Consider the following 242,193-nt stretch of genomic DNA (forward strand, 5'->3'; position numbering starts at 1 on the left):
GGTAAGGCATCCATTAGGACAAGGCAGGAGCAGAGATATGTTGATGAAAGAGGGAACATACATCCAGCTTTGGGCATGGCTGTTTGGTATCTGGGGATGACAGGAAGGTTATTTTGAAACTTCAGAGCTGAATTTGGAGATCATGTGCTGTAATTTAGATTGTCTTTCAAAACCTTCTGTTTGTAAGCATGCTAATTGCTACAGCCTAGCACTCAGACACTCATGGATGTGTGACTCAAAGCCTTTTAATTATGCCATCTGCCATTAGTCCTGCTCTGAGTGCTCTTGGTCACATGCAGGTGATGGCAGTGGGATGGGGCTCAGAGCTGATGAGGGGATGTGATTTGAGCCTTTGCTTCATGCTTTTGTTGATCCAAAAAGGACCCAATTTGTTCTGAGCTGCTGGTGACAATGTGTGATATAGTGCCTTGCTTTCATCCTGTTATTAGTTGGAAGCAGTGAGCAAAATGTTAAATCAATAGCTTATTGCTTCCAGCAGGGTAAAGGTTTTTGTATGGCTTTTGTAAGTTGTTAAGATATGGAGCCTTGCATTGGGAGTGAAGCATGGAGCCTTTGTTTGGAAGATTAGGGATCAAGACAAAACCCATCAATCTGTAGGAATGAGGGGTTTCTAGGAAGAGAAGCAAAATTCTGGCTGAGACCTGGAGGAACAAGAGCAGGGTAAGGAGTGGGGAGCAAGTCCTCAAATGATGCGGAAGCACAAGGGCTCTGCATCTGCAGAGATGGTTCAGTGCTCCCTGGGAACAGCACCCAGCTCCTCACTACCCACTGTCCAGCCTCTTGGGAACTGACTCCCCTTTCAGAGGAAGCTGGGGGTCCTTTAGGGCAGAAAGCCACGACTCCTGCTCATCCCCAAGCTCCCTGAAGCTCTGTTGGTGCTTGGAGTGTTTGTTGTCACACTTGGGTACAGCACCCTGTCACCAGCAGGTGGGAGAGGAATGTGAGAATGGAGAAATACTCCTGGTTTTCACATCCCTCCAGGTAAGTCCAAAAGGCTCTTAGCAAGTCAGCACCTGAGCAGGGCCACATGTAATTATGTTCTTTCAAACAGAAGTTTTGCTAGCCTAAAAACCTCCTGAGGGGAGTTTCCACAGGTGGCTGATAGTACTTAAATATTCCTTGTGACAAGGAAGACAGAGTTTAGATGCTGGGTGAAGCTAAAGAAAAGTAGTAAAGCATCAGAATTTACTGCCCAGGGAAATTAAGAGCCTTCACTGGTGAAGGTCAAGTTAAACACCTCTGGAAAGGCAAAGGATTACTGGGGAAGGGAGCAGCCCTTGACCCTCTGAGCAGTGCCTTCCAGCCAGAATAGTTTGTGCTTTCTGCATCAAGCCAAGGCCATTTTAGCACCCCTTCTTCCCAGTTGTCTTCTCTCCCAGTGCAGCAGCCCACTGTTTTCATTCTTCCTAGTAAGGTAAATATTTTATGTTTCTGGCTGTTTCCTCTGAATTATTTTCTTGGTTCTGGTTCTTTCCTGAGCAGAGCAGAATGAAAGGATTTCTCTACGCACCTGGTTTCTCTGTACACCTTCACAATCTTGTCTGGGTTTTTTTGAGCAGTATTGTAACACCACTTTGTGATGATCTTGTACATGGTGATCTTGTGGTCTACACACACACTGTGTAAAATACAAATTGCAGAAATAGGAAGCAGTGTACAAAAAGAGTCTGCTCCAGCTTTTGTGTTTGTGGGGTTTTTACCTTTTTTTTTTTTTTTTAATGCAGCAGATGGTTTCCATGCAGGATTAAGTCTAGATAGCAAAGCAATTATACTGTATATGTCAAATTTCCTCCTGGGTGTATTTATAGAGGTATTTCTGAAGCAGAATGTCTCCAGTCAGATTATTTAAAACAAACGAAACATCTTCATTGAGAACTAGCAGTAGGATTTGTGGATTCATGTGTGCAAGAAAATACACGCAGGGTATTCTGAGAATGGTTCATGTCTCATTTAGCTGTATTAGCTTTCATGGAATATCCTCTTGTTTGGCAGTAGTCAAATAAACAAGAAATTAAATAAAACTGCAGTGTATGAAATATCCCAGTACTGATATTGAGGGTTTTATTAGATTCATAGTGCATTTAAAGATCAGTAGAAAACCTCAGGTACTTGCCAATCAAATGAACTTGTGAGAGTGATACAGCTCTGCTTTTCTCCTTGGAAAATGATGGGGACAAGCAGAGGCAGGTGAGACCTAAATTCTATTGTAATTCAGAGTTTGGTGCCTAGGGAGAGAAGGTATAAAATTACTTTCTTCAGTTCTTGGCTGGAGGAAGACAGATATAGAAGAGCAATGAAAGATGTGCTCCCAGACTTTCAGGAGACGTGGCATTTGAGAGTACTGTGAATACATTGATTGGTAGACTTTAATACCAGATTCAGTAATTTTACTATATGGTGCTGTTTTTTTCCCCCCCCCCTTTTCTTTCTCTACTGAGTTCCAGAAGCTGTCTGTGTCACTAGTTAGGCACATGCATATTTTCCGAGACACTTTTTCATGCTCTTCTACATGTCACTGCTTGGTATTCATTTTTCTGTAAGTTTTTCTTTGGATGTCTTGCTGTGCAGCAGTGTCTACCTCCCAAATGCTTTTTGGCTGCTTCCATGTTGTTTTTTTTTTTTTTTCCCTGTTCTATCTTTCTTTTAGAATTGTGAACTTCTGATACGTGCTCAGCATTCCAAAAGAAGTTCCACTAGCGTGATGTAGGAGCTGAATGTGCTCATGGGCTTCCTTTAGAAGTTGCCTTTTTTCCTTGAGAAAGGAACTTGAGGCAGCCCATGAATTTGGAGCTGTAAGTGCTCTGCCAGGCTCTTCCCTGGTGTCCAGATCCAGCCTCCAGCTGTCTGTCTTGGAGAGAGGCAATGTGCAGTGACAGCAGATCTGCCTGGTGGGCGGTGCTAATGATTTCAGTGCAGTCTCATATTTGCTCATGATTTGGAAAGAAAGTAAGATGGCAAAAAGAAAACTTCCAGCATTGGTGACAGAAGTTATTGCTGGAAATTCTCTGGTAGTTGAGGTGCCCTCAAGATTCTGCTATGGCTTTAGGAAAGGTGTGTGCCTCTTTCAAATATTAAAAAGGAAAAGAATAGTTTCAAAATACTACAAGCTGCTTGGTTGTTATTGCAAAAGAAAAGCACTTTTTCCCCAAAAGCCATTGTAATTTTCAATTAATTGCATGTGGTACTGTCTGAGTAATAAAGTTATTAAATATTGACTGATTCCCCACTCTCCCACTGCTCTCAGTATATCTATGAAGGGTTTCCCAGAGGAGCTTTTGACAGGCTTTAAACAATCAACCATGACAGCGTGGAGGAAAAAGTATTGTTTAGCTTGCTAATCTCCTAGCTCTTGTGTTTTCAAGGTGATTTTAGTGCTTTTATCAGTGTGTCCTAGTTCCTGTTTCCCTTTTATGATCATTGTGCAAGCTTTGGATGCTGACAGGCTGTGGTACCTCAAGGCTGGATGGTCTTACTTATAAGCCCTGAGACATCTTATTCCCCAGACACAACTCCTGCAGAGAGGTCCCTGCCAGTTTCCCAGGGCCATCCATATGTATGGATGTTTTTGGTTTTTTCCATTATTTTGGTTGGCTGATATTTTTCATGTTCTCATTCTCCTCCTACCAACAAGAATCTGCCCACATTTCCTTGGAGGTTTGTCTGCCTTCTGTGGGAGGATTTGAATATTAGTTCTTCATCTTTTCTGTGTCCCTCTATTTTTATTGCTCTCTCCTTTTGCTGATTTATGGCATATATGGAAGCCAAGATGCAGTAAAGGACATAAGTCATATAAAAAGAATGCACAAAGTTAATCAAGTTACTTTTACCTGTCCCCTAATATCTTGATATAAATGCAGGTATTGCATTGGGTGATTGAAAGTGGAAGTATCTGTGTCATCTTTGCAAAAGGTTGCCACATCTTAGCAGAAATAATTATCTTCTGCACAGCTGGGGTGATAATTATGGTGTTACAATGCGTGCAGTTTTCTTGAAGTTATTGTGCTTAGCAACAGACCTGTTTTCTCTGTTTTCCTAGATTCAGCTGATTCACATTGATCTATTTCTGGCACAGGGATTAACTTTGGGTGGGGAAAAAAATCCAACTTGAGATGTTCTACAAATCATGCAGTCAAACTTCCGTGTGTGTGGGAAAGCTGCAAGGTCAGAACAGCTAGAGTGTAAGGGTTTGTTCTCACCCTGGGAAAAACAACTTTCTGAGCATGATGTCTGCCCTGCCAGACTGCTGCTTGAGTCAAAAAAGCAGCCATGAAAAGATGTAATTCCAGCACTGCTTGTATGCAGTATGAATGCTTTATTTTCAGTGCCTTCAATTCTTTCTGTCTGGCTTTAACAGATAAAAGCCAAAGACAAACAAATGGCACTTTTCTGTTCTTTGTTAGTTATGGCAAAATACAAGAACTTTTTCTGTAGTAAACTTTTGAAGTAGGATGTATTTCACAGTTATTTGCTAGCAAAATGTGCTGTCATCTTTACAATAGCAAGCCTTAGAAGAAGGAGCAAGCCTAGGGAAAAAAGAACTTCTGAAATATGAACTCTGAGGGTATTAAATAAATCACTGTATGAATGACTGAACAGTCATGTGCTGTTCATGGTCAGCTGATGTCTGTTCCATCCATGCTTTTATGAAATGCCTTTTACTTTCTGCTTCATTTGACAGTAGATGTCTGTAGATGGGATTAGGTAATTGACTGGATGCTGTGTAAACCCAGCAGTTTAAAGCAAGTGCTGTAGAAGGTCTCCAAAGCCTATTCTACCATTTCCATTAGCCTCTGTAAAGTGTTCTGATAAGATCAAGATGCATAAGATATTATATGTTAAATTATGCAGCCAGCTGGCCGACTGTGCTGCTGGAGCCTGGGGAATGACAAAAGCTATTGTTAGGGCCAGCCAGAGGTGCTCCTTCCAAAAACCTCTTTTCTCTTGTTGCTTTTTGAACTTTGCATATTAAAAGTTTTCCTGTTCAGTCTCTCCCCAAAGGCTGGAATGTAATTTTTTTTTCCACAGGATGATTTCATTGATGGCACAAAACCAATTTGAAATAAAAGAAGCAAAGGACTGCATTTCCAGGGATTTTTTCTTTTCTTGGGATTTATGCTTTTGTGGCATCAAACAAGCTGAGTTTTGAAACTCAGTCAGAAGACAATAATTAACTGAGGCACTATATGATAGAATCTTGAAGGAAAAGAAAAACGTGCTTATTTGAAATCTGGATGTTTTAGTAATTTAAGAATAATTGAGAATCTGTAATGAAAACACCCCTTATCACAGCAGCTCCAAGTGGGTATTTAAAAAGAAACTGGCAGTGGAGGAAGAGTACATTAATATGAATGCAGCATGAAACAAGGAAATGAGGTGCACAGTGAGGGAACCCTAACACAAATTTGTTTCAAGCTATATTTTTTCCGCTGCAAACTGAATCCTGACTGCCCTAACATACAAAGTAGACTGACCAGCTACAGCTCTTGTTTGGTGCAAGGGTTCTTTGCAGCCATAGCCCAGGTCTATAGATTATTTTTGACAATGCCCCTGGAGAGGAAAGCTTCATTCACTGGAAGCCACAGTTCCCTTTCTACCTCGATACTATGTTCAGTATCCCACTTCAATGAACCAGTCTAGGACAAATAATATTCATTTAGTAAAGAATGAGTTTCTAAAGCAGACTGAGCAGAGCGAATATTCAAGAATGTGATGTGGAAAAGGAAGAGCTAAAATTCTTTGACTGAATCTTTGAATGAAATCTGGTCTCTGTGCTAGACCCAGCTCCCAGTGAAACTTTACTGGGTTTATGTTTTCTGCTCTGCTGCTGCTCTACAGGAAGCAATGAAGTCCATTGCTCTGGGTTCCTACAGCTTCAGCCTGGTGCTTCTTTTCCTTGAGGACTGGTGCTGTTGTTGGATGCAAATTCCTTTGTGTCCTGCCTGACTCTGTAACCTTGCAGCACAGGTTTTCCTTTGTTTCCTGGCACCTGGCAAGCAATTATCTGTGCCTAGAAGGGCCATGCTTCCCTGCCTCCCATGGCTGACTGCTTTTAAAAAGAGAGTGCTGTACCCATCAACAGGTGTTAGCAGCATCTGCTATCAACGTGGCATCACCCCAGCAGCTCCTGCCAAGGAGCTGGCACTCATTTCATGACACACCCTGTCACCATGATATTTTCTGAAAAATCATTTTGCAACGATTTTTCTCCTGGGAAGCTGAGAGGCCTCAGAAACGAAATGTAAACAATTATTATCTGCTGCTGTGGAATGCAACAGGTGCATCTGGGATTGGTCTCATGTGGTTGTTTTTAGTTAATGGCCAATCACAGTCAGCTGTCTCAAGACTCTCTGGTCAGTCACAAGATTTTATTATCATTCCATTCCTTTCTATTCCTTGCTAGCCTTCTGATGAAATCCTTTCTTCTATTATTTTAGTATAGTTTTAATATATCATTCTCTTTTAATATAATATATATCATAAAATAATAAATCAGCCTTTTGAAACATGGAGTCAATATTCTCATCTCCTCCCTCGTCCTGGGACCCCTGTGAACAGCACCACACACCCTCCCCATCTGCAGGCAGAGCTACTCCCCATCTCCTGCCCTGGTGGCACTGTCACCTGTCTTGGTGTGGGCCCAAAGCCACCCAGGCAGATGGGCTCAGGCTGCTCCACGTGTGTGCAGCAGGGATGTGCATTTGTAAAACAGGAGCAGGGTTCCCACAGAGGAGAGAGAGTGCAGCTCCCAGGCACGGACTCACCTTTTGAATCCCCGTGGGTGGAGTGTGCTCTGATCTGTGTTTCCCTGACTCTTTTTGCTGTTATTCAGTGCTGTGACTAAGGTCTATATCAGCTCTTTTTCTTATCTCTGCAGAAGGCCTAATCTTCAAAATGTTTTCTCTATGTTGTTAGTTTTCTTTGAAAATGAAAGTATTCAAAGTCTGATTGCTAGTGTATGTACAGAGGAGCCTGCTTCCTGTGGGTAATGCACTATACTGAGGATGTGTGATGGCTTTTGTTGTGTTTCTGCCATGTCTTTGTTGCTGTGCTGTCTCCCTGTGGCTGTGTAATTGTAAAAGGAATCTGCTTTAGGTCCTCTTTTTCACAAATCCAAGTAACTCGTGCCCATCATTCTCTCTTTGTCTGCAGCTTTCTCAGCAAATTCTGTGTTCCTAGAACCTTGGCATGGCCCCTAACCAGGAGTGTTTGCACTCAGAGCTGGCCAGGCTGGCAGTGTGGGTTTGCAGAGGCTCAGGGTGTTCTGGGAACGCCCTGTCTCCTGTAAAGGGCCATTCCAGCCCCATCTGAAGTGCCACAGCTGTGGGTGCGTTTGTCATTCTGTGCAGAAAAACTGTAATGATCCTCCTGATGGGAAAGCCCAAGGACTTGAACTACAAATCACTTGAATGAAAGGGTCCTGAGTCTATTGGAGGGGTGTGCAAACCTTAAACTTCATGTGACCCCCTTAAATGTTCCCAGCCTTTTCTGACTTCAGGGGGAAGCTAAAAAAGAATTTGCCCCAGACAGCACAGTCTGGCCTATGGGACCAGCCATTTGAATGGCAGTAAAGCTTCTCATTAAACTTGTGAACAGAACACTGGAAAGTATCCCCTGGATGATTTATTTTTTGGCTGCTGACATTGTTCAGAAAGGAAGTTGTCCCATTAGATGGGACGGTAATCCCTCCTGGATTTCTGTAGGGAAGTGCACGTCTTCCTTCAAGGATTGCCCCTTCTCCAAAACTTTTCTGTTTTTGTCTATTGTCAAAATATTGTTTGTTGATTGCTGATTTCTTCTGTTAAATTTAGTGGAGAGCCAATCACAAAAAAAATTAGGAGGGATGTAGTAATATCATTATGTTTGATCATCTTCCTTTGGAATTAATATTCCAGAAATCCTGTTTTAGTGGTTGGACTGCTTAGTGACTGAGCAGAAACTTTTAATGAGATAACACTGCTCCAGTTGGGACCAGCAGGGCTTGGAGGGTGTGAGTTGTCAGGCAGTATTTGCAAGGGCTGTTCTGAACACTTTTATTGTCCAGGCAATTTTGCATCAGTCATTTAGGTTTCTGCCTTGACCTACAACATTTTTCTTGTATTAAATACCCATCTGAGCTCTGGTAGCATGATAAATGTAGAGGACTCTAATGGACTTTTAAAATATATGTGATGCACAGCAAAGTGTTGCCTTCCCCCTCATTTATTTGTAAAATCTTTTGCATTCTTAGTAAATGTACCCTTGAGAGGTTAGCTGAAGCCCATATTTTTCCTGTGGGAGATGGTGAAAGGAATTAAATGGAAGCATTAGTCTGAATTGTAAAAAATAACCAGTTGATCAAACTGAACAAAAGTGACCATACTTAATCCTGAATAATTCCCCAGTGCTGGTACAAGCATTCCGTGTGCTAGGTGGAGCTAGCATGACATTTTTAAGGCAGCAATAGAGAAACCCAGTCCTGCTATAAAAGGACAATGTGTTTATATATTTTAGATCATTCACTACTAAAATTAATGATGGGTTTCACCCTTTGCCAAAGCTTCTTTGTAATTTTCTTTTTAGCCCCGGTTCAGATAAACCTTTGCAGTGCTCCTGGGTTAATGTGCTCAGGCTGAGCAATCACAACTCCCCAGCGAGTGTCCTGCCAAGGGGTTCTAATACAGGGAGCTCAAAGACCTTGGCACAGAGTCAAAACCACCTGTGCCTTCAATTTTAACCCGTGAAAACAATTACCAACTTTGTGTGAAGAAATACAAGCCCCAAAAGTTTAAATAAAACAATAGTGAATTTATCACAAAGTAAAAAAGTAAAATTTTAGAGTTTTTAAAATGAGTTCAAAAAACAAAATAGAAAAATCTAAACGTATCCTGTCTTTATCTTTCTTCTTGTCCTCCATCTTCTGCTGTAATAGTAGCACTTCTAGATTAAAGTAGAAACCAACTGTCTAACATAAGTGAGAAGTATTAAAAAATTATTGTAAATAAAATACATGTAGTTTTTAGTATAAAAAATGACACTGTCAGTGTGCCTCAACCCGACCTGCCCTCTGCAAGTCCAAAAAAAAGTATTAAATAAGAGAAAATAAACAACCTTAAAAACCAAAGCTAAAAAATCTCAACTTCTTCCTCAAGTGCGGGGCTAGAAAAAAACCTTTTTAATACCTCAAAAGCCATTTCAGCAACAATTAAAAACCCCAAAAAAGGGAGCACAAGGGCCTCACAAGGTGTCATGGGTGCAGAAGGGGATGGTGTCATCTCCCTGTGCTCCAGCAGGATCCTTGGGGGCACAGGAGCTCTTGGAATTGCTGGGGAAACTGAAGAGTGTGCAGAGCTGTCCCCAGCTGTCCAGGCTAGGACAAGGCTGAGGTGGAGCTTGCTGAGCCATTTCAGAACAAGTTTTTGACAGCTGCTCTATGAGAAACCCCCTGTTCAGCCCAGCATGAGCAGGTCTCCCTTCTCTGCCGTGGTGTCAGTTGTGATATCTCATTCCTCCCTCACTTTCTCAGCTGGGGATTTTGGACCTTGCAGGTTTAAATAACTGACTCTTTAGTGCTCTGACTCCATCAGGTGCTGCCCAAAGCATGGACAAGCTCATGCTGCTGCTAAGAGACAGAGGGACACCCCCAGCAGGCAGGTTCCCAATGCAGTGCTGTGTGAAGAGAGAGCTCACTGCTTCCACAGTCTGCTAACTGCTTTTTGGTGCTGAAATTGGTGCCCTTTTCATGAGGTTGTCAGAGCTAACATGTTACACCCTGCACATGGAGATGCCTTTGAACTGGTATTTGGTACAGCAAGGCAAAGGAACAGCAAGGCAAAGGAAAGGTGGGGATTTTCCTCTGGCTGCATATCAGAGATGTGGTCTCCAGAAGTGGAACAGGAAGTTGGAAGTGTGAATCTGCTGGTCCCAGCATGGGCTTGACAGGCTTGTTCTGTGTTGCTTCCTGTGGACTTTCGAACAGAAACAATATTTGTCAAATTCTGGCAAAGGTATGGGGTAACAGCCTTTTAGAATTCTTCCAAAACTCTATAAAAGTTTGTATAAATATCTGTATAAAAGACAGATATAAATAGAAAATTGAACTTGGCCATAAAATCGTGTGAAATGTTTGATGAAAGGAAAAATTTCTTTACAAAGAAATTCCCCAGAAGGAAGATGAGGTGGGGAGGGTGCCAGAAGGTGTCCAATGCCTTTGCTGTGTCCCCCTGTGCCACTGGGTGCTGGGATGCTCCCCTGGCTCTCTGGGGCCCAAGCCTGTGCAGCTCTGCTCTGAAGCTGATGGCACATGAGCTCCTCATTTGGCATTAACTAGTACAGTGCTTCTCCAAGACCTCTCCTCACAATATTTCCCTGGTATTTGTGTATCCCAGTTGAACACAGAGCTTGCTCATCACAGGTGCCTGGACAGATCTTCCTGGTTTTGGAGTCTTTGTTGGTGCAGGCAGGAGCTGATGGGGACTAAGCTGCACTGGCATTTTTCAAAGCACCTCCCCAATATGAATGGAATCTTGGGGTCATTTTAAAGAATGGGTTATGAAGTTGGTTAGTCCAAAGTAGCTCATCAGCCAGCACCGGAAGCAGAGGGAGAACCCATGTTTCCCATCTTCCCAGTTGCAGTAGCATTGGTTCCCTGTTTGCTCAGCAGAGAGACAAGGACCCTGGCACAGGAAAGTCAAGAGATCTAAAAGTAGTATGTTCTTCCTACGACTTATCAGCTGTTCACAGCACATACGGGCAGAAAGGAAGCTTAAATAATTCAGTCTCACTCCTTTTTATCCCAGCTCAATTTAACCTAGTTGTCCTACAGTAAAACTATTACCAGTGCTCACCTTCCTAAAATACTTCTAAGCTTCACTTTGCCTGCATCAAGAAACAGAGGATCTACTTCCTGTAGTTTGGGCTCTGTATCTGTGTTTAATCATTCTTGCTGCATTTGAATTTCAGGAGAGTTTGTCTTTCAATACCCAGGTGGTCACTTTGCCACAGCCTGTTTTCTCTTCGGTACCTTTTGGGGTTTTTATTCATAGCTGCTACCTTTCTTTCATTACTGAATCAGAAAGAAGCACCACCAGCTAGAGCCATGGCCCCCCATTTCTGAATGATGATTTGTCTTCTTTGAGAGCTTCATTCTGAACACATTGATTTGTACTTGTAGATACCAGAGCTGATTTTGGCTATAGGGTTTGGCCCTGGTGTCTCTGACTACAAAGGACATTCAGTAGATCTAAGATTACTGATGAACTATTCATGTGGTCCTATTTTAATGTTTAATTTCTCAAATACATTTGAAAATTTCAGAGAAATCAAGGCTGACTTCTCAAAAGTAGTTCAAGTAGGAAGCCTTGATAAAGGTAAACCAGCTAGCTTGTAAAAGGCAGCTGGGGGGACCTTATAATCCCCAGGCTGTCCAAACATGCTCTTTTGACTCTTTGCCAACACATTCATTGAATTCTGCAAACCTTACTCACAGTGCAAATACTTCCATTTCTAAATCACAGATACAAGGAGGGCTGTGGGATTCTAATATCTAAATACAACAGAATATTTTCAAGCACAACATAAATACTGATTTAAAACAAAACAAACCTTGCAAAAAACCACAATATGATGCTGATATCTTAAAGATTCTAATCAGTAATATCTGCTTCTAAATAGGCCAAGTCAAAAGAGTGGTTTTTTGTCTTGCAAATAGGATGTTTGAAAGGATATTTGGTCTCTGATGTCCTTAGCTGTTCCCTGCAGTGAACTCCCATTCCAGTCACCGTGCATCTCCTTGGTAAACCCTGCACACTGGTCCTGTGGTGTGTCCCAGTGAGGTGCTGCAGCCTGGCAGTGTGGCTTGCTTGGATGCTGATGCCTTTTTTGAACTTCTGAAGTTTTTCCAATATAAATAAACCTTGGGACTGATGGCTCACCAGGCTAATGTACAAAACTGTAAATGCTTTGCTTGCTCCTTTTTTTAGTTTGGCTGGGAGGTAGTTTCTGAGCAAGCTGAGTATTAAAGCTCAGTGCTGTTGCTTTCCAGACTCCATGCTCTGGTATCTGCTATTGCACCTCTCTTCTGGCTGGAACACCCTCACTCTCAACCCAGTGGTTCTGAGCTCCAGATATCCATGGGGTCATGGTAGGTGCTCAGTAGCTTGTTATTGGTAGGGGCTGATAAGAAAAACTGCAGAGTGATTGGTGATACAAAACATTGGGAGCTGCTCTGTTAGGCAGCCTGGAGAACAAGCTCAGGGAACCCTGATGTGGAAGGCTTGGTGCATGCCAGAGACTGCAACCAATTTATTTGTAGCCAAGAGTTTGTAGGGAGTACAGAATCAGGCATTACCTGCAGGCACACAGTTTGGGGTGATTGGGATGGGGCTGTGGCTGAACCTCATCCCCAATGGGCTACAGCTGTGAAAAGCAGGTGAGCAGCATTTGCACAATGAGCTATGGAGTGCTGACCAATCACCAAAGGGAGCGGAGGGCACACAGGTGCAATGCATCAACATGAGGGTATAAAAGGTTGGGCTAAAGAACAAGAGGGCCAGTTGCTTGCAGCCTTCTGAGTGGAGATTATGCTGCTCTATGTGGGTGGATGCCTGAAGCCTTCTGATGTGGTAAGGTGTTATTTTGTGTGGGGATGTTTAAAGCTTTCTGAAGTTGCATGTTGATACTCTGTATTGTGGTCATCTCAACTGTGGTATGTGCTGTGGCACTTACCCTTTACGGATTTTGGACATGTGCGTGAAATGTCCTTCTGAGAGAAGCTTTCACTATTTTCCAAATTTTTTACTTGGTCAAAATTTTCTGTTCATGGTCTGTAGAGGAGCTGTTCACTGTACTGAGTATAGTTCCTATTGTGTGTAAGAAAAGTGGCTGCAAGGCTCAGGAGGGACACTCTCCCTGCCTTTGTTTACCAGGTTGTCCTGGCTTCTTCCAGTGCTGTTCTTGCCATTGTTTCCTGTAGGAGTTCAGGTGCTTGCCTTGGGGTTGGCCAATGCAGAGCTTCAGTGCATGAAGTGCACAAGTGAGACTCCAGCCACCCCTATCACTCTCCAGAAGGCTGAAATGATTGTGTTGACATTGCTTTTCACACTGTACAGAGCCCTTTCCTCCCACTTGTAAGGGTTTTTACATGTGACCTGAAGGATGAGCTGACAATAGACATATGAATTGTTTACATGATGTATGAATTGTTTACTTACCTGCCACAAACCAACCGTGATCTTTTGCAACTTGGTAACAGCAGGGCACAAAACATTTCTTGCAAGATGAATTAGTCTTCATGTACTATATGAGTTCAGTAAAAGAATAATTATAAAGAGAGGTCAGATGTTGAATGTCAGGAGTAGAGCATGAGAATTTTGTAACATGAAGGCTGAGGTCAGTATTCTGGGATTTCTGAGCAGAGATAGCCACAATGTTTACAGGACCCCTGCAAGTGGGTACAGTTTCATCCTGCCAGGCCTCCATCTCTCTTGCTCCTGCTTGGTTTTATTTTCTTTTCCAAAGTAGCCATTTAAACTAGTGCTGTTATTTTTATAAGTCTCAGTAGGGTCAGTGTGCTGGATGGTCTTGACTGTGCCTGCTGTCTCTAAGGTAGTTGCTTGTTTTGTGTGCATGGACATGTCCACCGCCTGGGAGTTCTGAGTTTCAAAAGGTTTTAGAATTGTTATTCCTCAGGTATCACGTAGCAATACACTTGAAGATATGTTTCTGGTAGTTTGGAATAGTTATAGTCAGGTTTCTGACTTCCAAAGTTTATTTGTTTTTTCTTTTTGTAAACCCCCACTCTAATGATGTCTGTGTTTCTTACAGTATACATTAATTTGTTATGCATTTCAAGTCTTTGAGAAGGGTTGATTTGCAGTGCAGTCTAATTAGAATACATATATTTGGTGGAATATGCAATTTAGTACAATTGTGGTGTGAGTTCTGGATTTTGCAGTTGTTTGCAGACATCTTTAATGATTCAACTTTCTGTAGTGTGACTCTTCCCAATATGATGGCTTCCTTACATGCAAATACTTTTTAGAATGAAGTCTCATATTACAATAAATCCAAAAAAATCTACCCTTGCAAGCATGTGCATAATTTTTAGTGGCAGACCTGGTATCTGACAGAAAGATATGACCCTACTGACCTGAGCTTCTCCTGCCAAAACACTCTGTTGTACAAGATGGAATAACTCAAATGAGCATTTGCTCTTATGAATTTAATAGGCAGTCATTTCCCCTGAATTTTAAAGTTGGTTGGTCCATCAGGTCTTGTAGTTTAAAGAAGTAATAGTGCCTGTACACAGAATATTTCTATTGAGTGTGCTGCAGGGGACTGCTTTCTTTCAGGACAGATAGTTGTAGTGATGTGCTGGAAGTCACTGTGCTGTGTTTGCATACTAATCAATGAGCTCAGGAAGCATTAAACTCAAGAAATCCTCAGCTATCTTCTGGAGAACAAATTTGATCTTTGATACTCAGGGGAGAAACTTCAGGAGCATGAAGCCTTAAGTGTCTCTGCCTAGCATTTTGATTGCTACTTATACATATTTTGTAAGTCTGGTGTTAAAAAGCCTTTCTTTAAGATATGCAATGCTTAATAAAGAGAATTTTGAATTAACTCACTGTGGTATTTTTGCACGAAGCTGCATGGCCTGGAAGCAGTGAAACATGCATTGCACTTGTTTCATCAGGGGATCATGTTTTAATAGCCCCTCTGTACCAGCACTACAAGAAAGAAAGTATTTGCTTTGCTGTGATGCATTCCTGCATCAGTGGTGAGTATTTGCTGGTTTTGTGTTAAGGGTTCCCTTTCAGACTATTTTTCAGGAGCGAAGTTACAGGATCCTTAACTTACTTTTCACCATAGTAATTTGTTTTGGCTTTGTGTGTTCAGGCTGAAATATCCCCACTGCTAACAGTGATGGAGGCAGGTATTGATCAGGTTAATTTTGGTGTCTCCATGGCCTTGGAGAATCAAAGGTGCTAACGGGTTGCTGTGTGACGCAGAGGCTTAACAAGGTTCAGGGCTTCACACCAGTTTGTCCTGCTCAGAAAAGCATCTTATCTATGGCAACAACTGCTACTGAGAAAAAAGTGGAGATTTTTAATAGGGTAAATCACCTGTTTTGCAGATTTCTGAGTTTCAGATGTCAGCTGTTAAGGGGGGCATGGGAGGGAAAACTTGATGTGAGCTGGACTTACTGGCATTGTTATTGTTGTATATGTGCTGTGACATGGTGAAAGACAAACCAGAGTATCCCAAGGCACTCAGAAGAGGGGATGAGGAGAAGCAAAGAGACAGTATGTGGCATTCAGCTGGTGCACAGCCTGCTGGCCCCAGCCCTGGGGCTGTGGCCCCAGATGCTACAGGCAGTCTAAGACCTGCTGAACTCATCACAGCTTTAGGATGTGTGACACATTGGGTTTCAGTGCCTCAGCTTCTGGCTGTACAGCAGGAATATCCTTTGCACCAAGGTGCAAAACTGCAGCTGCTGCTGGGGCCAGTGGGAGCAGTGCCACTAAGCTGACTGTCCTGCCCAGAGAGGGACACCATGCTCCTGGAGGATACCAGACCCTCCTTGCCTGCTGGGGACAGTGGCTGGTGCCATGTGGGATGGGTGGGGCAGTGGCCAGTGTGCTCCATGTCTGGCTGGGATGCTGGTGGAGGTGCCAGTGGCAGGGTGAGCAGTCGGGCTGGATCCCGATGGGGGTGCGAGTGGCAGGGTGAGCAGTCGGGCTGGATCCCGATGGGGGTGCCAGTGGCAGGGTGAGCAGTCGGGCTGGGTGGCAGGGGCTTGCTTGGACTCCCAGCACAGCAGTGAAGGTGTGTCAGGCCTCACCCCCAGCCCCTGATGGAGGCACTCCTGCTAGCTGCCCCTTCAGTTCCTGACTCCTGGGGTGTTCTCCCTCCCCACCCCCGGACAGGGCTCCTGCCTGGGCTTCTTGGCTGCCCGCAGAAAGGTGAGAGCCGGGACTGAAGCTGCGGGCGCTCGCATCCTCAACAGGCACATGTGAGCAATGTGCCTTTAAGACTAGCAGGAGAGCAATAGTATCTCCCTCCCTCCTGTTAATTGTAGCATGTTTTCAGCCATGCTTTCCAGTCACATTCGCAGGCTGTGAGAGGGAGCAGCGCTGCCGCTCGCCAGCCGGGTGCCAGCGGGCAGCGCCGTGCCCTGTGCCGGGCGGCTGATGGGGCAGCGCCCGGGGCCGCAGAGCCCTGAGCCACGAGCAGCAGCCCGGCGTGCCTGACTCTGCTGGGCTCGCACATCACTCCTGCTCCTCCCGTGTCCCTCATCTGCCCGGCCGTGGCCTCCAGCCGCAGGGTCAGACCTCCGGCCACCCCACCCTGCCGGGGCTCCTGCGGGAGCTCCGAGCGGTGCTCGGCTGGAGCCTGGGGATCTGCAGTGGGTGATGCAGTGTGGTGCCTGCCTGGGGATGCTGGGGGCTGCTCTGGGAATGCCTGGCTCCCCGAGCACAAAGTGACTGCAACTAACACGAGCTTGGGACTACTTCTGGGAAGATGCCCTGCGTGTCTCCGGTCATTCCTCTCCGGCCTCAGCGCAGAATATTTGGAGTTGCTAGCTTTCTTCTGCCGAGGGGGGACAAAGGCAGAGGCCTCCAGAGGGTTAAGAGCATCTGCTTTTACGCCAAGTGTTTGAGCAGGAAATAATCTGCAGAGATACATGTGCAGCAATTCAACTGCTGCTGCTCTGCCAGGCTGCCGCCGCTGCAGTTGGGGCTGTGAGAGGAGCCGTGCTGCTCACAGAAGATGCTTTCTTGGTGTGTCCGAAGCTCCAGGCATGGCAGCAGAGCCCCGGCTGTCTGAGCTGGGGTAAATGTCTCCAGCCAAGAGGAATTATGTTGACTTGCTGGCTCTGTCGGCTCCCGGAGGTAGGTGCTGCTCCCGGTGCAATATGCCGTGATCTGTTCTGGGGATACAGTCCTCTCCTCGGTCTGGGGTATACAATTTTAAAAAATTTTCCATGGGAACAGGGATTAATTTGTAATCTATAATGCCAGACAGAAAATACGTGTGTGATTTCTTTGTGTGCAGCAGGGAGGAGAAGGGCAAAGGATACCTGAGTGGTACCTTTTCTGATTGGCAATAAAGTTGTTGCACTTAATTGGAACAAACTACCCTCTGTCTCAGTGAAATACACCTGGGAGCTTTTACTTCTTCCTGCTGTATGACCTTTCCATGAGGTTGGCTGCAGTATGCTGGGTTATGCTTTGGTTCAGAAACTGGGACACAGTGCACTCTACAGGTCCCTTCATTCTGCTCCTGTGGACGTGGGGAGGACAGAGGACACCCTCACAGAGAGGGAAAATGCTGCTGACAGGGTGCTGGTGGTTTTTTGAGGAGTGAAATTACACTAAAAGGAAGAAAAAAGGTGATGATCTTGACTGAGGAAGAGGGAATTTTGAGGTCCTTAAGGGCTGATCTTGATGTTCAGAAGTAGAGAAGGAAATTTGTTTTAGAAGCAGCGGTGTATGAGTCTGGGATTTGTTTGCTTTCCCAGCCCTGTGGAGAGGAGTTTTGTTCAACTCTAACTACTTTACCACCCAGAATCTTTGCTTGAGGATTTTTTGCACCAATACCTGGGAGAAAAAAAAAATCTGTCAGTGCCATCAAATTTACTTAGGCTTGTTTTGAAAGTTGCCTTCTTGAGAAATCCCTAACAAAATCAACAGCAGCTAATACTGTTACCTTCTCACTATCAGACCATGCTCTTTCTGGTTTGTCTTGAGACCTCCAGTGGGAGTTTTATTCTGTAAAGATTCAGCTGAAAGGAAAGTTTCCAGTTTTTTTGGAAAAGCAGAGTTTTGGGCATTGGATACCTCTGATTTTGTTGGCCTGGTTGACCCACGTATGTAGGTTTGCCTGTTGGCTCCTGAGTGCAGACCCTGCCAAGGAAGCCTGGCTGTGCAGAAGAGGAAGGTGCTGCCTGGATTACACACCTGCATCACATGGAGAGTGGTTTGTGTTTGCTCCTGGCCTTGCAGAGCTATTGATACAGCACAGCCAACAGTGCCAGTGCTGTGTAACAGTTTGAGAAGTGTTTCTGTGGCACCCTGGCAGAACAAATGTGTCATTCATGACTGCACTCTTCAGGAGAAAGAGCAGCACTGTCATCTGCACTGTAAATCTCTTTAGTCACTTTTGTTTTCTTTGCTCAGGTAGCAGCACACTCTTAACTGGAATGTGTGGCTACCTGAGCTTTTATGTCAGAGTGTTTGTAATTGCCTCCTCAATTTCCCCAGGGCTGTGCTGTGTTTGACTCAGCACTGACATCTCTCATAGGGGAGTTTGGAGTAGAATCCCTCTACCTTTTTTTTTTTTTTCTGTAATTTGGGCCAAAATGCAGTCAAGAGCATGTTTCCTTCTCTTTTTGCTAGAATAGGGCACTTTTCTGTGTCCCCTTCTGGGATCCTGTAGAGAAGATCTCTCTGCTCTGCAAGGCCTCTGTGTTGGAGGTGCAGAAGCAGAAGTGGGTCTGGTGGATTTGTTGTTGTGCGTGAATCAAGAAGCCACAATCCCTGCCAGGGATGGGGGCTGTGATGGTACCTGGGAAGCAGCTGCTCTCTCTATCCTGAGAAAGAGGATCCCTCCTTACCCACGCACTAGGTGATACCCAGTGCTCCATAGCAACTCTTATTTCTCCCACAGAGAGGAGAAAAATCTCCTGGCTTCACTTGGAGTGGTGAAAACACAAATGTACGAACATTCAGTGGAGTCTCACCAGTGTGGAACTGGTACAAGGTCATCTGAATGGCTTCTGTCTAAAACAGTGCTTATAAAAGGTGGTGGACATTAAGTAACACCATTGTCTGTGCAGGAAACATTAGAAAAGAATATGTATTAGTCATCCCATTTACTGCTGTTTGCACACAGACAGAATGGTGATTAGAACTGGCTGAATCAAAGCAAAACGGTTCTTAAACAAGATTTGAAAATTCAGAATTGGATTGGGCACTTGCTGGCCAGCAATTATTTTGGTCATCTTTGTGCCTCTATTCCAGCAAGTGTCTTTTGTAAAAGGTCCTTCTACAAGGACAGCAAAGTGTTGGGGTTTATTTCTATGTGTTTTGTTCTGAACAAGTGGATGGGAATATCTTCCTTACTACCTTACTTGTAATCTGCTTAGGAAATCAAACCAGTGGTGTTTGAACCACTGATTATTTCTGAGCAGCCTTTCTGGTCAGCACTAAAGTTCTGCATTAAACTCTAACTATATGGAAGTTGAGAGCTATTTGTTAGGGTTAATAATGGTAGTTTAAAAAATAATAATTTATTGAATTGGAGCTGGCCAGCCTTTTGTGTCCCACATGCTGAACTGGTCACTTCCTCTCCCTGGCAGTGACATTCTGCCCACCCTGGTGGGCAGGGACTTCCCCTGTGCCCCTCTGCAACAAGGGGCTGAATTTGATGTTCTTATGGGCCTGGTGCTGACCTGGCAGCAGAGATGCTGGGATCTCTGCAGGTTTGCCCTTGGGAGACAATGCCTGCCCTTATCCATTAGGTGCTGGGCCTGCGCAGCCATGCTGGAATAGCTGGTGAGTCATGAGCTGCTCATCAGTCACAGGTGGTCAGGAGATGGGTAACAGACAGGCCAAAGAAATAACTATGTGCCAGGGAGTGATTCCCCTGGTTTCTGCAGGGATTTAAACAAGGGCCTTCTTTAGGTACCTGCACTCTTTCAGCAACCATTGCATTTTTTATGGTTTGTATGCTGCTTGTAAACCAGCTACAGGTGAGTAAAGCCTGTTGTCCAGAAACTGTTGAGTTGGACATAAAACTGTTCCTTTCTGAGAGTGCCTGGAGTGTCTTTAAGAGACTGCATTTGAAATCTCTCTGGCTTTGTACCACTTATAAAATGCATTCACGGTAGGTGGTGGCATCAGTCTCCTCTTAGTGAATGCAGATATTTATATTATGCAAAAGGTTTTCTCACTTTGCTAGATTCAGATGATGACTGGAGATCATTCTTGTTAGATAAAAAACTGAGTCTGCCTTTAGAGGTGAATTCAAAGAGCAATTTCTATTTAATATATATAGCAACAAATAGGAACAAAGCTGCTTAAGGAGTACTTTAATGATGAATCATTATATTGCTCTCACCAGTCTGAAAGGCAATAAAAGTAAAAATGGAGTGCTAGGATGTAGTTGCTTAGAAAATGTACAGAAAGGGATCTGTATTGTTGAGTGGGTTTTACAACACATCAAAGAAATGTTTTGAGGTGCAAAATCAAGTGTCTTTCCACCCCAAAGATGAGGCAGCTGCTATCTATTGTTTATTGTTCCAGAAGGTCATTTTCTTTGGTTGTGACTAACCAAATTTAATAATTTATTGCTTTTTAAAAAAATCCTGACTGGTTCCCCCCACCTCCGGATCAGGACAGATGCTGTCATAATGCTCCTTCAATGCTGTAATTTTTATTACCAGTCCTAATTAAATGCTGTAACTTCTGAAAATCAGATTAATTTGAACCATCAGCCCAGTGTAAATGCTGCTATCATCAGAGATCATAAAATGTTCAAGGCACCATAACTCTACTACATAGCTGCAGTGGCAAGTGTCCAAGGATCTGGCTACCTTTGTTCAGCTGACATGGGCTGAAATGTGAGCACTTCTGAGCAGTGCAGCATGAATAGGAATGATACATTCCTCAGCTGGTGAATTGCACGTTCTAGCCATAAGTCAACAAACATTAGAGAAATGGCATCACCCCCCCATCACTGTGATGCTCCTCCTGTGCTATAAATATTGTATGAATTCTGCACAATCGATAAAGGGGAAAATAGAGGTGGGAGGTGGTTGCACGGCAAAGCTGCACTTTAGTGGTGAACCAGGACATGATACAGAGCAGCCCCACTGCCAGCCAAGGTTTTTCCATCCTTGGGCCATGGTCCATGAATTCAAGTTGCCCAGTAACTACTTCAGCTAATTTGCTCTACAGCCAGGACACATTCTGATCATCACTTTGGTCTTCTGGACAGCAGGACGTGTTCTGGTTCCTTTATGACCAATTGGTTCCTTTATTACCAATTTCTGTATTTTGATTTTTTTTTCCTCCACAGATATTAAATAACAAGTAACAAATTCTGATTTCCAACTCAAGCAGTGGCAAAGTTGTTCTCCCTACTCTGTCCCAGCTTTGTTAAGTGTGACAGTGTGGAAGATCTCACTGGTCATTACAGATATAATTACCTGGCTCTGACAGAGACAAGAGCATTAATCTGACACTGCAAGCATTGGTGTTGGAACTTCACGTTTAGATTTTCTTTGCAGCAGAGAAAAAAAGCCCTCTGAGGGAACCACTACCCTGTCTACAGCAAGATGAGATGAATTGCAGGCTGGAAATACCCAGTCCTCCCCAGCCCCATGGGTGGAGCCTGAGTGACCGGCTCAGGGCTGGGTGTGGGGGTGGTGCAGCAGTGCTGGGTGAGATGAGCCCCCCCACAACAGCACCTGGTCCCACGTCCAGCAAACCACCAGCCCCACCTGGGCTGCTCTGGGCTCCTTTGATGGAGGATCTGGCCCTGCAGGTTGAGCTCTGCCTTGCTGAATTGAGTGCCTTTGTCAGTCCCTGCCATGGAGTGGGGCTGTGGAGTGTGTGCTGCTGTTTGCTCCTGAGCATCCCAAGAGCAGATGCTGTTCTGTTTCTGCTCCCTGGGACCTGATATTGCTACTTGATTCCACAAACCACCTATTTGATTGGCACTGCTGGTCATGCTAACTGTTCAACAGCAGTTTTAGCTACCAGACTTGTATGTTCCAGGCTTTATGGTGAAACCAAAGTGGCAAAATCTGTGTCAGTTACAGACTGATAATACATGTTTGTGTCAGTGGGAGTTGTGGATCTTCTGCTCCTGCCCACTTCCCAACACCTTGACTGTATTCAGGCAGTTACTGCTGCAGAGAGAAGACCAGCAGAGTGGGATTTGTGCCATAAAGAATTTTATGTTAGAGATTTACCCAGCAGGCTTGTTTCAGCCAAAATGTGGAATTTTGAGTGTGCTTTCATGCCAAGAGTTGCAGCATTTGACCACAATTTTTCTTTTTCAGCATATGTGACATTCAGAAAGCTCTAGGCAGACATATGATTTTAGAACAGCTATTGCTTGCAAAGGGAAAAAATAATAAAATGCAGAAGCCTATTAATTATCTGGACTTTAATATATATACGGTGGTTTGCACACAGTTATTGTGGACATTGTTATCTGGAAGACTGTAATATTAATGTTCCTAATGGGGGCTATTGTGCATCTACTGAAACTCTTATAGTTATGGATTAAATTTAATATATGCTCCCTTTGAAAAAGCCTGATTTTTTAATATTTTATGGTACCCAGTTCTATGTACTCGGCTTACAACAATAAAATAGCTGAATGCTGGAATAAATGTACCAAACAGCTCTCTTGTCTTGATAACTTAACTGCTTTTAAATGTTAATCATCTTATTCTCTATTTTCTAAACCTGTGTGCAAATATAAAACCTCATGTAAGTAAGTAGGTCTGAGCACTGTAGTGTGAATATGGCAAATATTCTTTAGCAGTCCTCAGTTCTGCAATTGTTGCATGATCCTTGGGATCATCCTGGTGACATGGGCTACAGGAAATTTTACCCAGCAACTTCTCCCTGCTTGTCAGAAGAATATTCAGGCCTATTTAAAGAGTACAGATAACTGGTTCTCAAAGGTATCCTCAGGGTGGTTGTTTTGGTGAGTAATTATTTCTGGAGATTTATAAAATAATAAATCCAATCTGATTCTTTTCTTGTTCCATAAGTTGAATCATCTTTGTCCTTTGTTTGCTTAATTAAGGAGCCTGCTGGTAATGCAAATCATTTCCCATGATGTGGACAAATCATTCTTCAGCCTTCTTTTTGCTGAAGAGATCATATAATTAGAACCCTTTCCATGCAATCTGTTTTCAGGCACTTAAATTCTGTGCATTTCTGTGTTTTTCAGCATCTTTTTGAGCTGTGGGCATTAGAGGTGGCTTCTCTGGGATGGCAGAATCCCAGATTTTACTGGGATTCTCACTAGCACCATACACAGAGATGATGACTTTTCTAACCTTGCCTCTCTTCAAACATCTAAAAGTGTCATTAGATCTTGTAGCTCCAACATGGCCCTGGGACCTTGTGTTCCATTTTTCTGCTCTGACTCCCATATATATTTTCAATTCTCCGACTTTCAACGTAACAGTTCCCCCTTCTGTAAGTGGGGTAGATTCTTCCCCACTGCATTCTTTGATCCTAGACAAGTAGATTTGTGTTTTTCTCTGTTACAGTGTCTGATCTCTGATAGGGCTGGGCACAAGGAGAGGACTGAGTTGTTTGACTCTGCTTGTCTAAGCTTGGCAATATTTATCACTTAAGCCAGTTCTGAGTTGCATTGGGCTGTAAGAGTTGTCTCTGTAGGCCCAGTTAAAAGCACTTCCATTCACTGATGGTTCCTCATTAAAATTACATCTTGTCAATTATCAGTGATCTTTAAAATGTGCTGTAGTAATTTCAGGTAATGATATTCTTACAGTCAGTGTGTGATGTGTCATTGAGCTGTTTGCAAAAAACAAGTTTGCAGTGCTGGCACAGCTGCTAGTCCCTCCCCCCATCCCCCCCTTTATTAAATAGATTAAAAAATGTCAGGATTTGGCTGCTGGAGGTTCCCATCACATGCAGGCTCAGGAGGCCCTGCAGTCACAATGATTTCTGCTGCTTTCAGGTCCAGCTTCCTGGGTGATGGTTTCCAGGAGAGACTGAGCAGGTTGCTGTTGAGGTATTCATAAAATCCATGACAGAGATAAAGCAAATTACAAAATTGGTTTTTGAGCACTCTTGTTTTGCCATACTTTTCATTGGTTCTGAGGCTTCTGCTGGTATTTAAATGCATTTTGGTTTTGTTTGTTCCTTAGGAGTTCAGTCCTCTAGCAATTGCTCTGTGATGCTGCTTTGGGTCTCATGTCCAGGTGACCACTTACAATTGCTGGACTAATATTTGTGGCCCACCCAAAATGCTCCTGTCCAGCTCCTTGCCTCATCTGTGTCTTTTCCTTAGCTTGATCATCTTTTTCCCTTGTTCTGCCCTTGAGGTGCTTCCCTTCTAGCAGGAATACAGAGTAAAGTTTTTCCTCTTCCAATCACTGGGCTGTTGTTTTCTATTTCCTATCCCCTCAGTGCTCACCCTGGTATTTATTATTTATTTAGCACCCCTTGACTTCATCTCTGAGACTCTATGATTCCACTTTGATTACTTCTTCCTCTCTCTTTTTGCCACCTTCATTTTTTTCACAGTTTTTTCTTGAGCAGTCCATTTGTTTCCTTGACACTAACAATTACTGACAGCCTGGTATCCTGTCTCCAACAGTGGCAAATAGCAGATGCTTAGAGAAAAATGTAAAAAGCAGGGTGAGAATATAATAATCCTAATATATCCTGGCAGCAGTGATCAACGTCACGTCTGCCTGACTGTTGTGAATGTGTTTAAGCACAGCCCAGTGGGGGCTGTGCCTAACACCATGTGGGTGAGGAAAGGACAATTTTACAAGATGGCAAATTTTTTTGTGTAACTGCCTCTTTCTGAAAGTGCTGGCCTTTCCTTGTGCCACTGCTTTGCTTAGCTTAGCACAAACAGCCACACTCTTGTTTCTGAGCCAGTGCTGAGGTTTATTCACAGAACCCTTTGTACCTGATGGAGTAGGAGCTTGTGTTCTCTCCCTTCTGCCTCCTTGAGATGGTTGCAGTGTGGCAAGATGAAGGGAAAAGTCCTTGTGTTTGGTTATGAGCCCTTGTATGATTGTGCTGCTTGACAGATTCCTGTGGTGTTCAAGCTGACTGCAATAAAATCTGATAAGTGTGATGCTGAAAATGTGTGAAAATCATGGCCACACAGGGAAGGGAGGGACATAAAGGAGTAGGAGAACTTATGTGGAATGTTTGGGGGGCTTTTCTCTCTGTATCTTCATGGTTGCTTAGGGATTAATTATTTATTTACAGGTTGTATTCCTTCAAATCTGAAACAAGGTCTGAACTGTGTGAAGGAGGTAGAAAAATGCACTTCAATTTTACAAATGCTAGATTTGAAGTTGTATTTAAAAATACCTCTGTTAGTATGTAGAATATATTATCCAGGGTACTGAGCAGCTAAATAAGATGAGGGATGCTGCAGGACCTTTAGCTCCTAGTCCTTCATCTGATGCTTCCTTTGTTGCCATCACTGCCTCTGTTAACATCACATCCACAAGACCACTTAAACTTGTAAAAAAGAAGGACCAGCCTCTGCTTTAAAACTTTTCTTGCTTTATATGTATTACTATAATCTAAAACCTTAAACTCCAAGTTTTTTACCATGTGATATTATACACTTTTAATCAAATTACACACCCATAATCTTAGTTCTATCATTCAATTTTGGAAGCTTTCTCCACAGCTTCAGGTCAAATGCAGTGTTCTCTTGGGGGTCAGTGTCTGTCAGCACAGAAAGTCTAAAATTCTCAGCAACCAGGGTTCCAACACTGCAGCATCCAGCACCATAGTTTGATTTATCCTCACCTGATAGAATTATTTTCAGAGTCTTATTTTCTTCACATGTTTTCTGGTTATTATTTTGTACATTATCCACAACATTTCTGGAGTCCTTGGGACTTCTTTAGGATAACATGTGAAGGACCAAAGGGAAGCTGACATGACTGATTATCAGCACCCACCCCTTCACTGTTTGACCTCACCAGTAAGGAAAAGGGTTCTTCTGTCCATGGAGGTGAGGCCACAAGTCCCCACAGCTCTAAGTGCTCCAGTGCTTGGTGTGTGATTGTTGAATAAGACTGGGCACTGTTCTTCCTGTCTGAGTTATCCCCTCTCCTTGCAGAAGCAGAGGAGTGCCTCTAGTGTGCCAAGTGATGCCTGCAGTGGCTGCAGAGGATGTTCAGAACAGGGTGAGGCACACAGTGTGCCTTTCCCAGATGGAGCTTTACAACTTTGTGCAAAGTTGTGCGTGCCAGCGCTCAGGAGTGTGCATGTATGCAAATTATCTCCTTAGGAATTCAGGGCAGAAAGGCACAGAGCTCCTTTGCTGCCACAGGGAGCTGTATCCAGAGACTCAGGGTGGAAATGTGCCTCCTGATACATGTTTTAGTTCTGTGTAAATCATCTGTAAGTGTGGCTCACTCTCTTCATTTAGCTGGTGACACTGTTATTTAGGAGTGATACGAAACAGTCACAAAGTAATAAGGACTGCCTGAGAAGAAAATATGTGCTAAAGCTCTTAGGTGTAATGCTAATTTAAATAAAACATGGGCTGTGTTGGGACTGAAGAATATTTCTTCCAGAAATCCTAATAATATTTAAGCCATGGATGCTTAAAAGTTGGTTTGTAGTTTTATTTTTTTTCCCAAAATGAAGATGCCATGATTATTTAAGAATGTTTTAGACTCCTTTTTAGGTTGAGTGGATTCATTTTGTTCTTAAAAGAATATTTTATTGGTATCTTAGCAGTAGAGGCACCTGTGCTCATCTAATGTATGCAAATGCAGCCCAGCAGCCTATACCCCTAAACACGATGGAAAGCACAGAGAATCACTGCTCATCACACTGCCAAGTCAGACCATGCTTCAAGTTAGGCTGATATTACTTTAATGATTGTTAATGCAGATAGGGTGCAGAGAAAAACAATGTGAATCTTTGTAGAAGCTGAATTAAAAGAAATGTTGCCAGAATAAATCTCCAAATTCTACATTAAGCCAAATTATAAATATGCTAAAGGTAATAGACATTTTACCTAGGAGGTGTTTATTGCCCCCACTCTTTATTTCTCTGGAGATTATTCACTGTGGGGGCATGCTGTAAAATCCTGTGCTAAATTGATAACCTTGTGCTACTTGCAAACAAAATTTGGTTACATCAGAGTTATTGCTGCTATCTCACAGTGCAGATGCTTTCTAGCTGTGGTGTAAAAATTAGTACAAACAAGTCTTACAGTCTTGAAGTACTCATTTATAAATATTAAAAGATAGGTGTGCATTTTTTAATGTGAGATTCTTGGAATTTGGGTTGGAGCGTGGCTATGATAAGAGGATGTTCTGCTGACAGTAGAGGAACACTCCAGGTGCAGGAAGCTCCCAGTGCAGCTGCAGTGAGAGCTGCAGCTTGTGCCCTGGGTGGGGAGATGGCCAGAGCCCCAGACAAGGGGCTGGAACCAGCACTGACCCTTCACCTGACAAAGGACACCTCTGCTGCTGGCTGGGGGTGGCCAGACACTCTGAGACCCTGCAGGAGCTGGTGAGCAGCAGCAAGACCCCAGACTGAATGTCACCTTGGGATGGGTGCTCAGTGTGAGGGCAGAAAAACCCAGGGATTCCTTTGCTGGGGTCCCTCCCAGGAGGCACTAGTTCCAGCTGTTACCATATCCTGCACCACGATTAAATGATTTAAATGATCCCAGGTATTTGGGGCTCTTTTATGGGACACCTGGGGTCGAGCCAGTGAGGGAAACCTGTCTGTGTGTGTGGGGTGTGCAGGGAGAGAAGCAGGGACCTGGTGGGTGACTGGAGCTGCCACTGCTGAGGGACTTTGGTGCCAGCAGGGACAGACTGGGTTGGTGCCACTGTGACCCCAGCAGTGGCATCTGAAGGGTCAGACAGACCCTGATTTCATCAGGCTGTGGGAGTGCTTGGTGAAGTCCTCAGCCTAGGGAACAGTATTTTTTTTTTCAAAGTGAGATGAAATTCTTTAGTCTGTGGTGAGCCCTGAAAGTAATAGGTGCTATTAACTGGAGATTTAAACTTTGTCCCTGTCTGCTGCTGGCTGCAGATTTTATGATAGTTGTCTTTTTATTTCTTCAATTTGTGTTGTATGGTTTGTGTTGCTTTAGTCTGTCAAAGTAGGCTGGAGAGACTTGGACTTTAATTTTCTGAAGAGCTGCAATGGATAAGGTAGGGCTTCCCCCTGCCTCTTTCATTGGTGTCAGGGCAAATATTATGTCTGCCTGCAGCACTTGAGTGACATCTCCTGTGGGCTGGGAAACAGAAGGTGTGAATACTGTGTTAATGATGCTAATTTGGGAGGATTACCAGGAGGGCACTTGTGTCCCTCCTGCTGAAGCAGCAAGCACTGTGTGCTTACAGGGGTCTCTTCTGTTGTGGTTTGACCTGCCTGGGCTCACATGTCTCTATCTGTCCTCACAGCTCAGAAATCATGGTTTTAAAATTCACAGTTTTTAAAAATGCTTATCTTTGTAGGAGAAGATGACTTACAGTGATTGTTTTATTGTTCTGCCATGTAAACTCTTCAGTAAATGCATATGCCTATAGAACCACAGAATTCTCTAGGTCAGAGAAGACCTCGGAGATCATCAAGTCCAATCTTTGAATGATCACCACCTTGTCAACTAGATCATGGAACAAAGTGCCAAGTCCAGTCATTTCCTGAACACCTTCAGGGATGGTGACTCCACCTCCTCCCTGGGCAGCCCCTTCCAGCAACCCCTTCTGTGAAGAAATTCTTCCTGATGTTCAACCTGAACATCCCCTGATGCAGCTTGAGGCCGCTTCCTCTTGTCCTGTTGCTGATTGCCTGGGAGAAGAGGCCAACCTTCACTGGCTGCAACTTCCAGGGAGTGGTAGAGAGTGAGAAGGTCACCCTGAGTCTCCTTTTGTCCAGGCCAACCCAGCTCCCTCAGCTGCTCCTCCTCAGACCTGTGCTCCAGACCCTTCCCCAGCTCTGTTCCCTTCTCTGGACACGCTCCAGCCCCTCAGTGTCTGTCTTGTTGTGATGGGCCCAGTGCTGGACACAGGGTTTGAGGAGTGGCCTCAGCAGTGCCCAGGCAGGGGACAATCACTGTCCTGGTCCTGCTGGCCCCACCGTGGCTGGGACAGGCCAGGTGCCATTGGCCTCTGGCACACCTGGCTCCTGTTGAGCTGCTGCTGAGCAGCTCCCCCAGGGCCTTTCCCACCAGGCCCTTTCCAGCCCCTCTGCCCCAGCCTGGAGCTGCAGGGCGTTGTTGTGACCGAAGGGCAGGACCTGGCTGGCCCTCAGCCCATGGAGCCAGCCCGGCCAGATCCCTCTGCAGAGCCTTCCTGCCCTGCAGCACAGCACTGCCACCCAAACTGGTGTCACCTGGCTGAGGGTGCCCTCGATGGCCTCGTTCAGGTCCCCCATGGCGTTGTCCCCAGTGCTGGGCCCGGGGAAGGCCATGAGTGACCCAGCTGAAGGATGGGTGTGTGCAGCAGGGGGAGAGGCAATTTTTCTCTTGTCCCAGGCAATGAAAAGGTGCCAGGACACAGATAAGCAGACTGAGGGAATTCCTGTTTTTTTAATAAGTGGAATCATACATTTTGGATTTGTTTTCTAACCAGATATTTTTAAACCTATCTAAACTTTAGGGGTTGTTTCCACAGTGGGCTGCTTAACATTGCCACTCTTCCTGAGGGTACAAGGTGTTTAACTCCCTAGGTTTTAATAAATTTCCAAATACAAATCTCTACAGGTATTTTCTCTACATTTTAAAAATATCACTATTTTTACAAAATATTAGGGAAGCTCATATTTCACTAATCAATACAAATTTCAGCATTGACATCTAACTCGTGTAGTGGCTTGCAGAGCAATGTAAAATGACTGCATTAATCTCACAGGGTGTTTACTGCTTCCACAGTACTGACATTTTATAGGGAAAAAGAGACCTGTGTCTCATGCTATGCAGCCAAGCTCATTATTCTGGTGGCAGGTCTTGGGGAGTCTCTGCATTTCCTTCAGATCTGCTGCCTGTTGGATGGTACTTGGGCACATGTTTTTCTGAATGAATTTCTTGACCAGTGAAACCAGTGAGGTCCATCACAAGCATCCCTTGGCTGTAGCATGGGCACACATAAACTGGCATGATGAAAAACTGGACCTGTTTCATGTTTCTGGGTTTCACTTTCCTGAGCTCCCCCTGACAAGGATGAAACCAAAAGAAATGACATCACCTGCCTGTAAGATAAACAAATACTTAAATTTTTGTGGAATGCTTTCCAATGGATCTCTTTTTAAAACTTTACAAGCTTGTAGCTTTAATGCTCTGTCATCTGACTATCAGCTATGGTTGAAGGAAGAACTAACTCCAGATCCTAAATGCAAGACTCTCAATATATCTGTCATAAATGAGCAAAGAAACAACCCCCAATCTCTTCTTAATCTCTAAGAAGTGTTGCTCTACAGCTGCATCAGTATTTTATTGTGTATTCTATGTCCTGGGCTATTCCAGAAGATAATTTTGATCAGGAAATGACTACCAGCCACATCACTGCCCCAAGCAATGATGAATTCACAACCCTTTATAGAGTTTGTAAGTGAGTTTGCCATGTCGTCTGACATTGATGCAGAACACTGCATCTCCCAGAGATGAGGAAAAAGCTCACTGGAAACACTTTGTGAATAATAATTATAGAGCTATATTCACCTCTGATTTCTTTTTGAGATCTCTGTGAGAAAAGTGGATACTGAGATAGAATTTTCTCTTTTGCTCTGTGTCGCTCAGGGACTTTTTTTGCTTCTGGCTGACTGAGGAAAAATGAGAAAATGCTGAAATTGAGCACTAGACTTCCTAATAGTATGAAAAGCATCCTAAGGGGCTTGGATATATGTCATAATGGCAGTAGTTTCTTGGGTGATTGGTAGGTAAGAGGTCAAGCTTGAAAATCTTGATATAATTTTCTAAGATAGTTCAGTTTTGTCAGGATGACAGATTTTTGATCGGAGATGAAATATAAGAAATGAGGGCTTTATTTTGTAAAGATGATAGGAACAGGTAGCTCTTTTTGTACAACAGACCCTGTTATCCTTTTCTTGTTTTGCTCAAATGTGGATGCTGACTCTGGAAAAGATGAAAATCCAAGGACAAAATATTGCCTGGAGCAGTCGGTGTCATCTTTTATAATAGCTGTGCTGCACTGCTATATAAAAATGCTTTGCAATGGCAGTGTTGGGGCACGTGTAATTCTGGAAATGCATTCAGCTTTTAGTGTCTTCTAAGGCAAAATTGCCTGTTAACAATTGCTTCACTATCAGGAAAGCTTTTGAGAGTACCCTGTGTTTACAGATTCAGTAATCTGTTTTCTGGAGTTTGGGGCAGTTACTGCTCAGGGTAGAGTTCTGCAGAGATAAAGGGTTGAATTTGGGATGGTCTGGTTCATTTCTGTGTAATCTCTGAGGCCTGACATAGAATATAACAACTCTAGATTAAACATTTTCCCAAGTTAGTGACTTTTATGTGGAAGATGATTGCAAGCAAACAGGGAAGGATATTAAAAAGAGAAGTTTTATAAGCATATTGCGAATAAAAACGATGTAATATTTACATAGCTACATCCTGTTAAATGCCTTTGAATATCATGTAACAACATCTCTCCAAATACCAATTACTGTATCACTGTAACTGCGGTGGTTGAGGTGGACTCTGAGTCTCAAACTGCTGGAAAGTTCCTTAAATCAAGACACTGGGTCTTTCAGAATAAATATTTTACTGCTCAGGTTTACCCTGGGTGATTATCAACAGCACTGAATAAATGTGTGAAATCCCAGAGGCTGTGTGCAGTATCATACCCAGGAAAGGTCCCTGGCAGCTGTGAAAACTGCTGGCAATCAGCAAGGGGTTGCATCCTCAGGAGTCACAGTCTCCCATGCTTTATGTGAACAGGAGGAAGGAAAGAGAGATGCTGACCCTCAGTGCAGGAACTTCTCCAGCTTGCAGCTGAAAATCTGCCAGAACTGAATGGAGGAAAATCTCCTTTGTCTCAAATTTACTGAAAATGTCCCTCAAAACAGCTTTAGCCCACACTGCCCCTCATTCAAAAGAAAGATGATAACTTTGTTTTCTGTCTTCTTGTTGCACTCAGTGAAACACACAAATGCTGCCAGAATGCGAGTGGGTATTATGTTCTGAATGTGCAATAGTCTTTTTTTTCCTGAGAGGCTTTATTTTATGATTTAATTATTGTATGACAAGGGTTTGTTTGAAGAAGAAGAAGGCAATTTAATTGGATTTTCTATTTTACAGGCAGGATCTAAAGAATTACTGGAAGGTGTTTCTCATAATGTTTACAACTCTCCTTTAATAACGCGTATTTATGGCTAACACAGATGTACGTAGAGAAATAGTACATATTTATAGGCTAAGCCTATAGTTTAAGGCAAATAAGCAGGCCTTGCCTTTAGTAGAATATTTTCCTGCATTTCTGATTTTAAATAGTGTGGATAATGGTGTCTTTGCTATCCAAAGAGTGTATGGTTATGACTCATGGTGTCATAAATACTCTGGCTATTACAGTGAGCATCCAAGTGAAATTACACAAAATTATATATTTGCCAGGGTTCTTTTCTCTAACGGCCAAACTTCAAAATAGAAAGCTTTATTATTCATTTTGATGCGTCTGAACTACTGAATGTTCTTGCTGGCCCACTAGACAGTTTAATAGGCCTCCTGAACATCATCAATAATTCATGCATCTCTTAAACAGGGACGTGGTACTTGTTGTTCAACTATAATCTGAGTGTATTAAATTGTGAGCTGCTATAGGATGGTCAGGGGCCTGATCAGTGCTGGGCCTAGGCCTTACAGGTGTGCAAAGTTCTTTGGATCCTGTGGATTTAAACTCCCTTTGTGGTGCTCCCAAACAGGGAGCTCTCCTCTTTGCCATCCCCATAACTGTTGCTTTTCCTGAAAGGGAGGCAGCTGTTTGCCTAGGATGTGGTTAATGTCTTTCAGTGCAGTTTGGATGATGTAAATAATCCTCTGAATATGACTCTCAGTGCTGGCTGGACCAAAGAGAGGGAAATGTGGTCCAGGTGGAGGGGTGGGAGGAAGCCTAGGCTGGGGTCCCTGAAGGTTCAGGTGACATTAGCAAAAGTGAAAGTTAAACTGGAAAGGATTGTTCTGGTTCAAAACAGAACTGAAAATCCAGTGATTATTGTAGGATGTGTTAGTTGGTATTTATGAAGAAATCTAATGGGATATGTTTTTTTTTTTTAAGTATGTCTTTGACTTCATTGTTTTTTTCTTATATGTCACACACACTGTGACATCCCTTGTTGTGCTAAATACCATACCCAGAGAAAAGCTTTTACAATCAAAGAGAATGAGAAAGGCCAAGGGTGAGTACAAGCAAGGCTATCCCAGGGGCCTGTCATCTTGCCATGCCTCAGGGAGGTCTGCTGGTAACATTGGCTGTCTTTGATCTCCTTTTGCCACTGCAGAACTGAGGCATGCACAGCGCTGACACACACCACGTACCTGGGATGAGCACCTAGGCAGAGCTGAGAAATCACAGAGTTCTCTGCATAGCAATCCAGGTTTTTTCTGCAAGAACCTTCCTTCTTCAGACCTGTCACACTTGAGCCATGTTCATGTCTCAACAGGAGCTGAGTAAGAAGTTACAAAGGGCTCAGAAATTAAGGGTGTATTGTCTTGTGCAGATATTTCTTAGAAACTGTTGGCAGTGTTATTTTCGAATAAGAATTTGTTGCACAAGGAGGAGTAACTTGTCAGACAAGTACAAGAAAACAGTACATAGAACCATTCAAGTGAAAGTTTTACTGTAGGTGGAATGAGTCTAAAGCCAAGACCTTCTTCTTCTTCTTCCCTTTTTGAGCTTTTTGTCCTTTATCAGGCTTCTAAGAACAATCTCATGCTGACTTGTTGAGTTCTGTATTGCTATCTGGATAAGGGTCAAAGTGTGCCCTTCTTTGGTCAGATGTAGAAGACTGTGAAGAACTCCATGGCCATGCAGCTTTCAGGAGTGAAGCTACAAAATCCAGGCAAACATGAGCTGTGCTGGCTTGAAAATAGCTTTTTTGCAGCTGTCTTAGGGGCTGGTGATGCAGCACAGGGTTGTGCTCTGTCAGTGTGATGTCTGTGGGGAGCAGGAGGAGGCTGCTCAGCTCTGTCCCAGCCTGACACTGCTTAAGGCTGGGGGAAATGCAATTCCACTGCATGCTGGCTCAGTGTGCCTGATGCCTTATACATAGCGTTTCTAGCAAAAATGGGCTAGAGCTCCCATTTTTCTATCCAGACTGCAATGAGGTTAATCCTAACAACGTGCAGCTCCTCCTGGAAATAGTTTTTAGGTGGTGGAGGTGGTTGAAAAGAAAGATAATGCTTCTTCACTTGCTTTTGGCCATAATGGAAGCATTTAGATCTCAACATTTCTCTCTTAACTGCTGCCTTTCAGTGAACATTTTCCTCTGTCGGGTGAAGTGTTTGGGTCAAATGAAAATTCTGGCTCTGTGGTAAACTAGCAGATGATGGCAGTGATTATCAGTTCTCTTGCACCTATGCCTTGAAGTGATGGCTGGTGGTTCCACACAAGGGTTACTGTGCTCGTTCATCTGGGACACACAGCCTGAGCAAACCCATTTTCTCAACAGGCTTTCAGCAGGGCATCTGAGATCACAGCTCCTGAACCACACTGGAGAGGGGAAGTTGGAACTGTTTGAACATTTGAACATGTTTTAAGGTGTTTGATTCTGACCTGGGAGGGCTGAGTCTCGCTCAGGCTGAGCTCTGAGCACTGCTGCCTCCTTTGCCCATTGCCTGCCTGGAGCTGCTGCTTATGCATGGTACAGGTTGTCCTGCTTCTGCCCAAACTGCTCATCACCAATAAAACAGCTCTGAAACGTGACAGGATGAAATCATTTCATAAGGAATTCTTTTATTCCTATTTTCCTCTCTCATTGCTGTGACAAGTGCTGGAGTTCCTCCAGACTGTCAGTGGGCTACAGCCTGGGACCCTCTTTCCAAATCTGTTTTCTGCTTTATTTCTTAGTATCATGTTTTGTTTCCATGGAAACTCCCCAGCCTAACTCAAGTTATAATACTGTCAGGTGCATGAACAATGCTGTCATTAAAGAGCATTCTCAGCTCTGGATGTTTGCTCATCATGTGTCCTGCCAGACACTCAATATGGTGTCAGGAGAGGCCACATGGTCACCAAAACTTGATGGGAGCCTGAAGGCTTTGGAAGAGCTGCTGAAGCCAGCTGTTGCACCCCTGGAGAGGAGTTTCCTTTGGCCGGTGTTCCTTAAAGCTGTTGTGCCTACAGCAATTCTATTCATAGGAAAGGAGGGATATTTTGCAATTTTCAAAAGAACTAGATTTGGGCTGTGTGTAAAAGCCTGTCTGCAAAATTCATATTGAAAAGAATAGATTCACAACAGCAGCAAAAGAAGTTAAACAGAAAAGATGTTGTTTCCAGGAAAATCAGGTTAACTACAAACTATACATTGGAGTGAAGGGCTGACTTCTATCACTAAGCATGTGATAGAAGTGTGTGAGGCAATTTTTGTTTGCTGTGATGAAGAAGAGTGGCTGATTAGATCAATATTACTCCTTCTGTTTGCACCCTGGAATCTGCTCATGGCAATATCTTCTTTCTTTCAACCCCAATCCTACTGTTTTCTTTGAAGAACATCAGTATAAGGAAAAAAGCTTACTTTTGTGGAGGCAAAAGTACCTAAATAACAGTTTTCCCTTTCCCCTGGGAAATTTTACAGATGCTGTTATATTGGGAACCCCATTTTCCAAGTGCCACATTAGCAGGACAAAACACAGTGCACAAGAAAATTTGCAATCCTTTAAGGAAGAGCCATTAGACTGTGAGATAAAATGTGGCTCTGCATCTCTAAAAATAATATATTTGCATCTCTATAAGAACTTCAATTTTGGTAGCCAGGAATAGTCTAGGCATCTTCATTGTAATTATTAAGAATTACTAGCTTGCACAATTACTGCTTTGAGAGAGATGTGAATGTACATGGTATTTTAGAGGACAGGGAGAAGTGAAGAATTTATTGCTATTTAAAAAGCTGAAGTTTACTTGTTTGCTGGCAAACAGTACAGGAATTCAAGAACTGTCAAGGTGGAGAAGGCTGCGGGGTCATCTTGTTTGGTGTCTCTGATGGGTGCTAAGATGTTCAGAGGAAGGGGCAAACCTTGTTTTAGCAAAGGGGAGAGAATTTCTCCATCAGTGAAAATGAGGAGCTGGAAGAGGGAGGAGAGCAGAGATGCAGAGCATTTTTTTTTTTAAATGGCTGTTACTTTACATTTGAAAAACCCTAAAAGAAAATCATCAGTTTGGAAAGAGATCAGTGTCAGGAAGTTCTTTCACATAAATCTGCAGCTACTCTGCTTTAGGAACACAACATTTTGGTCTCAAACTCCTTTTTATGTTGTCAATCACACAGCCATAGCCTGAGGACAGCCACAGAGCCCCCTGAACTCATGGAAAGGGACTCATCATTCATTGTAACTTGTATCATGTTCAAATAGCAGAATTGGGCCTCCGAGGCCTACAGCCTGGAAGGTGGGAGCAGCAGGAGTTTCTGCAGTGTGGAGTGGGGTGATCAGACCGTGGACTTATGGATTTTCTGCTTATGTGATGCAAGAACAGTAACCTTTTCTGGAACTGTTGAAAATGCCCACAACTCTGTATCTTAGAATGGGTTTCACATCCCAATTAAAACTGGTTTCCATTTTCTATTCTGTAAAACTGTATCTGTGCACTGTCCTTCCACAGCAGGATGGAATCTCTCCATTCAGCTCTGCTGGCTTTTTGTTTCTCGTTATCTTATTGCAATGATTAAAATAGATGAGATAGGATGTACTTTGTGCATGAACACTGCCAGAAACTGGCAGCCCTCCACAGGGCTGTACTAACAGTGCAGATACTTCTTGTCAGCACAAAGGTGGCAGCTCACCGTTCCTGACTGCTTCTCTCGTGGCTGGGGTGTGAGTGCTCCTGCTGGCTCCTGGTGCACACCAGCATTTTGACCTCCATAAGCACCTCTTGCTGCAGGATGCTGCTGGAATAAGCTCTTAACGTGCCTGTCTTCTGCTCCTAGAAAAGGCCCATTTTTCACAGCACGTTTTCTTTTGAAGTCTGATTCAAAGCCCATTGTAATTGGTGTAGTATCCTATGCATTCTAATGCAGCCAAATCAATGGTCATGCATTTAGGAATGAAGAAAATTGCTTGCATCTGCAGGGTGGGAGGATTCAATCTTAGAGTGCCATGATGTTTGAAAGGGTCTGGGATGTCAGGCTGAAACCCAGCCACGTGTGAGCTCCAGCTTTGTGAGGCTGAATGTGGCCCTTGGCTGTACCTGTGGGGGAGGGATTGTGGCTCACGTGCTCCCTGCTGATGGCAACTGCTTAGACATTCAGCCCTCTCTGATGTCAACACGTTTTAGAAAAGGATTATAGAAATTCGTAGAGGGCTTAGGAAAGTTCTGCAAAAATGACTGGGTGTCTGTAAAACATTCATTTTTAACGAGAGGCTCAGTCTAGTTAAAATAAGGTTAAGAGGATACTTATTGGAACTGTATAAACACTGCAGCAGGAGATTTATGGCTGCAGGAGGCTTTTTAAACTAATAGGCAAAAGTGGAACTATATAAATCAGTGGTTGGAAACTAAAATTAAGCCAGTACATGTTGGAAGAAGTGTAACCCTGAAAAAAATCCTACATAAGGACAGAGTGGGTCTTTATCACTAGAAGTCCTTAGGAATATATCTGTTTTGAAGGTCAGCACATTACTGACTTCCAGGGTAGCTGCAGGAGACTCTGATTAAAGATTTCTGGGTTATACTATGTGTAAGACCTCATTAAATATTTAGACTCCCTACTCTTGGCCTTAAAATTGAAGCACTTGGCAGTCACTGATGTGAGGGAGCTTTGGAGAAAATCCTTCCAAAGTTTTAGATTGAATATTAGGAAAAAGATCTCTTCACAGAAAGAGCTGTCAAGCACTTGAAAAGGCTATCTGGGGAAGTGGTAGAGTGTCCCTAGAATTCTTAGATATGACTCCTGGGTGGGTGGTTCTGTGGTGGGCTTGGCAGGGCTGGATTTATGTTGGACTTGATGGTTGCAGAGGGCTCATCACACTGTTAGGTGATAATTTCCATAAGGATCCAGACTCTACCAGCCAGGATTGCTCCAGAATCCAATGATTTAAAAAAATAATTATTTTTCTTTGCTAATCTGATTTATTGTTTTTTGTTAATAGCTTTAAACTGATATTTCTTAGCATATATCTTTGCTGGAGAATTTTTAGATGTAATGTTTTTAACTATATATAAAATTATCTCACTGATGCTTATGAATGTTTTATCCCAAGTGCAAAATCTGTAGCTAAATATTCTGGGCAAGTAATGAAACTGTCTTTAAAGAAACCCTTTGAAATGTACATATTAAGTAAGTGAAGAAAGGAAGACTCAATGAATATTTTTTTTCATTCACAACTCTCAGCTGTCGGGATCTTAGATGTTGCTCACAGATTTAATAGGTATAAAATAACAAAGAGGGTTTCCTTTTCCCAGATTTTACTTTCCTTTAAACAACTGTCATCAGATTCACAGGTCATTGTGTGTGTTGCAAGCAGGACTTTATATTAGGATCACAGTTTTGAGATTAGAGATACTTTTTTTTTAAAATACACCATTTATTAAGGTAAAACTGAATAAATGTCCTGTGCATCAATGCCCTTTGAGAAGCACTCTCCATGTCTGAGTTCTGTCAATACCATGCTCAGCTGAAAGCATCAGCCCTGTAAGAGCTTCATCCCAGCTCCTCACAGACAGATTTCTACCCATGACCACGTGGCAACAGTTTGTGTCCTGCATCTTCCTTAATTGCTTGTAAATTATATGCTTTGGAAAGCAGAAAGTGATTTTGATTTTTGAAATACAATACTCACAAGGCAGACTTGCTTTGAGAAGAGGTAGGCTGAATTCTTGCCTTGGAGATTTTTAAATTCACAAAAAAACCTTAAGCTTCAGCAGAAGTGAAGGGTGTGGGTCAGTTCAGCAGTGTCACAAAATACAAACTGATAACATTTTAATGCCAAACAGAATTGTACTTCAGGAAAATAATAATAACAGTATTCTACCCTGCTTGATCTGCTTTAAAATGTTCCATTTGCTTTAACAAAGCCTTGGGATGACCTGGTGTGGCTGATGCTATTAATATTGAAGACCAGTGCTTTTAACAGTAATGGCTCTTGAGGTGCAGCACATGGGTATCATAGGAATAAAAATAATATAAATATAACTAAACTGGCTTAATGTGCCCCCTCCTGCTGGGGAAAAAGAACCTAACAAGCCAGAAATGAGAAGGAATGAAGAAGCAAAGCAGCTCATCAGATAACAAAAGCACAATGTGCAATCAGCCACACTGGTCCTTGCAGAGAAACCGCCCCAGAGATGCTTCCAGGGAATGAAGCAGATACAAGAAATAAAAGTAAGTGGGAATAAAGGAGTCTGAGTATTTAAAAGAATGTGACAAGCAGAATTGAATGTTAGCAGGTGATGGTGCTGATGAAGCTGCACCCCATCCAGTGTAAATCTGAAACGGAGCCGTGGGTTCTGTGCGATGTCCTGAGCAGCAGAGTGGTCCCTGAGAGCACCCAAACTGGGAATGAACCAGTGAGCAGAACTTTCTGCACTTCTGGTAAGGGTGTTTGGCTATTTCCCTTTCCAGATTCCATCCCTAAACTTTTTGCAGTGTTTGGATAAAACCTGGTCTTTCCTTGACCAAGATTTGTTTTTGTTTCATTGTGGTTATCGCTCATGCTGTTCTTTTCCAAGTATTTGTTGCAGGTGCACTTCAGGGGTTGTGTTGTTTGGGAATTCTTTTGATGCTGAAGAGCTCCTTCTAAAGCTTGCCTGCACTTTATGTGCTAAAATCTTGGGAGCTGTTTTTTTTCCTGAGATTTTGGGAGGTAATGGTAGCTTCTGCAAATATCAGCTGCCATTTATCAGATTGTGTTTGAAATCTGGCTTTTTTGAGATTTTAATAACCTAACATTTGAAGCATCTAAAATACAGAATTTTGGTGGCTTTTTCCTTCACAAAATTCTATCTTTTTCTACTTTGCAAAGCTGGCACAGCCTTCTGGGAATGTAATGGTTGTGTGCCTACAATTGATAATATGTGATTCCTAGCAAATTTCAGCTCCACTTCAAACAGAAGTCCCTTTGATTTGGGCTGCCTCTGTAGGGCTGTGTGGTGCTTAATCTCTGGGGTTATCTGTACTGCAGACACTAAGCAAACATTTATGTATTTTATTGCTAATGTGTATATTGTTCTTTTGCTGAAATTGTTGTGCACAAAGCATCTGTGTGAAGTATTTGCTGCAGGAGAGAGCAGTGTGAGGGTTTGTGCAATATCTCCTTCCACTGTATGTTCTGTTCTTACTGAGTCCACAGCTTTTATTTGTCCTTCATGTTTTGTTTTTACCAGAGCATGGGGCAGTTCTTAGCCTGCAGACTTTGTGCAGCTGCTGTTCTTTGCCTACTGTTTTTGTCCAAGGGACTAGAAGACAAAGTGAATTTCTACTGTTAAAAAATAAGGTCTTCCTGCCCTCAGTCACTGATTTAGTTTGCCTTGTTCCAGGAAGTAAAGACTACAGCAGTTGGAATTGTCACTTTGGGGTGAAATTTGCTGTCCTAGCGTGCTTTGACTTCAGGCAGTGTGTTTTACAAATGAGAAAGGAAAAGTTTCTTGATTATGAATGTTAATAATTAAAGATACAGAACACCACTATTCTGAAAGCCTTTTCCTTAGAAACAGAAGTTTTTTAGGTGAAAAATCTATTGTGTGTGGCATTATTATCATCACATTGGATGCACTACCGTTGACTTATGGGTTTCTAATTTTTTGGAAGGGTATGAGAGTCAATGTTCAAATGGCCATTTCCTATAAATACAAATAAAATACATCTGAAGAGAGCTGGCCTAGGCAGTACAGTCTGGGCCTTAACCTCAAGTCCTTGCAAAGTGAAGAAAAATGTGATTTCCCAAACCATTATTGTCTTGCTGGCACTCTGTTTTATTCTTATTGAGATGTTCTTTAACTGATAATCTCTCAAATGATTCCTTATATTGATTTGAGCAAATCACCTGCTGTTGTGGGACTTAATTGCTGGATAATCAATGTGTAATACTGCTGCTTGTTTTTTGTTTTTGTCTTTAAACAACATAAACCCCAAATCCTGGGGAGCAGCTGAATTTCTGGCTGTCCCTGCCAGCATGGCTGGGGCACAGGGGGTGTTGTGGCCCCCTGGACCTGGGCACTGGCCCCTGGTGCTGCTGCACTCACTGGGCCGAGGCTCTGGCAAAAACTTGCCAAGGATGTGGAATAACAGAAACAATTTCTGAGGTTTTGAGTCTATTTATAACTAGGAAAAAAAAAAAGTGCTTTTTAAGGCAAAAATTGCATGAAATGTGTCCTGTCAAACTCTCACTCATCAATGTCAAATTCTCATGACATTGACAAAATAGCTATTTCTGCATGGGAAATGTGACAAAACTGAGTTTTGAATTTGCTGCTGACTTTTGTGTTTGCTGCTTTCCTTGGAATTAGCTGGTTTCTTTGGGAAGGTGTTAATTTTAAGCTAGCAACTCTAAAAATGGGTGAATTTTCTGCTCAAAGTAGTCTTGATGTTGAGTTTTTATCAACATTGTAGTTTACTTTTTATGAAATACACATGTCTGGGGAGCTGGGAGAATGGTGCATGGCAAATTGTGAGGCAGACATTGAAGCACTGCATTTATGGCCTGGCCCGTGGCTCTGAGCTGGATTCCCTAAAGATGTTCTCACCCCACATTGCAGCAGGAGGGCAAAGCTGCTGCCAAGTGCTCTTCTGAGGGGTAAGGCTGTCAGTTTGTCACCATAATGTCGCCAAACATATGACATGCTTGCGCTTAATTGACTTTTTAATTATTAGACTTTTTGGACTTGCTATGTACTTAGAAGTCTTATGAAAGTTGTCATTTGTCTTGCTCAATGGTAGGTAAGAATAAGTGTGAAAGACAGTGAAAACCAGGTACATATGAATGTTCTGTGGATGTGGCCTCACTCTGAGCTTTTATTGACAAAAGAATAAAAGGGTAGCTGATAATCCTGACAGACAGTAGATTACAGGCAGGCATTTGTTTCTGAGCCCAACTGCTTTTGCATTTCTTTTTGTATCCTAAGGGAACATCTCTACAGCAGATAAAAAACGTTTAGGAGTTAATGGTCCCTCTGTAAGATCGTTTCCCTTTTAACCAGGCACTGAAAGCTGCCCCTTTAGAATGTGACTTCCTCAGCTTCTGTTTCAGAAGTTACTAAGTTGAAGCATCTGGGTCCAGTTTCTTGGAAAAAAGCAAAATCTCACAGCCCACACAATTTTCCTCTCCTCTTCCCTCCCAGGTTTCTGGCTAGCATTCCTCCCAGGAGAGGCAGGACCTGCCAGGAAGCTGTTTGGAGGCTTTCCCATGCTCTCCCTGAGGCTGACTTTTATCCTTCCTTTGCAGATGCCTGTCCTGCTTGCTTGTCTCTCAGGTCCTATTCACAAGCCTGATTTATTTGCCTTTATCTTTGGGTTTTTTCAATGCAGTCATTGCAGCCTGTATTAGTGGTAGTCTGGGTTTCTGTTTTCTATTCTCCATCTCTTGGCAGCAAGCCCCTCCTTTTGGTGGAAAGAGTGCTTCATCAATATTTGTCACGAGGATTGAGCAGGCTGGGAGGTGACAAAGGTGCCCAAACATCCCCTCTTCTCCCCAGGACCTGTGCTGGTGTGGGCTTCACACACTCAGTGGTGTGGGCTGAGGTACAGCTCAGCTGGGGCTGTAGATATGGCCCTGGATCACCAAAACCCACCAGGGATCACACTCTTAGTAGAAGTGTCATAATTTTAAAATCTGTGACCCTGAACATATTGTCAGGGTGTGGTGAAAGCCAAGGGAAGTTAAATTTTGGTGCCAGCATTGCTAAGGTGGCTTCTCTTGTCCTCCAGTCTGTGAGCAGAGTAGGATGAAGTGGGAAGGTGGTGGAGGATCACTGAAAAGACTGCTGCTAGCTTGTCATTAGCTGGTTCCAGAAGGAGATAGATGGAAATGAATTCCTGGAGAGTAGGCTTGATGAACATCTTGAATTCTCCTGGGCTTGACTGGGAGCGGGTGATATTGAAATACACAACTGAGAGGTTCAAATACAGGTTTGTCCCTTCCCCAGCCTTGCTGTTACTCAGAGATCTGTGGTTTTTGGCTGTCAGTGGGAAGAAGCAAAGCAAGCAGCTGATGCTGAATTATACAGGCATTATCATATTTTTCATTCATGGCGGAGGTGGATGAAATGTCTGTAGAGATATATTTGAAGTTCTCCTTAAATATTTTTAATAAAATCATGATTTGCTGGTTTCAAAGCAATTGGTTCCTCAATCTGTTTGGTTACTTGTGGAAACCAGGACATTTTCAATGTAAAAGACTGCGTACAAGTTTTGCATCTCCAAGGTTTGTTGTAAATGGCATAAAACCCCAAAAGAATCTTAGTATGGGAATTAAGATGCAATCCTTCTTTGTGTGTATTATCCACTACTTCTTAATTTCATTTAGATAAGGAAATGCAATCTGCTGCAGAACACTGAATCCCAGTAGTAATAATTCTGGTACACATCTGTACATCCAGCATCAGCTGCAGACCAACCTATAGATTTTTCTGTTCTGTAATAAAAGCAACTTAAAAAAAAAAAAGAAAAGCCAAATCCTGTAATCCTTTGTTCATCTTGAAGTGAAATTCTTCTGTGCTCTGTGTGTGTCAGAGAGACAGCTGCTCCTCAACACACTAAAGCTTTGTTTGCTTCAAAGGAAGAAGCACAGAGTAAATATTTGTAGCTGTCAGTGGGGTCCTGTTGTTGGTGTGCAAACATTTGATCCTGGACCTTCCCTGCTCATTTTGAAACTTTTTGGGCTGTATGGTTCTCATGTGCGTGGCTTAAATATTCCCTGAGAACAATATAAGCTAACCTCTCATTTTTGAGGTCCATGGTATTTATTATCAATGAAATACATTGTATTTGTAACTGTTTTAAATCTATTGTCATCTCCACGATAACTGTTCTTTTTGTGCTCTCACTTTTGGTAACTTTGTCATGTAAAGTTGTGCCCTAAATAGGGGTAATACAGCTGCCACAAAAAAGTTATACTGATTTTTTGCAATATGCTTCACCCCTCAGTCCCCAGACTAATTTGGTAACACCAGGGCTCCAAAATAATCTCTGTATGCTGGATGTAGACCTGTATAAGCCAGTCTTTTATAACTGCTGGAGCAATAAAAAACACAGCTAAACCCCATAATAGAAGTAATCTTCATGACAGAGTGGTAAAACTTGCTAGGACTTCTCCCACTGATGACTAAATTTATCTGGTGCGCCAGTGCTGGGCACTGTGTGCTGCCAGGGCTGGGTATGGAGGAGTTGAGCTCCAAGTATGAAGTTTTATCCACTCTGGTATTCACTTATCCATTAAAAATCAGATTATAATTAATCTACATTGGAACTGATTTTTAGTTGGAGTTATGTTTTTAAGAAGGGAAATAATGACATCCAATATGTATCAGGGCAGTTCATCTGTTGCTGTTTCCATTTAAGCCCTAATCTTTTCAGCACAAAAATGTTTATATGCCTAAGAATATGTCCATGCCTCCGGCACCACAATCCTTTATTTTCCCATGCTTACAGAAGATAAACATTTATAGATCCCCCTGCAAGATATTTCCATGTTGCAGAATGCTTTGATAATCTCTGTGAAAATGTGTGTTTGGATTCTTTGTGATGACCAGTTTAAAAATGAAATTACACATCTCTTTAGGAAGGATGCCTTGATAAATTATTTAAGCCTTTTAAAAATTAGTGTGTAATAAATACTGGCATATTCTTGTATGAAGTTCATTCTCTTATCTAAGGTTAAACTATAAAAGGATATAAGCCTTGAACCTGAGTAGAACTGATGCAATCATAATGTCCACTTCAAGTGATAGCTCAAATTTGTTCAAGTTATTGTGCAAAATATATTCATTTCCCATGAAAGTTGCTCTGAATTGGTAGCAGCAGCATTACAAAAGCTTGCAGACCCATAGGATTAATACTACCAGGGTAAAATGAACATTTAGCAACCAGCCTATAGGATAAAAAGGGTCCACTCTCTGTGTAATTTCTTAGAGTATTGGAGGTGTTCTGTCTTTGAGGGCTCTATTTGAAAATGTCAGCATTAGGAGAATTTGGAGCCTGTTTGGGAGTTGGTTTCAGTGACTGGTGATCAGCTTTGTGTGGGAGGGAATTGCACCAGGCTGGAGGTGATGTTTAAATTCACGTGCTTGTCAATGTTTGAGTGCTGAGCCAGGCTCAGACTGCCCAACAACGGTGAGATGAGATGGGTTTGGCCAAAAAATGGATATGATGGAATGAACACAGGCACATGGAAGAACTGAGCAGGGTTCTTCCTTCTACAGCATGTGTGGGACACCAGGTCTGTGTCAAATCTACATTTCAAATGTTGGATAGCCAACAAATGTGTGCAGAGCTGCTGGACCAGCTGGGCGTGAGAAAGATGAGCCTGGGAGCACTCAGGAGTCAGGGAAAGGAGCACAGCCCTGCCTCCAACCAGCAGTTTCAGACTGAACATCATCCAAACATGGTCAGTTCAGGACTGAGGAGTAAGAGACTGCTGATTCCAGTTCTTTCATGTAACTCAAAGGTTTCATTCCCAGCATATCATGTAAAATGTTTTCCTTCCTTAAATGTCAGTGGAATAACTGTGTGCCATTCTTTGTGTACTCTTCTACCAGGATTTGTTTTGTTCAGATAGTCCTTGCACTTTTGCTCCATAATTAAAATCTGTGTGTGGAAAATTGAAAAAAAACCAGATTCCAATATGCTGGATGTATAAGAGAAATTCTTTCCAATGGCTGTGGGACCTGAATTTTATTGGTATCCCCTTTCCACATTTCCCTTTTCTTTGTTCAGATCCTGTGTAAGTGGCCTGCCAGTCTTTGGGAAATACTTGTTCCCCACTCACAGTAAAAGGAGCTGCCAGTGTGGTTTAGAGTATGAGCAGTAGCTTCAGCTTTCCTGCAGCCACAGGCAGGGTCCTGCCTTCATCACACTGGGGACACATTTTGCTTTTTCTTTAGTGGCTGCACTGTGCCACACTGCTGACTCCTCCTGCTTCATGTGGCTGTTCTGGCAGTCATGGCTCACCTGTGATAGATCTGACTGAAATAATGAAAATCCCTGATAATCTGGGATTGCAGTGTTTTCAATGGTTTTTGCTCCATGACTGGTGGCACCCCAACCATCAGAAAGTGCAGTACAGAATCTGTATGTATTTCACTCTATTATTTCTCAGATCATTGCTTTCTTATTAAATTCCTTGGTGAGGAGTTTCCTCTTCTTGATATTAATATAAATTAGCACACCAGTAAAAGGAAAAAAAAAACCCAGCTTGGAATTTCTACTATCTATTTTAAATTGTATTTTATTCCTCCTTTCTTTCCCAAGGTTCTCTTTCTCTCCCAACATTGTAATACATCGAAAAATCCAATGAATATAGAAAACTGCATCCAGCACTGCACTGAATACATACTGATCACAGGAATGCTATTTTTAGGTGAAAAATAAAACAGTAAGCAACCTTCTGTGAGGTCATAAATTCTTGACATGCTTTATCTTTTCTCTGTTTAAAATGCGTCACTTTCTGTGGTATGCTGAGGAATCTCCATCTCATTCTGCAAAAAGAGCTTGGGGAATAAAGCTAACAGTTTATCAAATACTGATTTTGAGTTGCTTATGTCTTTCTTTCTAGTCTGCTACAAAAGTGCTCGGCTTTGCCTGTAAGAAATCTACATTTTGGGGAAATTCTGTCAAGTTAAAGTGATGCTGAGGTGTATGGCTATGCACAGCAAGAAATGTTAGCTGAGGAGCTGATGATATCTTTGAAGTGGTGCAATAACTCTTAAATAACTATTAAGTTTGAGGGGTTTTTTTGATTGCTAATGAGGGATATATTGACATGACCTATAACTTATTAGCATTTTGTTTCGTTGTTGTGCATCTTGTTTACTAGACAAATTATTTTCATTACACATTGCTCAGCAATAACTGTTTCATATTTAATTAAACTGATTTTTTCTTGTCTTTGCTTATTGTGTTCAACTGGAAAATAGAACAGCTGAAATGTGCTAATCAGATATTCTTTGAGAGCTGAAAAAGTCTTTATTTTGGCTGAAAACAAGTTTTATAAAATCACTTAGGACTTCCTCAGAGGAAGCTAGAAAGTGCTCACTTTCAGTTTGTCCTCTTTACTCCATTTTTGAGGGGTAATGTTAGCACAGAAGGAGTTTGTATTTTTTGTTTTTCCTTAAACTTTCTGGCATTTCCACTTCCATCTAGACCTCAAAGCTCTGAGGTTAGGGCTCATTGGATTTCCTCAATATCTCTCATTCCTTTATTTGCTGCTAAGTTTTCTTTTGATATTTCTGATGTGTTTAGGTGCTGACTGTGCAAAATTAAACTTCAGACCCCAGGTAAGAGCAGCCTGAGGTGCTGTCAGTGGATGTGGGATCTCCACTCTGCAAGGAGCAATGTGGGACACAGTAATTCTGGATTTCCTCACTACAATTTGAGATTATTTACTGCAATAGATGCTATGCATAGATGTGGTAGCATCAGTAGCTTCATCTTAACAGGTTGTAGCAACCCAGTCTGCCTGTAGCATCCCCATGTAAAATCCATTTACTCATCTTCACAGTCACAGTAGCTCTAGAGCAGCCTTACAGCTCTGTGGAGAAAGAAACAAGGTAATGTGTCAGTGTCTGGAGAAGTGGGAGTGTTCCTGTAGCTTATTTGAAGCTGGATCATTAGGAATCAGTTTATCCAGTGTAATAAATAGCCCCAGTGCTTCCTGGAGTATGCCGAAGGCTCCTCTCCACAGGTTATTAAAAATAAAATGAAAGGTGGGAAAATCTATTAATGCAGCATCTTGTTTGTGAAGGCAAAGAAATTCTTTAGAGGGACCTAAATCCTGTATTGATGTGGCAGCCTTGTGGAAGACCTGGTTAAATGCAAATAAAAGGGACAATTTCCAAAAGAATAAACAAGTATTGAGAGGCTGATGTTACGAGCTTGGCCATGTACTACTTTGTGTTGATATATATTACATTGACATATAGTTGATATATTTCCATAAAATCTGCTTTCCTCCTTTCTTACCAGCAAAGATCTGATACCATCATGGTTTTTGTATTGGGACCAGGGTGATTTGGCTCTGGCTGGGGTCCACCAAAGCTGCTCTGTCACTTCTCAGATGCACAGGGGAGAGGAAAGATAGCAAAAGGCTTGTGGGTAAGGACAGGGAAATCACTTAGCACTTGCTAAATGATTTTGATTTCCCCAAACACTCAACTTGGAGACATTAGTTTACTTTATGACCAATCAAATCAGAGCAGGGTAAGGAGAAATAAAACCAAATGTTACAACAAGTGATCCAAAAGCCCTCTTTCCTCATGGACCCGGCTTCATTCCCATTTTCTCTGCCTCCCCCTCTCTGGTGCTGCTGGTGGGCTCAGCCTTGGTCTCTTGGAGCAGGCTGGTGCTGGCTCTGTTGGACATGGGGGAAACTTCTGGCAGCTTTTCAGAGAAGCCAAATCTCTGCTCTCCTCCTGCTCCCACAACCTGACCACACAAACCCAATACATCCCACCCCCTAGTTTAGTGTTAGTTTATGTGAATAATGCGCATTTTTCTGACACAAGACCCTTTAAATTCTTATTTTTTAATTCTTATTTCTTTAAATAATATCCCCTACAGACACCTGGTCTAAGTTCTATGGTAGTTCTTGAATACAGTCATGCCTTGTATGTCTCCCAATGCTGGGAGAAGCATTCCCCTGGCATTGCTTGTCTTTGGTAGAATTGCTCACCTCTGAGGGCTTTTTCAACAGGCAATTGCCTTCCCTGAGTTTAGGACTGAGCTGTGCCTGATCCTGAGGTTTCTATTGGAACAAAGGAGTGGTGCAAATGTGTTCCTTTGCACTCTGTGCATGTACAAATGAGAATGCACAGCCAGCATTCCCAGGGGAGGCAAATAATCCAGCTCTGATTCATCATCTGCAACCAGGAGAATTCCCAGTTTGGTTTGTTCTAAGGAAGATACATGAAAATAGTCCAGATATCCCCCCCAGGTATGTTGTTACTGCCTCATCACAAGATCATTGTCTGTTTATGGAACTTCTGGAGAAAATATTAACACAAAATAGAAATTTCCAATATGAGCTTCTGTGTGGTTGCAAAAATATGTAACTTTAATATATTGTACCCCTTGTTTCTGTTTTCTAGGGGAAGTAACATGTAGAGTAGATCAGTTCCTGTGCAGTACAGATTTGCTTTCCTTTTCACTGAACCTGTTATTTATTAGCTATTTACCAGTTTTTCATAACAATGAACACATTCTATAGTATGGATAATTTTACTGTCATTGTATTAAGTTTTAATAATACTTTAAAATGAACAGCTTTTTATGACATATGTAATTTCAATGTCCCATAAAAAACAGTCAAGAGAATAGAACCAATTAATGGTGCTTACCAATAATGGATCTTGTCAAAATTAATTTTGAAATAACAATGATCATAGTAATTAGTTACAATGCCTTTCTTGAGTCAACCACTCTCTGTGCAATTTTCATTTGATAAGAATGATGATTGTTCATCAGAACCTGTCTTGTGATCCTGACTAAACTTCAGCTTTATTTACCCAGATAAACATGAATGCAAGTCCACAAAACCAATGGATAAACCTTGTAAAATGCAATAGCTGCAATGCTTGTATAACAATTAAACACACCTATTAACAAGAATATTTTAAAAAGTCAAGTGAACATCATCCTAGGAGCAAAAGGCTGAGATTTACACTTTATTGATCACTGAGCTCAGCTGAGATTTTTACATGGATTCTCAGACTTGCTTGGTTTGCCAAAAGCTTGAGTGATGGGAGCAGCGTGTGGAAGCCCAGAGGATCCCTGCTCCTGCTGGGATTGCTGCAGCCACCGTGGTGGGCTCTGCCAGCAGAGTGCAGGGACTGCATGGATGTGCAGGATGTGCATGGATGTGCAGGATGGCTGCTGCCCCTGGTAGCTCCTGGAATTCTGACTCTCAGGGCTCGGCACTGTCACGGACATATTTTATGAAAATCCTTTTGTTAGGACTTTTTCTTCTGAGAAGCTGAGAGGCCTCAGGAACGAAATGTAACCAATGGTTATCTGCTGCTGTGGAATGCAACAGGTGCATCTGGGATTGGGCTCATGTGGTTGTTTTTAATTAATGGCCAATCACAGTCAGCTGTCTCAGACTCTCTGGTCAGCCACAAGATTTTATTATCATTCTATTCCATTCTTTTCTATTACTTGCTAGCCTTCTGATGAAATCCTTTCTTCTATTCTTTTAGTATAGTTTTAATATATCATTTTCTTTTAATATAATATAGATAATAAAATAATAAATCAGCCTTCTAAACATAGAGTCAAGATTCTCATCTCTTCCCTCATCATGGGACCCCTGTGAACAGCACCACACAGCACCATCAGCTGCTCTGCAAGGAGCAGCTGATGTGTGTAAATCTTCAGTTGCTTTATGTTGCACAGATTTACCATGTACTTGCTGATTTATGCTCTGGGCACAGAAGAAATGCAGATTGTATTGACCCAGTCTGCCAGGCAAGCTCTAAATGTTGTGTCCTCCCCACTGCTGGTCTCTTGCTCATTGTGTGTTATTGGGCAGGATGTTTCCCAGTTTGACAACCAGGATTTGTAAATCAGATTTCTGGATGTCTTCTCAAAGTTCTGTGACATCTTTTTTATTTTAATTAGTTGGCTCTAATAAACGAATGTCAGAATCAAACCTTCCCTGAATCATACAATCCCCACATGTTTTCTGTTAAGGACACTTCACTTTTTAGGGGGGAAGAGTGGTGAATTTCCAACCCACCACAGGGGCAGCTGTGCCCTGTGGCACTGGAGGTCTGATTCTGTAATTTAAGGGGGCTTGTTACATTTCCTCCTCTGGGGTACAGCACTGGAAGCTCAAGGGAAATTCCTCCTTCCCAGGAAATTCCTTTTAGCCCAGTCAAGCAGTGCTCTGTTCTTCCTGCTTCACATAGAAGAAAAGGGAGTTTAAATCTGTACTTCATAGTAGCAAATAAACTCACAGCATTTTGCATGTGGCATGTGTTTTGCTGTAAATAGTAAGGAAAAGCCTCTTGAATTGGGAAATACAGAGTAGTTGTGAGGGGAAGGAGCTTGAGTGCTGCTCCACAGCATCTCACAGGACTGCTGGTCATGTCTCCAGAGCCTGAATAGGAAACTCAGAGGGTATCAAGCCTAAGTGTGTTATTGAATGTTGGGTGTTCATAACAGAGTTACCTGGGTTGTGATTTTGGTGGGCAATTTTGGAAATGTAATTTGGATGTGTGGAGCAGGTGCTGCTCCACCCAGCATGCAGTGACTGCCCAGGGCTCTGTGGGAGCCCCTCTGGGGGCTGCTGTGTAGGGAGAAGGACGTGGTGGGAGGTTGGAGGTGAGCACTGAGCAAGGCTTGCACCTGCTGAGGCTTTCATTGTTGCTAATTAGTTGCAATTATTTTTTGCTGTGAATTAAAAAGTACAATTTTGAGTAATAGAAAACTAAAGTCTTAGTGTGTTTGAGCCAGTGAGAATAAGCCAACTGTATCACCTTCCAGAAATGCAGATATTTGTCCACACGTCACACTTTAAGACATTTTAAACTGAATGCATTAAGTGTTATAACTTCTGGAGAACTAATCTAACCACATCATCTATTTCATAAGGCTGGTGTTTAAACTTTAAATCACTGTTTTCAGGAGTTGTTTGTTTGGCCTTATAAATTCAAATACATCTGAAACTTGTCATGCAAAATTCAAGTCAGAAAGCAATTCTCTGCATTGAAGTCTCAAGAAAAAAAGAGATAAGTAATTTTCCTGTAAGATGTTTACTATGAAGAGAACAGCTTGTTGCTATAGAATCAAAAATAAGTTTTTCACATTTGATTTTTGAATGTCTTTAGCTGTTGCACTTAAAACTGTGGAATGAATTATATTTGAGATGGGAATATGCTGCAGGAGCAATGAATCTAAACTACCTCTTTTAGAAATGAAGAGGTGCTGTATTAATACATATATTAGGTCCATCTCTTGTTGTCTGTCACAGTAATTGATGCCCATTACCTCTCCCTGAATGACACAGTTGTTTCAGTGTGCTGTGTGACACCCAGCAGGAAAATGAGTCTTGCAGAGACCTGGCACATCCTGCCTGCAGGCTTGGAGTGAAAATCAAAGCTTTGAGGAAGGCTGGGGGGGATGGAGCTTGGGGCTCAGCCTGCAGGAGCTGGGGCCTCCACTGGCCCCCAGATTTGGTGGCAGCAGCAGCAAAGCCCCCCTGGCACTGTGGTGTCACACTGGGGGCAGGGCTGGTTCCTCTGGAAGGCACCAAAACCTGAGAGCCCAGCGCTGGGGAGGTATCACAGCTTTTGTGATGTTCTCTGAGGTGTTAATCAAGCTATGATGTAAACCCTGATAGTAACGTGCTAATATGAGTACTCTTGCTAAATTCTAGCCTGCTTAGTTATATTCTTCTTAGCTACCTTCCCAATGATGTAGTTTTATTCTGAATTTCTTACCCTATTTTGTTGCATTGCATGAGATCTTGTAGCAGACTCTGAGTATTCAACCTCTCTTGAGAAATATCACTTGAATGGCATGTGAGATGAATAGGGATTCTTCTCCTGTAAGGAGATGCTGGACAGAAACATAAGGTTTTGCTGTAAGAAAATTCATGGAAATTTATGACAAAGCCACATTTTACCTCCTCTGATGCTCTGAAAATTCATTGCAGCAGATGGCCTCGTGCTCAGTGATTTCTACTGTTAGCTTTGATGCTGTTTACATCTATAATTACACCATGCTCAGTGACTTCTACTCCTAGCTTTGTTGCTGTTCACATATATAATCTTTAATACCTAAAGAAAACAAAAGTCCTCTGCTTTCTGTGCTAAGGTGCAGAAGAATGAGAGAAGTATACTTATAAATGAGTTATTGGTGTGCTGACCCTAAAAGCAGCATCACTTACATCCTCAAAATAAAAATTGCAGTAGGAAAAGAGATGAATACTTGAGGAAATACTAAAAAAGAGCTTAGTGATCAATGAATGCTGCCAGAGCTCTTCAGAAGGTTAATAATTTATCAAAAACATCATAAATAAAATTATTTTCTAAGGAAGACTCTTTTATATCTACTTCATAATAAATGAACAAGTGCTTCATGAAACAAATAAGTCTAAAATAGACTAGTTTGTCTAGACCTGTGTTTTTTGAAAAGGTGTGAATTGTATGACAGAGGGCTCAGACATAAGGAACTGTTTTAGCCCTGTTTTTAGAAATGCAGGTGCTATTCCCACTGGCTTTGCCAGGAGTGTGTGGGGTTTATAATATTTGTATGGTTCTGCAATGTTTTGTTTTTTCACCAGTTCTCCACACCAGCCTTTAGGTCCTCACAGCAGCAAGCCCCTGCTGCGGTTTTCTTCCTGTGAGAGGTGGGGCAGGTGCCAAGGGCTCTGCTTGGAGCCTTGGCCAGCCCTGATGGCCTTAGGTTGCCCCCCAGGCTGGCACTGATGGGAGGAATTCTGTGCCCAGAGATGATGGGAACAGTTTGGGTCACCACTCTGCTGGGAAAGCCTCAGAGAGGAAGGTCCCATGCTGGCTGCGCTGCAGTTTTCTTGCAGAAGTGTTTAATAGAGGAGAAATGAAATAAAATAGCATTCTCTAGCTAGGTGGATTTTGATATTAGGGATTCCTGTTAGTGTTTCCAACTGTAAGTGTTGCTTTCCTGTAAGTGTAATTATCTCATACTGGTAAAGCTGCAAACAAGGCAAATAACCCAGTGTAATTAAAGCTCTGATGAGACCTGAGTTTTTGGCTCTCTTTGCAGGATCATGTCCTTCTTAGATTGAAACTTTGAGACTGATTGTCTGAAATTCAGGAGGAGTTTAGCATTCCTGTGCAAGATGTCAGGGACACAGTGATCCTTCCAAGGGTAGAAGGAGCTTCCCAGCTGGGCAGCTGCAGCTCTGGCTGGAAGCAGCTGTGAGCAGATGTGCTGAGAGAGCGTCCAGAGCAGCCCAGAAAGCTGCTCAGGAGGGCTGGAGCCCCTCTCCTGTGAGGACAGGCTGAGGGAGGTGGGGCTGTTCAGCCTGGAGAAGGGAAGGATCCAGGGAGACCTCAGAGCCCCTTCCAATGCCTGGTGGGGTTCTGAGAGAACTGGAGAGGGGCTTTTGGAAGGGTATCCAGTGACAGGACAAGGGGGAATGGATTTAAACTGAAAGAGAGCAGGTTTAGATCAGATATTAGGAAAAAATTCCTCACTGTGAGGGTGGTGAGCACAGGAACAGCCTGACAAAAGAAAATGTGGATGCCCCACCTATGGAATTGTTCAAGGCTAGGTTGGATGGGCTTGGAGCAATCTGGTCTACTAGAAGGCATCCCTGCCCACAGCAGGGAGGTGGGAACAAAATTTTTAAGTTCCCTGCCAACCCAAACCATGCTGTGACTCTGTGGTTCTGAGGGTTTCTACTTTTAGGTATTTATTTATTTTAACAGTAGGCAGGAACTTGAATTATGAAGTAACGAGCTGGATTTTGAGAGGCATGGGAAGGCATTTGCACTTTGGGCCTTTGTGGGTTCTGGACCCACTGAATTTTTCATGTAGCACATCCCTCAGCTCAAAGGGTCCATGATGTCTCTGCAGGGAGCAGGATTTGTTGTTTAAAGGAGTGGATACGAGGCACTGTTAAGAAGCTGGTGTGTCCCATGCTCATTGCCTGGTGAGGTGAAATCTGTCTCACAGGCCGAGGCTGCACTGATCTGCTGCTGCCTCAGGAATTCACAGACTCCTAGAATCCTTAAGGCTGGAAAAGACCTCTAAGGTCACCAAGTCCCACTGTTGGTGTAGCACGTCCATGTCCACCACTAAACCATGTCCATGTATTATGGAACATTCCAGAGATGGTGATTGCACCCCTTGGGAGTAGTGCTGAGGAGATTGCCTTGAAAATGGAAGTCTTGTATTCACAGAGGATGTAGCACTCACAGGTACTTTCCTTCCTGTTTGGTTCCTTGTTTTGACCCTGACTCCTGTGTAGAGGTGAGCAGGTATTTAATTTCTTTCTCTGTCTGCCTCTGGCCTCCTTCTCTGGCTGGTGTGGGGAGGGTTGGAATGTGCCTTTTCCCTTGAGCTGGGAGCCTAAAGTGACCTCTGCTCTCTCTGGAAACAATGGAATAGGATGAGCCACCACTTCCACCTCTGGTTGGTGAAACCTGGAGTAAAATGCTGTCTGATCATCACTGCCTTGCAGGAAGACAATGAGATCAGGCAGTGCTGACACTCTGGGATGGGCTTTTTAAATGGAATGATGACTAGTAACTCTGGGCTATGCAGGTTTCTATTGAATTTATTAAATTTCTTAGGTATGAATCCTCTAGGCAAGATTATGCATTACCACAGCAAATTATCCAAATGTACAAGAGTTATTGAAGAGTTGAATGCATCTGAGTTTTGAAGTGCCAAATATCCTGAGAACAGACAATTCTGATTATGTCCTTTATTGTGTTAGAGCCATTTTATGGGTAATATGTCTGAATACATCTGAAAATGTCAAACTTATACATTAGCAAGAGATTTGTCTTGATGGTCCACACCACTGAACAGTGCACTGCACAAAAACTGAGTTTGGCAGTGTGAAGGGCTGGGAAGGAAAATGAGAGCTCATTTGAAGGGACAAAACTTCTCTGCATCCATTATGCTGCATATAATATTCTGCTGAAATATAATATCATAATTCTGCTGAAAACTGCTCCAAACCAAATCTGTGTGGCTGGGGGTGACTGTTGTGATCCCACTGTTTTCTGGGGGATATTCTAGAAATGTTCCTGTTAGTCTGGCTAAGTGGGTAATGTGGTCAGTTGAAATTCTCCTCTGCATTGCCTTTAAATTCCAGCTACACCTCTCATGTCTCCTGTCTTACTCTGGTGCATCAGAATGCCATAGAAAACATAGCAGATGCTTCTGTCTCAGTGCAGATACCTTGACAAGTGAATGTACCAGGTGGTTGCTCTTCTCATCTCTTATTTGAATAGAAGTGGTCACTCCAAATACTGGCACAAATTAAAAATAATTAAAAAAATCTAATTAAAACAAGTGATCATATTTAATTTTGGTGCGCATTCAGTATTTTGGAATTCTTTGGTGCTGTTTTTGTTTTTGGATTTTTGTCTTTTTGCTGGTCTTTTTTCCTTGCTTTAGTTTAATTTCAATACAACTATGCCTGAAGGAAAAATGAACCAGCTGGACTGCCAACAGCTCCCTGCACCAGCAATAAGATATCATGGGGAGGGGGAAGCTGCTCATTGCCTGTGGGTGAGATCTGGGGAGCTCAGATCTGTGGGAGTGCCCCACCAAAAAAATTACCCTTCTGAAAGGACTGCTGTATGTGTGCCTGTCTGTGAATCATGGCAGCAGAAATACTGAGCCAACACCTGTGGTAATAACACAACTACTGTGGCTGTGCTGTTAGGGAGCAGGCAGCCAAGAGAAAAGCTGAGTGGCCTTTCCCAGAGATGCAGGGTGGCTGAGGTGACTGGAGAGTGAGGCTGTAACCTGAGGTGAGGTCTGTCCCCTGTGCAGGGCAGCTCTGGGCACTCCTGGGGTGTTAAGAGACTTTGCAGCACAGAGCTTCTGTGATATTGTAAATTAATCTGACCTTAGTAATTATGTGAATAGCTTCTTATGAGCCAGAGCCTGCCCCCAAATCATAGAACAGCTTCCCACAGGTGTGGGTGTGCAGAAAGGATAATGGCAAGAAGGAGGCTCAGGAAAACATCTCAGCAGAGCTGAGACAAGGTGTGCTCTGGATTTGCTGTCTCCTCTGTTACAGTGGAGAACTTTTTGGAAGGAGGAGTTATGTCTTAGGCCATCATAAATGCCACTGCAAATCTTGCCCTACTATGCCATGCTGTAGCATCAAAGGCTTTTATTGAAGTCATTTGCCATATGGGGCCCATATTTTTCAGCATTCTAATTAGATAAACTAAGAAAAAAAGTGTAAATACTGAGTGAGACTAATACAGATAGCAACAGCTACTTTTGCTGTAAATGAATGGCAGATTAAATCATCAAATTCAGCTGAGCTTGATTTCTTCTGTCTACCAGCACATATTTCCTTTTACTCCTCATGTGCATAATGCAGCTAAATGCTAAAATGTGCACCATACAAAATCTAAATAAGAAACAGGCACCTGAGAAATTATTTAGAGAGTGGTCAGCCATGAATGGCTTTACAAACTTGCTTTTTAGGGCTTGAGTAATTTAGCATCTTCTGATAACATAACTCTGGTTCCTGGGTACAGAAAAATCCAAGAAGAAGCCAGAAATTCAATTGTGGGTTTCATCTGAGGTTCTGAGGCTTTACTGGTTCCAGTAACAGGAAAAAGATACAAATTGCAGAATATTTGTATTCCAAGTCCTGTTTTCAGTGCTGTTAAAATATTTAATTTCCTGCATGTAAAACTTGCCTCTAGATAATTTTTGTTTGTTTAAATACTTGTATTAAAAAGGGGGGGGGCTTCTTGAAATGTATCTCCCATAGAAATAAATGCAGAAATTATGACAAGCAGCTCTGTGAAGGAAGGCTGTGCTGGCAGTGCCCTCAAGCACAGTCACAACTGCAGAGCAATCATTTTGCAGTGCAAATGGTGAGCTACTTGCCCAGTGAATTTCCAAGTAACCTCCTGCACAGGTTGCAGAATTCCCTCTTACTCTAAGATGAGCTGGATGGTGAGGATGAGAATCTGAATAAGTGATGGCACCTTTCTCTGGGGTCAGAAATGCCTGGCTTGAGGAGCTGTGCCAGGGGGGTAAAGCTTGCAGGAGCTTGTGATTAGTGAATTATAAACTGGGAACAAGGAGAGTCACTGTGGTTTGTGTTTATGAAGTGCTCAGAGCTGCAGCCCTGGTGCGTGCTGGTGACTCGGGGGTGCTGTGGTAGTACAGAAACACACTGAGAAACATGATGAATGTGGGAGTTCATGATTATGACTAATTATGGCAATATAACAGCATTTCCTATGACACTTTAAATGTTCTTGGACGAGTGTTTGGTTATGTATTTTAGTTTCTCCTTGGTTAAAGGGAGTCCTTGAATAAGTAGCGATATTTAAAGCATAATTTACAAGAGGGAAAGAAACCATCATCACTCTAGGGACTTTTACCCATTTAGCCCATTTACTGATTCAACTGTGCAGCAAAATAAGTGCCCTAAGCTTAAAGATGCTGAAATGTGTGAGGAGGCTTTGCCACTCCACCTTGTGGAGTGACAATATGCAGGGCTGTGATCTCTCACCTGCAGGACACCTGGGCCATACACCATTCCAGTGGAGAGGGAGCAACTTTTCCCCTTCTGAGTGAAGCTGTTGCTGGTGTTGTAATCCTTGGTGTTTCTGTTTTTCAGACTAACACAATTCAGGTGTTTATTGTCTTTTGGGGGACAGAAAAATTATCTTCAATTAGAAGCCTATTCTATTCTGATTGAGCATCAGTCAGGACTGTTGCAGAATTCAGAAAATGGTGGAGTATATAGATGTTTTTTTCCTCTTGTTCCTTTCCTAAGCCTTTCTTTCCTGGTTGTCTCCTTTCATTTAAACAGGCTGATGGCATGGGGGCAACAGTCAGTCTTCTCTGAGTGACTGAGGGGCTCTGCTGAGCTCCTCTCATGGAACCTCCCATGGTTACAGCTGCTACTGTGTCCAAAGTTTCCAGAGAGATACTGCATTTTTTCTGAATACTGACAAAATTCTTTCATTTTTGCTTTTATCCCTTAATGGAAAAACATGAAATACCTCAGTGAGACTTCAGTGCTTTTCATTTTAAAAACATTTTTTCAGTATGTTTCCTGTATGGGAATAAACAACAGAAAAAAGAAGCCATGGAAGTACCTCAGCAATTGCTCATGATGTGCAAATGTATTTGCATGCTCTTTTTTTAACCTTGTTTTTAAGCCTATTCTTAAAACATCTAATTTCCAACAGGAATGAAAGAAAAGTTTAAAAATATTGAAAGAGGAGGTAGAAATGCAGTTGCTTTTCTTTTTTGCCAAGGCAAGATTTCATTTCTCTGAAGACAGAGAGTAGGCGATGGTGAGGACAGCTGTGAATCATTCATCGTGTAGACCTTCAGCTGCTGGAGGAGATGCACATCTCAGCTCATGCCTGATCTTGTGCCCCAAATCTCCACCCTCTGGAGCAGCCTGTACCTTGGGAATATGAACAAGGAGTAGGTTCTTGAGGGAGAAAAACAGCAAAAAAAAAAAATGCATCTACTTCAGGTTATCTCTGTCTGCCCTATGCCACCGAGCTCTCTGAGAGAAAGGTAGAATCAAGTAGATTTCTTGTCTTAAAAAAAGGAAAAATAAGAGCAAAAAATTATTTTCTGTTTTTTTATTTTTAAAAGAGTAATTATATGAGTTGGCAGAAACCTGGAGTGTCTGCCAGTTTGCACATAGCACAGAGAGTTTGGCATTTGCCGAGGGGGGTTTTTTTGGCAGTTTTCTGACAATGGATGATTTGTATATCTGAGTCTGATCTCCCTTAGTGTCTGAAATGGCAAAAGTGCATCTGACTAATCCATGGCATTGGGATGACCTTCTTGTGCTCCTAAGGATACCAAGGAACAACTTCTTCCTGGCCTTGAGATCTGCCTGTTCTCCCCGTGCTGGGAGCCTCATTGTTTCACCATATTGTGGAGTTATTTCAGTGCCCACAGGAAGCATCAGAACTGTAAATTCTTCAGCTTGAAAGGTATCTTAGCAAAGGCCACAAACCAAAAAACCAACCAACTCACAAGTGTAATGATGTGGTTTTTTCCATCAGAACAGAAGAAATAAAAACTGTTCTCAGACCCTGAATCAGACTCTCTGACCCATTTCTTTTGCTGTTTGTGTTCTCCCCTACCACTGTAATTATCTGAACAGCTGGGTTTATCCCAACAGTATGGGTTTATCGGATCCTATACTGCTTGTTTCATTTTATTGGGCAGGAGAGGTTAGTATTGGATTTGTGGGGTGCCCTGATGAAGGGAGGAATGATGAATCTGACTCCATGTTCTCAGAAGGCTAATTTATTATTTTAAGATACTATATTATATTAAAGAATACAGAAAGGACACTTTACAGAAGGCTAAAAAGGTAATAATGAAAACTTGTGACTCTCTCCAGAGCCCTGACACAGCTTGGCCCTGATTGGCCAAAGAGTGAAAACAACTCCCAGCAGAATCCAATGGAACAATCACCTGTGGGTGAACAATCTCCAAACACATTCCACATGTGAGCACAATACAGGAGAAGTAAATTAGATAAGAGTTATTTTCTTTTTTTCTGAGGTTTCTCAGCTTCCCAGGAGAAAAATCCTGTGTGAAGGGATTCTTCTAGAGAATGTGAATGCCACAGGTTGGTCCTGTGCATCTCCCCAGACAGAGGCATGGGAGCTGTGCATCATATGCTGCTCAGAAAAAGTTTCCTGGATATGCCCAGGAAATGGAGCATGTTGCATCCCAGGAAATGCCCATGTGCATCCTCCAGCTCATCCTGTGGCCAGTTCTGAGTGTCCACACCCTGCTCTGCCTCTCCCTGTGCTCTCCAAAGGGCCCCTCCATGTGCAGCTGCACAGGTTTTGTGCTGCCTCCTCACTCACTGGGCTGCCACAACGTTTTGGGTGGAGCTGTGCAGATCTGGGCATCCCCATGGATCACCCCAGGCATCGTGGAATGTGATTTCTGAAACGTGGTGGCAGCATCTCTGCCTGGATGGCCCCTGCTCCTGCAGCTGTGGGTGCTGCTGAGGCAGGGAGCCTGGGGCACTCATTAGAGCAAGCTCTCAGCACCACCAGAGCCCATAATCCCACTTTGAAGCCTGAACACCTTCAAGGGAAACCCCCAGCAAAGGCAGCAACCAGTCAGTGGAGTGGGGCTGACAGTGGTGGGTTTTAATCCAGCACAGAGCACCCATTGCTCACCCTTCACAGCCTGTCTGCAATGGCAGCAAGCTGTCAGCTCTGCTCCTGAGAAATTCCCAGGAAATATTTCCTCTTGGAGGCAAGAGGAGCCTTGCAGGCTCACACGATCTGCAGCATATTTTGGGCAGACAGATAAAAATTCCCAAGGGGCTGATTCATCCAATGTTAGCATTTTTCCTGAGGTTGGACTAACTGAAGTTATTGTGACCATAAAGCAGCAAAACATTGCAGTACCCTAGAAATGTGACCCTGAACATGTATGAGATTGCTGTGTGTTTGGTTTCTTTTACATCTGAAAAGTCCTTTCTGTGCCAAATATGGGTGCTGCAGTGCTGAAATGAAGCTCAAATCTGGCTTGGTGACAGCTGTAGTTAGATTTAAAGTTTAAACCATCTGTATTTTAAAAGAAAATTATTGCAGTTGTGTTTCTGTGTATGTGATCAGAGGCAGATTCTGCTCACATGGTGATGATGATGATGATGTGATTCCACTGGCAGGTACAGAGTTACTGTTGCTGTAAATTCAAATATTCCAATCAGAGCAGGGTTGGGCTCTGAGTGTTCAAGTGAGTGCATGAAAACAGACAAGTTGTGTGTCCCTGAAGTGGCAGGGAGTGATCTTTAATTAATTGAATGACTGTCTCTTGTAGGCTGTGTCACCTACTACTGTAATGGGAGATAAAGCACAGCTGCAAAGGCTTAAAAAACCATAAATCCAAATTTGTAGCTGTGTGGTTACAGGCCATGGCAGGTAAGTTATAATATCAAATATCTTTGAGTGGAGTATCTGCAAGTCTATGAAGGGATTGCAGTCTTCACCAGGCACCAGTGATATTATATGGAGGAGGATGTGCAGACAGGGAGATAAATATAATGTTAAAAGATACATAGCATGAACCAAACTCATAGCACTGCTTACAATTTGAATTTTTGTGCATAGTTACCAAATGGATTAAACAGTCTTTCAAATAAGTGTATGATAGATACTTGATAAATCATGAAAAGGAGTGCATGATATCATGTACAAACAGAACATTAAATGTTACTGAGAGAAAGGTTTCTTTGGGTCACAATCTCAGTGGGTTTGCCTTTTTCTTAATGGCAGCCCAGTTTGATATTGCCCTAGCAGGGAAAGCTGAAATCTGCAATGAAGGCAGCTATATATGGTAATTCTGGAATCAGGATTTTATAGAATTTAGATGAGCCACTTAGAATGAAATACCAGCAGCCACTTTGCTGCCCTTAAGGTGAAGCCACTGCACTCTGCTCCACATCACCTTTCCAGAGACCTGGGTGGGAGAGGGGAGGGCCAGCAGCCTGCTGGGGCAGAAAATCCTGGGAGTGCTGGCTGGCACAAATCAGGGCTGCACTGGTGATACCCCATGGTTTTGTTGGTGTATGTCATCACAAATGAATCAATTAGTATTTGCTCTTCCCCCTTCTCCTTCCCCTTTTAAAGTCTGCCCTAATGCACAATTTAAGCAGTTATGAATGACTGGAGTGTGCTCTGTAAAGTGTTTGTGTATCTGAATTACTTCAGCATTCAGGTCTAGTTTCTTTTATCCTGCACAGATCTCCACTACTTCCTCACTGAATGTTGTTGGTGGGTTTTTCTCTTGAGCTGACACTAGAGAGAAAAAGCAGTTCTGGATCTCACTTGTAGCCCAACAGATTCTTGTCTGCTGTAACCACAAATGCAAATCAGATGGTTTGTCAGTAGCTCACTTGCCATTCTTAATGTCATTGTGCAGATGGCTTCAGGAAAAGGGGGTTTGTATACAAGTGGTGCCTACATCTTGATTAATTCTAGATGAGCTCAAACAAAAGCTGCTCACCCTTTAATAATGCCACATCTTTGAGCTCACTCAGCAGCACATGCATGGCTGGGGACCATGTGTGTGCCAGATCTGTGTGCAGCAAGGGGAGGAAATGTTTCCCTTCCTGGTGGGAGCATTTCTGTGCCCTGTAGGACTGTGTTCAATGCTGGGAGACAGTGCTGGATGATGAGGTAGAGGCCGTGGCACAACTTCTGTGGTGGGGCAGAAGTCCCTGGGATGCCTTCTCAGGAGTGGAAAAGGGCAAGACAAATCCTGGTCCTGACCTTCACTTTGTATCTCCCAACCACCCATGGGCTGATGTCCCACCCTGGCCTGAGCTCATCCCCATTCCCTCAGAGCTGATAGATTTGAAGAGGGAAGAGATAAAAACATCCCACAGTTATTTGAAGAAAAATTACCATAAAGAAGTTAGATTATGGCCAAGGCAGTATTATGCACTGTATCTCTTGCAAACCAGAGGAGGGGTTTGAATGCCAGAAGCAACCTGCAGTTATGCTTGAGACATTTCTGCAAAACCATAAGGAAAATATAAAGAGGTGAACTCAAAACAATGTCAGCTATGTCTGTGAAAACAGGCTTAAAAGAGTGAAAACACTCAAAGGAAAACAAAAACAAGTCAAAGCTCTAACCAGTCTGGTATGTTGTGATTGACAAGAGCAGGACAGAAAACCCTACAAACAGTTTTTATTTGGGAATATGCTTCATGTGTCCTAGCTGTTGCAAAGAAGAATTATTACTGTTGTTTGATAGACTTGCCATCTAGCAAAATACTTCTCAGCATATGAATAATAGCTTAGCAATATGTTTGTGAATGAACAAATCAAGGTTGATGTGGTGGTACTTTTCCAGTGAAAGTAAAAGGAATATTTCTGGAAAACCTATTGAGTTCAAAAAAGCATCCTTCTATGTTTTAATCTTTAAAGCAAGCTACCTTAGCAGCATGGTTCCCTCTTCCTAAATATTAAAATAAAAATGTGGTGGCTTAAAAGGAGGAGGCAGGTTTGCTCTTGAGCAGAGGGTATAAGAGGGAGGGCCATGGCTTTGTGTGGAGGGACACCTGGCCAGTTCCACTTGTTTCTCTCACAGGATTTCAATTTATCTATTGGGATTGTGCTCATGCTTCTTATAGCACAAGTGCTCAGGTGCTAAATAATTTACGTAATTTGTATTTGTCATTAGAAATGGAGATGAGAAAAGACCTTTTGGTCTTTCTCCTGCTGCATAAAAGGCAAATCTGTATGTCAGTGGGTTTTTTCCTTTTCTGATTAGGGAGATGATTTAATCATTTCCATTGAGTGGCTTTTCCAGGAATGGGAAGAGATAAACCCCTGTAGCTTGCCTGACATTCATCCCTCTATTCTTCTTTGATTAATTTTCTCCATTTTTTCCATCTCTTATATATTCTAATTCCTTTCTGCAATCCCCTTAAAACATTTAGCATCCCCTGCACGACTGCTGTGTCCACACATGTGTTCTGCTCTCTTTGCACAGTAATCTCCACAGCCCTGTAATCTCTATGGATGCCTAAGCTAAACAACTAATTGTGTTTATCTGCAAACTGCTCTGCTGACTTGGTCCACTGAAAAAGAGCATTAAGAGCAGGTGGTGAGCTGTGATTGCTGTTTCTGATTGGAGAAGAATTATGCATGTCTTTATTTTTATTATCTCTTTCCTCTGTCTTCCCACCTGCTGTTGGCTCTGCTTTTAACCCTGCAGCAGGGCCTGCCTTTTTTCCTTTCCCTGCACTCAGACATGGAGTTAATGCTACAGGGAGGCCCTGGTTCCCAGCTGCTGTGCTAATAGCACAATTGACATTGAGGTGCCAGGGCAAAACGTTTATTGGGAACCAGGGGAAGACATAATTGAATGAATTAATGATGGAGGGAAGGATTAAGATTATACTCCTAGCTTCCAGACATGCCAGATATTTTTAAAGCAGAAATTTAACAAGGAGAATGACAAAAATGCTAAACAACTGAGATATTTGGAGGGCTTGGGGGCTGTCTCAAGACTGGGTATGCTCCTTCCCTACAGGGAAACTCAGCTTATTTTGGCTGGATTTCTAATCTTGAGTGCTTCAGTGATGCCTTGTGAAGGCTGACCTAGAACAGAGACTAGACAGACCTGAAGAATAAAGTAGGGATTTATTAAAAGGCCTCAATGGATCCACCTTGGGCAGCACAAGAGCCCAGCCAGGGCTGCACCCAAGATGAACCAAAATGGTCACAAAATGAACAACCAGTCATGGGGTCTCTCACTTTTATCAGTTCTGCTCCATTTGCATATTGGAGTTAATTGTCTAATTACAGCTTTAGGTTATGAAGTTCCATCCTTATTGTTCTCTCTTCATTCCACATTGTTTATGCTATTGGGCCTGAGATTTGGATCACTTGTCCTTGGTCTCCAGCTGGAGCAGGAATTGTTTTGTCTCCCTGCTCTGTGCACAGAGCTCACCATCCCCTAATATGAAGCTCAGACCCACACACTAAAGCAGCACAGAATCTGAGAAGTATAAAAGCCAAAAGCTGAGGCATCACCAGACTTGAGCAGCCAGGGCTCACTGGTTCAGAGATTCCCTGCTGGGTACTCTAAACCCACAGCAGAGTGCAAGGCCAGTGTTCTCATGCTGCTGAGCTCTGGCTCAGAGGAATGTGCTGCACAGAGCTTTGACCTGGCTGTGTGTGCAGCTCAGGGAAATCACAGTTATCTGTGCACCACCTACAAAGAGCAAGTGGGAATCCTCCAGAAACAGAGCTGTTAAAAAGCCAGGAGTTCCTGATGTGAACTTAATAGCTAATTGTTATTACATTTCCTTTCCTATGGAAGTGCTGCCTTGTGATCTGGCTCAGCTGGTGGGAGGAAGGGGTCAGGGCTCAATTTCTGTTGGGTTCCCTATGTGCAGAAATGTAAAACCTGTGAAGGGCTTTGTAGCATCTCATTGCCTTTAGACCATGGTGATGCTCATGTCGTCTTTCTAAAGGGTCTCACCTTGCTAGAGCAACTCCTCTGAGCTGTGTAACTGCTTGCAGTTCTTGCTTAGTCCCTGGTAAGCTATGAGCCACAAAACAAAATGTCACTTAAGGGCTGAAATCTGTCTGGCTTTCCTTAGGGTTGAATGATCTCATGCTACAGTTTTAGCTAGACATGGGTGACCAGAATTCGGGAAGGCCCAAAGAGGCTGCCCTGATGTGCACTGTGTATCCAAGTGAGCTCATGATGGTGGTCTGGCATTGTTATCCTCAAGGTTTGTCTTTGCAAACAGTCCAGCTCTGCCTCTGTTCACAGTCTGAATGCCAAGGATCTAATTCTGGGTTAGTTTCAAATTTTCTCTTGTCTGATTTGGATGTAAGTGGAACAGTTTGGTTTTGGACAATGAAGCCAAAAATACAGGTGACTTGACTTCATTTTCTCTGCATTCTTTTTCTGAAGTACATTTTTATCTCCAGAAAGAGGGACACATTGCTTTAACAGCAATGCAGAATTTGGAATCATACAATAGTTTAGGTTGAAAGGCACCTTTAAAGATCATCCTGTCCAACTGCCCTGCATGGGCCATCAGTCCTGTTACAGAACAGAACAAGCACAACAGAACAGGTAGCAAGTAAGCACTTCAGAGCTGTTTCTTGACTCTTTTTTTTCTCGTGAAAAAGGGGGTAGTGAGGAGGATAATACTTTTTTAAAGTATAGAAAAGCATTCCTCTACTGTTTTAAGCTGAGTATTTAAACTATTCAGTGAGCCCTGGGGAGAGGAAGAGCTTTCCGTTTACAACCTCCTGCAGCCACCTTTGAGCTTTTTTCATGAACTCAGGCAGCTGACAAAAATGCTTCAATCCTTTCAAAAGGTGAGCCAGAATCCACTACATTTTGTTGCAGTCTCAGCTGATTTTTGGCTTTTTTTTTTTCATAAAGACAAATCCATTCTAAATGAACATGCACTGTAGTAATGGTGTTCTTTTGATGAGGAAACAATCAGAAAATTGAAGATTAAGATAATAAAGTTTCCCTTACATACTTTGAAAATCTAATGAGATTAATTTTACTGGTTTCAATTTTAAAAGGCAGTGAAAGAATAGCTACAGCAAGGCTATGCCATGCATCAGGAGGAAAGGTGGTAATAAATCTGAGCTTCAGAAGGGATCTGCATGTGGAAAAGCATTGGCTTGAATGGACCAGATATTTTTTAAATAGCTGTTTGTGCATTGTACAGCCACGGTGGGTAGTGATGCTGGGGGTTGTGCCACTGCAGTGGGCCAAGAAATGTCAGCTGGAGTCTTTTGAGAACAAGCCAGGTAAAGGTGAGCAGTGGCAGGAGGAGGGACTGGCACACTGTGGCCAAGGGACTGGCAGGTAGATTGGGCACAGACTGGGAGATGAGATGCAGGACAGCCTCTGCAGGAGCTGGGAGAAGTCAAAATTCCCTGGGGTCCCGCTGGACAAAATGACCAAGTAAAAAGTTCCTGAACACGTGCAGCTTTTGCTGCTATGGTTTGGCTTGGTTTGGGAAGCCAGGTCTTGCCACTGCATGCAGTTACTTCACAGAGATGGGAGTCAGAGAAATGGAGGGTCTCTTGTCTGAGGTGATTGTTTCAGTCCTTTTCCCCACTTTGTTTCCCTCCTGTTTCCAGCTGGAGCGTGCAGAGGGTGATGGGTGGGTGCAGAGCAGTGGCTCTGTGAGCAGGAGTGCCCTGGGGACAGCCTGGGAACATCCCACAGAGCCCACAGAGGGGAAGCCTGCAGGAGGCACTCCCAGAATGCAGGAACAGCAGCAGTGAAGGAGTTTTCTGAGTCAGAGGGTGATGTGTAACCCTAGTTTGGGACCAAGGGTTGGCATGAGTGCTCTGGGACAGAGGGCTGCCACTCCTGGGGCACGGGAGCTGTTCACATCTCTGCTCAGGCTGAGCCTGCTGCTGCTTGGTCTCAGGGACCTTTGCTTCCAGGGGAGCAGCAAGAACCTTCCTGCAGGGGAGGATGAAACAGGCCTGAGCTGAGATAATGGTTCCCTGCAGGGAAATCAGGGGCTTGCAGTCACTGGAGAGTCTTGTTCATGGTACAGAACCCTAAATGTTCTTCTCAGGTGATATCAGTGCTCCATCCTCTTTTAACTCCTGCTTCAGCCTTAACCTCTTGTGTTTGCCACAAAGTTCCAGGGGATTAGCTGATATTTTATGTTTTAAATTGCTGGCTTTTCATCCCTGAGTCTGTTCTCTCATTTCACAGCACAACAAGAAGGACAAACCTAGACATTTATTGCTTAGTGTCTGTAGGTTCCTTGCTGCCTTTGTGTTTTTATTGCTATAATTTGTGACATACAAGTGTCAAAAGTGAGATGAGCAGCCTGTGCAGATGGGAACAGGCTGAGCATGGAACTGGGCTGAGCAGCATGATGGAAACCCAGCCCCAGAGCTGCCCCAGGAAACCTTCCCAGACCACTGCAGTGGTGTGAGCCTGGCCAACCTCTGGTGTTTGCAAAATTTTCTGTCTAGAATTGACTTGAGCAGGGAAGATCAGGATTCAAATGCTTGTGGTATCACCTCTGTTTCCAGAAGGATTTTAAAGAAAAGGCCTGTGATGCTGGCTGTCCCATAAGCCTTTTATTAGTGACTCATTTAACACTGGGAATAAACAGGGAATTGAATCAAGCTGGGCCTGTCTTGGACTTTTCCCTTGAATCCTATTTTTATCTGCAGAAATGCAAATCAGAAGTACTTTGCTGAAACTAGGGAGGTACTTTATAATTTATTTGTCAAATTGGTGGGAAGTTTCTGAAACACATGGTTCCAGAAGTATCTGTTGCTGCTAAATATCCCCTCCCTCTGGACACAGAAGGCTATTCAGATGTGCCTGAGGATGAGAGGAGCTGCTGGGAAGGGAATGTCCATCAGTGAGGCAGGCATGAATGGTCTGGGCCTTCCATGAAATGTGAAGGGTGCAAATATTTAGTATCATTAAGAGAACAAAGTTGACATATTAAATAATCAGCTTAGTAAAATCCATTTTGCAAAGGATCTGTTTCTGGAAATTGGGTGTTAGCATTTGGTAAAAAAAGGCTAAATCATAAAACACTGCTGTGAATTAAATTAATACATTTAATTATGAAAATAAAGCAAGGAGTGTCTGTAAAGTCAGCTACAGGTTTTAAGTCTGCTCTGATACTGAAATAAATTCTTGGTATTCTGAAGTTTTCACTTTTGCCATGCTCTACTCCATCCTGTGTGCTCACACAAGCAGCAAGCTGAATTGACAAGCTCTTTAAAACCAAAAGAAACTTTTTTTCCCATGGGGGCTTGGTTGGTTTTAGCTTAGTCCTAAGGCTCAGCATGAACCTCACACACTTGGTGCACAATGCTGAGTGTTTTGAGGATGCTGTTGGCTTCACGCTTTCTTGTACAGGTGTACATCCTTGCTCTCAGGTGTTTGGCACCTGGCAGCAGTGTTTGTACCCAGTGCCCTCCCCAGCTGTGATTCAGGAGCTTTCTCTGAATCTCTGATAGCTTCTCCTCCAGTAGTGAAACACAGCTTGCTCTGGAAAGCAAATTATTCCATGAAATAATACTTCATAGCAGGCCTCAGTACTAAGCCTTTTACGAGCTGTCAATATTTAGGATTTGTCTCTGTGTAGTGGCTCAGTTTTATCTGTGAGTGAGGCCAGATAAGAGGAGAATTTGTGAGCACAAGGAATGAATGGGCTGGTTCCTGTGCTCAGAAAGCTCCTCTGTGTCTGTCCCTGCTCCCAGCATGTCCCCAGGCAGGGGATGAGGTATTCCCTCTGCCCAAGGAGCTTGGGAAGATGTTTTGAGGTGGGAGTTGGCTGAAAGAGGAGGCAAAGCCCAGGTTAGTGTAGTGCAGAGTGTAGCAATCACCTGCTCAGGGTGTAAATCAGGCTGCCTTAGCTCTCTGCCTGTGCCTGGGGAATAATTGCTTTTTGGCCTCCTGACTCATCTGGGACTTTGGTGCTACAAGGTTTGGATTAGGAATGAAGAAAAGAAGACTAAACTGATGCATCTCTGTTAGTGATTTCTTCTCTGTCACTGCTTTTGTGTCTGTTACTCTGGTTTTGGGCTCTTCCATGTTGGTGTGTGACCCAGCACAGGGATTATTACCCAGGGTGAAGAGATGTGTGTAGGAATTACACCATCCTGAATTCTGCTCCATGCAGAAATTCACTTTCTCTGTCTTCATCCCCTGCTCCTGCAGGCTGTGGTTTTACAGCCTTATAGTGTTGTGAGGACCCTGAGTGTCACTGGGCTTATGGGGTGGCACATTGCAGCAGGGTGTGCAGCAGCATCAGTTCTGCTTCCTTAAATGAATTAGAATAGTGAATTCCCTGTGAAAGACTGTGCTCTTAATGTAACTGCTTGAGGGCTAACACCTCTCCTTCAAAAGATGATTTCCTTACTGTGGGTTGAGCTTTTTGATCTCTTTAGGGTCAGTCATTGTTTACTGAAGTCTATTTTCGCTTCATAAACTTTTATCAGTTGTTCTGTACCATTTCATTCAGTGCATTTCTTATGGTTATTTTCTTATGGTTATTGTGCTCAGCTGATGCCCTTGAAGTTATTAACTTGACTCTGTACTTTCCAACATTTCCCTGTGCTGAAATGCTGATGATTCCCACAGCCTGTCCTGTCCTCTCCTTGCTGTACACTCAACATTATTCCTTCCACATTTTATAATATGTATGCCAGTGGCCTTTTGCCAGGCACTGGTACTGTTGCCTGGTGAAACAGGAGAATATAATTATAGTTCTTTGAAATAATAATAATAATAATATCTCTTTTATAGTTCTGAATGTAAAACACACTTATAGGCAAACATATTAGCACTGTGCCCACTTATTATTGATAGCTATATCAATTTTGGCTGGTTTTCATGTGATGGGGAGAGGTTAATTTCCTGTTTAGTTCTGGAGACAGTGGGAGGTTACTGGGCTTTAGAGCAAAGCCCAAACAAGATTAAGTCATGCAAGGTGAAAAGTTTCCTGAGGATCTATCAAGGGGAGTAAATGTGGAGGTGGGAGGGGTGGGGAAGAGTGGAAAGATGCATGGAAAGTTTCTCATGGACTGGTTCCTTGCATGGGTGGCACCTGCATGCACCCTGCTCCCTGTTTGCCACTGAGGTGTGGGCTAAAGGAAGGTGATGCTGTGGCAAAGAGCTGTGGGGCTGCATCTGTAAAATCAGGGTGGAGAGAAATCCACGTAGAGGTGCAAAGGCATGGCTGTGTGCTGCACCTTGGGGAAAGGCTGTCAGTTTTGAGGTAAAGTATCTGTCAGAAGAAAAGCTGAAGCAAAACTAGAAAACTGTCCAAGGTGTCTGGATGCAGCCCTACAGAAACAACAAAATAAGTGTGTGCTGTTGTTAACAAACCCTTTTGTGACAGGAAGGGCTTGATTAACAGCAGAACATCGAGACAAGGACTACAGATAGCAGTGCTGCTTCTCATGGTTTGCAGAGGCCTGCAAGTGCTTGCAGAGGTCTGGAATATGCAACATGCTTGGCATAACAGAGATATAAAAATAGACTAATTGATTTTCATAATGATAAGCCTTGCTTTATTAAAAAAATGCCTGAAATTTTGTTAATTGCAAAGTTACCTGTTATGGGATGTGCCAGTGCTGCACCAGGGGTGCAGCCTCACACTGACAGCTTTGACAGGTGACAGGGCTGCCTGCTCTGATCTCCTGTCTGAGCAGCTTCTGTTGGAATGGGGAAAGATGCACTGAGTGAGCTCAGTTAATGAAAAGGAAGTTATCAGAGCTGAGCAGGCTCATTTTTGCTGGGACAGTTTAAGGTCTATTCATATAAACACCTCAAATGCATGGGGAGGAATATAATCCCTGGTGGGGGACAGGCTGTTGAGGCAGGGCTGGGCCACAGCTTCAGGTGGGAGAGAAGAGCCCTGCACCACCAGAGAACTGGAATATTGGCTGCCCTTCCTGTGTCCACCCTGCTAACAGCAGTCCTGCTGCTGTTGAGATTCCTGTTTACCACAGTGGGGGCAGTCAGCCCTGGATGCAACTCTGGGGCTCCAACAGGATTTGAGTATTTTTCTTGTATTGCACTTTGAAGCAGAAGCCCCTTGTAAGCCATATACCCTCATGACATTAACTTCATTGCTTTGTTAATGCTCCTTGAGACTAGTGACTTTAATTTTGCATGATATGTTGTAGTTGGAGTATAAATATCTACATCAGTCTATGTGGTTGCAGGAAAAATTGAGCTGTAGTACCTCTGGGGGAATACAACTCCATGGGGACTCAGAGTAAATATTTCTTGAAGCCCATTGAAGTTATTTCACTGATTTTATTCTGGCTTGCAGAAGGAGCTGAGAGTCTGCTGGTGCTGCTGGGTGATGGTTCTTCCTTTTGTACAAGGGAACCCACTTTTATTTCTGTGTTGAATGAGAAGACTCTGCTGAACATACATGGCTGAGGGTGGATAGATGTCACAATTCAGGACATCCCTCTGGCTCTCCTGGATGGTGTGAGCCCCTGCTAGGGGGCACAGAACCCAAGACCCCTGTGAGTTGATTATGAGCCATGGAAAAAATTACCAACCTTATATGAGGATCTGCAAGCCACAAAAGTCTAAGTAGAATAATAATTTGTCATGGGGTGAAAAATAGATTTTTGGGGGTTTTAGAATGGGGGTTCAGGGGGCAAGATGGAGGAATCTGGGCGTGTCCAGTCTTTCTTCTTCTTCTTGGCCTCCATCTCCTGCTGTGATACTGGCACTTTTGGATTGGTTTAGAGTAGAAGCTCACTGTCTAACACAGGTGATGGGTATTGGGAAGTTATGGTAAATATTGTACACGTAGTTTTTAGTATAAAAAGATAACACCACCCTGAGGGTGGGCACTGTGCTTCTGTCTGACCTGCTGAACAGACCTTGGCAGGCCAGAGAAAGAATTTTATAGATAAGAAACAATAAACAACCTTGAGAATGAGAGCTGAAGAGTTCTGACTCCTTCTTTGACCACTGGGCTGGGAAAAGAGAATTCCTGACGCATCTCGGGGTCGCTGTGACCAGCAGAAGCCCTGAGAGACAGAGTAAAACAATTTTAGTTAAACCTGCAGGTGTAAACCTGGGGCAGGCAGTGGCCACTCTTTCCAGAGCTGCCACTGAAACAGGTGTCCTTCTTGGATTTCAGCTGGATTTGCATGGCTGCCTGCAAGTGTGTCATGTTTGAACTGTGTGGGCAGTGATCACAAAACTTCACAGTGCAGCTCTGTATGGTTGGCTGGACTTTGCCTGGTTGGGATTGGCTTAACTTTATGTAGGAGTGTTTCAGCAGTGTCCTAGGGGCTACTGCAGGGCACAGCTTGCTGTGGAAGCCATCTCCAGGGTGAAGTGCAGTGGATGTCTGAGATCTCTGATGTTGTTCTGGAATAGAAAGACTCATGCTTTGCCTTATAGTACTGCATAAAGCACAAGGGGAAAGAAATAGAACAGCATGTAGGGAGCTGCAGCAGAAAGTGAGAGAATCACATACTTGAGTAATTCATTAGGTGATTCATCCTGTGATAGTTCTTTGGATCTGTTATAAGAATTAGTACTTCTCCTTATGCAGTGGAGGAAGAAATTAATTCAAACTTTCTAGAACAGCATAAGAAGTGACTTTTGAAGCCCTGTCAGATGTTCCTGTGATTTAGGAATCCAGTACATGGGGGCAGTTTATCAGTCTGGGCCAGCTGAGGGACTGCTTTGAATGAAATCATCTTGATCAGCACTGAAACCTGCTGATGGAAAGCTGTGAGCAAAGCCAAATATGTGCCTGTCTGTAGTTTCCTCTCTGATACTGGCTTCAGTAAGATGCTCAAAAAATACAAAACACATTGGTCTTGTTTGAATTAAAGCAGTCTGAGAATGCAGGTCAAGTTCAGATGGTGACCTCTTTATCTGCTGGCAAAAGATGTTGCATTTCTTTAGCAGAACAGGCAGCAAGACAGATCAACTGGAGCAGGACTCTCTACTTCTCCTAAAAAAAAGCCAAAACTCTTTTGTGCATGAGAGAAAATCTTTCCAGTTCATGAGCAAAGAAAGGGTGAAGCTCTTGGTCAGGCTGTTGGATCACTCCAGCTCATATTGACTGTCTCAGTGGTACAGGCTTGGGTATGCTGTGCTTTCCTCCCTCCAGCATCAGAGCTGTGCCTTCCTCTTCCATCTGGAGCCGAGGTTCTGATTTCTCTCACTTTCAGGAGGCCCCAGAATAATCCTCACCATCATTGCAGATACTTTTCTGAACTGCACTTCTTAAACTGTCCCTCTCCTCTGTATACATGGACCTTTACTTCTGAGGGTATCAGTGTTCATTGGCTTAATTCCACAGTTTGGGACTAAAAGGTTTGTAGCTTTTGGAAAACTGCAAAGTGAAGTCATTGAAGTAATTGTGTGCTCAAACAGTCAGTTGAAAATATAAGTTGTCCTCAGTCAGTAGCTGTGTACAACTTCTTGTAATATTGCAAATATAAAATTTGCAAACCAACTTTAAATAATGTAGCTTCAACAGTCTCAGAATTTTGAGTGCAATGATCCCCAGTGAGTTTTGGCAGTGGGTCTACAGTTTTATAAACTAACTTTCAGCCTTTTCATTTGGTTGGGTTTTATTTGTTTGGGTTTTTTGTTTCATTTTTTTCCTTTGTCTTATTATTTTCCTTGTTTTTTTGGTTTTTTTGAGAGGTTGTCCATTTTGGTGGTCCACATTCACTTTTATTCCTAGAGAGCTTTATTGCTATCTGCAGCTTCTATTTCTGTTCTGTGTCTCCTGTCCAAGTGCCCTCTGAGCCCAGCTGCCATCCCCTGTCCTGCTTCCTGCCCACACCTCTGCCTCCAGCAGGTCTGAGCCAGTCCTCAGAAAAGAGGAATTCCTTGGATCCTCCTGCTTCTTCAGACAAACCCAGGCTTCTGCTTGTCCTGTGGTGCTCCTGTAACCTGATTTACTGACAGCTGCCCTGCTCTTCCTCTCTCCTATCTCTGTCATTGATGCCTTTTCTGCCTCTGTGCTCACCTCTCATGCTGGGTTCCTCCATCTCTAATGAATCTTGCTCAAGGATGACAGTGAGCTGGGCTCCTCAAATATGAGTGCTGTGATTTTCATTTATTTGTGACCAAATTTTCACTCCTCACCCTCTTTTACTCTTCACCTTCAGCATTTCTGCTCCTCTGTCCACATCTGGCCCAGGCTCAGAGGTGTGTCAGAGTTATCCCAATCCTCTCTCAGCCTCCTTGCCTGGATCCCAGTATATCTGTTGCACTTATTCCCTCCCCCAAAGCTGGGCTTGCTCACACAGAGCTGAGGTGCTGTCCTGTGATATCTCTCCTTGTGCCTTTGCACTCACACTTTCCCTGGAGAGGTGCTGTGTCTCCGTTGGATTGATGGTTTACAGTGCATTATGTGCACCCTTATGGTTTTATAATGAAGATTTTGAGATATTAAACACATTAACACTTGAAATGTGTTGTACCTGTTTAGATTTCGACCTCAGGGAAATTTTCTGAAGATTTTAGCTGTTTGCATAATAAACTTATGATGATAACAATATTTTACCAAGGAAGGAACAGATCTAATATTCACTGTCTGAGGTTGTAACTCTGAGTGTGACTTGCATTAGAGTTTTGTGCAATTTGACAAGTTTTATGCTGATTCACTTTGCATATGGGAGAGCTGAAAGCAATTCATGTCAACCTGAGTGTGCAGGATGTGAGTCATTGCCCAATGGTCAATGCCTGGTGTGGCCAAGAAGAATATTTTCCATGAAATGAGTCTGTGAATCTTTGAAAATTACCTTTTTACATATTCATGAAAATTTGCCTAAATTCATAGCAGCTTTGCACAGAAAGTGAATTGTGTTCTAGGAAGTCCCATATGGTCTGTGCTTTTGTATTTGAACAATTACTGCATCAGAAATGTAAAACCCCAAAACATGTTCTCAGACCATTGGAAGAAAAGTCATTTACCTGCCATGGTGGCCATATAAGAGTTGTGTGTGATCCCCTGCAGGCTTCCTGACATCTCTGTTCAGGAGCACATCAGCACAGAGCCATGTCTGCTGTCCTTTCATGGTTCTGGAACCCACCTCTGATAACCCTCCTTGAACACTGGTCTGGGTGTAAGGAGCAGAGTGGGTCAGCTTGGTTGGTGTGGGAGCCCAAAGTGGGGTATGTGTGATATTTCATGATGGGCCAAGTCCTGGGATGACCACTCTGTGGTGCTGGAGCTGGTGATTGCCCTGGGAACAGCACCTGAATCTGTCCTTTCTGCTTGCTCCACCCAGTTTTGCTCTGCTGCCAGGCAAAGACCAATTTTAGCATGGCCAGGCCAAGGGCAAGAGCCTCCCAAAGCTCTCCTGGCTGTTTGGAGGAGTGTGTGGACAGAGCTTTTTGGGGACACAGCTGTATGAGCCCTCAGAGAATCTTCTGTTGTGGGGGGATAGAGTGTAAGAGAACAGTGCAGGAGGCAATCTCACCCCTGAGGAGCTGCAGCTGGGCTAATCCCCAAAGATTAGGAGCAGGCCTGCCCTTAACAGGCCACAGCTGTGTCCAGTGAGGATGAGTGCTATGAAAGAGTGGGGTAGCTGGTGGAGAAGGGAGCTGGAGTTTGTTGGCTGTGCTGTGAGGAGATGCCCATGAGAAATCACCAGGAAGGTGTGGAACTTTTGCAATAAGATGACAACTTTCTGTCTCAGGGATGGAGCTGTCTCCTCCCGATAGGCAAGCACCAACATTTAATGGCAGTGTGACTATAAAACACATCAGTGCTTGGCTGGAAAATCACTGTGATAGATGCCGCTGTATCTCCAAATGTGCTTGAATTTAATCTAGGCCTTGGGGGGAAATAAGCATCATCACCCCTAATGAGATACCAGGCTAGGAAACCGGTTCCTCTGGATGGTTTTAAGGGAGGTAATTCCTTGTGGAATGTCTGTCCCTTTGGGGGGCTGGCAGTGGTTAGCCATGGTGCCCTGGTTTTCAGGGAATACTGTTTTCATAGGAAGTGTGGAGCTGGAGCAGACCTGCAGCAGCATTAGGTTCTGAAGTAGCACTCCTGGTCACTGGTAAGGAAGTGAATGTTCTGTAATTGCAGATCAGCATGAGATGGTGCACTTTTTGGGGTTTTTTAACATTAAGGAAAAAAGAATCACATGCCTTTGTGTAAAGAGGATTAATTAGTCACTGGATGCAAGCCATGTGTATGAAATGCTAAATATTGTTCTTCTGGAGAGTGTATCAGCTAGAACTGGCCAAGTATTGAAGTGTATGTTTGCCTTTTCTCCCATGGACTAATTCACTAGAGTAATTATGATTAGAAATCTCCTACAGAGATGTACATGGAGGAGGAGAAGAGGGCTTTGGCTAAAAATTAGATTTATGGAAATCTTTTTTCCAGCTGGCTCTATTTCCAGTTCTTCCTTCCACTCAGACTTGGTTCTTCCCTTCCACAACTGATACTGGTAAACTGTTCAGTACAAGCACTAATGTTCTGTCACAGCACAGACAGAAGGTGATAAAAAGGATGTTTCTACCTCTCCCTGCTTATTTCTGCAGTTGTGAGCTAAATAGCTATTGCCTTAGAGGCATGCAGGGAGCTGAGGAGAAGCAGGAAGGGGAACCACCATGGCATTCCCACTGTGCCCACTCAGCACAGGGTAGGTGGTTTACAGCTCTTGGTAGTTTCTGTTTTCTCCTCTTCTGGCTGGGATGAGTCACAGTCACCTCCTGCATGGCTCTCCCAGCCTCCTGGGAAGATCCATCCTCACCCAGGTAGCTCTTCCCCCCTTTGAATTTTGGTAGCTGTGTCCCTTTCTCTCCTATCCCTCTCAGCTGTTGGAGATGTCTCCCCAGCAGCTCACCAGGCTGGGATGGAGTCCTTCCATCTGCTTTGATCTGCGGCTTAGAAGATGGAATGACCTTACCACATCCTTTAAAAAAGACACAGGAAAACTTTGAGTCATTTTTGGACTCTAAAGCCTTGCCACAGAATGAGCCTGGATGTGACAGCGGCAGCTCTCCAGAGGGTGGAGGAATGAAGTGTTGTTGTGACACTGTGATCTCTGCCGGGGGAGCGGCTGCTGCTTTCTCCCAGGAGCTGCTCTCCCTGTGTGCCACTCAGAGCGGTGCAGGGGCCATACCTGTGGCACAGGCTGTGCTTATATATATTTAATAGAATCTCAGGCACCAGTTCTTGATCTGTGCTGTGTCACAGGCTCAGCTTTTTCACCATTCCTTCTCACACTACTGCATCCACCACCCTCCCCTTGCCTGCAGGCCAAGGCAGAGCAGGATCTCTGGTCCCCCATTTCATGTCCTGATTCCCAATCATGGTAAGGGCTGACTTCTGTACTGCAGCTTTGCTCTGTATATGTCTGAACAGCTTTGTGCCTCTCACTTGTCTGCCTCCCTCATCACGCAGGCACACAGGAGGCTCTCTGCAGGAAGAATGCTAAGAGACTATTGTTTCAGCTTAAAAAAAAACCCCAACAATTATTTCCTTCCTGCTTTCATCAGACTGCATCTTCTGCCTAGAGTGCAGCTGGTGTCTGGCTGCTCTCCCATCCCAGCAGCAGCCTGTCCTCTTGGCAGGTCAGTTTGCAGCTTGTTACCAAGGGTGCTCAGGTGGAAATGCCCTGGGAGGTGATTTTGGGCAGGTAATTTGACCTGGCTGTGAGTTTTGGTCCACTCAAACCAGCTGCAGTTGTGTTGGCAATGGCACCAGTGTGTGAGAGAGGGGTTGGAGCCTAAGGCTGAAAAGCTGACAAGGACACCCTCTGGTCCAGAGTGCTTTGGGCATAAGGAATTGTTACCAGCAGGAAATTCAGGAAGGAGAGACTTGCAGTGGCATACCCAGCAGCCAAGATAATGCAGCACTAAAATGGCATTTTGAGTTGAGCATTTTATTTTATTGTGTGTGTGCATCTTAAATATCTCCTAGAGTTTAATGTTGAGGGCTGGGGGAAGGAGAGGTTTCGGGTGTTTCAGGTGGGTTAGTAGTGTTAACTGCAATTTCTGCTGCTACTCTGGCATTGGGGACACACCTTATGGACAGCTCTGGAATATCTCTATTCTGGGAAAGTCCAGCTCTGCACTTTTGTAAATGGTTTTCTGCTGCAAAACTATCTTTTGTTTGGTTGGTTTTTGGTTTTTTTTTTTAGTCTGTGTGACCATTACTTTTTGAGACTATGCACCCTAACTCTGTCCTACAGCGAATTCAGAAAGTTTAGGGCTTAATGAGTTGGAATAGTGCTAAGATTAGAAAAGCATTTTATTGGAGAGGCTTGACATGAATAGTAGTTAAAAATTTCAGCCCCTTCTCAGGTGAGGAATTTACATGAATATTAAGGTGGCAGCACAGCAGGGGAACAGCAAAATACACAAAAGTAAATTTGGCATCTTTGCAGGAAGCCCTGGCTAAGAAGTTTTGGTGGTGTGAGATGCTGCTCCTGTAGGCACAAGAGGGAGCAGAAATGGGGCATCCCCTGACCTGCCATGAGGGTTTAGTGATGCCCCTTCCCTGCCCCAGACTTCTGTGCTTGTAGATCCCACAGTGTTAAAAGACTTTAATCATGCAGCTATTTTGTACCCTGATCAACTTTTCCTTGCTGCTTGGAGAACAGCAGCTGTGGGGGTTACTCACTGAATGAATCATAGCAGAAATTAGTGGTTGTCTTTATGAATTATCCCCTCACCCGCTTACCAGATTTCTGATTAGGGTTTTTGTGTTTGATGGGTTTTTTTTCTTTATTTTTTAATTGTGTTTAACATTAGATTTTAGCTTAATGTGAATGTCTGGGGAAGTCCTGGTGATTTAGATACTTGTATAAATTGGCCCTCCTCTGTGGAACTTCAGCCTTTTGAGCTATTGCACAGTGTTTAAATGAAATGTGTTTGGGGGTTTTAAATGTATTACAGTTTGTTCTGTTGAAAGAAACAAGAGCACTGCAAACCATTTTTCACTGTAACACCTCTAATTTTTTGCCAAACTATGGCTGCATTTCTCTTTTCCTCCCTGGCAGAGCTGCATTTAGACCTGGAGCTGGGGCAGGCACCCTGCTCACCCTCTGAGAAGCATCTCCAGGTGCTTCTGGTCCTTCTTCATCGTTGCAGATGATGAGGGTGTCAGGAATGGAAGTGCCTGACACTTGGTGTGACCTTTCAAAGGGAGCTCTGCTGTCAGAGGAGGTTCATGTGCTGAGAGAACTTCTCAAATCAACCTGTAACCCACCATATGCCAGCTGAAAAATTTCAGTGCCTTGCTCTTGGCCAGCTGAATTTTCAAAGAGCCACCAGCCTGTAGCTGATGGTTTCCAGACTTGAGGTCTAGTGCTTGAAATAAGTAGGTAAAAAAAGAAAATTAAACACCCATCACGAGCTTACATGGGCTGCATAAATGTTAAAAGCAAAAAAAAAAAACCAACCAAAAAAACCCCCCAAAACCAACAACCTCCTTTTATTTAATTACAAAGAGCTTTGAATTGCTACTGGGCTATTTTTCTTCTTTTTCTTGCTTTACATTTTTTATAAAATGCTTCTTTTTTCATTTGTTTAATTTTTAAAGTACTTTTCCAAGTCTTGCCCTTGCACTTTTCCTTCCTGGGGTTGCTGCCCTGCCTGCCTGGATCCATTAGAGCATCAGTGGCATTTCTGGGTTGAGCTGAGCTGCTGCCATCCCTGTCCTGCCTCCCTGTGAGGAGCTGACCTGAGCAGACAGCACACACCCCTGGGATTTCCTGTTCGCTGCCTGCACTTTCCCTGCTCTTGCTGGTAGTGGTTTTATCTGCTGCTGAAATGTTTTAATTTTCCAACTGATCTGAGGTTCAGCAGGAGGAAAGATGTCTCCTGGAGGAAGCTGGAGTGTGTGATGCCAAGTACTGTCCTGGCTGTGCTCAAGGATCAGTTTTGGTTGACCACAATCTCTCTCAGAGCAAAAGGGATTAACAAAAATGAATTTTTTTTTCCCCAGGATTTGAGCCACATAAACAAACATTTAATGTAGCTTTTTCTGAGAAGTGTGAAGCGATGTATTTGCTCTCCCTTGCAGTTTTTGAATGTCTTGGATGTGGGGCATCTCCTTTCACTGAACCCTGGAGCAACACAAGTGCTTCAGGAAATGTTAAAACACAGCAGTTGTGGTGAGCTTTATGTTGCAATTATCCACTCAGAGCTTTAAAAAAGTGACTGTCAGAAGTGCTTGTCTTTATTGCCAGCTGGAAAGATAAATGCAACCTCTTAAATGTTTCTTTTTGGTTGATGGATTTTATTTTTTTTTTTTCATTTGCTTGTTCCATCATTATTTATTTATTTTTAGCAAGAGAAAAATGATGGTGCTAAACAAACTGGTGGTAAAAGAATTAGCTTTTCAGGAAGAAACTCCACTGCTTTGAGCTCATAATCTTGCAGCAGGACATGGGAGTTTTGTAGATTCTGTTGTACATTACACAGTATGAGACAACTGGAAGGAAAAATATCCAACTGGGACTTAAAACAACACAATAACAAAGAGGGCTGCTGCAAACCTCAGTGACAGCAATTCAGATTTCCTTTCCATTCTTATACATGGGCCTGCAAACTAGAGGAGCAGAACTGTGGTCTGGGAAACTTTCCAGAATAATTTGCAAGCAAATGAGGGATGCAGCCCTGTCCCCCTGGAGAGGCTCTGCCTTTATCCTGCTCCCAGGGATGGCTCTGGGCTTCCTCAGCTGCCAGTGAAGCACAGGGCCCCTGGCAGACCTGCTGTCCTTCTTTAGCAAGGTGCTTTCCCCAGTTGTGCAGATATTGAATACATTCTTATAGACAATGCTGCTATATTAGGGCTTATTAAAAAAAAAAAAACAGATAAAACAGTGGAAGGGGATTTGTTGCTTCTCAGTGTTCCAGCAGATGGGTGGAGAACAGCACTGCCACAATTCTTTCCTGGTCTCAGAAATTGTCCTGGCACTGCTGTTGGTGCCAGTGTGATGCACCAACCACAGACACTTGTGATAATATTTATATTTTCACCTCTTGTTCTGGGCTTTAGTTGAACTAAGTACATGTGAGAAAGCACTGGAAAGGGATAGCCGTTGAATCTCAATTTTCCAGGTTAAATTTCCAGGCTATGAATGTGAATAGCTAGGATTTTCTGGTTTCAACATTTTCTTTATTTTATTTTTTTTTGAGTGCCTGCAGGCAGAAAGGAAGTGTTCACTGCCCCACAAAATCCTTCTTAAGTGTGAATCACAGCTATGATTTATTTTTAAATACACAGGTTAAGACAGAAAGGGTCTGCTGCTTTTGCCTTTGGTACAATTACTTCTATACTCTCTACAATTCACAGTGAATTCCAGAGTAACTGCAAATCTTTGAATATGGCATGAAATCCCATTGAGGCTTTAACAGAAAAAATTGTTTGATCACTTAAGTTTCAATAACACTCAGATATTCTAAAATTTTATACATTAAAAAAAGGCAGCAGAATGGCAGAGTTTTTAACACAGGATTTTCTACATTTGGTCCCACTTAACTTGCTTAATTCACAAACAGCACAGGACACATCTGCAAAGCCTCCAGTCCCAGTGTGTCAGAGCATGTCCAGTAATCTGGGAATTATCCCTTCCCTTGGAGGGACCAGATGCAGAGAGGTTTGGATGCCTGGGCAGCCTCTCTTTTTTTGTGAAAACCTTTGTGCATGACCTTGAACAAGAAGCTGAGTCACCTGGTAGCTCATTTCCCATCTGCAAAGGGGGGATGATAAAAGCTCTGGCCACCAAACCAGGACAGATTGTAGAAGGATGAAAGCTGTTGCAGGAGGCAGGAGATCAGTGTGTTCCATCAGTTTGTGTCTTTGGGAAAATGTTACTAAACACTTTTTCAAACCCAGCTGAACAGAGCTGTTGCCTGGGGAGGAACGAGAAAGGCAGAGAAGAGCAAAGGGGAGTGGGGGATGTGAGCTGCCTGGGGGGTTCAGCTGAAGGAACAAGGAGGAGATGACTTCTTTCCCAAAGCTCTGGAGATCCCAAACCCAGGAGAGATGCCCTGGCTTCCTTCCCAAAGCTCTGGAGATCCCAAGCCCAGGTCATGCCCTGGCTTCCTTCCCAAAGCTCTGGAGATCCCAAGCCCAGGTCATGCCCTGGCTTCCTTCCCAAAGCTCTGGAGATCCCAAGCCCAGGTCATGCCCTGGCTTCCTTCCCAAAGCTCTGGAGATCCCAAGCCCAGGTCAAAGCTTGGAAGATCCCAAACCCAGGAGATGTCCTGGCTCCCTTCCAAGGCTCTGGAGATCCCAAACCTCCTGTTGGCTTTGCAGACTCTGGAGGGGTCAGGGCTGTGCCCCAAGTGCTCTTGTCCAAGCTGTCTCAGGGACAAGGGGCTGTTCCTGCACATTCTGAGCCAATTTTGGTTTTCTTTGACTTCTGTTGTACTTTTTACCCGTCCTCTGTTTTTGTAGTGTAGTACAAGTGTAACCACTCAAAATCCATACAGACAGATTTTGCAGCAATATTGGTCTTTTCTAGTGAAAAGACTGGAAATCATTATTCTTTTTGACAGCCAAACTTCTCCAGAGAGTGAAAAGGAAGCATTATTCTTAAGTAATGAAGGGATTAAATGAAATTTCTCAAAGCAGTAATATATTCAGCTTCAGATTTGAAATGTTCAAAACATTACTCTGTGACTGCAAAAACTTACTTTGGCCAATGTAAAATGCCGGGGAAATTCTACCCAGGGTGGTTTGTGATCTGGGAAAAGAACATCTCATTTTATGTGGATGGTGCTCTCACATATTTCAAGGTCTGTACTTTTTTTTTTTTAATTTATTTATTTACAAAATTCAAATGCAACTGGTTTCAGTAACTGGGAGAGCACTGCCTTATGATCACTCTTTTTTTTCTGCAAGTAGCAGAAAAAGCAAGCACTAGAGGTTGGTGTTAAAATAGTTCCTTGCACCTCTCTTTAAGGATATCACTCTTTATACTATTCAAAAGGGAGGCAGAACAAAAACATTGTGGGCAATATTTTATAATAGAACAATGAGCCTGAATAGCTAGATTTAAAACGCCCTGTTTCATAAATATTTCAAAGAATCTTCACAGATTTAAACTTTGTTTTTTTATCATTGCTTTCCTTATCATGCATCAGCTTTTAAGTTCCACTGTGAGAGAAAACTTCAGAGTGAAGGATGTTATTATCAGTATGCAGTGGCACTTTTATATACTGATTATAATGAAGCCTCTCCACATCACTTTCCTTCATGGCTTTCATTTCTACACCTAAAATTAAAATGAATAAATGCACCTTTTGCTCAGTAAATATTTTTATAATGTCAGCAATTGATTGCTGAGTGTCAGAGTGCTTCAGGGTTTTTCTGGACAACCCCAGTGATTGTGGTGACCACTGGAGAGCCACATCCCTCTGGTTTTAAGCATCTCTGTTCTCATAAGGGGCTGCTTGTGATCAGAGGCACTTGCTGCAATGCATGGTTTTCTATGTCACAATTTTCCTCGTCCTTTCCCGTTTGCCTTGTTGCACCAGCATTTGTTTCAGTGCAGCTACAAACTCTGCTGATGGTCTGAGGCTGCAGTGATCCTGGGAGTTCTTGAGTGGCAACAGCCTCTGGGTCTCTTTGGATAATGTTGAGCAATATTTAAAAAAAAAAAAAACAAATGGCAAGAGAAGAAGAATATACTGATGTATATCATATAAGTATATATATTATTTAATATATGTTTTATATATATAAAATAAATATCTTCAAAACAGCACACAATGATCTGCCACTGAGTCTCTTATGCACATCTTCACAGGGCCAATAGAGGAGTCTGAGGGGCAGGGGAAGACTCTGCTGTGGAGAGCTTTCCCAGGTACCCCAGGGTGTGAATAATCCCTTTTGGGCACAGGCTGTTAATGAATGGTCTCACTTGGTCTGCCCGCACTTGCAATCTGGTTTTCCTGTTATTTATGATGTTTTGTTAATTGAATTTTCTTATTAGTAATAAATAATAGCCACGTGCTGGCTTTCCCAGCTTTATTGTGCAGTTAATATTAATGCAGTGTAGCTGGTCAGTGCTTTCATACCCCTGACATGGAGAGTTAAAACAGGGATAGTTCAGCTCCTTGTGCAGTCTTCTATGTTACAGAAAGATCTCTTTAAAACTAAAGTGGGGTATTTCTGCAGTTCTAAAACACACCAGGTATTTTCAGGCATCCGTTTTTGGTTTATTGCTAAGAAACAAACTTAATAAATATAAATGAAGTTGAGCTTCATGCTTTTAGCAGATCCAAAGTGCTCCCTCTATGACTATAAAGCTGGTGTTGCCATCCCATATACCCTCATTAGATGGACCATAAAGGCTGCAGAGTCATCTAGCTTTCAGATTATGACATATCATGCTTCCCTTTGGCAGGCTGGAAATGATAGCAAGATTTGTTATTTACAGTTGTTTTTTTTTTCTTGGGGCAGAGCTGTCCACTTGCCATCAGAACAACCATGAGCAGTAGGTGTACACTGATTTACCTTACTTTTTCCCCCCTGTATAATATTTTAATACTAGGATTGTTGGGCTGGTGTGTGATAATTTTTTATCTGTCTATTTTTAATTCTCCTGGCCTGTTTTCTGAGTGGAAAGGGCAGTCTGTCAGGCTGGCATGGAGCATGCCCACATCACCAGGCCCTGTATTAAGCATCCCATCTCTGAGAAGAAGGGGAGCAGGGGTTATCACCTCAATCCACCTCAGCCGTGCTGCTTTCTCACAGCCACTATAAATACTGCTTTGATTGGCACGGTAGAGGATTGTATTTTTGGTACTGCAGGTACACACAAGGCTGCAGTTTAACATAATCGTGTGCTGCTGTTTCCAAGTGAGATCCTCACCTTGACATTTCAGTGCCTCCAGCCTGGTGGGTGCTGGGCAGGTGACACTGGCACACTGTCCCCACCTGCCCGGCCATGGGCACGGGTGGGCTCCAGAGGGGCTGTGAGCATCAGCGGGGATGAAAACCTGGCTGGATGTTTTGGTGTGAGGTGGATGAGAACCTGGCTGTGTGTGGGGTGTGAGGTGGATGAAGACCCGGCTGTATGTTTTGGTGTAAGGTGGGTGAGAACCTGGCTGTGTATGGGGTGTGAGGTGGAGGAGAACATGGCTGGGTGTGAGGTGGATGAAGACCTGGCTGTGTGTTTTGGTGTGAGATGGATGAAAACCTGGCTGAATGTTTTGGTGTGAGGTGGATGAGAACCTGGCTGAATGTTTTGGTGTGAGGTGGATGAGAACCTGGCTGTTTTCATGACCTGGATGAAACCCTGGATGTTCTGGTGTGAGGTGGATGAAGACCTGGCTGTGTGTTTGGTGTGAGATGGATGAAGACCTGGCTGTGTGTTTTGGTGTGAGATGGATGAAGACCTGGCTGTGTGTTTGGTGTGAGATGGATGAAGACCTGGCTGTGTGTTTTGGTGTGAGATGGATGAAGACCTGGCTGTGTGTTTGGTGTGAGATGGATGAAGACCTGGCTGTGTGTTTTGGTGTGAGATGGATGAAGACCTGGCTGTGTGTTTGGTGTGAGATGGATGAAGACCTGGCTGTGTGTTTGGTGTGAGATGGATGAAGACCTGGCTGTGTGTTTGGTGTGAGATGGATGAAGACCTGGCTGAATGTTTTGGTGTGAGGTGGATGAGAACCTGGCTGTTTTCATGACCTGGATGAAACCCTGGATGTTTTGGTGTGAGGTGGATGAAGCCCTGGCTGCATTGTTCTGGTGTGAGGTGTGTGCTGCTCCCGTGGCTCTTTCCCCGCTCCTCCTGGCCGATGAGCTCTGGGAACAGGTTCAGAAATGTTCTTTGCTCAGCTTCATCTCTGCCTCACTCTGTGCTTCCATCTCCTCTCCTCTTTGGCTTGCTAATCTGATTTATCAGCTATCTCCCTGTAAAGTGCAGGATTAGCTTTTGTATGGTATTTCGAGCACTTGAGGGTACTTTGTAAGATAAATAAGGCATGTTGAGGATACTTTGTAAGGTAAATAAGGCATACTCCAATATCAGGGATGCATTATTAGCCCATGGTGCTTTCACCTGACATCATCTTCTGTAAAAAATGCTTGCCACTGCAGTTTCAAAAATACTCTTTATTTTGTACAGCTTTTTAGTGTGGTGACTTTCAAGACCATCTCCATGTAATTCTGGGTTTTATTTGTGATCAGTAAACAAGTAAGTCTTTGATAAGTTTCTTTTGCTTACAATGGGAATGTTTTTGTCCACAGACTGAGTTGACTGAAACTGTTTTGTGTTTCCAGTAGTGTAGACATGTAACAGTCTGCAGATTGCTTGATAATTCTCTGGTGGGTAAGATCAGAAAAGAAAAAAATTGTGAAATTAAAACATCATTTAAATTATAGCCCTTTGTTCTACCTTGTTAGTTAACATTCCAAACAATGATGTACAAGCTGCATAATTTGTTGTGTGAAAATGTACCCAGTGTGGCACCATCTGCGTACAGTTGACACTATTTATATCAAAAGGGACATTGGAATAGCTGCAAGAGCCCCTATTCCCAACTAACCATTTCCAGTGTGACTCTAAGTTATTGATTTACATTCATTCTCTATTAACCTATTATGAGTTCATCTGCCGCTTCCAGCTCTCGTATCATGTTGATGTACTCCTAATTTTCCAAACTGAATGGTGATTTACTTCAAAGATGTTGGGATGAATTGCTCTCCTGTGAATATCTGAAAGCCTCTTATGCCCCAGATAACCTCTTTGATTTGAAATCTGCATTGTGAGTTCTGGTACATAGCAAGCCCAGCAGCAATTCCTTGGTAATTTGGAAATGTCCCTTTCCTTTCTGTCCTTCGTAATCTGCTGAATAAATGCTTCTGTTTCCAAAAAGAGCATTTTTGAGATAATGTGCTCCATGTCTGTGGATGGAATGACCATCCCTGTTTAGTAGGAATATCCCATCTGCAAAGTACTCTGAATTTACTGGGTAATGTATGTGATGTAATTGTTCTTGGTGGCTCTTTTAGGCCTACTCTGCTTGAGTGCGTTTTGTTTTGTCCTAAAATACGTGTTTGCATATTGTGCAACCACTGGGGAAACCACAGAACCACACAGGAATGAAGTTATTTCTAAAAGTGCATTTTTCCAGTTAACTTACATGGTAACATAAATTTGGAGAATGTTTGAATTGGAAGCTGTGACTTAGAAATAATTTTTGAGAAAATTATAATGCTGTAGTAGAGTGAAAGGCAAAGAGGTACACGAATACTATAATGGAGAGTAATTCTATGTTCTTACATTTGACTGGTTTTGAAGACATCATTTGATCAGCACTGAGTGGGATACAGTATTTCACCTTTTCTCTGGAATTATAAAAGTATCATTCTGATTCTTTGTGATGGTGGCTCAGTAAAGATGGTTTTAGCAGCACCCATGAAGAATGCAATTAGTAGCTCACAGTTCTCTTGTTGTTTTGAACAACTCCATGTTTCTTTTTCCCGTGGCTGTCTAAGCCAGTGAGCCAAGTAATTCCTCCCTAATGTGGGTGATACCCACAGTGTCCCTGGAGAGATCCAGTGGGTGATGTGGGTGGGTTCTGGTGACTTTAGTGGTGACAGCTGCCTCTCAGTGCCTGCACAGAGGTGGCAGCTGTGAATGGGGACAGGGGACAGCTGAGCAGTGAGCTGTCCTGGCACCTCAGAGCAGGGAGAGCCTGGACTGGGAGCTCTGGTGAGAGTCTGGGATTGACTGGTCCTGCTGAGTCCCTCCAAGTGTGACACAAGGTGGCCAAAGCTGCTGGCTCTGTGGGAGCCAGGGCTTTTGGGCTGGAGCCTCCCTGAGCAGGAGAGCTCAGCAGGAGCAGGGGACCCTGCAGTCACCAGCAGTGTCTCCTGCTGGCACAGGGAGGCTCTCAGTGTTCAGCCAAGAGCTGCTGGGCTCACTGGGGCATCTGCTCGTGGGGCAGGGCTCCTGATGGTCCTAGCCTTATAATCCCAGGTCCTTCTTCATTTCTTGTCTCAAGGGACACATCTTCCCTCTTGTGTGCAGTCACCAAGGGTTCCTCAGCGCTGCTATACTGCAGTGACAGTGCCACTCTGTGTGAAATCCCTCCTGGATGCTGCCCTTGCTGAGCTGCACTCCAGGCTGCTTTAACTTGCCAGTGTGGGGACACTGATTCAGATTCTACTGTGCAACTGAGGCAGAACAGAAAGTGTTCAAAATAAAATGTGCTCATCCTTTGCTTCCCTACTCCCCAGTCCTCACCCTGATCTCCAGGAGCACCATGTGATGTCCAGATGGTGGTGAGTAGTTGAATTGTGAGGAGAGGATCTCTTCCAAGTACTGTAATATCATGTAACCTAACTCAAATATGTATTGTAGCTCAGAGGCAACATCTCAGTTTATTCTATTAAAGTATAATTAATTACCATTTCAATAGGGCTACTAGGTATATGTATTCACCCAGTGCATTGAAAAATAATAACAAAGCTTATTATTATCCAATAGATGATGTTATACATTGTGGATGCAGCCTATTAATATGGAAATACTGGCACATTCATCCAGGATAATTTGTACGGTGTGTTTCCTGACCTAATAATGAAAAAAGTAGGTTAGCTTCCAAGTTTTCTGAGATGGGAATTAAAGCTTTATAGCAAGAAAGTCTTTGATAGTTTTACACAAATGGCTGAAACCTGCAAACCTTGCATATTTAAAATGGTTTATTCCACAATGATGACTTGGAGATATTTCTAATTAATTGGAGTAGTACATCACTGCTGAATTTCCTTGGCTTTCCCATTATCTCACTGTTGTTTGCAATTTAATGGAATTAAAAAGCATTGAAAGATACAGAGTAGCAAACATGGTGTAATCTGAGAAAATATGGGCTTATAAGGAGATTTTATAAAATGTAGTTTACAGAAGATTATGCAAAGCAGTTTTCTCCTTCAGGAAGCATTAAATCAAGCATTGAGCATTTCAGGTGCTTTATCGTTGCTAGAGAGTGCATAGTGTGGGGTGGCTATAAATACTGAACTGTTAGGTCTGAGCCTGGCCAGCATTTTGCCAAAGGTGTATTTGTGAAGCAGCTGTTGTATTTATGACCACCTCTGAGATGGTTTCAGTGTTTAATCAATATCTGCTCCAGCCATCAAAATGACGATGTTCCTTTGGGAGCTTTGCTTCCTTGCCAGCACAAATGTGAGGTGCTGAGCTGTGTTTCAGCAATACAGATTGCCATGTTGCAATGGAGCTGATGCCCATCAAATGTCAGGCTCTCAAGGAGCACCTGTGCTGCAGGCAGAGTGTGGCTGCATCATGTAGGACTCCATTCACTTCAGCCAAAGGCCCTGCCCATCCCTTGTTCCCTTCCACCTCTTCCTCCTCCAGCTGATTGTCCCAGTTCCACATTGCTCTGCCGGCAGTGAGGAGGCAGAATGAGAAGCCCAAACTTACCCAGAGTTGCAGGGGGTTTTTTGACTCTCACCCCAGACCTTGTGATGTCTGGGGAAGGGCACTGAGTATTCGAGTCTTCGTCTCTGGGTGATGCTTTGTGCTTGTGCAAAATTCATTTTGATGGAATTCTGTGCGTTGCTTACTGTCATTCTGTATTGTTCAGTGAAAACACATTCTTGAGCTCTCCTGCTGTGCAGGAATAAATTCTTTTAAAGATTGTGCACTTCTCCAATGCTTTCAGTATCTCTCCAGCTAAATCTCGCAGCTGTGGTCTCCCACCCAGCAGACACCTTGCCCCCAGATTCTCAGATAGTAACTTTTAAAATGCAGCACACCTTGGTAGTAGCTGGTTGTCAGAACATTTAAGTTCTGTGAGGTGTTTTCTGAAAGAATGGTAATTGTGCATATGAAGCTTTCTTTTAGGTTTTCTGCTGTTTTGCTTTGCCTATTTAATAGTTGACTGTTCTCCACCCGATGGAACATAAGTGTTCTGCTTAAAGAGAGAGACTTTTTCTGGTTCTGATCTGTTAAAGCTTTGTCTCCCGTGCTAAAAATGGAGAGTGTTGTATATGCTGGACCTTTTTGTTTGCCTCATGAGCACCTGTGGTGCACAAGCTGGGCTGAAACTGTCACATTTATATTTTCTGAGAGGAGTAACGTCTGACAGAGTCACAAGACAAATTCAGAGAGGGGCTGGGCATGCTCTGGTTCTGTCCTTGTGCATGGTTGTGAAGATGGGAGAAATGTTTTATTGTTGGCCTGTTTGTAGGCACGCTTTGCAAGAAGTTCTTGATTTTATTTTAGAATCAGAAATGCGGTTGAAGAAAATGAAATCAGGGTGTGAAGAACATGCTGCTATTGGAAGGAGTGGCAGCTTCTATTTGCTTGATGGTTTTGTGAGGCTTTATAAAGGTAATAGAAATGTTGGGGGCTAGACAGGCCTGGTATTTGAGTGTTTTAAATACTTATTTATTTTTAAAAGTGGGCTCAAATAAATGTTTTGTAGTATGATAAATTATTTACCCAAATAAATAAATTTGGTCTGATGAAATCCCAGTAAGAAGCCAAAAACTATTAGGGATTTGGCTTCTGTAAAATGTCTAACAAGGCTTGATAACACAGGAGTTTAGGGGGGAAAAAAAAGTTATCTGAAATCCTGTTTACTCATAGTAGTCTGTTCAAATTCCATTGCAGAAATGAGAATTGTTTTAGCATTCCCAGTCCTTGTTTTTTTAATGTTTGTTTGCAGAAATAAAATTAGATTGATCTCAAAATAATCAGTTTTCTTTTTAATATGACATTATTTTCTGTGTGAAATGACATGCTTTCATAAAAGTAAATGCTGGACTACTCTGAGCTTCTCCATCTCCTGGAGAACAGGGAAGCCTGGCAGGAGTATGGGCCGGTAAGAGAGTGCAGGTGTGTCCTCATGCCCATCCCAGGTGAGGGATGCAGCACTGTGGAGTGGAGGGCCACAGTGCAGCTTCAGGAGATGCTAAAACCCCTCTTTTAGGAGCACAGCTGGCTTGCACTCTGTATCAAAGCTGCCCTCCAAGTAAGTCTTGCACTGTTTCAAAGAGGAAAAAGATGCTCCCCCAAGCCTTGGAGATGAAGTATGTTCATTGGAGTGAGTGACAGGCTGGGCATGACCTCCTCCTCAAAGCTTTGGATTTGGGGATTTCTGTTGCCAGCATGCTTTAAAGGGTAAGGAGCATTGCTGCTCATTAATTAGTAAAATTTGAGCTGACTTCAAGTGGTGCTTGGAAACATTAACTATCAGAGTTTGTATTCATGCCCTTGAAGAAGAACCAGTTCTGTGTTAGTTTTCCAGTTTTCATTAATAATTCTCCTTCTCCTAAAATAATGCCTCAGCTGAGGAGCTGTGAACAGCTCTGGGCAGATGGAGCACTCTGGAGGCCAGTGCTGCAAGCCAGGAGTCTTTTGGGGACACATGCCCTGCTCTGGTGGAGGTGCTGGCTCTGGCATGGCCAGCAGGTTTGGAGAGCCCTGGGGAGCCCCTGTCACTGTCCTGGCTGCACTGGGCAGAGGATCAGAGTGACCAGCCCTTGATGCATTTCTAAACACTCTGCCCCAGCATCTGCCTCACAGTGGCCATCACCAGCTGTGATGGCAGCTCCCTTCATCATCTTTCTCCCCACATCTCCTCTTTCACCACAGTGGAAGCTCAGCCTTTTCCTGGCTTTCTGAACCCTCACACTAGCCCCTTTTTAGGGCTGCTGGGGCTTTGACTCTCAGCTCAATGTTGAGGTGTGATCTGAGGTAGCACTTTGGACCTGTCTGCAGCTGAGGACCCCTCTCCAGCTCCCTGGTACAACCACTCTCTGCCATTTGGAGTTTGAACACAGCACCCTGGCAAGGCGCCCACCTCCAGTTTTGGGCTGAGAAGTCTCTGGGCACATAACAGGTACATATGGGCATGTGTTGACAGGCAGAGGGCTGGAAAGCTTCCAGGATTTCCCTTATTCTATTGGAAAACTTGTCAGTGTCCCTGGACCATTGCTGAAGCTGTCCAGAGAAAGAAATTGTGCCAAATGCTGTTGTCAGTCTGATGCTGTGTCATTGATGAACAGGTCTGAGAGTAACCAAATGGTTAATCTGCCCTGTAGATAGATATGCTTTCAGATATAATAAGACCTGCCTCTTTTATAAAATTAGAACATGAATGTGCACAGGCATTATATAACTGAGCAGTGAATACTGTATATGGGAACATGGTGGTTTAATATCTATTGAAGGCTTTGATTGTTCTCCTTTCTGTCCTTCTGGGTAGTTTATGGACACATAGGAAAAGTTTTCAAGCAACCTTTGTAATTAGCTTGTGACCTACGTAGTTGATCGTCATTTTCTTTTCCCTGAGCCAGCAGTGTTTAAGGATTCATAATTCAATATTTCAAAAATTCAGTGGCTTCACTATATGAAATTTTAAATATTCTGAATGTACTTCTGGCATTCAGTGGTTGTATTTGTTCATTCAAATGTAATGGATATTCAATAGCACCTATTATCAGCTTGATACAGAAAATATACTTGGGTAATTACATATGCCTACACTTGATATAAATTTAAATCATTTTCTGCCAAGTGGTCTGGTAAAAAGCAACACATTTTATGAAGATTCAGTTCAGAATTTTTGAATTCATGAAAGAGAGGTTTGTGGGCGAAAGAAGGATCCACCTCCCTGGTGCACAAAGCAGGGTGTCAGTTCTCTACTTCTAGCAATCATTTCTGTGCTCTTTGAATCATCTTCTGATTTTTACTGGCTTGCAGAGATTGCAATCCCTGTGCATCAGAAGCATCTGAGTGTTTTTCTGAAGTGGACACAGAAATGGATGATATTGATAGTAACGTGTTCTTTACTGTTCTTTTAAATGTAAAGAGTATATATTTCACCTGCTTAACTGATCCAATATAAAAAATGGGATCCTATTTCCTACAGGCTGGCACACCTGTGTGGGATTTGGGCACTCTGAGGGACAGCTGCTCCCTGGTGTAAAGGCTGTGCAGAGCTGAGTGTGTCTCTGCAGAGAGCTGGTGCTCTCTCAGTGCTGACCCGGCAGGAGGATCAGGAGGTGCTGAAAAAACCCCTCTGTTTGTGTTTTGTGTTTTCTGCTGCCCCAGGCTCTGAGCCAGGAAGGAACATGGTTCACTGAGCTGGTGAGGGATACCAGGGAGGGGAGCAGTTTTGCTGAGCTCACAGTGTGGCTGAGATTGGCTGAAACTCCAGTGAACTTTATTTTGACAATGGCCAAGCAGTTCCTTTAGGTCAAGGATAGGAAACTGTGCTTGGTGTGAAGGGAAGAATTTTAATCAGACTTTATTTATCATTCTATGAATTAATACCTGGAAAGAAGAATTGCATTTTGGAAACTGTCTGCATTCATAGGAACTGCTATAATATATCTTATGCTGCCATAGCAACATAGGAGTGCAATGAGTTAGAAATCTCCCAGTTATTAGAAAACCTGAATTAAGCCAAATATTGAACAAATGGTGTTTGCATAACATCCAAGGTTCTGCTTTCTCTCATGAAGTTTTGACCTTGTTTCAGGTAAAGGGAATCAAAAAAAGAGAATCAAATCCTTGATTCTTGAGAATGAGACTTGCCTGAGAGAAACAGTTTATTTTATGCTGAAGAGTATGAGAATAGCTGTGCTGTGCTGTGGTACTGTATGGCAAGTCAGATTTGTGAACATATATTTAGGCTGCTGACTGTGCTCAAAGCTGTCTTGAAGAATATTTTAAAAGGTTGTGAAGAATGGCAAGAAAAACTAAATTCTCTACCTTACATTCCCTTTTTGTGAAATAAAGATGCTTTTGTTTGTTTATTTCTGCATAATGGAAGGTGAAACAAAAAATACTGTGAAAAAGGAGTTTTCTGAAAGGTGAGAAAATAGCAAGAGTGTAATACTAGCAAAGACTCTAATGAATTATTTGGTTTCCAACTGATATTTGAGGGAAGTACTGAGGCTGGTTTTGAAAATACTGTGAGGTCAAGAATTCTGTATTTCTTTCTGTATGGAATAGCTCTCCTCTAGGATAAAAAACAAGAACACATCCTATGGTGTGTAAATGGGAAGAAATTTCTGAAAAATATTTACTGGGACAATTTCATTTGGAAAACCTAATGAAAAAACACCCTTCCATTACCCCAATGCCAGGAAGAATAATTCTGTGAGCTCTCAGGGCATGTGGAAAAACCTCATTTTTCTTGTGTTGTCAGTGACAATACAAGATCATGTGGAAGAAGGAAATGTGTTGTGATATTGCTTTATTTTAATCTTATTTTTGCTGATCTTTCTTATTTTAAACTTTATTAATGTGTCTATTGTAGTTTGATCTTTTGTCAGAGATTGTTAATATGTCTCCAGACTATCTTTTCTGCTGTGATTTTATAAATACCTTGTTGCAATATCCATAAAAAACATCTGTGGGCTTTAATAAAGTTTTATTTGTTATGAACTTATTTGCCAGAAGCGCAGAGTTCTGAGAGTATACTTTTAGTGCTGCTTTTCAAAAGCTTTCAAAATACTTATGGTTGAGGGGATGAGGAAATTATTTTCCTATTTTGCAGTGCTGCTAGCAGTTGTCAATAATGTTTTATTTTAAAACCAGGTAATAGTACAAGAGCTGAAAAAAAAAAGTGCAAGTGCAGCTGTTTCTGAAAGTTCTGCTAAAGCACTGATAAATCTGTTGGCTTCCAGTAACACTGCAGGGCCATTAGACTGAAGTATTGGTAATTGCAATTAAACTTAGATTATTTCCCGTACGCTTTGTTCTTTTGATGTGCTCCCTTTTCTTTAACTCACTGGCTCTGAAGCAGTTTCTTCCTTTCTCCAGTTGACTCGTGGGCATTCCAGTTGGCTGCATCACCTCTTTTTCCAGCAGAGAACTTTTCCCAGTGCTGCTGCAGGGCTTGGGCCAGCAGAGGCTGATTCTCCACTCTAGAGCATTGTCACAGGCATATTTTATGAAAAATCCTTTCATTAGGATCTTTTCTCCTGAGAAGCTGGGAAGTTTCAGCTTCTCCATGTTTTTCTGCTTTGGAATGTGATTTGGAGAACTGCTTACCCAGCATGTGAATTGTTTTTACTTGATGACCAATGACAGCCACCTGTGTCGAGGCAGTGAGCAGTCACAAGATTTTATAATTATTCCGTTCTTTTTCCTTGCTAGCCTTCTGATGAAATCTTTTCTTTTACTCTTTTGGTATAGTTTTGGTGTGTCGTTTTAATATAATATATATCATAAGATAATAAATCAGCCTTCTGAACCATGGAGTCAAGATTCTCATCTCTTCCCTCGTCCTGGGACCCCTGTGAGCAGCACCACAGAGCATCTCTGTGACCCCTCCACGGTGGCTCTATGGTGTCCTCATTGTACATGCTGTGTGTATCTGGCACATACACAGCGCATGCAATGTGGACATAATGGAGCCCAAAGGCCACCTGAGAACAGAAAAAATACCTGCAAGAGACCTTGTGGGCCTGCTTATGGTTTGGATATTTTTTTTTTGTTGCTGTTGTAGTATTTTAAAGCTTCCTTGGTGTGCATATATGCTGTTGTCCAAAAATTGTGTTGCAGATACAGGAAAATAAGGCATTAGACATGAAAGGATCATTGCAGTTTTTCAGGTCTCCACAAAAGAATATTTTTGCAGGACTTAAATGATAGCAGGAATCCAATTTTGGCTCCTATCAGTGAGGTGATTCACTTTGGGTGCATGTATTCTATTAGTGTTATTTTGTGGTGTTTAATTTTTTTGCACATTCTGTGCTTTGTACTATCATTGGAAGTTTGGGGAAAAATCCTGTTTTTCTCATGTAACAAGAAAATGTTGTGTAAATCTTGTATCAACATTTGAGTTTGGGGTTTATTGTTGTTGTTTCTTGTTTTGTTTTTAGTTTTGTTTAGTTGGTTTATTTTAAAAACCAAAAGAGCAAAGCAAAACTAAATCTTTTGGTTTGTTTTAAATAAAACCCCAAACCCTATCATTTGTATCCTAGCTTTTTACAACGTTATTCCGTCGGAAGTTTTTAAATGTTCTTTTTTTCAGGCAGTTCAACTCACTCATCTAAAGTAGCAAATCACAGAACCATGTTCCATGTTTTCTCTGCTGTGAATTAGCACTTTTAAATGATGGCTTTTTTCACTAGGTGATTTTTACAAACTGAACACTTGTGTGAATAGCACTCACCCCTTGTAAGTGCTGAAATAGAAGGAATTAGATATTTAAAAGTGAAAATTATTGCAGGGCCAAAATATTGCACCTGAGGTTGCACATGTGGAGGCTGCAAAAATCAAAGTCCATTCTCAGCTGGATGTAGCCTGAATCTGTAGGGGGCCAGAATCTGCTTTCAGAAGCTGAAACCCTGCTCAAGAACAGGAATTGTGCTCTTTATTCTGTGCTGAAATTTAAAAAGGAGGGATGTGTGGTGGCATGGGACACATTTTCAGAGTCAGAGAGGCTGTGCCAACAAACAACTCTCTTGGGGGAGCTGCGCTGTGGGAGTATCATCTCAGCACCCTCATCTCATTGCCTGTCCTGAGCCTACATGAATACAAATAAAGACCTGCCATGAGATGATGAAAATTAGCTTCTGATGTTTAAAGTGTACCCAGTGCAGGCAGTACCACAACAGCAGTGCTTTGCTTCCAGGTGTTTTCCCCAGAGGAGCTGGGATGTGACCCCTCCAAGCTCAGTCCTGCAGGTGTTGGCTGTGGCTGGGGGAGCTGATGGAGCTCCTCTGACCTTGCTCTGTGTCCCACTGTACTGAAGGGCTCCTTGAGGGCTGCCAGGGTAGTTTTGCTCTCACTGGATTATTTTTTATTCCTCCCTATAAATCACTATTTTCATTAATCCAATTGCTGGAAAAGGATTATAGCCTCAGAATAAAATCCAGCCGTAATTAAAAATGTAAAAGCCGCTTATGTTTTTAGGCCAAAGTTATTAGAGGAAGGTATCAACCTACCAATATTAATACCCCAATCTCCCAATCTCAGCTGGGAGGCTGTTATCATGATGAAAGTGCCTGATAATGGCCAGTTACTGAATATTTTATTGCAGATAACTTCTGCTTGTGTTTGCCTCTCATCTATGTGCACACCAGAAGCTGTCCACAGCAGCCTGCCTCTCACATGCTTTGTGGGCATCCAGGTTTTTTCACATTTCAGGAAAACTCTTTGTTTTTTAAGAGCTAATCTAGCAATACTGTAAAAGCAAGAAGAGTTTTGTGACAGACTGTTCAGGGCACAAGGGCTGTAGGAATCACCTCTGTAAGAGGATTGAGGCATATTCCAGTCTTCAACATCTGCATCTTAAGCCATCTTTTCATAATGAATACTCCCTTATCAAATATCCTCTCTGCATTTGTAGTTTCCATCAAACCCCTATGTGGATAAAGAAAAATGGCAAACTGGAACAGCTCTCAGCCATCCCATTTTTCATGCCATGTACCCTGCTTAGAGGCATGCAATTGTCTGTGTATTCAGCTGGCAAGCCTGCTTTGTCACTCTTTGAGTAGAGCACTTTTTAATTACCTCTTTATAATTAAATCAATTGAGGGGATAGAGTCAGAGTCACCTATTATTGTTTTTACTCCAAAGATTGAAACTTTCTTTGACCTTTGGTTTCTGCAAATGGGAGGTGTTTCATTTTGTCTCTGGTGTTTTGAATGAAATGAGTTTTCTGTGAAGGAAAGGATGCTGAAATACTTATTCCCTGATGGACGATTTAGATGAAAAATTATGGACCTGCATGACTCTCAAACTGCATTATTCAGAATCTCCTCCACCTAGACTGTGCTCAACTTTGCAGACTCAAGCATCCTTCACCTGACAGTCTGTGGCATTTGGTCCTCTGATGGTAAATGATCTTTGCATCTGAAGCAGTGAATGAAATAATTTAGAGCATCAGTGCTAAACTGCAAAAGGGATGAAAACAAATTACCTCCCAAACGTCCATTTACTACAGCAAGTTTTCAATGAAGAAAGCTCTTTCTGATGTTCCTTTCTGGTTTAGGTATGTTTTTTGATGGTTTTTCTTTTTTCTCCTTCCTTGATTTGCTTTCCCAGTTCCTTTTCATGGAGATATTTTGATCTTTCAGTAATGGCATATTTGTGATCTTTGTTCTCCTCCGAGTGGCCCCATGTAACTTAGGCTTCACTTTTCTGGGGTGTCAGAAGCAATGCTGAATTTATGATTTAGGGCAGCTTTCTGTTCTTCATCCAGTGTTTCTGGTGTCCCAGGCAGGTGCTGAGGTGCTGATTTGTGTTTCCCTTGGCTCCTTTTTCTCTTGCTCTGTGCTGGGGTTCGGCTGCTCGTGTTCAGCCTGGCAGTGATGTTATATTCTGGGGTGCCTGATGGCAGCACCAGCTGCTAGTCCAAGTTATTTCAAAATGTTTATTTACATAAAATAAATTTAGTCTCTAGGTTGTGCTGAGGAATTCTCTGTATCTCTAGTCTGTTCTAGCAAGAAAGATGCTGTGCCAGAAAAAGAGATTTCATAAGAGGCAGCATTAAAGAACTACATGTTTTTACTGCTGTGCACAGCTGAGGAATTCCAAATTTAGTATTGTCTGCATGTGGTGGAAAAATACAAACTCGGGGAAAAAAGGGCTAAAAAAAGAGAAATGCAAAGATTCAGCAGAGTGTTCCTTCATGTGTTTCCACTGTAGAAGTCTTGAACCTCAGTGAAGTGCTGATTTTTCCACTGCTAACACGCTTGCAGCTCTGCCGGGTGCAGTATGAAATTTGTTTCTTGCTGTCAACAGCCTTGCTCAACTCTTGTTTTTGGGAGCAGGAGCCTTTCACATGTGCAGGGCTGGTGGAGGGGAATGAGTGATGGGGACTGAAGCCTGTAATACAGAGAGAACTTGAAACTTTGCTTGTTGCCCTAAATAACCACTAAAGAACAGCACTGCAAACCTCTACCTTCCACGTGTTCTGGTCCCCTTCCCTAAAGCTGAATGTGGAGCAGAAATCTGAACTGCCAAGCACTTTATCTGCATAAATCCCTTCTGCCAGGGAGTGAGAGGTGCTGCCTGTGCCCTGCAGCTGCTGGGGCAGGCACAGCCCAGGTGCAGCAGCAGGGTCTCACTTTCTGCTGTGCCCTGGCTGCTCTGCTGCTGCCCCTGCAGAGAGGGGGCCGCTTAAACTGCCCAGGTTTGGCATGCTCAGTGGTTTGTGGGTGTGCCCTGCTCTTGGGAGTCCTTCGTTCTGCACCTTTCTGATTGTTTTCTCTTGCTGGAGAGCAGCTGGATGGGGAGCACTGAGCAGAGGAAGGTGGGTGTGTGTAAGAAGAGTTTGATGTGTGTGGGGTACTGGTCCCTGCCCTGCTGGTGCTTGAGAAAACAGCAGTGGAGTGGTGTGGTGGTGTGCTGGGAGGAGGGGATGCATTTCACCTTCATAATGCTGGACCTCTTTTTTGGCAAAGCCAAGCTCTGGAGTAGATATAGAATTATAGAAGCATTTAGGGTGGAAAACTGCCTTAAGATCATCGAGTCCACTAAACCTTCATTCTGCAGCACTTCCTGAGCAGTAACTCCTACCTCAGGCACTGCAAAGCCACACTCTGCTGCAGACAGCACTCAGCAGCAAAAGGAACATCTGCAGGTCCAGGCTGTGCCCAGGGGAATGCTCCTGGCTTTAGTTCTACCTCCTGGCACTGCAGGCTGGGAGGGTTGGAGCTGCCCTGCAGCCTGAAGGGTGGAAAGAAGTGAGCAGTCCCTGGGCAGCTGCTGAGGCTGACCTGGTCTGGAAAGTCTCATCTCCCCAGGAGTGTCTCTGGAGAGTGTGGCCTCTCCTCAAAGCAGTCTTTGCTGGCCCCTTTCCTTTAGGAAAAGGAGATTTGGGATTAGGAGAGACTGGGGCTGCTTGTGAAGGCTGAGAGACAGGGCCCAGGGAGAAGGTGGCTTGCAGGGCACATTCAGCAGCTCTGCATTCATTTCATTCTTGTGATTAATTGTTTTCTGATAGTTTGTCATTTTTTTCTATATTTTTCTTACAGTTAATTTTCTTTCCTCTCTTTTTCCCCCTTTCTCCATCATTTCCTTTTCACTCTTATTGGATTATGCTTTGCATGAGAAATGTTGTGGTAGAACTACAAGATATTTTTGTTTTGAGCTTTTTCCTATCCATCAATTAGAAAAGCTGTAGGGCTTTTTTAATTACTCTGTCAATGAGGAACAAAGTTTCTTTTGTATTTTTTTGTCATGCTTCCTTGAACAACTTTAAAATTGTAATAGTCTGACTTTCACTGTGTGTGCAAAAAATGCTTTTTTGCATTTTGCTGATAACGTGGATTTGAAGTTGCATAGGTGTAGCCCCAAAGGCTGTGCACAAATGAATTCACTGCTATTGATGAGCATTCAAACTGACAAAAACACTGACACTGAGATTTATGTGTTGAAAAAGGACAGAACACAAATAATTTAAATATTTTTCTCATGTTTGAGTAAATTTGTGGTGTCTGATTGAGCTGGTTAGCAAAATAAAGACAGATGGCAATGAATTCATTCCAACATGTTTTCATTCCAGTACAGCTATTCTGACTTCTCACAGCCCCTGTGAAAATTATTTTCTTGTTTAAATTTCCCTTGCTGCTGCTGTCCACACCCTATCCAGGGAATTCAGAGGTAGTGTGATAGAATATGCATGGAGAATGATTTAATTTTTATTTTTTGCCCATTTTTATGGGCAAAATAAAAATTAAAATAACTGAATGAAGAGCTGCCTTTAACCAGATATTCAGTGGTGCAGTGAGTAAGAATTTTACTTCTCCTTTAAAGTTCATATCAAAACTTTAACAGGATTAGAACAGAGTTTATCATAACTGAATTTTATTCAGGCACTTTTCAAATGTGGAAGATGACACTGTAATTTTCAGTCCTGTCTTCATCAGGAGAGTGAGACCATTGCTGTTAACACAAGACATGAGCAGCAAGAGCGGGCACTGCACCTGGCCTGTGCATCCCCCAGCAGCCCACCTGCTTGTCTGGGCACTGCCAGGGTGATGGGACCATTGTTTCTGTGGGTGGAATGCTCAGGAAATACATTCTGAAGCAAAGTTTGAACAATTTATAGACCCCAGCAGAAAAAGGGGAGAAGACAAAATGCCCTGCAAGGACTGTAACCACCTGTAATTGATGCTTTGTCCAACTCTGGTGCTCTTGAAGCTTCTCTCTTAAATAATCTTTAATGTTTTTTATCTTAATGCAATAGTTGTTTTATCTAGTAATTTCATGTATGGCTTTAAAGGAATACTTGAATTTTCAAGGGTTGCACTGACCAGTCAGCATCTGGCCTTGTTCCTTTGACATATTTCAAAGGTGCCCATTATCTTGGTACTTTGTACATGCAGAACATACTGAAATCAAAGTATATTGCTGGAAACAGCACTCAAGGTCTGTGTGAAAAAATGTGTAAAAAACCACAGGAGTAAAGCAGAATTCACTGTAGTATAAATTGTTGGGGGAGTTGAGACACCTGCACAGTATTTGCAGAACTACTCAATTGGTTTGGTTTTTCTATGTCAGATTTGCTACAGAATTTATAGATACGAGGAAACATGTGTCTTGAATATAGATTATTCTTGTTTCCTTTGCTGTTGAGCATCCCAACAGTGACTGGAGTGTGGATGTGCTCTGCCATTATCCCTCCCCTGCCTGTTGTGGGCGTGTGCATGGGCAGAGTGAGGAGGGGACAGGTCAAGCTCAGCACTCCTCACCTTTCCCTCCCTCCTGTGCTCCTGGGAATGCTGTCCTGTCTCCTGCTGACAGGAACTGCCAGCCCCTGCCAGGGAAGGATCCCCACAAGGTATAGGAATACTGTCTTTGTAGGGCTGCTCATGACCAGGGTAATGCCCTGTGCCATCATAAAGCTCTGGAGCTGGGAGTGAGGAGGTGTTAAAGGAGAAGGATGTCATCTGTCTGTGCTAGCAGCCTCCTGCAGCTTGGGGAGGATGAAATCCTGGCAGCCTCTCTTCTGTTACTGCTTGTTCCTCCCCTGGCAGAGCTCTGGGAGTGCCTGGCATTTCTGGCCTGGCCAGCCACAGTCACAGCCTGTCCTGAGCCAAAGCAGGGCTCAGGCTGCTCTTGAGAGAAGCTGGCTGTGAGATTCTGGTCAGAAGGCTCCAACTGAGGCAGCTGCAAAATCTAACATTTTCTTGTCTCTGAATTGACACCATGTCCATTAATGGAAATGTTTTCTCCATAGATGTAATAGACCAAACAAAAAGAAAGGCATAAATAGTGACGTTAAATACTGCCTGCTAAAAATGTAGTGCTGCTCTGTGCTGGAGGTGGTGAGAGGACCAGAAGTACTTTGATAGAAGGAAAGAGGTGGAAATTTGAGGGAGGGAAAAAAAGTAAGGGCTTGTGCATATGCATCATTCTGTGGAGAAGAGGGTAGGAAGGAATATATTGACATCTGTAGATACAAATTAGGATTACAAAGAGCCAAGAGAATTGTGCTTAGGCTCCAGCAGGTATTTTGGGAGAGTGGAACAAAGTAATAGCAGTTCAGGGTGAGTCCATCCAGCAGCCCTGTCCATGTGGATTTCCCCAGGGATAGTGTAGGAAAAGCCCCTGGAGACCTCCTTGGGTATGGGGACAGCCAGAAGTTCCAGCCCCACCTCTGTCTCCTTTTGCTAATCTGGAAATCAGCCTGGTTCTCCAAGTGAAACCAACAGGGTGGCCAGGAATTAGAAACCAGCAGTAAACCCTAATCTAAGGGAATGCCAGCCCTTGCAGGAGTGGTGAGTTTGTCACCTCTAAACATCTTTTAGAGGAAAGAGCTGTTTTTGTGGGAATAGGAGGGGCTGTTCCTGCCCTGAAGGCTCTGTTGTAGGGCTGGTTTGTTGGCTGTGCATAGGGTCTGTCCTGAGGGCAGTTTGTCCAGCTGTGTGGCTGCAAGCAGTTCCTGACCAGGCATCCCTCCTCACATTCATACCAAGCACTGCCAGCTCAGGGTGCAGCTGTGCCCAGGGCTGCGAGCTGCCATGGGAGAACAGCATGGTGATGCCAGGCTGGAAACGTGCTCCCTGCTTCTCTGGAGAGCACTGCTGTGGCTCAGGAGTGCCAACACTTTTAGCTCTGACAAACCTAAGGACCTGGCTTTCATTACAAGTCTAGCCCATGGATGAAGTGAGATTCTCATTTTTATTCTTTTTTTTTGATTGCCACCAAAATGCCATGCAGTTGAGGGGAGTGTGCTGTATCCTTCGTGTCTGTCACATATTTTGGTATTTTCTGTGGAGCTGTAGCACGTTCAGCATGTGGTGTAGGCTCATTCAGTCCCATCTCTACTGCATTTCCAACAGTGAAATGCTATCGTTCCCTATTTCACTTTCTTTTCTCTCCCTTCCTGTGTTCCTGACATGCTTTCCATTCCAGGTACCCATTCTTGGGAACTTTTGAGCAAAGGCTTTCACAGAGGCATGTATCCTGCATTTTAGTTGGAATTTATTTAGCTCATCACAGCCTGCCTTGTTCATGTGAAGAAATTGTGTTGCCAGGTCCTAGCACTGACAGCATGAGAAAACATTTTCACAGGATAGAGACAGAAGTATGTCTATGGCAAATAAAGCCTACATTAGACTTGTTCATGTCCTGAACAGGGTAGCAGAGTCACATTTCACCACGTGAAGGTAACCAAACCACGTGCTCAGGCAATAGCACCAACCCAGGGGATCAAGAAGCTCCCATTGCACTCTGTCACTGCCATGCTGCTCTTACCTGACATTTGCCCTCTCAAAGCTCATCTGGGACTGCCAAAAGCTGTCACACTCATGATTCTCTTGCTGCAGGTGGTTCTGGTTCCTGTGTCTCTTTGCTAATTGTCTTTTTTGTAAATGGAGTGAAGGCTCTCGAGTCATTTAAGCGTGGCCTTTGAAATGTCATTGCTAATTTATTCTCCCACCATCACTGATTGTGGAAAGACTTGGCCATGTGTTCCTTTCACCCATTTATTATGTAAGTTCACAGATCATGACATTTCTAGCTTTCTTTGAATACCATTTGCTTTTAGGGCAGTTTAGTGTTAAAGTTCCAGAGCTGGTTCGTGTGACTCTGTTGTGATATTGAGTTAGTCCAAGAAATCTTCTTACTGCTTCCTCTGGGGGGAAACATCAAGTATTTCCAAGTATCTCATCTGTGCTGCATTATTTCTCTCACAAAGGCTGTGTTAGCTCAGTGGAGTGCCTGTTTACTTGGAATGTGTGGAAGGGTTCAGAGAAGCAAGACCTTGCTGTGGGCAGATTTCTCAGTCAAAGTGGTTTCACATTGAACAGCAAAGAGAGACAAGAACTTTGTCTGAGGGCCAAATGTGTGATTCATACCGTTAAGGTGAAGCTGGGTGCTTCATATCATCACCTCATGTCTGAGAATGAGCTTCTGCTCTAGACACATGATTTAGGCTTTTTTCCTGGCTGTTCTTTGACCTGCTGGCCAAAGGTTCCTAATGCTGCTGAGGGTTGATGGGTGTGCACAGAGAAGAAGCCCCAGAGCTGCTGTGTCACCCTTGGGTGGCTGTGGCCCTTGAGAATGGTAAGAACTAAAGCCAGAATTTGTGCATGAGAAGGTTTGCTTTTGGCTTCATTTCCTGCTCTCCCAATCTTTCTATTTTGGATTGTTTGAGGGGGCGGGCTGGAGCACAAGGGGAATTGGGAAATGTCTGATTAGAAGTGTGATTTCAGAATATTATATGTGATAAAAGTAAAGGCTGGGGGATACAAATGTAAAGGGTGCAAAAAGTATATCCCACTGAGCTGCTTGTACAGGAGAGAGCCTGTAAAGGGTTGTGCTCAAGGTCTTGGGTCTTCAGCCACTTTTGAAGACATGAAATCTTCTTGGTACCTTAAGAAAGCAAAGCAAATATTCTTTTTAGTATCAAATTATTGGAGCTGAGTGAAGCTGAGCCATCACAGGCATGTTTTCAATGAAATTTCACATTTTCATAGGTGAATGTCTCTGAGAAATCTTATTTTTTTCATATTAATGCAATTCTGCAGTGGAACAGACAAAAGAGTATTTTTGTAGAAACGCTTTCAAAAATACTGCTCAGTGTCTGGACCAGATCTATGTAACAGTTGCTAGGAGCAAAAAATGAGTGTGGCACTTCAGAATCTGACTTGATGTGTGGGAACTAATTTTTATTTAGCAAAAATAAGATCACATGGATGCACAGATATTTTCTTTGCTTTTTCCCCCCAGTTCACCTTGCCAACTTGGGCTGAAATTAGAACCATGTAAGTCGCTAAATAGCTTCAAGAAACCCTGGTTTTTAATAGCTCTGACTTAGCAACCTAGAATTAAAGTTCATGGGTATCAGATGGCATCTAAATTATTGAGGATTTTTTTTTTTTCTTCAGCAAAACTAAACTTCCAATTTTCAGGGCAGCCTGTTGCTCCCACTTGAGCGTGTTATTTTTGCTGGCGGGTGCTTGCCTGGCTAGCAGCCTTTTCAGCAGTTTGCTTTTCTGTTTTTCCTGTGAGATAACCACTTACCTTTGCCCCAAAGTGTGTTCATTGACTGCTCTGAATTCCAAGATTAAAACCACAGAATGTGCAAACCGTTTATTCTTTATGACCAGATGTGGTATTGAGCACTCACACTTTCCTTGTGCGTGTCAGAACACGTAATTTTTTTTATTATGGATTGTTTAATTAACCATGGTAATTGTTTCCCTGAGTTGTAAGAGACATTGTGTTTCAAATTCTTCTGGAGAAGAGATGTTGATAGCTTGGAGAATCATATTTTTTATGGGGATTTGTAATGAGTGTGACTGCATGGGGGAGGCCCTGCTTTCCTCCTGATTCAGTGAGGTTTTTTGCTTCCTGCCATGATGTTCCAGGCTTGCCAGAGGGTGGGTGGAGATGGTGCTGGGCACAGCACCACTGAGGAATAACGTGCTGGCAAAGTCCTTGGGTCTGCTCTCTCTGCAGGTAGGGGCTGCAGACCCACGTGGCAGCAAAAGTGCAAAGTTATTGTTGTCTTAAAACCCACAGATCCACCTGAGAATGGTCACAAAGGAATTCTGTCTTCTCCCCCCAGTAAGGTGGCGGGATCTGGAGCCCAACTGGAGAGCTCCTGCACCAGTGCACACAGCAAGGGCAACAAGCAGGAGGGTGAGGGAGCCACTGTGGAGCAGCAGAACTGTGGAACTCTGGATAAAAAGAGAATTTATGACTCCTGGAGGAAGAGGTGTGCAAATCAGGGGACTGCAAGGATGTCATGAGTTCATGCAGGGAGAAAATTGGAAGGGCCAAAACCCAACTAGAAATGAATCTGGTGCTATTGTTGTAAAAACACTTTAAAAATATTTCTGTAATTACATCAGTGACGAAAGGAGGGCTATGGACAATCTCCACTTTTACTGATGCAAGAGGAAAAGTGGCAAAGGATGAGGAAAAGGCTGAGGTGCTTCATGGCCTCTTTGCCTCAGTCTTTAATGGTTCTGTGGGTGGGAAGAGAGAGGGGAGCAGAATGATCCCCCGTGGTCTGAGGGTCAGTGACTGCACCACTCAGATATGCACAAGTGTCCTGGGCTGGGTGGGATCCCAGAGCCCTGGGGGAGCTCCCTGAGCCACTGTCAGCCCTGCCAGGAGTGCTGCCAGCTGGGGAGGCGCCCCTTGGCTGGAAGGGAGCAGCTCTGATGCCCACCTACAGGGAGGGCTGGAAGGAGCAGCTGGAGAGCTACAGGCCCTTTGTAAGAGGGATTTGCTGTGAGATGGTGAAGGTTTTCTGTGTGATCCCAGTTTTGGTTTTCCTTCAGTAGTCATTTCTAGCTGCTGACCTTTGTTGTTTAGCTCCACTGCTCTGCCTCAAGGGTTTGTATGAGTGGGCTCCTCACGTCTGTGCACTAAACCTCAGAGCACCAGAGGTGATTTCCAGAGCTGCAGCAGTGCAGTGGAATCCCAGAGAGGAAATTCTGGCCCTTTAGGATTACACTGGGACTGTTTATCCCAGCCCACTACAGGAGTGAGTGCTGAGGGCTGCATGTGTTGAACTATGCCCAAATTACAACTTTTTGGCAGAGCATCCCCTCTAGCTGGCAGTGTTGCAAGTGCAGTAAGTTCATATCTCTTTAGGATTCTTTCTTCCTTCTGGACCAAGCAAACCAAGGGCCCAGAGCCTCTTGTTACACTCAGAGTAGCACCCTTCACAACTCAGTTCAGACTCTCCAGGAGCTCCAGAATCTGCATCATTAAAAAGGTGCTTTGCAGGCTAAAGATTGTTAGAAATAGAAATCTTCCTTCTAATGTATCCACAGACTTGAAGAATTAGATTTTACTTCTATAAATCAAAGATGAAAATTCAATTTTCAGAATTTTGAGATGGATGCACTGAGCCCTTGTGCAGAAGTGTTTGGATTCTCGTGAGTAAGATGAGAAGCCTGGCTAGGGCACCAGTGGTAATTGATAAAGTGATTCAGCAGTGCTTTAGCATTTATTTCCACAATGCTTTTTGTGTACAAAGATCTGAGTAGGTTCTGTTTGGCCCAAGTGGGGTATGGAAAAGCCCTGTTTTGTGCATTTCATTTCACTGTATCACTGAGCCCACGAAGAGCAAGAGTGAGGGCACAAAATGAGGTTTCAGGAGTGTGCTGCAGAGGCAATGACAGCCTTTAAATTCCTTGTTCCCACAAGTCTTTGTTTTTCCTCATGTTAGACTGTCTGGTGGTGTCTCCTGCTATGATGCCTCAATAAAATAAAATAGCTTGCTTCTGTGTATTTCAGGCATGTTCAAATATTGTGGGTTTGCAATGAAATCCTTTATAAAGCTTTCAGTTCCACAGGGACTTACACTGGTAAGACCTGTATAAGCTCACAGCTTTTGTAGCTCTAATCTTGTTAGTTAAAAGGTGGCATGCTGATAGTTTCATTTCACAGTTGAATTTTTTTAATTATCTCTGAAGATGGATTTTGGCTTCTCAATTTTGGCCATGAGATAGCATAACCTACAACACAGTATGGAGAAAGAAACCTCAAATTGAATGTGCTTCAGGTCATTTTTTAGCTCTGAATCTATATTTGTCTGCCCAAGAAAGTTTTAGCTTGACCCAAGGAAAAAAAAAGAACAAATCAATAAATCCAATGAGGGTTTGCAATGTAGCACTGATATAGAATATGATTTATTAAGTCTGTAATCACAAAAATCTGTTATATGCTGCTGCCACTGGGGGAATAAAAGAGCTGAATAGTTAAACACCACTTGGTTTAAATGTTTTGTGTTTTGGTTCCACTGTAGGAAAGGGATGATATTGAAATTGATATGGAACTAAAATATCCAAGTAAAAACATTTGTGGATTCTTAAAATACACATCCATCCATCAATATGTGTATATATTTTTATTTAAATATGTGACATATATATAAGTATCTATTTATTGTGCCAGTATGAATGCAGTGTTCCCTTTATATCTATCCCTGGAGAATTCCTCAAGGACAGACCTGATCTCCTGGGTATTCAGGACTCCACTCACTTTAATGTAGGTACTCTTACCTTCAGCCAAATGCTTCCATTCACAGGTTAGCCCTTAGCAGGACCAACAGGCTTTTAATTTGACTAATTAGTTTTGACATCTAAGAACTAGATCATCTTGCAACATTGGAAAATTTCTGTTCTCATTTGTGTCTTCCTTAGATAGAGAGAAAATGTTATTTTTCAATCCTGTCTCCTTAGCCAGGTTGGTCATTCTCCAGAAATTTCTTCTTGACTTGGAATTCAATGCTCCTCACGACTGAGAACGACTTCTTGTGTTTCTGGGCACAATTAATATGGTGTCTGAGTGTTCTGCCTGGGAATGATCTGCTGCCAGGCACATTAGGTTATCAGAAATCACAGAAGGGAGCATGCTTTTGGATGGCAAGCTGTGTAGGAATTTTCCACCATGTCTGTGTGCTTTGAACCAAATTTTCAAAAGGTTCAATAAATGGCTTTCCATGGCATATGTTAATTTAGAAGACCAGAGATTTTCCAGAGTGTGCTGTGTGTTCCCTTTAGTGTTTAATGCCTGTGCACTGTTTGGGGTTGAGTGCAGAGTTCAAGATGTTGAATAAATGAGGTGTTGAGAGCTCAGAAGAAGCTTCTATTTGCTTTTCTGGCTGATCTGAAATGCAGAATATGCAATCTTGTGGCTTTACATACACTTAGTGTCTGATTTTCAACTCCAGGACTGAAACCCTTGCAGCTCTCCAAGCTGCTTCCACCAATTTGCCATCACTGGGCAGGTGCTCAATTCCTCAGCAGCCAAAGGCTGTGCCTGGGTGTTCCCGTGCAGCTCCACCCCTGCCTCTCTGCACTACACTTCTCAAAGGGTACATTTAGTTAAAGTCCCAGCCAAGGACTTCAAAACAAAGCCCTTTTTTTGCTAAAACTGAATGAAGAAACACTGCCATTGTTTTTCCTTCAGGATGTAAGGAAGTCTTATTCTAGGTGCTATATGTATTTATATATATATATTTATTATATCATTTATCTATATATATAAAAGAGCTGTTCATGGAGGTGGTATATGCCATTCCAGAAAAGATGGATCAGGCTGTGATCTCTGAAAATGGCTGGTACCCATGATTTATTATTAAACCATCTAATTCTGAATTTTATGAATTTTTTGAAGACATAGATCATATGGTTAGGTTAAGACATAGATCATTAGGTTGAATGTGTGGGTGAGAGAACATTGTTGAATGCACAACGAGAGCAAGGCCATATTTCCAAACTGTTGGTGAGGATTTTTTTTTTTTTTTTTTTGTGTTGTTTTTGCCAAATTCTGGGACACTGCTGCTGGGTTTTAGGAATATCTTCACAGAACAGCAATGTGACTTTACGGAGATAAATGTTACTTTTAGATTTCCTTGGAAGAAAAGCTGAATAAAAAAAAATCTGTAGTGAAGTAACAACTTGTTCTCTTTGCTGTTCTTCTGCCTGCTCTTTGTCATGTCTCTCCTTTTTTTTCCCCTGACTTAATGTCCCACTTCCACAGTGTGCTGCAGGGGAAGTACTTGAGCAGCAAATGAACTGGGTAGGCAGAAACTTGATTTTTTTCTAGATGTTTATTGCCTTACACCCTACTGGCACTTGACAGCTCGGACTCTCCAAACTCATGAAAGCCATGGCAGTTGCATTTTCATATCTATTTTTACTGAAATGCTATTTTGCTCCTTAGTGTCAAGCAGGCTTAGGCAAAGTGGGCTGAGAACTGTGTTTGCTCTGGTTCACAGACTGCCAAGCTGGGTACAAGGAGTCAGTAAATAACAATTTCACCTATTAGTTAAACCAGCTTTTGAAGAATTGTGACTCTGCTCTGATTGGTGGGAAGATAATGGGCTGCATAAATAATACTGAGGAAAGGGTAATGATTTTAAGATGGCCAGTAATGAGGAGAAATGAAGTAAACATCAGCACTATGTAGTGCCTGTCATTTGGGATTATGATTAAAAGAGCAGTTTACTATTCAATAGAACTGAAATCCAAAATGTTTTGTAGAAAATCTGGGGAAAATGGCTTTTTGGCAGTTGTGTAAAAGCTGGAAGGTGAACCATGCTCTCTGTTATTCCTGATACCTTGTCTGCTGACAGAGGTGTTTAGCTCTTGCCTGGCTTGTCACCAGTTATGAGATTTTGGTTTTAGTCTCTTCTCCAGTTTTGAGGAGAGAACATAAAAATTCTTTCACATTTAGTTTGCACAAACCTGGTGCTTTCTGGAGTAGTTTGGGGGATCTGAACTTGCAGCTTGGCAACATTTGGATGCAGTTTTGTAATCTGTTAATCACCATCCTGACCAGGTGAACAATGAACATTTTTCAAGTATTTTTGAGTGACTGTCAATTATCCTAGATTAGTTTAAGATTTTTGTGTGTTTGCTCTTGCCTTGGTCTATCACTGAAAATAATTTATTATCTTGTCATTCTAATATTCAGAAAGAAGCGTTCTGTTCTGTCAGTTATCTTGGATGGTTTCTTGGCTCTGGTTTTAATTCATATATTGTTTAGAGTTGCAAGATATTTTCATCTTGGAATTTTTTCAGTTATCTCTGAAAACACGTGGTTTTTCCCATCTCCTGGAGAGTCATTTCAAAATGCACAGCACGTAAGAACTCCTGCACGTTGAACACTGTCTTGTAGGGTGTGTTTCTCACTGCAATCACTCATAACTGGTTAAATGGCAAGCCCTGGAGAATTCCTCAATTATTCCTAAGGAGTTCTAAACATCATTGATATGTACAGAGTTAATGACTTATTTCTGCTTCTGAATATTTAAGAAAATACCATCTTGTGACATACAGGACCTTGCTTTGACAACTGAAATTGAAATTTATTCAATACAGAGTTCTTGTTTTCAATCCCAAGCTTACACTTTTATTTAATCTTTTTTTCTGTTACTCATCTTCTGGATCAGGGCAATGAAATGCAAAATCATATGTCTGAATTCTCTGGGAGGATTTCTGGACAACTGCTGTGGAGTCTGTGAGCATACCTGTAGCTAGCACTGGCCTCCTCTGGATTAATATCCATAAAATGCTTCAGCAACTTGAGCTGTGTGGAAAAGAGGATGTTCTGTTCACTTGTAAGGTGATTTGAAGGGAGTTCCAATAACATCTTTTTTTTTTTTTTTTTCCCTGATGCTGCTATGTCCCTTGATCTAAAAGAGTGAACAAACAGTGCTGTATCAAAAGTGACAGATTATAGTAAATTAGATGACTCTCTAAATGCCAAGGGAAAAAAAAAATCAAAGGTATCTAGAGACCTTCCAAGTGCAGCCAAAAAAACTCCTTTGAGATTGAATCCATGAAAGGACAAGCTAATGAATTTAGGGCTTGTAATCCAAGATAAATAAATCAGAGCTGAGAGGGGGAAGGCTAGTAAAGCTCTGGGAGATGTAAGGGTAATAAAGGACTGACAAATAGGCATGACTGTATGACATGATGAAGCAGCAGAAATGACAACTATAATAATGTGTCAGTGCTGAGTCCTGGAAGAATGAAGCAGAAACCACTGCTGGCTGTGATAGCAAGGATCTGGAATAGCAATTTCATTCAACATTAGAAAAGCACTAGGGGAGATATGGGGGTTAAGAGCAGCTGTGATTACTCTGGGACAGAGGCATTTCTGCTGTTGGTAGGTGTGGGTGTGTGCACAGATAAAGGCAGAGCCAAGGGAAATACCTTCAACAGAGAGGAGAGCTCAGGTTAGAGGAGGTAAAAACTATATGTGGAAAAAAAGTCAATAAAAAATGAGTTACCAGAAGGCACTCTAACATTTGGAAATCCTTTCAGAAAGGTGTAAGGGCAGGTGTTCCCTGCCTCAGTACTGAGCTCTGGAAAACATGCTGATGACAGGATGCTGCATTTTGATTGTCATGTGGGAGAGGTATTGACTGGATGCTCTCATGGGACTCTTCAGTCCCAGCCAATGTATCACATAAAAGGCAAGGAAGGAACAAGTGTGATGAGTGCTGTGGCAATGGGATAGAATTTGCTGTTACCATAGATACCTGGGACTGTACGTAAGCACTAAACTGCTGTGGCTTTGCTCTGTGTGAAAAGCTGCTGTGGCTTGATTTTCTCCTCATGCAAACAGCTTGGAATATTTGGAAATTACTGTGAAAACTTCTTATCCATGTATACCTCTACAATTATCTCATGAAATTAAGGATTGCAGCTGAAAGCAAAGTCCCAGAAGAGACAGAGGGCATTTGTGCACTAAAACTAAAAATCAGATTTGCCAGGCACACACAAGTAAAAAATTACTAAAGTAGGCAGCCCTGTACTCTTGAAATTCCCCATGTTTCACATCCTCGTGACAGACAAGTCCCTCCTTTCTCTGAGCCATCAGTATCCTGTTGATGTGGAATTTTTTTTTGTAAATAGCTTTGAAATTAGCTAATGAAGAACAGTAGACAAGAGATGATGAGTTCTGTCAAAAAATGCATGTTGTAGCTCTGCTGTTACTCCTCTTCAGAGGAGCCCAAAATTGCTGATTTTCCTGGAGCAGGGTGAGCTGGAGAAAGGTGTCTGATTTAGACACTGAAAACCATTTTTAAAATCTAAACCTTTGTATTTCTGTATTGCTTGTAATCATGGTAGCTTGTCCCCTTGTTCGAGTATGCTTTTGAGGAAAGCGAGCTCTTCCCTTTTCATAGCCATAGCAACGAGCCATTTTTATGGGTGCTCAGACTCAGCTGTAATCTCTCTTGGTCCTAAAGGTGGACCTGAACTTGCACTGGAAGTCACCTTGCTGTCAGTCAGACCATTTGGTGACAATGACTGTCTCTCCTCTCCATAGGTCATTGCTTTTTATCCCTTTTATGTCCTCAGAGACAGCTGCTAATGAGTGGTGATCCTGTATCATTATCCTCCTTTTCAAGGTGCGTGCTTTGAAAACTCTGCTGTTAGAAGAGAATAGAGCAGAGCAGAATAGAATATCGTATCCTGAGCTGGAAGGAATCCATAGGGATCATCAAAATCCAGCTGCTGGCCCTGCACAGCACAGTCCCAGGGATGCCACCATGTGCCCCAGAGCATTGTCCAAATTCTTCAGCTCCGTCAGAGCTGCTGTGAGCGCTGCTCTGGGAGCTGTTCCAGCGCCCCACCACCCTCTGGGGGAAGAACCTGTCCCTAATACACAACTAAACCTCCCCCAACACAACTTCAGCCATTCCCTCGGGTCCTCTTTCAGCAGCAGGATGTGGGTGCTCATGAGCACAACCTGGAGCTTCATTCTGAGCTGGCTGAGCACAGGGCAGGTGCGGAACTTTCCTTTCCCTGTCCTTTATTTCACTTACCTGGTTCCTGGAGAAGTGATAATCTGTTATAGTACACTAACTCTTGTTCCAATGAAGAAAATTAAAAAAAAATTACTGAATTTACTATGAGACAAAGTTTTGTTTCTCAGAACATGGCTTTTATACTCCCACTCTTCTCAGGTTACACAAACAGTGCATATTCCCTGACTTTTTCTTTATTTTCTATTTTCTTCTGAGTCTTCTAGGGCTCCCCTTCAGGAGTTCTGATAGATGCTGGGCTTCTGTCTGTGGTGCTCTGGTGTGAGATGGAGCTCAGACCCCCAGTTTTTCCTTTGGGAAGGAAAGCCTGGATTGCTTTTTTCCTAAACAGCTCCTTGAACTTTTACTCAACATTGAATGAACACTGATGCCTTTAACTCAGAGCATGTGGAAGAAAAAGAGGTCTGTGACCTTGTGGTTCCAAGCCCAGACATCTATTGGAATGATGAATCTAATTGATGTTTATATGTAATAAATGTTGAAATATTCACTCATAATCTATTAAGAAGTCTTGCTATGCACACTAATTTTAGGCTTTTCAAAAGTTTTTGTTAATATTTCTAATGTCTTGTAAAAATAAGTCTTAAGAGGAGAAGGATGGTTATGATGCCTAATCTACTACCTACTCTTAAATAAAGAGCACCAAAGAACAAAACAAAACCCAGTAGTACACAAACTGCAAAGTACAATCTGCTTAAAATTATCACCATTTTGACAAGCTGAAGGGAAACTCATTTGAAAGAAATGCCATCTTGATGGCTGCATTTTGATTAGCTCCCACCTCATGTGAAATGTTGAAAGTTTCTTTCCCCTTCTTCTCTTGATTCAGTATTTGCCCTTCTTTAACAAAAGAACGCGTGACTCTATTCTCCATGACATTTTTGATGACACTTTTGTAATTAATTTTGCCAGGTTTATGTCAGTTCTTCAACCATTTCATTTTTGCATCTCAGCACCATTTGATTTCCTCTTTTCTGCTTCTCAGTCCCATTGGGAAATAGCTGACACATCAAGGAATTCTGCAGAAATTAAGGTGCAAATGGTAATTCAAAGCACGACAGTGAAACAAGAAATTGATATTTTCATTGCCAGGAAATACACAATGACCATGGTTCCTCAGCCACCATAAATCCATGAGCCCCACTAGGCTGTTTTTTCTTGCATGTGCTGAGGCCCAGGTACAGTAATAATCCTTTGCTTATTTGCTCAATTTGGAAGGTGAAGCTCCTTTTAGGCTCCCTGAGACAGTTTTCTTTACAGCTGTGGATGAAAGGTGACTTATCCCTCCCTGCCCACAACCTGTGGATGGGTATCTTGGTTTGAAAAGCCAGGTGTCTGCTAAGGAAGGCAGGAGCCTCCCCTGAAATGGAAAATGTAAAACCCCTCCTTCCAAATTACTATAATTCTTAAATTAAGGGGCTCTCTGGCAAAGATATGGGAATAGCAATAACAGTTATTTACTAGGAAAATTTAAAAATACAGATGCAATAGTACAAAGAAACCTATATGGAGTCAGAATAGCCCTGTCGCCTGTGTGTCAGGGGGTGGCACAGCCCCATCCCATGGGGGCTCAGCCCTCCTGCAGTGCCAGCTGTGGCTCTGCTGGAGCAGGGATCCTGCACAAGGGGGGAGTTTTCCTCTGCAGCTCCAGGGCTGCTGGAGATGGGCCTGGGCTCCCCCTGGCAATGCAGGGCAGCAGAAGCTGCTCCTCTGGCAATGCACTGGGCAAAGGCTGCTGGGCTGTGCCAGCACCTCAGATTGGATCCAGGGAGGAATGCTTGGCTCCTGCCCTGGGCGCAGCATCTCCCCATGGGATGCTGGAATTGGATCAGCCCTGCAGGGACACTCAGTGGCCATGGACAGCAGAGATCTCCTGCAGGGAGGATTGGCTGTGGGAGAGATAAAGAAAAAACTGCCCCAAGAACAGCAGAGAACTGCCCCAGCCCTGACAGATGGAAATGGAACACACACTCCATTTCCAGCTGAAGTCAATGAGGTTGAGGGAGATGAGCTGCCCTTGGTCAGTGGATAAATGAGTTTACTGTCATGTCACTGCTGACTCAGTGCTGCAGTGAAGGAAGACCACTTCCATCCAGTCATCCCCCAAAATTATTAATCACATGCTTCAGTTGGAGGAAAAATAGGTCCAACAGAGATGCAGAACTTGTGTCAGAACACTCCTCTTGCTGGGCTCCCTGTACTTCATGTTGTTACGATTTTCGAGAAGACCCTCTAGTCCCTTTTGGAACTTTAAGAAGGGTAGAAAAGAACAAGGTGAGATTTAAGAACTAGCTAGCTAGCAGAGCAGCTACCTTTCATTTACTTCCTGCTCCACAGGCCTCAGAACTGTCAGCTAAGCTTAAGAGCTTATAATTTATTTCAGCTGGAAGGTAAGTAATTATATTTTTCGCTGTGCCACCTTTTACTTTGCCTTGTTCTAAGAGACAGAGTTGGCAGATTAAGGGCCTTTTCTTTAATATATGTTCATCAACAAGTCTCTCATCAGTTTCTCTATAATTTTCTCTCTTGCACTGATAACTCTGAGCATGCATTGCACCCTTGGTGAGCAATGAGGGGACCTAAATCTCTGCAGCATGAGCAGTGCTGGGTCCCTGAGAAGCTCCAAAACTGCTCTGCAGAAATTTGGCCTTTCTAAACCCAGGGGGTGTGCTTGGAGGAGAGCTGGCTGAAAACTGAGCTGACTTGGAGAACAGCCCAATTTCCACTGAAATTTCAGTGTTTTTTCTGAAGGTGTCAAAATATGTATCATGTTTTAAGTATAGGTTTAAGAGGGAGAAGATGATTAGAAATAGAAATTACCTTAGTGTCGACTAAGGACAGGTAGCCCTGATCACCAGTATGTTCAGCTTGCTTATTTTTCCAGTCCTTGCTGGCTGCCTCCCTCCTTTACCTTGTCCTTTGCTCCTGCTTTGTCCCTGGCATGTTTTCAGGTGTGATTTTGCTGTCCATGTATGGGTGGTGTGATCTGTGTATATTTTTTAACTGCCAAATGTAACCTGAGAAATGCTCAAGTGTGTTGTTCAATTCCAGATTGTGGAATTCCTGGTGTGAAAGCCAGGTCGCCCTGCCTAATTTTTGTGTTTAAAAAAAATATTATCTTTCCATAAATAAGAGCTTCTCAAAACTCACTTGTTGAAACCTCAGATAAAAAGAGATCTTCCCAAGTGTGCAAACTGCTGCCATTAAATTGTTTAGCATGTCAATTTTCAATTTTTTTCCCCCCTGAAGTTGCCTGGTTTTGTAGCTGAATGATAACTCCAACTGGTTTTGAAGTGACACAGGATCATCTTTCTCCATCCTAGAAATGTCTGCTTTTCACCAGTGCTTCCCATTCCTTTGGATACTATGGCAACTGTGTGTGTAATTTTGTGTGTAAACCAGCAAATGAAGCTTAATATTATGTGAAATATTATGAAACTTGATATCATGTGAAAAGGGAACAGTTTTTTCACCTAGATCTCTGTGTATTTGGTGCTAAGATTTTATACCATGAAAACACCTTTTTCTGGGAAGCAAATAAAGCTGTTTGTCTTCATCTACTGAAGCTCTATTTAAGAAATGTAAAATTTGGAACACCTTTTTATTTTTGCCTAAAATTCCTTGACTTCATTCAGTTGAGGAATGCGTGTCTGTCTTTGGAAACAGCTGTGGCAAATGGGCACCTGGGGCTAGTGTGTGCAGGTTAAAGAGAAAGATTGCTTTTAACAGAGGTCTGGAATATATATATATATATATATAAATATGAATTTCTTTTGTGGTACTGCAGATGCTCTTACAAGTCTGTATCTTAAAATTGATTGAGGAAGAAGGTGCAGTGATGTAATTGGATTCACTGCACCTTGGGGGGACATCTATAAAGATCTCTATTGTAGCACACGAGGCTTGGAGTGCCATGAAAATTTTGTGTGCATTAAAAGGAGCTGTAAATGCAGCAGGAACTCACAGTGGGGAATCTGCCAAAGGCAAAAGCATTGACTGCCCAGCATGGGGCTGCCCTAAGCAGAGGCTTTACTGATTAGAGTGAAAACCCTTCTTTTTTAGGTCCTTTGACATTGTAAATGGTATGCAGATATAAATAAACTGCCTCGTGTGCTGCCAAAAAAGCTTGGAGTGGTGATGGCAAAGGTTTGGGTGTTATGCTAAAGAGATACATTACATGCTTCATCTTTTGGGAATCTGCAGACAAATGGAAATGTTCAAAGGGTGGAAAGAAAGAGAGACAGAATATGTAACTGCTGAGAACAGGCTGAGGGAGCTGTGGGTTTTTTTAGACTAAAAAGGGCTCCTGTGACTGTGCAATATAAAAAGGTTTGTTGTGAAGAAAATTTTCATGAATTATTATCTGGCTGTTGCCAGAAAATAAGAGAAGTGAATAATGAATTTTGACTTAGGAAATACTCTCAGGCTACAGAGACTGTGAAACATTAGAGCTGGTTGCTTGTGGAAGTCATGAAATGTGCTTCACTGATTAATTCACTGTGGGTTAAAGCCCAGTTGGATTATTTATAGTAAAGGCAGATAATATATGCTTTTTATCCTGCCTCAGAACAGGGGAAAGGGAAACAGCCACTTGAAGTCACTGTCAGCTCTTTTAACTCATCTCCATCTGCATGTTAAGATGAGGAACAGATATTTACAGAGCTGCTGTAGGCTTAATTAACACTACAGAGGGTATCATTTTCTTGCCCATCTGTGTGAGAGCACCCAAATATGACACCACTGCTGCTCCAGAAAAGCAAGTCAGTGTTAAACTTGGTAGTGAACACAGGACTAAATGCCATTCTGCCCACAGGACAGCTCTAGTCTCATCAGTGATGTCCTACAAAAATAAATCTACTTTTTGTCAATGAATGTTCAGAATAGGTTTCAAGTACGAAGAACCTTTTACAAGTATATATCAGATTTTTCATCTGAATCAAGGAAGAGGTAAATTGGGCAGAAACATACTCTGGTGCTATTTAGCATTTGGAGAGCAGTGCACAGGGTCTCACTGGAAATGTAAATGGGCAGATCAGGGTGGGAGTGGAAGAAAGATTCCAGCTGTAGCCTAGAAGTAAACTCCAGATATCCTGAGACTTGATGTGTTTCCATACTTGCTGAAGAAGATAGATCCTAAAAAGAGATGAACATTTCACTGTGTTAAATTGCATGGAAATTTTGGAATCCCAGAGGAATTTACTCATTTTATCCAGTCCAGATACTGTCTGTGCTAAGCCAGGGAAGGAACTGCGGTGTTGGTCCATCTTTTCAGGAACTGAGCTGTGCCCCAATGGGAAATGTTTTCTGAACTGATTAGAAGTCCTGAAAAATAAAAGTTATGTATTGAACTTGTTTACAGTTTTAAAACTTCCAAACAGAAAAAGCCATTTAAATCACTCAGCACTTTAAAGATAATTATATCAACATGAAGAGAGGCTTTACTTTAGGAGTTCTTGTTAGGAAAACAAACCAAAACCAACCCCCAAAAAGATTTTTGTTCTACAAATGTAAAATTAGTTGTGTATTGCAGCACCAGATAAAATTCAATAGCTGCATTAAAAATACTCAGTTATTTGTGCATTATGTAAGATTAATACAACCCTAGTGACAGACCTCCAACTATCCCAGCAGTAAAACACTGATGGGAAAGTACTTGTGGCAAACTGCAGAGGGATAGGAATTTATGGAAATGTAACTCTGCAGCTTAAAGGTCTGATATTGACACTTCCATTTTCATAAAATAGTTATTCATTGCAGCAATGAATAACTAAGAGCTCATTTTCTTTGTACTTTTCCTGGTGCCTGTTTGGAGAGAAAAGCTAATATCAGAGATGGTGACAGTGTGTTTCTCTTTTATAACACACAGGTTATAAAATGTTCTTCAAAATCTTCCTCAATGTTGAGTCATGTAGCATGTACTGCCCCAAATTTGGGGTAATTTCAACAGAGCTCTGACAGGCATAAACCTGGTCTTCCAAATGTTGTCCCTGGGACATCTTTTCCAAACCTGAAAAAATGAATTAAATAATAGGCAAGGTCTCCTTTTAAAAAAGGACATGTAAGGTTTCATTTCATCTGGAATACCCCTTTCAATCTCACTTTTTTCCTGCTAGGTTTGTTTTATATTTGATTAGTTCTAGGAGATGGATTTTGACATTTAAAGTATGTGTAATAGAAAGAGAATAATGACATAGCTGGGATTACAGAAAAATATTTGCCCTTGAAAATGGTAATGCATTGTTAAATACTGGTTGCATCATATCTGAGTATAATAAAATCAAAGTGGAAATTGAATGATTGTGTGGGGAATGAATAGTCTCAGTATGTGACAGAAGAAGGGACCTTGGCAATTCTAGCAGTGCAGCACAGCTGAAAATGGATTTTGTAGCATGGGCTTATTGGGTTTTCAAGCCTATATTTAAAAAAATTAAAAAATTGTATTAAAAATGAATAAAATAATATTTGAATTAAAATTGAAAGTATTTGAATACAAATAACAAAAGATCTTCCAGTCAGGTCAGACCTCACATAAATCCTTGGATAAGCTCCCCCCTAGAGCCATGGTGTGTTGGTTCCTCAAATGAGGGGTGTGTTTACCCTTTGGTGCTGCTGAGGGGTTCAAGTCCGAGCCAGCTGACTGTGATTGGCCATTAATTAAAAACAACCACATGAGACCAATCCCAGATGCACCTGTTGCATTCCACAGCAGCAGATAACCATTGGTTACATTTCGTTTCTGAGGCCTCTCAGCTTCTCAGGAGGAAAAATCCTAAGGAAAGGATTTTTCAGAAAATATCATGGCTACATCCCTTGTGCTCTGCCTGCGCTGTGGCATCTCTTAGGGAGACACCTTCATTCCTGGCCCCCTAGGACAGGCATCCCTCACTATGGAGTTCCTCAAGTGCACACAGGCAGCTGTTCCCCTTTGCCCTGACTCCCAGCATGTCTGCCCTGCAGTGCTCTTTGCAATTTCCAGGGCTGCCCTTCCACATTTCCAAACACACTGATCTTGTGCTGTGCTGTGTGCCAGCTGACTTCACTTTAAAGTACAGAAGTGTCCCTTCTTATTCATCCTTCTCTCCTGTGGTACTTGTGGCTGGTGTCATTCAGCTGTGGAGAATTCTTAACAGCTTTCAGTGTTCTTTCGGTTCCTGTTTGCACATGTCTGATATTGAAAAGTTTCTGTTATTTAAATATGGAGGTCTTTCCAGGGAAACTGACTTTCCTGATTGATGTGACTACTCATTGTTCTGCAGTGTTGGGGTTTTTTTTTCTTGATGAAGAGCCAAAGTCCATAATTTCAGAAAAAATTAATAATTTTCTCCTTAAGTGATCCTTCAAGTTGTGTGCTGTCACGTTTCTGAGACTGATGTCTCAGAGACCTCTTCCAATGTTGGTACTTCAAAATTTCTGGGGACAGTTGTTGGAGAACTGTAGGCATATTTGTGGAAATAAGCAGGTTAATATATATATATATATATATGTATTATATGTGTATATTAGTAAATATGAACATATAATAGATATATTTTATATGAACATGTTTATTGTATACATATTTATATCATGAATACCCAAGGTTAGCGAATGGGATCTGCTCCTAGAATAGTCAAAATAATGATCTTTAGAGAATAGGGAACTGGTTGGGAGGTGCTTGAGATTGTTAGGAAATAAAGAGTGAGACAAGAAATTAAATCACACATCAACTGAGTGGATGGTGAGGCCAGAGGAAAGCCTGAACACTGGAATTAAGTGACTCTGTTCTGTGAGATGGTTCCTCAACAGACACCATGGAAAACAAGAGTTAAAGAACATGTAGGTAGGGCAAGAGGGCAAAGTGATAATAACAGCTGTATTGGCTAAATAGAGGCAAAAAGTATTGTGCAGTAGAAGAAGGATTGTTAGACTAATAAATGAATACATGGTGTAAGGGGACACCTAGAATGGGTTGAATGTGTGAATATGAATAAGCAAAACAGTGTTGGCTCTGGTTTTGTAGATGTTCCAGCTCCTCTGGACTACTTATTTTTGTGTAAGGACTCACAGTGGGATGCTAATCGGCATATCCAGCCATTAATCTGTTTTATAGGTACAACATCACTGTTGTTGATGTCTAAAAGTGCATCTCTAGAAGTGGTAGTGAGTCATAGCTGGGACTGTACAGTTACCAGTGGATACTTTTCCATGAGTTCAAAAGACCTGCACAAAAAATCAGATGTACTGCAGAAGTTGCTGATGATGCTGATACTGGTTTAGAATATGGTGTGGTCAAAGTGATAAAATTGACAAACTGCAGGGAAAATACAGGCAGCTTATTCCTTCATTTCCCTCCAGCATACATTCTGTGCTCTTCCAAAAATTTATGCAAATGTCAGTAATATAGAAAATAATCTGTCCAAAGTAGTTCTAGATTTTTTTTTAGTGAGGTTGGTTACTTTTTGCCCCGTATGGATTCATTTATGCTTGAAAATTCAGGGAAATGAACCACATGCAAGACAACTATAATGAATTTTCTAGATTTGTCCTTTCTCAATGGGTCACAAAGGAGCTGTTCTGCAGAAATCTTGGTCCTAGGAAGGGACTGTTTTTATAAGGGTCTTCAAACAGAAGCTGTACTTCACAGAAAATATTTCCATTTCATAATTCTCCCACTCCTGTCCCTTTTCATCAGTTAATTAAACTTTTATTAAATGTTTACAAAACCAAAACCATTTGACTATTTGGAAACTATTTATTCAAACTATAAAGAGGAACCTGGGGAGAAGAGTTTGGCTCAAGCATTAAAGCTGTAGTTCCTGAAACTTGTCCCACTTGTCTTTAGCCAGCTTATGGGTTGAAGTGGATCTGTGTAAGAAGGAGAGAGAGAAAGCAGAATGCAGCATGACAAAAAGGAATAACCTGGCAGTGAAGCAGGCTGAGTGCTCCAGGAGGGAACAGCTAATTGGGTATCAGGAGAAGCTTCATATACTGGTATTGACACACCTGGAACCACTGGCTGCCCTTTACAGCAGTGCTGGCTTGTTCTGCCTCGTGTCCTGGGGAGGTGGTTCCTCTGTCTGAAGGCCAGGTTTGCTGTCAGACCCCTTTCCCAACCAATGGGGCACCCTTGCTTCTTGGGGTCTCTAGCTGGTCACAGCGACCCCAAGAAATTTTAAAAAGTCTCTTTTCCCAGCTCAGCACTCGAAGAAGGAGTCAGAGCTCTTCATTTCTCAGTCTCAAGGCTGTTTATTGTATCTTATCTACAAAATTCTTTCTCCTGTCCAGCAGGGCAGTTCCAGGCACTCTGCCTGCCCCTGGGGTGGTGTTATGTGTTTATACTAAAAACTACATGTACAATGTTTACAGTTACTTCCCAATACCCATCACCTATGTTAGACAGTGAGCTTCTACTGTAAACCAATCTAAAAATGCCAACATCACAGCAGGAGATGGAGGCCAAGAAGAAGAAGAAGGAGAAAGGCTGGACACACCCAGATCCCTCCATCTTGCCTCCTGAACCCCCATTCTGAAAACCCCAAAATCTACTTTTTCACCCTGTGATAAATTCACTGTCATTCTACCTAAACTTTTGGGGCTTGCAGGTCTTCATCTATGGTTGGTAACTTGCTCCATGGGTCATAATCAAACCCACAGGCATCTTGGGCTCCGTCAGGGTCTCTGAGCCCTCTGGACGGGGTCTTGGCCGTGCAGGACAGCCAGAGGGATGTCCTGAGTTCTGACACTTGCTCAGTACTTTGCCATCAGGCACAGAGAACTCTTGCCCTGGACAGTTCAGGTTTGTGAGCAGACTCTCTGGTTCACTTAAGTGATGATTTCGTCCTGTTCCTGTAGTAAAAAACATCCCTGATATAAAAAATGTATAAAATAATCCTCCACCATGCCAGAGGAACAGTGGGAAAGAGATTGGAACGAAGAGGAAAGGCTTTGAAGCCAACACTTAATTATATATGTGGCTTTTGAATGCAGTGCACAAAAGTGGGAAAGGGAAGACTGTTCCCCTCTTAGTTTTCAATAATAAAGGAATAAAATGTCTCTTGTGGCAGTGAGTGAGCTCATATGGGAATCCTAGAGGCATTGCTGGAGTCCTGCCTAGGTAAGAACAGCAGGAGGAGAGCCCTGTGGAGCAGCACGGATGTGCACTGAGAGAGATAATGGAGGAGTGGAAAGTACCAGCATTTAAAGGACACATCATGAAGCAGTGTCAGGAGGTGTTTCTGCAGATGAAGATAAATTGCCATATGCAGTCATCCCATCAGCCAAGAGGAAAAATAAATTTTACTTATGAAAAATAATAGACCTGCCTTTGTAGGAATGGTGCAGTGCAGAATGCAAAGTGCTCCTGGTGGACTTCCCCCAAACCAAAACATCACTGAGAGTTGTGAGTTTATAAAGGCAGCCAGGAAGATGCTGTGTGATCTCAGTTTCTGGTTTGCAGTTGTTTCTCTTCACTGTACAACTCAGTCTGAATTCAGACTGCCAGAAGTTTTCAGAAAGGGTTGGCCTTCACTGCCCTTCTTTTCAACTATTAAGGGGCATTTTGGATTGGCATCATTAAGGTTATTTTAACTGTTGAATTTTCAACCCTGCCCTCATCTCAACATCTTTGGGCTCCTGTGCCAGTGGGGCTGGAAAATGATTTTGGTAAATTATTTGGTAGATTTTGGTAGTTCTGTGTTGCAGATCTCACCCCCTTGTTTTCCCTCGGTTTTGCTCTGTAATTTCTGCACCTTGGCACTTTCTGCTACATTCCACTTTTACTGGCACTGCACCCTTGTTCAGGCCTATGGAGAAGGATTTTCAGAAATTTGAAGAAAGCTCAACTTGAATTTTTACTGGGTCTTAACTCAAATGTTTTTATTATATCAATGAATGGAAATCTGGGAGCTATTAGAAAAGCAGTGGCACTGAAATGGCCTTAAATTCACCCTTGATCCTGTAATTATGCTTTCCAAGATACCATCTCATTATCTAAAACTCAACTGTGTCATTAGTTATATCTCATTTTTGTAATTACAAGCTATACATTTGTCATATCTGTGGAAGCAGAAAACATTGCCATTATAAATCTATGGTTTGTGCAGCTTCAGCAGGAATTGCTAATGAGCAAATCTTCCTTTCTGTCTCTTTCTAATTTTTTTTCCAAAAAGCTTTTCTAAACAAGCTCCTGCAAATGGAAACTGAGCCTGAAAATTCAAATGGTGAAGTGCCTCCCTTAGGCCTTCTTCTTGCTTTGCTCTTGGGATATGTTAATAGACCATGATAATAAATTCCCTGAATTTGTTTTGTTTTTCTCTTCTTAAAGATGTCATTCTTCTTTCTTCCACAAATAATAATGTGAATGCAAATCTGAGAGAAAATTAGTGCAGCTACAAAAACAATAATCTTAGCAAGCATCTGTTGTCCTAGGAAAACTTTGCATTCTGGAGGAAAGCAAAGCTCAAATTCAGAATCTCTCCCCTTGTCTTACAATGTCTGCATTTGTAGTCACCAAACTGAGCTGTCCTGGCTCACTGGTGAGAGCAGAACACTTAGGATATGCTTTTTCCAAATCAACACCTTGAGTTTGGTGATTTGTTTTGTTTTTGTTTTTTTGTTTTTTTTTTTTCAACTGTGTTCTTCTTTCCCATCTGAATTATACATTATAAAATCTCTGTGGGTGTCTCCACAAAACCATAACCAAACTTCAGTGCCAGGGGAGTCTTTGCATGGCCTTCCTTACCCCAAGAAGGGTTTCTCTGTGCTTCTGGTGCCCTCCTAAATCGTGTTTTCCCAGTCTTTCCTCTTACCCTGTGTGCTCTCTGTGGATTGCGTTCTTGTTTGGTATTTTCCCCCCACCATTGATTTTGATTTCTCTGCTGCTATTTTCAGTTCAATTCAATTCTCACTGCTTGCCTGGATCTCCATGCCCACAATATGGTCCCAGCTCCCCACTGCACATCCATGTATGAATAATCTTTGCTTTCCAACAGGTCACAATTCTTGTTTAAGATCACTTTTCTCTCTGAAATGCACAGTAGGACATTTCTTGTTTATTTGCACTTTTTTCCTCACTCTGGTTGTTGCTGAAAAGCCAGCCAAACAAATTAATATTTACAGTGGAACAACTGTGAGAAAGGTACAGTTTGAGCTCAGGGTACAGCAATGAGCTGTAACACAACATTTCTTTTGCAATGGTGTAAAAACATTCAGCAAACATACAGAATACTTTTAAACTACTGCTAAGTATCAGTAGCATAAACATTGAAATTCATAATCCTTTTTCTCAAGTTCATGCTGTCTGTGAAGATTAATACTTAGATCACTTTTTGTATAAATACAGCACTGACTTTCAAGACTTAGTAGGCTGGTTTTTTATGGAGGTGATGATGTGTTTCATTTTTCCTTGGCAAAATGGTGATGGCAATTTACTGGATTTGTTGCTTTTATGACCTCTAGATGCAGAGTGTGTGTGTGCAAGCATGCATAATCCCAATTTTATTCCTTTATGCAGTTAGAGTAAGAAAAAAGATTTAGTACTGTGATGTCATTCACACTGTGAAGCCTTGCAATGAATGGTAGGAAAACAGCTGTAGTCCCCTTAATGGAAAAAAGAAACTTCATTGCAGCAGCACTTGCACATGACTGTGGAATTGTGCTGCTGCAGAGGAGCCCTTGGGCATGTGCCAATGGATGTCACAGGCCCTGAGGCACAACTTGAGCAGATCTCTGTTGATTTACTAAGGTGCCATAAAAATATGTTGCATTTTTTGGTGTGTTTCCATTTTGAGTCTTGCCACAGTTAGTTGGTTATTTCCCTTCCAGTCAATCTTTGCTTCTGGCTGACTGAATGATGTCTTTCCATGTCATCATAATCAACAGTCATTGATTTCCTTTTGAGGTCATATTTTGTTGTTTTCACAGGCTACCTTGCAATCTTATTCTGCAGTATGCTTTATGTATGGAGGGAAAAGCAATATTATTCCAAGGGAATAATGAAATGACAAAACATTTCAGCATTTCTGTTTGCCTGAGGCAGACAGATTTTCTATATCCTTAGCACTGGACTTAAGTTTGTATCTGTAGAATTGAACTTAAGTTTTTATTTATCTAGAATGAAAATCCTATTTAAATAATATATTAAATTGTTCCAGATGCACAGTGTTGTTTTGTTGACAACAGATGTCTGTTCTGGAAACAACAATATTGGTGTCTAATTAGAGCTTTCGTTGAAAAAATTGTGTCTAGACTTTACAGAAGATATTGTGATTTCTTCAGAAATAGAAGAAAGACCTGGAGGATATTGGCACAGCTCCACAGGGCTTCAAAAACCCAGGCATTGTTTCAATTTTTAGTTGTTAAGTAAAGAACTACAAAAATAATATATTTTTGTCGTCTACAGGCCCCCACTGGGCTGTGGGTTGTTTCTAGAGTCCTGCCATGTCCACAGTCTGCCCATGGCCCTGGGAAAAGCAGAGCATGAAGATTTACTTTGCCAGGCTCATTCACTTTGCTATCACCCATCTCATGTCTTTTTAGGAAGAAATCTGCTAAAATGACAGTGTAGATCTATGGGGAACAAGGTCAGTTTATGAAAATCCTTTTGTATATTTTAATTCAAATTAAATTCATATTTAAACTGTTCTGTTTAGCTAAAATGTAAATTGAGATGCTAAACTGAACCAATCTGTCTGCTGCATATGCTTTATCACTGAACTGTCTTGACAACCCTTGTTAACATTTGCATAAACTGTACAGGCTAATAATAATGATGATGATGGAATTAGCCTGTTAGTATCTTATTTTTGTTGTAGAATTTTAATCTCTGTAGGAAGGAAAACCACTATATCTTTTGAATTAGTCAATGACTCTGCTATACTATTATTAGCTATTTTTATGTATGTTTCTCCCTAGATAGCACAGCAAAGCCTGCTGGTTTCCTTGTGGGGAGTCTTGAAAGCTTGTCTGTTGTGCTTGTCATCTCAATTATTATATCATTTAATAGTAATATTTTAGCATGTTTAACTGACCTTCCTCTGAGATGTATTTGGTGCTGAATCTGGTTGGCAGTAATTTGCAAAGTAATTGTGGACAACACAACCATGCATCTCATCTCTTCTGTATAAATCCTTCAGCAGTCCTGTAATGGAGCTGTGCAGTGAGGCTGGTGCTGATCTGCTGAGCAGCCAGCAGAGCAAGGGAACAGGGATGAGAGTCATCCTACAGCCTTCGAGGTCCTGAGTTTTTCCAGTTCCACTGTTCCCTGTCCTTTTTTAAGATATCCAAGTTTGGTGGTTAACTCTCGGAATCTCTGCTGGTCACAGTGACCCTGAGATGTGTCAGGAATTCTCTTTTCCCAGCCCGGTGGTTGAAGAAGGAGTCAGAGCTCTTCAGCTCTCATTCTCAAGGTTGTTTATTGTTTCTTATCTATCAAATTCTGTCTCTGGCCTGTCAAGGTCTGTTCAGCAGGTCAGACAGAGGCACTCTGCCTGCCCCCGGGGCAGTGTTATCTCTTTATACTAAAAACTACATGCACAATATTTACCATAACTTCCCAATACCCATCACCTGTGTCAGACAGTGAGCTTCTAGTCTAAACCAATCTAAAAAATGCCAATATCACAGCAGGAGATGGAGGCCAAGAAGAATAAGAAGAAAGGCTGGACATGCCCCGATTCCTCCATATTTTCCCCCTGAATTCCTATTCTAAAAACCCCAAAAAATCTATTTTTCCACCCTGTGATAACTTCACTATTACTCTACTTAAACTTTCGTGGCTTGTAATTCTTCATATAAGGTTGGTAATTGTTTTTTTCCAAGGGCTAAATCAAAGGCACAGGGAGGTCTTGAGCTCTGTGCCAAGGTCTCTGAGCCCCCTGGGCAGGGGCTCGGGCCCCCCAGAGCAGCCAGAGGGATTTCCTGGGTTCTGACAGTTAACATATTTCTGTATTTTTCTGTACTGGTATACACGTCCCCCACCCTTTTTCTTATATCAGTAATGCATCAGGACAAATACAGGTAATTTTAATATTTTGTAGTTTGTGTATGAACTGTTTAAGAGCTCCAGAATGCAATTGATGAGAATTTCTAAAAAGAGATGTAATTGTGTTTGTTAATCAGTGTACCAGAAAGGAAAAAGAAATTTTAAGTGGTTATATGAATTCAACATGTACTCAAGAACAGTTTCATAATGTAAAATGGTTTGTTAAGCTAGTTTTAACTTCCTATTAAGAATTTCACATGAGGAAATAGCAGCATATAGTTTTGCCAAAACCCCTCATTTGACTGGTTTAACTTCACTTTGCATTTCTCTTCTAAATGAATCCTTTTTTAGATAATGTGAGGGAGCAAGACATGTGACTGACTGAAGTTGAAAATATCTGCTTTATAATTATAGCTTTTAAATGATAGCAAAAAGGAGAGATTCCCTTTAATTTTAAACTTTGTTTTTATGTGTAGGGAGCAAAAGTTGGTGGTTCCAAAGCACGGAAGTATAGCAACATATTACTAATACCATGGTATTTAAAAAGGAGGAAAAAAAAAGATTGAAAAATTCCACTGGCCATTTCAAATGAAGTGAAGGAGACTTTCATGCTGTAAATCCTTGCCTACCAGGCTGGCTGGTTTTGATCTGTGCTCTCAAGGTTGCATTGGCCATGCTCGCTCTTTTCATCCTTGTTCTGTTGAGGCTCTCCAGCAGCCCCCAGCTGGGAGCCTCCCACCCTGCCCCAGGAGCTGTCCCAGGCTCCAGCTGGCTCCTTTCTGCCAGCCTGCTCCAGTTCCACAGGCTCTGGCACCAGCCTGGGCACCCAACCCAGAACCATTGCATAAGGAGTGTGACTTGTACAGTGCACAAGTGGTGTGTGGGTGCAGGCACATCTTGGGGAGAGTGGAGCCATGGGCTGAGTAAAAATAGGCTTTGCAGTCTGTGCCAAAATGAGTAAGTTATTGTCAGCTGAACAACGAAACCCAATCCCCTGCTGCTGCCCACCTCCCTCCCCCAGCTCCTAATAACTGTAATCCAATAAAATAAACCACACCAGCTGAAAGGAAGTAGAAGCTGGCTTATTTTCTGTCGCTTGTCAAATAGTCAAGCATTTCACCTGATGTGAAGTTTTCAAGTTTGTAAAATGTTTTGATGGGCAGACAGAAAGCACTGGTCAGCTCCCCATGTCTATGTATACATACACACACACACGGACACAAAACAAATAAGAATCTACATGAAAAACCATGATTCACTGGCTTGTTTAAAGATCATGCAACTCCTTTTAAAAGTATGTTAAATAGCCAACAGGGTGGAAGTTGTGTATAGATTTGTTATCTGTGATGAACTAGTGTCAGAATGTGAATTTGATGAGTCGTTTTGTATTAGTTGTAATTATGGAACATCAGTGCAAATAAATCATGTACACAGGGTTATACCAAAAAGTAATGTTATTGATTGCACCTGACATTTTGATAATAAGCTCCTGTTGAAATCATACAAAAGGTAATTTTAAATCTTATATCTTTGTCAGAGTTATGGCTTTATGGTCAAAACATTAATTAGTTTTATCCTACAGCGCTGATGCAGTTTAATTTTGCAGTGTTGGAAAGACAGCTCTATGCATGAGAGGCTAAGTTAAAAATATTTCTCATGGGGCACTGATGTGGACAGTTGCCAAGTCAGGCCTTCAGATCCTTGCAGGGCTTTCAGCTGCAAATATCTACCTCTTAATACTGCATTGATTGGCAAATGCCTTTAAAAATCCAGTCTGTAGGGACTTCCATCTTGCACCAATCTATAAACCACTGGTCTGTGCTCCAGCTTTAGGATTTGTGTCACATTTTCTGCTTGCATTAGACTTGGAGCCAAAGGAGAGCTGGAACTTTGGAAACCAGCTTTCATGTCACCAGCCTGGGAGTTTGGACACAGAAAGAGGCTCCTGTGTGTCAGAGGTTACCAGAATGAGTCTGTGTTGACTGGGAGAGGTTCACGGTGTTGGGAAGGGGGCAAGGAGCTTGATTTTCTCCTTAAAAATGGTTATTTGCTCTAATGGGTAACATCATCCCAATAAAGTGCCTGATGGTCCTTGTGTCCTGGGCATCCCAGTGGCCATCTCTGAGTGGATCTGCAGAGGGAACAGGTTTTTATTCAGGTTTTTATTCTGCCTGAGCAGCCACTGATGGGCACTGGAGGCAGCTGGGCAACACCCCTTGTTTTATAGCTCTGCTTTGCTGTGGCAGGGAAAGGCCAGGAAGGAAAATGAGGGAATGGGAGGTCTGAGCTCTCAGCAGCTTGTGAGATGTCCCCAGCTGAGGAGCAGCTCTGGGGGAGGTGATACAGGGATGTGTGATGTGTCCACTTTGTGAGAGCTGCTCCTTCAGGTCTGTGAGTGCTCTTGTGCTGCCTGTTTTCCCTTGTGCTGCCGACCTGCAGGGCTGTTGCTGTGACAGGTGAGCTTTGTTTCTCTAGCAATTAGAGAAATCTGCTGTTTACTAATTGGAAGTGCAATAGTGAAAGGTTTGGTGGGTTTTTGTTGTTGTTTTGTTTTTTTTTCTGAGAGATTTAGCAGTGGAGGTTAATTGTGCTCAATAGACCTGTGCCTGATTATATAAATTATAAATTATTTAAAGTGATGCTTGTGATTCTATGAGCTTGACTACTGAGCATCTTGTGGGAGGGAGGAAAACTTTTAATGGTTTGTTTGGCACAAAAAAGCTTAACTTGAATGCTTTGCTGTTCATGTTTGTAATGCCTTTGCCTTGGTCTCTGTTTGAAAAATCAGTCAGTGGGCCAACCCTTCAAAACTTTGAGATGCAGGCAAGCTGTTTTGACTTTCTGAAATCTTCGCCTGGGAGGGATAAAAAGCTGCATGTAAACAAATTCAGGAGTTATTTACTGGAGTTTACAGATGGATGGGCAGCCTGGCCAGAGCCCAGCATGTACCTTAAAGGCGTTAGAGAAAGCATCTCATACCAACCTGAGCTTGCCAGCAGAGGGGAAAACTCACATTGGAATTAACTCACATGTGACTTCTCATTGTAAATATTGTGGTCATACTGGGATATTTTTTCTTGACTCCTCTCAATGCTGTCTCAGTTAGAAGCACACGACTGACTCATTCCTGCATCTGGGTATTGACGTCATTGTGATGCACTTTTCATTTCTAGCATGAGTGTTCCAGTCTCTCCAATACGGAATTTAAATGAAAACATGATGCCCTTTATTATTACTGAGAAGTAAATGAACTAGAAAAATTACATTCATGGGCTTTCCAACTCATTCTCTATTGCACTGAACATATTGGACATCAGAGCCTGTCAACACAGTCATCTGAAACTGTCTCCTTCAGTGTTTCACTCCTAAGAGCCTGAATTATTCATCAGAGATTTTACTATGTTAACATATTCTTATGATCACGTTGACTTTAATTCCTGTGCATGAAAAAGGAAGTTTGCTATTTCTCTTTGCATAAAAACAGATAAATGTATTAATGCTTTATCAGACACCTTTCTAAATCCTTTGTAGCAAGTCAGAGCAGAACAAAGCACAAAGTAATGTCAGATCACATCAAATTAAGGTGTTTACAACAGCCAAGGTGTGATGGGGAAGCTGGCTAGAATAGTGAAGAAGTTTCTAGAGGTCTGGATGGAGAAAGTTGAAGTGTTATATTCTTCAGGATGGGCAGTCTGCAGAAGGATGCCTTCCATGATCAGTTCCACATGTGCCATCCATGACACAGCACTGGTGCAGGGGGAGTCAGTAATGCCCTGGGCAAATTAGAATACTTTGAAGGTCAGAAGTTCTGATTCAGTTACTGCTTGGAAAAAGGATGAGAGGCTTATTTGTTTTTCTTTCTTTTCTTTCTTTTCTTTCTTTTCCTTCTTTTCTTTCCCTTCCTTCCTTCCTTCCTTCCTTCCTCCCTCCCTCCCTCCTTTGGTGACAAAATAAATGTATTCTAGAGAATTTCTCTGAGCTGATGCTCAGGAGTTTCTTTATGACCAGAACTGTGACAAGGGATAAAGCAAAAGCAGATTGATGTTTTAGGAGGAGAAACTGCATTCTGTGGTGTCAGAGGACAAAAAGGCTCTGATGACTTTTTCTGAAACCTTATCTAAAGTATGATAGTTATAGGGCTATTTAGAATCTTGAAAATAAGTGAACTTTACACATGTACATAACATACAAAGTGATTTCATGGTTTTAGTTTGGCCTGTGTAAGTGGAGGTCTGTCTCCATGATTTTTTCTGAAAAATCCCTTTGCCAGGATCTTTCTCCTGAGAAGCTGAGAAGCCTCAGAAAAGAAATGTAAACAATAATTATCTGATTGCTTGGAGTGTGGTCTGGAGGTTGCTTACCAACAGGTGCATCTTTGATTGGTTCCATGTGAATTGTTTTCAATTAATGACCAATCCCAGTCCAGCTGTGTCAGGACTCTGGTCAGTCACGGGTTTTTATTATTCATTCTTTTCTAGCCTTCTGATGTATCCTTTCTCTTACTTTAGTACAGTTTAAATATATAATTTTCTTTTAATACAATATCATAATGTAATAAATCAGTCTTCTGAGAACTTGGAGTCAGATTCTCATCTCTCACCTTGTCCTGGGAACCCTCACAACACCACAACAGAGGTCAGCATCCTGGAGCAGAGCTCTGAGCCAGAATCCATGCAGTTCTGCTTTGAGTGCTCACTTGGAGAGAATTGTGGGTTTATGTGTTCAGAATGTTTGTTTGCATGTAGCCATAAAGCAGCATGAGGGTCATTTCCAGGTCAGCTCAGAATGACAAATCTTGTCAAGGGGACGTGTGCTGCTGCAGTGGGAGCTCTCAGGGTGCTGACAGAGAACAGGAACAGTGTTCTGCCTGTTCACATGCTCTGACATTTGGGGAGAGGCCCAGTGCACCATGCTAAATAAACTTACTATGAACAGAACCCAGCAAATGCATTTTGAGCTCCAAGAGCCGTTCAAACAACTGAACATTGCTGCCTGTGCAATGAAGATCTCTTCAAAATACTGGTGTCGTTTAAATGTGGGTCGAGTATGAATTTCTTAGACACTAAATTTAAGCACAAGCATGAAGTAGGCCAAATAGCAGGATGGTGGGTTGTGGGTTTTTTATTTAGGTTTTGGTTTTGAGGGGTTTCACTTGTTCCCCTGTCTGATTTCATTATTTTTCTTGGGTTTTGGTCTGAATCAGATTGAATTCTATTTCTTTAAAAACTTCTATGATTTGGAATTGCTTAGAAAACTTGTTTTAGGAACCCCAGTTCACAGCCCTTGAATAGGTTTTATCCATGGCTTTGTTATTTTAGACGATGTCAGCGGAGGGAAGATGGGATGCGTTGAGCCCAAGCTGACTGAGGCCATGAGGAGCTCTTGTCCCCCTCTTTTCCATGGTCATTTTTAAGGGTAGTGATTGTTTGAATCCCACCACAGACACCCTGGCCTGGGTCAATTCTGGGCTTTCCAGAAGCTCTTCCTTGGCTGTGCCTGTCCAGGAGCCATGGGAAAGGGTGTCTGTGTTTCCCCCTCTGAAGGCAAGGCCAGAGCCTCCAGAAGCTGAACAAAACTGAATGTCCATATTCCCCAGGGGGAAACCCTGGATGCAGAACAGTGTCTTTTCCCACTGACTTTGGCTAGATGAAGCAAATCAGCAGTCTGGTAATTATAATCTGTCTGTTTTGAAAACTGTTACTCTCAAGCACTCAGCAAGCACAGGCTTTTGCTATGAATATTGACAATACATGTCTAAAGTACTGCCATTTCTTTTGGAATATTAAAGGGAAAACTATTTTAAAATTCACTGCCTAGAGATATGTATTTTTTGTAGCAGGCACATTTATGTAAAATCAACTTAATTTCCAATATTCATATTTTGTGAATGTGAATTCAACATATATATTTAATTATAGTTGGGAAGGAGTCCTGTGTTGTGCTGATTGCATTTCATTGGTAACAAAATCATGACAGGAATGCATGCCTGAAAGTTTGTATGCTGCATATTTTCACCTGAGGTTTGAAAATACCATTGTATCAAATATTTTGCATAGAAATTAGTAAGTAATGCTGACTATGACACCTTTTTACTCTACTCCTACATATTTTGCAAGCAGGAAAAAAAAAAAACTAAATTCAGTAACAAAATATTCATTGCTAATTGCTACTTAAACCTTTGTGACCTTAGATTTTCTCTGGTGTTTAAAAAATAATTTATTTAAAGCTAAAGCCCTCAATGCATGCCTTAAGTTGCTGTTTTTAGCACATTTCCATGAAGTTTTGAGAAGCCTGCACAGACCATGAATTAAGTGGTGTAAAAGGGGTGGAGGAAAGGTGCCAGCAGGTTTCATAGGGCTGTTCTGTGGGGAAGGAAGGCAGCAGGCAGTGCTGAAGCCTGTATGGGAAATAGAAGCATCAAAGCTCTGAGCCCTGTGTGGTGTGACCGCTGCCAGAAGAAAGATGACAATTCTCCAAACAAAGCCACCCCCCTGCCACCCCCACATGCTCTGGATGTGAATATCACCTCCCTGGAGCATGCTGATTTGTGAAGCTCACTGAGAAACACTCTCTTGCTCCTTTCATTGAGTGTTTTTTGACTTTGTGTTTTCTGGTTTTGCATTTGGAAATTGTTCAGCTCTGCCCTGTTCATGCCTGACTCATGGTTTGCTCACAGACTTTCATGGCTTGAACTGCCCTGCCACTCTAACCTTGCAGACAGTTTTCAAAGTGGGGTTTAAAGGCAATTGTTCAGATTTGATTTCTGCATGAGGATTTGCTCCTTGTATCTAAAATTTCTTGTAATGTGTTCCTGGAAAAGAAGGATAATCAGCAATACCTCCCTGTGAAATCTGCTAATGTTTGCTGGCTGTAGAACTGGAGGAACCAGCAGCCATCCCCTTCCCAAGGGCCAATCTTTTGCCTCAAGATGGGAAGAGCACCTAGAACACTCTACATGTTAGGGGACTCAAAGGATGTAAAAGCAAAAAAGATCAAACACAGTTTCAAAACAAATTAGCAACATGTCCCCTGTTCTTATCTTTCGTATCAGCATTTTGCTTTCTAGGAACTTCATCTTCTGCATTTTGCTTTGTACAGGAATAACTAAGTCCTGCAATAATTTTCCTTTATATATTGATTTAAACTGCAAATTTAATATATAACTAGGAGATAAAATATTCTAGGAATATGGTGTTAAGCTAAAATAAGATTGAGAACTTTAGTTTGATGCATAACATCTATTTAAAGTAGTCACGTAATTTATTGGAGCTGAGCTTCTACTGAAATAGTTCTGCAGTTTCATTATCACTTTTGTAGGCAGACCTCTGATCTAGATAACCAGGGGAATGCTATTTTGGAGGAAAATATTCTAAATGCCTTCCTCTTTCTGAATTACAAGGGGATAAAAGAAGAATACTTTCCTTGTGAATCAAAGGATGATATTTATGAAGAATTCCAGAGCTTGCTTTTCTTGAATCTTAAAATAGAACATTGAGAGTTCTTCACCTTAACAAAATGCTAGGTTTCTAAAAACAGAAAGATTTCTGATCCATATATTCTGGCAGTTTTTAAAATAGGGTTATTTTTGTCCAAACTGTGAGCCAGGTTTAGCAGTCCTGAACAAAGTACGTGTCTGTGGGCTCTGCATTTTGGTAGTCCTTCACATCTTCCTGGTACCTTAAAAGCTGAGATCCATCCTGAAATACAAAATTGTTGGGTTTTTTTATAGAGAGACTTTTAGAATTGATTCAAATTAGCTGTAAATCAAAGCTGCAGCTCTGTGTTTTCCTCTCAAAGGTGGCTGTAGAAAGCACTTGCTTGTGACCCCGACCTTTGAGGCTCCTGAAACTGCAGCAAATTCTTGAGAGTGGGAAATGGCTGTGAGCACCTTGTCTCTGCATGGTGGCAGCAGGCCAGTGATGCATGCAATGCAGGTGGGGTCTGCACTGGGCTCTGCACAGTTCTTGGCTCTCTCTGTTGTGTCCCTGTGTCTGCAGAGCTCTGAGTGCTCAGGCAAAGGGAGCAGAGAGTGGCAGCAGAGCTGCTGGAGATCTGCTCTGTGAAACCCTCCCTGTGCTGAGTGAGAGGGGCCAGATCAGATCTTGAAGCACACACAGCCAAGCCTCTGTGTTTCAGAGAACTGCTGAAACTTCTTAAAATGGTTTTGTTCACATGTTTGGGTTGTTTGCTTTGTTTTGTTTTGTTTGTTTTGTTGTTTTTTTTTTCTCAGCACTTCCTATGCTGCCAGTAGCAGGAGCCAGGAAGCTGCTGTGATCTCCAGCATGATTTTGGCAGCTTCTCTTGATAGAAGTTGAAAAAGCTTGAACCCTACTAGGCCTCTCCTTCCCTTGGTAGCAAAAGGGCAGCTAACCTCTTTAATCTGTAAATGCTTTAGTAAGAAGTCATTGGGGAATTTGCCTAAAGCTCCAAGCCGTCAGAAAGCTTCCTTGGGCAAAGTCATCCAGTGTGAACAGGGATGGAAAAAGCCCAGACTGTGACCAGGGACAGCTGCAAGTCCACTCCTGGTTCTGACTAAAGACAAAGCTTTCATTGCATGGTTATTTTTTCCTCCAGAAAGAAAAGCCTGATTGCTGATCTCTCTGACAGGTTTCATAAATATCTATGGCATTTATCTGATCTGCTGATTTTGGGGACACATATTCTTAAACACTTTTTTCTTTTTGCTAACAAACTTTATGACAAAAACTCTTCTACAGAAACATGCTACCTAGTAGTTTTTGTATTGGGGAAGAAGAAGGGAATAACCACTGTATATGATATTTAAATAAACTGAAAGGGGACAACAAGATCATTTAAAATTTTCACTGGGAGTTTAAGACTCTGACCATGTCATTGCAAGGTTTCTGCATGACTCTGACCATGAAGGTTTCATGAATCATCAGACCAAACCTGTGAAGTAAACTAAATATAGGTAGGTAGTGCTAGAATTTCCTACCTTGTTTTTTTCTTCTTGATACCATGGGAACATTTAGTCCCCCATTTTATTATGAGGCTCTCCAAACAATGGATGACAATTTATCTATAATACTCTGTTTAGTAAACGAAATGTTCATTTTGGCTAACTGCTCCAGTGCTGCTAGCTTTCTAGTCTGAAAAGCTGGAGAAGTCTATTCATAACAACCCAGTAGAGCTCTAAATATTTTTATTTCAGTAGTAAGATGGGGCCTTTTTGGATAGTTCTTAGGAAATAAATCCTGTAGTTCATAGCTGGTTAAAAAGGATCTGGAAAGGAGAGGGCAGGGAGCTGCAAGGCCATTTGATTGTGCTATAGGGCTTTAATATCTCCCTGGTCTTATTTCAAATGCTCAGCATCACTCTTTGCTTGCTCAGCTAATAGTACACAAAGTGATCATTAATCAAAGTAAATAATGTGGCTGTAGCAGGAAACATGAGACACTGAATGCAGAGAGAGTTTGCATTGATTCCAGGGGATTTTGGACAGATGGATATCATCACTGCAATGTAAATAGATAAGATTTCAGGTTCATGATTAGTTTTACAGATCACCTGAGCTGTGGTAATGGTATATAAGCCCTTAGCCTCTGGTTGCTGTTTTTCAAATGTAGCTTTAACTATTTTTCACTTCCCTGCAGACCAAACTCAGGCATTGACACAGCTGCCAATGCTGAGCCCTGGGGGGCTGCAGGATGTTGGGCTGCTGTGGTTTCAGTGCACTTGGGAAGGGTTCCCAGGAGCAATCTGTGAGCCAAGGCTGGGAAAGGGAGGTGCTGCCACACAGAGTCTTCATTGTCAGCTTCCCCAGATCGTCATCTAGTTTTGTGTCACACTCCTGGCAAATTATTAATGAAGAATCTAATGAGATGATCAAACATTTAATATTTTGTACATGATACATAAGTTTTACCTGTTGTCTTTGGGAGGCTGCAGCAGGAACAGGTGATTTGAAGGATGGATTGTGGTAATCAGCCAGCAGTATGTAAATACATGTGCAGGAGGGCAGGCAGGCTTGTTGTGTGCTGGACCAGGGCAGGGCCTGCAGTGCCAGCCCCAGGGGAGGAGGAAGCCCTGCTAAGCCAGCCTGTTCCACCCTTGAGCTGAGAGCACTGGCCCTGCACAAAGAAATCCTGTTTTACCTCAGCAGCAGCAGTTTTCTCTTACCCACAGAGGGAGAGGGCTATGAGCTAGATGCTTTAGCTCTGGAGGAGGAATTTTTTGTTGTTGTTCTGTGTCAATGATGTTTTGTCATTTCCTTCCTTTACAACTTTGGAAAAAGAAAAAACTGAAGTGATGTAATTTTATTTTTTTTTGTTTTGGTCTGCTGAGGGAGTTGGTGGGAAATTGCAGCTGCCAGGCATTTCTCACTCAAGGCTCTGATGACTCATAAATTTGGGATAGGTGGTCATCTTAACTTTGCAGCTTGTGAGGAAGCAGGTAGTGCAGTCAGACGGGATGGGCTGGCACATGAGCTGGCTTTGCAGCGAGGGCAGGAAGAATCTCTGCATGGATTATTGGTAGGAAAGCTCTGCTTTGCTACCTGCAGTGGGAAACTCTGTCCCAAGCAAGTTTAGAGCATAGTTGGATTTAAACCCAGAATCAGTCAATTCCAAGCTCATGGAGCCATAAACACTCAAGGAGCAGCTTAGACCAGAGAGGACCTCTGGGGATCTCTGCTGCAAGCAGGGCATGACCAGCTGAGCTCTCTCAAGGCCCCATCAGTGGGGATTTTAGATTGTGACCAAGCCTAGAGGATCTCATCCTTCACGTTTTCATTTTTATATTGTCTAATTAAAGAATCTTCCCTAATTGTGGAACTAACAGAAAATCACTTTACACAAACATCAAAATAATGTGGGTGGGATTTGATTATTAAGTAGCATATTAATATGGGAATCTGTCCAGTAAGAATCATTTTACTGCCTCAGGGTTGTGCACCTGGTGAACTGAGCTGCTGACCTGGCCAAGGCTGTGTAGGGCACCAAGTGTTCCTTGGATTGCATGGCTGGAAGATGATACACTGAGGGCTCCCCCTGCCATGGGGACAAAACCAAGACTAGTAATAGCTTATAGACTTATAGCCCAGAGAGAAAGACTTCTATTTCCCCCTTTCTAGTCCTGCACTGGCCTTTTTTATTTTCCTTCTAGGCAGAAGATATTTCTTTAATCAAGATTTTTCACCTGAAGAGTGAAGTTGGCACTCAGGGACTGGGTAGATGTGAAGGAGAAGAACAGGTTTTAGATGACACACTTGGACACCAAAAAGGCCATTCATAACCTCAAGTAAGAGGGAAACCTGGGCCTTCTTTTGTCCTCTTTTTCTAATCATCAAAACAAAATTTATTTTTAATACTTTCTTTAGAGTAGACATGTATTTTTATAAACATACATTTTTAAACAAGAATTTGGGTCATTTTCCTAACAGAAAAGCATCTTCACTATTACCTTCATAAGGTTGCATCATTAAATAGTGTTTATAGGTTTTGAAGGGCTTGGAGAATGTTCCTTTTGTAACTTGCTCTGCATTTTGTCCAAAGAGTTATAAGTTTCTGGAACTGTGTGTCCTAGCAAGTACTATTAAAGAACATTTCTGTGAACTTTTTGCTTTATGGAAGCATTGCAGATCTGACCTTCTAACCTTTCTTGCAATACCCTACAACATAAATTCTTGTAGACCTGACAATCAAGAGTCACCTGGTAATGTGGCACCCATTGATGGGGGTTGGTGAACCTCTAAAGTTGGACTAGTGGAAGATTTTCAGTTATGTGGACACTGTGGCAATTTCATTATCTACAGGCCTTGTATTTGGTATTTTGTATGGCACCATGGTTCAGCTGAAGCTGCATCTCCTTGGCAGTTTGTCCCTGTGCTCTGGTTTGTCTCTCTGTCTCTGAGGCTGTCATAGTGCAACACTGAGCTGGATATTCAATTTTTTTCTGTGCTGTTGTTTCCTTCCTTGTGACTCTGAAGTAAATTTCCATTGCTTGCAGAGGATTTTGAGAATTCAGATATGTTAATGTGGGCTGGTTCAGATGCCTTTGCAGGAGAACCCTTGGAAGGATTATACAGAAGTTTTACAAGACTGAAGCTTGTAGGTCTGTTTTGGGTCCAAAAGGTCTTGTGAATGAGGAGGAAGAGCCTCTACAGTAGGAAGTGGAAGCTGATCTTCTCCCTGGGTAGTGCTGATGAGGGGATGAAATACTCTTCCTGTTTTCTCATGTGAATCCACAGCTACTGCCCTCCTTCCTGAGCCTCAGATGCATTGAACACGATTGGATAGGATGGGTGGTCAGCTGAAAAATCACTGGGTTTGAGTCTAGGATGTGCTGTTATGTGTTTGTTTGAGGCTCTTAAAGCAGCACTACTGATGTTAAAAACAGCTTCAGAGCTCAGTGCAGGAGCTGTAGGAGCCTGTGCTCTCCAGGGAGAGCAGGATGAGCAGGATGCTCTGGGAACACAGCACTGCTCACATGAAATGCTCTTGGTCTCACCACACCGGTGCACTGGAACCCAGCCCTGAAATAGGTGGAGCAAAACATTTTGATATTACACCAATAGAAATTAAACATGCCTTATGTTGCACCAGTAGAAATTGAAAACCTGCCTGTTCGTGTAGAAGTTAGGTACTATCAACCAGTGTGAATTCAGAATATGATAAATGCACTGAGGAGGAATAGCTAATGACTGATTTCTACATACCAGGCCTGAGAAAATGTAAATATTAATTCATTCATAACACAGACTTCCTAGTGAGAATGTACCTGTGTTAAAACACAGCCCTTCATTTTGAAGAGTATGAATAAATAGATAACAGAAATGACTGCTGTCATCTCTCCAAGAACAGTAAGATCGTCTCAGTATCTGATGTGGCTGTCTGCTTTGGTGCCACATAAATCAACAGAATAACTTGCAGGGACTTCAGAGAGAGAGACTGATTGCAAAAGGACATTTTCCCTGCTCACCTGTAACTCAAAATTCCTTTGTTTTGGGAGTTGTTGAGTGTCGGTGTGCAGTTGGCAGCGTACTGGTGAATTAAACGGTAGTAGTGGGACAAATAGCAATAAGGAGGTAGGAACACAACAAAATCTGAGATCAAGGGAGGGAATTCATGTGCCAGCCTACCAAATTCACAGCAGAGACAAACGTAATGCCCAGCATAAAGAGCAGATTTACTAAGGCATCTGAACTGCCCTGGTTTACATGTAGTGCCATGCAAAGTGACTTTGGAAATTATTTATTTTTTCACCGTGCACACAGGGGGTCCTGAAAATAGCAGAAATATTGGAGTAGATATGCTTAAAACCATGAATATTTTCCCTTCTGTGAGAGCTCTTTTGGTTGTTGTGGTTTAAAATAAATCACATTTCCCAGCATTTTGACTTCCTTGAGCATTCTGGGAGATAATAAACAGCTTCATTTGCAGGGTGGTATTTCATGTGTGGGTGTATGGGACCTTCACATCCATTTTGCAGCTATTTGCTTTATCAGTTACTTCATCTGTGCCTGACCCATCTCCATCAGTGGAGCTTGACATGTTCTGCAGAGCCCTCCTGGCTCGGGTTTGCAGGGAAGATCTATTTCTTCCTTCAACTATAACTATGTGGGTGCTATCACTCAGCTTCTCTGCAGTGGCTGTTTGTGCTATAAACAGTTTTGGGGCTCTTTGGTGATTCTGGCATGGCTGCAGTTTGAACCAACCCTCAAACCAAGGAGGCTGGATGGGATTCCCTCAGAGGTCACAGGGCATTGATCATGAGCCCTGTGGTAGCACCCAAGAGGTTTTTAGGGTCAGAGCTGGTTTATGGCTCTGTGATAGCTGAGGTTTTCCTGAGACAGGCAAACACTGAGCTCAAACATTTTGGGATGCCTTTGTGGCATTGTAAGATGCATCTGGGAGGGTGTCTGATTCATCTTGCTGGGTGAGGCTGGGAAAAGAGAAAAATAACCAAAGGATTAAAGGGGAAAATGAGAGAATTTTCTCCCATGAGACCAGGCTCCAGAACTGTGCAGCAGGAGATGACCTGTACTAGTGAAGAAATACCAAATACTCCCAGCTGTGGTTCTTGCAGTGCCTGGCAGCAGGGAGAAATGTCATCATCAGAAGTTGTGTGTGTAAAGAAATGCTGAGCCCCTGCAGATGATGCTGGCTCCAGAATGCCCCCATGTGCAGCTGGTTATTTGCAAATGAACCTGTCTGATCCTCTGGGTGAGTCAGTCATGGAGGAATACCTGGGAGCTGGTTAAATGTCACTGACACTGTGACCAGAGCCAGGGTACCATCCAAATCTGGATGATTTGGGTCCATCACCAACCAGGATCCCATCTCAAATGTGTGCTGTGTTGGCCTCGTCCCTCCCTGAGGTGGGGACAATGAGACCAGCACACACTGAGCTCCTGTGGGAAGTGATCACAGCCATCACCCTGTCACACAGCCTTGTCCCCAAAGGCAATGTTCAATATGGCTGTTGGCAGAATTCCCACTTCAGTGAAAGACAACTGGTGACATTCCTGTGTCTTTTCTCAAAAGGTTCACTCACCTGCTATTTCTCACCTATGGCAATATGATATAATTTTAAATAAATAATTGTTTTACTGCTATCTGGGGCTTCTTACTAAGAAGTTTTTTCCTCAGGGTACTGTAAGAGAGATTTCTTTGATATTGTTAACCTCAATGAAACTCTGAAAACTGGTAACTGAAAACCTTTCTGGTACATCTAGGGAAAGATATAATTTTTAAATAAAAATTGAAATATATTACAGTAACTATTACTGTAAAAATGCAGTAAAATACAGGTGAAAGCAATGAGTGGTAGCTGCATGCATACAGCATAGGTTCTGTTTTCTTGTTTGAAGAAGTTATTTATTTAGTCATGCACTCAAAACCAGCTCAATTATATAAACAGGCCCTAGCATAACTTTTTTTTTTCTCTGAGTGCTTTAAACTGGGGAACTGCCTGAGTAATTTTCTTCTGAGTACAAGTAATTACTCATGCTTGCACTTGGTGACTTTCCTTTTATTAAGCCTTAGAAACAATACTGTATTTTGAATCCCATTCTTCTTTTTATTCCTAGCTTTAAGTAGAACATTAGTGAGCCAGCTAAGGGGCATAGGGTGAACACAAAGTATTTTCTTTGTTTGGGGAGGAAAACTGTGATTGACATTTATCAGTGGTTAATAAATTCTGTGTCTGAAGTCAGTTTGTAGCAGCAGCAAAGATTGTTTCATAATGCTATTCCCTCAGTAAATGACATTTTAAAATTTCCTTGATTATTCATCTTTTCTGGCTTTGAAAATTTCTAATATATTTTGGAAGGTGGGTTATAATGAGCTTGCAGGCAGCTTATCACATAATTTCCAAGAGGCATCCACACTGGTCTGTGGTTGCATTTTGCTTCTGATAGTGTGTGTTTGCTTTATGCTTTGCTAAGCATTAAGATAAAAAATACACTCTGTGCTAATTGGGATCCCTGCCTGTGCTCCTCTGCAGGGAAGATGATGTCAAGGGTATTTTATCTATCAGTTTGCCCCTGAAAACAGGTGTGGGTGTCTTTGTGAAACCTTGTAGGCACTGGGGAGGTGACTGTGCAGGACTCTGTGATGATGAATTCCCATTGGTGGCAAAGGAATTGTCTTCATCCTGGACAATATTTATTTATAAAAAGTGAGCGCCGCATTCTCTGATCCTCACGAGGGTGAGGCTTCAGAACCTGAAGAAGTGGATTTGGCCCATGAAAATTTGTCTTCTGGGGTGCAGGGACTTTCCTTCCTGGGGCCACAGGCTGGTAAATCCAGGAAAACTGTGATGGTGACCCTGAGCCTGCAGAGTGGCCAAGGCTCCCTGGGCTCCAGGAGGTTTCCTGCCTGGCTCTGGGGGTTTGCAGCCTCCTTTGCTGACAGGAGCCATGGTCCTTTCATGGTCTGCCCATGGTCTGCCCATGGTCCTTTCATGGTCTGCCCATGGCCATCCCCTGCTGTACCAATGAGCACTTCCAGGTGCATCTCCAACTGTTCCCAGCTGGAGTGTGCATTGTATTTGTGGGGTTCCCTGTGGCAGGGAGGAATGATGAACCTGACTCCATGTTCTCAGAAGGCTAATTTATTATTTTTGATACTATATTATATTAAAGAATACTAAACTATGCTAAAGAATACAGAGAGGATACTTATAGAATGCTAAAAAGATAATAATGAAAACTTGTGACTCCTTCCAGAGTCCCAACACAGCTTGGCACTGGTTGGCCAATGAGTCAAAACAATCCACTTGAAACCAATGAAACAACCAGCTGTGGGTAAACAATCTCCAAACACATTCCAAAGCAGCAAAACACAGGAGAAGCAAATCAGATAATTATTGTTTTTCTTTTTCTCTGAGGCTTCTCAGTTTCCCAGGAGCAAAATCCTGGGCGAAGGGATTTTTCCAGAAAATATGAATGAGTGTGCTCAATGAAATGCATTGCTTTGTTGGCTTAGCTTTTATCCTACGAGTAGGGCTTTCAAATAATCATCCATCGAACCCCATCATATTTTGGGAAGTGTTACACTCAATAAAATAGGCAAACATCATCTTCCAGGAGTGTCACACCAAGTACACTTAAAATTCAGATTGTGTTGGGGGACAACACTGCAATGAATACAAGGAGGCAGGATTGAGAATAGATTTTTCCAAGTCAGAACGATTAATTCCAACTCTCACAGAAGATTTAGCTCTTTCCATGTGGGATACAAACCTTGTGACTCTGAAATAATTAGCAGGCAGAATGCAGGCCTAGTGTGTATTACACAAGATAAAAATGGACTTTCTTTAAAAATCATGATGTGTACAAAAAATATTATTTGAAAACTTAATACAAGTAGTTTTACAGCTTATACCCATTTATTTATGAGCTCATAGAGGAGATACAACGATGACTACACAGCTCAGCATCTTTAGAGTTGGCATCAGTGGTTAACTTGGCTTCCTTGTAACAAAAAATTCTTTACCATCAACAGCAGACAGCCAATAAATGGCCTTTTTCGTACACCTGCCTTTGCTGGGGATGAGAGGTGCACATACAGAGCTGTACCATGCTGAATGCCTGAGCAGGTGCTTTTTTCCCCAAATTAAAGCCTCAAGCCTTAAGATGTTGCACCATGAGGGTGCTGTGGGTTTCCTTGGGCCTGAGGTTATTGATGAAGAAAAGTTTGATTTATTTGTTCTGGATCTTTGTAGAGATTTATTTGCACAAATTAAATTTAATTACCCACAGTCAATGGACTAATTTCCTCCCATCTCTGGCCCAAGGATTTCACCAGGACTGTGGCACCTTCCAGCAGCTGTGCAGGAATGGATGCAATATTTTCTCCTCTATTTCCCAACGTGACAAATAACTTCGAAATAACAGCAAAAGAGATCTTTCAGTTATAAAGAGATTAAGAAAGGGGGGAATGGGTCTTTATAGAAAGATGCATCTCTATGTAATAAAATATTGAATGTGATGAAGTGAATTCAGGCTCATAAAATGAATTCAGCCTCATTTTTAGTGCTCTAAAATGATAATGTAGAGGAAAACCTATTCCAGACATTTCTTCAGGCATTGCAGTTACTTCATTAGCCTTTATTTCTTCTCACTTCCGCTCTCTTGACAGCTTTTCAAGTCTCAGGTTCTTCCTTTTTGAAATGCTTTGATGTGCTCATCTGTTTGACAAACTGTTTAAGGTCTTGATCTTAATTTAACATTTGTAGATACCCACAGAGGGTTTTGTTAATGAAGTCTTTAAAATACCAAGTGAAGTTCTAGCTTTCTTCAGGAACAAAGTTTTATCCTTGACATTATTTTTCCTTTGGAATGATATTCCTATTTAACATCTAGGAAATTTTTAGTCTTACAAAGCAGCAGTGGGCTCGTAAGGGTAGGGATGTAATTAAATGAGGATTTTCTATTTCTTTGGGGTGCCTTTTTTTAAAAGAATAGGAATGCATCATAATTGAAAATGTCTTTTGAATGACAGAAGCCTTTGATAGCACAAAGGCATGAGAGTAAGTGGTTGCCCCACCTCAGATTAGGAGTGCTGTTACACTTTGATGGATAATACTCTGTTTTCTGGATTGAAGCCATGGGTTTTGCTAGTTGGTTTGGTGTAAGGTAATTAAATTGAACTAAGGGTTACTCATAAACTATGTTCATGAATTTTAGCACTACTGACAGTGACAGCAATCTGAGTTCCTGAGTCTGTGATGTGGACTGACAGGAATAATTCATTCCCCTGCTGTAGCTGGAGCTGGCATTGCAGATCTCCAATACCAGCTGCAGTGGCTATAAAAACCTCCTTGAAGAGCTGTGTATAAGAGGAAAAGGTTGACATGAAGAGAAAGAAAATGTTTCCAAGGGGTGTGTGAGGCTAGGAAGTCATGTGTGTTTTATTGTTAAAAATTGGGTCTATTTTTGGGCCCTGCTGCAGCCCAGAGAGATGCAAAGGAACAGAGCCACTCTGTCCTCTGGGACTTCACTTTCCCTGGAACTGTTTTCTACTTGAATCACATAAAATGTTTCTTTGCTTTTTGAATGTTTGCATGAAAAAAAATTTACAAACTTGGGTAAGTTTCCTGGCAGTGTGAAAGCATAAATGTGCTGTTGGTTCTGAGGCATTTGCAGTGATCTTGGTCATAGCAAAGTGGTCAAAATGGGATCTCTTTTTGAAAAGACAGAAAAATTTTCTTGTTTTCAAGGGGAAATTTGGGGAAAACTTCTGAAATATAGAATTTGCTGTTGCTTTTAATCTGCCAACAACTAGCAGAGTTTTGGCTGGTTGTTTTTGGGTTTTTTTTGTTTGTTTGTTTTTAAATTCATTCTTTTTCCTTAGTGTTTTCCCTCATAAATCAAATCATGTAAATAAATTACATAAATTATCTAAAATAATTCCACTAGCTAATTCCATTTGGCTAATTTTTAAAAGAAAAATATTTTGCCTGAGGTTAAAGCTAAGGCTCAACATGCACAGCCCTGCTGCCTTTAAAAGCTAATGCAGGCTCACTCTTTAGATAAGGACCAAGTGATCCTTAGAAGTGAGAAAGCTGCATCAAGAGATTTGACAAGGCTCATTAAAGTTCAATTAGAAAATTCGTTTTAATGCTAGGCATCCTGCCCCTTTTATTTCCCAAGCACAAACAATAAAATTTTCATCACATACAAGTACATACTTAAAATGTGCTATGGAAATAAATAATCTTCATGTTTAATTCATCTTATATAATAATTGATGTCCATTAGGGATTTGGATCAGGCATTAGGTATACAGCTCCACAGCATGGCATTGGATGTGTTATTCCCAACTGTCCCTACTGGGAAGTTTGTCAAGTAAATTGAAATAAAAATTATTTTCAGAAGAGTTATGATAGATCTTTTCTAAAGAGTTCATCTGTTTTCTGAGCAATGCAGTCTTGGCACACACTCAAAAAAACTTGACTCAGCGCCTTTACATTGAGTGATTTCGTGATTCTTTTAACTACTTCAGTAAGTTTTATTTATTTAACATCACAATATTTTCAGTTATTGGGGAATAATCCCCTCCTCCTGCCCCCAATATTACAAAAATTTAAATTTTCACTTGGCTGTTTGATGACAGGGTGTGAGTTTTGTGAGACTCGTGACGTGGACATTTACAACCTCAGTAAATCCAGGTGTGAAGTTGGAGCTTTAGGCAGCTCCCATGTGCTGTGGCTCTTCAGGCTGCTCTTAATTCCTTTTTTTGCAGCGATAAAGCTGCCAAGAATGCAGAGCTTGTTATGCCATGATGGATGTCTTGTGCAGCCAGTCCTTGTCCCCAGTGCCTGCCCTTTCCCTGCCTTTGTTTCCTCTGCAGTACTGCTTATCTGTGAGATGTTGTGCAGCCTTCTGAAACGATGCAAACCTTTAAATAAATGTGGTATTTTTGGCTGAATGCAGGCATAGGGACTGGTGTGATCACTTTCTAAAGTGCTGGGTTGTGGCTGTTCAAACCCTGACTTTGAGGGGCCTATTCCACAGAGTGGGCACTGTCTGCATGTAAAATTATTCATTAGAAGGTGATTGGGAAATGTAAATTAGTCCTGTGATTTTTTTTAAAATTGTGTTTATCCCTTACTTGTGTTAATGAAATTAATGGAAAAGTGTTTGGGTGATCTTAAAACATAGAAAGCAAATCATATAGAAATTAATGACTCCTGTCAGGGGAAGAGGTGCCCTTTGTGCTGTCCCTGCAAATCTTGGCTATAATCAGTTTAGGAGGGTTTTTAGTTCCCAAATTGGTGACCAACACTTTGCTGGAAGCTGCAGCTGCTTGATTCTTATTCCTGTGGCACAGGTCATTAGGGACTGCAGCATTTTGGCTGCCCCACAAGACATGTATTTCCCTGAGTTTTAAATACTGTTCAATGGTACTGACCTTGCAGGAACAGTATGTTCCAGAAGAAACTCAAATATTAAGTCTTCATAATTTTCACTGTAAATCACTTTGTAACCCTGCATTAAAAGGAAAAAAAAACCTCTTAAGATATTTATTTCCCAACTGTAGTTATAAAAATAATGTTCTAATCTAAAAAAATTTAAAATACTAATAAATGGGAAAATCCACAGAGAACCCCTTAATGTCTAAAATCAAGCCAGCCCAGTGACTCAGATATTATTAATTGGTATTGCTCAGTGTTCTCCTTCCCTGAGTCTTTTTTGAAAGATAAATAACTAATGTAAATAAGCTGCACTTTTCCCATCCTTGGTAGGGTGGTCTCAAAGCTGACAGTGCAAAGTGTAACCTCCCAGCCATTAAACATTAAATAGGCATTTTGTGAAGGCAGTGGCTGTAACATTGGCCCTGGTGTGTGTTTCTTCACCTCCTTGTGAGCACTAAGCAGATTATTTTGGTGAGTCCCCCCTGAAGGGGCAGAATAAAGCAGACATCTTTTGCTAGGAATGGCTTATTGAATTTTATGTGCCAAAAAAAAAAAAAATTAGGTGACAAAATTCACTTGCTATGACCCCTTGGGTAAGCACACTTGGTCATTCCTGAATGGTTGTCTTAACTTGGACCCAAATGTTTCCTGCTGATAGAAATGCCACTTCCTCCATTTGCCATACATTCAGAACCAGCAGCTCATGGGATGTCTGCAGCTGGGCCAGGGTGTGCCATCCCATGGGGACAGTGAGGTGACACTGAGCTCATCCTTTCTGGAGGACCAGCTCTCTTTTTGCTGCCTGTGCTGCTGTCACCCAGGATGAAAAGCTGCAGATACTGCAGAGCTGCAGCTGAGCTTTCAGTGCCTTGGGTGAGAACTGCACAGATGCATCAGAGCAGCACAGGCAGCCACTTCTGGGAAGATCATGAAGAAGTAAAGTCTGGCTAATGGACCCCAGTTCCTCCTCCTTCCCTTTTGGCAGCCCTTCATGGTGACACAAAGTGAGTACAAAGCCTGGCACCAAGACAAAATGCAGAGATTTGTGCTCCAAGTGTTGCTAAAGGCAAAAGGGATCTTTGAGGGCTTCCCTGAATTGATTCCTGTTTGAAGTAAAGCCAGAGCTTGAGCCAGGCTTTGCAGAACTGCAGCTGCCTGCCCCATGGCCATGGCACTGGGAATGAGGTCCCAGCCCAGATTTGGGGCAGGGCTGGGCTGGGCTGGGCACAGGGGGAGCCCAGTAGGGTGTTTGGGCAGCTCAGCCCTGGGCCAGGTGGGGTGTTTGGGCAGCTCAGCCCTGTGCCAGGGGGTGTTTGGGTGTTTGGGCAGCTCAGCCCTGTGCCAGGGGGTGTTTGGGCAGCTCAGCCCTGTCCCAGTGGGGTATTTGGGCAGCTCAGCCCTGGGCCAGGGGGTGTTTGAGTGTTTGGGCAGCTCAGCCCTGAGCAGGGGCTGTGCTGTGCTGTGCTGGGGGGAAGGACAACCTGGTGTGGGGATGGATCCTGCTGAGCATCTGGGCTCTCTTGGGACCAGCAGGGCTTCTGTTTGTGATGTAAAAGTGACATGACAAATTCTCCATCACAAACAGCACACAGAGAGATTTCCCACCCCGTGGGGCCAGTGGGATCCAGTGAGAAGCAGAGACTGAAGGGGTGGGTGTTTGAGCCTTGTGATGAGTGAGATGATGTACCTGACATCCTGCTCAGCCCAGGCACTGCCTCCTATTTTGGATAAGACCCCTTTGCTCCTGTGAACTGCTTATGTGGGAGTGCTGGACTACATTTCCTGCCCCATCTGCTTTGCTTCTGATGAGAATTAAGTTTTGAAGCTGACCTTTCTTGTTGATGGCATCCTTCAAATCAGTTCCATCTCTGGGAATGTGAAGTCTTGGGGGAGGGGGGGAGGCTTGTTGGTGGTTTTGTTTTGGTTGGTTTTGTCTTTTTAACTTAAACCTTGTATAAAAATGTTTGAAATACACCCCTTCAGAATTAAAGTGGCATTGCATAATTTCTATATTAAGATTTAAACCCATTACAATATCTCAAGTTCAGATAAACCAAATATTTAAGCCTAAGATGTTTCCTATTAACATGTAAAGAAAGCTACAGCCCAGGGAATTCTTTGGCTAAACGCACAAATTATGTGCTTAACAGCAAACCACTGTAGTTCATAAAAAAACAGCAGCTATCATCAATCCTTTCTTAGATAAAGATGAGGTGAGGCCTTTTCTAATCTTTTGATCATAATATGATTAGCCACAATTGCCTCAAGTCACTAACTATGTAGATAATTTTCTTCACTGCTGACTCTTTTTTAAATGTAAACTCAGTTGTTTCTTTTGTAGCCACTGCACCTATTAAAATACTTTTTTCTGCATTGTGAATTGAATTCTAACTTTGATTCAAAAGCAGTTTGACATAAGTTGGAGATAAAAAATTAATTATCTAAGCAACAAGAAATGTAGAAAAATAGGAAAAAAGTATAGTTGCTAACACGATGTGCTATTAGCATAAAATATTTGAAGTTACTGTAATGCCACAACCAGTAGCAACTTTTACCAGGCAATCAGAATAAGCTTTTTTCTTTGGGGAAAGATTAACAGGTAACAGGAATTATACAATAGGATTAACAACAGTTACTTAAATGGAGATATTTTGGCTTCAGTCAGTGGCTCCTAGGTCAAGCTCCTATTCAGATCATCCCTCCTGTTTGCACTGTGTCCCTCCAATGGTTTCTGCCTTTGAATCCATAAGTTGGGCTCCCCGTGCGTTGTTTGGGAGGTGAAGCAGGGACCTGACACTGCTGTCAGCTTTCCTGGCCACAGAGCAGCAGGGTCCCTCCCCAGGGAAGAGACACTCCCAGGCTGCTTGGGCTCCATTTTCAAGGCACAGTTTTTGCTCTGTTACAGACAAGGATCTCACCTTAGGATATTTGGGCTCCTTCTCTGTTTGCTCAGGGTACAAGAGGGCAGAAAGCACCTCCAGGTTTGTCAAACGTGGGCAGCGCACCTGAAGGTCAGTGATGAAGAAGGGACATTCCAGGAGAGGCTGCCTCCTGTTATTTAAAATCCTCTCCCTCTCTTATGCAAAGCATACAGTGACAGTCACAGGAAGTGTCATTAACCTTCCTCTCATTTGGGGAGGAACGGTTTGACTGCACTAAAATTATTCTGAGTGATATACTGGGTATAAAACAGGAATGCTAATTGGGAATGAAGCCAGAAGAGAGGTGTCTGAGGGACAGAGTGAAAGGTGGTGCTGGCATTTGTCTCATTCTCTGTGCAAAGGGCTGCAGGAAAAGGGAGAATGGCAGAGGGCAAAGCTGCAGCCATGAGGAATTGCTGTGGGTTTGATGTGTTTGCTGTACCCCAGCCTGCTGGCAGAGACCCTGCTCCCATGCACCCAGTGCCAAACTTCCATGAAATGAAAATTCTGCTGTGGTGGAAAATATTATTGCTGGCTTTTTCTGGCTCTGCTTAATTTTCTTTCCTAAGAGTGTTCTAAAATACTTAAATATCCTATATTGTCTGTGCTGGCTCTTTAGCAGTGAAGGAGCAATGTGCTCATGCTTGGGGCTTTGGATGTCACCAGCTGAATTGGTAGAGCAGATTAAAGTCAGATGGATGGCAGTTTTGAAAATCCTCTCTTGGACTGTGCTGAGTTGTTTGGTGTCCACTGGAGAAAACGCAGTTTTGTGTCAAAACTGCTCTTTCTCATCAAAAGATCAAAAAGAGAGTTAATCCTCTGCCCTCTTGTGATTGTGTGAGTGTGGTGCTCTGCTGTGGGGTGCTGAGTTGGGGTTTTTTGCTGGGCAGTTTATTTCTACATCAGAGAGTGGCTGCTTGGTTGTGAATTACAGATTTTTTAAATCAGGCCTCCAGAGGTACAGAGCTATCTTCTTATTATCTTTTACATGCCACAAAGCTGCTCAAAGGAAAACTGAAAGCTGTACTCTGCAAAATACCAATTTTCTTTTGCTGCTTCAGTTAGTAACATTCAGAATTACTGAAACTGGGTTTAAACATTTATTTTCTTATTTCTTTTTTTGTTTTGTTTTGTTTTGTTGGGCTTTGTTTGTTTGTTTGTTTGTTTGTTTTTGTGGTTTTGTTTGGGTTTTTTTGTTGTTTGTTTTTGGGTTCTATTTGTTGGTTCTCAGTTCTGGAGTAAAGGGCAGACACAGCCTCTCCCCCCACATCAAACTCTGTCCCTTAAAACAAAGAAAAAAAAATCATTCAATACAGTGTCCATGTTGGGATAAAAATGCAACTACAGTCTATGCAGGCATACTTTCAGAGACTGGAACAAATAGAAGAAATATTTTTACTTGTTTGTGGACTACAAGAGAAAAAACTTGCAGCTGACTAACGCTCATGCAAGGAATAAGTTTTTGTCTTAAATAGGATTGTAACACCTTGTTTGAAAAGAGTTGTGTGAAGCCAGCACAGGTGACTTTTCTTCCTAAAGCCATATAAATCTCCATGAGACTCCTTTGTGTCACCCAGAGGGCTCAGGGAGGGAATCCTGAAGGAACTGAACTCAAAATAGAAATAAAAATGGGGAGAAAAATTGAATAAAACACTCTTCTGTGCCTCAGTCTAAGAAGTTCAAAATTTAGTCAAGTATTCAACTTTTTTGTAATTTTTTTTGAAAGATAAATCTGAGTAATTTGTAGCAGTATCGAATACAGTGCCAAACTCAGCTTGCAATATACTGAAAAATATATTTATAATGGTACAGAGTCAAATGCTCTAACATTATTCTCCTATTGCACTGGCTTTAAACACACTTTTCAAGGGAACAGCAACTTAATTCTTAATTAAAATCACTAAGCAAGTGCATATTATATTTAATTTAAATATTTATTGACTTTGCTTAAGTGTTCAAAATAGATTAGACTTTGAACAGCAAAACTGTTAATATCTGAATGATAATTTTACTTCTGAGGCAAATAAAGAAGCTGGTCAGGAATCCAGCTTAGAAGTTGCTGTGATTAAGGAAATACTTTAATAAAGTATCTACAGAGGGCCTTTAAAAATGAGTGCTCTCCAGTAAAGAAAAGTTTTGTTGCATCTGATAATATTTTAAAATCTTGCATTTTCTCTAATCTTTCTGGGAGTTGCAGTTATTCCTGTTGCACCAAGTACAACTGCAAAAAATATTCAGTGAACCAATAAAAAGATAAAACCACACCAACCTGCTAATCTCCTTGCATTTTATGATGCTAAACAGGTTAAATTGAAGCCCATGGTTATCCCAGTTGGTTTCACCAGTCAACACATATAAAGTTAAGCATGTATGTAAATGTTTTCAGAGTAGAGATAAACCTTGCACAAAGAACATGTTCACAGTGTTAAGGGTATCTCTATATGTAAATGGGTTATTTGCATTCAGATGTTCCCCCCAGCAGTATTTGGTAACCAGAACATTCTCTGGCACAGCATTTTCTGCACTATGGCCCCACTATCAGACCACCAAAGCTTTTTCAAGGACCAGTTCAAACTCTTGGCTTCTCACTCCTGTTCTCTTCTAGGCCTGTTTTATTCCCTTTCATTTTGAGAAACAGCTTTTCTATTGCATTTATCTGTCACATGCCTAAAGGCCTTCAGGTCCTGCAAGCTTCAGGGTGATTTAATGTAACTTGTAGGTTTAGTTTTGCAAAAAAGCTCATGTTGCCTAAATAACACAGTATCTATGAAATCTTTCAGGACTGAGTTTGAACCTTCTGGAAGCCTGTTTGGCAGTGTCTCACATTTTCCAGTGTGGCAAAAAGTGCTCCTGAGATTGACAGTCTCTTTGTGCATTCCATACAGATGTTTCAGCAGTCTTCCCTTGGTTTGTTCTCTGTATTGTGAAGTCTGAAGAGCTGCAAGACCTTTTCTGCTTTCTCTTTATACTGCTATGAAGCATGATGTGGATTGTTTTAGATTGTGTTTCCTGTCTAATTGTACACTGCTGTTTAGGTTGGAATAGAGCATGTGTTTAATTTTTTCTTGGCCTCATTACATTCATTCCCTGCTTCACGCATGGCCTGTCCTGTTAGTCCATAAATCTGATCTATTCTAATCACTGTAAATTCTCTCTTTCACCTAGCTGTGTGTCACCAGCAGCAGCAGTCACTTTGGAAATTGCTTTCCTGAGAGGTTATTTTACAAAAGATAAAGGAGGAGGCATTGTGCAGTGGTGGGGCTGGGGGTTTCTCACTCCTGCAGGGCTCAGAGCAGCTGCTGCTCTCTGTCCTCTGCTCATGGGCTCATCTCAGCAGCTGTCACTGCTGGAGGGTCACCAGCATGAGGGCCTTGGGCCTCAGACTGTAGCACAGCAAAGTCTTCACTGGGGTTTGTCATCTGTGTGCAGGATAAATTACATCATATTGGGTGGCCTGCTAAAGCAGAGTTACCAGTTCAGAGTCACTTCTGTTGCAAAAGGGACTTTTTAAAGACAGAAATTTTGTGGTGCTTGAAAGCAGACAGTGATGCAGAGTGAGGAACCTGCAGTGGGGGGTCCATCACAGGACCCCCTTGTACACAAACACATGATGCACATCTTCTGTGCCTCCTGCTTGTGTTCCTCTCCCTTTGGAGAGCACTGATGGGCTGATATTTGGTATATTGATAAGACAGTGGGTCTGTGGGTTAGCTGGCATCAGTTACATCAGTAATTTTCCCATCTTCTTTGCTTACAGATGTCAGTGCCTCCCCTAAGCTCTTGCTCCTCTGCTGACCCTGCTTTGGGGCTGGTTTGGGGCAGGCACTGCTGCAGCCAATGCACATCTGCTCCTGGCCTTCCCTGTGCTGCTGCTGCTGCTTTTGCTGCTCCTTCCCCCTCTCCTTTATCCCTTCTGTGCTGTGCTAGATACCACAGGAGACTCCTGGGAAGAGATTTTGGCTTCCTTGGGTTCCTGCCCAGCCTCTGCATGGAGCCTTCCCTGGGGCTGCCCCAGCTCTGGGCTCTGTGGGAGCTGTGGGGTGCACAGGGGAGTTTTTGCCATTTTGTTTCCTTGGGCTGTGCAGTAGAGACGTTTTGGAGCACGAGCTGTGCAGTTCCCCCGAGCGTCAGGCTTGTCCCTGGCCTGGGCTCCTGTGCTGGGTGATCCCCCTTGCCTGTGATGCTGTGTTCCAGGATACCTGTAGGGGCTCCTGGCCACAACTCGTTCTTGCAAAAGGATGCCATCCACCGTCTTGGATAAATGAGTTTAAGATTCATAAATAAGAAAAACATGACAAAATTAAAATGCTAGTATTTATTTTTCCTGAATCCCTCCACCTTGTTTTTTATTTCCTTCTGATATTTCACCAATCAGGGAGAGTAAGTAGGAATGGGAACATGCCAGTTTTTGATTGGATTACTGAAGGGCAGCTTCCAAAGCCATGTGACAGTACTACAGCAAAATTCAATTAGGATGCTTCATAGAGGTTTTAATTGATTAATGTATTTATTTGATTTTGTGAGGTTTACTAGCTTTTTAATGATCTTTTGAATGTTTCTGGTTTTTAAATGACTCATATTACTTGTCTTTCTAGCTCAGAGGTGCTGCAACATTATGTGCCATGCTCTACTGGCTTTTTTCAGTCCACTGGTGACTGCTGAAGGTATAAATTCTCCCTATTGCACAGGAATATGCCCGTGTATTCCCTTCTGCTAATTCTTCAGATGTGCTACTTTAATTAACAAAGCTAAATGCTTAGGGATCTGATTGCTGAAAAGCTCTGGTGACAGATTAAACCTTCCTGTATGGAGCTGGTTTGTTGTGTTTGCAGAGGAACCCTTCAAACCAGTGCAAGTTTGCACCAGTGGAACCCAGAGAGGAAATTCAGTGATAAACCAGATTAAATAAACAAGTGAAGTAGAGTGGGGGAGAGTGGTGTGAGCTCTTGTTGGTGTTTGTGTGATGAAAGCTGCTTACCCTTGGATATGTTAATTATGGGCAATTTTTCCTTGGTGTTGTGAGGTTTAAATTAATCAGAACTATGTTTAATGATAAAATACTAAAACCAGAACAAATTCTGAGTAAGCCACAGCTGACCAAGCTGTCCAATTAATGGGATTTTGTCTAATGGACTAATTTAATTGGGACGTTTCAAACATACTCTAGAAAAGCCACAGACATTTAAATCTCAAGGATAAACATTGTTTTTCATTCATCTCTCTCTCCATCTCTCTTCCCCAGAGGTCTCCCTGGCATGTGTGAGTCTCCTCCCTGGTGAGCAGCTCAGCCCCGTGCCACGCCAGGCTCTGAGTGCTTTGGGAAGAGCCCACTGAATTCCTGCTAGGACAGCCCTGAGCCACACACCTGCCCAGCTCATCACCAAACCTGCTCTGGAGCAGCTCAGAGGGGCTGAATTCCCTGTTCCTGCTGTGCTGCCACGTCCTGCTCCACGTGGAGGGGAGCTGTGTCTCCGTGGCTCTGTGCGATCCTCGGCCTCTCCTGCTCCTGTCCCTGCCAGCTGCTCCCCCACCCACCAGATGTGCAGGTGGCTGCAGAGAGCTCCCCTCCCTGAGCACAGGTGCTCTCCTTCCAGAACAAAGTAAGTGCTGCTCAGCTGGAGCTGGGCCAATGATAAACTGTGTGTTCAGGTGAAGAAACTGCTGCTCCTTGGGGCAGGCAAGGGGAACAGGGCACTCCAGAGTTCTGGCAGGGGCTGGGCTGGGAGAGTGCCAGCTCCAGCACACTGCTCCTAATTTGCCTGGCAAGGCAGCTCTCCCAGATGAAGTGAGATGTGGTGAAGCCAAAATTCTCTTCAGGAAGTTTTGTTTGGTTGAAAATGCTTTGTTATCAGATTGAGGCACAGAAGCCTTTATGGTGCCTCTCACAGGCTCAATTACATTGCTGGCAACTATTTTCAGCACTGTTTTTGAGCAATGTTAGTGAGGAGAGAGCAGAAAGAAAATAATTCTAAATTGATGTGCCCTAAAGGCTCATCTAGAAGATTTCACTAGCTTCATAAAAGCTCTGTACACTTAACCTAAAAAAAATATAGCAAAATTGTTTATCTCCTTTGCATGGTCTTGTCTTTCATCCTCTTGATTTTTGTTGTTCTATCCTTCTCCCTTAAAATTCAGAGAAGTGTTTTGAAGTTTACATACTCTAAAATCAGTAGTTATTTGAAGGATGTTTTGAGCAGCACTCGAGCAGAAAGACAAGGTCTGCACACAAGGTCAAGACTCCAGGCATGTCTCACTGGTGATTGGAGATTTGTGAAGTCTCAGACTGCTGCAGCACATCCTCCTCTAATGGGTGGAAATGATTGGTTAGGCTTTGACTAAAAATTAACAATAAAATAACTTCCTGGTGGGGAGACAGAAAGCTTTAACATCACCAAACTTGTGGATTTTAACAGTGAAGAATTGTACTCCTGGAGAGGGAAACGATTTCCACGAAAAACCCATGGTTGCTGTCCAGCAGTAAAAACACTGTGAAGAACAACACAAGCTGTTTCTGGGGGAAGCATTTCTCAGTGACAGCTGCAGAAGAATTGCTTTGTGCTTTTCTCAGGAGAGAAAACCCCCGTGTGCTCCGTGTGCTGGTGTCCAGGATTCACTGCCTGCCCTGCTGAGCACCTGGTGGGTGGAGGTGGGGATGTCCTGCTGTCACTTCAGAGACCAGGGAGGAGAAGCCAGCTCCAGCTGGATTTTATACAGAGCTATTTGTTTCCAAAAGTGCCAGCAGATTTAAATGACTGCTGCAGTTGTCAACAAGTTCCCTCTGCATATTCTGTAATGATTAAGGTCCTTAGAGGTTTTGGACTGCTTATGTTTCTCAGTGTAGCTGCAGATTGTGAACATAAGGGTTGCATCAAGTGATTTAAATAATTAATTGAAAGGCAGAGGTTCCTTTCCTTCTGTGCACTTTGGGTAGGAACATTCCTGCTGATTCCACGTTTGAAATACAGAATATTCTGAGTTGGAAGGGACTCCAAGGATCGCTGGGTGCAGCCCTTCAGTGAATGGGCCCACAGGGATCAAACCCAGGTTCTGACCAAGTGAGCTGTGCCTCTGTCCTCTTGGGCAGAAAAGCACAGCACGGTCAGATAGCTGGATGTGAACTGAAACCTTGTCACTTTTTGCCCTTGACACACACAGTTGCTCTCAGAAACAGCTGGTGTCTTGCTGCTACCAGCACCAGAGGGTTTTGTTTGATGACTTAATCAGCATGTTATTCTATTAGGAACCATTTGTGGGTTTCAATACAGATTTAGGATGATAGTTTTTGTCATTTAAAATAAAAAGGTAATTTCTTCAAATTCCAAACAGGCCCACGGTGAGAGAGGCCATGTCCTGTTCCTGATTTGCTCTGAGGCCAGGTCCCAGCAGGTTGTGTGCCTCATCTGAGCAGGGCAGGGCAGTGGCTTTGCTGTTACTGCACCAAGGCATTCAGAGCATCGGGAAGGTACAGACTGAGAGTAGGCCCAGTGTTTACAGGGCTTTATTTCTGAAAATGAGAGAAAAGGGTGAGTCCTTCTGCTCCATTACAAAGACTGTTGCTTTTTATGCTGAGCAGAGATGGGCTTGGTTTTTTTTCCCCCTCTGGAATTAAGTGAAACTCTTTAATGCTGATTGAATTAAAAGCTTCTTCTCCATATATTTTTATGATATTGAAGAAGCCTTATCTGGTACATTCCAGAAGAGACCAAATTTATTTTCTGCTGTTCTTGATTCTAGCTGGTATTGGACACTTCAACAGATCCAGTATATTCAGGTTTTTTGGCAATATAAAAAGGTATATTGAACATTATTGAGCTTTGATTTGGCAGTGGATGTGGGTTAGGTTATATCTTACATTTTCTTTTGAAAGGGATTGCAACTTTTTCTTTTTGCAAAAATTCAGTTGCAACAAAGTGAAGGCCAGCTTTTCATGTGACCTGACCTGTTATTGCTTGGGCTTCCTTCTAACCTTGTTCTTAGTGGTTTTTTATGGCCACAATTTCACTGTGCTTAGAGTGCATGGGACCAAACCCAGGACTATTATGCTTATTCTGAAGACCTTGAGAGCAAGCTTGCTTTGCAGGAGACTCAGGAGTGTTCACAGTTGGTTTCCAATCCTCCATGTACAGTTTAAGTATTAATTTAGCTGCTATACTGCCCTAAAGCTCCAGCATTAATCAGGAGTTAATCAGTAATCCTGTCTTTTACAAACTTTTGTAAGTTTACAGAATTAGAGCTTTCTCTGGCAAAGAAATTTCTTGATCTTGTTAACAAGAAAAACCAGAAGCTTAAAGCTGACAAAACCACAGTGCTGTTGCTTGGATTTTGATTTTATTTTGAATTTCTAGTGTCTGATCATAGCATGCTTCCTCAGTTTGCAGGCAAGGACACGAAAGAATTTCATCCACATGCCCAGGTTTGCTCCAGCCTCTGCTGGGGAGACTGGGTGTTCCCAGAGAATCATGTTCCTTATCTCCTTTCTTTTCTCCCTAATGTCTTCCTAACTAGGAGTGCCCAGTTGCCTCTTAATTGGCTTCTTTCTTTTAATTGACCATCTCTCCTTCTGGATGGCAGTCAGTGCTGACCTGCTTTCTCTGCTGGAGATGCACGTTGTTGTATCTTGAGACAAGCTGTTAAAAAGAAGAAAAAGAAAGAAATTCTAATTTACCTGGCTTGTGGGTAAGCAGGATCTTAAATGCTGCAATTTGCTTCACAACTCCCTGTAACGAGCAGGAGGGGGCACCTACCTATTTTCTTAAGCTTAGGAACTCGAATCTATCCCATATGGACAGGAATGTAAGGATTTTTTTCTAATGTCCACTTTTCTGGGCCGATTTTTGCACTTCCTGGGCAGGTCAATCAGTAATTTTGAGTGCAGTGTGTGATTATCACCTGTGATCACATAGCACAGGTCACCTCAGGCTGTGTTTTGAGCTGAAGCCAGGGTGTGCTTGCTGTACCTTGAGAGATGTTTCTTTCAGCTCTCTGCTTAGCAGACCTTTCCAGAGGCTTTTCCTGGTTTATTTTATTCTTGGCTTCTCCTGACACCCACAAATGGCTGCAGGGAGATGGGTGATCTGCATTGCATAAGAGCTGTCAGCAAGCAGGGCTCCCTCCCCTCCCCTCCCTGTGCCCACCCTGCAGCAGAGCAGCCAACCCTCACCACATCCATTCCAGGCATGAATGACTCAATTCTCTGAAAACTTGTGGGGGATTCTTCCCTAAGAGCAGCAATGGATTAACGTCAGCCAAAAAAGAAAAAGCTTCTGCTCCTGTGAGTTATTTCTGTCCATCTGGCAATGTGCTCTCTTCCTCAGTTAAACACCACAGAGCCCTGCTGCTCCAGCAGATCTGTTGCTATTTAGACCAGGCATGGAATAAAAGCTACTGGATTAAAGAAGATGTGTGACCACACAAAAGGACTTAGGTGCTTATGGAGATGGCTGCTTGCAATCTATTCTTAAATACACTGATTTTATAACTGGTACTTTGAACAGCATGGAGAGCATTATTCTCCCTGTCTAACCTCTTGCTGGGTTTAAGAGACTCTCTGAGTTCATGCCCTGCCATTCTGCATGGTAGCAGGAGACATCAGGAGGTCCTGCCTGATGCCAAAGCAGCTGATAGCTTCAAGAGAAATGCCATTAGAAAGCAGCTTGCTGTTATAATGGGAAGGCAGGAAAGGCCCTATCTTCAAACTTTGTACAATGGCCTTGGGTTGGCATTGTGAAGGTGTGAGGTGATATCTGCAGGGATTTCACACAGGGATTTTGGCTTTGGATTGCTGATGGTCCCAGACCAGGTCAAGCATATTGTCACTGTGGCCTGGGCAGTGGCTCAGGGGCCATCACAGAGCAGAGATTTGGCTGGAATTGTGCAGATAAAATAGCAGTATTTATGTAACTATCCATCACCCACCACAATTCTTTGCCTTGCTGTCAGGCCAGTGAGGTTTTCTTATCAAAATCCTTGTTGCCATTGTTGTGTTGTGTAGGAATTGAGATAGGGCTCCTGAACTGGGGACAGACAACTTCCTACAACATTTGCTGTGGCAACACCTGTACTGGAATAAAGAGTGCTCAGTACTTAAGACTGTGTTTAATATCCTGCTCAGTGACCTTTTTAAGAGAGCTGAAAGTGCTAATGGCAGGGTAGTCTGTGAAAGGATATGTGCTTTTAATCAGCTCCCCAATGGTAGGATAATAAAAGCAATAATCCTTTCAGGATTCTGCTTCTGTGATCTCTGTCTCTATTTTCCAAGGTCACTAAAGGAGTAAGTAGAAGGAAGATAAGGCAAGATAAGCTTCCAAGGAGTGTAACTGTAGAGAAGTGAAAAACATCACACCCACCAGATTGTTCTGCTTCCAGCTGACAGTGAGGCAGTCAAACCATGCAGGGAACAGACCCAGTGCTTGCACAGGGCACAGCAAATTTCCAGTGCAGCATGAACTTCAGCTTCTGGTTCCAAGCACTATTTGATACTTTTAGACTGAGAATTTGGACTTTTAAACAAACTATTTGGCTTGACAGAGGGGAGGAAACCATTTTTATAGTTGATGGCTCTGCTTTGGTTTGGCTTCAATGATTTTTTTAGTTTCTTCAAAACCTCTACAGAAAACACTCCACTTACCCCAAAAAATATCATCTGCTGCAGGTAAAAAACCCCGTCAACCATTTTTTGGTGATTTTTTTTTAACATAATAGGTTGGATACAGCAGCAAAACGGTGTCATTTAAATATCCAAAGTTGTTTCTGTTCTCACTTGTGGTGAACTCCACCCCTCAGTAGCAGCAATCCATTTTCCCTTGACTTCTTTAGGTTCTGCCTACAAGAACCCAATCAGGCACCTTCCAGTGGTGGCCAGGACAAGGGCAATGGGCTCAAACTGAAGCACAGGGAGATCCATCAGAACAGCAGGGAAAGTTCTGTGAGGGTGACAGAGCCTGGAGCAGGCTGCCCAGAGAGATGGCAGAGTCTCAGTCTCCTTCTGAGAGACCCAAACCTGCCAGGATGCATTCCTGTGACACCTGCTCTATGTGAACCAGCCTGAGCAGGGGGGCTGGACCAGATAAACTCCAGAGGTCCCTTCCAACACCAGCCAGTCTGTCCTTTTGTGACCAAGCAGCAAATTTTATTCTCCTGCATAGAAAATGCGCTGCATTTTTGTCCAGGCCTTGATTTTTCTTTCTTTAATGTTGGTATAAGTAAAACAAGCAAGTCCTGGAACACTAAATAATTATTTACTGTAGGTGTTTTGGTTAGTGAAAAGATGCAGCCAAGTCCCAGTTTGCAGTGCTGGGTTTATTTTGATTGCCAAAGCCCAGCACTGCCTTTCCAGCAGAACTCCTGTCCACAATGTTCTGTTGTGGCTCTGCAGCAGCAATGCCTGGGCTGCTGGAAGGGCTCCCTGAGATGGGCAGGGTGTGCAGGAGGCAGCCCTGGTGCTCACGTGCTGGGTGAGTGCAGAGGAGATGCAGACATGGGGGTTATGGGCAGCAGGATTAAACTCTGCTTTCACATGCCAGAAGAAACCTTGGCATCTAATTGGAACTGGTCACACCAAATCAACCGCAAAATTTAATCCCTTATGATTCCAATCTTTTTCTTTGATTTGCTGTCCATGTATTTTTTCTCTCTGGAGCATTACTGTCTGTGTTGAAGCCTGGTTTTATTGCATACTGTGGCAGAGTAATCATTTTTTTTTTGGTGTACCATGCTGTGAACATTCAAGCCAAATTGTTGACAGTCTTAATGTGTTTTGGAGCAAATGCATTTCCTGAGGTACAATGTGTTCCACCTTATCCTTCAGTTAATATATCAATTCTTCTGCCTCAGGCAGAGATAGTTAGGCTCATGTCTCTTGGTTGTTGCTTTTAATTTGAATTCAGTTATGGACATTGAAGAAACTGCCTCAGACATTACAATTGCTTTAAATTCACAACAGAAATGGTCCATGAGCCATCAGACTGTTTTCAGACATTCACACTGAATGCTGCAATTCAGGCATCTAGCTTAGACTGTGCCAGGCAGCTGCAGAGTGTTGCACAGACAGCAGTGATATTCAGGTTGCACTGTATTGAATAAGGTGTGTTGAGCTCCTCTGCCCAATTAACTGCTGAGTATTTAGCTGCTTCTAAAGGAAGGGTCCTCTTCAGGTTTCCCCACCCTACCTTCACTCATGGCTCTATGATCCCAGCACTTCTCTTGCATTAATTTTTGCCTTCACTGAATCCATTAGTGACTATTTCAACTCATTAATTAGCTGGGATATTTCCCAGCTGAGAAAAAACAATAAAATAAAGACAGAAAAAAGGGAAAAAGACCCCTGGGCTAGTGAGCTGATACAACTCATTCCAAAGTGCTGAATTTCAGGCATGATGAATTTCCAGTCCAAAACATGCCCAAAATCATGTTTTCCCTTGGGTGTCTGATGGAACAGCACCGAAGCATGGAAGTTCTGTGAAATAGTCATGACTGTCTTAATTTTACCATCTCCCTCTGTCTTTCTGTTACTGCTTCTAGTCTGACAAGCAGAGTGGTTACCCAAGAGTTCCAGATTGATGGAAGGGTGTGCTTTGCTCTCGTGGCTGAGCTAAAAGAGTGAAAACCTTGAGTGTATTCAGTCCAGGCTTTCTGGAGAGAGAATCCAGGATGAACCCAGCCTGGGGTATTGTGTCTGCTCTGTTGCTTCTCCCAGATTTTATTTCCAAGATATCAGGTCTTGATTTATCTGCTTGTAAAGTGAACATAAGTAAGTTTACATGTTGTACAGATATTGTGTGTCTGAAAAGCTGCTTGAGAGCCTGAGATAATAGAGAAGCTGTGTAAGAACTTGTAATGAAGGAATCATGCAAAATTAGCTGTTAGGCTTTCTGTAAGAGTTTTCCTTTGAATATACCCATATATTGGTGTTATGAAGATACTTTGAGATATAGTCTGGTGAATTAGTTCACCTGAAGAAAGAACATGTCTAAAATGTAGTCCCGTTTCTCTCTGTATCCAACACAAGCTGATTTCTAAGATGCAAAGCCAGGTTGTGGTGTTCTCCATTTTGCTCTTTCATTCCCATCCAATTTGACAGCTTGCATGGCTCCTGCCACTGGCCAGGTATGAAAGTGGAAAGTTGGCTGTGTTGGTCACAGGACACCTTCAAGCCTGGCTTAAAGCAAGACTTGCTGAGGATTTTGTGGGGAGGCTTCTCCACCATGACCCTGCACTTGCTGTGCAGTTCACCAGAGCTGCCCTGGCCCTGTTGGATGGGTCCTGGGGCTGCTGAACATCCATTAGTGTCATTGGGATGTGGAGCTGAGCTGATTAGTCATGCTGATTTACAGCAATGACTAATGGTTGGTGAACTTCTGGGTGCAATCTGAATTTTGGGCAAAGCTGTTTGCTCTGTGGCACTTCCCTGGTTTTGCATATGATTGAAAGAGAGTGGCCTTTCATCTGTAGGTGAAGCAATTTTGGCTGCCCTCTGACAGCTTCTCACAAGGATACTGGGACTTGAGACAAACATGAATCAATTGGCTTCTGAGAAAAATTCTGAGAACTGGCTCTCTGCCACTCTGCCTGGAAATGGGACAAAAGTAATATCATTGCTCCATTCTCTTTCACTTTGCTGAAAATTTTTCTGGCCAAAATCTTCAGGCTAGAAAAACAGTCCACAAAACCAAAAAAAAAAAAAAAAAAAAAAACCAAAACGCTCAGCAATGTGGTTTTGTTGTCAAAAATGACAGGATTCAGGGTGACTGAAAAAACCCTAAGTACTTGGCTTTCTTTGGAGAGCTGAAGCAGAGGAATATGTATTGAACAGTCAAGTGCTAATCTGTGAAGAGCAAGTGGTGTGATTTTTGCCTCGGGAGGAAATGGTGGTGGGCTGTGAGTGCAGCAGAGCAGGGCTGGGGCTCTAGAACAGCTCCCACCCAGCAGCTTCGCTCCCCAGCACTCCCCCAGAACCTCCTGACCTGGGAAACCTGGGCTTCAGGGAAGGTGTTGCTTCAAAGATATGGTTTCAGGTTATTTAGTCTGTGAGAATTTAGTGTGTGAAAGAGAGGAAAGGGTCAGGGCAGGGGAGGAATGCAGCAGGAGTTTGGGGAAACTCTCCCCAGTGGCTGAGGGTTGGGACCGCACCTGTGGGCAGCTGAGGTGATTATTCAACAGAGCGGAAGATAATTTATTTTAATGATACAAACACACTTTAAAAAAGTTTTAACAAGTTCTCAGAATCTGATTAAGGAAGTTTGTGCAGTCAGCAGTGGGGCAGAGCCCGTCCTGGAGCTGCTGTGACACGTGGAGCAGTGTCACCTGCTGGGCTGTGATGCCAAAGCTGTGACATTCCCCTCTGGAGTTAACCTCTGGCAGCTGAAGGTCTGTGCCTCTTTCAGCACCTTAAATTTTGTCTAATTTATTGACAGGATTAATATGTTCATGTTTCATAGCATTTTTGAAGATACTAAACTAGGCTGGTTTCAGTGTTATCACTGGAATGTAAAAATGAATTTTTCAGGGTCTTTTATACTCAATAGCACGTTTTTATTTTTCCATTCTTGTTTAATTCATTTTGGATTAAAAGGATACCTCTAGAATTAAGTATGTGCTTGCCAGTTTAAATCACTTATTAATAATATATTTGGACCTTGAAAGAGATTAAATGTTATTGTATTATTTACTTTAAGGCAGCTTAAAAATGTTAATTGTGAGAAAATGCTGCCTCGAGTAACTAAGGCTATAATTCTAAATGAAACTGATTTAGCTGATCTCATAAATAATTAGTGAAATTGTAAATCAGATAGATGTGGATTTATTAGCATCTGGTTTTAGATTGTGAATGTAAGAAAATATGAATGGGAAGAGGATGCTGGAAGTGTATCTGTTGGTAAGTAATAATTAGAGAGGGTAAAAGTAATTTATTCAAGATTTAAGATGGCCTTAGCTGACATATTCAATTTTTTCCTACTGTGAAACAGTGCTAGGGAAAGATTTCCATTGTTATAAAATGAAAGTGGGGGTTTTCAAAACTGATTTGAGGACCATGAATTTATTGAATAAACTTAGATAATAGGGTAATTTGTGTTAAATAAGAAAAATAAATGTATTGATTATTCTCTGGATTTTTGTCTGGGATTTTGGGGATTGCATTGTAGAAATGGTGAGAGCAAGATGAGATAAATGTATTGAAACACAGCAAAGACTGAAGGAAAAGCTTGTCCCACCCACTGCAGGGAAGAAACTTCATACGAGCATTAATTTCTCTTACTTTGGTATCTCAAATACAGCACACACTGTGGTTGTGCAGCTGCTTGGTGTGAGCTGTTAGGTGTTGCCACTCTTCTTCCACATGCAGGGTTTTCTTCATGGTGTTTGTGGGCAGCTGGTTATTGTATTTGCTGGGAATGTCCCCATGAAGGCAGGAATGATGAATCTGACTCCATGTGCTCAGAAGGCTAACTTATTACTTTATGATACTATATTATATTAAAGAATACTATACTATACTAAAGAATACAGAAAGGACAATTACTGAATGCTAAAAAGATAATAATAAAAACTGGTGACTGTCTACAGAGTCCTGACACAGCTTGGCCCTGATTGGCCAAAGAGTGAAAACAACTCCCAGCAGAATCCAATGGAACAATCACCTGTGGGTGAACAATCTCCAAACACATTCCACATGTGAGCACAACACAGGAGAAGCAAATGAGATAAGAATTGTTTTCCTTTTCTCTGAGGCTCCTCAGCTTCCCAGGAGAAAAATCCTGGGTGAAGGAATTTTTTCAGAGCCACAGCTGGTAATGTGGCTTCTGATGCTCACTTTTAATCCTGAAAATGCATGAAGTGCTTCCTTCATCTCCCTCTTCTTTATGGCAGAGTTACCTCAAGGCTAAGAGTTCTCTCTGTCCTTGGCTCCTGAACTCTTTGTTGTCTTTTCTCTCTCCTGTCCAGCTGCAGAGGGAGGGATGGAGAAGCTCTGGAGGATGTCTGGCATCCAGCCAGGGCCAGCCCACTGCAGCTTGATCTGTGAAGGGCAGGAATGATAGGATCCATGGCATTGTGTGCCTGGTAGGGGTCAGTTTGTGCTAAAAAAATGTCTGGGAATCTGATATGAAACACCAGGAGATATCCCATTGCTATAATAATTTTTTAAAAGTGTTGGATCTGCAAGAGACTCCCTGCAAACCAGGACCTCTGCAGTTTTCACAGTGCCTCTTTCTCACACATTGCTGTGCCCTAGAGAGCAGAGAAGGATGTTGCTCTCATCTGTTTGGAAACTTTATTCTCATTGGTGGCAGTGGGGTGGGTCCCCATTTCACATGGTCCTTTCCACCCTCTTGCACCCCTAAAAGGTTTTATCCCCACAGTGATTGTTCTGTTCTCTGAGCTGTCTTTTGGCGAGCAAGCAGAGGTTGTGTGCATGTGGAAGAACTGAGCTTTAGGTGCCAAACCAGACTTTGGGCAAGCTGAGATGAGTGCACTGAGTCTCTGAGCCCAAGCTGGAGGTGAGGGATTGCAGGGTGCTGAGCTGAGAACTCAGTAATGCATCCTGAAAGTCCTTGGAAAAAAGTGTCAGAGACACCATTGACTTAAGATCTGTGGGAAGCTGTTTTTAGCTCTTGCTCATGATGTTGGCATAAGCTACAGATGGCTGAGTTTTTTGTCCTCTGCTTTGTATCTAGTATGCAATGAATACTCTGCTCAGCCTGTAGTGAGACAGTGCTGTCATTGCAATGATTCATCACCTCACCATTGTTCTCTACACCATTTGTCAACCCAAACCCAACTTTAAGAAAATGCCCAATAGCTTTACAGGATGGGAAAAATACTCAATCAGGAAATGAGCTCAGTAGATAATTAGAGATTGTGCTCATGGCTAATACATTATGGAAATGGCCAGTTCTGTAAATATATGGCTAAAATTCAGAAGTACTGAAAGGCAAATTAACAAATAGTAATGGTTTAACCATTCAATTTGCCCCAGTGTAGCCCCTGAATCTCTGTGAGGAAATGTTTATGAGCAGAATTAGCCCATTTGGCTATACAGTCTATGCACTGTGTACTTGCTTCCATTTGCAGTAAATTTGCACAAACCCTCTGTATTACAGCATTATACACACAAATAAATCCATGCCCTGCAGGCTGTTTGGTGATGCACAGTGTAGTTTGGTGCAGAGGCCAAACTTCAGACTAGCTCTTGAAAAGGTGACCCAACAAGGGAACTGCAAAGCTGTTCTGCAGTTGTGGTTTTGAAGAGCAAAGTCCCAGCTCTCTCCTTCTCTATTTACTTTTTCAGTACCCTTGTTGAAAAACTGGGAATGTTTGGAAAAACTCAGACTGGGCATGCTTCCTTCTTTAAGGGTTCTCTTTTTTTAATTGGCCCTTTTAAGAGTAACTAAATGCATCATAATATACTTTCAATAGCCCTCTGACAGAAATCTTTCTTTTGCCCTTCTTGCAATGTAGGTGGCCTTTATCATGCTTTTCAACACACTCAAGAAAAATATATTCACAAAGTTTCAGAAATCTGAAGCAATGTGGGTTTTTATTTTGCTGCTTCCTTCCTGCTCCCATCCTATCTATCTGAAAATCAAGAGATGAAAAAAACCCACACTTTCCAATTTCAGACATTTATTTTGTAGCTACCAGAAAAGGGACTCTGCCAGGTCATGATTTTCTTCATATGATTCACACAAGTCAGTTTCCCTGGCTGAGTGTTCTCGAGGATGATCTCTCTGTAGCAGAAGAACCTCAATTATTGCTTTCAGCAGAGGTTAAACAAGTTGCCATCTCGAGCAGCTTGGAGGCAGTAAACTGTGGTGAGTGGAGCTGAGCATCCCACGCGAGGCTCTGGCCCTGGGTGCACACAAACTGTGAGCTGTGCTCTCCATGCTCCAGGGAATACTCAGTTAAGAAACATTTCTCTTTGTACGAAAACTTTGTGGGTGATAGATGCCAGAATGACACATGGATTGTCACATTTTTGGGGCTCTGATGTGTTCTGTTTGCCAGGGAAAGCATCGCTTACAGGCGGAGTGACAGCCTGTGCACCTTGGGAACCAGTGTGTGTAATCCCAGTGCCACCACAGCAGGAGGCTCCCAGAAAGGCAGCCCCAAATCTGTGCAAGTTAAATCAACTTTTGGGAAGTTCAGAGGACTCTCAGTTGAACCATAACTAACGGCAACACATGGAAAAAAAATTATCAGGTAATTATTAGAGAACAATAACATTGTTAGGCTGATTGGGCTATGCACCAAAGGGCTGTCAATCATGGTTGTTATGAAAAGCAGAGCATTTAGAGGCTGTCAATCACACCTGTTTGTAAAAGCCAAAGGACTTCAGAAATTGTTAAGCCTGAATTTACCAACTGCAGGAATAACAAAAGCAGCCAAGTCTCACGCAAGCCCATATTACAGTTTGTGTAGAAGCTCTTGCGTAAGTTTGTGCCTTTATTCATCTGAAAATATCTTATGGCACTGGCAATTTGGAAAGGTTTCTTTTTTCTGCTAGCTCCTTTATAGCACTGATTTTTATTTTTTTTTTAAGGTTGCTTAAGTGTGTCAAATCTCATAACAAAAATTGACTTTTGCTACATTCCTTTGCTGTGAAGCAAAAATGTCTGAGTTAGTATCCAAATAGCAGAGAGCTGTTGCTGGAGCCTTTTAGCTTCTTGAGGTTCACACATTACTGCATATCCAAAACACTGTAGCAAATACCAGCTGGAGAATTTAAAAGGATTCTGGAAATCCTTAACATGGAGGTTCTCACCCATAAATGTTGTGGGAAATTACCTGACAAAGACCTGTAGAACATTTACTTTTGAGAAAAGTGTGGAATGTACATACCCACCTGATTTAAACCGAAAGTGGAAGTTAGTTGTGTGTGTGTGCATATTGTGTTTCCCTTCCCTTCCCTTCCCTTCCCTTCCCTTCCCTTCCCTTCCCTTCCCTTCCCTTCCCTTCCCTTCCCTTCCCTTCCCTTCCCTTCCCTTCCCTTCCCTTCCCTTCCCTTCCCTTCCCTTCCCTTCCCTTCCCTTCCCTTGTGGAGTTTTTGGGAGGAAATATCTTTCTGAAGATACATTTCTGCATTTGAAAGGCTGTACTGTGCATCACCCCAGTGTGCCCTGGATTTGGAACTCACCTCATTTCATAACCAAGGCCAGGTGCAAGCATGTCTGTGTGTTCAGTGTTTACAACACTGCTTGAAAACCTGTTTCTTACTGAATAAATCATGGGTTCCTATTGCTATGAAAGGTTTCCATCAAGGAATCAGTGTAGTTTGGGTTTATCTCAGAACCCCTAGGGCTTGCAGCAGGTTTCTTGCTGCTCTGGGCCCTGCAGGAGCCCCAGCATGAGTAATTGTGGCATTAAACACTACCTAGGCATGAAGTTTTTTATTTATATTTTCTCATATTGGGAGCTCCATGTTACCAGACCCAGCATCAGGAGCTGGGTACTAATACCTTCTACCCTTGCCAGGAGTTATTATTGCAATTTTTACCTTGGTGTCCTTGTATTGTGCACTTTATTAATCCTGGAGGGAGGGAAGGAGGAGAATGAGAAGTCCCTGCTCATAGCTTGACTGTCTTAAACAGATGTAGAAAGGAAAGGAAGAGAGGAAAAGCTGCCCAAAGGCATCTGGTGAGCTGGTGGCAGCCCCAGAGGCAGGAACTACATCTCTGCAACATTCAGAGGAGTCCCTCAGGTGGACATGGCCCACGCCACCTCCCCAGTGCCATGGATGCTCCTCAGAGCATCATCCTGCCAAGGCAGGAGCTGCACTCACACAATGGGTAGTTAAATCAGTGAGTTATTAATGCAAATGTTAATAATTGAGCTCAAGTGTTTAATGAGTTTCTAGAGAAAAGATCAAATTATACTCTTCAGATGCAGAGTTAGAATTTTGCCTAATTAGAAGAAATATGTTTTTCCCGTGAGGGGCAGTTGCTGAAGTGACAGTTTGGAGTCTGTTGTGACAGCATTTGCAGAGATGGGTTCCAGCCAAAGAACAGAGCTTTTTTAGTATCTCTGATAGCATAGTAGTTTCTTTTGGAGGCATAATTATGTTGCATTCTTTGCAGAGTTCATTAGGGAAAGAAAAACAAAGAACTTGTGTTCCATGTGGTTGATGTTCACACATTTTTATCTTAGTGTGATAGAAGAAGCTGTTGGATCCTGAGAGTAACATGGTGTCTCTCTCTTTCACTGCTAGCCTAATAACTCAACCAGTGCTAGATGGAAACAGCTCTTCTAGCCCACAGCTGTTTTTTCAGGAGTCCATCTTTTTTTTTCTGAGTGAAATCTCAGAATGTGTAAAAATGTTTGAAGGCTTATGTAAACTAGAAAGAAGTTTGTGGAACTATTCCCAAGCAGATACAGTAATAATTATTTCCTTCCTTGCATCTTAGCATTTGCAAGCAAATGTGGTGAGCAAATCTGGGTGAGATGCTGGAGGGTGCTGGCACCCCTAAATCACAGCCTGTGCCAGGGCCCAGAGGAAAGTGATGTGCAAGAGCTGCTCCTTTTCTGACTCTTGTTTTATGAAATCTTCTGAACCTGGGACATTTGCTGCAGAGATTTTATGAGGTAATTTCTTAGAAAGCCCAGCCAAACCTTCCTGCAACTCTCTGTTGGTTTATTCACACTTGCAGAAGCCTTTTCCTCTGCCTAGGGCTAAAAGAAACTCTTCCTGCTGCAGAGGCTGGAGAACTCACCAGAACTAGGTACAGCCCTCCAAATTTTGTAGAGAAACATAATGTGGGTTTAATCACTTGGTAGGGCTGCTCCAACCCTTTCAGGCAATTTGCAGCATCCTCCCTGCCACTGAGGAAACTTTTGCAGCATTGTGGGAACACACAGTGGAAATATTCCCTTGTTAAGTGTATTTTCTGTCTGTAACTCTAAGCTATGAGCTGTGAAGATAAATTACAGCAGCTGTGCCACATTTGTTTTGGAAAGAACCTAGTGTTACCTCAGGATACAGCTGTCACTGGGAAAAGGAAGGGTGGAAGTTACTTTTTAAAAGTCACGTAGGAAAATGGTGCTCAGCATTGAATTCTTCCCAAACCTTTTCCAGGTGGAAAGGTTCTTACACAAATAACAGGGATTTGAAGCAGTGATTGTGATAAGAAAAATGACCCAAACCCAGAAGCCTGCTGTTATTCCTTTTTTTTTCTTTTGCCCTTAAATTTTTTAGAATAATAAATTATTACTGAGTTATTTATTAATGACAAGTGGATTTAGATCAAAATAATGCATGGATTATATATATATTGGTGCAAATATATTTACATACATGTACAGAAAACTTATTACCTTCCAGCCTGAGCCTGGATGTTGATAAATTGGGAAGAAATCTTAGTTTGACATGGCAAAGTGTTCTGGTAGGGCAAGCAGGCTCTGTTCTTAGATCACAAAACACAGTGCAGAGCTTGGTACTCTGTGAAATGTGCAGTGCTTGGTATTCTGTGAAAAACCTCAAAAGCACCAAAGGGGAAAAAAACCCAAAAACCCAACAAACAAACTCATAAAATAATGGATATCCTGGCAGGAGGAATGGAAGAATTCAGGAACTCCCTGGTGGTTTGTTGCTATCACTGGATCAGCTCTGCAAGTGGGGCACATTGAAGCATGGCAGGAAGAGAGGAAAATGGTGAAGTGCACAGAGGTTGTTACTCAAAACTCAGGCTAGAGCTCAAAAATCAGCACACCAGGCACAGAGGGGTGGGTATGGCTTTGCTTTTGATGGCTCTGTGTGAGGTATACCACAGCAAATGTACTTCTTTTTACCTGTATTGATAAAGAGATTTTCTAAATAATATTTTCTGAATTCACAAAGAACGTCAGAAAAATAATCATGCAATCAGGAGTTCACCTCTGGTGAAGGGTGATCAGGGAGTTTTCTGTAGGGCTGAAATAGAGCAGAGCTGTTATTTGTCAGTGCAGATTTGGTGGTCCTAAAGTACAGGTTAGGATTGGTGGGTTGCCTTTTTTCTATGGGTCTCTAATTTTTATTTTGGCTTCTTTAATTTCTGTTGTGATGCTGACAGCAGAGATGAATTTATTCTCTAAAATGGTTCTAATCTGAGGTGATCTCACTAGCAAGGAAATGTTTAGCTGACTGCTGACACAACATCTGTAGGCAAAAGGCTGGTGAAAGATCAAACACATTCCTCTTCCAGGAGCTATAACCTGTGGTTTTACTCGGGCTCTGTGGACTTTGGCTCGTATAAGGTTTCTGTTATGCTTTTCAAATATTAAAAAAAAAAAGAAAAAAAAGTGTTCTGGATGTAGAGCTTTAAAAATATCTCTCATTGAAGTTGTTGAGTGCAAAGTCACTGGCCTTAAGATAACTTTAAGAAACATGAGTCAAGTGCCCAAGATCAGAAAATCCAGAAAAAAACACACCCTGCTTTTATATATATTTTTGCTTTCTGTTTCTGAAGCCTTTAGGAGGTGTATTTTTCTTGTTTTGTCTGCAGCCCTGAGACCTTCTGTCTCAAAGGACTGATATTTAAAAACCCAAGACACAAGACACTAAAAGACTTGCAAGAAAAACCTATGGCAGTTTGCAGTACTGGACCAGTTTCATTTTTACATCCCAAAGTAACATGAAAGCAGGGATGGAATAACTCACACTGCCATTACTTCTCATAGCTGGTCTGAGCTTTTGCAGCTTAAAAGAAAGGAAGTAAAAAAAATTCATTTGGTATTAAATAGTAGCAAGTAGGAGCAAGAAGTATTTTGTTTACAAGAATTCCTTATAATCTTTTAAAAATAAATTTTATGATCGAAGTTCAGCCTTGTCCTGTATTTCAATCCTTTCAGTAAAAACAGCTTATTCTGTGTTTTTCCTCTAATGTCTTAAGGCAGATGTGTGAGGGGCTGTCTCTGTTTCCCTCCTGGGGAAAGGCAGAATGGAGCGTTTGGCTTTGATGTAAGCTCTTGCTTTTCCTTGGTCTTTATTCTTATGTCTTTAAAGTGTATTATTTTAACAAGCAGGCCGCCAAAATAGCTCTACTGCTCAAGCAATAACCTTGCTTTCCCAGCTTTTCCCAGCCTGCCCTCCCTGCTGCGCTCGTGGCTGCTGCTGTGCAGCCTCCAGCCCTCGTGGAGCAGGGTGAGGATGGACCCTGTCCCTGAGCTCTCAGGGAGGTGCTTTGGTCTCACCCTGCTCAGCAGCAGATTTCTGCTGGCTCGGGGTGGGGAGTGCAGCCCCTGGGTCCTGAATGAGCCCTGGGCTCCCATTCAGAGCTGGGGCTGGTGTTTCAGGGCTCTGCTCTGCACCACGAGGATGGTGTTGTTGGCAGAGCAAAGCCCTTCTGCATCCAAATGACTACAATAGTGCTTTTATCTGCAAAGCACAAAGTATAATCTACTTCAGTTTTCTAAATGAGTTTAATGCTAGAGAAGCATCAAAGAGGAAAAACTTTTGTTTGCTATTGTTATGCCTTATGAATCCTCAATGAAGTTACAAGCTCTAGGTTTTGGTAGTGGGTTTTTTTGGCTTTCATCCTTGGTTCTGTGCTTGAACAATGTCCTCCCACACAGCTTTGCTGGGAAGGGAAGGCAGGATTAAGTTAATGTTTCTTTACTTTCAGAGCTCTTCTCTGCCCAGGCCAGAGTTGTCTGTGGGTTTTGTGGGGCTCAGGTCCCTGCATTTGGTGAAGTTTCTGTGCCTTGGGTCAGTGTATGCACTGGTAATAATACCTGCATCATCCCTTGGTCTTCAGCCAATGTAAAGTCTCACAATTTGGCAAAAATGAAAGAGATTTAAGGTAACATGTCTTAATTTGTGCTTGCCATCAGCTCCAACAGGATCCTCTAATGTCCCATGCTTATTTTTGGTTGATACAAACTGCTGCAAGAAGATTTCTTGGTTTGCTTCAGCTGTGTATAGGTGACTTTCTCCAGTGTTTCAGAGATGTTTGGTTTCTAACATCTTCCATCTCAACAGCTCTCACAGCCACAGATAAACACTGAGACTGCAGCTAGGTTTGAAATGCTCAGTTTTGCTCACAAGCTGTAACTGATATTGCTCCCCACTGTGTTCAATGACTGTGATGCCTTGTGAAGGCTGACCTAGAACAGAGGCTGGACAGAGTTAAAGAATAAAGTAGGGATTTATTAAAAGGCCTCAATGGATCCACCTTGGGCAGCACAAGAGCCCAGCCAGGGCTGCACCCAAGATGAACCAAAATGGTCCCAAAATGCACAGCCGGACGCGGGGTCTCTCACTTTTATCAGTTCTGCTCCATGTGCATATTGGAACTAATTGTCCAATTAGAGCCTTAGCTTATGAAGTCCCATCCTTCTTGTTTTTCTCTCTTCAGTCCATGTTGTTTGTACTCTTGGGCCTGAGATTTGGATCATTTTTCCTTGGTCCCCAGCTGGAGCAGGAGTTGTTTTGTCTCCCAGCGCTGTGAAGAGCTCACCATCCCCTCATTATGAAGTACACACTAAAGCAGTACAGAATCTGAAAAATAGAAAAGCTAAAGCCTGAGGCATCAACTACTTGTCTGATCCATCCCTGAGGTTTTTAACAGCTTATATGGTGCTCCCCACTTTGGTGAACGTGTGCCTTCACCCAGTCCTCCATTCTGGTGCAATGATGGGTGTTCCCAGGTTTTGGTAGTGCTCTGGAATAATGTTCCCGTGTCTGTTTTGCCAGATCATGCTTTCTTTGAAGCTCTTGTGAAGTGTTGTGCAGTAGCACATCACCACCAGCAGTTTTTGCTATCCACCATGGATGATGTTCTTGCCCAGAGGGGTTTTCCATCACAGAACATCCTCCTGTTCTGTGTCAGTGTCTGTACTGAGCTCCTTGGCTTTCTAACAGCTCAGGCTTGCAGAACAAAGTGCTTGAGTAAGATACTATTTTTAAGGACATTGAGAGGTCTGTTATAATTTGGAGCAGAGAATTCTGCCTGGGGCAGTCTCATGGAAGCTTTAACTCTGTAACTGGAATCCTGGTTTGTGGCACACAATTTTCCTGCAATGAAGTTCACATGTTCCTGTAGCCCTGTGTGGGCTTCTGCATCCCACTTTCTCCAGCCTTGAGGAAGGGGCACATATCAAAGGAGGGAATCTGTTTTTACTTCTGGGATTTCCTGAGACAGTTCACTAAAGGCCCTGCAAGCTACGAGTTCAAACCATGCATTAGGCATGGGATGGTCCAGAGATTCTTCCTCTCAGTTGTTAAGGAGACAGCAAGGAGTGGTGGCAGCAGGGTGTTGTGCCATGTCCCCTGGACTGAAGGGCACAATTTCAGCCCCACAAACTGATTTCCAGCACCAACATGCTGGGACATGCTCCTGTTGACCCATGTGGGTGAAGCTGATTTCAGCCTCACTGAGTTACTATTTCTAATTTCTATTTGGGCTGCTTTAGGTTGATAAAACTGGGATCTGAAAAAAGTGTTGGCTGTTTTTTTGTCCTTTATACCCAAATCTTTGAGGATCAGATGTGTGTGGGATAAAAACATTGCCAGTGTAATTTGTTAGGTCACCTGCACAGGGAAGTACTTTATTGCCTGTTAATTAATGGAAGTAACATAATTGTTTCCATTTTAGACTACTACTATTTATCAAAGTGTGTTTGTAAAGGTTACACTGCCTGGTGTAAAGCTGCTTAGAATATTGTTACTTTAGATATTTCAATGACCATTTTCTTTAGTGGTTTTGGAAAATGAAAATGTAGGATACAATTTACTGACACAGAACTCAAGAGGTGTTTGTGTTATTGTACAAATATACCCAGGCCCTATTTCTGCAACTGTTCCAAGCTGGCTGACACAGGGGTCAAGACCTTCCTTCATCTGTAATATGCAGGAAATGGGCAAAAAAATAGTAGCAATACAGGAATCAGGGCTTTGGGCTTCTGCTTCTTGGCTTTTTTAGATCAGCAGGTCAGTGTGATTAATTAACCCAGGCTGCAGAGCAGTTGTATCTGTTCATCACAAAGCTGTGTGCAGGGGAATCCCAAACTCCCCTGGCTGCAGCTCAGCCCTGGCAGAGCTGAGTCCCAGGCACAGCCTGGCTGGGATGGTGGGATCCTCACCCCCACACTGACCAGACAGGGAACTAAAGGTCTCAGTGCCCAGAGAGATTTCTCTGCTGCTGATTCCCTGGCTCCCCAACCTCATTTGATGTCTCTCTGTGCAGTGCTTGCTGTGTGCTGTAGTTGTACTGCTGAACTAAAGCAATTTCTGTCTCAAACTGTTCCAGCATTTGAACTTTGGCAAGAAAGGGACACACTCCTTGCTCAGAGACTTCAGATGTTGCCTCCAAACACGCTTTTGCTGCACTCACTGGGCACAGCAAAACTCTCATTCACCTATCATCAATAGTGCCAGCACCCAAATTATTTTGGTTTGCGGTGATACTGAATTTGTGGGAGGTCAGAAGCCAGGAATGATGGACCTGCCCTGTTGTTTCTGATGGAGTATTTCCCTTGTTTGAAAGCCTTGCTGTTTCCAGAGGAACAGAAGTGTTTCTGTTTCAAACCTACTTTCAGTGTATGTGGATGTGTGTTTTTCTCCACTTGACAACTGGTGGTTTGTCACTTCCTTAACTCTGAGCTGTTCACAGAGATATTACGTTGCTGACAAAGTGGAAGCAATTTAGTAATCACTTACAAGAGAAAATCGACACCATTAGAGTTCAGCTGTCTTTGTTTCAGCCATTAAAACACAGACACTACCTGATTCATCTATAAATTGCTGTGATAGTTTCATTGTCTTTCCTCTGTGGGGTTGAATAAAAGTGTACTTGGTGCCCTCCCTTTGAAGGAGAGCCTGGTCCCCTGGCACCATTGCTCACATGGGGACAGCTCCCCTTGGTCTCTGACCCCACACAGCAGCACCCACAGCCCGTCTGGGAAGCACTGCTGATGCACCTCAGAGATACCCCCCACATTTTAGGTAAATGTAGGAAGAATACTCCTTTTAAAAAGGAAGTGGCTGCTTTGGATCCTGTTTGAATTTCTAAATGCAAGTTTTCCTTCTTAGACTGCCACTGAGACTAGAGGTTGTCTTTTACATTTCTTTGTTAGCCTTTAACCTTCATATTTTCCCTGTTGCTCTGTTGCTGAATTGTGGTGCTGTTCACAGGAGTCCCAGGACAAGGGAAGAGATGAGAATCTTGACTCCATGTTTCAGAAGGCTGATTTATTATTTTATGATATATATGATATTAAAAGAAAATGATATATTAAAACTACACTAAAGAATAGAAGAAAGGATTTAATCAGAAGGCTTGAAAGGAATAGAATGGAATGATAACAAAAGCTCATGACTCTCAGAGTGTCCAGGCCAGCTGACTGTGATTGGCCATTAATTAGAAACAACCAACATGGACCAATCAAAGATGCACCTGTTGCATTCCACAGCAGCAGATAATCATTGTTTTTCTTTTCCTCTGAGGTTTCTTGGCTTCTCAGGAGAAAAGTCCTGGCACAGGGATTTTTCAGAAAATATCATGGCAACACTGAATTTGTCTGCAGCTTCTCTCCTATTTCCATGTTCTTCTCAGTGATCTTAACCATCTTGTTAAATGCAGCCAAGCACCAGCCTGCTCTTTCCAGCACTCAGGACTGCTCCCTCTGCTGCAGCTTCAGCACACCTCAGCTGGGACAGAATCTGAAATGTACTAAATCCTTCTTCCACGTGTTAGCTCACACGGAGAAGCAGGTTAATCCAAATTACACTGGCTTTTACAGCCCTCCTTTGCCTTTCATGTCGTGCTGGAAAATGAAGTATTTTCAATTACGTCTTGTCTCCTTCACTTCATTTTCCCTGACTCATGTGTTGATGTCAGAGATGCCAGTTTGTGTCAGTGCAATTTGCTCCCATGGAAATGCCTCCTGCACACGCGCCCGGCTCCTGGCTCCTGTGCTTACATAATGTGGGAGCTGTCAGAGCCCTGCCCCAGCACTGCCCATCTGTCTATTCTCTCAGAGCTAATGAGCCTTTTCCTTCCTGCTCCAGGCATATTACACACCCTGACTTATTCATAGATGATGTCTATTAAATTTGTCAAATGCTTTGAAAATTTAATTATTTCCCTAAATAAAGAGTCTGCTTCTAATCACATTGAGGATGTTTCAACACAATTGGCCTGTTTTCTAGTGCAAATCAAGAGTGACTATGCTGAGCTCTGTCTGGCCCCCTGGGCATTGTCATTTAATTGAAAATACTTGTGATTTACTATAGTGTAAGAGCTCAGAGGTGTCCCCTAGCTTGGTCTGTGAGCAGCATCACAATGCAGAATTTATCTGGAATAAGGCATCCAGATTAAAGTGGCCTCTTATGGCATCAAACAGTCAATGTGTGATGGGGGTGGAGGCAGGTATTTGTTTGCTTTTGGAGTGATGGAGCATACAGAAATCCCTTGCTTGCTATATCTATAGCTTGGATTATATTTGTCTCTTTCATGTCCCACTTGTGCCTGCATATGGCTCAGATGCTGAAGTAATTATCTTTGTTTCTGACTGATAAACTCATAGTTTACAGCCAAATTCTTTTAGTTATTCATTGTGTTATCATATTTCATTCTTATTTGATTTGTTCAGCCCTCAGTCATTCTGATTTTCCTGTTACATTCCAACCTTTACTGATGTGGGTGCTGAATTTTGGTTTTGAATTATCAATGTATTTGGTTCTCAAAGTAAATGTTTTGGTTAGGCAACATTAAAAACAAACAAACAAAAAAAGCAACCCCAATTTACTATCAAGGTCAAACCTTACCAACCTCAACAGACACCTTCCTTCCAGACCAGGGTTTGTGTTTCCAGTCTAATCCATTTTCATCTGCTTTGCAGCCAATACCGTGGCAGCTTCACAATTGCTCAGTTCATCTTGTTCTCTGGAGTTTTCATAACAACTTCCCTGGTGATGCCATATCAAATGGTTTAATGAAGTGTGAGTTAGAGACACTGCCTTTTTTATTATTATTTTTTTTTTATTTTATTTTCCTAAAGAATGGAGTGTTACAGAACAGATGAACAAAATCCCAAGACACCAAGCCAAGACTTACAATGTACATCTGGGAAACTCATGTTGCCTTTCACAGCACTTTCCACACATTTTTGTGTCTCAAATTTTCCTTTTAAATCTGTTCTGAATTTTTGCCTGGTTAAGGTCAAACTAAGAATTCTATAATTGTGTGGATAATTTTCTATCTTGAAATGAAGACCAGTTGCTGTAACTGTTCCATCTTATTGTCTTTGTCCTTTTCCTGTTTTTTTAAGACGAGTTTTTAAGAGTTTTATTTTCTATCTATTTTATTAGTTTCCCTTACTACAGATTTATCGGGATATTCAGTTATATATATAATATACTTAGAGCAGAAAAGTGTTGGCTTTTTGAATTTATTCTGTCAGCCACTCCATTTTGGGTTTTTATGGGTCAGTTTCCCAAGAGAAAAGGAAATTAAAAGGGAAAACCCCCTATGAGTAGCTACATTTTCTATGTAATTATTGTATCAACTGTTGCTATGCATGAGATAAAGATAAGTCAATTAACTTATGAATGTTTCAATAATCCTTTCTCTGACACTGCACAGGTATGTGAAAACACATATTTAATTAAGCTATTACAGTAAAAGCCCTGAGCCATTTGTCAGTTCATTAGGCACACTTTTTATTACGCTTTGAGCTTTGTTTTCCTCTTCCTTGGCTTATTTGATGCTGTAATTTATTCTTTATAAAGACATTTGGACAGCAATGATAACAGGAGAGGCACTCTGTAACCTATATTAAGAGTGCACCACCACAGCAGGGAAGAGACCTCTATTAAAAAATCAGTGCCTGAGCCTTGAATTGGAGAGTTCTGCAGGCTGAGGTGCTCACTGGTGTGACAGCGTTCACAGGGGTCCCAGGATGAGGGAAGAGATGAGGATCTGACTCCATGGTTCAGAAGGCTTGATTAATTATTTTATGATATATATTCTATTAAAACTATACTAAAAGAATAGAAGAAAGGATTTCATCAGAAGGCTGGCTAAGAATAGAAAAAGAAAGAATGAATAACAAAGGCTTGTGGCTCAGACAGAGAGTCCGAGCCAGCTGACTGTGATTGGCCATTAATGAGAAACAACCACATGAGCCCAATCCCAGATGCACCTGTTGCATTCCACAGCAGCAGATAACCATTGGTTACATTTTGTTCCTGAGGCCTCTCAGCTTCTCAAGAGAAAAAAATTCCTAAAGAAAGGATTTTTCATAAAATATCATGGCTACACACTGGGAAAACAGATTTGGGGGAGAAGCTGTTTTGGCTGTGGGACCCCCACGTGAGCAGCCCTGTGCTGGTGATGTACCAGGGCTCAGAGTGCCCCAGCTCAGGGCCATGCAAAGGAAGAGGGGAGATTTTCCCCTGGATCTCCTGTGGGATGAGGTGCAGGGTGAGCACCATGTCACAGCATCAGAAATTTGTGTTCACTGGAAAATGAGGGGTCCTGAGGTGTGATTTCAGAGGGCGCAGAGAGCTGGAATGAAGAGAAAGCTCAAGGGAGGGAAACATCAAGGGATTTCTTGCTTGATTAAGAAATGTGACTTAGTAAGTAAAGAGTGAGTCAGCAGCAGTCCCCAAGCAGGGTGGGCGTGCTCAGAGTGTGCCAGGCTGTGACTCAGAGCTGCTCCATGCTCACCTGCTCCTGGCCACGCTGCTGCTGCTGCTCTCTGTCACTGCTGCAAACCGTGCACAGTCATCAAAGAATCCCAGTGATACTGGGTGGGATATTTCCCCTAAAACATGAATTGAATGTAAATCACTTGATGAGTGTTTTTTATTTAGAGGCATGTACGTATTTAGGTGTGTCTTGCTGTGGTTGCACTTAGAGCTGTGAAGTTACTCAACCCCACGTGGGATAGAGCGCTGTACATCAGAAACTGCTGAAAATTGTGGAGTCTTCTGGCTTCTAAATAAGCCTGGTTTTAAAACTTCAAAAAAAAGTTAGCTAAAGAAAGCTAAGCAAGTGTTTTTGTTGCTTTGGTCTATTATGTTTCATTTTGGATAAGTGCTCACTTCCAGACTTTAATGATGTAAACAAAGAGCTGCCATGCAAAACATTTGAGAGAAGAAGAAAAATTGGTTTAAAAATTCTAAACTTAAAGAAAGTTTAGAAAGAGTAAGAAAACGTTTAACAGAGGTTTACTGCAAGAACCCTGAAAAGCTGAGTGTAAAAAAGCTGTCACACAGGATTTTCCCACCAATGTCACACTTGATGTTTGCCACATTGTGCAGCTGAATTAAAAGGGACAGAGGGAAACTCACTGCAGTGGAGGCAGAAACCAGGTCCTTATAACCACAGGAGCTGCCTTGGGAATGCTGGGGACTCTCAAAGCTCCATGTGCCAGGGAGCAAATACCCACAATACTGTTGCATTAAGGGTATAAAAGTTTGGCAGGAGATAAATGTCCCTTGTGTTCCAGCTGGTTCTCAGAAATTCGAGGCAGGGCTCAAATTCAGGTTATGGCCAATTCAGACTATGGGGCTGGTCAAGCTCAGTAAGAACTTTCAGGAGCACAGCTGTACAAATAGTGCAGGAATGTGGGTTTGATTGCATTCAATAGGACTTTGCATGATCCAGGTTCATGAATAATGTGATTTATTGAAGCAACAGGAAGGCAGGGTCAGGACTGCCATGATAAATGCACTAACTGCAGAGAGTTAATATGTGCTTCGAATTTCAGCCACTGGGGACATGTGTATTAAAAAAAAAAAAAGAAACAAAAAACCAGAGAGGCAGGTTGGAATTATATCTACCCTTAGAAAATATGAACAACTAGGGTATAATCATTCCAAGAAGTTAGAACAGTGTGTGATGAGATTCAGATTTATTCTGTTGTGGTGTTTCTGCATGTCTGAGCCAAGAGAGAAAGTTTATCATTGCAGGGAGTGGCAGAGTATCTACATCTTCTTGTGAGGTTCCCAGGTGCTCTTCCACAAAGGGAAAATAAAAAAGGATGCTGGTCTTACAGCCAGAAGGTGGATTAAGATCTCTCTGTGTGTTTGTATCGCCTTGAAATGTCTGGAAAAGAAATTAATGCCTTTCTGACTCAGTATGAGGGAAGATACAGAGAAGGAAATTGATGCTATTTGCTTTTAGACAGAATGGTAGTGATTCATTATTATGACCCTACAAAATATCACTACTTGAACTCATATCTGAGAAAATCCATTTTCTCCTTGCTCTGAAAAAATTAAATGCTCTTTTTTTAATTTACAAGTAATTAAAAGTAATTAAATAGTTATTTTCTGTGTCAGAATTAAAAAAGACTGGTAGAAAGCTGTATTTGGGGAGGTTTCCCTAAGGTTTTATTAAGTGGTTTTTACGCTGATTTATCTCCAATTCCTATTGGGAAAAATTCCAGAATTTCTTGCAAAACAGAAGAGGACGTATCAAATTCTTCCTTGGAAAGAAAATCTCGAAACAAAGTGCTAATAATATATTCCCAAGTTCAGGAGTAGCTCAGGAAAATAGTCAAATTAGGCATAACCACTTCTCTGGATTGCAACTTCAGTTAATTTGCAGTGGGTATCTACAGAATAATCATTGGCGTTTGACTTTTCCTTCCCTGCTGCAGTGCCTGTGGAAATGCTGCCTCTGTGATGGCACTGGGGGCATTGCTTCCAACAGAAAGGAGATTTCCTGATGCTGCCAAGTGACAAGAATGAGCTGGGGCTTTCCAAAACTGCCACTTCCAGAGGATGTTGAGCTGTGGGATCCTCAGACAGACATGGCCTCAGCAGGTGGGGAAGGTGAGGAGCTGGCTCTGGTGTGAGCTGGGGCAGCTCTGGGGCCCTGGATCCCACCCCAGGCACACTGGGTTTGTTTTCCCTTTGTTTCACAGCTCTGTTTGCCCACTTGGCCACACACTTTTATTTCTGGCCCTGGGGAAGCTGAAGGGGAGGGGATGTGAGCAGGGACAAGCGCAGGAGTTGCACCAAGGGTAGGAGTTCAAAACATCCCCATGCTGGACAGCTTTGCTCAGAAGCACAATTCTGATCCAATTATAGGATAATTTAACCTGAAAGGGACTTTTTGAAAGGCTTTAGTCCTCCAGGTGCTCAAGGAAGAGCTGACTCCCAGGTTAGATGGGTGTTTGGGGGTAGATCCCAGCTGTCTTCTGAGCTTCTGCAAGGATGGAGATCCCACAGCCTCTGTCTGACCACCTGCACTGAGATTCTTCTCTTTTTTTCCTGCTTCATACATGATTTCCTTACATCTGTCACTGTCACAATTGCTTCCTGTTTTGCTGCCCAGCTTTTGGAATTCTCCTGTTTCCTCTGGAAGTACCAGCAGGTAGATGTAGGCAGCAAAGACATCCCTGTTCAGAGCTTTTCCTCTGGGCTGAACCAAACCCAGTATTTATTGTGCTTCCTCCCACATCACCCTGGTCATCTCCATTGGACTTGCAGCATTCTCACACACTATTTAAAAATAGAACTGCACAGAAATAGGGATGTTTCCTAGTGCTGCTACAAAAGGGAGAAAGATGAGTTCCAACTGCCCAAAATATAGAATTCTCTTCATATGAAAACATGACTTTATTGAATCACTAAAAGGAAAGTGGCCCTTTGCAAGTTTGCCATGAAAATCTGTATTTTAAAGCAACCTTCTGTTCCAAAAAAAGAGAAAATTAAATTGGCAATGGATTAAAAAAAATAATAAAGATGCAAATAGCAAGAAATGCAGGGTTTAGAGTGAAGAATGAAGCCTTAAATCTGCCTTCTTGAACATAAATTGTGTATTCTATTATATAATTTTAAATTATTTGCCATTTTGAAAAGGGCTTCATGGAGCTATAAAAATTTATGTCATCTGACTATCTGGCTCAGATAGTTGTGAACTATCTGCAACTGTTTTCCTGTCAAAAATTGCAGTACTTACAGTTCAGTTTAGTTGACTTCAGATTTATTTTTTTCCCTGATGTAGGTCTGCCATCAAAGTCAAGGCTGAAGGCAAAACTTTTTATTTAAAAATGTTTGTTTTTTATCAGCTTGTTGGCTTTCATCAGGTAATTGGGGAGATGTCAATGTGACTTGGAGAACTGGAGACTGCCAATATTTTGGGAGGAGAAAATCTTTCTTGCATATGGCCTTTGTACCCGTGATGCCATTGGATGTTTTTGGGTTCTTGGTGGGGTGGGAATTGCTGAAAGCCATCACTTTTGATCATTAAGTACTTCTGGGTTTTTTTTTTTTTTTACAGCAAGACTCATCATGAATTAATGTATTACCTCAGTCTGCCTGAAACTCAGGTTGTTTTTTTGGGCTAAGCTGACAATCCTTGATTTCTCACCCAGTTTTAGATGCACGTTGGTAACATCCAGAGGTTCCCTCAGTGACTCAGGAGGGCTCAGAGGGTCCAGGGGAGCAGGATCCTGCCTGGGCTGGGGAACATCTCCAGTCTCAGCAGGCAGCTGCCTTTCTCCAGGAAAAAGGGCTCTGAGCTTTGAAGGGTAAAACAACTAAAGATGTATGCATTTAATTCAAAGGAAAAGAGAATTGTGTTTATTCCAAGAAAGGTTTGGTTCTTTTTCCTTTTAGTGAGTGTAATGGTGGTAAATACCCCCAAAGGCATGTGAGCCCCACCAGTACAGGCTTATTAACCATTGTAGCTTCTGCTTCACTCCAACTTAACCTTCTGGAATATCCAAAAACTCCAGCATATCAACCTCTGCTTTAAATAATTCATGTGTTTTTTGATAGACAAAAGTGTTTTTCTACCTTCAGTTTATTTTAAACTGGACTTAAAGAGTGAAAGGAAAGAATGTGCCAAAAGAAATCATTATTTTACTTTATCAAAAAGAGTGGCATAGAAAAGAATTTGGCTTTGCTGAATGTTTAAATTATAATTCTCAGGACTGTCAGTAGTAGATTGAACTGGAATTGATGATTGACCACAAAATTCAGTATGCGTACTTTGATGTTAGCTATTGGAAAAAAAATCTGTGATGGGCCCATGTTTCAATTTAAAATTATGGAGATGGTTCTTAAATAAATGCAGAATCCATGAATAAATTGTGAATTATTTTTCTGGTACAGTGGTGTGCTTAGAAGACTGTAGCTGAAGGAATTAGTCACAAAGTTTTACCTTGAGGAGACTGAAGGATGCAGGGAAAAGGAAAACTGATGACTTCAAGCCAGGATCTGTGTAAAATAATAACAAGAGTATTAGCAAAGCAGTAGAACAGTTAATTCTGAAGGTGGAGCCCAGGCTTGAGCACTCCTGTAATCAAATTCCCACATGATTTTTCAATCTGAATATGTAAAATGCAAGAGAGAATGACTCTACTCACCATTTCAGTATACAGACCCGAGCAGTGATAAAAATAGACACTTTTAATTCAGAAGCTTTATCTTGGAGTTGGTTTTGGTGCTGTGGTTTTGTTTGGGGGTTGTTGGTTTGTTTTCATGATCTAGAGTTATGTCCTGTCTGTGATCCTTTGGCTGCCCAGTGTCTCCTTCAATGTGGAAAGGTGATTTGGAAAAATTGTCATCACAGCTTTGAATTAAAAGCTGTGTTTTGGAAAAAAAAAATCGGAAGTTATTTAGAAACTTTCTAGAGACCTTTTTTTGTTGTTTTTGAGACCAGCTAAGTTGGAAAAAATAAATGGTCCAGTGACCACTTGTTCATTCATCTGCATGTGCAGCTGCAAAATTATTTTCTGTGCTGTGCAAAACTCCTTCCTAAATATGAGGTTTAGAGACCCTGTGGGAGTAATTAACTACAATGCAGAAGCAAATCTGGGTTCATTGTATGAACTGCTCATTTAAGAAATATTTTTGTGCACAAAGCCCATTAACAAGGTTCCAAAACCTTCATGAATGTTAAATATTTTATTCTAGGATTCTGAGCACTTCCTATTTAGATGAAATCTAATGTAATCTCATGAACTACATCTAGCTTTTGATACCTGGATTGCTGTGTCAGATGTGTGCCACAGTGCATTCAACTAAAAAAAATCTGGCTTTTATTTTGTTATTTATTTAACAGTGATAGAACAGTCTTTTCCTGTGAGCTGCACAAAAGTTGAGGATGTGCTCAAATGAAGCTGCCTGCTATTGATTTTATTCTCTTCCTGGTCCACTTCCATCCTCCTGCTTGACCAGGTGTTTTCCTCCTGTGCTGCTTGTGGCTGTCAGGAGCTTCCCCCAGTGCAGTGGAAGTGCAAAGCAAAGCTGCTGTTTCTCATCAGCTGGACAAGCCTGGCAGGCAGAATTACTGAGTTCATTTCACCAGGCTGGGAATACATGCCCTCAGCTTCAGTGGCTGCAGCACGTGCCTGCAGTCAGGAGTACATTCAATTTACCCAATTAGCCCAAAGCATGAGGCTGAAGGACCTCAGAAGCAGCAGCATGATGTTCTCTGGCCTGTGTTACATGGGAGTAATCAGCCTTGCCCTCACTGTCAGCTCCTTTTTGAGGCAGCACAAATCATGTGAGATGCTGTGAGGAAATCTGACCCCACTGGGTGTGGGATGGGGCTGCTGGGGCAGTGGTCCTGAGCAGCAGGATGCTGGGTTTAGGCTTGCTGGCCTGGCTGTGTGCTCATGATCAGCAGGAAACAATGGCACAAAAATAGATGAAAAGCAGAAATAAGTGCTCAGCTTTTATGAAAGTTTGTCCTTTCTTTTCTCTTAACTCTTTGTTGTCTGTTTGTTCCAGAAGGATCATACAATGTTGTCTGATAATATTGCATCTTATCCACCATTCATTTCCCAATAGAAACTGAACTGCAGTATTTGTTGTTACAGGAGAGTTAATCATTAAGATCTGAGGGTTTTTACAGCACCTTCATTTTACCTCAGAATATGTAAAATTTATCCAAACTCTTCCATTTAAGGTGATGGATTACCCTGTGCTTGGCTGCACTGTCTGGATTGGCTGGAATTTTGTGCAATTACTATTTTCCACAGCAGCAGAGTATCTGTGAAGTAGATATCAATTGAAACATATTTTGCTCTTCAGACTTGCTTTTGCAGGTTTCACAAAACATTTAATTAGTGATAATCAGCTTTTAACCAGCCAGAGCACACTGATGTGATTCCCTGCCTCTCTCCCCCATGATTGGAGGCATAGTCTGTACCCTTCAGATAAATTGCTGGCAGTCTGGAGAATGTCCTAGCCAGCAGGAAGGGGAAGAATAAGGGTGTCAGTTGCATGGGGAATAAAGAAGGTGTTGTGTTTACTGTGGTTTCAGTGAAGAATATCCTTTTTCTTTACTTTTCAGAATGGTGAACTTGGAAACCAGCTGGAGATTGCAAAGTCTCCTTTCCCTTGAGGTTGGTGGTCAATGGTCGTCATCTACCACACCCAAGGAAAGCAGAGGAGCTCCACGCTAACTTCTGTAAGCCCTGCTTCACTATGGAAGATCAAATGGTTTTCTGGCTCAGGTTTTGTGATCTGCCTTGGACCTGGAGTTTGGAAAAGGGATCGTCTCTGAGGCACGGTTAAGAGACAGAGCAACCAGCCCCAGACAATGAGCACTTTAAGTAGCACTGGAATATTGCTCAGCTTAACAACAGTGTCTGTTACACTGGATTTTAGTTTGCATGGTGGTCTGATGGCTTGGTCCTTGAGCAGCAATTTGACTCTGAACCAGAGTTTGCCTACATCTGATCCTCTCAACACCTCTGAGAAGGGGGAAGTCTCTCGGATGTCCGTGAGGGAGAAGAATTGGCCGGCCCTCCTGATCTTGGTTGTCATCCTGCTGACCATTGGGGGGAACATATTGGTAATTATGGCTGTGTCCTTGGAGAAGAAGTTGCAGAATGCCACAAACTTCTTCCTGATGTCTCTGGCAGTAGCAGACATGCTGGTGGGTATCCTGGTCATGCCCGTGTCGCTCATTGCAGTCCTGTACGGTAAGTGCCTTCCCTCCTCGTTTGAATTTTTGCCATTGCAGGGAGTCCCCCGAGGCTGCAGCAGCCTGATTGTCCCTGTGCTGGTGGCCTGGGGAGTGTCAGTGTGTCCTTGGTCGTGGCTCTGAGCTGGTGTTCACAGTGCCAGGAGTGACCTGTGAATAATGTCACACTGCGGGGTTCTTATGCTGGGGCCACCACAGGGGAGTCTGAGACAGAGAGCCAGCTTTTCACCTTGGGTTGGGTTGTCCCCAAACTGAGCTAGGACACAAAAGCTCACAGAAAAGTGAGGAGAGAGTTCATTGTTCATGAGCCACCCAGCTCTAAGCCGGGTCAGGATCTGTCCTTGAGCTGTCGCTGCTAGGATCAGCGGGATTTGAGTAAAAATGTGGGTCAGAAAGGAGGTTTGCATGAGTGGATTTGGCATTCAGATAAAAGCCTTCACTCCTGGCATTTGTACCTCAGCTTGCCTTGTGCCTTTCAGGGGGTCACTGTGCCTCTCCGTGCCTCAGTTTCCCTGTCTCTAACCTGAGAGTATGCTCTGTTCTGAAGCACAGGCCTGCCTGTAGAGGTGTAAACATTTATTTCTCCCCATATCAGGGTCAGAGTGCTTGCAATGGAGTGGGGCATCACTCCTGCATTCAGGTGTGGAATCACTGTTAGCACTTCAAAGAAGTAAAATATCAAATACACCTGACTTTCATCTGGCTGAGACTCCAGACCCCTTTGTTCAGGGTGGTGCTAGGAGTCTCCATCCCTGGGTATTTCAAAGGAGCATTTTGTTCTCCTCTGTATGTCTGATCATCATGTTTGTATACTCTTGTATCAATTTTATAATCTGTGAATTTTGTAGATAAAACTTTAAATTTTTGAAGTCTTGTTTTCAGATTTTCTTAGAAAGGTATTTTAATATTGGTATTTCCTGGAAACAAATAATGCTGTTTACTTACAAATTTGATTAGAAATTGGTTTACTGTCCTATAAAGTAAAATGTAGAGATATTTATCTGACTTCTTCACTTGCCTAAATGAGTAAGTCTGGCAGAGATTAATTTCTAAAACACATTGATCAAGCATACATCATTCCAAAGCTTATATAACTTGTCTACAGTGAGTTAAATCAATATGTGATTTAGGTACAGGCCTAGCTATGGAGATCTTATGCACAAAGATCTTTTATGTTGAACTGTCAGAATAGTTCCACCTCTAAATCTTGTGTGTATTATAACATGTGTATTTTATTTTTAGCGTTTTACTCCAGCTCCCTGGAGCTTGAAAGGGAGAATATAAATACTGAATTATGTGACAGACCTGCACTTGCATAAATTCTGTGTTAGCCAGTGACTCTAAAAAGGTGAATTTATGGAAGTGGTCTTCCTACATCCATACTTTCAAGGTCTTTGGAAACTAATAGAAATGGATTTTCTGTTCTGCCTAGAAAATGATTACTTAAGGTAGTTTAAAGGTGTAAAGCATGCCACCCTTTTAGCAGCAAGGAAATATCACTGATTTCAAGAGGCATTGTAATTATCCTCCTCTTTTGCCAGAGAGCCAGCACTGGCTGTTGATAGCCCAAACATTTCTCCACAGACAAACAGTACTATGTAGAGTTTTTTTGGCAAAAATCGTAATTTCATGGAAGATTTGTGGAAATACTTTGAGGAATGAGGAGGCTGCTGGGGCAGTGCTGGGTGCTGGACCAAAGCTTGTTGCCTCCAGGCTTTGTGAGGGGAGGAGGAAGAAAAGTTCAATTTGGGGAAAAATGAGCCTCAGAGGAACTTGTGGATTGATCTCAGTAGGAACCCAGTGAAATAATTTTTAAAATACTATTTAAGCTGCAGATTGTGGAAGTAAGGAGGGGGAAAATGTTCTTACACCAGCAGAATTCTTGTGAGAATAACAGGGGTGCATGGCCATGGACTGAGCAGGGAGAGTGTTAGTGCTTGGAAACATCACTGGGAATGTTCAGTCACTTTTACTCTGTAAATTTTACCTTTTACATTCCATACAATCTACATAATTGTACACTGGGCTGTTTCATGTGCTGTACTGACAAGTGTACGTAGCACATCTCTTCCAGATTTGTAGAAGTCACTTTTAATTTATGTAATCAGAAAGGAACCTTAAAAAATACATATAACAAATAGAAGAGTGAAGAAATTACTTTCAAGTTTCCACATCAGCTCTCTCAGCCCCAAAGATAAATTCTAGTTGACAGAGTAACTAATTTCAGAGTAGGCTCATTTCCTTACTTTTGGCTAATAAGGTAAATGAAGTAGATTTCACTTCAAGCATAACCAGAAAATTGAATAGACACCCTCCACAAATACTTCTGGTTTTTGGTGGTTTTCTTAATTAAAAGAAGGCAAAATCAAGTTTCAAATTAATTCAAGAGTCTTATTATAAAGGAAAGGACAGCAGGATGCAGCATGATGGATTTTTCAGCAATTAATCAGGGCTTGGATATATTTATCAATTAGTCTTAAGTGTCTTACAGCAATCGATGAGTTGCATTTGACAACTGAGAACATTTTCCCTGGCATGCAGTTCCTAAAGAAGTAAGCAAATTAGTCTGCTAATTAATAAGCATGTATTGAGGAGAGTAAATGAGAAATGTACAGTGTTTCTCAGTGTATCTCAGTGAAGAAATGCCCGATTAATTAAAAATACTGGTATTTTTATTAAAATATTGATAGGCATCAGGTGTCTTACACATGATGGAGTTTCAGGGGACAGGTGGAGGCTTTCTCCTCACCCCTGAGCACCTAGGGACAAGCAGCAGTGGGTTTACATCATGGCATGGGTTTATGAGCAGGAAAGAGAGGGCTGGTGGAGGAATGCAAGAGAATCCCCTCAGCTGATCTGGGTTGCAGAGGAGATTGAGCTCTCTGGCTTCTTGCAGAGGGTTCACAACTGCCCACAAGTGGCCCAGGAGTGGCCAAGATCCCTCTGCACTGCCAGGGTGGGCTCTGCTCTCCCTCCCCTTGGTGGTGCCAGGGGCTGAGGCAGCTTCCAGGGGCTGCTGTTGGAGTCAGAATTCACCAGCCCCAGCTGCCAGAGCAGATTTACACCCACAGTGTTGTTATTATTGATAATTACCATCATTGTGGTGTGTGACAGAGATGTGCTGAGCACTTGGGCACACTTTGGTGCTGGTTTTCCTGCAGAGGGGGAGCAGTGCAGCTCAGCTCTTTGATGTGGCACTCAGGTATCTGGAATTGATCAGGCATTTTAAAGACCAGGTCAAGTCATGGGCTTAAATGCATCTTGACTACACCAAGTTCCAGCTGACAGTTGCATTGCTTTCAGAAATTATTATTTATTCCTCTTAGCTTTAAATGTGTAATGTTTCTGTTTGTGCTAAGTAACCACTACATTTTATTCTTCTGCTAGGGTGGGAGTGAATGGGAACTCCTACACTGCTTGCACGATCTGTGTGATAAATTCAGAGAGGGGATCATTTTTTTCTCTCCAGTGACACCTTGTACCTGGGGTGTGTGCATTGAAATTTATGTCCAACAGGAAGGGTGAGTTTATCTTTTGCTATCTGTAGGATCCTTAGGCTGCTGCACTCTGTGCTCACCCAGCAGCATTTATTCTCTTTCCAAGTCCCTCAGCTAACCTAAATAATTGAAATCTGAAAGTCCTACTCCATCATTATTTACCTTCTTTCCAGATTATTAGATTCATAGGAAACTTTAGTTGAGATATTGAGTGTCCTGCTACTGAATTTTCTCCACATGAACAACTGCCTGTTTACCTGATGTGACAAATGGGATTAAGTTGTGGTGTATCTGTGTTGCTGTTGGGAAAGAAAGCTCTGTATGATGTGCCCTGAATCCATAGAACAGCTTCTTTTCTGCTACCCAAGGTTTAAATTGTGCTTAGAGTGAGAGGAGGGGGAAATACTAAATGGAAACTCTCTGTACCTCATTGAATATGGGTCCCTGGTGGTAAAATATCTGGAGGCAGCTAAACGTTAACTTGCAGGGTTTTTCAGAGCCTCTGAAAATGTGGCACCCTCTGATGATTCCCTGATGGAAACAGCATTAGGAACCTGCACAGCTTTGGCTTGCACTGGGGGAAAGCTGATGGTTTCTGGTCAAGTGAGAGTCAAAGGCTGAAGGGCTGAAATCAGCACAAGAGCTCAGCACTGGAGAGGGTGATGATACCTGTCAAGAGGAGGGAGTGCTGCTCCACACCCTTTCTCAGCAGTGATTACATCTATTAAACCTATATTTGCATCACCCTCTTCAAAAACATTTGACTCAGAGCTTTTAATTGTCATATTCAAAGCTGGATTTTCTCCACACACATAAATCTCCTCTTAATGTAGTTTTTGGTTTTATCTGAGATTATCTATACTTTATGTCTGGCTTTTTATCTAGTTTATTTAATTTTTTTTTGTTTTGTTATACTTTTAATGTTGGACAATAAAGACTGGAAGCCAGATGAGTGAGGAAAGTGTCATTATCTGAGGAGAGCAAAGCCCTTTGAAGGAAAGGCCACAGTGCTCTATGGTACTTGAAAGTCATCTTCTCACTAGTCTTATTAAAGCAGAATTACTTTCAAAAATTGTCAGAGCAATTTAACTTATTGTAGCCTTTTGTTATTCTTTCTCATTATTTTGATGTGTGTGTTTTAGTGATGTCTTGTCTGAAAATCTCCTCAAGATTTTTATATGCTTCTGTTATGAAAGATGAGAAGCAAAATTTGATATTTGCAGAATGATACCAATATGAGATGGATGCAGTCATTTGGACTTGAGATATATATATTTTTTTGTCCTAACTGATAAAATTTCACTTATTCATCTATGGAGCAACCCCATCCCCAGGACTTTTTTGACAGCCAGGCTGTGTATGGCTCTAGTGCAATATTCTCCATTGAGATAAATACTTTATACGAAATTAGCAAGTTAACATGAATTTTTTTCTACTCCTTTCCATTTCTTTCCTTTTGTCTCAATTAATTTCATAGAAAAAATTGCTAGACATTCTTTTACAGGCATGTTACAGTTTTATAGTAGTTCTGCTAAAAACCTCAAAACCAGCTTGTTAGCACCGATGGTGTGTTGAGGGCTGAGCAGGAATGGAGGCAGAAATGGTACAAAACCATGGGTGCAGTTAAGCTGTTTATGTGGGCACAGGTGCCCCATGATGCAGACGTGGTGCTTAAAGCAGTTTTTATTTTATTTATATTTATTTGTGTTTATTTTCAATGAAGTAAAATGTCACCAGTAACACTTGTACTGATTGTTCCTCTTGTCTGGGAATGTTGATTTAGCTGAAGTGGCTTCCTCATACACACCTTTCTAATCCCTGCTGAAGCTTTGGTCCTCACCAGGTTGAGAAAGATGCAAAAGAGAGCAGCCCATAAAACTGGAGAAGGGTCACCTCCACCTCCTCCATGGGGAGCTGCAGCTGTGCTGGGTGAAACAAACACAGCACTGATGGGGAGGTTCTGCTCTGGGAAGGGCACAGGGAAAATTTCCCTGGTCAGGCTTATCTCTTGGCTTGCTTTCTGCTGAATTCCTCCTTTTGGGAATGGATTTTGGTTACAAGACTTGCAAGCAATGCAGCAGTCCATAAATAAATGGTATAAAGTCAGGAAAGCAAGTCAGGGAAGTCTCTGCTGTCTGCAAACAGGCTGTTGTCAATTTGGAGGTTTATTTTACTTATGTTAAAGTATTAGATGGATTTGTGATTGTCTTTTGAGCAGTGTCTCTACATTTGGGTAGAGCAAGAAGAGCTACAGAGTGTACTTGGATCTTGTGGAAAGCAGTTTTTCTTCATTTCTAACACCTGCAGGTGTTAGATCTGTCTGTCTGCTGGTAGATTAAATTATAGCAGTGTTCAGCACTTGACCTGCCATCACTTCTTTGGGCAGATGGTTATGTACTTATTGGTAACTGAGCTGTTTTTTCTCCTTATGCTGCACCTGTACAGACAGATTTAGAAAGCTTGTCACTTTTAATGTAATAAGAACAAGCCCCATAAAAATTCAGATTTTAGTAAAAACCTTGGTTTGAATTGCAAATTCCTCCCAAAAAAATTCCATGGAGACCTGGCATAAGTCTTCTGTATGGATGGTATGGATGCTCTTTTCTCTCCCTCAGGACAATCTGTCCTTCCCTTAGCAGGCCTCTGTGCTGCTGGTACATTTGCAGCGTTATGGTGAGCAGGATGTGACCACATCTGAGAGGAGCAGGCAGTGCCCCAGGTGTCAGCAATTCCCCAGGTTTGTCTGACAGCATGGTTTGAGTCTTTCCCCCACCTCCTGTGAGAGTGCAGCCGCCCCAAACCCTGGCCCAGGCTCTTTGCTGTGTGCAGGGGCCAAAGTCAGAGCAAGTGTTTGGGGCTGCAGCTCCTGGGTAAAGCCAACTGCAGTTATCCCCTGGCCTCTGGGATATTTTGGAATCCTTCCTGCTGTGTGTTAGATGAGGCACTGTGAGTGACCTGGGGTTAATAACCAATAATAATAATAATAATAAAATTAATAAAAAGTTCTCATGTCCCTCCTGGCCTCTCAGCAAAGCTTTGTTGTGTCCTGTCCGGCCCAGCTCTGGGCAGGAAGGTCACATTCCTCAATGTTGTTCAGCTCTGCACCTTCCTTCTGGAAATGGATGCTGTTATTCTTCCTTGGATGCTCTGGAAGCCGCTGCTCTCCCCAGGGCAGCCCCTCTCCCCTGCAGCTCCTGGGAGCCTGGGCTCTGTTTTGCCATGTGGTGCCTTATGGGAAAATGGGAAATATGGGGCTCTCTGTGGCTGCTGCTCTGGGGGCATCCTGAGGAGCATGTCATGGCAAACAAAGCTGTTGGGAGTGCTTTTGTCTCATTGCAGCCTCAATTGTCTGGTTGAGGCTGTGGAAGTGTATCCCTGTCTGCAGCCTTTCTCCTGGGAAGCTGGAAGAGGGATGGGTTATTCTCGTTGCTGGTGAAGTGCTTTGCAGCATGTGGAGCCCAAGTGCCCATTCTGCCAGCTTTATGGTGATCTGTTGCAAAAAATGAAAACTTTAGCCAGTAGCACCATAATCACCAGGGTGTATCAGACTATTATTTAAGTCATAAACTAGAATTTCTGTCTTGAAAATATGTATTTTTTAATATAACTCCCTTCTTGCAAAAATCTGATTACTTTCACATTTATTCTAATGCTGAAAATGAATTTCCAACCCTGTACCCCTTCTGGGAAGCTCAGATTCTACCCAGCATGTCCGAGCAGCAGGAGCCACTCCAGGGCCATGGAGCTGCAGTTTGCTGGCGTGAGCCATGAGCTGGGCAGCTCTCTGGAGCCTGTGGGGAGCAGGGGCTGCTCTCTGTGGCCAGCAAGCACCTTCCTCCAAGGAAAGGCTCAGTGTGTCCAGCTGGCAGTGGTGCCAGCAGCTCTGCCTGAGCTCCCAGGGTGTCCTGTGTGCACATTCTCTGAACTTCACCCAGGGCTTTTTTCCTGGGAAGCTAAAAGGCAGCGAGAGGCTTCAGAGAAAAGGAAAACAATTCTTATCTCATTTGCTTCTCCTGTGTTGTGCTCACATGTGGAATTTGTTTGGAGATCGTTCACCCACAGGTGATTGTTTCATTGGATTCTGCGGTGAGTTGTTTTCACTCTTTGGCCAATCAGGGCCAAGCTGTGTCAGGACTCTGGAGAGAGTCATGAGTTTTCATTATTACCTTTTTAGCCTTCTGTAAGTATCCTTTCTGTATTCTTTAGTATAGTATAGTATTCTTTAATACAATATAGTATCATAAAGTAATAAATTAGCCTTCTGATAAGATGGAGTCCTCCTCATCATTCTCTCCCCTCGTTGGGATTGCCTGAATTTACAACAGTGCCCCATCTCACACAGGAGCTGCTCCCTACACCTTCTTGCCCATTGCTCAGGGCCATTTGCACGTGGCAAACCTTTCCTTATTTCCAAGAGGAAAGCAGCAGACCCCTTGCCTTAGGTCTCTGATCTTGCTTCCTCTGCTGCTGAGCTCTGGATGATGCAGCAGAGGGTTTGTGGTGCAAAGATAATTTTTGGAATAAATCAATGCCAGCTTCAGAGAGAGTTTCAATGGCACCTTGCTTACTGCTGTGGGTAGGGCCTGGCATTCTGTGCCAGGTCCTTGTGACTCATTTGAGCTCAGCCATTATCCACATTTTGGAGCATTAGTTTATAGGACTCTGAAGACCAAATTCTGCTGTCAGATAGAAAGGCAGAGCAGTTGCTATTTAATTTTTTTACCACCTTCCTCTTTCTTGTTATTTCTTCACCCTGTGCCACCTGTATATCATCCAGCTCTGACTTTGGCTGGCTTCTTGGAACAGGCAGAGATTTTCTTTACTGTCCCCTCTGTGTTTGTTCCTGTTGACAAGAGGATCTTGTCAATCTGCCAGCATTAGGAGAAAACATCAGAGAACAATAAACATTCCACATTTGTTAACATGCTTTTTTTGCTCCTCCAAACCCCTTGCTGTCAAGTAACCAGCTCCTTTGCCTGCTGTGAGTTAATGGGACTTTTAGCCTGTGATCTGCCAAGGATGAGGCTGCTGCCCATGGAGCTCAGGCTGCTCAGTCCAGCACAGATGAGCAGAGCAAAAACACTTCCAGCAGCCTCTGTTTCTGGTAGGTTCCATCATGAGAGGAGGTTGGAGTAGATTGTCATGGAGAAGATTGTATGGCTGCTCTCTGTTGGCTAAGATTGTTTAGATTGCACACCCTTTGAGTCAGATTGTGTTAGATTTGGATAAATAAGCCCTCCAGAGAGGGGCAGAGATCCCAAAGGCCCTGGCTGTGCCCTCCATCTCATTCCACATCAGGCACTGAGGCGCTGTGCCAGCATCCCAGCCTGGCACTGGGCAGGTCAGGTGTGTGTGAGCCACAGCCTTGGCACTGGCAGCACTGCCAGGCTGGGAGCTCAGCCTGGCCTTTCCCAGGAAAATCTGTAGCCCAGATTGTCACAGCTTGCCAAGGGATTCTGCAGAGACTCATTGTTTGCTCCATGGCTCTGACAGGTTTTCTCACAGAATTTCTTGCAGAAAGGCCTGAACAAAACCAGTTATTCTGACCTGCATGGGAGCATCAGACCTGATTTCTGAGATTTAAAAGGATGTGTTTCTTTTTTCCTCTCTAAGTATGAAAACCAGGAATGCTACAGAACACCTTAGATTTTATTTTCTAGATGGATTGCTCCTCTGTTTTGCTCAGTGGCATCAGGCTACAGGTAAATAACTGTAGGCATAAGGGACCTGGGGAATGGTTTCCTAAAAAAATCCATGAGGGGAGATTCTGACTGTGCTAAAGCCAGTGGGAACATTGACAGGACATGCAGAGAGCCTAGGACTTCTGCCAGGGCAGTTTTCTGCCTCCTCCAACCTCTTTACCCTCTTCCTGCCTGGCCATGACTGCAGCAGCATCCCTCAGCCAGAAGGGTCTGAGATGTTTTGCTGCTCTCCTCTGAGTCTGAGGAAATCTCTCCTGTCACTGCAGTGCAGCTCCTTTCATGGCATTGCTGTTCCTTGGGTTCAGCACCATCATCCAGAGCACGAGGCACTGTCCTGTTGGAGCTCTGTGGAACATACAGGTGAGAGGAATGAGCTGGCATTGATCCAGCTGAGGTCACCCAGAGCTGCACAGTGTGCAACACTCAGCTCAGGGCTGAAATGTGCTCCTGGTCTGTGCAGGGCCTGATTCTAAAGTGTGTTTTTGTGGGCATCCATTTGCTTAATGTGGTTTGGCATGAAACGTTTCTTTATGTTGGCTTGGTGAGGCTGGCTCTCCCTGAGACACTTGTGTTTTGCTTTTCCTGCTGGGAAAGGAGTGAACTCCTCTCTTCTGGGTTGGCTGAGACTGTTGAGGGTTTTTTGTTAATTTTATTGGTTTTGATTGGAAGACAAAAATGTTTAAAAGATAAAGGAAGCAAACTCACCTTAGAAAAAATATTGTGCTGAGCTACATAATTCAAACAAGAAAGAGCAATCACAAAGATCACAAGGGGAGTTTCCTGATCCCACAGGAATGCAGGATTGAAAAGAACTTTCTGACTTCCGTGTCCTTGTTTGCTAGCAAGCATCATTAAGACACTGAGCTGCTGCAGTCATATCTTCCATTTTCCAGAGCCTCTTTCCTTCCAGCTGCCTTTTTTTGGGAAGCTGAGGACAAAATATGTGTGTTTTAGAGTGCAGCAACAGAAAGCCAGGACAAATCTCTGAGCAACTTATTATGAAATCAAAACCCTTAACTTTCTTGCAAGAAACAGTTTTTAAATAGAAAATCCCAACACTGCAGTGTGAAAAAACAGAGCCTCCATTCACCTTGGTACTTCCTGAGAGGCAAATGAGCTTTGAAACTTTCCTTCCAAAGCTGCTAAGCTGGGCTGCTTTCCCTTTTCAGATTTATCCAGTGAAAGCTGCTCCAGAATTTCCTCTCTCCCAGCTCTGCAGGGCTCAGAACTCACCATGGGTCAGTCATGTCTGCAGGCTGTGAGGCTGGGGGTGCAGCCCAGCCAGAGGCTCAGCGGCAGGGAGAGCAGCAGAGCAGGGCAGCTGAAGCCTCCATGTGCTCTTGGTGAGTGGGGACAAGATTTTTCCAGCCCTCGCAGCTCCACAGCTCACCTGGAGGCATGGTGTCACCCCAAAACACAGCATGGAAGCTGTAGGTAAGCACAAGCCACATAAACCATCACCCAGGCATCTCAGGGTGTTTCCTTGGATGCTGCCTCTACAAATGTGGAGGAGAAACCGGCAGAGTCCACTCTTGCCCTGCCTGCTCCTGAGAGGTGAAGGGAAATGTTAAAATACTTCAGATGACTTCAGTGGAGTAAATCCTATTGTACTTGTTGAAGTATGGCCTTATCTTTTTCTAGTTTACCCACAGCTCATGTGCTGCATTCAATCAGGGAGCTATTTTTCATATGTTAGACATCAAATTGGATGGGTCTGTCTTGTTTGCTTGGTGAAATTGAGAATTGCCCAACCAAAATAAATCTTTTATGTGCAAGAATGACTCATTAGAATAATTTTGAATTGCACTCATTTAAATGTTTTTATTTAATGCAAATAAAGTTTTAGATCCAATTATAATTTTTATTTCCTCCTTTTGCTCAAAATTTTTGGAAGATACAACAGGTTTTAAAACTCACAGGAGTGTAAAGTCCCCAAAATCTGCAATGTGTATAGTTACATTTCTGTTTTATAGATCTCTGTTTTACTGATGTCAATTTAAATACAGCAGCAGTTTTAATGCTGTCAGTGCAATCTTCTCATGCCCAATTTGCTTCTAGATCAGTGAAGCTAAATGTGCTTTAAAATGCATGAATATTTATTTACTTTTTATTACAATAGCCTGTTAGATCCAGTAGTAGTTTTGTAAGTGCACTGCCTCATTGTAATTAACTTTTATGGGTTTAGTTGAAAAGAAATATAAACTCCTATGCTTTGTAGCCAACCAGAAATTGATACAAGATAATGAGAAAACTAGAATTGTCATGTATAAAAAGAAAGATTCTATGATGATAAATGGTTCCAGCGGTAAATTTGGTGCTTCATAAAGGCACCAGGCAGATCATGGAGATACCAAATAAAATGAAGACAGGTAATGTGTTTCCCACAGACAGATTTAGCCTCATCTGAGAGGATGAACAGCACCAGCTCCAGGCACTGGAGCCATGTGAGACACACCCAGAGTCCTCCTTGGGTGTGTTTCATCCCCATCCTTAAAATTTTTAAATCAAGAGAAAGGATTTTAGTAGAACTGCAAACATCTTACCAAGACTGAGTTAATTTTACCCTGTGTCATTGTACACAGAGATTGACCTGTCTGTTCTTCATCTGGCGAAAGTCCCAGTTAAATGTTCACTCCTGGTGTCCCAGCAGTGTCCCAGCAGCCCAGGGAGCTGCCTGCACCTGACTGAGAGAGCAGCAACTCCTCCTAATCCTTACCCTAACATTAGTTAAGTGAGAAACAGAATATTCCCCACTTAGAAGCACCATATTTGTGACCCAGATTTTAGGACACAGCTGTGATCACGAGTGAGCTGTGACAGGGGAGTGCATCTCAATGGCTTCAGCCACTCTGCCCATCCTGAACACCCCACACCAGTTTTTGCTTTTGTTTCTGCTTTCTCTTACCCACAAGCTCCTTGTTTTCCTTCCTAGAAGGTGTCTGCAGCTATATCTAGCAACACTTCCATGCACCAAATATCTGGGACATATTATCTCATGCTGAGAACTTGCTCTCAGCAGTGAAATTGGGCTGAGGAAATAGTCAGTAGGATGTGTTTCTCCACACTTGTCAAGGAGCAGCCACACTTTCCAGGAATGGTCCTATTGCAGTCTGCTGTAAAGATTAACAAATGGCTTCATTTCCCTGGCTGCACCTGCAGATAGCAGAGACCTTGAGGGAAAACCCAGAACCCCAGGGCTGGTCAGCTGTGTTTGTGTTCTCTGTCTGGAATTCACATTGAACAGCTCTTTCAGCATTGTTCAGTGTCTGCTCTGTGTTCACAGAATCATTCAGGCTGGGAAAGACCTCTGGGATCATCAAATCAAGGCATAAACCTGCCACGACCAGGGGCACCAGCAAACCCTGTCCCTGAGCACCACATCCTCCTAGCTCTGAACTCTCACAGGGACAGTGACTCCATCACTTCCCTGGGCAGCCTTTCAGTGAAGAATTTTTTTGGAATTGAAAGAATGCTTGACCACCCTTTCAGTGAAGAATTTTTTTGTAATATCCAACCTAAACCTCCCATGGCACAACTTGAGGCTGTTTCATCACTCAGGAAATTTGTTATTGGATGTAGATGGATGCCTCATCTGCAATTTGCTGTTTGGTGTATTTGTGTACATCCTAACATATTTGGTGCTTTGCTGTATTATATTATGGGAAGCACTGTGTGAAAATAAGTAAGATTTATTTTTAGTGCATGGTAACTTTATGTGATCAATACAATAATATCATAATTTCTTGCCTTAAGGGCTCAACCTGAATGCTGGTGAAATGCCAAGACCTGATCAATAGTCTGCTGCACTTTTAGAAGAGATGGATGTGATGGGCCAGCTCAGCCTTTGTGCTCAAAAATGTGGGGAAAATCACTGCCATTAGGCAGGCCAGTACAGCTATAGACAGCTGCTTTACACAACATGCAAAGAAATATAGAGAACTGAGGTGAAATCTCTACCATTCCCCTGAATATGTTGTAAGACAAATATTCCAGGGTAAAACATTAGTTTAAATTATACATCTTTCCAGGATTGTGTAATTAACTCAGAATTAACTCAACTTTTTCATTCTACTTCCTTTTCCATCCGTCAGTTGAATTGATATCATTAAATTCTACTCGGCAAATTATGATTTTACTGTCTCTATCCAATTCACATAATATATTCCTTGAAATTCTGGTTCTAGAGTTGTCTATTATTCATTAAAATACCCTCATAAGTTACTTCACTTCCCTGACACCTAGCAGTAAAAGTAGCAGTAAGTTCCTACTTTGTGTTTTATCAGCACATGCTGGGAAACAGGCTCTTTGTAATTCATCTGCTTGCATGGAAATTAAATGAAAATTACATAGTTGGGAGAGGGGCCACATGCCAATTGTTCAGCCTTGCACTATTTTGCACACTGCCTCATTGACAAAATACAATCTTTTCCTGAATGGACAATTTACAAGAGGAACCAAATGGATCTTTACTGGATATTCTGCCAAAATTGTCATTAAAGATGCATGAGGGGAATTTGTGCATGAACCTGTCATGGAGCCTAGGCTGTGATTAAAAATATGCTACATCAAAATTTGGGTTTCATGCATTAATTTCAAATATATATTCAATTTTTCCACTCCGTGTTTTCTGCTTGTAACAAGTTTTCTTGTTGGAAAAGTTTACTCTTCCTGCAGACAGTCTGATAAGCACAGGGACAGCAGTGGGTTCACTGAGTGAATCTCTCACCCAAGATGCTGTCTGGCTTCCTAGATGAAAAAGGTTCAGGACTAGAAAGTTCAATCAGTAATATACAAACATGAAGTGTTCCTCTATCAGCTCTTAGGTGTGGGATTTGATGGGCAAGGCAGGGTGGTTGATAAGGCTCTGTTGACTCATGTTTGTTTTTTTTGGGTGGTTTGATTTCCATTCCTATTGACACATTGGTGGGAGCCTCAGTTCTCCTGCAGCGCTGGAGTTATCAGGACAGACCAGTTGTTATTCAGACCAACACCTCTCCATCTTCTGATGTATAATTTGTTTTGCAACGTGTTTATTTTTGGTAAGATTGCGGTGTTTTGCTTGTTTTTATAAATGTCTATTTCCATCCTCAATCAGAGGCAGCAGCTGCATGGAAAGGTCTTGGTGTTGCTGAGATATGAAATTGCATGACAGGCTTTCCCTGGACCTGCTTGGGATGCAGGAGCCTGTAAATGTGTCTGACTGTGGCATTCACATTCTCTGAAAAAATCCCTTTGCCCAGGATTTTTCTCCTGGAAAGCTGAGAAGCCTCAGAGAAAAAGAGAACAATTCTTATCTCATTCGCTTCTCCTGTGTTGTGCTCATGTGTTTGGAGATTGTTTTCCCACAGGTGATTGTTGCATTGGATTCTGCTGGGAGTTATTTTCACTCATTGACCAATCAGGGCCAAGCTGTGCTGGGACTCTGGAAAGAGTCAGGAGTTTCCATTATTATCTTTTTAGCATTGAGTAAGTGTCTTTTCTGTATTCTTTAGTATAGTTAGTATAGTATTCTTTAATATAATGTAGTATTATAAAGTCATAAGTTAGCCTTCTGAGAACATGGAGTCAGATGCATCATTCCTGCCTTCATGGGGACATTCCCAGCAAATACAATATCTGACACCTGTGAATATTGATGGCTGGGAGGCAGCAGAGCTCTGCCCTTCTGCCTGTGCACTTGTTCTGAATGGGAATTACTTCTCACTCCACTATTGAAATTTTGTATTTGTTGGGTAAAATTTTGAATTTGCCGGTTGGACTTTTGTTGGTTTCTTCTGATCAGTCAATTTGAAATTAACAGAAAGGGAGATTTACATTTTAACACAGGAGAAGCCAAGAGCAGTGAGTCACTTGTTCAAATCCAACTGTCTGTGTCCATCCAGGATGCACAGCAGCAGAACAAGATTAATTGATTCATAGAACACAGCAAGTTGATGTTGACAAGCATGAATACAGGAAAAAAAACCTTTCAGGGTGAAGTCCTTGAAATATACCTTTTACACCATACTTTATCTACTTTTCATAATGATTTTTCCAAGATTTTCTAGTCCATATTGGGATAGGTGCTTCTTGTAGCTTGGCAGTAACTAATTATACTACAGCACTAATATTATTCATTTGTGTTTGTGAAATTTTAGACAACAATTAGAATTTTAGAATCATGGAATATCCTATGAGTTGGAAAGGACTCTCAAGGATGACTGAGTCCACCTCCTGGCCTTGCATGGGAAGCCCCAAAAATCCCACTATGTGCCTGAGAGCATTGTCCAAAGGCTCCTTGAGCTCTCTCAGGCTTGGGGCTATGTTCACTTCCCTGGGCAGCGCCTTCCAGTGCCCATCCACCCTCCAGGTGAAGAATTTTTTCCTAATTTCCATCCTAACCCTGCCCTGATGGCTTCAGGCCATTCCTTGGGTCCTGTCTCTGGTCACCAGAGAAGGGATCAGTGTCTTCCTCTCCTCCTCCCTTCATGAGGAACTGCAGACCCCAGTCAGGTCTGTCCTCAGTCTCCTCTCCTTGGGGCACCCAGAGCTGTCCCCAGCACTCAAGGTGAGGCCACCGCAGTGAGAGCAGAGTGGGACAGTCCCCTCCCTTAGCTGGCTGTGCCTGATGAACAGCACCTATTTTGTTATGTTTAGCTAGATTATTATGTTAACACATTATTTTATTATTGTAGTTATCACTGGGTTTGATTTGTAATCAAGGGCAAGATTACACGGTAATAATAGTATAACCATGATAATAAAATAATGTTGCACTTGATTACAAAGCAAAAACAAGCCTATCAAAACCCCCAATGGTATAACTTAACTAAATATAATTTCTTTAATTTCCTTTACCACCTCATGAGACCACTATAATTTTCTGGGTAATAGTATTCTTTCTAATATATCAGTACTCCCACGCTTCATTTATCCATGTTAAATTAAACTTCTACTTCATGTGAATGGACCTTACAATAGGCCCACAATTTCTGCAAAACCCAGAGGAGTACAACTGCACCCAGAGGGTGGTGACATGTTAACTTTCACTTTTTCTGATGTTACCCATGGGTAATAGGGTCCACATGCCAAAACATTGCTATGGGAAATGGGATCACTTGTCCTGAACTGCAGATTTTTTTTCAGCAGATTTTTTGAATCCTTCTCAGGATTCAAAACTGGGTATTTGCATCATTTGTGAGAGAGAGACAGAAAGTCAGGCAGGACTGGTGTTGCTGCCTGTTTGTTTTCTTGTTGGCTGAGAAATGCCACCTGAATTTCAGGATGTGAGGATGGAGTTACATGTGATAGCTTAGTCTGAAGTGTTTCTAAACCTTTGCATCTGTGAGAAAAGCTGTGCTGAGTTGTCTCTTATGTGTCCTCATCCAACAGTTTGACAAGTGGGCATATTATGGGCTGTAAGCACTGCAGTAGGAAAACAGCATAACCTCAGGTTAAATCACATCCAACTTCTTTCATAACAGACTGAGAGAAGTGAGCAGTTTTAACTAGTAACAGGGCGTGCACAAAATGCTTACAATCATGGAAATCCTCAATGTCAAGTTACATGGTTTTACCAGTTGGATTGTGACAGTAAATGACAAATCTGTTGCTTGGAGTAAAGGGATGATTTAAAATCATGTTTCATCAGGCTGGTTGGGGTGTAACAGCTCTTCTGGGAGGGCATGGGGTGAGCAGGGTTGCAGGAGCCCAGTTCTTCATCCCCAGACAGCCTTCCCAGACCCCTGGATTCCCAGGGCTGCTTTGGATGCTTGGGTGCTTGTGACAGGGTGACCTGCTCTGTTCACAGCAAGGGGCTTGGGACAAGCCAGCCTTATCTGAGCATCATATCATATCAATCATATCATATATATCATATCATATCATATCGTTTGGGAGGCTGATTCCCTGCTAGTCTGAATGGAGAATCCTGCAAGAGGACCAGCAGCTGAGCCCCCTCTCATCTGTGGCTCTGGTGCTCCTGGGCTGAAGATGGAATTACCCTGCAGGCCTTGGCAGGTGCAAAGGGAAGCACTGCCACATGCCAAGGTGAGGGCTGCAGGCCTTCTTCCCTCCAAGGCTTGATGCAGAGACATCCCCAGGCCACGATTCTGCCCACACTCCCCATCGTGAGCCTTTAATGTTGGTACTTTTTGCTACCATGGGGTGGAGGCGTTGCAGCAGGAGCTCTCTGCTGTCTCTGCCCATGTCCTGTGGGTGTCTGGGCTGTCTAGGAACGCCTCCTGTGCTGCTGAGAGAAATGAGCTCCCTGGCAGGATCATCAGCCAATAAAGCTTTCAGACCTAGTCTCCTTGTGGAAAATTATTTTCTAGGCCTGTGAAAGAAGCCTCCAGGGTTTCCATGGTGTGGCAAAATGAGGAAACATCTAAGAATTATGGGAAAATAGGGAAGAAGTGGAGAAGGACTGCTAGGTAACTGATGTTAACTTCAGACTTTGAAACATTGTGCTGGAAGATAAGGCCTACTGAAATAATATTTTTTGGGTATTGTTCAAGATTTGAAAAGAGATCAAGTAGTTAAATAACAGTGGCACTTGTTTGCTTCCTCTCATTTCTACATCTTATTCTTCAGTTAAAAGACAGTTATCAGCAAAATTCCCTGAGTTTTTGGCTGGGTCACACCACACATCAAGAATCTTCATGGATAACTGTGCATTTCTGGCTGCAAACTGGGCGTATTTTGCACGCAGGCATGGTTCAGCAGGTTATTGCTATAGAGTACAGAACTGATTAGCAATACAGGCATTTTCTAGATTGCTGTTAGAGTTCTTTAATTAAATGTCTGTGTCTTGTTTACACACAGGATGAATTGTCCTCCACTCCTGTTTCAGGGAATGACCATGATCTTCCTTGTGCTGCCTTTTAATTGGGGCATGTTGCACCTGCACAGATTTCTCTGCTGAGCTGCAGCATGGTGACCAACAAACTCCTCGAGAAGTGACACTTGCTCACATGCTCACACACTTCTTGAGATTACTGCACATGGAACAGTGTTCACTAGCAAAGGAGCTATTATTATTATTATTATTCCCTTGAGAGAGCCCCTGCAGGTGCTGTTCCCAGTGTGCTGAGCTCCAGCCTGATGTTTCTGCTGTAATGAAAAGTCTGGTCTTGGTCAGGAGAGGTCTGGGCACAGGGGCAGAAATGCTTTGCAAGTGGGAGGTGATGCCTCAGGTTTCAGCTTTTATACTTTTCAGATTCTGTGCTGCTCTAGTGTGTACTTCTGAGCTTCATATTATGGGATGGTGAGCTCTCCTCACAGAGCTGGGAGACAAAACAATTCCTTCTCCAGCTGGGGACCAAGGACAAATGATCCAAATCTCAGGCCCAAGAGCACAAAAACCGTGGGCTGGAGAGAGAAAAACAAGAAGGATAGGACTTCATGAGCTAAAGCTGTAATTGAACAATTAACTCCAATATGCAAATGGACCAGGATTTATAAAAGTGAGAGACCCCATGACTTTTGTTGTGCATTTTGTGACCATTTTGGTTCATCTTGGGTGTAGCCCTGGCTGGGCTCTTGCACTGCCCAAGGTGGATCCATTGAGGCCTTTTAATAAATCCCTACTTTATTCTTTAACTCCATCCAGTCTCTGTTCCAGGTCAGCCTTCACAAGGCATCAGAGGTGTGCACCTAAGGGATGCAGTGACAGCAGGACAGTAGATGGCACTAAGGATGAGGACCAGAATTTCTTGGCTTCTTAGCAACCCCCAAATAATTGCTTTTGGCAGTGGCTGCTGTAGAACACTCTCACACTGGCATTCCTAGCTGTATAATCACTTAGAGATGGAGGAATCAGCTTCCTTGGAGGAAGCTAAATGTGGCATGTGTTTTGCAAATCCTGAGAAATACCAAGAATGAAAATTATTATCTCTAAGCACGATCAAAATATGGCTTCTTTCCTTTGGCTGAAGTGGTTTCTTGCCAGCATCAGTCTCACCAACTGCTTGTACTGGGTTTTGACCTCATCAGGCAGCAAACTGTGCCTCCCACTGGCATGAAGTGCAGCAGAGCATTAACCCACTGTCCCTAATGGGAAAGCTGATTCACTGAACTCCTTCAATATCCCTAAATTCCCCAAAGCTCTTGAGTGTGGGTTACACTCTGCTTTGGCACAGGGCTGAGCAGGTGCAGGGCTGCACTGAATGGGGGCAGAACAAGGATCACATCCTGGGCACATCAAGCAGCCTGCAGCAAGAGGGAGGAAAAATCACTGACACTTTTCAAACAGCAGATTTCACATCAGGCTCTATATCCCAAGACATAGGGAAGAAATACTGAGTGGACATGCCAGGTATAGCAGACCAAACATCTGCATCCTATGCTCAAAGCCAGCACTGCTGGTTTGCAGAACAAAGTTTGCAGTGAGTATGCAAATTCTTATCAAATTTGTCATTTCCCTGGAAGATTTCACTAGCCAATAAAAATATTGGCTAGTGAAAGATGGCAGATCTGTGTTCTCTGAATAAGGAACCCTTTATATCCAAGGAATATTTTATCTCTTACTGATATCAGGTATTTTATCATAATCTGGAGGCCAATTTGTCCAGCTGCATTGTCAGGAGGGAGCCTGAGCTGAGAAGGAGGATTAATCCCATGTAGGCTGCCAGGCAGCTGTCAGCATAGCACAGACATCTGAATTGCCACTGGGTTATGCTGGAATAAAACCAAATGCCTAAAAAAATTTCCTCTTTATGGTTTTGTGTCCTTTCCCTAGCCCTAGAGCCAGTCCTAGGATTGAGGCAGAGTTTAAAAACTTCATTTGGTGTTAGGAACTCTGAGTTCAAGCAGATGGCTTCTGCTCAGCAGACAGCTGTAATTGAATAATGCCACATCATTTTCAGTTCTGAATTTTAGTTTCCTCAGATGATCTGCAAGCTTTGGCAGATATTTCTTATGATAATGGATCTTTCTCAATTTCATCAGAACCGAGGAAAACCACCTGTTACTGACACGCGTTTGTGCACTTTGTAATGAGACAGATTATTTGGAAATATTTATATTCTCATGTTTAGAAGGTATTTGTGTGAGGTCTGTGTTTGCTTGTGGGCTTACTTTCCAGGGTGGTGTTCATCCAGCTGTTGCTTTATTACGCGTTAAATAACAGGTGAAGGCTGATCTATGAGCTGCATGAAGGAAATTGAAGGAGAGGATGCTCTCCTGATGCTGTGCTGACATACAGAACATCAGTGGATAGAAAATGTTTACTGATATGGATATTTTTTTAGGCAGTGGTTTCATTTAGATCAATTACTGTGAAGAACATGTAGCTCAGAAGTGTGTGAAGAGATCACAGCTCTCTTGGAATTAAAAGGCTGGAAGGAACCCTTTATATGAACTTGCTGAAACAATTCAATTAATTGTGCCATTGCTCTGTTAACTGTCCATATCACTCAATGCAAAAATTCCAGATGCAGCTACAGATGCTTCAACTGTGAGCAGAGAACAGCACTGAGCCTAGAAATTTATCCTCTGGCTTCAAACATAACTTTAGTCTCTGCCAATAAATGAAAAAATTAATATAACACATGGATTTATGGAATGACAAATTGCACCAGAGTAATTTTATATTTCCATAAGAGAAGAGATGCTGACATTGGGATGAAAACAACATTCACTAGGATTGCTTCTTAGCAAACATCCCATTTTATTAACAGGGCTGTTTAAAGTATAGTATATGGAAAGCTGGCTCCTTGCATTTAAAATATTACTTAAATGGTATTCAAGCAACCTTTCCCTAGCTCAGATAATTATATCTGTTCTAGCTTTAATTTTCCTTCTTTCTTACACATCCTGTCAAGACTGCAAGTCATTGCTATACTGGATAGAAAGGAAAATCTAACAGCTAAAATTCTTATAACACCATGTGAGTGCAATTTGCAATAAAATACAGTCACATAAATTAATCACTGCAACTTGTGAGACGAGAACCAAAATATCTTTGGAGGCACATTCAGCTCCTCTGGAATTTCCCTTTAATGGTGAGGGGTTTCCAAAGGACACCACACTGCTCCATGCCCATTTCCTGCTGCTCCCTGCCGTGCTGACAGCTCCAGGAGCTGTAAACAACAAACAGCTCAGGGGAAAACCAAAGCTCAGGCAGAGTGTCACAGCCCAGCTGGATGTGAGCAGTGGCACAGATCCAAATAAATCCTTAGTGTGGTGTTGCACTATGGCAAAGCAGCATCTTCAACTCCCAGATGTTCAAGCCAAGTGTGGGGTGCCAGCAGTGTCCCCCTGGACACTGATCCCATCACCTGCTTTTCTTGCTTGGTGGTCTCTTCCATTCCTTTGGCCATCCCATCACCTGAGAGCCCATCCTCTGCTCAGAACCCCTTGGGACACTCAGCCCTTTTTGAACTTGCAGCACTGAATAACAGAGTCCTTCTCCTAAAAGTCACCATCATTCTTTGTGTGTAGGTTATGTCCCTCTGCATGGCTCTGCTGGAACATGTGATGTTTAAGGGATCCAGAGAGCCTTAGGACAGCCTTCTTTTGCTCTAGAAAAATGCAGACTAGAAACTTAAAGGTAAACAAAATTTCTCATGTAACTTGATGCCCAGGAGTTCAGTATATTGGAAAAACTTTAAATTCCACTCTCTTGATGATGAAATCAAAAGGATTGGCAGTGCTGCCCTTGAGATGAGCTGCTGCTTTAGCCAGGAGGCTGCATGTCCCTGAGCCCCTCTCTGGACAGTGGTAAACACTGATGGCTGTGGGGCACCAAGCAAAATGTTCTGTAGTTCTTGGGCATGATGGAGATTTTCAGCACCCTTGGGTGTGTGACTCTCAGAGGGATATGGATGTCTCTGAGTCATTTGTCTATGTAAATTTGAGGAAAACAAACTAGCAGAAAAGAGATAACGTAGCTTTACACTTCCTGGTGTGGTATTTCAGACTTAGAAATGCTTTACTTCCTAGATAAGAGAGAGAGAAGAGAATAATTTAAACTCTTTCATTCCCTTGGGAATAATGCAATGCTATAATGTTAAAACTGTATATAATTGCTTTCTATTTTTGTAAAGCCTGTGGCAGCTATGAACCTTTAAAGTGAACACTGGAAAGTCTGGTTTGTACAAATTTCTTCAGTTGCATCAATGGTGCAGTGGGGGTAAAAAGCAGTGGGAAAGTGTAGGCTTTATTCTACAAACCACAACAGTGGCTTTCCCTGGCATGTGTGAAAGAACCTTCAAAAGCAGCAAAACCCCTCAGAAAGTGACAGGTTTGGGGTCTGTCCTGGGTTGCTGTTTGCATTGTCTGATGCTGCAAGGAAACCCAAGTGAGAGCTGTCACTGCTTGGGGCACTCTGCTGGTTTTGGAATTCCCAGGGAATTATCTGAGGCATCTCCTGGATCTTCTGCTGACCTTTCCAAGGGTCAGAGCACTCTGCAGAGCAGTGGGGCAGTGAATGGCCTGAACCAGACCTGTGGCAGCTGCAGGATAAAAAGTGCTTCAAGCACACACAGTGTTGCCATTTTAACTGCTGGGAGGTTCTGCTTTGTACTGGGATTTATTTACTCAAACTGCTGCCTTTTTTCAGTCAATTCTTTAAGGTAGTTAAAAGTGAATTGTAAATGCAGTAAATATCAGAAGCCTAAAATGAGAAATACTGCACATATTTTAGTTTTTAGCCAACCCAATGAACATTTTTAAAAAGGCTTTTGAACACATAAGCATCTTTAGTACTTATTTTGCACGTGTTAGCTCTCTTTCTTTTACATAAATAGTATATACAGTGTGCATATATGTCAAATGTCATAATGAGACAAAATATATAGTTTTTCTTCCTGTGTCATTTTGAAGGATGTTTTTTTTCCTTTTGTCCATCCCAATACATACAAGGCACTGGTTAAACACAGCAAATGTGTGCTGAAACCTTTTCCAAATTCCTGTTCATGGCTGGAAAAGGAATGACTGATGTAGATTGCTGTGAGTTTCTCATGAAAAATTCTTGAAGATACAGAGATAAATTTTACATAATTCTTCACTTTATTGTTGTGTAAACAGGTTATTCCAGATTTGTCCTAGGTGTTATACTAGATTTTCCCAGGACATATCCTGGAGCAGATTGCATTGTAGAAGTACTGAACATGTACAAGAAGCAGACTTTTTTTTTCTTTTTCGGTACAACCATTCTCCTACAATCTGGAATAATTCTGTTTTACCATTTGACTTAATTAATTTTGCTTCCATTTGCTGTGTTTTGTTCAGTCACCTCCTTCTAGAGTAGCTGGTAATTCTGACTCTCATGCACTGAACAGTACAATGCCAATAACAGTGCTAAGCAACTCTTTTTACCCATATGCATAAAGCTCTGACAAAAGTGACTCAGTTGCATAGCTGCCATCTTCCTTGATGAAAAACACAAGAAATGTAAGGAACTCTTATCTGACAGCAAATTAACTCCACAGAGAGATGGTCTGTGACTATGCCAAAATGCCTTTGAGTGTCTTTGTTTTTCTGCCAGCAGTTTGTGCTCATCTCTGCTCTTCAGTGACACAAAGAAGCTGTGGTTTGCTTCTTCATCCTGGGGCAGGAGATGAAATCCCACCTGGGGACCATGACTCCTGGTTAAATATGAGTGTTTGTCCCATGTGTCCTGGGAGGAACCACATCAACCACAGATGCCATGGGATGCTATTCAGTCCTAGAGGGTGAAGTAATATTCTGCAGAAGTTTCCTTCCTGCAAGGATTTTTGCATGCTTGTTTTATTCTGATCAGAACCAGAAGATAGCACTGACCTCAAAGCAATATCATTGCAATAGTTTTCTGTACACTTTTCTCTGTTAATTTGGCCAGTGTAAATTTCTACCCCCCACAAAACATCTGGAGGCAAAAAAAATCTGTGGTTTGATTACATGCTGTGTAAAGAAATACCAACTTGTGTTTTGATCTGCTGTGGTCATCTAATTCCCTTCAGCACTCTCCTATCTACCTATCTACACTGCTCGACCTGCCAGTGCATTAAATATATGATTTTCAGATTAATTCAAGGTACAAAAATCAGTGTTTCTTACAAAGGATTTTGGTTTTTTGCTTATGCAGGTGTTTAGAACTGTTTCTTTCTTGGAGCCAAATTTGGACTGAGATGAATGTTTTTCACTGGAAATGCAATTACTATATCTTAGAGGTGCTGGGGTCCAAGAATTCATTTCACTCAGTCATCTGCTCTTCTAAATATAGGGTAATTGCTATTCTTTGTAAATGAAATAAGAGAAAAAAGAACACAAATTAGAGAAATGTTACCCTCTGTAATTAGAGTGTTTCTGAGGATAAAATTGTTTTAAAGGTATAACATTGTTAACAGATTTTTTTAAATCCTTGTTTGCATCTTGGCACAGTCACAGGGCACATTTCCCATGCTTTGTACATTTACTCAAAACAGAATTAGAATAAAGCTGTTTTTCTTTTTTTACAAATTACTGGCTTTGTAGGCTGTGTAGGTGTTTTTCAAAGGCATGCACCATGCTTACTTAAAAATAATTACATTTCGAGCTAGAATATATATTATGCCCTTCCTATCGAGCAACAGTGATGTGTTACAAGCTGCCATTCTGCAAATTTCCAGAGTGACATTTTGTTATTGCAGATCATTTTAGGAAACTTCCTGAGAAAGTAAAATGCCTACTCGTGGCTGTTCAGCTGGAAAAGTAATGGAGTGCTGTGGGAGAGGAAGTGCTAACAGGATTTGGCATTAGGAGAGCTCTCATCTCACCTTTATCCTCAAAAGCATCCTGCCAGTTTGCCTGGGCAGTACTGAGGGCAGCATGGCTGGGGTGTGTTGGTGTCTGTGGCTCCTGCAGGGCCAGGGCTGGCGGCAGGGGATGTCTCCTGTCCCCACGCTGGTGGCTGCTGGGTTGGGATGAGTTCACTTCAGCAGCAGAGGTTGTTCTCGGGGGAATCAGTCACTGGAAGTGTTTGGAAAGCTTGAAGGAAGAGGTAAGAGAGGCTGCTCATCATTCAATAATGCTGGAAAGGTGGTTGCTGTAGAAACCTCTTCCAGGTCTGGCAAATGTCAGGAATCAGGCTGTGCCCACTGCAGCAGCGCGGCTCAGCCCGGAGAGGCTCCCAGCACAGGAACCCTGGAGGCTGGCTGCCTTTTCCTGGAGACACTGGGGTTTCCTGGCCATCTGCCTGATGTGGGGAGTAGCCACCAATGCCACTGCTTCCCTCTGCAGCGGCTGCTGCGCACTCATGATCGCGCTGCCCAAGCTCCCAGGGACTGCTCCCTCCATCGGGGCACACTCAGGGCTTTGTGCTCCCGGTTCAGCTCAGCCTGAGCACAAAGATGGAGTGCTGAGGGGTAGTGTGCTGGATCTGCTTTGGTGTGGGTTGGCAGTGAGAGCCTGAGGCTGTACAGAGAGCACAGCTCCCACTTGTAGGATTTCTGACTTGTTCTTCCCCAGAGCATTCACTGAGGCATCGCCCAGCAAATCCAAGGTGTGCTTGGCTGCAGCTCTGAGCTCAATTGCAGGCTGATGGCAACGATGTCCTCAGCTATAACAAAGTGTGAAGTGAGCAAGAGGCAGAGAATTTGATCCTAGTGTTATAAAGGGGCTGAGTCATATTTAATCAAGCTCTATTCATTTGTACAGCAGAGGTGCCTTTTAAAGTAAAGATGCTCCAGCCACAAAGTGCTGTACTTAGTTCCCTTTGACAGGGACCTCTCAAATGCTTGCTGCTGTGGATTTCAGTCCACTCACAGGCCATTTAATATACATGGTGCACACTCCCTGAAATGAGTGGCTTATCTCCCCAGAGCTGAGGTCTGGCTGTGTGGGTTTGGTGAGTACTTAGCACTTCATCTGCTTGTTTCCCACTGGTAAAATGAGCTAATGTGTCCATCTCTCTGTGCTGTGCTCTTTGTGAAAGGTTCCTCGGCTTCTCTGGGACATTTCATAATAATTTACTCTGGTTCAGTTAATCTCAGGTTTCTGCATGAAGGTATTCTGGGTCTCTCTTGGCTGGGTAATTTGTTTCAAACCATGATTTCTGAGACTAATAGTTTCATCCTTTCCATTTGAGATCAGTAGGATGGAGCTGCGCCATTCTTAATATAACATTGATTCTACAGAGTGATGATTCTGATCCTTGGGGTAAACTTCAAAATTGCTTTAGACATTCATGTTCTGAATGAAGACACAAGAATATCTCATTATTCAACTATTATGAAGTCTCTCATGTTTTCAGCTGCTATAGATACTCTAGATTTGTTTTGGTAAGTAGCCCAGAGCTTGGCAGGACATGTTATTGATCTCACACAATCCATTCTGGACACTGACATGGGGGTATCATTCACAAATCAATTTTCTCTGAGCTTTGATTTAAGTATCAGTGGCCTTTGAGGATCTTTCTGGGTCACTTTTATTCTCAAGTTGTACTTCAGCACTGAGTGAACTGTTTAATAAGTGCAGGCACCCAAATGAGCTGTGTGCCAGCTGCTGTCAGATGTGGCCATTGAGTCTGTTCTGTTTGCTAACATAGTTTCTGTAAAGAATAACACCCCATCTACCTTCAAAACAGTTTTTGAACTTCAGCCACTCAGTCCCAGCATCTCTGCAAGGAGGCAAGTATTCCTTTGATATCAAGGCACACTACCTGGGGAGAAAAGGTGAAGTAGTGTCACTTAGCTATGTGATAGACTGCACAAAAACTGTCTGCTACCTTTCTCCTCAGCAGACAGAAACTGAGACTCATACGTCAAGGAAGTTTTAGAAAGGATCTGAGTCAAGTTAATGCCACAAAATGCTTTGCAATCCATGAAAACCATGTGATGAGTGAGTTATAAAGGAATGTAATATTTGATTTTGTGATGATATGGAAGAAACGTTAAGAGTGGGGAAGAGTGCTAAAATGGTCACTTGCAGGCACTGCCCTTTAGTTACTGGTCACAGAAACCAGATATTTGGAAACTGGCTATGGGCTTATGGAGTGTCCAGAGCCAGGAATTTCCCATAGAGAAGTCCCATGAGAGGTTTCCTGTCCACCCCTCATGCACGTGCCCCTTACTGGTGTCACAGACCTAAACTATCCCAACGGTTCCTCAGAAATGATGGCCTAGCTTCCCAAATTACTTCCTTTCCTTTTTTTCCTTTCATTTCTTTTCTCTCTATGTTTCAGATTATGCTTGGCCTTTGCCTAAACAGTTGTGCCCTATATGGATTTCCCTAGATGTGCTCTTTTCAACTGCATCTATTATGCATCTCTGTGCCATCTCTCTTGATCGGTACGTAGCAATTCGCAATCCCATTGAGCACAGCCGCTTCAATTCCCGCACCAAGGCCATTATGAAAATTGCTGCAGTTTGGACCATATCCATAGGTAAGCAACATGGCTCTTGACTGTGTCTGAATGAATAATAGTGTTACTCCAATTTTCATTTAGAATTTTTTTTTTTTTTTAAAGAGGATACTCAAATTAATTTACCTGGCCTGCATGCCTGAGCGGAATAACTGGAAATGGAAGCCTTTCCTTGCAGCTGGTGGGAGCAGTCATTTTTCAGAGCATCACCCCTCTCCACTGCTGCTGTGTCCCTGTCAAAGTGCTGATAACAGCAATACCAGGACAAGTGGTGCTGTAAAACTGCTGTGTAAACAGAGCAGACAGCAGCATTAGCACAGCCCGGCACGGGGAGCCTGGCCAGCTCAGAGCGCACGGCTGCGCTGCGGTCGCTGCAGTGGAACTCTCTCAAGGCCTCTAATGGTCTAAGTGGAGCTGCACAGGGTTGGAGGCAGGCTCTCAGCCAGGTATTTACTGATCCTGCCCAGCCTTTATAGCCTGGGCTGCTCTCTGCCACAGCTGGGCTGCTGCTGGTACTGAGCTGGCAAGTTTGAAGTCTTGGTAAATGAGGAGTAGGCATAACAGAAGACACGTTTGTATTGCTTTGATAAAGCACAATAAGTAAAGCAGCAGTAAAATAGGGAAGAAAACACAAAATTATGGCAAAATGACTCTGTAATACTGAGAATTATGTGAAGAAAAAATTTTTTTGTAGAACTCTTTAAATGTGCTTTAAAAAAGAGACATTCGAGGCAGGGGCAGAATTGTATGACCACTTCCATTTGCTGTGTTGCCTTTTGTGCTTGTTTAGAACGCAGTCTTACAGAGATTTAACATTTCATTTCTATTTTATGAAGTGGTTTTTGCTTTCAGTGCTGTACTGCAAGGAAAAGCATGTTCCAGGTATTTGAATTTCTCCTGAGTTTTTGCCTGCTTTAGAAGTGGAATATGATTCTGGTTGTCTGGGTGCTACAGGGACTGATTTTGAAGAAGCTTGCCTTGGGAAAAGGCTATGACAAAAACCAAAAAATGATAAAATAGGGAAAATATACTTTCTCTCCTCATGAATATAACAAGAATATCTATTAGAAACAAATTTTCATGTGTCACAGGCCTGCTACATTTCCCCTAGGTAATATAATCCACATTGAAATTGGATTTGGTTTAATCAATTAACTTAGGATTTTTTTGAAATTACTATTATTTTAAACTCTCTGTGCTCTCTATTTGACATGGGAAAGAAAGCTGCTGGATTCAATACATAAGCAGTCACATGAGGACAAGTTCATGTGGGCTTGGTTTGCACAGGCTCAGATTCGACACAGAATTTGTGCTCCATGTTGCACTGGAATTCAGAGGGAGAGCTGATAGACCCCCCCCAGGCTGAGATGTATAAATCACATTGCAAAATCTGGGCAATAAAACTGTTCTGCTTGCATTTTTGGAGCTAACTTGCAGATTTCTGCCTGTGCTGCCTTAGATGTTGCTGACTTATCCTTAGAAATTTTGGCTAGTGCTGAAGTGGTTGCCTGCACCAGTGCCTTGAGGAGCAAGTTGTGGTTTGGACTTGGGTCCAAGGGATAAAGTAGCTACTTCATGCATGGTTCACTGATTCAGCAGACTGGTAAGGAAATCTGGTGCCTGACCAAGCAGTAAAGACACAGGCCAGTCTCTTCATGGAGCTGTTTGGTGAGGACTGGGCTCACGATGGTGGAAAATAGGCACACTGTGACCTCTGCTGCACCCCAAGGAAAAAGGTACCTGAGCCAGAAGAGGTGAGGTGACTCTGTGCTGCTGTACAGTGCAAACACTTCACCCCTACCAGCTTCCTCAGGAGATGTTTAACCCCTCTGCATTGGATAGGATCTCAAACAGGTGAAAGGATGAAGTTTACCAGACACAGCTTGGAAAGGAGATGGAATGGTGCTTTCCTGCAAGGCATGTGGTTTGTCAGCCATAAGGCAATGGCTGTTGCAGCTGTTCCCCAGCACCCCAAAGTCTTTAGGAAGAATCTATGAGCAGTTGCTCTGTGGGATTTTTGTGGTGCACAGAGCTTTGGGGGGCTGCCCTGGGCAGCCTTTCCCTCCTCAGGCTGGAAGGGACACAGGGTGCAGCTGTGCCTGTGTGCCCTCCTGTGCCAGGATCACAGCTGGGAGCGCCTGCAGCACATCTGGGCTTTATGTTCAGTTTGTTCTCTTTGATGCAGCTACTGCTGGCCCAGGAGAGCCTTTTCTTGCATCCATTTTTTTGAAGATACAGGCAGAATCCATTCTCCCCAGACAGTCTGTTGAGGGCACTGAAATGCTGTTAGATTTCCTCCTCCGTGCATATGATAGGGCTTACCCTTTTACTTGGGCTTTCTGCAGTAGGTTGCATTAAATAGAGAAAGTACTCTTGGTATGTATCTAGCTCATTTTAGCATAACTATTTGTACTTCATAAATGAATTTAGAAATGTGGCAGACATGGAAGAAACTGAGCATAGAATGAAAGAGAACTCACTCAAAGTGTATTGCTGCTGGTTTCTGGTTCTTAACTCCCTTACCTGTCACTTGGAAAGGCCTGGTGAAATCCTGTGCTAATTTCAGGAGGATGAAATAGGTTAAATGAATTCATCCTCATTTTGGTGTTAAGTGCCACAAAAGAATTTGTGCATTTCTGTTTGTGATTAAGCATCAAATTCAAAGCAGAACTTAAGTGCAGACTGGTCAGTTTGCAATTCCTAAATCCTGCTTCAGATGAGGAAACTTTTAAATGCATTCCATGCAAAGAATCCTGAATTCAGTTTCTGAATCAGAATTCAAAATATGAAGTAAAAAGCATGTAATTTATCTTAATTCAGTAGCTTTTGCATTCCATTTTTCTGAAGTGTTAGTGCTGACAGCAAAATGTAAAAGAGGTTCTTTTGCTCATTGAGCTACAAATTTGTCAAGGTGCACAAGCCTAAACTTATGATTAGGTTTTAAAGTAGGGGAACATAACAGAGTCCTCCTGTCTCTTGACAATTTCTTTGTGAATAGGTCTTTTGCAAAGTTCTCTTTGTTCCAGATAAAAGTACATCACAGACAGTTGTCTTGTGCTTTAGCAAACATAACTTGAGCAAGATTTTTGTCTTCAGTTAAAGTGGCTGCTGTGAAGGGCTGGGCTTGTAAAAATTAGTTTTGTGGTAGATAGCACTGTGCTGAGACTGGAAATTAAAACACAGGCAACAGAAATATGCTCACAATTGAAAATGAAAATCAATTTTAGGTGTGAGCCTGCTGGCAGAATCTTGGTATTGCTTCAAGATTTCAGACTTTGTGTAGTTTCAAAGTTTTCACCAGTAACTTGAGGACTTGGCCATTTCACCAGCCTCCTCTGCCCTGCTGTGAGGATGGTGGGTGGAGGTCCCCATGCAGGGCTCAGCAGTGGTGAGGAACAGCCAAACCCTGGGAGCACTCTGGGTCACACAGGAGAAAGTGTTAACTGGGAAACATTAAAATAAACAAATTATCCCTTTGAAAATCTGAATGAAAGCACTTAATTGATGTGGAGGTACACACACATTGCCTCTCATATGAAAATAACTGAAATGTTTTAATTCTGCAGTTCCTTGTGACCCAAATATATATTGAAAGGCTTTTCCTCTGCTTCCTGGGGTGTTCAAGGTTTGGCCTTTTGCTCTAGAGAGCTGAAATTACACATGCTACCAATTTCCCAGCTCACAGTTTCACATCCTCACAAGCAGTGTAAATTCAATTTAGTTCATAAGTGACCAAGATAGGGTCTGCCATAAGAAGATGCCACAAACTGTGTGTGTGTGTGTGTGTGTCTGTGTGTCTGTGTGTGCATGTTTGAAAACATTTTCATTCTTTCTCTGACTCATTAATGAGATTATAATTTTGATTTCAGGGAGGTACCTGAGGTTTGTGTATACGAGAAACCATTCAGATTTAAAAATGAAATTTAAATCCCCATTTAACTTTCATAGTGCTTCATTGTTTTACCGAGGAGAACTATTTATAGAAATATGGAAGAATATGAAAAGTATAAATGTGTGCTGTGAGGATCAGTGAAAACTCATCTCAGACTAAGTGAACTTACATCTAACACCTTTTTGTTTCTGCCCTGAGTGTTTGTCTCTCTCAGGGCTGAGCAGCCTCATGCCAGCAAGCTGCTCTAATGATGCATTTCAAGAGCCTCCAGGCACCAGCTAAGCCTTCCCCTCTCTCACTGGAGACAATCCTGGAGGGCACCACTGATCCAAAAGGAATTGTGCTCTCCTAGGGCAGGGGGATGTGCTGAGGGCAGGTGCTGCATGGAGACAAAGGCGGCCTGGAACAGCTCTCAGAGCTCCCCGAGGTCACAGCTCCAGAGCACATGCAGGGTTTGCTCTGGTTTGCATTTCAGCCCATCAGTGTCTCTGGGGTCAGGGGCAGCCCAGCAGGGCATTTCCATGGCTCCTCTGCTGGTGGGATGTGTTTGCTCCTGGCACCCTTTGCTCTGTGCTGGGCTGGAGCTGCTCCTGGGAGGTCATGCTTTGGGACAAGACCAAAACCCCAGGAATTTCTTTGCAGGCTTCAGGTTAGCACAAACGTCTGGACAGATTTCATGGGAAAAGGGCAAAACCACTGCTGATGAAGAAGACTTCCAGCACATGGAAGGTCAAAATGTGTTCATTTGGGATTTTGCTCAAACCTTTCCCACTAAGCAGGCAGGCTCTGTGGCTCATCACTTGGACACAAGGAAGCAGTGCTGAAACCACTGTTACTGGCAAAGCAGGGGTTAGACAATCACCCTCCATCTCCTGGAAAAACATACACATTCCTGACTATGAGCCCTGCCTTAACAGTAGGACAGCAACCACATATATTGCTGGGAAAATGGTTGCATACTAGTAAAGCTTAAGGGAGCTTAATATCTCTCCAGATTTGGGAGATTTTTTTAAAAAAATATACTGTATTAATGTATTTTAATTTTTTTTGCCTTTTTCTATTTGACACTGAATGTCTGACAGGGTATGTTTGACTAAAATTCTTCTCTTGGGAGCATGGGGATTGTAGTTGGTTGGTCTGTAGGCAGAGGTGCTGTGGTGGTGCTGATCTGATAACTTTGGTTTGCCTCACCAGAGTGCAGAGGTGGCACTAGCATTGCAAGCTGGGCTGCAGGTTGCCTCTTGTAGAGCAGTAGAGGTGGCTTCTGCTCCTAAAACTTTTCAGACCTGCCTTCTGGTCCTGGGTGAGACAGAAGTATTTGCTTTATGACCTAGAGCAAAACACTAAGGTGTCATCTGCCTGTTTCCCACTTGTTTGAGTTGTCTACAAAGTTATTTTATCTACAGACATTTTTTTGATTGAGTGCTTGTTCCATGATTCCCAAGAGGGTCATTGATCTCCCCAGCACACAAGAATTATCAAGGTGAAGAAGAACATATTGGCTGATAACAGGCTGAATTCATAGCAAGGAAAGTAGCTTGGGATTCCAGGTGATTTCAGGGTGCTTGGATTGGTTTGATCTTGTCACTGGATGTCAGTGAAAGGTTTTGCCTGGGACAGCAGCAGATGGTGACAGTGTGTGAAGAATTTGGACAGAAATTAGACTGACCATCCCACCAGGTCTGTTCCCATGAGCAAGAGGGATGCTGATGTTTGTGTCTGAGGTTCTGCTCCTGAGCATCAGTCCAGGATTACCTGGGGCAACCCAGCCCTGGCAGGGCTCTGGTGTGAGCAGGATCCCCATCACCCTCCTTCAAATGCACAGTCAGAAACTGTGCAAACCAACAGAAGTAATTGAGCAAAATAGAAGGGCAAGTGGGAAAGTAATCTATTTCTTCTGTCTTATACTGTTGTTTGCTGGTTTTCCATCTGGCTCAGGTTGCTCAGTGCTCTCCCAAGGTTTGAGTAAAGGTCAGCAGCTCATCCAGGCACAGTCACTAATGGCTTTCATCTGTTTGCAGTTGTGCTTGCTGTGGGCAGGGAGATCCTTCAAAGTTCATCCCCTTCTATCTTTGGCTTTCAACCAATACAAGGCTGGCACAATTGTTTTATTGGAATGGTCAGATAAAACTAGAGCTAATCCAGCCCTGAAGGGGCATTGTTGCAATATTAGTACATGAAAGGCACTGCAGTTAGTCTGCTGAAATATGGGAACAATATGGAATTTTAGTGATTTTGAACACTTCAGAAGTCAACATTCTTCAATTTTCCTCTGAAGAGCTTTGGTTTCTAAACCCAGTGTATTTTCTTGCATACTGCAGGAGGCTGCTGGCTGGTGGGGTTTGCTTTTCACTGTCTGAATGAGAGAAAATATGCAGGAACTTTGTGAGACAGTTAAGAAACCAAACAGATTTGTTTTATTTTAAATATGAGGTTTATTTTCACTTATGTTTGTTTAAATATGAGGTTAAAGATGTGGATTTGAACATGTAATGTTCAGCAGTGTCCTTGTTTTTACACAGACTTGTTTGGCACACAGCTTTCTCTCTGCTTTCTCCTTTTCAATTGTCTGTAAATGTCTGGAGAGTGGCAGTGAGGTCCAGAGCCACCTGCAGCAGCAGAGCTCTTCCCATGGACACAGCAGACTTTGAATTCAGTGCTGACCCCAGGAGAGGTGGTCCCTGGCCTTCCCAAGCTCCTGGAGCTGCAGCAAAATGTGACCACTCTTGTATTCAGCCCTGAGAATTCCACACATGGAAAGTCAGAGTAAACCCATATGCCTCTGTTTTCTTTAGTTAGGTAGTTGTCCTTGGAGAAAATGTGCTCTCGTAGAAGAGTGGAAATTCTTGCCTTTTTTAGTAGAAATAACCATCAAAGACACAGCTATTCAGTAATCTCTGTAATCTCTGTCAGGCTCCTGGGCTTTCACTGAAGAAAACAAGGTATTAAACACAAAAAATATATTGTTTTTCATTTAAGTCAAAGTATCTGTGAATATAAATTTGGACTTTTTAGCCAACTTTTTCTCTAGTAAATATTTTATAAATCTGTATTTGTAGTCATTTGGGTTTTGTTTTATTAATTTAAAATCTGTGAGGAGCATCTGTTACTCTGTACCCACAGTATCATGTCAGCTCCATTTGGTGAACATTTCTACTGGCTTGAGGACATCTTTAAAGCTGACAGGCAGCAGTTAGGACAATGCTTGTAATTGGATTTGTAATCCAGAGGATCCTTCTTTCTGTGGCTTCCTGCTGCTCTGACAAACAAGTTAAAGGAGGAAAAAAATCACATTCACTTTCTCTGCTGTGGTGTAAAGGGATGTCCTGCTCAAGCTGCTGCCTGGCAGAAGGGTGCCCAGAGCAGGGACCTGGCTCTTGCCTGACTGGCTGGTACTGGCTGGTTGTATCTTCTTGCTGGGGCAAATCAGCTGTGCCAGGCACTGCTCAGACTTCAAACAACAGGACCAAGCTTGCTCTGAGGAGCTCTGTGATATGCAGCACTTTAACCTTGCAAGTTTTTGGAGCAGCACTGCCTCTTTTGGGGAATTTGCTGCCACCTTAGTTAGAAAGGGTTATTTGACACAACTGGAAAATGCCTCTGAGGCTGGAGGCTTCAGCTCACCACGTCAGCCTGATGTTTGTTGATGAAGAGTGCGTCAGGAATGCTCTGCAGTGGGGCTCAGAGGGCTGCACTGACAAAAGGCTGTGGACAGCAGGCAGCTTCAGAGCCTCTTGCCTGATTTGACACTCACCCTCCTGCACTGCTGTGGGCAGTTTGGTATTCTCTGACCACCTCAGTTCTTAAATTATGGACAGGTAAATAATCTGCACTGTTAGTGCTGTGGACTGCTTGAGTCAAGTGGAGCTGGATGCCTTCTCTGCACTTGCTCAAAGAGCAGAACTCAAGTCAGGCAGGCATCTGTGTTCATCCATGTCCAGGAGCCTTGGAATGCTCAGGGTTGATCAAGGCACCCCTGCTGAAACCAGGGCCGGGCTGTGACTGTGTCTGCAAGCAGGTTTTAGTGCATTTGGGATGGTGGCAGCAGTGATTTTGCAGTAATCCCCCATGAAGGGAGCCCCTCTGAGGTGTCTGAGACCTTTCACACTTCTCCCTGTGAGTCAGTCCCAAGGTGTGTACAGAATTGGTTCCCTTTCAGACTCAATTGTGCAGTGGATTGGTGATAAATCATGTGTTAAAGACAAGTTTCAAAGGAGAGGTGTGAGGTGAAGGAAGGCATTAGAGATGAGGGTAGTGCTGCCCCCTGAGCAGTGCTGAATCCAGCTCACAGCTGAATCAAAGCATGTGGCCAGCTCATCTGAGGGCATCTTTCTTCCTACTGCTCTTAATGATGGGTTTTTACCAGGCTGGAAGAAAGGGCAAATAAAGACTTAGTGCTCTCTTTCTTCTGTGCATTCTCAGTTTGAAATCTCACTTTCTTATGTGAGAGGTAAGAGACACTTTTCCATTTTTCCACTTTTTCAGCAGCTGCCCCCTCATTCCCTGTCATTAAGGCTGAGCTATCTCATGCTCATGCAGGGTTTTAGGCTGCCATCAGTGCTCTTGATTTGTTTATCCATCATATCCCAGAACTAGGTTATTCTTCCCAAATGTACCTTATGTGTGTCACATAAATGTCACTTTATGTGTGAAGATATCCCAAAACCTCATCTCATTTCCCTTGGCTAAAGCAATAACACCAGCTTAAATGATGACTACTTCATGAATGAACTTTCATTCATTTTGGAGTTTCATTTCAAAGGTTAGGTGTTACAGAGGGCACTAAAGCATAAAATTATACATGCAAATATAACCCCAGTGTAATGCCATGGACCTAATTTAGATTTCTTCTTTGTGTAAAGAGTGCTCAGTCTAACTTCCACCATTTCCCACATGTGTGTGGTTTGATGGAACCAAGGCATTAGGATGATGTCTTTAACGATGGGTTTATGAGGTGAAGGTTATTGCAGTGGCAGGGAATTGGCACAAGGAAGATAACAGATAACATATCAGAAAGGAGGCAGCTGCCTTGCCAAAGGTGAACTCATGAGCATTGGCATGTAGAGGGAAGGAAGAGCAAAACCTGGAACTAGTACTGAGCTAAGAAAACACATGCTCCAGTCACAGAAGGCATTTATCATCCTTAATTTTCAAAAGAAATTCCATCACTTGATTACTGCCAAATGGTAATTTTCTGGTAATGACAAATTGCAGATGAATTCCCCAGAATCCTGAAAAACACTTAGCTGGAGTAGTAAAAATGCCCTGGTTAATCTCTTAAGCATGTAATTCTTCGTGTTAAGAAATTTAGAGTCCCACAGGATTAGCTTTTTGAACCTGTGATGTTCACAGCAACTCCAAAAAATCAATTCAGACACAACAGTGGTCTCAGTGTTGTTATTTCTTGGGTAGAGGAGCTCAAGGAGAGCATGGCCACAGCCACACAGACCACTGAGGAGTGGTGCTCCATGGCAGCCAGTGCCCAGAGGGGAGCACAGAATTCACTCTGTTGCTCTCTAGCTGCTCGGATGTGCATCGGCTTTTTTGTTTCTTTAAAAGGGCAAAAAAGAACTTAATGAGAAATAAAGAGAGATAATCAAAAGCATAGAATGAGTTTGGCATGAGGAGAGAGAGTGAACAGAATAGTATTCTTCAGCTCCAAAAGAGATGTCAGACAGGAGAGATGATAACAGGTCTATAAAATCATTAAGAAGGTGGAAAAGGTGACCAGATAGTGATTATTCACTGTTTCTCACAATACACATCCTGAGGGGAGTCAAAGGAAATTATCAGAAAGCAAATTTAAATGAGCAAGAAACACTTGGTTCAGATGAAAAACAGAGAGATTGTGGAACTGAATGCCACTGAGTATTGTGGAGTTAGAAATGAAGGATTCATAAGATTTATCATGAAGATAAATCTCTCAAAGGTTATTTTAAAAATGAGATCTGGATGCAAATTCTTGCTTTGGAATTTTCTAAGGTATAATGCTTACAGCTGCCCCATTTTGTACCTATTTTGTACCATGGCTCTAAAATTCTGGTACTCGCCAAAGACACGAGACAGGACTAGATGAACCCATGATGCTTTAACTAGGTCTGGCCCACCACATGTTTTCCTGTGCACATGGGTTGTGGCATTCCAAAATATATTGTTGCTTCTGGAAGGTTTTGGGTCTGTCCTGATGTGGGACTGAGCTTCACAGATCAAGGGATGAAGTTTGGATCTCAGTACACATGAAAAATATTTGAGTGACATCTTGCAGAGACCACTTTCTGTTTGCACTGAGATTGTGCACAACTCTCCTGAGATCCAGAACTTTGCTTCCGTGTGTCTGTGATGCCATGGCAAAAGTGGCTATTTTTCTGTCAGGGTTATTTTAATTACTGTAAGAATCTTGCTTTTGAATCTTCATAGCTGTAGTGCTTTCGTATTTTGAATTTTTTTTTTTTTGCTCCTTTCTACCCTATGACAGTGATTTCGGTCTATCCCCCTCAAACTGGTGGGTATGGAGTGGTCAGCTGGAACACAGCAGAGTGGTGACTGCCTTTTCTACACCCACAAATTCCAATTAATGCTAGAAAAGTAGGAGTTAGGCTGCATTCACTGAGTCAGCTGTGGAGCCCAGCAAAGCTGCTGCTCTTCCTGGAGGAGGGTGTCCTGCCCTGGAGCTGTGCTCCCAGGAGTGTTGTTGGATGTTTTCCCTTTCACCTGGAATCAGTAACTGTGACTGTGTTCACAGGGGTCTGAGGATGAGGGAAGAGACGAGGATCTGACTCCATGTTTCAGAAGGCTTGATTTATTATTTTATGATCTATATTATATTAAAACTATACTAAAAGAATAGAAGAAAGGATTTCATCAGAAGGCTAGCTAAGAATAGAAAAAGAAGGAATGATAACAAAGGCTTGTGTCCGAGCCAGCTGACTGTGATTGGCCATTAATTAGAAACAACCCCATGAGCCCAATCCCAGATGCACCTGTTGCATTCCACAGCAGCAGATAACCATTGGTTACATTTTGTTCCTGAGGCCTCTCAGCTTCTCAGGAGGAAAAATCCTAAGGAAAGGATTTTTCATAAAAGATATCTGTGACACAGTAACTTCTCTTCCAAGCAGCTTTAGGCAGTGGGCTGAATGTGTGCAGGAGCTGCATTGTCTCTGCTGCCTCTTTGGAGCCCTGTCTCCAAAGGTAACAGTCTCCTTTTTGGTTTCATTTTCCTAGGGATATCCATGCCTATTCCAGTCATTGGTTTGCAGGATGACTCCCGGGTGTTTGTAAACGGGACCTGCGTCCTGAACGACGAGAACTTCGTCCTCATCGGATCCTTCATGGCTTTCTTCATCCCCCTCATCATCATGGTGATCACGTATTGCCTGACTGTCCAGGTGCTGCAGAGACAGGCCACGGTGTTCATGTGTGGAGAGGTGCCCAAGCAGAGGAGGAGCAGTGTGAACTGCCTCAAGAAGGAAAACAACACAGAGAACATTTCAATGCTTCACAATCACGAGGGGGCCTCCCACTTGAACTCCCCTGTCAATAAGGAGGCGGTGCTGTTTCGGAAAGGAACGATGCAGTCCATCAACAACGAGCGAAGAGCCTCCAAGGTCCTGGGCATCGTCTTCTTTCTGTTCCTCATCATGTGGTGCCCATTCTTCATCACTAATGTCATGTCTGTCCTTTGCAAGGAAGCCTGCGACAAAGACCTGTTGAGTGAGCTCCTGGATGTGTTTGTTTGGGTGGGGTACGTGTGCTCCGGGGTCAATCCCCTGGTGTACACCCTCTTCAACAAAACCTACCGCAGGGCTTTCTCCAACTACATCCGCTGCCAGTACAGGCCTGGCAAAAAGTCAGCCCTGAGGCAGAACCAGTGTCTGAACGTGGCCTCAACAGCTTTGTATGGGAAAGACCTGACTTTAACCAGTTATAGAAATGGCAACGAGTTCAATAGCATGGAACTGGATGAAGCTGAGGAGGGCCTTGAGATGCAACCAGGGACTTCAGAGCTCTCCATAAACAGCTGTAATGTTGTAAGTGAACGAGTGAGCTGTGTGTAAAAGTGACTCTCACAGACCTTTGCTACAGGGTATCTGTAGCCAAAATATATTGTGTAAAAATGTAAGTGTTGGTCAAAGGACTATGTAAATATTGCATTCTGAACAAAGCTTTCATTTTTTTTAAAGAGAAAAAAAAATTGTCTTTCCAGTCCAGTACTTAAAATAATATATATTAATATACTGCAGTGAAGTTTAAGGTTCTATATTTACTGTTAATACTAGATCAGAACTATTAGTTACTTTGCATATGTCATGGACAAAATGTTTGAATTCTTCTTCCAGTGCATGAACAAAAATGCTGAATATTTATCTCAGGTGGAATTTGCTGGAGTCCAGAATGGCACGTTAATAGTTATATATCAAATACATGCTATTAGACTTGGTCAGTATAACTTTCTTTTTCAAGTTGACAGTAAATATATACTTTAAATCCTCACCCCTATTTGTGCCGTGTAAAGACTTTACAGAAATCTGGCAGAGAGACATCTCAACAGCGTCGTGGTCGTGCAGGCACCTGGCCAGATATGTCCTGTTATGTGTAGTGGCTTCTGCCATACTGGGTCAATCTTGCACTTCAAGGGACCTTTGTTAGATTCTGGCTCCCTCTCCAATCCTGCTGTTTTCTTTCTGTCCCTCAGGAGGCTCTGGCTCCCCTAAGAAAGGCAGGGAATATGGTTTTGCAGTCCTGGCTGGGATCACTTGGGCTGGAGAAGAAGTGTGAGAAGCAGAGTGATCCGCAGTTATCTAGTTCAAACATCCAGTAAATGGAAGGCCTAGGATTCATTAAAAGCCCTCCTCTGGTCTTGCAGATAACCATCAGCTCTGGGGTGGAGCAGGCTGTGTGGCCAGCTCTGCCTTCACAGATTGCTGGAGGACCAGGGGCTTTGGCCTGTCTGAAGAAGAGCACTCTGGCTTTGGAAGAGCCCAAATCTCTGCTCTTCTCACTCCTCACATCTAGATATTCTTTAGCTGGTTTGGCATTTGCTTTTATTTTGCATCCCAGTGCTGGTGACAGAACAGTGCTTTGGGCACAGAGCAGAAGGTTCTCTGTGTGTGGTGCTGTCAGGGTCAGGCTGTGAGCAGCAGGATGTGCCTGCCTGGGGAGAGCTGGAGAGAGGAGTAAGAGAGGGTCCCTGCTCTTGTCTCAGGAGGGGCTGGGCAGAGCTGAACAGAGCATGTGACTGGAATCATGTGCTGGTGACACTGTTCTAAAGCAAATGGTGACCAGGGACAGCAGGGAAGCAGACCTGGAGCTGGTCTGCATGGAGTATGAATCTGGAGTAACTTTAAAATTTGATTTATTCCATTTTACTCCCAAAGTAAATTAGAGTATATCATATTAACACCACTTACATCTTTAATGAAAGCATCCACATTGGGATTGAACGTATTTTAAGTAATCTGCTTTTAATACACACCATGTATATTTTGAATTAATTTTCCTCTGCATTCCTATGTACACAAACCCTCCAAGGTACTGTGTCTTTCTGGCACTGTGCCTCTGGGGTGATGCCTCTCATGCAGATTTCCTTATGTGGAGTATTGTCTAATGCCAGATATCACCCATAAGGTTTTTATATCTTCATTAACTACTACACAGATGCTGCAGTGCCCATCTAACATGGATTCATTTAGCATCACTGACAGCCTCTGGCTAAGATAATTGTCAGAACACAGAAGCTTGCACTAGGCATGGATAAATCACATTTTATTTACATGAGTTGCTTGTACTCTCAGCTTCCTGTGTTCTTTCCATTAAAACTAACTTGTAGAAAAACTGGAAAATTCTGCCAGTGCTTGAGGTGCTGTTGCATGGCTGGGTGCAGCTACAACCTTGCTGAGGCCACTACTAAAACACAACATTTGGGTTGTATCTGCTGCTGGGTTGATCCCAGAATGATGCACTGAAGCTGATCATCCTCTCACCCTCATCCCCTCCTGGGATAAATCCATAGTACTTCCCTGCAGGCAGATGAGGTATCCCAGTGCAGAGTGCAGCTCACTGCTTGCAGAAGGCAGCAGAGCTGCTCCATGTGCCAGCCTGAAGATACCACCATGGGCTTGAATGCTTGGGAATCCACTTGCCTCTCCAAAAAGGTCAAGTAATCAGCAGGAAAACCAGTGGCCAGAGACACAGTTGCACCTTCAGCAACTGCCCTTTACCCTGAGTCAGATTTTATTATCTCAAAAAGTACAGAAAAATCAGAAAAATCACAGTGCATTTTAATTTTTTTTTCCCCTTTGGGTGAATGTATAGCACATCTCTTCCAAACATGTATATGTGTGTGTATATATATATATATACACACGTGTGAGTTTGTACTTATATATATATGTACACATATATATATATATCTTTCAGAACCAACCGCAGACTTTGAAAGCATTTAGCAATAAGTTGAATTACAGTAGCTTCTAGCACATGTGTAATTTGTGTGAATATCTCATTTTCCAGCTGGAGCTCAGTGTAAGTGTTCACACAGGCATTGTCTTCGCATGGGAGCCTTCATGTCTCACCCTTGCCAGTTCTGTTGTATGGGCAAAAAGGGAACCTGCTATATTTGGATGTAAATAATGAGAATTGAACAAATTTTCAGAATTTTTATAAGTGTTTTTAAAAAAAAATTCAGCGCCAGAACTGTAAATATGCTAACCTCAGCTGGACCTGTTCTGATGTCCATCTCTTGTCTGGATGAAGAGCCAAGGGGACTGACTGCCTTACAGCGCCTGCGTTCCTCCCAGCCAGCAGGGGAGAACATTTCTCTGAATGGTTAAAAACTGTCACCTACCCAACTTTCTTTGGGTCATTCACATCAGGGTTTTGTGATGCTGCTATTAATTTATTAAAGAAAGTTTGTTGGTTTAATCATTCTTCATTATTTATTTTTTTCATGATCTATCAGAAAATAAATAAGTGAACATGCCCTCTCTTTCTTTCATCTGTCCCCAGTTAAAATATGTCCTGATCATGAAACCAAACCAACAACAAAAAAGGAGGATAAGGACTTGTACTTGAAGAATGGCCCACAGCTGCTTAATCACAGGAATTAGTGTCAGCAGATGTCCCAACACTCCCAACCCCAAAACTTGTTAAATGTGAAAGCAGTGATAGACTATTCTCCCTCTTCAAATTGCTCCCTTTCAGGAACAACTGTTACAATTTACAATTTTTTTAACTATGTGAATTTGAAGAACTGATTAAATTTTCTGAAACTTAACCAAAGTCAGGTTGTTCCCACAGCTCCTTTACTTCTCCTGAGATGTAACCATTAACTGTGGTGGTGCCTCCAGAAGCCCTGCCTGGGGCTGTCTTGTGGAAACACCTGCTGGAAGTTTTGTGTGAGTCCTCAAATCCCTGCTCAGGTATGGTTTTGTCTTACAAATAGTGTCTGTGGCAGTGTTTTGCTTTGATTTGGACTGAAGAAGTGAAGATAGTTCCTTGGAAATGGTTGGAGGTTGAGATGTGCTGGCTGCTTTGTTTCCCAAACCAGATGGAGCTGTGCAGGCAGGCTGCCCATGGGACAGCACACACGCAGGGGCTGTGCCCCAGCCAACACACCCACCCCCTTGGAACTGGGCAAACTGCTCTGGGGACAGCCCTGGCCACAGCTGGCATCTTCCTGAGCTCTAGGGGCTTGCTGTTTTCCCTGCCCAGGGTCAGAAGCAAGGCTGGCTGTGGTGTTCAGGCACAAACCCTGTGGCTGGGCAGCCTGGTTTCCAGACCTGAGCTGCTCACCTGTTCCATGCTGTCCCACACAGCCAGGTCTGGGGTGCAGCCTCTGTGGGATCAGCTGTGGTGGCTTTGGGGACCTGTCTGTGCCTCACAGTGCTTTGAGGAGAAGAACAGCTCCTCCCATCCTGTGCTTGCTGAAGAAAAGAGCAGCTACCCAGAGGCTGTGACATTTGGGAGGTGACAAGGTTCAGAGCCAGTGCTGAGGAGTCCTAAGGCATCCCACCTCTGCACAGCTCTTTATTGTCTGAAGAACTGTGAGTCTTCAATAGTTTTCATCTGAGTGATAATTCAGAGATGTAAATGTGAGGTGATGTGTGAGTAAGCACTGTGAACAGTGTGGTTCTTGCTGTTTTCTCTGCAGAGACACTCATGTCAATGTTTTGAGCCTTTCTTCTGGACAGCCCTGTGAAGAGTTTCATCACTGGTGTGGAGGGTGCCTGGTGCTCTTCCCAGTCACCATCCAAGGTGTTGGAGCCATGGGGGCCCTGGAGAGACACAAATTCCAAAGGAGAAACATCTTTCAAGGAAGAAAAGCAAACCACAATCAGCCCTTCAGAAACACCATTTCACTTTGAGCTGCTGAAGGGTGTGTGATACTGTGGCAGACAAATTGTGCATTCCAAAAGCAGAGCCCATCATGTGATAAAGGAGCAGATGTCTCTTGGATGGGTTTCCTCCCTGTGTCACAGCATCATTAGGACAGCTACATGCCAGCAACTGCACTTGGCTTTGTCTCCATTTCAGGGGCGGAGAAGGCATCAGAGGCTTTTTCCTAGGAAAAGGCACACAAAAGAGCACCAAGCCTTGTGCAGGTGAAGCAGAAGGACAGAGCTAGACAGATGTGTGCACACATCCCAGAGACCCCAGAGAGCCACAGATGTCATCACACTTTATTCTTCCCTCGAAAAAATGGGAGTATCTGAAAAGCTGGGGAGGAAGCCTATAATGGGGAGATCAAATATACCTGCTGGTGTGATTGTCACATGGGGGCTGTTCCAGTGATAATGCAGGTTGTGGGGGTACATGTATCCAAAAAAATGCTTTTTTTTTTTTCATTTTTAACTATGAAGTTATCATCTGTTTTGTCTCTTCCCCTGTTTTTATGTTAGTCTCAGGTCTTCTGCTTGTTTGTTTTTGCACACACTGAAACCTGTGCTCTGAAGCTGTCAGAAAACATCCATGGGCTGTGCCATTCCCTCTCAGCTCTGCAGGGATGCTGCAACCCCACAACAGCATGGAGATGGAGAGGCTTCAGGTGAGGGATTTTAGATCTGTACACTACAGACAATCAATGCAACAAGGCACACACTCCTGATTAAAGAACCACACCAGAACATCTTTAATGAAATCAAGTGCATGAGCTACACACTGAAAAAATTTGCTTAAGACTGTCCTAAATGCCAGGTTGTGCTGACAGCAGGAGGGTGTGTGGGTACAGTGCAGGGAGTGTGGCAGCAGCAGGGTTTCTGCTCTGGGCAGATCTCCCACATGGTCCCTCCAGGAGGGTTCTTGTCTCAGGAGCAGCACAGTGTGTCCCAAGCCCCCCAGGATTCACTCCACCCTTCCCAACCACACAAAAGGTTGCACGAGCCCATGGGGGCCACAGCTCCCAGGGTCTGTGCAGGGGCCTGGCAAGTGGGAAGTGTCTACTGGTGACAAGGGCCAAATAACTCTGGTGGCTCTAGAGTGGTGACAACAAGAGAATTGTACAGACTGCTCACAGCAGGCAGTGGGTGGCAAATTATTGTGGAAAATCAACACTCTGGAGCAATCCTTCCTCTGTATTGCATCTCATTAATGTTGTCTTATGTTCTGCTTCCCCAAAACCCAAAGATCTCCTAGCAGATAAATGCAATTTCCCCAGCAGTTTCCTGGGACAATGGTAGCTGCTTTGTGACTCTAGTTGGTACCAACACTTAGGTGACGTGAAAAATGAATCATGCAGCACCACACAGGGGCATGTTGAATCCACTGTTCTGAATTTTCCTGTGCTTGAATTGTATAAATTGGATAAATTAATGTTTAATTAAAATATAGCCATATTATTTAACATATATTTTTAATAGGATCTAATTATGGCATTTTGAGTGATTTAAATCACATTTTGGATACACAAAAAAAAAAAATCTGAAAACTAGTGCCTGTAAGATCACTGCCTGGTTTTATTTTTCAAAATTTAGAGCAGCTTTACATCTGTGTGTGCTGCTGATGCTGGTGTCTCCTCCTGCAGAAGGACAGGTGGGAGCCAGTGATGGATGCTCATCAAAGACACTGAAGATTTTAATCAGGGTCCTTTTCCCTGACTGACAGCTAGAACAGCCCTTCTGTGACACTTGGGAGGAGGATTTCAGTGCCTCTCCTGTGGACCTTTCCCAAACATCATGACACTGCCCAAAGCAACAGGTAAGAGCAATTGCCCAGCAGAGATCTCAGGGGTGTTGGGGGTTCCTGCCCTGCAGGCACCAGTGGTTTCATATCCCTCAGTGTCACCACGGGTCACGGTGACTCTCCTGTGAAGCCATGGCAAGGTCTGGCGCCCTCAGCTAAGTGCTCCCCACCTTTTCTTTTTGCAGCACAGCTGATGCCTTGTGAAAGCTGACCTAGAACAGAGACTAGGCAGAACTGAAGAATAAAGTAGGGATTTATTAAAAGGCCTCAATGGATCCACCTTGGGCAGTGCAAGAGCCCAGCCAGGGCTACACCCGAGATGAACCAAAATGGTCACAAAATGCACAACCGCTCACGGAGTCTCTCACTTTTCTAAGTTTTGGTCCATTTGCATATTGGAGTTAATTGTCCAATTACAGCTTTAGGTTATGAACCAAGAAGACCTTCTTAGCTTTCTCTCTTCAGTCCACGTTGTTTGTGCTCTTGGGCCTGAGATTTGGATCATTTGTCCTTGGTCCCCAGCTGGAGCAGGAATTGTTTTGTCTCCCTGCTCTGTGAAGAGAGCTCACCATCCCCTAATATGAAGCTCAGACCCACACACTAAAACAGTACAGAATCTGAAAAATATAAAAGCTAAACCCTGAGGCATCAAGGGTGGAGCAAAGCTGGAGCCACAAGGCTGGAGCATGGGTGGGACAACCCTCAAGTGAGTGTTTGCTCTCTCTCGTACCTTCTCTGGGTGTTCTGAGGAGAAAGCTGCCCTCATCCTGCCCAGGCTGTGCCATGCTGGCCTTTAGCAAAGTGCAGGGATGAGCTCTGACTGTGCAGCACACCAGGGGCAGGACTTGTGGATTTCCTTTAACCTTGGGGGTTAATGAACATGGTTCCCTGTTGGTCTGTAGGCAGTTGTTATGTTTGTTTAGAGAATAGGTGGGACTCTGTGCTGGGCCTGAGCAGCAGCCCTGGGGGTAGGCCCAGTGTGGCCTCTTATGAGAGGAGAGCAGAAACCTTGGCTTTTTCCTCCTAGCAGCCAAAGATGGGTGGAAAAAGCTCTCCATCAGGAGATAAGGGGAAAGAGAGGAGCTATTTAGGCTAGAGGAAAGACGGAAATAAAGTAGGAATTAGAAGCAGGCTTCCAACAAGTGTCATGTTCCCACTGGGGTTGCATTTCCTGGTGAGGCACAGTAACAGGAACTGAAATGCTTATGAAGGGCTCAGTTCTTGCATTCACACAGGGATTTATCCCACAGGCACAGCAGGAGGGCCCAGGTCAGCCCATTTGTCCTCATCCTGTGGTTTGGCAGAGCTCAGGCACCAAGCCAGCCATCTGCACAGCAGCACCGCCCCAGAGACACCTCCCAGAGTGTGGGAGGAACAAACATCCCAAAGAGAGAACACTATTTTTGGGCTATGGCCCTTTCAAGTCCTAGCAAAGACACGAAAAATGCTCCAATTTTGGAGGAAGGCAGGAGAGGCCGTGCCAAGTCCGTGCAACTCCCACACGCAGGACAGCATGAAGTCAAGGCATGGCAAAGGCTGAATGTTCCCAGCCCTGGGCCAGCCCCAAGTTCTAAGGAGCAATATTTCATTTGCATTCTCAGAAGCATCCAGAATCAACCAGCTTGGCTAGACCAAGCCTGGCTGCATGCAGTCACAGAAGTGTGGTTTGTTTTATACAACAGCATTTCCGTGGACATTCGGTGTTGCTGGAGTCTGCTCAGGAGAGCAGCAGCATTGAGGTAATGTCCTTTTGGGCTGCCTTCAGCTGCTGTGCTTGAGCAAACACTGCTGAGAAACTCTCAGGCCTGAGCCCGCTTTATGCCTGCACTGCCTGGCTTTTTAAAAACTCTTTTCTTTGTTGCTGTAGCCAGGAACTCCATGGTTTTTCTTCAGTGAAGTAAATTGTGCTGTTGGCCTTTTAAGCTCTCTGTTGTTAAAAGTGAACTTTGCTGAACCTGGCAGGCAACAATTGTTTTCTCAGCATGAGTGTTTCTAAACAAATTGGCATCATGGGTACAGAGTTCTGGGCAGCTACCAGCCAAGATCAATTTGAGAGTCCCAAAGGTTGGGACATATTTCCATTTCAACTGGTAAGAGCTGGAACATCATCAGATAAAAGGCAAGGACTATTCTCTTCTGGGCTTCATGCATCAGGTGGGGACCTCTTGGTGTCACCATGACTCTCCCAGGCTCCCTGGGCAGCCTTGGCTCTGCTGTCAGACCCTGTGGGGGTACAAAGGATGTTTGGGTACCTAGAGACAGGATGGGATCCTGTGTCTGCTCTCTGTTTCCTTCTCTTGTGTAAATTTTCTATAACCATGTCATGTTACGGTCACCTACATGTTAGACCACTGCCTGGTTGCATTTGTGAACGTTCAGAGCAGCTTCACATCTGTGTGTGCCGCTGCAGTTTGTGTCTCCTGCAGGACAGCTGTTGCTCTGAGTGGTTTAACATGCTGTTGGCATTGGCTTGCTGTCACCTGTGTGCCATGGCCAGGCAGGGAGGGTGCTTGGGGTGGGTGACATGGCCAAGAGCAGCCTTGGAAGGAGGCTCTAACCCCTAGGGATATCAGGCTCTGCATGTCTGTTTGTTATGCATGTTTTCACCATTACTGCATCAATTCCAGCGAAGAGTGTTCTGCCACTCTTTGTTTGTTTTTAAATCACAATGATATCTAGATAACGTTAAAGGAAGGTGTTCTCTGGTTCGTAAAAGAAACCTCTAATATTAAGTACTTTTTTTTTTCCCAAATGAAAATAACTCCGGCACTCACTGGTGCTTTGATGAGGTGTGACCTCCAAGCACACCAAAGGTGTGACATGCCTTTGTCACCTGCATTCACAGCTTCCCAGGCAAGGAAACAAAACCCATCCTTTGTGGACGATCGCTGGTGGCCGTGGCTCAAACCCCCTCACTGCAGCTGCAGGAGCCTTTCACACCTTCCATCAAAGGCAAGGCAGTGCAACCTCCTGTGGCATCTCAGAGAAGTCAGAGGTGCAGTGCAGGCTGTCCTTGCTGTCCCAGGTGAGTGCAGGCACCACTGGGGGCCACAGCAGCACTGCCACCGTGCTCATCCCTCCGCCCAGCCTAAAGAAGCACCCACACTCAGCCCTCCCTGGGCTGAGACCCACTTAAACAGTGAGATTATTTCCTGGGCAGACCCATCAAAAAAGGAATATCAAAGCCACGTTTAGGTTTTTTGTTTTGTTTTGTTTTTTGTTTTTTTGGTTTTTTTTTGTTTTTTTTTGTGATTTGTCTGATGGTGTGAGACTTGCTGAAATGGCATTTTATTTCCTGGATGTAGCAGTCCCGTGTTGTGTCTGGATGCAGATCCACACAGGAGGCAAGCAGCCCAGGATGGCAGCAGGGACGTGAATCCTCAATTTGGGGCTAAGCCTTGTGCTGTGTCATTTTTCAGCTAGTTGTTTTATCTCTCTGTGCTCTGGGAAGGGTATCTTGACACAGACAGTTTGCAGAGCCATTTCAGCTGTTCAGACAGCTCAGCCACAATATGTTGCCTCAAATTGTTCTGTCAAGCACATGCATCAGCTGAATTTGCTTGCTTTAAAGCTGTGAAAACCAGAGACCATCCTGAGAAAATTTAGCTTCTACATAGAAATAAAGAGGGTGACAATGCTCTCAAATGTACAAATGCCACACGAGGCAGTGAGCTGCAAACCTGCCATGGCCTGTGAAGCTCTTTAGATTTCAGATGAAATCATTAGCTGCTGCAGTCCCAAAGCCTTGGCAAGGAGAAGCTGCAGCCAGAAGGGCTGTGCTGTCCTTCCAAGGCGTCTGCAGTGGCTCAGGGGTGCAGGAGCTGCTGCCAGTGAGGCAGGGACACACAGCAGGGCACAGTCAGACCAGTTTGGGCTGATGGGACCTTTCTGTGGGTGCTCAGTGGCATGAGCATGGGGGAGGGCAGTGGCAGGGGCTGCTTTTGGCTGGCACATGCCCTGGGGGACCCAGATCTGGTCAGAGGAGCAGCACTGGGCCATGGGCACGAGGCACAAGGTGATGTTACCCCTCAGTCACAGTAGAGCTGAATGATGGAGCAAAGCTGTGACACTTCTCTGCTTCTCAGGACAGAAAGAACAAGACTCCTCTTCCTTATGGTGACAGAGACATTATCCCTTCTGTTTCATTTTCATGCACTAAATACCAAATTCTGGCGGCATGATGCTGCACCTGCTTTCCATGTCCTCTGCATCCAAGCACAGAGGCTGACACCCAGTGGCCATGGGATTTCTAGCACCTGTAAAAGATGGAAAATTTCAGCAGAGATGCCTCAGCCGGTGAGATCCAGCATCCACCTTTTCATTCCTCGAGTGCAAGAGAAGTAAAGAGTTCCTGAGAGATCACAGAATGGGCCAGTCTGGAAGGAAACACTGGAGCTCACCTTGTTCAAACCCCTCTCATGCAGGGTCCCCAAGTGCTCTTTAGTCAGGATTGTGTCCAGACAGCTTTTGAGTATCTCCAGAGGGGGCTCCACAACCTCTCTGGGCAGCCTGTTCCAGTGCTCTGTCTCCTTCACAGTAAAGTTCCTCATGTTCAGGTGTCAATTCCTATGTTCCTATGTCAGCCTTGCTTTGTGTCAAGTTAGAGTGGTTGAAACACTTGTACTGAGAGGCCACTCAGAAAAATTAAAAAATATGAGGATGGATATGAGGATACAGAATGTAAGCTGATTTTCAAATTATTCTCTTGCTGGCAGCTTGAAAATATACCTCAGTGAGAGAAGGGTGAGTTTTGAGTTCAAAGACCTTGGTGTTCCTCTTCCCTGTTTTGCTACTTCCCAAAAGCAGCTAGAATATGACAGACTAAAAGGATTTTGCATTTCCCTGCAGCATGCACAGGATCGTGCTTTTGTATGTGTGACAAGTATTGACATTCTCTAGGGAGAAAAAAGCTGGGTAGGAAAAGTTGGGTTTATTCTTCAACAAATGGCTCTAAGACTTTATCAGTCAAAGACAGAAAGACTCTAAACTCATGGGTATGCAAAGACAAAGACATGTCTCACCAAACATGTGGAGCTTAGTTGGTAAAAATATGTGGAACCCAGATGAGCTGGGAACAATAAGAGCAGAGCATGCCAAAGGAGGGATTTTAAAAGTACTAAAAATATTAATTATGAACTACAGCAAATGAATTAAAACACTCTCATGAGACAACTGTGTGAAAGAAATACTTTGGTGTAATTCTATAAACACAGGATAAAAAACCACTGCTGAAATTCTAGTGAGGTTCAGGATGTTAGGAAGGTGAGTGCCATCTATTAGAGCTGGATTTTGCAAATGCTGCAGATGTGACTCTGTGAGAAAGCAGGAGGGAGGTGTTTGCTGCTGCTGCAGTGAGGACCCTCTGCAGGGATGAGTCTGGGGAGCAGGGAGCCTTGCACTGGGGCCAAGCCCAGCTTTCCTCACCTAAATGCTCCTGTGAAGCTGCAGCATACAGATACCATAAGTAGATGTACTTAATTTATCACTCTGTTACTAGGCAGGTTTCTAGGCAGGCTTCAGCCTAACTTTTATATTCTGTGGTTACTGAAATAGCTCTGATGTTTTTTGGGGTGAGTTCTAGCTGTGGAGGTACAACAGCCTTTCCTTTGCTCTCTCCTACTTGCACCCATGCACTCTAATTCTTCTTCCCTTCTTACTTTGTTTTGGGTAAAACTGGACTAGAGGCTTTAGCCCAGTTTAAACCCAAGCAGCAGGTTGGGGCTGCTGCAGTATTTGCCCCAGTGCAAATGCCTTGCCCAGCATGGTAAAGTAGGTGAGATTGCACCAGATGTACCCAGGACAGCAGGCTGGGCTTGGCTGCCTGCCCTACTTCATCCCTTGGGGACATTCACAACACACTCATGTGTTTTTAGTAGATATTTTAACAGTTTAAGAGTCTGGCAGAACATCAGAGGCCTGATGGCAGTTCTGAAAATCCACACCCAATGCATGCTCACAGGTGTTTTTCAAAGTAA

At 42.8% G+C, this 242,193-nt stretch overlaps 1 protein-coding gene across 3 annotated transcripts; it reads left to right on the forward strand.

Moving 5' to 3' along the window:
- Nucleotides 1–16,132: 16,132 nt before the first annotated feature.
- HTR2C (5-hydroxytryptamine receptor 2C) lies at nucleotides 16,133–233,021 on the forward strand. 3 transcript variants are annotated; one of them, XM_066559604.1, is made up of 5 exons: nucleotides 16,133–16,892; nucleotides 158,029–158,386; nucleotides 190,013–190,646; nucleotides 217,969–218,169; nucleotides 229,265–233,021. In XM_066559604.1, exons 3-5 carry the CDS (start codon nucleotides 190,262–190,264, stop codon nucleotides 230,095–230,097), a joined length of 1,419 nt encoding a protein of 472 aa, XP_066415701.1. In that variant the 5' UTR covers nucleotides 16,133–16,892; nucleotides 158,029–158,386; nucleotides 190,013–190,261; the 3' UTR covers nucleotides 230,098–233,021. The 3 variants fall into 3 exon arrangements, with proteins under 3 accessions (XP_066415701.1, XP_066415703.1, XP_066415702.1); XM_066559606.1 differs by lacking the exon at nucleotides 217,969–218,169; XM_066559605.1 differs by lacking the exons at nucleotides 16,133–16,892; nucleotides 158,029–158,386 and adding an exon at nucleotides 185,510–185,535.
- The last annotated feature ends 9,172 nt before the right edge of the window (nucleotides 233,022–242,193 follow it).

The sequence above is a fragment of the Molothrus aeneus genome, chromosome 14, assembly GCF_037042795.1.
Source record: "Molothrus aeneus isolate 106 chromosome 14, BPBGC_Maene_1.0, whole genome shotgun sequence".
NCBI lineage: Eukaryota > Metazoa > Chordata > Aves > Passeriformes > Icteridae > Molothrus > Molothrus aeneus.

Excerpts from the sequence above, each read along its gene's own strand:
- HTR2C (XM_066559604.1), top strand. The coding sequence starts at position 190,262 with ATGAGCACTTTAAGTAGCACTGGAATATTGCTCAGCTTAACAACAGTG. Across the intron at positions 190,647-217,968 it reads GCTCATTGCAGTCCTGTACG|ATTATGCTTGGCCTTTGCCT; the intron begins GTAAGTGCCTTC and ends TCTATGTTTCAG. Across the intron at positions 218,170-229,264 it reads AGTTTGGACCATATCCATAG|GGATATCCATGCCTATTCCA; the intron begins GTAAGCAACATG and ends TCATTTTCCTAG.